Below are 267,736 nucleotides of genomic sequence, written 5' to 3'. Positions count from 1 at the left end.
TACTTTATTAATGCAAATGCTAGAGAAAAGGAAGGAGTGCAAAGGTAGAAAATATCAATGGGAATATTATTTTGGGAATTTAATAAAAAACTCCTGGTACTGTTCACTTTAACAAAAAAAATCATATTTTTACACTAAAAAGTCAATCATGGTACTATTCATTTTACCCTTTATTTTGTCCTTATCGTTAAAACTCAAAGTTTTTAAGTATTTTCATTAGTTTTCCTTATTATTTTCCGCATATACTAGTGAGAGTAAGGGTAGACAAAAATTCACCCGAACCATTCAAACCTATCAATTTAAAAAATTTCGAGTTGTTTGGTTTAGGTTTCGTACTAAAATACTACAATCTTGGACTAGATCGAACTAAATCACAATTAGATTAGTTCAATTCGATTTGACCTATTTAGGAAACGAATAAACTGAACCAAACCGGTAATAGTAAAATTTTTACGATTCAAATTGCTCGTTCACATTTGTAAATGTTTTCATCTCACACATTACTATCAACCATTTCGTGCCAAAAACTAAAATCTCCTCTACATTTCGTCCTATCAAACAATGGGCCTTATGGGTCTCTTATTTTTCCAAATGGGCCTTATTTTTAGCTAATGCAAGCCCACTTACTTCGGCCTCTCAAAGCATTGTGTTCGAATTAGAATTCAGAAGCAGACGACGATGTCCATCCATTTTCTTGTGGTACAAATCTTGTCCTGTTACAATAAAAACGACACACAATACATACGGTTTTCCTCTTACAACGAAACGACACTAGACATCTCATACGCCTGTCGTTGTCCTAATTCCATTGTTTTTTGCTACACGGTGTTTATTTTGGTGTGGCATATGGCTGCATTTCTCTTGACAGCGTCAACACAAACCAATTTACCATTCATAACATTTAAAGCCGAGTCAGTCATGCATTTCTCTTGAGGGTGCTAGTGCTTAATCCTTATCGCATTGACACACAATTTTGGTATCGGAGGATGACAAATTTTGACACAACATGACACGAAGCTGACACAAATTTATAAATAAAATTTGCTAATGCTTGATTAAAATTTACAAGAATCATTCCAATATCATCGTAATCAATAAATTATAAAATTAATAATTCTTCACAACTTGTTAATTGTTTATGATAACAAATAGGGTAATGTAACGAACTTGAGTCAAAGAATTGTTAGTCGAATCAAATCTAAATATAAGGTTAAAGATTAATGCAACAACTAGGTTAAAGATTATACACGATAATATAAGGATCTAAACGAAAGGAGGGAAGAGAGTGAGCGTTGCAACTCTTATCATATATAAAGTTATAGGATTTTTTACATCAGAAAATAATATTAACCCCTTGACTAATCTTAATAATTGCTATTAGGTGAGTTTCTAATTATTAATAGCCATGAGCTTAGGGAAAACATTTAGGGTGCGTTTGTTGCACCAGACTAATTCGGACTGGACTAACTTTAGGAACTAAGCTGGACTGACTTAGACTAGATTAAGCTGGACTAACTTAGTGAAGCGTTCGATGTAGTATCGGATTAAGAACTAAAATAATAATATTTAATTCTATCTTTTACATTTTATTTCTTTTTCTTTTTTTCTTTTACCTTTCTATAACACCCTTTCTCTCTACAATGTTCTCCATTTTTTTCTGCTTCCCGTCCAACTGCCTCTGCGTCTCTCTCTTTTTACTTTCTCCCTCATCACCAAATTCCATACTTTTTCACCACTTTCTCCCTCATCATCAAATTCCATTTTTTTCATTCATTCTCAACAAAAGCTTCTGATTTGTCATATGGGTCCTTTTTTTTTCTTCTGAATTCTTCACAAGCTTTTGAATTTCATTTGGGTTTTGGCAGATTGGTATTTTTTGTCTTCTGGGTTTTGGCTGGCATCGTGGAGTTTGCCAATGATGTCCGGCGGATGAAGGTGATGATCGAGAGCAATATTGGGAATTGAGGAAGTCGAGGACCTGAGTAGAGGAGAAGCACTGCCTTTCGACAACGAGCTCGGCGATAAACTCAAGATGTGCACGAGAAAAGCAGATATGAGGTCTCATGATTCTGGGTTTTGGGCAAGGAGAGAGGGAGAGAGTAGGAGAGAGTGAAACAGAGAGCGGAGAGAGAGGCAGTTCTTAGCTAGTCCCATGGTTTTCGGGGCTCCCGCTAAGAACCTTTAGTGATGTCTTTAGTCTAGGCGAGTCTCGGCTAGTCTCATTAACACTAGTCCCGCGTGATATCAAACACAACTGGACTAATAGTTAGTCCAGTCTAGTCCAGTAACACTTAATGAGGGCAAATAAACGCCCCTTAGGGCCAACATTGGTTAACAATTTTTCGTTTGGACTTTATTTTTGGAAAAGAATTACATAAAACGAGGTTGCTTGGTTAATGCTGCTCAAACATATCATGGCACAAATTTAATATTTGACATAACATCGCATAATTAATTTGAGATATCATCACTTCAACATTTTTGTTTCATGTAAGCTTATTCCCTTTTTTTTTTTGGCCCCTAACAAAAAACGATAAAATAACACAAACTCTTCTCTTTTCATCTCTGTTCCAATAAATATTGAGTTTTTTTTTTTTTTTCAAAATAAATAAAAAGTTTATAATCATCAATGAAATGGTAAGGGACTGGGACATATAGTTTGATCGATCCCATTAAATGCAACTGCAGTAGTTACTTACAGAAAACTTGAAATTTCCCACTAGATATTTTCAGAGGTTCTGTAGAGTAGATCTTTTTGCACTTTCTTGTCAACGTCACTTTGTAGGCCTTTTGGCCTCTCAATTATTGCAAAAAGCAAGTCAAAATTAATACATTTAAAGCTGCTCACACACATATCATGTCATTCTATTTATATTGTCCACGTGTTAAATTTAAATTCATCATACGATGACGTATTGAGAATGAATCAAACATTAATAGAAAATGAACTTTACATGAATTTATAAATAAGTTTAGTTACTTTATATATTGTCACTTATTTTTATGATAAAATCTCAACTTTCTTTCCTCTCTAATTCTGTGAACAAAAATTGTTTGATTAAACGAGGAACATATTTTTAAGTCAACTTTGGATGTAATTTTCACACTTTTCTCCACCAATTATGGGATATAAAGGAAAATTAACTCAAATGTTTTGCTGGTGTTGTGATCAGCCAGCTCAACTTTCACTGTTAATTTGTTAATTAAATGAGCGATGCTAATATTGGCAATAATAAACATTGTCCCAAACTTTTAGGTCGTATATCTGTGCCGTTGTCACAACAAAATCTAACTTTATTATTATTTTTTTAAATATACCTTGTTTTTTTGTTCCAGAATAAAATCAAGACACTCGGAATGGCCTTTGTTCGTCGAAATTCTATTTCAAGTTAAAATGGTACGATAAGATATTCTAATTACTATAATCACTGAAAACTTAGCTGCAAGATATAAAACACACTACTTAAATCAACTGCGCAACCTACAATATTCCTTGATTCTCATTTCCTTCGGTATTTTGGTATTTCTCAATGAACATTTTAATTTTTAAAATAATCATAAGAAAATTTTCTTCACTGCCAAAAGGAAAACGGACAGCATCTTACCTTTTCATCACCTCCCATCCCCTTTGATAATGAAGGTTTGGGAGGGGAGCAGCTGCAGCAGCATGCCTGTTGGTCAGCGGCTATTGATCATGCTACTTCATCATGTGTTCTTTTCTCCTAAAAAAATAGACAAGGTTTAGAAAATGAGCCAAGAGAAAGATAAGAGACAAATGAATGAGTGCTAATAATTTTATTTAAAAAACTTTGAATTGCTTTGCCAAAATAATATTTGTGAACCCTATATTATGGAACCAATTTCTTGGTGTTGTAGTTTCAATTTTGTTGTAGCATTATTAACAACTGTAACTAGGCCTTGAATCAATAAATTAAAGTCTAAAAGGATGATTTAATTATGTTAATGTAATCCGTTTACATATATATATATATATATTAGAATAACAATAACGTTAGTCGATTATATAGTTAGTTGTTAGGGAAAGCGGAATTAGTGAGAATCAAACTCACATCATGGTGAACATGCATGGTTGTTTTCCGCACCAATGTGTAATTTATATTTAAAAAACTAGAGTGTTATTTTTTTTTAAGAAAAACTAATGAAAAGGATTTGAAAACTTTGAGTTTTAATAATAAGGACAAAATAAAGGGTAAAGTGAATAGTACCAGGATTGACTTTTTAGTGTAAAATATGATTTTTCGTTAAAGTAAATAGTACCATGAATTTTTCGTTAAAACTTTTTTTTTTAAATTCTATTATCATAAATTAAAAGTAAATTAAATTTAAATACCATGAATTTATGACATTTTTCAAACTTTGCATTGTGTCAGTTTTCCTCTTGCTGCCAAACCATGAAGCACGGGAGCTTTGAGTTGGTGACGAATTGCTCTTCGAGCGGCAAATTCTCTGGATTTGCTAAGAATTCGGCTTGAAAACGGCTCCAATTCATCAAGAACCCTTTGGCATGTTTGATATTCTATTTGAACTCAATTTTTAAAACTCAAAAATATTTATAAAGTTCTACAACTTAAATACTTGTTTGGTATGACTGTTTTAAAAAACTGAACTCAAAACTAACTTGAAAATTAACCTACTTTTAAAAAACACAAAAAGTAAAATTTTAAAGTTTTTAAACTCAAAATCCAAACCCACTACTTTCCTCTCTCTCATCTCTTCTCACTCCCAATTCCAAACCCACTACTTTTCTCTCTCATCTCCTCTCACTTCCAATTTTTCTCTTTATCCTATCTTACGATTCTTACCCTTAGTATTTCCTCCCCTCCAAATTTCTCTCATGTCTCCTTTCTCTCTCTCATCCCCTCCTACTAATCTCTCACCTTTGCTCTTTCTGTCATCTTTGCTCTTTCTCGTTTCTCTCTTTCTCTCTCCTTTCTTTTTCTCTCTTCCCCTCCTCCAGAATATCTCTACTTTGTCTACTATTTCTCTCTCATCCCCTCCTCCTCCTCCTCCTCTAAATTTCACTCATATTTCTCTATCATTTCTCTGTTCTTTCTCTTATCTCTCTCGCTATCCCAATAGGATCATCTCCATATTCTCTTTGTAAAGTTCCCGAAAATGCGTGAATCGTGTCCCTTGCTCTCTCTCGTCTCTCCTCTCTTTCATCTTTGCTCTTTCTCGTTTCTCTCTTTCTCTCTCCTTTCTTTTTCTCTCCTCCCCTCCTCCATAATCTCTCTCCTATTTCTCTCACATCCCCCCTCCTCTTCTGATTCATCTCTTTGTTCTTTCTCTCTCATCTCTCTCGCTCTCCCAACAGGATCCTCTCCAGATCATTTTTGTGAAGATCTTGGAGATGCAAGAATCATGTCCGTTCGTGCATTCAATTTTCTTCAAGTACGGTTTATGTTCAATTTTGAATAAAAAAATTTAAAATGATTTATGATCTCACAATGTACGATAAACACGATTCACAGATCCCCGAGATCCTTACAAAGAGGATCCCGGATTCCTCACCCTCTCTCATCTTTCTCTTTGATCTCCCTCTCTCTGACCTTCTTTTTAAATATCTCTATCTGTCCAATTGAATTGTGTAGTGGGGAGTTGTTGCAAGATAATTTTCCTTTTCTTTTAATTATTAAAATTTGAAAACAATTTTAAATTTCATACCAATCAAGTTTTTGGATCTTAACAAAAATTGTTTTTAAAATATGTTCTTAAGAAATGATGAAATTTTGAATAGGATACCAAACATTCATTAGATTCCCTTCAATTTTACGGCCTCGGTGCGTTGCCAAAGCTCTCAAGCTTATGCAATCTTGAAAAAGAGAAGCCATTCTCTTGTACAAAGCATATGGCGACGAGGAAGAATAAAAAGTTGAAATCCTATCATTTTATTTAATACTGTTTCTATTTCCTCCCTTCTCAATATAAATACATACTAAATAAAATTATTAATAGAAAAATACTAAATAATAAGACTCCTAAGACCATCTCCAACTCTTGAAGTAAAACCTAAAATTTTTAGCCTATAAAATTTAAGTTTTAACCCAAAAATAACTTTTTTGCTCCAACCATTCTAGCCTAAATTTTTTAGCCCGAAATTATTAAAGAATAAATTTAGGCTAATTTTTTTTAAGTAAATTTTTTTTTTTGAAAAAAATTATGTACACTATCCGAATTTAATTTTATGAACATTTTAACCTAAAAATATTTTAGATTCCGATAAATATTGAAAAATCACTAAATTTGGGTGAATTTTGAGTTAAATATTTTTTTTTAAGATTATTTTAGCCGTTGAATTTAAATTTGAGTTGTTAGATCTTTTTTTATACCGTTGGATTTGATTATATTAGATATCAGCTGTCAGATTCAACAAATTTATAAATATAAAATTGGAAATTAACAAAGTTTAAATCTGAACCGTTGGATGGAACCAACGGTCCATTGCTTTGCACCGTTAGATGAAATGAAGAGCCATTGGGCTCATATATCTTCCTCGACATGCCCACATGGGTGGGTCCCCTTGCTGCTTGTTTTGGAAAAGTGGGATTGTAAATGGCGCGTCAATCCCATGTGGTTTTAAAAAAACTGGTTGTGTCCACGCGCAGACGTGGGCCAGCCCACTAACGCAAACTCAAATCTTGGCCGGAATTTGGCCAATTTTTTAGTTTTAGCCCATAACCCAATTTTAGGCGAAAGGTTGGAGTGTTTTTTTTTTTTTTTTTGGGGGGAGGGGGAAGGCAAATTTTGAGACTTACTCCAAGGGTTGGAGTTGGTCTAATAGTAATAGACCAGTTGGAACATTTGTTATTACTAAAATTATTTTAATATTTTTAATTGTCGAATCAATGTAGCTCCCAAATTAGAGCTCTTTGAGTTTTGACGAATCGTCGAATTTGCTGTTCTTGAATCCTTGTTCTTGCTCCTGAATTCATGCTTCATAGTTGTCGACTAATTAAATTGATACTTTTTAAAAGATTAGAGGATTACAACCAAGTTGAATCTTCCAAGTAAATACTAAATTTGTGTCGTAAATATGATAATTTTGCTATAACGTCTTAATTTAGGGAAATTGCAAAATTTTTTTATAATTTTTCTAACAAGACAATATCTTAAATTACTCTAAATTACTCTAACTCGTGATGCAGAAACTTTTATAGTAGAAGGTGCAGACCTGTGCATCTAAAGTAAGAGCATGTCAAGTGGTGCTATATATCTAGTCCCTACAACCATACAGCTCTCATATATGATGTCCAAGGTGTACCAATGGATCTAAAAACAATCACTATAGTTTTAGATCCTAGCCGAAGTATGTGTAAAAATCCTCACGATCAAGGACTTCTTAGAGACTGAGTTGTTGTGCAAAGAGTGGAGCCCATTGTGAGTATAAAAATCCTCAGACGTAGTTTCTATGTACTCGCCCGGCAACTGCTAACACAGCTACAGGCGTGGGTCCCGCAACATGCTGCTTCACTGAATTTTTTGTGAACTATTGCAATCAACGGTGCATACTGATTATGGATTTTGTTACTTTTATATTGTTAGAGATCAACGGTTTCAATTATATAAACCTTAAATTTCGGATTTATTGTGTAAAGACTCTCATTAGAGACAATATATTTCTTTAGGAACAAAAATTTGCAGCAAATTACACATTATTTTTGTCTCACATATTCTCTTCGTGTTGAAAAATTTAAAAACAGAAGGAAAACAAAAACTGACCGCTCAAAATGCCGATTTCCGGTTTTCCAGTACAGACAGGAGAGAGAGAGACAGACAGTGACACACCCACTCTCACTCACTGACAGTAAATATCGCGCGCTCTCTCTCTCTCTCTGTCTTCTGTGCCCACAGAGGTTGCAGCTGTCTCCAGCCCAATCCCCACTCCATTTCTCACTCTCAACTTTATATACCCCCTCTCCTCCCTTCCCCTCTCCAATTCTCCATCCCCCGCACCCCCACAATGCCGCTCACCAATTTCACCTTCCTCCTCCTCCGCCTCCTCCTCCTCACCACCACCACCGTCTTCGCCAATGCCGCCGCCACTCCCTCCGTCCAAACCCTGAACACTCACGAGCTCTTCAACCCCAAGCTCCCTCCCCGCACCCTCTCCTCCAATAAGAAATTCGAAGGCTCCTCCAACCTCGTCGACCTCCGCTACCACATGGGCCCCGTCCTCTCCTCCTCCCCCATCAACATCTACCTCATCTGGTACGGCAAGTGGGCCGCGCCCCAGAAGCTCCTCATCACCGACTTCATCCACTCCATTTCCGCCGCTCCCTCCGCCTCCCCCTCCCCCTCCGTCGCCGAGTGGTGGCAAACTGTCTCCCTGTACACCGACCAGACCGGCGCCAACGTCTCACGCGCCGTCGTCGTCGCCGGCCAGTACTCCGACATGAAGTACTCCCAGGGGAATCACCTCACCCGCCTCTCAGTCCAGCAGGTCATCGCCTCCGCCGTCCGATCCGCCCCCTTCCCCGTCGATCACAAGCACGGCGTCTACCTAATCCTCACTTCCGAGGACGTCACCGTTCAGGACTTTTGTCGAGCCGTTTGTGGTTTCCATTACTTCACCTTCCCGTCCATGGTGGGCTACACTCTGCCATACGCCTGGATCGGAAACTCCGGCAAGCAGTGCCCGGAGGTCTGCGCCTACCCGTTCGCAGTCCCGGGGTACATGGGCGGTGGTGGGCCCGGGGCGCTGTCGCCGCCCAACAGGGACGTTGGCGTGGACGGGATGATCAGCGTGATTGGGCACGAGCTTGCTGAGCTCTCGTCCAACCCGCTGGTGAATGCGTGGTACGCAGGGGAGGACCCAACGGCGCCAACGGAGATTGGGGACTTGTGCGAAGGGTTGTACGGGACCGGTGGCGGCGGCGGTTACATTGGGCAGGTGATGAGGGATCGGGAAGGGAAGACGTTCAATGTGAATGGAAGCAAAGGGAGGAAGTTTTTGTTGCAGTGGATTTGGAGCCCTGTTTTGAAGGCCTGTGCTGGGCCTAATGCCTTGGACTAGATTAAATTTGAAAGAAAAAAAAGGATAGAAATTTGTATTATTTTGTTATAGATAGTTGGAGGTTGAGAGAATCTGGGTGGCGGTGGTGCTCCTGGTGGTTGGCGGTGGCGCTGCTGGTGGTTGGTGGTGGTGCTGCTGGTGGCAGTGGTGGGGGTGCTGGAGGATAAAGTAAGCTCCGCTTGAGCTTATAGTAATTTTCTTGAATTTTTTGTTTTGTATTGTGGTGGGTTAGTTAGGTTATTTCGAATTTTTATACCATATGTTCATATATGTTTATATCTATTTTTCTCCCATTTGAATGAAATTTGCATTGGCAATTTTGTTCACTCTTAATTTTTGTGAGGGTTCATGTCACTAATTTTATTTTTATTTAATTAAACATATATTTAAACCGATTCGAAATTAAAATAAGAGATTCAAACTTGAATGTAAAAGTATGTAAAAAGTGAAATTCACTATTGTAACCTATTTAACAATAAATTCGTGCACGCACTCTTAATTTATTGCATAAAGAAACGAGACAGCGGAGAGTAAGTGATATGATGCAAACATGCATGTAATCTGTGTTGATATCAATTTACGTATTATAAAAACGTTGATACATGTTGGAAAATTAGGTTTTTTAAAAATGGATAAAAATGAATGACGATGTCATTATCAACACTAACAACTTGGACAAAGAATTAGGTCTTTTAAAATGTAGAGGTTAGTAGTAGATTTTTTAAAGCTTGTCAAAGTGAATGAAGTGTAGCATTTAATTAAGCATTTTACTTAGAGTTTGATACACAGAGATGCACAGTGAGACAAAGCAGGAGAGTCCAAAATGTCATATTTCACGGCCGTCGTCGTCATCATGCTGTCAAAGGCACTACTACTGTCATCATTTCAAATGGGTTTCTCACGTCTTTATTTCAATACACAAGTTAAGAAAAATATAAAATAAAATTGTGATGAAATAATTTAATTTATAAAGTATTTGTTGAACATAAGTCCAAAAGTGTGATTAATTTGGTGGACGTAATCTTTGGATTATGCTAAGTCCCTACAAGATTATGCAAGTCAAACAATGCAAAAAGCTCTCTTTCAATATTAATCACCGTCGCCACCTACCTTACAAGCACTTTGACCATGTGATTTGATCCTCCTTTTCAACAAGAAAATGCATGGCTGCATGCATATATAAAAACAGTCATTCATGTTAACTGTATCTGGACTCGTATTGAAAATATATCCCTGTTAAACTTAAATTGGACTATTTTTAACTACGTCTTTTGAAACTCTATTTTTATATGTACGCATAACTAACCATAATTAAATTTGTAGGTTAAGAGAAGTAAGTCGGGTAAGAGCCAAGGAATGTTGATTCTATAACCCCGACATTGCCAAAACTTCATTTTAATTTAAATATTTTGAATTCGGAAGGAGGAAGCCATGGATCTTATTATGAGTCATTTTATGATGGGGTTGGCAAATTTATTTCTATTCAAATTGTGTAATACTTGATAGAAACTTGGACAATAGGCCACACTCATGACTAGATTTAGCAAACAAGTCATGTTTGTTGTTTTCGTATTATATCTGTTATAATAGATTGTGTCATGTGAAATTTGTTATTTTAATGTGTTCTCAACAGGTAACCTGATAACGACCGAACTTGTTAACAGATTGCCCCGAAACTTATTATTTTTGTGATGTATCATGTCTTGTTCTTGTTGTTTACGTATTATACCCGTTATCGTATCAGGTAACCTGATAACAATATGATTCATTTACAAGTGATTTGATAACAATCCAATTCATTCACAAATTAACTTAAAACAGTGAAATTTGTTATTTTTCGCATCCTGTTGTTAATGGATGGTGCAAAAAAAATTCAGATCTATTCATGACCCAAAGTTCCAACTTTAATGGCGCGTTTATGATCTACAGCTAATATTGGGGACCACAAAAGTGGACATTAATATTGTTATTTGCGAAAGAGGGCCTTGGGGCTTGCAATTTTGCAAAGTCTTTGGAGTGGCTGCTTGCAAAAGAAAATAAAGAAGGATTTAGTTACAAAAATATGACAAGGGTCGGTCCAAAAGGTCCAAATGCCAAACTCTGGTGCAGATGCCGGTGATAAACAACATTTCTTTTCCTTTTTTTTTTTTTTTTTTTTCATTGACAATAGCTTTTCTTTCCTAGACACGCAATGCAAGTTGAAATATAGTCACACAGATCATGAACCAAATATACTTGGGACATGATTCTCAAAGAGTAGAAGTTTGAAATCTCTCAGCATAATGATTGTATTCCGTGTAAGAGGAGTGGTAGAATCAGTCGTTTGTGTATGAATAAATATTAAATACGAATAGTTTTGGGTTTGTCAATGAATGTATGCAAGATTGAATATTCTAACATATTTTTTTTTCTAATCACTGCTATATATCTTGATTTGCGAAAACTTCTTATACGATTAGGTTGTGACACTGTCATTCATAGATTTTGTTTATTTTTCTTGAAAGGAAGTTATTGCCACTGGTCTAAAAATTATTGCCTAAGTCCCATCTAGACGCCTAAATGCATAAGCGTTAAACTCATGTCCGTCACCCAATTAGCGTCTAATACATTTTAGAACCTTGGTCATTGTTACAGGTAACAAGTTAATTTCTTTTACCACCACATATACTAAGGTGCATTTTAATTAAAAGACATATAGAAATCATAGATGGTGCTCCATTTATGGACCTTGGTAATTTAAATGAGCTAAGATTATAATATGTGAGAGAGAGAGAGAGAGAGAGAGAGAGAGAGAGAGAGAGAGAGAGAGAGAGACAGCGCTAGTTTGAAAGCTTTCAACTACACAGAAGAAATTGTACAATATAAACATACTACAGTTTTATTCCTTTTTTTGGCTCATCTATCAAATCAAATAATATCTCACGTTTTTTAAATTAGAAACTAGGATGCGTTTGTTGCATTAGACTATTTCGGACTGAATTAACTTTGAGAATTAAGCTGGACTGACTTAGACTAGATTAAATTAAACTAATTTAGTGAAGCGTTTGGTGTAGTGTCGGACTAAGAACTAAAAATAATAACAAATTTTAATATTATATTATTTAATTAACTATAATTATTATTTATATTATTAATTCAGGTTTATTATTATGTTATTCTTACTTTTGTCTATATTTTTCCTCTCTAGAAACCTCAGTAGTGCTTTCCTTTTTCTTTTCTGTTCATTTCCCTCACCCTTCATAAGTTTCTCTGTCCTAATCTCTCTTTTTCTTTGTCCCTCTCCCTTTTCATCTCCACGTTTTTCTTCCCATTTTTCTCCGTGCATCTCCCTTGTTTCTTTTTCTAATTTTTCTAAGACGCAATTGTCAAATCAGAACCCATATCAGAGTTTGAGTCATATGGGTACTCATCGTTCTGTTTCTCTGACGTCAATGATGAAGTTCTGTGATTAGGGAGTCTGGAGTGCATGTGTAATTAGAACAGCTCTTGTACATGTGTGAATGGACGACTGCTGTGTGTTTCATACGCACAACAATTTTGTTTTTGTTTTTTTTTTTTTGGTATCGAATTTTGGGTTTGGATTTGGTTTTTAGAATGGAAAGAGTGCATAATTTTTCTCCTTTTTTGTTTTCGAATTTTGAGGGATTTAGGTTTGAAAATGGTATATGAGAGGGGGCGAAGCAGAGCAAAGTTGGTAAATGGGATCTGGGTTTCGAATTTTGTGAGGAACAAGTAGGAAGAGGACACCGAGGGGGGGGGGGCGGCGGCGGCGGCGGCGGCGAAGCAAGGAGTTGATCTTAGCAATCCGGCCAATTTCGAGGGATCTCACTAAGACCCTCTAGCGAAGCCGTTAGTCTTGGTTAATCGGGGCGAGTCTCATTAAAGCTTGTTCCCGTGTGGAACAAACACGGCACTGCATTCCCACTTAATCTAATCCAGTCCAATGAATGCTAGCGAGTACAAACAAACGCACCCAAGGTGTTTTCGTCTTCTCGTTGCACGTACATACATGAAAAATTCCTTTTCATTATACATATTAGCTCATAGTATATCAACGATCAAATCTTGCGAAAAACGTATGAGCGATTAACAATATCATATTTTTTTAGTTCCTAAAATACTCAAATTTGTTCATATTTTACAATCCCTTGATTCCAATTTTTGTCGTAGCAAATAGTTCGATGTTGTGCATGTGAACTACCTCAATTATCGATTATGTAATGATGTTTGATATATCACTGTCTTGTCGATGATATTTGTGAAATATCTAAACCTCGCACCCCACTTATATGACCCACACGCCATGCCCCAAAGCAAAAGATGGTGGATCGTATTTTCTGTTGTCTGCTGGCATAATCAAGGAAATTCACATTAAAACATCCTTAACACAGCTTCTCCATGGTATCCCATCTTTACTTTGCTCAATTTTAGATGACGTTTAAAACGCTAAACTGTTAAGTGATCACATGATAAATAATAATAAAAAATAGACGTTATTTTATGAGCGTTGCATGCAAGTTATTTTTCAAAGAATGTATACTTAAGTTTGATAAATTTTTTCAAATTTAATATGGTTCCCTATCAACATCAGCGATATTGTACTCAACTTAACCAATTCTGAAGGATGTTGAATGTTTTGTTTACGTGGTGCAATACTATAAGAAATGCATGAAAAATTATTGCCACCTCCAGTATTAGTACTGCCCTAAAATCTCGAATCACCACGGTATCTAGCAATGCATCACACATGTCCTCCTTTCATCTTTTCACCATTTTTTTTGTCTTTTTTTGATTATTAAAAAATTAACATAAAACATTAACATGATTTAACTGCACATCATTCAGATAAGAAAGAGAAAGACTAAAAGAAGAGATAATTCTATTCCAAAGCAGTTAGCTAGTTATAGCGTCCAGCTCCTACGACTGGTGCGGCTGCCCGAATCCGTGCCCTGGTGGCGTCCCTTGAAAGCAAGTACCAGCTTAAGAAATCGCATATGTTGTCAGACTTTCAAATATCATATTTGGATATGTTTTCTAACGAGATTACAAAATATATGTAAGAGATCATATGATTTCATTTTTTTTGAATATTATATTTGGTTATGTTATTCAAATATTATATTTGGTTACGTTATCAAATTCTAAGCCAATAAAGTATGTTCTATGTTTTTTTTTTTTCAACTTTAACGAAAACTTTCGGTACCGTTCACTTTAATAAATAACTATATTTTTACACTAAAAATCAATTATAGTACTATTTATTTTACCCTTTATTTTGTCTTTATCGTTAAAACTTAAAAATTTCAAACCATTTTTACTAGTTTTCCTTTATTTTTTCCCTCTTTCTTCCTCCCTCTTCACAATCACAATTATTAATATTATCTATATTATTGATATTGTTAATAATTCAAATTTACACGAGGCCCTCACATAATCGAAGAAACCCCATCAAATTAATGGAGTTGAATCAAATTTGGAAGATTATAATGTCAAACATCAAGGGTGAAAATTGGTTTTCAATCAAGACAAAAAAGTTTTTGCCGTGCATGATCCTCTCTTTGAACAATAGATTAGAAAATCGAGAAACAAAAATAAACAAATAATTTAGAGTGCGAAAATCAGTTTTCTTTCAAAATAACACTTGGCTTGTACAAACAGCTGCAAGAGGTGTCACCGTAATTTATCCAACTCATCACATGTTCAATTTAACCCCAAATCGAATCGTAGTCAGAACAATTAAGCACAAGAACTAATGTTACAAGGATCAAGGAGTAAAATCTTATAAGAGGTACAAGTCACAACCGGCAGAGCAGATGCTGTGGGATCTCGTGCTTATATTCTCCCTGTATGACCAAACAAGTGGTTATGCTAACAAGGCATGAACCTGTGCTAAACCAGCCATAAATTGTTGAGAAGCAACATTGTTTCTTTCGAACCCGAAACACGGTAAGCCATTAAGTATCAGACTGATCTTGTATGATCAGATGAGATCAGCAACGATTTCTGCAAATGACTGTAGAGTTACTAAACCATAAAACTCACCATTTGGGGCTCTTAGCGATCACGAGCGAAGATGTGTCGAAGTGAAAGCCCCTGGGCTTATTGAACGTAAATCTGTGCATGAGCCTATGCAAACAGGGTTAAAAGCGGTAGATAGCCTGGTTCCTGTAGGCCGAGTTCAACGGTTAAATCGTTCACGTACTGAACCCTGAATCGATCCGATTAGTTACTGTTCCTTCTTTCCATGCTTCATTCCAGACATCTCTCATGGTAACCAACTTCTCCATAGGTAACTGGATTTACCAATGGAGGGGCTTTCTGGAGGATAAATGTGAGGCAGCTGGCTTTCGTCCTCAACTTTAACCGTGTTTGTTAGTTTTTCATTTTCTTTTACTGGGAGATCATTGCCATCGGGTTCGTTGGTTCTAATATGTATCAGAGTCGGCTTCCGGGTTCTGATCATAGGACTGATATGTTACTGTATCAAGGCAAACAAGCTGGAACAACAAGATTTCTTACCTTCGGCCAAGGAGAGTCTAGCTTTGCATTTGACAAGACATGAATCCCATGCGAGACCTCAGTAACAAAACATTTGTCCTCATTTGGTCTGTTGGTTACATAAACCATGGTCCTAGAACAAAGATCGGCCAATATCAGGTTTAATCCGTTGTACTGATCCGCCTCCTCCACAACTTCCTTGGCGAACTCCATGGGACTCTTTTTGCTCCGCAATCACGGAAAACTGCGATTATTATCCGAGGAAGTTTCTCATCTTGTCTCTAATAAAAGGGATTAGTCTGAGAGAAAATTAAAGTTTAGAATTTAGACTGGAAATCACCATGCTTAGAAGAAATAGAAATAGCAATAGACCAAGAAATATTGAATGATTGTTGAATTCACCAGAGAAAATCAGACAGAGAATTAAGATAAAAATAAGAAGAAGAGAACATAATTACCAACGAAAAAGAAATCAACGAAATTTCCTTTTCGATACTATCTGAAGAACTGGCTCGCAATTGAATCGCATGTCAGAGTTAAAGCTCGCGGTAGTACATTGCAGTAAAATCATTCAGCCTCCTCAAACAATAACATGAAAGGGAACGTAAAACAGAAACTGGTAGAGAGAGTAACTTTCTTCACTGCCAATCTAGAAAGTTTGGTGATGGAAGTTGTAATTTCGGAATAATAGCAGCAGTGTACCAGCTCCATAACTTCATATAAGTTAATCAAGTATTCACCTACACCTTAAATCTTGAACCTTTTTCAGTTGGGTAGTATTCATTTCCACAAACACATAAAAATGTACAAAGTAAAAATGAATGTAGATATGTGCGGATCACTCAGAGATTCTTTATGCAGGATGTTTCGAGAAAACCTTAGTTAAATTACTTTTATTCAACTTTGATCGATTTATTAATATTGTTGATCATTTAGGGCATAGAATCACCCTTTATAGTTTGGTTTTTGGTTTGCCGAAAGTATGATACTAAAATCTGAAAACGAATCAATTTTTAACCAATCTGAGACGCGAATCCTAAAGTTTAAGCTCTATAAATGGCGTCTGTCTTTACATCCTGCCCGGAGAATAACTGGTGTATTACAAGCTAATTGGACCACCTACTTCAATGTTCCACCTAATTTCTTATGAATTATCTCCCAACCTACACACGGGAATTCAGCTTGCAATCCAATACACTAAAGCACCCAAAATCCCATCAATATATGCAAATAAAACTTCTTGCCAATAGTTGACAGAGTGGAAGATGCCAAACATATGAGAATTTAATACAACAATCACCTCCAAGAATCGAACCGAAAGGTCTCCTCAGCTCTTAGCTTGAGCAAGCTTTTGAACTTCTCTTGCATTTGGGATAAAAGCCACCTTGCCATCTCTGGTGCAAGCCGGCCACGTCCCACCTGCTAACCCATCTCTTCCTCCTACGATCTCTCCACCTTCCCACCATGCCAAAGGCTCTATTGGCGTCCAAAAACAAAAGCAGTTAAAATTCAATCAGAAGACATAAATTAAGTACAACCCAGAAAAGCCATCCAAAAACCAAAACAAAAATTATCCTAATTGTAGTTTTAGCACGCTAACCCAATTCAATTACATCAACTAATCAGAAAACACAAGATTACGATTAAGAACAACTCAGAAGTGCCATCCAAAAACAAAAACAAAAACAAAAACAATGTAAAAAATCCATCTTTCAGTTTTAGCTCTTTCACCGCATTGAATCAAATGAAATAAACCAAAATTAAGAACAACTCAGAAGAGCCATCCAAAAACCAAACCAATTAACCAAAGAAACCCACTTATAGCTTTAACTTATTCAACCCAATGAATCAGATCAATCATCAAATTCCAAACAGAAAACAGAAAATTAAGAACAACCCAGAATTGCCACACGAACACAGCTATACACATTTGGTTGCCCTTTTATTCGATTTTTTCCCCACAATTTTTACTTTGTCTTTGCAGAATTCTTGGTTCCTCATCACTTCAACGTACAGTGATTCTGCATTGAAGGTCGGTCCTATCGTGATCTCTCACTTTCACTCTCCTCGTTGTGAGTTGGGCCCACTGTATCGTGGGTCTCAGGAAATAGCTGCCCTCTTGACGGTAAGCTTTGCACTTTTTCAGGATTTGCGTGGAATTGGCGGTAACGGTAAGGTTTCTAAAAGAGGAAACTTTTTGAGCAACGACGATTTGTGTAGAGTAATGTTATTCATACCATATATTTATATTATATTTTCATACAACTTTAGGTGGTATTTGTCACATCATTTGAAAAACCCAAGGAAACGAAGGAGAAAGACTCCTCGTATATCACAATTATCATTTAATTAACTAGTTTTTCTTAATTATTATTTTATTAAATAATAAACTAAATTTGAAAATCTGATTAATTCAAATGATGTAGTTGTCCACATCAAATGTCACCTAAGATGGTATGAAAATATGTTACAAAGACATGGTATGAATAACATTACATTTTGTGTCACAACATTACAAAGAAGCGTACTTTTGTATGTACTCACAACTGTAACCGAAAATAAATGTGGAGGAAAAAACCTGAACACGTGGAGCACAAGACTGTGCTAACCTTAATTCGATATATACCGACTTTTCTATATATCAATGTCTAGTTGACTTTTCAAATTACTAAGATCGTTATTTAAAAATTAAGTAGTGACTATGAGATACAAGTCTTCATGACCTAACCTCGTTTAGTACATTATTTTCATATATACCTTAAATTCTACGAACTCATTCATTGTATATTATTACTACTATAAAATTATCTCTTCTTCAAATCTTATCACTTCCACTCCCTTCTTTCTCACTGGTCATTTTTTTTCTCTCCGAAAACAATTCAACACCATATATTGACTTAATCGTGACCGATTGAGAGAAAATAATCAAACTACCAACAAAATTAACTTTTTAGGATACAACTCCAACACTCATCGGCTCCTTTTTGACATGGACAAGGATTGTTGCCCTTCTATTTTTAGTGTCCTTCTGTAGTCACAGTTAAGTCACGTCAATATTTTATATTATTTTTTTTTATAGAGATAATAAGACAAAAATGAATAGTAATATAAAATGTTACGTGCCTTAACTATAACCACACAAAACAAGAAAGTATGAGATGATACCGAAAGTAGAAGGCAGACGATGCTTGTCCTTTTGACATTACAGCCAGTTCGACATCTCCCGCACCACGTGGCGATACGCCACGCTAAGGCGGTTTGAGAATCACGTGACTCGCAGTGGCCCTTTCGTCCCAAAAGTTATAATTTTCCCATGTGTATAAAGTTAAAAAAAACATTTAATTTAATTTTAAAAAAAATAAAAAAATAACACCCTGTTTGTTGTCTGGCTAGAGAGAGAGAGAGAGAGATAGGAAAGGAGAGAGAGGGCACAAAAAATGGGTAAGGTAGTGGAAAGGAAGAAGAAGAAGAAAGGACGGCCCTCTCTTTTGGATCTTCAAAAACGGACTCTCAGAGAGCAGCAGGAGCAATTACAACACCAGCACCAGAAGCGAAAGCCCAATTCTGCCCCTCATTCCAACCCTAATTACAGGACTGCCCCTACAGAATCCGCCCACGCTGCCGTCCGGCGATCCACCCGCCGCAACCCTAACCCCGACGGCAATTCCAACGACGAGGACGAGGAAGAGGACGAAGACGACGCCGTTTCGGCCGGGAATCGCCGCGAGAAAAAACTCAAGCTCGTCCTCAAATTGCCCTTCGGCAATCAGAAACAGTCGGCCAATTCCGCGTCTCGGAACTCCCCCGGCGTTGGCTCCGAGTCCAACGCCGACGACGATGGCAAAGACAGAACCGACCGGAAGCGCAAGATCAATGCGATCGGCTATGGATCTGGACTCGCTCACCCTCAAAAGGTATTTCAATTTTGGGGCTTTGGGCAAAATGCCAGGATTTTCAATTGGTTTTTTTTTTTTTTTTTTTTCGCGGGTTCGAAGCGCCAAAATAAAACCCTCCTTTTTTTTCAGGTCTTTTTCTGTGGGTCTGGAAAACTATACGTTGACATTATTATTTCAAAATTCCTTGAATTTCGCACCTTTGAACTATGTTTTTGTCAGTGTTTTTTTTTTTACTAAAAATCTTTAATAAACAGGGTTGACCCGGTCGGTCTTTATTAATTTTCTGCAGATCTGCATAAATTTCCCAAAAAGTATTTAACTTTGATCATAATTGTCAGTGTTTTCTTAGATTTTGTTGCTTAAATTCATGTTTATTTACTAACCCTTAATAATGATTAGACTGTCATATCGATCTGCCAAAAGTTTAAATTTGCCTTTTGTCTTTTTTTTTCCAATCTTATAATTTTTATTTCACAGTTTTTGCAACTGTATTATTTGCCCTTTTGGGGTCCTTTGAATTCCTGGCTACTTTGCCTTTTCACACCCACAATGGAAAAATATAAATTTGCTGTTTTTGGGTTACTGACTTTAATATTTTTTTACTTTTGCAGGGTGAGAAGTCAATTCCTGCTACAAACCCACCAAGCAGCCTACGAGGTTTGATTTTTACTAAATTTAGTGGAAACAAATTTGATCTTTTTTTTTGGATTTGGATTTGGAAGCTGTGTATTTGACAGCATTGAGGTTATAATCATGTGCAGGAGGGAGAACAACGTTGGACTCTGGACCCTCTACCCCTTTGCCTGATAAAAATTTGCTGCTGTTCGTTCTCGACAGGCTCCAAAAGTGTGTTTTTTGGGTTTTCTGGATTTGTGTTTTGCTTGCTTTGCTGCATTAGCTTCTAGAACATCACAGTTTGATGATGTTTGATTGTTTTTTTCTTTTTCAGGAAGGACGCGTACGGTGTGTTTTCTGAACCAGTGGACCCCAAAGAGGTTGGGTTATATAAATGGTGATGCATTAACTTCCAGGATTTGTGTAAAGATTTCTTTTTTTACACTGACTTTTTTTTTTTCTTCTATGTTATGCAGCTTCCGGACTACCATGAAGTAATAGAGCACCCTATGGATTTCGGGACGGTGAAGAAGAAACTTACGAGTGGAATCTACTCCAGTTTGGAACAGTTTGAGGTCAGTTTACTCTGATTTCATCGTCTTTTTGTCCTCCTTGTTCTGTTTGAGATCCCGCGATGGTTTTGGTGTTATCTTGTACTGGTGTTTGATGTGTTCCGGCATGCTGTTTGAATGGGTTGATTATGAGATGTCCTCATTTGGAATGAGGTTTACTTGCAATTATTTTAATAGCATGTTACCCACCTTATCAAAGTCTGTCGGCCGAAAATTCGTCCTGTGTGTCCTATGGTGAATGTTCATAAAAGGTTACCATGTTTGAGTATATAATCAAATGTTCAACACCCTGAAATTTGGGCCACCGACATGTTGCTTCGGTAGTTATTGACACTATTATTCCCTCCCTGTTTAGTTTAAGCAATAACAGTTTACCATGTTTGAGTGCGATGGTTTGCTTGATGTTAACCTTGGATGTTTCAAAAATATGTTTTCCTTCAAAACCATTTTGTTTAATAACTTTTTGGCTGTCTTTTGGTACAGACTGTTGAATTTTACCATTTAGTATCTTCATGGAGTACTACGTGACAAATTGTGTCTTTGACTGCTGAAATTAGCACTAGAATTTGGATTGTGCCATTGACGAAGGGATGATTATCTAAAATTTTCATTTTTGCTAGAATGTTGGCCTATCAGAGTTAAAATTTAATTTTATGAACTTGCAGGATGATATTTTCTTAATCTGCTCCAATGCGATGCAGTACAATGCCCCAGATACCATATATTTTCGACAGGTACAGTTTGGTCCAGCTCCTTTCTTACTTTGTTTGAGGTTATTTATTTGTTGACTGAACTTCGATGACTTCTTTCCAGGCACGCTCAATACATGAGCTTGCGAAAAAGAATTTTGAAAATTTGAGGCAAGATAGTGATGATAATGAACCAGGACCAAAGGTCGTAAGAAGAGGCAGACCACCAACAAAAAATTTGCCAAAGAAATTGGGCAGGCCTTCCTTGGACCGTGCTGGTTCAGAGGTCTCAGATGCCACTCATGCTACTGGGGCTGAAAACACCACATTGGATCTTAGAAAAGGATCTCTTCTTTCAGACAAGTCTGGTTTGGCGGGTTTGCGGAATAATGATGTTTATACTAATTGGTTGACGGATAACAAATTTGAGAGGAATGATGATGTTACAGGTTTGATTTGCTTTTATGTGCATCAATTCTGGTATTACTTGTCCATTTAATAGGCTTGGTGGATCTTTGATTAATATTGATATTAAATCTGCAATTTTTTCAGGTTCCACAAGGGGTAATTCGAAGCTTGGGAAAAAACAATTTGTGTTTGATGAGAACAGGCGTAATACATATAATCAATCTCATCCTTCAGTCGGTGGACGAGAGTCATCTGTATTGACTACATTTGATGGAGAAAGGAAACAGCTGATGGCTGTATGTATATAACTTTGTTCAATTATACTTATGTCCGTGCCTGAATTTTGCTCCAAATTTGTATAAGGACTGCGTATATTGGTGTCTTAGATATATTTAGAGGTTACTTGTTTGCTAGTGGATGGCCATGACCCGTCTTGGGTGTTATTTTAATTGGACAAACCATAATAAAGGAAAAAGGATATTAGACTTATGATTAAACGATGCAGTAGGTTTGGACATGCTGCTTTCTGCCTTTTGGTGGATGAATTTGTATGTGCTATCTTTTGTGTGGAGTTTAATTTGTGTGGTCTGCTGACTTGTCTTTTATGTGAATCAGGTAGGGCTTCACTCAGACTATGGTTATGCAAGGAGCCTGGCTCGATTTGCTGCAAATCTTGGAGCTGCAGCTTGGAACATTGCCGCAAAGAAGATCGAAAGGCCTTTGCCCCCTGGTGTTAAGTTCGGCCCAGGGTGGGTTGGAGAAAATGATGTTGCGTCACATAGGCCACTGTTATTAGCCTCAGCCTCACTAGGTCAGCCATCTTCATCAGAGCCCTTTCCCATTCGTCCAAATGCATCTTCTGCTGCAACATCTTGCTCTGTTGAGTCTAACGGAGATAAATTGTCAGAGAAGTTGTTGGGACATAACTCATCAGAGAAGCATGTGCATTCTATTCCTTCAGCACTGGATGACAATACAAGCAGTTCTCTTCCTCTGTCTGCTGCTACCTTATCACCCCCCATTGTTGCTAATAAATCTTCTGAACCCCTCCCTGGAAAAGTAGAAACTGCTGAAGGATCAAACACTCGTACTGGGTTTAATATGCTGGGCAGCAATCTTGGTGTAATGAGGCCGAGGCCTCCATTTCAGATCCATCAGAATTCCGTATTCCAACCTGGGATCAACGGATTCAATGGCACAAACGGATTAAACATTCCTGCTCAGATGAGAAAGCTAGTTGGAGCGGCAAGGCCCGGTGGTTTTAACTTCCAGTCGTCTCAAATGCTTGACGCGGTCTCTAGGACTAATGCTAACTTCCATTCAGCTACTTCAAACAGCTTAACTTCGGAAGAAACTAAACTCTCTGAAACTCCAGGTACGATAAACTCTTCCCCTTCATTACTAAGTCCAGTGAATGAGGCAATGGCAGCACGGACAACGGGGACTCATACCCGCCCATCTTGGCAAGGATTGTCGTAACAACAGAAACCCGATTCAGGGTTGTCACCCCAACAAAAATCCGATTCAGTTCCACCAGAGCTGAACCTCAGGTTTCAGTCCCCAGGGTCCCCTCCCAGTTCTAGCCGGGCTGATTCAGCGCAGCCGGGTATAGCATTGCAGCTCCGATAATAATCCATTTTCTCCCCTTCCCATTTCCCATTCTCCTTCGATTAAGTTAACCAATAGAATGGTGGGTGATTCAGTTGCTCCTTCTAGTGACGAGACCACAGCCGGTCTCTCGACATCGAGCGCATCCCCACTCGACCGTAATGTAAAGGAGTAGATTGTTCTTGTACAGATTAATTAATGTATCCTTCCTAATGCTAATTGTTAGGGCCACAAGTAAAAAAAGGCTTCATTAGTGAGGTTAGAAAGAAACCATGATTTAGGTTTAGGATGTTTGTCTGAAGATGTAGGATAATCTGTTTTTAACATTTATCTGAGAATCCTTGTTTAGTCCAAGGATTGTAATCACTGTATGGTTTCTGATGATGTAATGTTATTTCACACATTTGAAATATTTGTTATTAGTCTGAAGAAATAAAAGTTTGCTTGAGATTGCATCAGGTGCATTTCTCTCGCCGTTAAAAGAGTCTTCCTCCTTAATTCACTGATTATCGGGTTTATACCCTCTCCCTTTTCTGTCAGCGTAGATTACAGTAAAATATCGTTTATACTTAAAAACATTTTCTGCATGCATGAGATTATTCAATAATATGTGTTCATACGGCGTCCTGATTTGCAAGACGTGACTGGTTTATTACGTCTACATTAATGTCCTATCACAAAGGATAATCGACACGACTTCTGACTTATGCAAAACTAATGCAAGCGACTTTATGCAGTGGCCAAAATTTTCAACGTTTCATGTCAAATTGCACGTCTTTTGTGGTGTGGGTTATATTAAGGGATTTTTCAGTGTTTTCGAAACATTGGTTGATATATCACATGTAATTATATAAATGAAGGAGAGGTTTTTTTTTCTTTCACTTATCCGTTCACTTGTATCATGGCATGTGAGATGTACGATATCGGTTAATGTTCTGAGCACATTGAAAAATTTCTCATACTTATATATTAGTGTTACTCTCGCGATGAAAAAACTCCTAATAGTACGTAGTTGTGCTTCATATCGGTTTGAAATCGAACATTTCGTCCAAACACTCTTGAATTTCGGTCAATGTTCGCCCCATTTGTAATTGTGAAAATGCCAGCGGTTAAGAGTAAATTGAACCCTAATTTAAGCTTGAAAAGATTCTCTCAACCCTGCCGGCGGTGCTCACATTGGTTGACTAGGAACTTAACAACAAAGTAATATTAGGTGTTTTTTATTACATTAAGAGTAACATAGACATATAACCAACAAAATAAGGATGGTTGTTGCGAGCAAATACTTAAGAAAGAGAAATCAAATTTGAGACGTTTAATATAATAATAAGTATTTTTAACTCACGACGCTAGCGCATTAATGTTAAATTAAAAATAAAATAGACACTCACTAAACGCTTGCAAACACATTCTCTTGTTTGATCGTGGCTCGTAGCCTTGTGAAATTGTCTTGTTATTCAAAAGTCGTTCACAGGTTTGACTTTTGGAAACAATGGCAGTTTGACTTTTGTGAGAGGGAGAGGGGCATTGCTGTCTTTGTGCTCTCTTGTTCTAGGCAGGGACTTGGTCAACAATAGCATGGTGTTCAATACTACATTAATCACATTTGCCTCTCAATTTCTCAATCTAAGCTTGCAAGTAATGGTGTTATTCTTAGAAATGGATGACAAGTAGCTGTCAATTTGGAGGCTATGTCGAATCCCTTACATATGTGTGTGAACGATTGCGAGTTGTTAATGCATTGTGACCTCTCAAATGTATTACTATCATACATTTTTCAAACGCGTAGAAGGCTTAATTTATAATTTATGCTGGTATAATTTTGACTTTTTTACATGATACTAAAGCCTAACTCGAATAGAGTGGAATAGTATATTTCAATTTACCTATAATGGTAAAAGAAGGTGACAAATTCTGAAAAGTTTAGGAATTTTCACATAGGGTTATTATACAAAATGGTTCATGAGATTTGCATGATCAATAGAAATGGTCATTGAGATTGAAAATCAATAGAAATGGTCTCTGAGATTGAAAATCAATAGAAATGGTTCCTGAGATTGTCCACCATCCATGATTTTGGTCATTCCGTTAAAAACTCTTTAGTTAATTTTCAAAGCTTCATAACTCAATCGATTTTTAACCAAATTCGACCCATAATATATCAAAATAAAGATAAGAAAGTGTAGAACAAGATTATACCATTTGGAAGCCCAGTAGTTGCCCGAGATGGCCAGAAAATAGCCTGAAAAGTGACTGGTCTGCGGGAAAACTGGAAAACTCGCTTGAAACTGGGTAAAATTTAAACGTTCGTAACTTCTTCAATACTCAACGAAATCGAGTGATTCAAAAACTGAAAATCATACTTCTAGGTGAGACGAAGAGAATGGAATCTTTCTTACTGCTAACTCGCAGTGGTTTGGCCGGAAAACTGCTCGAAATTGACTAACTCGAAAATGGTTAGCCATTTTCGAGCCATTGTCCGACCAAACCACGGCGCGTTAGCCTTCAAAAAAGGTACCATTTTTTTCGTCTCGTCAATAAGTATTATTTTTGTTTTTGAATCACTCAATTTCGTTGAGTATTGAGAAGTTATGAATGATTAAAGTTTACCCAGTTTCCGGCGAGTTTTCCAGTTTTTCCGCGGACCAGTCACCTTTCAGGCTATTTTCCGGCTATCTCCGGCAACCATTAGGTTTCAAAATGGTATAATCTTATTCTATACTTTCCTATCTTTATTTTGATATATTACGAGTCGAATTTGGTTAAAAAACGATTGAGTTACAAAGCTTTAAAAATTTCCCAAATTGTTTTTAACGGAATGACCAAAATCATGGATGGTGGACAATCTCATGGACTATTTCTATTGATCATGCAAATCTCAAACATCATTTTGTATAATAACCCTTTTCACATATAAGTCATTAACGACTTTATAGTTTAGAGAAAAACACTTCAACGTTGCTTTAGAAAAACACCTCAACGTTGCTTTAGAAAAGCACTTCACGAGAACTTCACTTCACTTAGAAAAACGCTTCCAACTTCGCTCTAGAAAAGCAGCTTCTGGCTTCTCAATGAAGGAGGACACAAAAAGAATTTCATACACCAAAAATAAATTAGAGCATGACACACGGCAATTCTTAAAAGGCTTTTTTATTTTGTTTTTTTACCAACGATATTCTATACTAATTTGTACTAAGAAAATATGAAAGGGTTTGAAACCATGACATAATAGGTTAAAGAGGAATCTCCAAGGCAGTCAACTACTTGTGATGTGACATCTCACATCGTCCAGGGGTGATCCTTATATGTATATTACCATCCTTACCTAGCACAAGGCCTTTTGGGAGCTCACTGGCTTCGGGTTCCATGGGAACTCCGAAGTTAAGCGAGTAGCGCGCGAGAGCATTCCCAGGATGGGTGACCCATAGGGAAGTTCTCGTGTGAGTTCCCAGAAACAAAACCGTGAGGGCGTGGTCGGGGCCCAAAGCGAACAATATCGTGCTACGGTGGTAGAGCGAGCCCGGGAAGTGGTGCCGCCCGAGCCGGGATGTAACATAATGTATAGGTGACGCATTGCAACCAAGTTGACAATGTCTGTGTGAGGTGACAAATGGTATAAGAAAGTGTATAGTATTTGTTTAATTTTAACCCAGCAGTGGTATTGGTACTGAAAATTAAAGGTTGCGTTGTTTCATTGGAGCACAACAATTCCAGGTAACCAAAAGTGATAAGATTTGGGTCAAACACTAGCTATTGGAGTATTTGACTGGTCACGCAATATTTAAATTGATTCAAAGAAGCCAAATCTTGTTAGCCATTAAACTTTGACAAATTTTCTTAGAAAGAAATAACTAATCTGATTTTTGTCCAGAGAAATATTAAGAAGATTTTTTTAAAAGTGAGATTTTTTATGAATTCTTTGTCGTCTCATATTTTTAGCATAATATTTATAATGTTAGCATGAAAATTAACGTTAAATTATGAGATGACAAATAAGTTCTTAAAGAATTTCACCTTAAGAGAATCTTTTTTATTATTTCTTATTAGACACCTAGGCTTAGAAGTTTCAAACCACTAAAGAGAGTGAACCCCAAACGTAATGAATGAACCACCTACCAACTTCCCAGCTTATTAATAAATGAATACCAAATTTGGCAGGATGCATTTTTGCTCACCATATTCAAGCGCTGGTAACACTCATCATAATATTTATTATTATTGGATAAGTTTAAATTTTGAGATTTGTCTCTATTCACTACGTAGATCTCAAAATTTAAGATCATCCAACAGTAATAAAAAAAAAGGTGAGTAAAAATATTTCTAATTTTGCGTCCATTATTGATTCTTAAACTTTGGTATTAAAATATGTAAACAATTTTAAGTTTTATATAAAAACTTTTAAAGAATCACATGACACATCCCAACCGAGACTAGGGCATGCCCTGGCCTCGGTTGGGGTGTGTCACATTCTCTTTTTCGTTCGACAACTTGAGGTGTTCTGTTGATGACCCCTTTGAAGGGTATTTTGACAGTGAAAAATTGATACACTTTTTAAAGCACCATGTAAGCATATGCAGCTCTCTAAACATAACGATAAATGTGCCTCGTTTGGAAATGTTTTTATAAAAATAATACATGTATATGTTAGAAGGGTATTTTTACTACCACTCGAAATATTTCAAGATTATTTATCTTCTTCTTTCTTAAAGTCATTCTCACCCCTTATTGCAAATCAAACTTTAACCAATGAAATTACAAATACGTTGATTGAAAAAAGAAATTTGACAAGAACATGAAATTGACATCTTGAAAGTTTCACATAAGGTAAGACTTCATATTTTTTTTTTCATTACTTTAGTGAATTCAACAACATCGTTATGCAAATTGATTGATATCTTAATAAATAGTTGTGATTTATTTGCTTGGTATATTTCAATGACATTGACATGCCTGCATTATGATGTTATATCTCCAAAAAAGTACGATTAATGATGCGTAAACATATCCGATTGGCTTTCCCCTTTTGTTTTTCCTCCCCACTACTCTTTCCATCTTGGATTGGTAAAGGCATCACTCCCAATTTTTTTGTTACACTGGTCCTCAAGAAACTGGCATAAACCCTAAAATTTCATGGTTCATGAATTTTTTTTGTACTTCAGTTTTATATGTGCTGAGTTGTTTAAATGGGAGGTGTAGGTTAAGAGTGGGTGTTAGAGTATTATGAGAAGGTACGTAGAGTGTATTAAGATAAATTTTAATTAAAAAAGCATATGTGAGGTGTATTAAGTATGTGAAACGTATTCAACAATATGTGATCGAGGTGCTTCTCTAAAAAAAAACACTTTTACAACCCAAAGCATATATAATTTTTCTGTCAAACGTATCATAGTTCTTGAAAAAAACACTTACACTATGTTTGGATGAGAGAAATAAACTTGAAATTTTGGTAAAAGTCAGAATTTATAAATTGATGACATGTATCAATTCCTTTGTTTGGATTCATAAACATGAGAATTTAGAATTTTTTGTGTGGAAAAAACTAAAAATTTGGGAACTCCATTCTTAAGTTGAAATTCTATGCAAACATGTGTTATTTCTAAATTTCTGTGAGTGAGAGTTTAAAAATAACAAATTTAGTATACTAAACAAGAAAACTTACAAATTCTAAAAAATAAAATTCCGTTGTTCTAATTTCTATTATCTCAAAATTCTTTAATAGTCTATAATTTTCTCGTCCAATCAGAAGGAAAGAGATCCTCTTCGGATCTCTTCCATCAAAGACACCGGATCAAGTGATCCGAACCTTTGAAATTTCATCCAACGATCAAAAATTATTATAGTTTTTAAGTATGTGAAACGTATTCAACAATATGTGATTCGAGGTGCTTCTCTAAAAAAAACACTTTTACAACCCAAAGCATATATAATTTTTCTGTCAAACGTATCATAGTTCTTGAAAAAAACACTTACACTATGTTTGGATGAGAGAAATAAACTTGAAATTTTGGTAAAAGTCAGAATTTATAAATTGATGACATGTATCAATTCCTTTGTTTGGATTCATAAACATGAGAATTTAGAATTTTTTGTGTGGAAAAAACTAAAAATTTGGGAACTCCATTCTTAAGTTGAAATTCTATGCAAACATGTGTTATTTCTAAATTTCTGTGAGTGAGAGTTTAAAAATAACAAATTTAGTATACTAAACAAGAAAACTTACAAATTCTAAAAAATAAAATTCCGTTGTTCTAATTTCTATTATCTCAAAATTCTTTAATAGTCTATAATTTTCTCGTCCAATCAGAAGGAAAGAGATCCTCTTCGGATCTGTTCCATCAAAGACACCGGATCAAGTGATCCGAACCTTTGAAATTTTATCCAACGATCAAAAATTATTATAGTTTTTAAGGGATCAAATATGTGGACCGTTGAATGAAATTTCAAATGTCCGGATCACTTCTGGTGACTTTTGTGAAAGAGATATGAAGAGGATTTCTTTCCCAATCAGACCATTCCAAAACCAATTCTTAACAAACAGCAAGTCAACGTCAAGGAGCACAGTTATAACAAAATTTTAATTTAATTGGGGTGACGAATTTCTTTTGTAGGCACTGGGTGGAACACAAAGGTCTCTTTTGATTAGCACAACGTACTATCTACGAGATAATTTGATCGGAGGAAATTTTATTTTTGAATTTTAGCTCAATTGATACTTGATATATATAAATTAAAATTTTCTGAAGATTGATCTCTAAATTATTATAATGTAGCCGCTTAGTATGAGATAATTTGATTGGAGCAAATTTGATCTTTGAATTTTAGCTGAATTGATACTTGATATATAAATTAAAAATTTGTGAGGATTGATCTCTCAACTATTATAATGTAGCCGCTTAATACTACGTTCTGACGATATTCTTTTTCATTTCTACCTAAGAAGTCTTAGATTCGATTCTAATTAAATACTAATTTGAACAACATTATTACTTGTTCATCATTCCTTTTAGTGAAGATAACATCGTTTGTTTAAAAAAACAATTATAATGTAGAATAATAGTCTTTTGGACTAACTCCATCCTTTATTTAAAATAAAAAGTTTAAAAAGACAAAAATAAATGAAGTTCAAACGAAGTTAATTAAAAAAATCATTATTTCACATTATAACAATTCCAAGAATTTACAATCAAAACTCTATTGGGCCACAGTTGAGCACATTTACTCATATTTCTCTGCTATCTAACAATAATAGCGTTAAATTATTAATTTATTTCTCTCTCTGGTTGTTTCATTTGAATGGAAATTCTGTGTCTGACCAAACTGAGTCACATTGCTACAGTTGTTGACTTGGAACAAAAGAGACGGGAAATTCTGCATCACCCCACCAAGCTCTTCACCTTGTTTCTTCTTAAAGACTTGGTCTTTGTTCGTTTGCTTCCATTTTTACCGTTTTTATGCTTAATTGGCTCACAAAAACCACAGGCATAACAAAGTCAGAGCCCTTTTGTTCATCATTTTCTGGAATACTGGAGAGAGAGAGAGAGAGAGAGAGAGAGAGAGAGGAGAGGGGGGAGAGAGCCCTTTTGTTCATCATTTTAGCGGTTGAAGCTTGGAGGAGGTAGAATCCAAGAGGAAGAGGGAAAAGAAGAAGAAGATGGGGATTTGTTGGGGTTCTCCAGTTAGAAACCCAACACCGGTAACTACTGGTGATATCAGTACAGGTAAAGCCCACAATTAAATTTGGATTTTTTGTTGATTTCATTAACTTTTCGACTTTTGATTTGGGTTTTTGTTGTATTTGATTTGTTGTTACTAGTTTTTGAGAATTGCCCATCATTAATTGAGCTGCAAATTATGTTTCTGAACTGGTTCATTGACCAGTAAACGCTAAGGAGACTCTCAAAATGGATTCTTCGTGAATTCTTTCTCACCTCAAATCGAATTTAACGTTAATTTCGGCGTCAATATTATAAAACATTATGCCAAAAACATGAAATATCGGAGAGTCCCGATTTTGAGAGAGTCTCCTTGGTATTTCTCATTATTAAATCATGAATATTGTGGCTATTGGATTTCTAGGCAACGTTGATGTTCTTGTAACTTGCTGCATGTCAAATGGGAAATTTTTTTCCATGTGTTTTTCATTTTAAGTGTGATTTTCTGACTCTATGCGGCTTCTTCAGTGATCAGCAACATATCTCAGACAACCAGTAATAACACATCTTCAGGGGCGAGTACTGTATCCCGGAATAGCCAGTTCTCCGCGGCAAGCGGTGACGAGGCCAGTGCACATGGGCAGATCTTGCCCACCCCAAACTTGAGGATCTTCAGTTACTTGGAGTTGAAGGCTGCAACCAGAAACTTCAGATCAGATACAGTGCTTGGGGAAGGAGGTTTTGGGATGGTCTTCAAAGGCTGGCTTGATGACAAGGCGCCGGCCAAGTCAGGAAAATCAACAGTCATTGCTGTGAAAAAATTGAGTTCCGAGAGCTTGCAAGGGTTTGAGGAATGGCAGGTAAATTAACTGCACTTGAGGAAATGATTATAATTGGTGATGTTTAATTGTTTCGTATTAGCACTTTAACTTGTTCAAGCAAACGAGATCATAAGAGTTGCAGCTCTGATTAGATATGTTAATAAAAAATGGAAGGGGAGATACTAATCCTTTACCAAAATTAACTGTAAATAAATATTTTCGTTGTGTCAAACACTGGTATCCACTGCTCGTGTAGAAGGGCAGAGTTTCGATTGGTTAATGCAGCTGGTGCCCTGAGTCCACAACAATTTAAGGGAGATATAGAGTTCTGCAGATGATAAAACAATTCCATGATATACAATTTCTTCAAATTTGGTTTGGTGATATTGTGGATTCTAGTTTGAATTAAAAAAGGGCCAACTCGAGCAAGTTCTTTTCCCCAAATCCCTCAACTCAAGCCATAATCTCTTTCTAGCATTCCTGGCGTGCATGGCGCACACACCTAAATCCGTACATTTTCAAGGATATCTGGCCTGTTTTATCAGTCTTCTGGAACCATAAAGTTTATAAGCAGTGCCTCAAGTCAATTTAGTTAGGGCGACTATCTCATCCTAATCTTGTTCTTTGCTGGTGCAGTCAGAGGTTAATTTCTTAGGGCGACTATCTCATCCTAATCTTGTTAAGTTATTCGGATACTGTTGGGAGGATAAAGAGCTGCTGCTTGTGTACGAGTTCATGCCAAAGGGTAGCTTGGAAAACCATCTATTTGGAAGTAAGGATAAATAAGTTTCCACATTACTAGTTATACATGCAAGCATTTTCCTATGTGCAGGCAATGCTGTTTACAAATATAGCAAGTTCATTCTTCACCTTACACTTCATGTTCTCAACTTTTGCAGGGGGATCGGCTGTTCAGCCACTTCCATGGGATATACGGCTTAAAGTTGCAATAGGAGCTGCTCGAGGCCTGGAATTCTTACATACATCAGAGAAGCAAGTTATCTATAGAGATTTCAAAGCTTCAAATATACTCCTTGATGCGGTAAAATTCTATTCGACTATTGAACGGTTATCAAGAACTAAGCTAAGAAAGGCTCATACGTTTTATTTTCTCACCATATATTTAACCCTTACCCACGCCATATACTCATTATTATCCACCAAACTGTTGTGAATAGAATCATGTCTATTTAAAATATGCACAGTCACAGAACCAAAAAAAAAAAAAACTAAAACAACGTTACTCTTAGGCTTTAGGTCAATTGATTGACTCGGGAGGTTGGATTTGAGGGTAGGTTTTAAGTGTGAATTTTAGTAAGAAAACAAATACTCATTGAAATAAAAAATTTCAAAAGCTGTTGGTCGAAAAGAAGAAGAAAAATTTGACTTATTTTTAACTTTTGGTTGTACTGCAGTCGTATACTGCCAAGATATCCGACTTTGGCTTGGCAAAAATGGGTCCTTCAGCTAGTCAGTCGCACGTGACAACACGGGTTATGGGTACATATGGTTATGCTGCTCCTGAGTATGTTGCCACAGGTAATTCTACGTAACTTACGGAACTTGCATTAATTGGTGTTAAGGTTCAACATTTTGACGTTAGTTTGGCATAAGTTTTAGGCCAATTACAAAATTCAAGTTCTTGCCATGACATTCCTCATTTCATGTTAAATTTAACAGGGCATCTATATGTGAAGAGCGACGTGTATGGTTTTGGTGTTGTTTTGATTGAGATATTGACAGGCTTGAGGGCCCTTGATACAACTCGTCCAAATGGAAAACACAATTTAGTAGACTGGATAAAACCATTTCTTTCAGACAAAAGAAAATTGAAAAGCATTATGGACCCTCGCCTGGAGGGAAGATATCCTTCCAAAGCCGCATTTCGAATTTCTCACCTTGCACTAAATTGCATTGAATCTGAACACAGAAACAGGCCATCAATGAAAGATGTCGTGGAGCAATTGGAACGGATTGAATCTGTCAAAGAACTTACAAGGGAGCCTAGGCCTCGTTCTACTCATCCTATGGCTCATCGACAAGGACAGAAGCCTTTGCATCATCACTCTCCACTTCACCCCAGGCAAGATGGATTTCAAAGCTACCAACAGTCACCCCAGGCTCGAGTGAGGTAACTCTAGTACGACTGCTGTCAGGAAATATCGTGTCAAAAAGTTTCAATTGCTTCATTTACGTATCTCCTGGGAGGTTAGATTATGTTTATCTTGTGTTAAACTGGCTACGTTACGTGAACAGTGAAACTGTAATTATTGTGTAGCTTCGGTGATTGAGCTTCAAAACTTGTTACAAGAGTCATTAGTTGTAGTTTTCTGGAAGGGAAATTTGCTCTTCCATTTTGTTGTCAAAGTTTAAAGATTCAAGGGCAAATATTTTATTGTCAGTTTACCTTCTGTTTTTTGTAATTTAACAATTCTACACTCTTAATATCAAAAGCTGAAGAAATTCTTTGAGCGTTGTTAGCTCAGCAAGGAATTAAGTTATAGGAGTGATGTTTACACTAATGCATTTTATACTAGTTGTTACCTCGGCAGGGAATTAATTTATAATGGTGATGTTTGCACTAATGCATTTTATACTAGTTGTTACCTCGGCAGGGAATTAATTTATAATAGTGATGTTTACACTAATGCATTTTAAAATTTTGTTCTTCACCTGAGACGTCAAATTTAAACTATTATTTATTTTATAATTGTAATGAGTATTTTTAGAACAGCCACTTAGTCCTACCGTTTACTGGTATTCCTTTCCACTTGTAAGTGAGAAGTCCTAGATACGATTCTCCCCAAATGCGAATTTGAACTATATTATTGTTAGTCAATTGTGAGGCTAAAATCACTCCCTCCTCATTAGTGTGATAATATGGTTTGTTAAAAAAAAAAAAAAATTTAGAACCAAAAATAATAATAAAAATACAAAAAAGCGTTTATTTATACTAAAAATAGATTTGAAGCAACCATCTTTGATGTCAATTCAAGTCATGCCACGTAAGAATTGACATTTTGGTTGAAAAACACTCAAGTTGTCTATTTTTACTATTATTGCTGATGTGGATATTTGAACTCTAGAGATGCTCTTATGGATCTCGTGTGGTGGGAAGATGTCCTTCCAAAACCGCATTTCGAATTTCTCATCTTGCGCTAAATTGCATGGAATATGAGCACATAAACTGGCCATCAATGAAAGATGTCGTGGAGACATTATTGAGTATGTGTTTGGATCTAAATTTACACCATCGGCCCGTGGAATTAAGGCCATTGAGTGAGCATAACTCTAAATCGTCGAATGGAAAAGTGGAGATAAATTTTGTCATTATTAAAGGATAATATTATTGTTTTTATCATAATAATTATCTTTTAATATGAATTATCCTAGCATCTTTTTCAACCAGATAAATAGGATGCGAATTATATCCCAAAGCAAGTGGTACAGTTTAAATTGAATTGGAGGTCCCCCCTTCCCTTGCGCCACACAACATTTGCCTATAAATACAAGACTCGGTGCAAGGGAAGGGGGGACCTCCAATTCAACACACAACTGCCATGCGCAAACCTCTCAAACACTTTGAGGTTTTTTTTCTTTTCTTTTTCTGCCAACACACCTTCAGTTTGGATAAACAATATTGTGAAGGCAACCGGCGAACACCTTCAGTTTAGATAAACAACACTGTTGCCGTAGAATCAACCGACCGCGACGCACCTTCAGTTTGGATAAATAGCACTGCGTCGAGCCCGACTGGTTACCTATCCAAGTCTCGGTCGAGAAGGATTTTCGAATCCTTATTGGCAGATGTCATCTCATTAGCCTTCTCGGCAAAGTAAGGTGTTACCAGGTTACTACATTCGACACCGTGAGAGCCGAATTTGATATTGAACTTCACAGAACTAACAGCCTTGTCTTCAGGCTCAAGAACCAAAATGCCAAGATTTGTTCCTTCCTCGGCCGCAATCGCAAGATCAAGAAGTCAGCAGCACACTTAACGCAACATCAACAAATTTTACTTCTCGGCCGAGCTCGGCCGATGAGTTGGCATGCCCCACATTTAACCAAAGACGTAGTTAGCTTATTCATTACTCGATCTGCACGCCACGTAGGCTTTGTAATTTTTAAGGTCAACATTTTGGCACGCCCGGTGGGACCCAATGCTAAAACTACGAAGTTCATATGATATATCAAGATTTCAATCCGACTCCACGTAGCCGATTGTACGAGTTCTTAGAGGAATTGAAAAAACATGATGAGGAACGAAAAAGATCTTTGGAAGTGGAAAGAGTTCTTCGTGGCCATAGAGAGATGCAAAAGTCATTCGCTTACATGTTGAGAATAAAAGCTCCTGTTACCCTGCAAGAGCAATGGGTAAATGAAGACAGGGCTCGATTTAATGGCTGGCTAGATGGAGAATATTTTCCTTACATTTTCGACTACAAATCGATTCCATTTAAGGAATGGTTGGTTGAAAAGACCCGGGGGGGGGGGGGCAATTTTCCTTTTAGATGCCGAAACTACGCCAATTGACATGGTTATTGGTGATAAAGCCGATATGGAGAAATCCTGTTCGGCTAAGTTTTTCGAGTTAAAAGCCGAAATTGGCGAAATTATGCCTGGGGGGCATAATAATTGTTTAACACATTCGGCAGCCGATGATAAAAAAATCTTTTGTCAAGCCAAACATATTTAGAGATGATCTGTTATTCGGCTTTGAAAAATCTCAAAGTGAAAGTTTGATGTAAAAAGATCTCGGTTTGGAATAAAGCATCGTTGGCCTCCTCCTGGTTATGATTCAGCCGTTTTCATTTTCTTTTGCTTAAAAAAAAAAAAAAAGGAGAATCAGGTATTTTCTTAATCATTCGCCCGTGGAGGCTGAGACGTAAGAAAATAAGGGTGCAACGTGCAGTACGAACGGTTAAGCATATATGCAACATATATTTGTACTGCAAGTCAGCATGCAGTTGCATTCGTTGTTCATTACGGCCAGTTTTTTGTCTCGGCTGAGGACCTTGTCATCAGCAAATGGTTCCACTCGATGGCATTTGTCAGGAGAAGAATTAGGCCACTTTTCTTTTCTTTTGCTAATATATATATATGCCTGGGGTGCAGTGTGCAATTTGTTTGAAATGTTAAACCAACATCATTATAGCCTTGGTGTTAAAGTTAGCCTACATCAGGTTACTTATATATATATATATATATATATATATATATATATAGGCAGATCGAGCTCAGGAACGGTTTTTATTGACCTCAACTCTAATTACTCTCGGCCTCGACCCCGCTTTACGACATTGGTAGAACAGAGGTGACTTTAATATCGTGGAACAAAATTTGTTTCGACAATATGACGAAATGTTGTTTGCAGAAAAAAAGGGGTGTTATTTAGTCCAAGCCCAGTGATCATGGTTTCTGATGCTTGGCCACAAGAAAGAGCATAAATTATTTTCTTAAGTCCATAGCCACTTTTCCTCCACGACAGGTGGCCTACTCGGTAGGATGCTTCGGTACATTCGGTGGACAGTGTATGGTGCACGACCAAAATTACACCGTCAAGCGCCGAGTTGTCAGTTGGTAAAATAAAAAAAAATATTAATGATAACTCTTCGACTAGTATATTTGGCTGGTGTATTCGGTGGAAATATGATGAAGAAAAACCGTGTCTACATCTCTTCAACTTCGAAAGTACTTGAGTTATGGCATATTTGGCGACTAGTTGGAGGCAAAAAGGGCTAATTCCATTCGGCTGCACAAGCCGATGAAATAAGGTGCTTTACTGGCTTCGATAATTCGATTAGTGAAGAAATGTGCATAACTGCTAAGTTGTAATTAATTGGGGTATGCATCAGTTTATTTAGCTAAGTAGACTTCGGTGGAGAAGTCTTCGGCCAGGCCAGCTAGTTGTCTCTTGGCCGAGGCTCTTGTCGTCGAACTATTGCATGCAAAGATTTAGTGATGGAATTCATTTGCTATTCGTATAGGCCAAGAGAACCATGATGCTATTTGGTCGTGATTTGGTTATGGCCGACAGAGATTTTTCCCAGCTATGCAACGACGCGTTGCTGGGCACGGAACAATTAAAAATTGCAACCAAAGTTGTTAATGCCATAAAAGCTTGGTGGATATTTGATGCCATTCGGTGGAGAAAGCTTATCTTTGAATTTGCTATTTGGAAGGGGTTGAAAGTTTGACTGAGATTCTTTGGTTAAAATATTGCATATATGAGCCTTGGTGATGGATTTTGGACAATTCTACACAATCATGCAATCATGGAGCTAAACAACGGCTCTCGATGATAATTCATGGAGTTGTATATGCATAGCTAATTCTCCAATTTAAAGTTGTGGTCATGGGGTGTTACTTTTCGACAAATATTGATTTGGCCGAGGTGATAGGCCGCCCATTGTGGTAAGTCGTCCCATCATGGCAATTGTGGTAGGACAAGAATGAGATGTTTTTCCAAAATTGTCAGTGTGGGTTTATCGAAGAAGGGAAACTCTTAAGCATCTGGTTTCTCAACTTCCTAGTGTTCGGTCACGATGCTCTCGACGATTTTTTGATCCTAGGCTTAATTTCTTTAACCATTCAGTTTTTGGGCCGAAGCTCAAGGATACTGGGGGACAATGTTTGGATCTAAATTTACACCATCGGTCCATGCAATCAAGGCCGTTGAGAGCATAGCTCTCAATCGTCGGATGGAAAAGTGGGGATAATTTTTGTCATTATTAAAGGATAATATTATTGTTTTTATCATAATAATTATATTTTAATATGAATTATCCTAGCATCTTTTTCAGCCAGATAAATAGCGTGCGAATTATATCCCAAAGCAAGTGGTACATTTTAAATTGAGTTGGGATGTGTGTGGACGTGTGGATTGGATATGCTACAAGATGATATTAAAGATGATGGCTGTAGGTGATGACGAGACAAGCCTAGAAAAGCTAGGTTTCTTGGTGGTGGTATAATGATGATCTAGGAAACCTAGGTAGGCTAGGCTTTTCTTGTTTTTTGCATGGTGATGGAAATATGAGTTTCTGCTGAAGGTTTTTTAAAGAGATCAGAAGCCTAGGTGGGCTAGGTTTCTGATGTGGTGTGGTAAAACCTAGATAGGTTGTTGCTTATCTAACTGACGAGTTTGAAAAGTCAAGGAACAAAATCAATTTGAAGGATATGCTTCAGTTCCAAAAATTAGGATTGCAGTGGGACTCTACAAATTATCTGGTCGCGCCACACAACATTTGCCTATAAATACAAGCCTCAGTGCAACGAAAATGGGGACCTCCAATTCAACACACAATTGCCCTGCGCAAACCTTTCAAACACTTTGAGATTTTTTTATTTTCTTTTTCTGCCAACACACCTTTAGTTTGGATAAACAGAACTGTGAAGGCAACCGACGAACACCTTCAGTTTGGATAAACAGCACTATTACCTTAAAATCAGCCGACCGCGAAGCACCTTTAGTTTGGATATACAACATTACGTTGAGGTTGATTGGTTACCTATCCAAGTCTCGGTCGAGAAGGATTTTCGAATCCTTATTAGCAGAGGTCATCTCATTAGCCTTCTCGGCGAAGTGAGGTGTTACCAGGTTACTACATTCGGCACCCTGAGAGCCGAATTTGATATTGAACTTCACAGAACTAGCAGCCTTGTCTTCAGGCTCGAGAACCAAAAGGCCGAGATTTGTTCATTCCTCGGCCGCAATCGCAAGATCAAGAAGTCAGCAGCGCACTCAACGCAATATCAACAAATTTTACTCCTCGGTCGAGCTCGGCCGACGAGTTGGCACGCCCCGCATTCAACCGAAGGACGTAGTTAACTTATTAGTTACTCAGCCTGCACGCCACGTATGCTTTGTAATTTTTAGGGTCAACAGTATGCCAATGAACTTGAACTTAGAGCATCTTCAATAAAGACGTTAAATGGAAGTCTCTACAATCATATAGGTTGTGAACACGAAAAATTCCTGAAAACAAGAAACAAGAATACGTGTACAAAATAATATTTTTGTGTTTAATGATTTTAGGGTTACGATCTCTCAAATTTGGTCCTCTGATTCGATCTCCGTAAGATGTAGATTTGTTGATCCAAGGGTCGTCGAGGCTTGATCTTGGATGAACAGTTGTAAGTTTCTTCAAGGGCCTTCGTGGCTTTGATCTTGAATAGAAGTTTCTTCAAGGGCCTTCAGGGCTTGATCTTAAATGTTGATGGATGAGCGGATCTTCAAGGGCTTTTGGGCTTGATCTTGAAGAACGGTTGGTTTTCTTCAAGGGCCGTCGAGGCTTGATCTTGAATGAACAGTTGGTTTTCTTCAAGGGTCGTTGGGGCTTGATCTTGAAGGAGGATTTGACGAAGAATGAAGAGTGCTTTCTTGATCCTTCGGGATTTTCTTGAGAGCTTTAGAACTTTAAGGCTTCAAGGTTTTGGTGTGTGTATTTGTTGAGGTTGTTGATCCAAAGGGCCGTTGGGGCTTGATCTTAGGATGAACGGATGATGAATGATGAACACTTTCTTCAAGGGGCCGTGGGGGGTTGATCTTGAGTTGGTGGGAGTTCTTCAAGGGCCGTTGGGGCTTGATCTTGAAGAAGGATTTGACGAAGAACGAAGAGTGCTTTCTTGATCATTCAGGATTTTCTTGAGAGCTTTAGAACTTTAAGGCTTCAAGGTTTTGGTGTGTGTGTGGGGAGTATTCTCTTCCATTTTGGGAGTAGAACTTTAAGGCTTCAAGGTTTTTGTGTGTGTATTTGTTGAGGTTGTTGATCCAAAGGGCCGTTGGGGCTTGATCTTAGGATGAACGGATGATGAATGATGAACACTTTCTTCAAGGGGCCGTCGGGGCTTGATCTTGAAGGAGGATTTGACGAAGAATGAAAAGTGCTTTCTCCATTCTTCGGGATTCTTGGGAATTTGGGGGTTGGATGCTTGAGAGCTCTAGAGTTTCAAAGCTTCAAGGATTTTGGATGTGTAGGGAGTATTCTCTTCCATTTTAGGAGTAGAGAAATGTATTTGTGAATTGGTCCCCCCATTCCTCTTGATGGAGAAGCCTATTTATAGGCTTTGAGAGTGAATCACCACCATTCATTTTTTTGGTGAAGTGAGTAGATGATGTAGGTGAAGTGAATGGAGGTTGTAGGTGAAATGAGTGGAGGTTGTAGGTAAAGTAAATGGATGTTGTAGGTGAAGTAAGTGGATGATGTAGGTGAAATGAGTGTGTGATGTAGGTGAAATAAATAAATGTTGTAATTTTAATACCTTGGTTAACATTTATTTCACTGAAATTTCGATGTCTACAATAGTCTTTAAATAGTAAATATAGGGAGAAAAGACTTCTAATCGGCTAAAATTGAAGTCCTTAAAGTATCTCAATACATATAGACTCGCAGGATACTTCAAAGAAATTCTAATAAAGTACTAAATATTCACATTGTAGGCGAAAACTAAAACAATCTCAAAATAAGAACACAAGAAATTTAACATGGTTTGGCGTAAAGCCTACGTCCACGGGCAAAACACGGCGATGAATTTCACTAAACAAAATGAGATTACAAAAGAGTGTTTAACTCTCACAACCAAAATCCAACAAATTACAAATCTAACCCAAACGAGTAGAGGACCCAAAACAAACGGAGAAAATCCTCCCAAATTGCTCTTTAACTCACACACTCACAAATTGGCTCTCACCAAATTGCCACACAAAATAAACTCACCATAATGTCCTATTTATAGAGCATAAGATTAGGTTTACATATGAATCTTAATAGGAAGTAAACACAATCGAATGGGTAATTAACAAAATCTCTCCACCAAGTAAGAATCTAACCAAGAAGTCAAATCCAGACCCAAATAGGACACTAAAACGAATAGGTAATAAATACCTAATTTATGCACCATCCTAATTTTGAGACGCAAAAACCAACAAGTGAATATGGTTTCAGTAAGGGAAACAGAAACATAGTGGTAGACACAGTGCACTGCAAAAACTAATGGTCAGCTTTATTTGACTCATTAATTTTTCAAATGAGTAAAATAAACAGACTTGAATTGGTTGGCGTGCACCTTGCACGCGCTTTGGGTTAGGTTTTTATTTTTGTTGGTTTTTTTTTCTTTTGATTTTTCTTCTTCTTTCTTTTACCCTTATTATTAAATAAAGTTATTAGATAACTTCTGGTTAAAATTTAAAGTTTTAAAACCTTTTTCATTAGTTTTTCTTAATAATCCTTTGTTTAAATACATAATTCATAGTAACATTCTACTATAATACATTAGTGTGAGCATTACTATTGTATAGGTTGTTGTTATTGGCATTCCAGAAAGGCTTTTTAGCCAACATGGTCTTTGAAATTTGCATAACACATCAATTTGGTCCCTGAAATTGAAAATAAATAGAAATGGTCTCTGAAATTGTCCACCATCCATTTTTTTGGTCATTCCATTAAAAACTCCGTTAAGTGCTTCCGGAGCTCATACCGGAAACTTAGATTTTTTACCAGAAGTTTAGGCAATTTTCAAAACTTCGTAACTCAATTGTTTCTTAACCAAATTCGACCCATAATATATCAAAATGAAGATAGGAAAGTGTTGAACAAGATTATATCTATTTGGAAGCTCAATGGTTACCAGAGATGGCCGGAAAATAGCCTGAAAAGTGACTGGTCCGCGGGAAAATTGGAAAACTCGCCGGAAATTGGGTAAACTTTAAACGTTCATAACTTCTTCAATACTCAATGAAATCAAGTGATTCAAAAATGAAAATCATACTTCTCAACGAGACAAAGAGAATGGTACTTTTTTTGACAGCTAACTAACCATAGTTTGGCCGGAAAATAGCCTGAAAGGTGACTAGTCTATGGAAAAACTGGAAAACTAGGTAAATTTTAAACGATCATAACTTCTTCAATACTCAACGAAATCGAGTGATTTAAAAATAAAAATCATACTTCTCGATGAGACAAAGAGAATGGTACCTTTATTGATGGCTAACTCGCTGTGGTTTGACTGAAAAATGGTTCGAAATTGGTTGTCTTGGTCTCATCGAGTTAGCCACTTTCGAGCAATTTTCCAGCCAAACCATGGCCAATTAGCCATTGAAATGGTACCATTCTCTTTTTCTCAGTTGAGGAGTATGATTTTCATTTTTGAATCACTTGATTTTGTTGAGTATTGAAGAAGTTATAACGTTTAAATTTTACCTAGTTTCCAGCGAGTTTTCTAGTTTTTCCGCGGACCAGTCACCTTTCAGGCTCTTTTTCAGGCCACATCGACAACCATCGAGCTTCCAAATAGGTATAATCTTGTTCAAAACTTTCCTATCTTCATTTTGATATATTGTAGGTCGAATTTGGTTAAGAAACGATTAAGTTACGAAGCTTTGAAAATTGCCCAAACTTTCGACCAAAAATCTTAGTTTCCAGTATAAGCTCCGGAACCACTTAACAAATTTTTTAACAGAATGACCAAAATAATGGATGGTGGACAATCTCAGAGACCATTTCTCCTTTCTCCCTGCCAACTGGATTAACCCTCTTGGCCGGCTGCTCCTCTGTTTGAGGATCGTTCTGTCCTCGGCCTTTCTTTTGCTCCTGCTTCCTCTTCGCTTCCTGCCTTCTCAACATCTACATCTCCCGTTTCATATATGGATCCAGAAGCGCGCTCTCCAACTCCGGCGACTCAAATGGTGATGAAGATGTCGTGTTCAATTGGGATGGCGGTATTTGGTGTTCATCCTTTTTCGGATCTATGTCGAACCCTTTGGCCAACTTCGAGTTCTCTGGATTTCGGAAGCTGCTTACCAATCGACAACCTCAAATCCAGCTTAACCTCCTCCTATTTCGATTTCGATTCAAGTTTCAAGTCCTTTTTTTTTTTGTTTTCTCTGAAAATCTCTAGGATTTTTTGGGTTCATATTTTTTGAGGGAGAGAAAAAGGGGAAGGGGAAATAGATGGGATGGAAGCTAGAGAGGGGGCCACGTGCGGGAACAGAAGGAAACAAAACGGTGGGTTGATGGAGGGGTGGCTCGTCTAGGGGAATTTAGAATTTTGGGTTAGATGGAGGTGTAGAAGTAATGAGGGAAGGGGTGGCGATGGGGATGGGAGATGCGAGATGGGAGAACGGGACGGGCTCGAGTGGGAATGGAATTTTAGGTTTTTTATTTTTTATTTTACTTTTCTTTAATTAATTATTTTAATTTTTTATTAAGTGTTTAGCCATGTGGTAAAAATGTGACAGCACGGACCTCATATTTACCACGTTATTAACGGTTAACTTAACAGATCTTTTAACCGCGATATGAAATTGAATAAAAATAATACTATGAGGTTGTAATTGTACCGTGAAAACATGTCGTCGTATTGAATTGGAATTCAGAAAAGAAGCGACACTGTTTCTCCTTACATTGTCTATCCGTACATCGGCAATGGAAGTTCTTCCGAGAACGTCGGCGAGCTTCGTTTCTCTGCTTATCCTCTGCATCTCATTGGTAACCAATTTACTATCTCTGTGATTTTCTAGGGTTTTTTTTTCAATGGCGGATCGATTTCATAGCTTAGAAGTTAGATGTATGAAAATAATCCTCCAATTATTCATCTAAATGTATTTGGCCAAAGCGATAGCTCAGATTCTCTGCATTCTCTGATTGATTGATTAATGCTAATCTTAGTGATTAATGTTATAACGTTCAATCATTCACTTATTTGATCAATATCTGGTTATGCATCAGTAAATTTCAGATTCTGTATTAAATTCTGGTTTTGATGAATCAATTCGTTCAGCTTGCTTTGCACTGTGTCCTAGTTGGAGCAGATGTATCTGATGCTACAGTACGGTATGACCCGCTTTGTTCTTGGTTTTCGGAATTGATTCGTTTGGTTTATTCCAATTTGTTACTCTTATTGTTTTGATTATTGTTGCTGATTTTTTTTTTTCAGGCCAAGAGATATCACTAAATACCGATCGCTCTGTGATTGCGAGCAATGTGAAGACAGGCAAGGTTTGTATCCCGTCTTTCCACATATGCTAAAAATTTAGTAACTGTGCATTTGTGGTGATGCTAGTTTACTTGTACCAGCATGTAGGATTTCACCAAAAAAAGTACCAGCCTGTAGGAAGCAGACATGTTTAGTCGTTTGTGATTTGATATCGCTTTTATTTTTTTTCAGAGTTGTTTTTGTTTCACTTTCATGGCCTTGCATCCAATTGTACTTTTTTTTTTTTTTTGTTTATTTGTTAAGAGGGTTCTTAGTTCGGAAACATTAGAGGCCGTTTAGGAAAGGACAATGAAGTGAAACCTTAGTAGCAATTATAGTGTATGCATTTGATCTCAGAGTTAGTTATATAGATGATTAATATTTAGTTTATGGGAAAAGTTAGCCTTTGTCATTTTCCTGATGCTATAGAAAAATACATTACACTGAAGGGTATAAAGAATTGTATTTGATCTACAATCATTTAAGTTCCCTCACTAGTAGAGGTGGCATGTTAATGGGTTACCGTTAAGACCCATTTAATTTGATTTCACCATAATATGGTGGTGAGACTGGTAGTCGTGACAATGGTGTAGTACCTTATTCTGGTATAATCAAACTAAATGGGTTTACCCTTTAACAACCCAATGGTTTGAATTGCCAGAGAGATTGATCGCTGAAGTGATATGCATCTCCACTGACTGTCTGACACCCACAAATCCTGCATTCATATGTTTCATCTTTATCTTCAATTGAAGCGGTCATATTGCGAAATCTTAAATATATGCTGATTGAGCAGGGAGAGTGTGCATTGGTGATCGGAGCTAGTACTCTTCCAGATGAAAGGGTAATTGATGATGGTACTTTTTATTTATGTTTGTAGATGCCATTGGTGCTTATGTCTTTTATCCTATTCCGAACAGAATATTGACATAATTGCGACATACAGCGACAATCTTGGAGCTGTGCAAAGTCGTAGGGTTAAGATGGGGGACCTATCCGCTTCTTGGGTCTTGGAAAATCCTGTTGATGGGAGGCAGGAACATCCAAAGAGATTTGAGGTATTGGATATTCAGTTTCTTATCATAGCTGAAGGAAATGAAGGTCACATAGATTGAAATTTCACAACTTCTACATATCTATTTGTCATAGTCTCTTAGTTCAGCTGGATTGGAGTTGTCTTTTCTAGATAGAAACTTGGATCGGAAATTAACTTAGTTAATTCTTCTTTCCAGATGGCGGAGGATTCATCTCAATCTGGAATGACATTTGAAGAAAAGACTCAGCATCCTACTGATGATCATCAATCTGGTGAAGGTGAACTTCCATATTCTCGTCTATCGTCAATGAGCCCAGTGAAGCTCAAGCGTCGGGTGAATTGTCAAATGCTACTTGTTTTACTTCACCATGTTCATTTTGTTCAGTTGGGTTTGTAGTCTAAAGGTTTTCCTGGCCTGTTAGGTAATGCGGCAAGGAAGGAGGAATCTTCGGACTGCAGAGTTGATAGGAAAGGATATAGAAGCTAATAACCAGATGGCTGCAGCAGCAATTGAACGATCAAAAGACTTTGATCCCCTTGTCAAGGGAAAGTACAGCATATGGAGGAGTGATTATGAAAGCCCAAATTCTGATTCAACCTTGAAACTTATGCTGGACCAGATCATAATGGCCAAAGCTTACGCAAGCATTGCCAAGTCGAAGAATGAAACTAATCTTTTTAATTCTCTCATGAAACACTATAAACTTAGTCAGCATGCTATTGGAGAAGCAAGTTCAGACACTGAGCTTCATTTAAGGTTTTTCTATTCTTTATCTGCTTGCAAGCTTATCGATTTTATGCAGAGTTTTTATTTTGTTTAATTTTTCTTTTACCAGTGCACTTAACCGAGCCAAAGCAATGGGCCGTGTTCTCTCTGCAGCGAAAGACAAATTATATGACTGCCTCACTGTTGAAAGGAAGTTGAGAGTCATGCTTCAGTCAACTGAAGAGAATGTAAATGCTTTGAAGAAAAAGAGTGCATTCTTGATTCAGCTTGCTGCGAAAACAGTCCCTAAACCGTTACATTGCCTTCCTCTACAACTTGCATCTGACTATTTCTTGTTGGGTTATCATAATAGAGGGGATGCGAACAAAGAAAAGCTTGAGGATCCTTCTCTCTTCCACTATGCCATCTTTTCTGATAATGTTATAGCGACATCAGTGGTTGTTAATTCTACCGTGCTGCATGCGAAGGAACCCAATAAACATGTTTTCCATGTAGTCACCGATAAACTAAATTATGCTGCTATGAGAATGTGGTTTATTGTCAACCCTCCTGGAGGAGCAACAGTCCAGGTTGAAAACATTGATGATTTCAAGTGGCTGAATTCTTCTTCGTGTTCTGTTCTCCGTCAACTTGAATCTGCCAGACTTCAAGAATATTATTTCAAGGCAAATCATCCTTCTTCCCTCTCTAAGGGTTCTGACTCTCTCAAATATCGAAATCCAAAATATTTGTCCCTGCTGAATCATCTAAGATTCTACCTTCCTGATGTTTACCCGAAGCTGGACAAGATCCTGTTTCTGGATGATGATATTGTAGTTCAGAAGGATTTGACGGCTCTTTGGTCTGTTGATCTTCAAGGGAATGTAAATGGTGCAGTGGAGACCTGTAAAGAGAGCTTCCATCGGTATGATAAATATCTCAACTTCTCAAATCTATTAATCTCTGAAAACTTTGATTCCAATGCTTGTGGCTGGGCATTCGGCATGAATATCTTCGACTTGAAGGAGTGGAGGAAGCGAAACATCACTGGTATATATCATCGTTGGCAAGACATGGTAAAGTTTCATCACCTTTTCGGTTCTTCCCATTATTTCCCATTTTGTATTCTCAAGTTCTTAAGCTATTCCCAATTAAGAAACCGTAACTGATGGAAGAACTGTTCTGCAGAACGAGGATAGAACACTTTGGAAACTTGGAACATTGCCACCAGGACTTATAACTTTTTACAACCTGACCTATCCGCTGGATCGGGGTTGGCATGCGTTGGGACTCGGCTATGACCCGGCCCTCAACAAAACGGCGATAGAGAATGCAGCTGTGATCCATTACAATGGAAACTACAAGCCATGGTTGGATCTGGCTATTTCAAAGTACAAGGCGTACTGGTCAAAATATGTAATGTCTGATAACCCTTATCTTCGACTTTGTAAAATCAGTGAATAAAAACCTATACCCCCCCTCCCCTCACCCCACACACACACACTCGGCTCTCGTAATATCCGTCGGTCGGAAGAAGAAATGGAAATTCAAAATTCCTTATTTCTTTCAAAGACGACGTCATTTTAGTCTAGGAAGAGAACGAAAATGTTTCTGCAAACTGGAAAGCCTATTTTTTTTTTGGAGTTCCAATAACAGCTTTCGAAAGCTAATTCAAAATTGTGAGTATGAAAAATTTCCGAAACTTTCTCCTCTGTTGTTTGATAACATAAATGGTCATTTTGCACATTTTTTTTGTTGTTGATACAAATGAGATTGGGTGCAAGCACATGAAACGTTGTTGAGAAATTTTTTTAGTTTGATTGTCACAACCTCATATGCTGGTACTAATTCATCAATATTATAAAAGTCTATGAAATATCAATCATATTGTACCACCATGTGTCCACGACTATCACACCCGAAATTTTCACTGCATTGAAGAACCAACAAAAAGGACTGAATAAGAGTGGAGGACAACAGCACATACATACATTATGTGTGCATGTTGGAAATGCGCTTCCCCATGATACCAAACCTTTCCAATTGCAATGTGAGGCTCAAAGAGCTATCATCTAATGGAAAATGGCAAGAACTACTCTGCTACCACCATGAAATCCAAAAATCTGGACTTAAACTGACAGACCCTTCAGCCTTCCCTCCAATCCTCAAAGCATGCTCAACCCTCCGCTCCTCCGCCTTTGGAAGGGCTGTGCACGGAGGCTTGATCAAGACTGGATTCGAGTCCTACACTTCCGTGGCGAATTCCGCCATGGATTTTTACGTTAAAACAGGGGAATTGGGTTCTGCATTGTGTGTTTTTAATGGCATGAGGAGCAGAGATGGAGTTTCTTGGAATATTGTGGTTTGTGGGTGCCTTGATCAGGGTGATTTGGAACAAGGGTTGTGGTGGTTTAACAGTGCTAGGGTTTATGCTGATGGGTGTCAGTTTCAACCCAATAATTCTACTTTGGTGCTTGTAATCCAAGCGTGTCGCCACCTCCGGGATAAGTGTGAGGGGCTGATCGTACATGGTTATGTGATTCGAGGCGGGTTTTGCTTTGTATCTTCGGTTCAGAACTCTTTGTTGAGTCTGTATGCAAAGGAAGGTGACATGGACAGCGCGCAGAACGTGTTTGACGAAATGCGTGAGAGAGACGTTATCTCTTGGAGTGTGATGATTGGGGGCTTTGTGCGTTGTGAGGAAGCTCTAATTGGGATGCGGATGTTCCGAAGGATGGTAGCCGAGCTTGGCATTGAACCGGATGGTGTTACAATGGTCAGTGTTCTTAAGCATGCACTAATTTGAAGGACTTGACAATGGGACAGTCGATCCATGGGCTGGTAATCTGTAGAGGTTTAGATTGTGATATGTTCGTTGGAAACTCTTTGATTGATATGTATTCCAAGTGCAGTGATGCAGATTCTGCATTTAAAATTTTCAAGGCAATGCCGCGAAGGAATAAGGTCTCAGTGGAATTCTATTTTATCTGGATTTGTGTTTAACGAGAAGCATTTGGAGTCCCTGTCACTGTTTTTCTCTATGAGGAATGAAGGAATTGAGGTGGACGAAGTGACTCTTGTGAATGTTCTTCAAACATCCGAACATTTGGGCTTGATTCAATGCAAGTCGGTGCACTGCGTAACAATCAGGCAGGGATACGAATCAAATGAATTGCTCCTGAATTCTCTCATGGATGCTTATGCAAAGTGCAACGATGTTGAACTTGCATGGAAACTTTTTAGAGGGATGAAGAAAAGAGATGTGGTTTCGTGGAGCAACATGATTGGAGGGTTTGCTAGTTGTGGCAGACCTGATGAAGCAATTGCCGTATTCAACGAGATGATGAGGCTGCAGGGACAAGATCAGAAGCCCAATGAGATCACCATCATAAATCTTTTTGACGCTTGTTCAGCTTCAGCCGAATTGAAGAGGTCAAAATGGGCTCATGGAATTGCTATCAGAAGAGGTTTGGCAGCACAAGTAGCTGTCGGAACCGCAATTGTTGACATGTACTCAAAATGTGGGGCAATAGGAGAATCGAGAAAGGCTTTTGGACAAATTCTTGAAAAAAACGTCGTGTCATGGAGTGCCATGATAGCTGCGTATGGAATGAATGGTCTTGGCCATGAAGCAGTAGCTTTACTTGCAGAAATGAAGCTGTATGGTTTGAAACCAAATGCAGTGACCATTCTTTCTGTGCTATCTGCGTGTAGCCATGGAGGTTTAGTCGAAGAGGGCCTTTCCTTGTTCAATTTGATGGTTCAAGATCACGGCATTGAACAAAGACTGGAACATTACACTTGTGTAGTTGACATGCTGGCGCGAGCAGGAAAGCTTGTAATGGCAAAGGAATTTATTAAAAAAATCCCAGAAAGTTTGATGGCCGCCAGAACAAGTAATGCTTGGGGTGCATTATTGAGCGCTTGCAGAAGCTATAGGAACAGCAAAGTTGGTTTTGAAGCCGCCTCTCGTGTGCTTGAGCTGGAGCCTGAAAACTCAGCCGGGTACTTACTGGCGTCGAGCATTATGCAGCGAACGGGTTGTGGGTCGACGCTGCAAGTATGAGAAGGTTGGTGAAGGAAAGAAGGGTGAGGGTTGTGGCTGGTTACAGTGTAGTGAATGTTGGTAACAAGGCATGTAGATTTGTTGCTGGTAATGGTAATTCCCACTCCAAATCCGTTTCACTATCTCATGGAAATATGCACTCAATGCTTGAGCTGTTGCATGCCTGCATGTTCAAGACCGGAAACAGGAATATTGTTGATGATTTCGACTTAATTGAATAAAGTTCGTTAGTTCAGTTGCTTTGTGGTGATTGAGATTAAATATTGATGACGTAACAATCAATGTCAACAACCAAAGATACCAAAAGCCAATCATTGTCATTTAGTACTTCGGTCTAGTAATATTCTTTTTCACTTGTAAGTGAGAGGCTTAGATTCAATTTTTGTTAAAGGTGAATTTAAACCATATTATTGCTAGCCATTGTAAGACTAGGCTCACCCTCTCTCTCTTATTATTTATAATATCACTTGTTTTAAAAAAAAAAATTATTTTGGATGTGGCCCCTAACTATCAAGGTTCTTTGACTGAAATTTTTGTGGTTTTCAATTTTTGATTAAAGTCCCTGACATTAACGTAATAATATATTTTTATGTAGGTTATAGCATTTAAAATTAAAATGAAATTTGTAGTTATTTATATTTTATATTAATGAGATACATTCTTAAATCAACGAAATAGAATGTACCCATATAAGTTTAAAAAATGGATTACATAAAAGATTCAATGAATTTTATATAAAAATAGGTACATTTTATATTAAAAAGGGAACATTTTTCATATATCAAATTGGTATATTTAAGAAATGGGTACATTTAAGATTAGACAAAATTAAAAAATTATATGAATGGGTACATATAAGATTAAAACATTGAAATTAATTACAATGGGAAGCAAGGCTGTAAGGTGGAGTGAATCTGGAAAGATTGCCTCAATTCGTGCTGTTCTCTACAACTCAGGAACATTTTGATTTGTGTTTTATTTGTATAAGTATTTCACATTTACGATGAAATTTGTAACGAGATTTGCCTGCCATTCGAGTAAGGGGAACTCTTGTTTCGAGAACTTTTTTTTTATAAAAATTTAATGGGTACAAACTTATTCTAATTTCATTTTTTATATTTTGGAAATGTTTGAATTGAAAATTGATTAGGAGTTTAATAAGAGTGTTGCCTTGCATCACATCATGTGTTCAAACTTTGTCCTGCTCCCTAATCTAACATTTAATCTAAAAAATCTATCATTTGAAAAAAAACCAAAAAAGGGTGTGAGTATTAAAACTCTAAATTACGTACTAATTTTTATTTTAAAACATTATGTAACTGACATGTAATTTCTTAATATATTAATGCTAGAAACTTTGATCAAAATCTAAAAACTGATAAGGTCTTAATCAATGAACATTGGAAACTAGGGACCAGATACTTATTTTTCCAAAAAAAAAAAAAAAAAAAAACCGATCATTTTAGTAACTGAAATTCAAAAAATGATTTTTTTTTATTTTTTACCTGATTTTTCTTGTATAACTGTGGATAACCGTCTGAATGAAACGAATTTAGAAATGAAAATTCGGTTATATTTCGAATATAGGGAAAAACCAGAAATATTATTCGGTTATGGTTATAGGGTTCCTTATCATATTGAATCCAACCCGAATAATACATGTTATATATAATATAATTTGTATATAATAAATATAGTATTGTATAATATATACCGAACTCATTATTTTGAGAATTATAAAAGTTTCATTTTGTGGGAGAGATCAATGGTGCTTATTGAAGAGATCAAACATCAGCCAACGTCAATGTATCTATTATATTACAATGACAAAATTAGTATTTATTATATTATAATGTGTAACGAATATATTTTTCATATTCATACCGATTAGAAATCCGTTACCCGATAAAAATAGTTATTAAATAATCTTCGATGATTAATTTACAATTTTCGTGATTACGGAAAGAATATAACTTTTTCTTTCCCAACCCAAGGAGTTGCTACTACCCATTTCCATGTACCTAAATATCCTCCAATGTGTCGGTAACAAAGTTACCGTTCTGGTGCCGTTAAGAAACGACGTCAAATATTACAGTTTACTGCCAGCCCCGTTCAAAACGCAGCGTTGTGCGAACAAATAGTGTAAAATATTCGCGAAAGATATGATGACACATACACATTAATGTCTCGTGTCGCATCCTCATAATTTGCAGAAAAAAAAAGAATAAAAAAAAGAGGCGTTTAAACGGTTTCACACTCAGTCGCTCCGTTTGACTCTTTTGCCCAACAACTACCAAAACCCGACTGCGTCTTTGCTGCTACTCCATCGATCCATCTTTCACAAATCATGGAGTCGTTTCTGGGTTTTGCTGCTTTTTTCCTTCTCTTTCAGGTATGATTTTTTTTTTCAATTTTCTGCAATTTTTTTCTGTTTTGATTTTGGTCTTCTGGGCAAATTCTGATGGTTTGTAGTTGTAGAGATAATATTTAGAGAAGATTTATGGAATAATTATATGAGTGATGATTTTTGGAGAAAAAAAGTTCCACTCTTTCATGATGTTGTATGTTTCATCAGTTGTTCCAGTTGAGATATTTATTTATTTTTCTTCTCTGAACTGTTTGATGTAGGTTATCTTTTTCGCCTCTTTGATGAGTGCTGAGGAGACGGATTCACCGGCTCTTCATTTTCGGACATCGCATCATCGGGGTAAGGCTAATTTGCTCCGAGTGGACTTATGTTCTGTGAAGCTAGGGTTTTTACATGGATTTGTTTAGTGTCTTTTTATAACTGCATTGCTGATGATGGAGGAGTGGCCTATTTCCGCTCTTTACGATGCTGATGCCCTGTTTATAATTATTAGGAAAAGGAACTCTGAAGAATATTGTGCAATGTATGATATATGTGGTGAACGCAGCGACGGAAAAGTCCTGAATTGCCCTTATGGCTCCCCATCCGTGACGGTACTAGTTGCACTGTTATGAATATCTTTGCTTCTTTCGTTTTTTCCTTTCACCTTCAATGCTGCATTTTGATGGAATCTGTAATATGTTCTGCTTTCTAGCCTGATGAGCTATTTTCTGCCAAAATTCAAAGTTTGTGTCCAACAATAAGTGGGAATGTTTGTTGCACGGAGCTTCAGTTTGAAACATTACGCGCACAAGTTCAACAAGTAAGGCTTCTTTTAACACATATTTATACCGAATTCAGTTATTAAGGTCACTTCTATGATTCTATCACAGCTACTAGTTATGGCATGCAGCTAAATAGTAGCAGATGATTTTTCTTTTCGAGTTGATCTCTTTGTGTATCTGCCTTTCTAAGATACTTGTTGCAATGCCTTTTGCTATACCTCAACCTTAGTGTTTGTAATCTATTGCAGGCAATTCCGTTTCTTGTAGGCTGCCCAGCATGCTTGAGGAACTTCCTAAATCTTTTTTGTGAGCTTTCTTGCTCTCCAAATCAGAGTCAGTTTATCAACGTGACCTCTGTGTCCGAGGTCAGACTTGATGTTAATGTTGTTAAACTTGTTGAAAGTTCCTATTTAAAGCTTGTTTATGGTTTCTTTTTTGTTGCTATTTTGATTGGATTTTAGTTGGTACGACTTTTGTGCATGTATTTTTCATTTCAAAGTAAACCATAAGGATTGTTGGCATCAATACTGCTGCATGCTTCTTAAATGGCTTTATTGTTCTCCATTTCCACTCTCTTCTTCTGTTGGACAGTGTAGATTGAACTAAAGCTATCTGTCATTGATCTTCAGCTCTATGTTCAATTGTTCATCCTATACAACTCGATATGCAAACAAAGTGTTTCTCATGGTTGGCATAAGTTGTTGACCCTTGAATATTTAGTTCTATTACACAGTTTAGTAAAAAAAGGCCAACTTGATTTTAAAAGGGTTAACTTGATTGTTAAAATCAGTAAGTCTATCTAATAATCACAACGTTAGTGAAAGCTTCTCTCATACGTATTTTCAGTCTCATTGTTATACAATTGATGTTTTCCAGGTTAATGGAAATATGACTGTGGATGGCATTGACTTTTACATAGCTGACACTTTTGGAGAAGGGTTGTTCGACTCTTGCAAGGATGTTAAATTTGGGACTATGAACACACGGGCAATAGAATTTATTGGTGCCGGTGCTAAAAATTTTGAAGGTAACCTACTATAACAACTTTGGTGGGTTTAAAATTTGGAATACATACAGTCTATTGTTGGTCATTTTGTTTTGCAGTTAATGTCTTGTTTTTTATGTCGCATTAGTCAAGTTTGGCTGTATGTGACTTTTTGATGTTTCCTTTGTTTGAAACACAACACTTGTCCCTAATTCATAAAGTTTATTCATGTGGAAATATGGAAGTTAGTGGGGGGAGAGAAGCATAAGAATGTGGGAGAAAAAGTGGGTTTATCTGTAGTGACAAAAGTATCATTAGATTTTAGATGACTTCCTAAATTATCTGTTAAAGGCCTTCAGTAGAATATAATTGACTTTTCATATACAATGATTGACAAGGAGAATTTTCCTAAATTATCTGGCTTGTCCTTATTAGCCCTGAGGCAGATAGCTCCCGATGTGACTAGAATGTTTGTTCCCATTTTTCCTTGATTGTATTTCCAGTTCTAATGCATCAATTTCCATTTCAACAGAATGGTTCGATTTTATTGGTGCGAAAGCAGAGCCCGGTTTCCCTGGTTCACCTTATGCGATTGAGTTTAAGCTGGTTGTTCCTGAGTCATCTGGAATGGAGCTCATGAATGTGTCAGTTTATTCATGTGGTGACACTTCACTAGGCTGCTCTTGTGGTGACTGCCCTTCATCTCCAGTGTGTTCAAATCCTGAACCTCCTCAGCCAAAGAAAAAGCCATGCTCCATTAGAATTCTATCTATTGAGGTTGGATTTGATAAAATCGCTTTTTATTTAACTTTTTCTACTGTTTTCTTTTGAGATTTTTTCTTTTCTTTTCTTTTTTTGAGGGTTACAACTTCACGGCTGTGGCCGTTAGTTGAAGTCATAGAGCAGTAACTAATTTGTTGCTATATCTGTGTGTCAATTTAGCCTTACATTTAAATTACGTTACATCCGCCTATTGATGCTTCCAGGTAAAGTGCATTGAAGTTTCAGGTTGCCATATTGTATATTCTCTTAGTTTTTGCATTCTTTGGTTGGAGCTTTTTTGGTCGGATGAGACGAAGGAGGGGATCTGGATCTAGCGAGGAACCATTGTTGAATGTCATTCATGATGATGACATTGACTCTGTTAACTTGCACAAGATGAAAGTGTTGCCACAAAGGTAAATTTGGACATTTCTGGTGGCATATTTGATAACCTTGGGTACAAAAAAAAGTGTTCAGAGATCCATGATTTGTTACAGTTCAGGAGCTGTTTTGTATGTATGCCTCACTAACTGGGGCTTTATGGATATCGGAATGCATTAAAATGTTATTTTAGGTTGCTGAGAAACTGAGTAGTAATATCATTTTGTTGAATTTTTGCAATGTAAATTTTGGAAACTTATTCTCAATTCTTAACTTAATCTTCTGTTCAGTTTGCTGTAACGCTTTTAGAGTTTTTTAAAGTCATTGGCCTTTGTTAATTGTAATTTTTATATAATCATCAGAGGCATGCTATGGATCCTCAAGTTACCGAAGGGATCCACCTAGCTCCTGTTCAGGGATATATGTCAAACTTTTACAGGTCAGAACTCTACCATTGCTATAGCATATGGAGTCTATGCTGAATAATTTTTGTTTTCTATTTAGGAGTTATGGAAGCTGGGTCTCCAGAAATCCCAGTCTTGTGCTGTTTTCCTCGGTGGCAATTGTTGTTATTCTGTGTGTGGGTCTAGTTCGTTTCAAGGTGGAGACACGGCCAGAGAAGGTATCATGTTTCTCTCTTATTACTTATAGCATGTGAAAAGCCTTTGCTACTGTGATGCTGAAGCTCCAATATCCATGCTGAATCAAATTAATAACAGTGTTGTGTGGGACAGTTGCTTTAACTTTTCCATTATTTTGGTTCATGTTTCTGTTCATAGTTAATCCTTCATTCCTTGTTGTGGTATCCCTTCTTGAAGAATACCTGGTAGTAGATTTTACTAGGTTATAGCAGCACTAGCATCTTAGCCCTTTACTATTAGGATAACTAATAAGTCCCAGCTGTACTAGGTCTAATTAAAAATTCACATGACTGGACTATTAAAAATAGTAAGACTAGGTATCGTCCACCAAATAACTTAAACATAAAACCCTAAGCAAGACAAATAAATAGATAAGAACATAATTAAAGACCCATATTTTGTTGAAGATAATGAGAATAGATCTTTTCGTTTCAGTTGTCAATTTCTGTTATAAGCTTTGCTGTAATTGGTATTGGACCTGTTGGTCAAGTGTGCTTGTATAAAAAGAAAGTAACAATATTGGTCAAGGGTTGACATAGATACTTTCGCAGCTGTGGGTAGGTCCTGGGAGCAAGGCAGCGGAAGAGAAACAATACTTTGACAGCCATCTTGCCCCCTTCTACAGAATTGAGCAGGTCTTATTGTTTCACTTCTCCTTCATTAGCTGTGATATTTTCTTCCTTTTTCTACAGAAATTACAGTGGTAAATTGTCAAGTAGCACTCCATGATATTTTTAATATTATTACGACGTTAATGGATTACATGATGCAATTAAACAATTGCTTTTAAGTTGTTATATCTATTGTAGCCGAGTAATAAAGGTTTTCCATGGCTTGAAAGAAATTGGATGTCTAATCTTTTAACTTCAAGTCTTCAAGTGATCATCAATTATGTTCCTATGTTATGCAGTTTTCTGCTCTTTATCTCTCTGTAGCATATTTCACGGCGTTTCCATAAAAAGGTTATGGTTTTCTGGAAAAACTAACATGCTAATTGGTTTTGGTTTCTGTTTCAGCTCATAATAGCGACTCTGCCAGATCCAAAAGATGGCAAGTCACCAAGTATTGTCACAGATGATAATATTCAGCTACTTTTTGACATACAAAACAAGGTATTTTGACTATTATGTGCTACGATGTCTTTTTAGTTTGTATTTTTTCTCTTTTATTTTTTGGTACAAGTATTTAATTTAATTTATACATTCTCTGAGTTTCAACAGGTTGATGGAATTCGTGCTAATTATTCTGACTCGGTGGTAGCTCTAACTGATATTTGCTTGACGCCTATTGGCCAAGATTGTGCCACCCAAAGCATTTTGCAGGTGTTATAGCGTATAGTTTTGTTTCTACTCTTTCACATGTTCAGTTTGTATTTAAGACAACCAGCACTAAGGGAAGGTCTGCACTGGGAAAGACCAGAGGCTACACCTTGCTTATTGGGGCTGTTATTATGATTTTTAGAGATTAATGTTTAAATCCCCTAATGATGAAGTGAATTAGTGTAAAGTTCTCGACTTACTGCATTGCTGATAGTTTACTTCTTTTAACTTTCTTTTTTCTGACAGTATTTTAAGATGGACCCTGAAAACTTTGACAGCTATGGAGGGGTTGTACATGTAGAGTATTGCTTTCAGGTAAACTGCGGTAGCCACTTTGTTTTAATTTTTTAGACAGGGACAGTGAGGTTTTTATTTATTAACTTCTAGAAAAATGGCTTTGCAAGCACATCAAAAGCTTGTTCTTGTTGAATTAGTATTGAATACTCACTGATGCTCATCACCTTCATTTTCCCACCGGCAGCATTTTACTTCTGCGGACACATGTTTGAGCGCGTTTCAGGCTCCACTTGATCCAAGCACTGCCTTGGGAGGATTCTCAGGAAACAACCATTCAGAGGTAGGAAAGTGATCCTTTTCTCAGATATATGTGTATGTACTAATACTACGATGATCTTCAAATTTCAGGCTTCTGCATTCATTGTCACCTACCCAGTTAATAATGCAGCTGGTGATGTAGGAAATGAGAATGGGAAGGCATTGGCTTGGGAGAAGGCTTTTATTCAGCTAGCGAAGGTTTCAACACTACAGATCCATCCTTTGATTGTTTTTGTAGTGGCATGTGATGCTTGTCTCATGGAATTTCAGACTCTGTATAAAGCTCAAGATAAATTGCATCTATATAATAGCTGCATCTTTGTAAATGGTTATCCTAAATTGCACGTCCGGTGAAATTTTATCAAGAGGAGTAGGTCTTCTGAAGGCTATATATATATATAGATATTTATATTGCTTGTTTTGTGTTTCTGTTCTTATATTTGCTATTGAATTTCAAATGTGCCCCTATCCATTAGAAGGAAAAAGCCCTTGAGCTAGTCCATAGATGATTTTGCATATTGAGATCTGATGTTATGTTGACAGGAGGAACTGATGCCAATGGTTCTGTCTCGGAATCTTACTCTCTCATTCTCAGCCGAAAACTCAATTGAGGAAGAGTTAAAAAGAGAAAGTACTGCAGATGTGATAACCATATTAGTAAGTCTGAGACCTGGATATCTTCATGTTGCTCAGATCAATCTGCAGCAGATCAAGTGCATCATGCCATCTTACATTAATAAACAAAATAAATATAATATTTATACTTGTTGCCAAACATTTGACTTAAATAAGTGACTGTTTTATAAGTATTCTTCTTTTGCTACATTATATCAGGTAAGCTATCTGGTAATGTTTGTTTACATATCTCTAGCCTTGGGAGATGCACCTCATTTGTCTTCTTTTTACCTCTCGTCCAAGGTACGTTTAAACCTTTGTTTAAGGCTTTAAGTAGTCTGCAAATCCTTATGACCATTGATTTGCAGCATGCATATTTTTATGTTGTGTGCACTAATGTGTCCTTTACTGCTTGCTTTTATAGTTAAGCTACTTTGACTATTACTTTATACTTTAATTCTGGCTGCCACCATTTTAATCATCTGTAACTATGGCTCCCCCCCAATGCTTTTATCTGGATGTGCTAATTCTGCGTGGTTGATCTGACAAGTGCTGATATGGCATCAACAATTCTCACTGTTGCACAGTTTGTTTTCTGTAAAAGTAAAATAAAATTGTCTCTATTAGATTTTTTCTTGGCATCAAGTCATAGCAAGGGTGTAGAGAACTAGTACTCAAGACACTGAGATTAACTTGTGAAGGCTTTTGTGAGAGCAAGTTGGAGGATTTTGGGGTGTTTTACTGTTGGTTCACATATCGTGTCAGCAACCACTAGATAATAATTGAAGAAGTGTCACAAGAACATGTATTTACCATGTTACTTCTTATCTATGTGGCATACATAGATACCAATTTGGAATTGATGAAGTTTTCAGACATGCGATTAATTTTTGGTTCAATGATTTGTAGGTCCTGCTTGGCTTGTCAGGAGTCATACTTGTCATGCTTTCTGTCCTTGGGTCTGTTGGATTTTTCAGTGCTGTTGGAGTTAAATCTACATTAATCATAATGGAAGTCATTCCGTTCCTTGTTCTTGCTGTAAGTTTTTTTTTACCCAACTACTATGGGTGCAGTTTTTAGTTACTAAAATTTCCTGTTATGGTAGGTCTGCTGTAGTCAACACTCTAATGTCACCATGTGACATGCCTAAGAAGCTTTGTTTCCATTGTTATTAGCTAAGAGAATGGTAATTATTTACCAAATTGCCAGTGAGAGACCCTGATGCAAACTCACTCTAATTGGAGAGATAATTGGGAAGTAATGTACATGTGTGTAGTAATACAATGTTAGAAGTACAACTCATCAATAAATTAATCAAAACACATCGATTACCTTTTTTGCAACCCTAGAATATCTATAGAATGTCGTATATCCCTCCTTGTAGCTTCCACCACTTTAGATTAGCGAATTTGGAGTGAACTATTCACCAGAGGAACTGAAAGGAAGTGAAAAACATAGAAACATGTCTTTTGGTGTTGAACATTTGCACCTCTAATTTAGGTTTTCTAATTTCCTGATGGTTTGAGAGAACTTTTTTCGTGATTCTCTTTGTACGTGATCATTTTTATTTCATTTTGCTTTTTCAGAGCTTTCCTTTGTTGCCCTAATTTTAGATTTTATCCAGTCTTTGTTGTTCACAATACTTAATAGGTGCCAACCCTCCCCTTGCTCATATTCAAACACATCCTTCTCTTTCAAAAGGGGAAGAGATATTTTATTGATATATTTCTGATCTTTTGTTGAGTTTTTGTGAATTTTTGCAAATTTTTGCCTCCTCCCTTGGCATTACCTATCTTATGTGTTTTCTTTGTATGGAATGATATTTCAAATGGTATTCCCTTCTGGTTCCTGTAATCAGGTTGGTGTAGATAACATGTGTATACTGGTACATGCGGTGAAACGGCAACCACTGGACTTACCTTTAGAAATACGAATAAGTAATGCACTTGCTGAAGTTGGCCCATCCATAACGCTGGCTAGTTTATCTGAGATTCTGGCATTTGCAGTTGGAAGTTTCATTCCTATGCCAGCTTGTCGTGTCTTCTCCATGTTTGCTGGTAAAGTTATTCTCCTCTTATCCTAATTCAATTACATTGGAATCGTGGTTTCACTAGTGCATTGATTGTATATTTACTATTTCTTTTGTAGCTCTTGCTGTTCTACTGGACTTCTTCCTGCAAGTTACTGCATTTGTTGCGCTGATATATTTTGACTTTTTGAGAGCTGAGGACAACAGGGTTGATTGTTTTCCATGCATACAAGTCGCTCCATCTTCTGAGGGAACTAGTGAAGGTATACAAGTCTCTCCATAGCTCTTTCTTTCTAGGGGCACTTTTGTTTCAGTGTTTGATTTTTGTTTATATTTTGTTGTCTCTTTCAGTTGTGTAATTTTATTGTCTTATGGAAATGAAATTAATTATAATACAGGTGGGCTGACCTAGTGTCTTGAGTTGAGGTTTCTTTGCGTTTCTAGTAGTATAGCGTTGATTTGAAGTTTTTTCTATTTTAATCATGTAGGAATATATCATAGAAGAGCTGGATTGCTGACCCGCTATATGAAGGTAACTTTTGTTTCTTTTTTGTTCTTTGTTTCTGCCTTTTCTTATGGGGATGTTGGGCTACTAGACATCTTCATCTTTAGGAATCTATCAGAGCCCAGGGTTTTTATTGTGTATTACATGAAAAATAAAAATCACTATTTTGTTCTATTTCTTGGACAGAAGTAAACTAAGTGATCAGATATCTTCTCCTTCGTTTAATTCAAAAGTAAAAATAAGTTTGGTCATGGCTTTATTGTAGGAAGTACATGCACGCATTCTTGGATATTGGGTGATTAAAATGGTTGTTGTTGCTGTCTTTCTTGCTTTCACCTTGGCAAGCATTGTAAGTTGCTTATGATCTTTTTACACATGATTTTATGTTTCTTTTTATTTTATCTTTTGAGTATCTAACAGAAACCTTTTACATGATTTTGATCCTTACAGACATTATGTACTAGTATTGAACCTGGTTTGGAACAGAAGATTGCCCTTCCCCGGGATTCTTACCTTCAGGTGCCCCATAGTTTTGTGGAATCTTCTTTCCCTAAAGTTCTGACCTGTTCTTTTTTATCATTTGAATATTTTGTGTATCAGGGGTACTTCAATAACATTTCAGAGCATCTTAGGATTGGACCACCGTTATATTTTGTTGTCAAGGATTACAACTACAGGTATCTCTGTGATCTCTCTTCTACTTCAATGTTCAGGTTCTGTGCTCTTGGTTTTTATTTCCAAGCTTGAAGATTATTGCATGCAGTGCTTGAAGATAGCATGCAGTGGTTGAAATAAGATATAAAAAAAGAAATAGAATAATGCTGTTATGAAGGGAAAATTGTGGATGTTTAATAGTCTGCATCAGATGAAATATGAATTTTTTTTGTGGATGCCTTTGTTTAGAAGTAGAGTACATTTTACGCTCCATTAGGTAAGTACCTCATTGATGGCTTTAATCCATTTTTAATGTCCATTGTCTATTATAGACTGATCACATGTATAAGATGAGGGGACATTGCTATATTATTGGAGTTGTGGGTTGTCACATAAGATCTATTGTTACCTTTTGTAAAATTTTTAAAATTTTTTGGGTTAGTAATGATGGGGCTGATTTCGCTGCCTCTTATACGGTGATGATGGAGCCATTGCAAACAATCGTTTGCTAACTTGAGATAGATACTGAGATGAACTTATCATGATGCCCACTATTATTTGTCTTTTTATGGCTGCTGTATATCAATATGTCTCTCTAGTATAGTCCCCTGTTCCATGTCAAAGTGTTTGCTTCACCATAATCTAAAGTAATAACTAATAAGAAATTACTTTCAGAACAATGATTAACAGTTGAGTGTTGTCTGGTTGTCTCAGCTCGGAATCAAGACATACAAACCAGTTATGCTCCATCAGTAAATGTGATTCCAACTCCCTTTTAAATGAGGTACATGTACAACAATGGTTGAGTAGTATTTCTCAAAAAGTAAAAGTGGGTTTTGCTGGATGCATCCAACAAAAGCTACTTCTAATGCATGTTTCTCTCTACTATTGAATTGTCCTGTTTTAGAATCACAATGTAATTTTTGGTTGCTGCATTCTTCTGATTATTTATTCCTTGTGTTTATTGCTTTATTTTCTATTTGACCATCCTGTCATTTTATGTCTTTGTGTTGGTGCTCTGAACTGTGACAACTGTGAAGCGTTTTCTCCGTGTGTATGCACACTTTATTTTCCTTTCTTTAATTTCTTCTTCTGTAACGCTGCAGATATCCAGAGCATCTTCAACACCGGAATCAAGCTACATTGCTAAGCCAGCTGCCTCTTGGCTTGATGATTTTCTTGTATGGATTTCACCTGAGGCTTTTGGTTGCTGTCGGAAGTATTTAAATGGTTCTTATTGTCCCCCTGATGATCAGGTTGGTGCTCATTTTACATGCCTTACTTGAAAAGGAATCTGTTGTTTTCGTTTCTGGGACTTGAGTGCTCCTTCCTACTATCATTCATTTAGATATTTTTTTTCTTTACATTTAAAAGACATAGATATGTTGATAATGTCTCCAATCTGTATCTTTCGATCTTTCTTTCATTTATTTTAGGCAACAGTTTTACTTTTGTGACTCGGTTAGGTTTGCTAATTTGTTGTTCATTTGTAAGATAGCTGTGATGATTGCATTATTGCACAATTAGTGATATATTTGGTGCATTCATTGACCAGTAAACTGTAAGGATTCAACTTTGGTGGTGTTCTCGTCCCATTTATTTCTGTTTATTTAAGAATGATATACTGAAGCAGATGCATTTGTCTCCAGCCACCTTGTTGTTCACCTGATGAAGGTCCTTGTGGCCTTGGTGGAGTTTGCAAAGATTGTACAACAGTAAGGCTCTTCTTACCTATACAGTTGAGATTAACCTTAGAAACGACCAGGGTCAAGAATTAATGTTTTAAATTTTTTCCAGTGCTTTCGGCACTCAGATTTGGTCAATGATCGTCCATCTACAGCACAGTTTAGAGAGAAGCTTCCATGGTTCCTAAATGCACTGCCTTCTGCTGATTGTGCAAAAGGGGGCCATGGTGCTTACACTAATAGTGTGGATCTAAAAGGTGTGAAAGATCAGCTCTCTCTCTCAAGTTCTGTGATTATAACCTTCCATGAAGCCAAAATATTTTAATTGAATCTGTAGTCAGTCTAATTTCAGGAACATTTGTGCTCCCTTTTTCAGGTTATGGGAGTGGTGTTATAAGTGCATCTGAGTTCCGTACCTATCACACACCACTTAACGCACAAGTATGGTTGTATCTTGAGTAAACTGAGTCTAGAATTATACTTTTATGATTTCGGCATAGCTTGTATTGGACACCCTTCTGTTGTTTGATCTTTCATTGTTTTCAGGGTGATTATGTCAATTCAATACGAGCTGCGCGGGAGTTCAGCTCAAGAATGTCTGATTCTTTAAAGGTATAACCAAGCAGCATAGTTCCATGAATAAGCTTTGGAAATTTTTCTTCACATATTTGGAATAAGATGCTATGCTTTCCACTTTTTCAATTTGCTTTATGTATATATTCATTTCGGGATTAGTGGTGTTTTGTTCCTAATGCCTGAACGTTTAACTTGATATGGTGAAACTGCAGGAATATTAAATTCATGAAACACATATCGTCCTAGTGGAACTGAAATTAAAAGCCACTTCTGTATGCCAGAATGTGATAATGTTGGATGTCTAAAGAGTTCTCATTTCTCAAAACCCTAACATGTAGAAGTTATGCCCAGAGGTCCATCTATTATTTGATTACCACATCAAGAACACAACTTTCTATGCAGGAAATGACATCACATGTTTATCAATTGGGTATTTAATATTCTAAGTAATGTTGTTAGTTTCTTTTTGGGATAAAATAATGCTGAAAGTTTTTCATTAAAGTTTCATTAATTGAAACCTTCTTGATGAGAGTGGTAGTGTCAACTTCTTGTTGATTGTGTTTTGAGTCTTCTGGCTTAAGTATTACTTAGGAAGCATAACTGAACCTAATGATTTATATCCCACTGGCATTTCCTACTTAAACAATGTTGATTGCGTTCTCAAATGCCTTGAACTTGAAAATAGTGGAGAGGAGAAAAACTGACAATTCTTGTCCTTTCAACTTCTCTTTTTCTGCATCTTCAACATTTCTCTGCCCACATTACTTTCTCAAGTGGATGTGGATCTCTGTTAAGTTTACGGTGTTTATTTTCTGCAGATGGATATCTTTCCGTACTCGGTGTTCTATATCTTCTTTGAGCAATATCTGGATATATGGAGGGTAGCTTTGATCAACATTGCTATTGCACTCGGTTAGTGTTTCTAACTGTATTACTATACGGTTATGCACGATGTATTCTTTGTCTTTCTACAATATGTGTTTGCACGTCCCTTAGTTTTCTAAGTTGCTATTAACCCTGACTATCATTGCATGTGTGCTCTTCATAATATATTTCTGCTGATAGAGATTACATATTCTAGTCCCTGAAAGAAATCTTTAATAGTACTGCGGAATCTGTATCTGTCCACTACATATGAGTTTTTAGGATGACTGAAGAACTGCTATTTAGTTGTGCTTTACTCTGCAGAGATTTCATTATCATTCGATCTGGATCTGCAATTTAAAAGTTTATTTTCCCCTAAAGCAGTTACCAAAATATTATCTCGTATGATGACATAACATAACATAACAGGTGCAATCTTCATCGTTTGTCTGCTCATGACATCCAGGTTTGTCTTCTTTCTTGAGGCCAGAAAGCTGTGTTTCTCCATCACTTTAACTTGCAATTATCATTTTTCTTTTTCATCTGTTTGATTACAGTGTATGGAGCTCTGCTATCATTTTACTTGTACTGGCAATGATTGTTGTGGACCTCATGGTATGTTTACCTGTCATTAGTAATGCTTTTAATTTTGCAACTATATTTTCCCGATTATGCGCCCTTGTATTTATTTGCCCTTCATGTCAGCTTTACTTTTCATTCCTTTAACTTCTGCCCATATTAGAACTGACAAACTTCACTGAACTTTCAGGGTGTAATGGCCATTTTCAATATCCAACTAAACGCAGTCTCTGTTGTAAATCTTATAATGTCAATCGGAATTGCTGTTGAGTTCTGTGTCCATATAATGCATGCTTACTTGGTTAGTTTGTCTCTCTCTCTGTCTCTCTCTCACATGATCACATTACACACCATAAACAGCGTAATTAACTTTTACTAATTCTATTGGCTTCCATTGAGATCTCTCCTCAATGGACAACCGCCTTTGATTGGGTTACATATTGCTACTATATTACCAATCTTGCATACCTGTACAGGTGAGTCATGGCAACAGGAGCCAACGAGCAACGAAAGCTCTAAGTAGAGTGGGACCTTCTGTGTTCAGGTAAACTGTAATGTTCTCTTGTTAAGCATTTAGGGTTGGTGACATCTGTGGCACTCAGTGGATTTCCATGATTGAGCTGAAATCTTCTTGCAATGAGAATTGTCTTAGACTCACTGGGACAAATATGATAAGTTATTAAATGGCCTTGCTCACTTCAGGAACTTTGTTCGCCATCAGGCCCATCACTTTCTACAGATCTCAATTTCATACTGCTTTATATATATATCAGCGTTCTAAGTTTGTTACTATGGTGTCTAATTTATAATCTACACAGGGCAGTGCTTTTGTCCACAAATATGACAACGTATATACCTTGTAGAGTTTTGATTGTTTGCATTTTTTATGGCAGTGGGATTACACTTACAAAGCTGGTTGGAGTAATTGTCCTAGCCTTCTCAAGATCAGAAATTTTTGTGGTGTTTGATCTCTCCCTCTCAGCTTTTTAAATTCTTCTCGCAATGCTGGATGTCTAAGTAGCTTTATGAATTTTGCAGGTTTACTATTTTCGAATGTACCTGGCATTGGTTCTTATTGGTTTCTTGCATGGGCTCGTCTTTTTGCCGGTAAGTTTGTTGGAGTTCCTTCTCGGCACTGTTTCCACTCTGATCCCCTTATAAGATGGCTCTGCTGGCGATATTTTGCACCACTGAAACACTTTCTTTGTTGGTTGAACTCCTGCAAGTCCCTTCAACAGATTTGTTATTCATCACGGAAACACATTTTTCGCTGATAAAACTGATTGAACGAATAAGTACATGAGCTTGCTTTTTGTGGTTTTGCAGGTGGTATTGAGCCTGTTTGGTCCGCCGAATAGGCACGCAAGTATTGATATGCAAGAAGTTGAATCTTCACCGGTCTTGAGTTGAAATACTAGTGGAAGTATGGCTCTCCTTTTCCGGGCCGAGATTCTACTTTTGTTGTCAAACTATATGTGCTCGTACTTGCACAATGCTCCCGGCTTCTCCCATTTGCTGGTGGGAATGTAGTAAAAAGTGACCCTTCAAAGATAACAGTTATGTTGTAATGATACATGTGACAGATTACGTAGAAGGTATAAAAACCACAAAATCTTGTTAAGAAATCGTACACCTTCTGTGATCTTCTATAATTTTCATAATCAGAAATATACGGGTAGAGAAAAACTTGCCAATATGCAACTTGTATGGTGCATGTAAGTTTTTCTCGTGTGGGTGTGTGTGTCATTGGCGATGCCATTATCGACGTTGTATTGTTGGCCCTCAAACTAGCTAAGTTCCTGCACCATGTCGGCAGGGCCCAAGTGAGACAGAATTAAACAGGTTGGGTTTGACAATAAGAGGAAGTGAAGCAGGTCCAAAGCCTTGAGCACAACGGACATTATTTCAATTGGTAAATAAAAGTAGGTATAAAGTGGCATAAATGGCCGTTTGATCGACCTATGTATATCGCATTATGTTCATTTCAACTCACAAGTTGATTGATACACGATAATTCATAACGTTTTTAGTAACATTTTATAAGTTTAACAATGTTAATCATGTGATTGTACACATGAATTATCATGTCGTGCGACGTATTATCCTTATAGTAAAAAAAGGAAGAAAAAATATTTAAAAGTTGAGTAAATTGCAGTAATAATCTTTCAATTTTAATCAAATTGGAGCAATGATTATTCAACTAAAAATTCATTACCATTGGTCCCTCAACTTATCAAAATGTGTAGCTATAGTTTTTTCGTCAACTTCGATACAATTTTATCAAAATAAGTTATGTTGATAGGACCATTGCTATAATTGGGGTCCCTCAACTCATCAAAACGTGTAACTATGGTCATTTTCATTAACTTCGTCAGAATTTTGTCAAAACGAGTTATGTTGGAAGAACCGTTGCTACAATTGAGTTAAAGTTGAGGGATTATTGCTCCAATTGAGTTAAAGCTAAGAGACTATTTCTCCCGTTAGATTAAAGTTGAGGAACCAATGATAATGAATTTTTATTTGAGAAATCATAGCTGCACGTTTTGATGAGTTAAGAAACCGATGGTAATGAACTTTTAGTTAATAGACAATTACTTTAATTGAGTTAAAATTAAGATACCATTGTTACAATTTAGTCTTAAAAGTTTGTTCCTTGAGTTCGCAGCTCGTCATTCGTCTCCCGCCAAAACATGGACCCAACCACCTCACTCTCCAAAGCTTTGTTCAACAACACCAACAATCCCAAGCTCGCATGGCACCTCTTCAAGCGCATCATCTCCTCCCCCACCTCCTCCTCATCCTCCTCCGATCTCCCCCTCCGCTCCATCCCCGTCATTGCCCGTATCCTCATCGACTCCAAAATGCACCGCGAAATCGACAGCCTTCACCAGCTCCTCCTCCTCTCTCAACCCCTCGAAACCCTTCGCCCTTGCCTTGTTTCGCTCGTGCGGATCTTGGCCAAGTCGAATCTCCCCGATAAAGCCGTTGCCCATTTCAAATCCCTCCGCAGCCGCTTCCCTGATAAGCCCCCCTCTGTGTATTTGTATAATTTGCTTCTCGAGTCCTCTCTCAGGGAGAACAATGTAGATTTCGTCTTGTGGCTGTATAAGGATATGATCTTCTCCGGGATTAAGCCCGAAACTTATACTTTTAACCTTTTGATTTGGGCCTTGTGTGAATCGGATCGTTTGGATGATGCCCGCGAGATGTTTGATAAAATGCGTGACAAGGGTTGTCAACCGAATGAGTACAGTGTTGGGATTTTGGTTCGTGGGTATTGTCGAGCTGGGCTTGCTGGCAGAGGTTTGGAGGTTTTGGATGAGGTGAGGAGTTGTAATGTTTTGCCGAATAAGGTTGTGTATAATACTTTGATTTCTAGCTTCTGTAAACAAGGAAGGACTGATGAGGCCGAGAAGTTGGTAGAGAGGATGAGAGAGGATGGATTGTTTCCAGATGCCGTTACTTTCAATTCTAGGATTTCAGCTCTCTGCAGTGCAGGGAAAATCCTTGAAGCTTCTAGAATATTTAGAGATATGCGTGTAGATGATCAAGGGTTGGGGCTGCCTCAACCTAATGTTGTAACATATAATTTGATGTTGCAAGGATTTTGCAAGGAAGGGATGCTAGAGGAAGCAGAGGCATTGCTCAAATCTATGGAAAAGGCTGGTGATTTTATTAATTTAGAGAGTTATAACATATGGTTGTTGGGTCTGGTCAGGAAAGGAAAGCTCTTAGAGGCACGATTGGTTCTTCAAGAGATGGTAGATAAAGGAATAGAACCCAGTATTTACTCATACAACATTGTGATAAATGGGTTATGCAAAAGTGGGATGCTCCGTGATGCAAGAATGGTGATGAGTCTAATGGAAAGAAACAATATTTCCCCTGATACGGTGACCTACAGTACTTTACTTCATGGTTTCTGCAGTAAAGGTAAGGTATTTGAGGCCAACAATATCCTGCATGAGATGATGACGAATAACTGCTTCCCAAATACTCATACTTGCAACACTTTACTGCATAGCCTATGGAAGGAGGGAAGGACATCAGAAGCAGAGGAGCTTCTGAAAAAGATGAATGAGAGAGGTTATGGCTTAGATACTGTGACCTGCAATATTGTGATTGATGGTCTGTGCAACGATGGGAAATTGGACAAAGCAATTGAAATTGTAAGTGGGATGTGGAGTCATGGAAGTGCGGCTCTTGGAAACTTAGGGAACTCCTTTATTGGCCTGGTTGATGATAGTAATAATGGGAAGAAATGCAGCCCTGATTTGATCACGTATTCAACCATAATTGGTGGGTTATGCAAGGCTGGGAGGCTTGATGAAGCGAAGAAGAAGTTCATGGAGATGTTGGGGAAAAATTTGCCCCCTGATTCAGTGATTTATGATATGTTTATACGTAGTTTTTGTGAGCAAGGAAAGATATCATCTGCATTCCGGGTGTTGAAGGACATGGAGAAGAAAGGTTGCAACAAGAGCATTCAAACTTATAATTCACTAATCCTGGGATTAGGGAGTAAAAAGCAAATATTTGAAATATATGGACTGATGGATGAGATGAGAGAAAGAGGAGTCCCCCCTGATGTGCGCACTTATAATAATATGATGAAAAGTCTCTGTGAAGGAGAGAGAGTCAGAGATGCCACATCTCTTTTAGATGAAATGCTGCAGAAGGGTATATCCCCGAACATATCTACCTTCAGAATATTGATTGAAGCTTTCTGCAAGGGATGTGATTTTGGAGCTGCGCATGAGGTATTCGACATTGCTTTAAGTGTATGTGGCCACAAGGAAGCTTTGTATGGTTTGATGTTCAATCAGTTGCTCGCTGGAGGGGAAATATGGAATGCTAAAGAGCTATTTGAAGTTGCATTAGACAGGTATTTTTGTCTTGGAAATTTTAACTACAAAGATCTCATTGACAGACTTTGCAAGGATGAAAAGTTAGAGGATGCTAGCAGCATTCTTATCACGATGAAGAATAAAGGATATGGATTTGATCCAGCATCATTCCTGCCTGTAATTGATGGCTTAGGTAAAAGGGGAAATAAGCACGGGGCGGATGAACTTGCAGAGAGAATGATGGAAATGGAAACAGAGGGTAGGGTAACAGATAAGGTTTACCGAAATGAGAGGGAAACAAGTGGTCGAAAACCAAATAACACCTGCAGAAGTGATTGGCAGACCATAGTGCACAGGTATGGTTGATTAATAGTTATACATGATTCTTTTCTTCTTAACTTCCGTTTTGGATTAATCCCCTTCTGGAATTGCTTTGTGTGTATGCATGGGACATGTCAGTTTCTTTACTTATTTACTTTTGATTTGATATTTCCTTGGTAACTTACCTTTCTTCTTTTCAGAGATGATGGCAGTGGAATAGCATTGAAAACCCTCAAGCGGGTACAGAAAGGCTGGGGTCGAGAGAGTCTAATTAATTTGCAGCCCCACACAAATGAATTTATCGATTATTGAGAGGAAATGATTTCCCTAAAAAACTTGGAGTTGGTTGGCGACATAATGGAACCTTTCAAAAAAAGCCAAGAAAGAAATCGACCTTTAAGATCTCAGGTATAACTGGTTTTCTGCTATTGACTCTCCTTTTCTTCTTCTTCTTTTTTATTTTTTTTAATAAATTGCATACAAGGGACAGGTTTATATCAAAAAGATCCCAGAAGTAATTCCTGTTAAAATCGCAAGCAGGATTCGCAGAGTCAAAGTTTGCTGACTTTTAATGCTCGCTCAGCTCAATTGAATAACAGACTTTGACTGATTTTAGAAATCTTACAGCACACTTGTACCGAAATCCTTCCTAGGATATTGAATGGACTAACTATAAATCGATTAACATCCTGTCCATAAATTAGATTTCCCTTATTCATTGTGTACATTTAAGGCATATATGACTACGGTGTCGATGCTTCCTTAGTTTCCTTTGTATGAGCTGCTAAAATACACAAAAGAAAATGTTCATGGTATGTAAGATCTCATGCAGCTCACTTCATGTTAGACTGGTCGCTTGATTTCTTTTCAAGAGTTCTCTTTCACCACAAAACAGTTTCTGTAACATAGTTTTGCATTGTTTTTTACTAGAAATTAACTGACTAGGCGAATTCTTATCATCTTCTTGCAAAGATCCAACCTTTTGTGGTCTCTTGTTCTAACCTTTCAGCTACCTGCTATAGTTCCTTTATTTCTGTCACAAAAGCTCAGCCAATCTTTCTTTTTCAGGATTGTCTTCCTCATGTGCTTCGGGTCAACTTGATTCGGCTTCTGGTCCTATGTTTTGGTTGCATATCAATAGCATTGATCACATAGCAAAGTTGAAGGAAGCTAGAACCACAGTTTTTACCTCCAGACCAGCTGAGGATGCATGGGACAAGAAGTGTGATTCGTCATTCGTAGAGATACTGCTAAGTCGCAAACTTGCCTCTACTCGATTCTGAGACCTCCTTAAGCCCATTGAAAACGTCAGACTGGCATCTACTCCGTTATTACGTCTCCGTTGGCCCTTACATACTACTTGGTTTCGTATTTGATACTTTTTTACTACACCCATTCTTCCTGTTTTCCTTTAGTTCTTTGAACAGATCTGTATTTTTAGCAATGTATAGATATGAAATATTAGTGAAACACTTCAAAAATCAGAAGTATAATACAAAATCGCTCGCCTTTCAACTGTGTTGGGTCTATGGTTTTTCTAACCATGCTTTTTTTCCTCTCCCACACTCGTAAATTTCAATTTTTGCTAATAAATCCTTCTTTAACTTCCACCACATTGCATCGCACGTGCCATTTCCCTAGTGTCTGTTGACGAAAATCTAAATGAAAGGTGAATGACAAAGTGGATGCATCTCGGTTGTCAGATAAGACACGTGGTTAGGGAGTCTAACTAAATAATTTCCTCATCTATGACATGTTTACTTATTAAGAATTAGGAAAGTAGTAAAGAATTGGAATTATGAATAGGAAAAGTAAGAAATACTAACCATAACAACTCAGTCTCCAAGTTGATCCAATATTTTGGTTTGAGAAGTTGGAATATTGATTTTAAAGTGAGATTCACGTTTTTCTTTCATGTGTTTTTACAAACATGAAGTCAGAAATTGGAAAAATAATATATATATTTTTACTTCTGGTGCTCATGTGACAACCCGTCCCTAAATTTACGTTTTTATTTATTTTAATCAAGGGAATTGACGGAAATGCCCTATGGGTAAAATGTAATTTTTTGAGGACGTATTTGATCCTTGTATATTTTATCATGTTTCTTGACATATTTGGATGGAGTTCGACCTCACGAACGCGTAGGCGTAAACCATTTGTGAAATAGAGTTATAATGAAGGAGTTATTAATGAGTGAAGTGGAGGGCAAAATAGATAATTTACCATTTAATTGGAAGGCTCCAGAAAATCTGGAGTAATGGGATGAGCCATGTGTGTGGCTAAGATAGAGAAGGGAAGTGAGATGGATGGAGGAGATGAAGGAAGCAAGGAGAGAAAGGGGAAACATGGGATTCTTGACCCGTGCCCTTTTGACTCTACCCGATCGGCTCCTTACTCTTCAGACGGCTTTCCACCCATTTTTCCGGCGAATTACATCAAACCATCACTTGGATACCCTCCATGATCTTCCCGCTTCCTATTACACCCCAAAATCAAGGGATTTGGCCTTGAAATTAGGAGAACTCGCACGGTGGGTTGCGGCAGCTGTATGTTCGAATCACCTAAATTTGAAGCTAACTACATGCATCTCCACCACCATTAGGCTTCCCTTGAGGCCTGTAACAAAGCCTAAACAACTATAGGGACGACGGAGCGCCGGAAGTGACCGATCGAAGCCACCTATTCTTAGGGTTCCGGCGGGTTCGAGATGAATTGGAGCCTTTTCTAGCCAAATTAGACTTCGCAACAGGTATAAAACTTGCTCTACTCATTGAGATCTTCATTCTTGTAAATTTTGGAAATAGTTGGATTTTTCGGTGAGTCGGGGTGGCCGATCGCCACTTGCGGCAGCGTGTGGGCCGAGGCGTCCTTTGACCTTCCTATGTTAAATTTGATACTCCAATTCCATATGTGAAGTCTAATTGATGAAATTCTGTAATTTGAACTTAGTTCCATTAAGGTCCGTCACTTAAATAGTATAGCAATTGACGATCCGACCATTAGATTGTCACTAAACTTTAATACATTATAGATGTAATATTTGAGGACCATAGGAACTTACGGATCAGGAATCTTACGTACGGATATTCCCGAATTGGATTTGTAAGTTCGTAAAATAAAACGTCGGCCATCACTTAATTTTGGCAATTGGCGGAGATTCGACCGTCAGATCGTGGTAAGATTTTAATATGTTATTCTAAAAGCATAATGTGGATATTTGGAAGTTACGGGTTGGAAATCCGAGATGCGGATCTTTTGGATCGAGTTATGTAGGGTTATGGACCCTACCGTTAACCTTTGACCGACGGTTGACTTTTGGTCAATGGGTTACAAAACATTCTAGAATGTCCTTGGGGATATGTTTTATGTAAGTTACGTGTTCTATCAATAAGAATTTTGAGACGTGATTTGATAATTGTTCTAGGAGCCGATCATTCGTGACGCCTAGATATTCGTGCTAGGAGTTGTAGCGCGGACTCCAGGTGAGTGGATCTTTTCCTTTGTATGTGTGTGTGTGTGTGTGTGTGTGTGTGTATACATATATACATACACATATATATATATATATATATATATATGAATGATAGTTTCCACAAATGCTCTTGAATTGATTCATGCATTTTATGCCATGTCTAAAATGTGTGATACTTTAAATGTTGCATTAGTATGAATTATATTTATATTGAATATGCTGCGGAGGCTCAGGTAACCTTCAGGTGAGTATTATGTGATTGAATTTGGTTGCATCATATTGGTGTGCATAAATGCATTTAGAGCTCATCATTGCTGCACCTCGGTGTTAATGCTTCTGCCAGAGGCCAGGGCACAATCCTTCACGTGATGTTCACCTCCCGCACTGCACGCTCACCTTGGATCCAAGTTTGGTGCCAGGCTTATCGTACAGACCACAATAGGTGGTTCCGACTCGTAGGTGACCTACAATTATTTGCATAGCCTTCACGTGATCGTAGCACTTGAGCGTACATATTTACACCCAGCCCTGTCGTACAGACCACAATAGGTGGTTCCAACTCATGTGCTAGCATATATTGATGAGCTATAGGTCCAGTCGTACATGTCACATTAGGTGACTCCGACTGGCATGTTATTTTATATTGATTTCACTTGACTTACATCTTTTAGTGCGGAAACGTTATGGCATGGCATACTTCAGTTTTTACTGGCCTTGTGCATTGGATTTCGTATGTATATGTGTCATATTATTTTTTGGAAATTATACGGGTTTTACAGTGAGAGGTTATAACATTTTCAAAAGGTTTTTATTAAAACTTTATTTTCAGGCCCACTCACACTTGTTTTTGCACCCTCTAGGTTTTAGCTACTAAACGTTTGCATCGACAAGGATTCTTGGTGAATCTCAGTATGAGTGGCTACCTTTGAGGGTATGATCCTTACCCACTCCACTGTACTTTACTTATGCTCTGACATCACTTGTGAAAGCACTCTTTTATTTAAGCACTTTTAGGTTTAAATTTATTCTCATTTTCCACATCACTACACTTTATGAATTCATGGACTAATCTGTTAATTTGCCAGCACAACTTGATTCGAAGTCCTAGTGGACATCCCAGATCAAGGTGTGTCAGCCCATTTCTAATAGCTAAACATTGTAGCTAGGAAAATTAGGAAACAAAGCCAAAATCCCAACCAAAAACTAAAAAAAAAAATGGCAACAAAAACAGTATATAAGATCTTAATACCTTCATGCACACGCAATGTGGGGATAGTGGGATACCTTCATGCACACGCAATGTGGAAGAAAATAAAACAAATTAAAAATTTTAATTAAAAAAAAAAGATAGTGTGGAATAGTGGGGTTTGAACTGTACGGATAGGAACCACAATAACTGACTATAACTGCCAATTAGAGATGAGTCCAAAGTAACCGCCCTTTGTTGCCCTACAAAATCTGAACCCACTCCAACTGTTGAACTTTTTTCCTCTTCTCCTATTTTCTTGTCTCTTCTTCCACCAAATCCACCCATCACAACAAGAACAAAACATTCCTCAATGAACAACACTCCCGACCTTGATTTCCGATTTCCCATATCTCCACCAACCCACCAGGACGCCGTCGTTCCCGCCGGCCCCGCCACTGCGTACGCCGCTTCTTCTTCTTTCACTTGTTTCACTGCAAACGATAGAACCCACCAAAATCCCAGGAAGAAACGCTCCAAGCTGATCAGGCTCGACAACCCGACTGCTCTGAACAAGGTTTCGAGGCCAAAGTATGCAAAAAAGCCCGACCCGTCTGCCCCGAAGATCACGAAACCCTGCACTGAGTGCGGCAAGACGTTCTGGTCATGGAAGGCTTTGTTCGGGCACATGCGGTGCCACCCTGAACGCCAGTGGCGGGGCATTGAACCGCCACCGAATCTGCGGCGGCCTGCGTTGTCCAAGATACCGCTGAGCGAGTTGGGATTGGCAATGGGTGAAGAGGACCACGAGGCGGCCTCGAGTTTGCTAATGCTTTCCACTGGGATTACTTCTGGGACAAGTAATGAGATCATCATTAGTACTGCCGCTACTCAGAGTGTGAGTAATACTAGTAATCTCCAAGGTGCACTAGAGGTGTTTGATGGGTGTAATAGTAACAACAGTGGTAGGTTTGAGTGCTCGAGTTGTAAGAAAGTGTTTGGATCCCACCAGGCGTTAGGGGGCCACAGGGCAAGCCACAAGAATGTGAAGGGCTGTTTTGCAATTACGAGAAGCGATGGGGAGGTTGATCAGGATCATCATCACCATAATGGAGATGGTGGTGATGATGATGGTGATGGTGATGAGGATGTGATGGATGAGGATCACATGGACTTGGGATCATCATTAGGGCACAAGTGCAGTGTTTGCTGGAGGGTCTTTTCAAGTGGGCAGGCATTGGGAGGGCACATGAGGTGTCACTGGGACAATGGGGATGAGACGCAATTAGGGTTAGGGTTCGAGCTAGGGTTCGGGTTCAACCTGCAGCATCCGTGTGAAACTTCAAAAGGATTATTATTAGGTCAAAATTCTGGTGGGGGTGCGGGGTTGGACTTGAATTTGTCTGCTGCTGCTGCTTCTGCTTCTCTCACTACTGAAGACGATCATCAGCACTACTCTTCTTCTGGACTCACTTTGGATTTAAGGTTGGGTCTTTGAAGGAATCTGAATTACCGAATATATATATATATATATATATATATATATAATAGTGTGTGTATTCTGGAACTTAAATAGGTGATTGGTATATTTTGTAACAATTGATATTTGACATGGAAATATATGTGTATTTAGTTAAAATACTTGTTATTGGCTCCTCAATTGGGAGATTATATATAAATATATCGTGTATTAGACAAATTTCTCATTACAATTAAATTTCTTAGCTAAGAAATTACAAATTAGCTGAGTTGGGTTTGTTAGATGTTTGTCTTAATGCATGTAGCACATTAATTTGTTGTTCATCTGCCAACGTATGAACTCAAGTTGCACCTTCTTGCTAGTTTGGTTTGGTATTTGTTTAGTCTCTGGGATTGAGTTACAAGCCATTAGCCAAAATATGGCGTGAGCGGCGACCGGCCCGATCGATTTGTAGCTACAAGCTGTGTCATATTATACAGGAAAATCGAGTCTGAAAAACCAGAAATTCAGACGTTAGGGTTATTGAATCAATTCTTCTGTTCCCATTCCAATAGCTAAGTTGGTTTGGAAGCAATTGTTAAATTGCTTTCTTTTGGTTAGGTCTTCTTTGGACACTGGAATACGCAGGCAAATTAACAGATTAGTCCATGAATTTAAAGTAATGAATCCAGATTAGGGTATTTAGCCCAAATATGCAAGCACGTTCCGTAAAAATATTATTAGATCAACTAAGGGAAATAACCTATCTGATTTTCGTTCCTTATTTTCTTTATAAATTTAACATTTTTTTCACTTCAGCAATTACCAAGTTTTCATTTTTTATTTTCCCCATTTCTGATAAGTAAACTCGTTAAATGAAATATATTTTGAGTTGGTTACCTAATCATGTATCCTCTTCGATAACTCAGATGTTGCCAAATTGTCATGTACTTTCGACAATGGGAATTCTACCTAGAGTGGCATTAGCTAACAAACATACCTTTAGTATTGGAATCAAAGCATCAAATATGATTAGTGTCTTATATAGCATGTATCAATAACATGAACGGCATGACGAAATCTCAACCCAAGATTTCATTACGCAAATGTTTACTTTCTCTTTACAAGAAAGGCGGACTTCAAATTAATTAAATAAAAAGGAGACTTCTAAGGATGCATTGCAACACAAATTCGATTTTTTTTTTAAATTGTTTTTTAAACCATTTCTACTTAAAAACCAGTCGCTATGCTTTTCCCACATTAATTTGTTACGGATCATACAATTGGGCCAAACGTTCACATAAACCTTGGATTTAACGAAATTTTTTTGAATCGAATGATAACCGTAACAAACGTCAAACGTCAACTCAATCCGAAGAAAATTATGCAGAAGCTTTACAAAATTATTATGAAGCTATGCGATTAGAAATTGATCCTTATGATCGAAGTGAACCACCACATTTTGAGCCCAATGAACATAAGAGGACAAGCAAGTGTAAAATTAGAAGCTGCAGGAACAAATAAAGCATCGGGAATGCAGTTGACAAATTTACCTTTTAATTTTATTTTTCAACACTTTCAGCAGCTTTGGCTACTGCTGACGCAAAAATACTGCACATATTGATATGGCAACCCAAATTTTACAGACAACTTGCAGTGAATACCAGGAGGAGACCCAACTGCAGAAAAGGTAGGAACCGGTGGAAAATAAACTAGTATGCACACTTTTATCCAGCTGCAATTTACTGATTAGCACAATTTGCTCCTTCTTGGTTTCATTTCACTTCTTGGATTGGTCTTCCTGAGTTGAGGGCACATTAAAGTGCTTCACAGATTTCCCGAGAACATTGAAACGCCCAACACGTTGCAACTCTTTTGCTGCAATAATGGGAGATGCAAAAGGGAATGTAAGAGGCACAGGTTTTCTATTTTTCCAGATATGGACGGTGGAAATATAATAGGAACAATTAACAGAAAGCTTGAAAAGTTTATATGTAGCCACTATCCGGCTACAACAGTTATGGCGACCGGAAAACGCATGATTACCAGATAATTATAGAAGATTAAAAGAACTTGGGCTCTTTCAACTCTGACCCAACATCAAATGGATCACAGAGTTTTAAATGGGGAATAATTTTGTTCACCACTCTCAAGTGATGGTGATGCTCACCATTGGATAAGTTTAAATTTCAATATCTGTGTAGTGGATAGACAAATCTCCAGATTTAAACTCATCCGATGGTAATAAGGGGTAGTGAGCATTACCACCATTTGAGGGTGGTGAGCAAAAAGGCACTCTTTTAAATGAGAAAGTAATGAATGATTTTGAAAAAGATAGAAGCCACGTATTTGGACGACAATGCTTACATTGAAGCAGGTCAAGATTTCTTAACATATATTATGGGTAACTTCCCCAAGACCAAGATAATTATATTTGTAACAAGACAATAAAACAAGAATTTCCATTATTGAATTCCAATTAAGGGATATTTTCTTAGCAAATTTTTAACTATAACAGATCTCTGAAAAAAAAAAAAAAAAAAAAAATGGAATCATAATACCTTCCTCCAGTGAAAGCTGAATTGATCTCTTTTCCAACTCAACTGCAAGTCTGCTCAGTTCAACAGAGGACAGCGACCGTAGCACTAGCATAAAATCAAAATCCAAAGGGGAAGTCAGTACAGTTATAATCTAAGGAAATTCAATCAAAACATATTAAGGTGGATTTTCTCAATTCAAGAGCGTACTCTGGAGATAATCCTCATGCTCTGATTGGTCCAATTTCCTCAACAGCAACTGCAATTGATGGAATCGCTCTTCCCAGTGCAGATTTTTTAGACCCTTTGGCAATGTAGCAGAAGTATGGGGATGGCCATTGGCTCCTGCTGGTGGTAGTCCAGTACCAGACTTACAAAGCGGGACCGGAACTGAAGGTTTTCCAGGCAGAATGGTTGAAGCTGCCACTGGAAAAGATGCAAAAGCTGGCACACAAAAAACTTTTGTTTCCTTTGCTTGGGATATGGGTCGGGTGCTTGCCTCGTGGTGACTAAGTTTCCTTGACACCTGACACTCGGCATTAATGGTTGCTTTATCACATGTGTTATTTCTGACTGCGTCTGCTTCTGATTTTCTACGAACATAGACAAGCTGTGCATTTGCAGCACTGCTACCGTGGGATTGGTGTTGAGGAGGGCTCATCTTCCGCTCAGGTAAAGGTCTCTTGGTGCTCGAAACTCTAGGGACATAACTAGTGTGTCCTATATCCTTGGGCACATTTTGCAGATCTCTTAACACGGTCTTCTTTACAGGAGCTGGTAGTTGTTTATCATGAAGAGGAGATTCAGATTCAGTAGTTCCCATCCCATATTACTGACTACAGAACCTATGGTTGGCTGAACCATCTAAAGTAAGAGACCTTGTGATGAAAAGCCAGTCAAAATTAGAAACAAAAGAGTAATTCGATGATTAACGAAAGCAAACTTACAATGGTAAACTAAAGCAGACAAGCTTATTTTACATAAGATCTCCAGAGCACGACAAACAAAGCATGTTCTTGATCAGAAATTCTCTCCTACAGACCACAGTGGTGCGCACAAGAGACTACATCGTTCTTGATATAGGTTTCAAAGTAGTACACACAGTTAAAACCGTCAGAAGAGTTCATCTAACACAATATCAAAGTAATATCTTACAAGAGGTAGTTTGACCAAGTATTCATCCTCTGTAATTATCTACACAAGAGTAGAAACCTACCATATCTAATACAAGAAGGTGCTAATAAGTGCATTACTGCATTATAAATAAAGAAATAAGTGAAATTGGCAAACAAATTAAATGTTGTATGCTCAACATTTTCTCTCGTTCTTTCTTGGCGGGAAAAACTCAAGTTCGGTATTATGACCTAAATTGCATTACAAGTTTCATTTAAACTTACTTAGAAGAGCCAAACTCAAGTCTCACAAAAACACCAATTTTGCTTCCAAATACCTAACAATGCATACTTTTATCACACCAAAAGCAGCTTAAAGGCTAATGAATGATCAAAATAACTTACTCTATGGATACATTTCGATTCCTCTATTTAGCTCTATAAACTCTGAGACAAATAGCATCAAAGAAATCAACCTTATCCAAATCAGCAAAAACATTAAATGTCGTATACCGAACATTTTATCTTTCTTGGCGGGAAAAACGCAAGTTCGGTATTATGACCTAAAAATGCATTCCTTTAAACTTTAAAGAAGACCCAAACTCAAGTATCACAAAAACGCCAACTTAGCTTCCAAATACCAAACGCTGCATTCCTTTTTCACACAAAAAGCAGCTTAAAGGCTAATCAATGATCAAATAACTTGCTTTCACACGTTTAGATACCACTTCCTAATTCCGGAAACTTAAAGACAAATATGCGTCAAGGAAAATTACCATTATCCAAATCACTGCATTTCCGCATGAATTTATCAGTTTCGAGACATGGGTTCTACTAAAATCGAAAATTTAGCAACACCCATCTGATCAATTTCACTTTAAAATCAAACTCCGCACCAAAAGATCAACATGCAATTGAGAATTTGTTCATGTTCTACCATTACATAACGCCTAATCAGACCGTTGAAAATGAAAATGCATATATACGCAAAAACAAGAAGAAAAATACCAGAACAGCTAATGATTCGAAGAAGAAAACGAAGATCTTGATCGAGAAAAAGCAATGGAAGGTGAAGGGGAAGAGCATTTACCTTAACCGCTTGAAACTATGGGTTTCAAAAGCCAGAAACTATGGCTCTCTAACTAGTAACTACGCAAGGCATTTTGCATTTTGGTCCTTAGAGTCTTTTGATATTATATTTTTACCCCAGAAGGACTTGATTAAATTATCATTCTTTTCCTGTAGCCTGTTGGGCCTGAACTGTTGCTTTGGTTATATATTCTTGGACGTGGTTCCTTTTCTTTTTTTAATTTACCATTATTAGAGGAAGGGATCGAGAGTTTGAAATTTTTACAATAATATAGGGAATGAGGAGTTTCGAACTCAAGAGCAGGGGTAGAAACTCAATACTCTATCCACTAAAATACTAAACCACATGCACTTGTTCCCTGACTCTATTGTGATTTATTCAATTCAAAAACTAAAAATTAACAAGGGTGTTTAAAGTGAGAAAAAGTGGGTGCAAAGTGGGTTTAGAAAGAAAAAGAAGAAAACGAAAAAGAAACCCCGCCAACATCACCTACGACATCCACCCCTACCTCTCTAAACCCAAAGACATCCAATGTTCTTCACCTCCTCACCAACCACCCAACCACGCCATTTGCACCTCCCATACCGCCCACAATCAAAGACCCAAATCTCATCCCACCATAATAAAGATGCAGTACTCCAAGTACCATAATAATAAATCAATTAAGAGGTATCATCTAGTTAAGCCAATTTGTTCAATCCCAACCAATCATTAAAAATGAGTTCAATGAGTATGTGTGCATAATCCTAGTTATTCCTTCTTCCTTTTCAGAAAAATTCAACCATTTTGTGATAAACCAATTTAAGGTTGAAACTCAATGAGTTTAAACCATTCAATAGGAATGCCAAATGATTTCGGTGATCGGCGGTTAGAGAGAGAGAGAGGGTGTCTTCATGGAGGAGCGGGAATCAGAGAATCGAAGGTATTTTCACCAATGGGATGTCATTGGTTTTTTTATTTTTTTTAAAAGCCTTGTAGTATATGGGGAAAACAAAGGTTTCTAACAAAAAAAATTTTATATGTTGGTTTAGAAAGAAAAATATTGGGTCCGAATAAAATTTTCCTAAAAAATGAAGCTTGATTCCGTCATTGAATAAAATATCAACATATAGCGGAAATACAAGTTCATGATCACTGTCAATGTCTAAAAGAGAAGTACTAACTTAGTGGTTTAGTTGTGGTCCATCGTCTCTAACTGTTACGGACAAAAACCTTACGGGAGTGACCGTTGCACTGAATTATTTTGGACTGGACTAGTTTCAGAGACTAAGTAAGACTGGCTTAGAATAGACGAAGCCGGATTAACTTAGTGAAATGTTTGATACAATGTCAGACTAAGAAGTAGGATAGGTAACAAACTCTAGTATTATATTTTTATTATTAATCCGCTCTTTTCTCACTTCTTCGTCCCACTCTCTCCTTCTTTTTCTCCCTTCTTCCCCATATCAAACCTCACTGAACTGGACTCCTCCAAAATTTTCCTGTAAACTCCCTCTTGATTCCTCTCTATATCTCCCTCTTTCCTTCCTCTCTCTCCTAGCTATGCGCTATTCGAACAGAACCCTCAAGGCCAAACCTCTTTTCCCTAAGCGTTTTTCGGCCTCACTGACCTTTTTTTTTCAAGCAAAGTACAAAGACCAAATATACAAGAAGGCCCAATTACAAGATAAACACAAATAAAAAAAGGGACCCCAAACCAATGCCCAAAACAACAGTTTTGAGCCCAAAAACAGACAAACCAAAAAGAAAACTCTACATTCCTGCAACCACAGCCGCCACCGCCGCGCAGCCAAGAAACCGCCATAGACCAAAATTTCCAACCTGACGCCATTGATCCAGCCAACCAAATCCGCAAGAGTGAAGGAGCAGGCGACTCCAACAACATCCAAAGACCACCATGAAGAGCGGGACAACAACTAAAAACTGAAGAAAACTAGTGAGAAATTGTAGACATCGAAATTTCGGTGAAACAAATGTTCACCAATGCATTAAAGTTTTGACGTGTCAAGGCATACATGGCATACGCCACGTGTTGTACAAATTGTACACATGACGTGTGACTCAACAAAATAGGAAGAAATACCCTTGAAGGATTAAACAAGTTTTTCTTCTCATTTTTGGGCAATGACAAGGCAAGCACATTTCAATCCATTGAGGATCAAAACAAGTTTTTCTTCTCATGTTGGGCAATGACAAGGCAAGCACACTTCAATCCATTACGGATCAAAGCAAGTTTTTCTCATTTGGGCAATGACAAGGCAAGTACATTTCAATCCATTGAGGATCAAAACAAGTTTTTCTTCTCATGTTGGGCAATGACAAGGCAAGCACACTTCAATCCATTACGGATCAAAGCAAGTTTTTCTCATTTGGGCAATGACAAAGCATACACATTTCAAGTTTAAAATGGTGTTAAGTGGGAAATTAGGCCATAAGTTACACCACTTCAAGTTTAAAATGGTATTAAGTGGGAAATTAGGCCATAAGTTACACCACTTCAATTTCAATATAGCATTAAGTGGGAAAATTAGGCAATGGTGCTTGGAAAGGAAAAAAATATTTTTGTGGTGGTGATTCATTCTCAAAGCCTATAAATAGGTTTCTCTATCAAGGTATCAAGCATCAACCAATTCACAAATACATTTCTCTACTCCCAAAATGGAAGAGAATACTCCCCACACATCCAAAATCCTTGAAGCTTTGAAACTCTAAAGCTCTCAAGCATCCAACCCCCAAATTCCCAAGAATCCCGAAGAATGGAGAAAGCACTCTTCATTCTTCGTCAAATCCTCCTTCAAGATCAAGCCCCGACGGCCCTTGAAGAAAGTGTTCATCGTTCATCCTAAGATCAAGCCCCAACGGCCCTGCGGATCAACAGCACAAACAAATCCACACATCTATTCTTCAAGATCAAGCCCACAAAAGCCCTTGAAGATCCTTGAAGATCCATTCATCAACATTTCATCCTTAGATCAAGCCCCGACGGCCCTTTGGATCAACAACTCATCCACAACACACCAAAACCTTGAAGCCTTAAAGTTCTAAAGCTCTCAAGAAAATCCCGAAGGATGAAGAAAGCACTCTTCGTTCTTCGTCAAATCCTCCTTCAAGATCAAGCCCCAATGGCCCTTGAAGAACTCCCACCAACTCAAGATCAAGCCCCGACGGCCCTTGAAGAAAGTGTTCATCGTTCATCATCCGCTCATCCATCAACCTTCAAGATCAAGCCCCAAAGGCCCTTGAAGAAACTTCCATCAACCTTCAAGATCAAGTCCCGACGGCCCTTGAAGAAGTCCACATAACCATTATTCAAGATCAAGCCCAAAAGCCCTTGAAGAAAACCAACTGTTCATTCAAGATCAAGCCTCGACGGCCCTTGAAGAAAACCAACCGTTCTTCAAGATCAAGCCCAAAAGCCTTTGAAGATCCGCTCATCCATCAACATTCAAGATCAAGCCCCGAAGGCCCTTGAAGAAACTTCCATCAACCTTCAAGATCAAAGCCACGAAGGCCCTTGAAGAAACTTACAATTGTTCATCCAAGATCAAGCCTCGACGGCCCTTGGATCAACAAATCTACATCTTACGGAGATAGAATCAGAGGATCAAATTACAAAGAGATCGTAACCCCAAAATCAAACCAAAAAAAAATATTATTTTGTACACGTATTCTTGACTCTTGTTTTCAGGAATTTTTCGTGTTCACAAATTTGGCACGCTCGGTGGGACATCTTTACCTCTCATCTCTATCCTCAAAACATCGAAAAACGCAAATGGCATCAAGAAAGGATCAAGCTGTTCCTGCAATCAAAGCAAAGAACAAGAACATCATCGCCGCAAGTGGTGATATTTCGGGCACCATAACCCGAAGTAAGGCAAGAGCTCTTTTTGCCGCGGCTTCCGCCCCTGCATTAACTCTGTCAAAGGAACAAGAGCACTTGAGGCACGAGCCTGTGATCACCCTAGCCTCGCTAAGGGCATCAAGAGGGGAAAGCCTGAGGAAATACTCAGAGTCCCTACTCTCCGACGCTGATTCGAGCGGCAGTACAACCATGCAAGTCATGACCACTGGAGTAACTTCAATCGAGGAGCAGCTAGCTCAGATGAATGAAGCAATCGCAAAGCTCACACGGACTGCAGAGGAGAAAAACTTGCAAACCGCCGGACTCATCAACCGTCTGGAGGCACAGCATGGCGTCAAAATGAAACCAAGCTCTCTTCCAACTAAGAAGATCGAAGAAGGCTTTAACCCAAATGCCTACGAACTCATGTCAAAGGCTAGGCATGACTTTGCTTCCTCTTCAAATCTTGGAAAGAAGGTTTCAAACACCGTCAATGACAAAGAACGTAACCTCACCAAAACTCAAAAGAAGTTGAAGGAGCATGGTTACGGAGTTGACAACAACAAAGCCAGACTTGGCTTCACACCAAATGCACCCGTGAAGATTTCAAGCAAAGTGAAGAAAGCTAGCGCTCAACACATCAGCGTGAGCATTGAACAAAATCAAGAGGAGCCTAAACCTCTTATTCGAGTGTCAGTCCTCGATAGGTTGAATCATTCAAAACCTAGAATTTCAGCACTTAATCGCATTGGTAGTCAAGACCGAACCTCTGTCTTCAAGAGGCTTAGCGCGCCAACATCCCAAAGCTCTGTTTTTGAAAGGTTGTTAAAGCCTAAGAAACAAAGCAACACAGCTGTCTCTCCTCTGCGACGATCAGCTTCGGAAAGATTTGAAGATAATGAGAAGCCTTTTGGAAAGAGGAAGACAACACCAAAGGAAGAAAAGTTTGATGGGTTAGCAGAAAAATGCGACGTTCGAAGCTTGATTCCTTCAAGGATGAAGCGCCAAGCAATCCTAGAGGTCGACACAAAAGGACCACTGAAGGTAAAGAGGCGCATCATCGTCCACACTGGTAAATCTTCATGCCAACAAACCCAAGAGGACGGCACTGAAGATGAAATCCCTAAGAAAGATGTCACTTCTGGCTCTTTTGACTCAAAGTCTTCACCTCGACTGTTGGGCGCATGCTCCAAGTCAAGTGAAATTGAAGGATGGACTCATGTCACTCCGAAGAAACTGCACGAGAAACATATGTCTTCTCCACAAGTGCACCAATCGGAAAAGGGGCAAAGCAGCTACCGTCAACCTTCAAAGCTACATGAAAATGTTGAGGATGATGAAATTACAACACAAAGATCGTTCATGCGGGATCTTTTCTTCCTCGAAGACGTCTTCAATTACTCGATCAAGGCTCCTTGCTATGAAGATTGTGAGGAATGCAGTTCGAAGATCGTTTCGAAGAAATTGGACAAGCAGCAACCATCTTGTCCACAAGATTATCAGTCGAAAATAGGGCAAAATAACTCTTATCAACCTCCAGAACAATGTGAAAGTGTTGGAGATAATGAAATTTTGACACAAAGATCGTCCATCCCCATCACAATGTGCGACCTCTTCCCAGAAGACTTCTTCAATTACTCGGTCAAGGCTCCTTCCTATGAAGATTGCGAGGAACGCTTCTCCCAGATCGCTTGACAAATCCACGACAACAACCAAAGCTCCTTGTTCGCACGAGCCTAAAAGGTGACAACAAAAGCTCCTCGTTCGCACGAGCCTAAAAGGTGACAACCAAACACTCCTTGCCTGCACGAGCTGAAACTGCAAACGGTACCAAACGCTCCTTGCCTGCACGAGCTGAAACTGCAAACGGCACCAAACGCTCCTGGCCCGCAAGAGCATAAACTGTGTACGGCAAAATCATCAAAAAAAAAAACCATCACTCATTTGAACTACGTCATGACTTGATCCCTCCTCAACCAAGGGTACGTAGGTAACTTGAAACTTCAAAACTTCAAGTACAGTCACATCATCAAAAAAAAAAAAAAAAATGCCCAACTCTTCCTCACCTCTGAGGGCGCACTCCCAGCAAAGCCTCTCGAAATACTCAATTTTTTCTTCTTCCCTAAAGATGATACCAGATGCCTGGAGTACAGATGACCCAGGAGGAAACGGTAGATTGAAGCATGTGCTGATTCATTCACCGCTTCTTCAAAAGCAAAAGTATCTCATATCATCCAGGTCAAAAGCAAAAGTATCTCATATCATGCTCTTTCCCTGTCTTTTCCTTTGTCTTTGTTATTACTCGCATAGCAAAGTGAAAGGAGCAATCAGCCGGCACTTGGAGTCAGTCTACCGACTGCCTGGAAGCTATTCCCTGGTTGCTTACCTAACGTTGCTCTCGAGTAGTCATCTTCAACGGTTGATACACTTCCAGAGAAGGGACCACTTCTGCAAAGGGGAGTAAGTAAGGCAAGTGAAAATGATACATTGAAGCATGTGGAGACAAGCAACAACTGCATATGCTGAGCTATCCTCTAACCTTCTTCAATACGAATTGGAGAGATTGAACAAAGAAACAGATAAAAGGAGTAAGCTCAGACCTTCGGGGGAGACCAAAAGAATCCTGCTACCCAGTTCAAGAGTAGCACAAAGGAAAATCAACGATTGGAGGAAACCAGAAAATCTTCCAGTCGAACTCAAGATCAAGCCTCAATGGCCCTTGAAGAAATTTCCAGCCCAGTTCAAGACTCAGCCTGTGGAAAATCAACGATTGGAGGAAACCAGAAAATCTTCCAGTCGAACTCAAGATCAAGCCTCAATGGCCCTTGAAGAAATTTCCAGCCCAGTTCAAGACTAAGCCTGTGGAAAATCAACGATTGGAGGAAACCAGAAAATCTTCCAGTCGAACTCAAGATCAAGCCTCAATGGCCCTTGAAGAAATTTCCAGCCCAATTCAAGATCAAGCCCCAACGGCCCTTGGGTTGACATCTACACTAAGGGACTTCAAAACGCATCTTCAACACGTGACAAGCACATGTCTACGACGCGCCTTGAAATGGGGGCATTTGTAGACATCGAAATTTCGGTGAAACAAATGTTCACCAATGCATTAAAGTTTTGACGTGTCAAGGCATACATGGCATGCGCCACGTGTTGTACAAATTGTACACATGGCGTGTGACTCAACAAAATAGGAAGAAATACCCTTGAAGGATTAAACAAGTTTTTCTTCTCATTTTTGGGCAATGACAAGGCAAGCACATTTCAATCCATTGAGGATCAAAACAAGTTTTTCTTCTCATGTTGGGCAATGACAAGGCAAGCACACTTCAATCCATTACGGATCAAAGCAAGTTTTTCTCATTTGGGCAATGACAAGGCAAGTACATTTCAATCCATTGAGGATCAAAACAAGTTTTTCTTCTCATGTTGGGCAATGACAAGGCAAGCACACTTCAATCCATTACGGATCAAAGCAAGTTTTTCTCATTTGGGCAATGACAAGGCAAGTACATTTCAAGTTTAAAATGGTGTTAAGTGGGAAATTAGGCCATAAGTTACACCACTTCAAGTTTAAAATGGTATTAAGTGGGAAATTAGGCCATAAGTTACACCACTTCAATTTCAATATTGCATTAAGTGGGAAAATTAGGCAATGGTGCTTGGAAAGGAAAAAAATATTTTTGTGGTGGTGATTCATTCTTAAAGCCTATAAATAGGTTTCTCCATCAAGGTATCAAGCATCAACCAATTCACAAATACATTTCTCTACTCCCAAAATGGAAGAGAATACTCTCCACACATCCAAAATCCTTGAAGCTTTGAAACTCTAAAGCTCTCAAGCATCCAACCCCCAAATTCCCAAGAATCCCGAAGAATGGAGAAAGCACTCTTCATTCTTCGTCAAATCCTCCTTCAAGATCAAGCCCCGACGGCCCTTGAAGAACTTCCACCAACTCAAGATCAAGCCCCGACGGCCCTTGAAGAAAGTGTTCATCGTTCATCCTAAGATCAAGCCCCAACGGCCCTTCGGATCAACAGCACAAACAAATCCACACATCTATTCTTCAAGATCAAGCCCACAAAAGCCCTTGAAGATCCTTGAAGATCCATTCATCAACATTTCATCCTTAGATCAAGCCCCGACGGCCCTTTGGATCAACAACTCATCCACAACACACCAAAACCTTGAAGCCTTAAAGTTCTAAAGCTCTCAAGAAAATCCCGAAGGATGAAGAAAGCACTATTCATTCTTCGTCAAATCCTCCTTCAAGATCAAGCCCCAACGGCCCTTGAAGAACTCCCACCAACTCAAGATCAAGCCCCGACGGCCCTTGAAAAAAGTGTTTATCGTTCATCATCCGCTCATCCATCAACCTTCAAGATCAAGCCTCAAAGGCCCTTGAAGAAACTTCCATCAACCTTCAAGATCAAGTCCCGACGGCCCTTGAAGAAGTCCACATAACCATTATTCAAGATCAAGCCCAAAAGCCCTTGAAGAAAACCAACTGTTCATTCAAGATCAAGCCTCGACGGCCCTTGAAGAAAACCAACCGTTCTTCAAGATCAAGCCCAAAAGCCTTTGAAGATCCGCTCATCCATCAACATTCAAGATCAAGCCCCGAAGGCCCTTGAAGAAATTTCCAGCCCAGTTCAAGACTAAGCCTGTGGAAAATCAACGATTGGAGGAAACCAGAAAATCTTCCAGTCGAACTCAAGATCAAGCCTCTATGGCCCTTGAAGAAATTTCCAGCCCAGTTCAAGACTAAGCCTGTGGAAAATCAACGATTGGAGGAAACCAGAAAATCTTCCAGTCGAACTCAAGATCAAGCCTCAATGGCCCTTGAAGAAATTTCCAGCCCAATTCAAGATCAAGCCCCAACGGCCCTTGGGTTGACATCTACATTAAGGGACTTCAAAACGCATCTTCTACACGTGACAAGCACATGTCTACGACGCGCCTTGAAGTGGGGGCATTTGTAGACATCGAAATTTCGGTGAAACAAATGTTCACCAATGCATTAAAGTTTTGACGTGTCAAGGCATACATGGCATACGCCACGTGTTGTACAAATTGTACACATGGCGTGTGACTCAACAAAATAGGAAGAAATACCCTTGAAGGATTAAACAAGTTTTTCTTCTCATTTTTGGGCAATGACAAGGCAAGCACATTTCAATCCATTGAGGATCAAAACAAGTTTTTCTTCTCATGTTGGGCAATGACAAGGCAAGCACACTTCAATCCATTACGGATCAAAGCAAGTTTTTCTCATTTGGGCAATGACAAGGCAAGTACATTTCAATCCATTGAGGATCAAAACAAGTTTTTCTTCTCATGTTGGGCAATGACAAGGCAAGCACACTTCAATCCATTACGGATCAAAGCAAGTTTTTCTCATTTGGGCAATGACAAAGCATACACATTTCAAGTTTAAAATGGTGTTAAGTGGGAAATTAGGCCATAAGTTACACCACTTCAAGTTTAAAATGGTATTAAGTGGGAAATTAGGCCATAAGTTACACCACTTCAAGTTTAAAATGGTATTAAGTGGGAAATTAGGCCATAAGTTACACCACTTCAATTTCAATATTGCATTAAGTGGGAAAATTAGGCAATGGTGCTTGGAAAGGAAAAAAATATTTTTGTGGTGGTGATTCATTCTCAAAGCCTATAAATAGGTTTCTCCATCAAGGTATCAAGCATCAACCAATTCACAAATACATTTCTCTACTCCCAAAATGGAAGAGAATACTCCCCACACATCCAAAATCCTTGAAGCTTTGAAACTCTAAAGCTCTCAAGCATCCAACCCCCAAATTCCCAAGAATCCCGAAGAATGGAGAAAGCACTCTTCATTCTTCGTCAAATCCTCCTTCAAGATCAAGCCCCGACGGCCCTTGAAGAACTTCCACCAACTCAAGATCAAGCCCCGACGGCCCTTGAAGAAAGTGTTCATCGTTCATCCTAAGATCAAGCCCCAACGGCCCTTCGGATCAACAGCACAAACAAATCCACACATCTATTCTTCAAGATCAAGCCCACAAAAGCCCTTGAAGATCCTTGAAGATCCATTCATCAACATTTCATCCTTAGATCAAGCCCCGACGGCCCTTTGGATCAACAACTCATCCACAACACACCAAATCCTTGAAGCCTTAAAGTTCTAAAGCTTTCAAGAAAATCCCGAAGGATGAAGAAAGCACTCTTCGTTCTTCGTCAAATCCTCCTTCAAGATCAAGCCCCAACGGCCCTTGAAGAACTCCCACCAACTCAAGATCAAGCCCCGACGGCCCTTGAAGAAAGTGTTCATCGTTCATCATCCGCTCATCCATCAACCTTCAAGATCAAGCCCCAAAGGCCCTTGAAGAAACTTCCATCAACCTTCAAGATTAAGTCCCGACGACCCTTGAAGAAGTCCACATAACCATTATTCAAGATCAAGCCCAAAAGCCCTTGAAGAAAACCAATTGTTCATTCAAGATCAAGCCTCGACGGCCCTTGAAGAAAACCAACCATTCTTCAAGATCAAGCCCAAAAGCCCTTGAAGATCCGCTCATCCATCAACATTCAAGATCAAGCCCCGAAGGCCCTTGAAGAAACTTCCATCAACCTTCAAGATCAAAGCCACGAAGGCCCTTGAAGAAACTTACAACTGTTCATCCAAGATCAAGCCTCGACGGCCCTTGGATCAACAAATCTACATCTTACGGAGATAGAATCAGAGGATCAAATTACAAAGAGATCGTAACCCCAAAATCATTAAACACAAAAATATTATTTTGTACACGTTATTCTTGTTTCTTGTTTCAAGGAACTTTCGTGTTCACAGAAATAACCCACCAACAACAAAGCCGTCGAAGGCAACCAAGCCACTGAAGACAAATCCATGGGAGGTGGTGGTGCGAACACCCATGTCGGAGCTCTACGCACTTCCTTGGAGAACCACGTCAAAAAGCATTAATGGTTCAAAGTTGCATATCCGAAAAAAAAAAAAACATGGAATCAAGGATTGTTGGAACCAAGTGGGAAGGGTAACAAAAGGATGGAAGAAAAGCATGGAGATTAATGGTGGGAAAAGAAAAAAGAGGACGGGAAAAGGAGATCGAAAGTGATGGCTGAAAATTTGATTTTTAAAGCACAGAGGGTTGGAGGAAAGGGCAGATTGGTGCGGAAGAAGCAGGAAAAACAGAAATTAAAAAGAGAAAAGGAAGCAAGGAAGAAGGACCACCGACCCTGGCCATAGCTAGGGCCGACGGCAGAGGGGGAACGGAAAATTAGAACCAAGCTCACATACGGGCAAGAAGAGACTCTCATAGCAGGAAGAGAAGACCTCTCACACGAGGGGGAGAGATTTTTTAATTATATCTATGTTTAACCTTGTCGACTTAGACGAGGTTTAACACCACCAACAAACTTTTCACCATCCCTGGATCCAAATTCGATCACCCAAATAGGCTGAGAATTCCAGTCCATTTTCCAACCATCTCTGACCCCTTTTGTTCTCAATTCAGGTATAATTCCCACCACCCCCTGTCCACTCCCGGCTGCAATTTGGTATTTATGTGAAAATTGGTTAGTCTTAGCTAGTCTCATGCTTTTTTGGGGCCGTCGCTAAGAACTGCTAGTCCCATGTTTAGTCGACGCGAGTGAAAGTTAGTGTCAGCAAACCTAATCCTTGATGGGTAGGGATGAAAATGTTATATCCATCCCCATAACCACGAAAGTAACCATATGCATAACCATAAATTAACCATCGGGTATTATCCATAATCATACCTACCAGGTAATAGATTTCCTATAGGTTAATGGTTATATCCATCTTTATCAATACAAAAAACATATTCGTTCAATTGACGCATTATATTTTAATAAATATTAATTTCATCATAAAATATTTGATGTCTAAAATGATTCAATGAATGGATCATGTGGAGTATAAAATTAAAGCTAAACATTGATAATATTGGCTGATCTTTGATATCTCCCATAAGTACCATGAATTCTCATTGATTTTGATTCATATCAAAACTTTTGAATTTTCCCACAAAATGCAACTTTTGTATTCTCAAGATAATGGATTCGGTGATCAATGAATATATATATATATATATATATATATATATTAATACTATTATATTATAATACAATTATGTATAATAATATTATTCAGTTCAGATTGGGGACCCATATAATCATATCCAAAACCATAACCGAATAAAATTCACGGTTTTTTCCCATATCCCAAATATACCCAAATTTTCATACCTAAATCTAATACATTCGGATGGTTATCCACGGTTATTGAGTTTAACGGTTAGAATTGTCATCCTGCCTGCGGGTAACAAACACATGACTAGACTAACCCTTAGTCCAATCATGTCCAGTGAGAATTAGGGAAGACAAACAAACACCCCCTATGCGTTTTAGGTTTTTACTGAAGTTCCTCTCCTGCCATCTAATAAAAATGAGTGCATTTTTTTTTTAAAGGTACATTTTAATAAAACAAATTAGGTACATTTTAAAAGAAAAAAAAATAACCGGTACATTTTTAGACAAACTGTGAAAATTTTGCAAAATTAAAAAGGAAACGAATTTTTTAAACTGAAATTAATTAAGAGATAATCTTGCTAAACCAAACCTCTAAAAAAAAAAGTAAACCAATTGAATGTGAGCACTAAAAGCCCTAAAAAAGTAATTTAAATTTATGCTTAAAAAATATATTAATAACATGTTAATATATTTATGCTAAAATGTGACGTGTACAAAAGTCAAATAACCTTGATCAAAGCATGAAATACTATAAAGCTTTGATCAAAGCACATCGTTGGCTAGGGATGAAACTCTAATAAGTAAAATAGAAGTTCATTAATTCTTTGTTGACAATTTACGTTTCCTTTTTGCATTTATCTGTAACTTTCGGTCAAAATCTAAAGAATCCTAAGGTGCATCGTTATGGAAATGATCTTAGCTTTGATAGGACTGATCAATATTGAAACAATAGTACAATGGTAAGTGATCCTATACTACAATGGTAGAAAGATATTGTGTCTTTGCATGAAGGTTTGAGTTCGAACTCCGTCGATGGCTAGTAACCCTTTACCACAATGATAGAAAATTGATGTGCCCTTGCATGATGACTTGTATTCAAACTAAGAATCTTGCTATGAGATTGTTGCTCAATCGATTAAGAAGCTTCTTCATGCATCTAAAATCCTGAGTTTGACTCCTGTGCGCATAAGACCCCATGGCGGTTGATGGTGTATATGTGGCAAGTAAGTTGTTATATAAAAAAAGGCCTTGAATTGATTGATGGCCGTTTCAACAAATCAACCTGACAGCAACAATTATGATTTGTTCTATGACCAAACAAAATTAAGATTTGTTAAATTTGAAGAAGTAAGATTCTCTATCATCCTAATCTCTCTACCCTTTCATCTCTTTCTATTTGAACAACCACGGTTAAACTACGTCAACATTTTATATTAATTTTTTTCATAAAAATAATAAAACAAAAAATAATGTGTAAGAGGAGAGAAGGAGATGAGAATAGGAGGGTAGAGAATCCTCCTCCAAATTTGAAACCATTCAAATGTGCATGCATACATAACCCAAAAGGAGGAGGATTATCTCCCCTTTTAATCTCTCTCCTTTTATTTAAAGGATTAAAGCACATCAATATTTTATATTGGTTTTTTATAAATAAAAAGCAAAGTGTGAAAGGAGGGAAAGGAAAGGGAGAGCAATAATCGAGGAGAGAAACCTTCTCCGGATCAAAAAGGAACCTTTCGAGCAAACAAGGGAGAAACGAAGAGAGAGAAGCAAGTAAATAGTAGGGGTAATGCAAAAGCTTAGCCACAAGTAGTTTCACAGCTCTATCATCGTGTGTTCTTGCTTATTCACACCCCTCAAAATGGAATCTACAAGCGCCTGTATGTCTTGTCTTGCGATGACTTTACTCCAAGTTTACTAATTTCACACGTCCACAAGAAAATTTCCCAATCGAATAATATAAAAACTTGAAACCGAGTGAAGTTACACCCCAGGATTCCCTAAAAGTCGCTCTACCGCAGCATGGACATTCCCAGAAGTGGCTTGCAATGCCCTGATATTCTCTTGGGTATCGAAGAAACCCATTTCTCGAAGCTGCCTCAGCTGATTTTCATACAGTTCTTCCGGTGGTACTGCAACCGCAATGACAAGTGTTCGGAGTCAACATAACGGTTTATTTAATTCGACTTGTTATAATAAAAAGTTGATTTCATAAAGGGTAAGATTGTATTAAGATGTTATGAATGAATCGGGAGCAACCGCAATGACAAGTGTTCGGAGTCAACATAACGGTTTATTTAATTCGACTTGTTATAATAAAAAGTTGATTTCATAAAGGGTAAGATTGTATTAAGATGTTATGAATGAATCGGGAGCCTAACCATTAGGGTTTGCAGCAGCCAAGCTGCCGGCTCCAAGACCTCCAAACATGTTCATCAGCATCTCCAACCCGGCATTATTAGGGGCACCTGATGATACACAGAAATTAAACAAGTGTGAACACCCAAAAGAAGAAAATGACAGGAACCCATAACTTTATTTGAACTTCTTATTCTCAAAGTACCTGTAGCACCACCAGTCAGAGTTGGATCCCTGGCAAGAACGCAACAAATGATTAGTAATAAGGTTAACATCAAGACAAGTATTTTTCTGTTTCTTTTTAAGTGGCCAAAACTCCTACTTGAGATAGGTTGACACCTCCACGGATAGAGAATTAATTATGGTAAATGATGTATATTATTTAGACACAATTATATTAAGAAATCATTGACACCCCAGAATGATGCTGTATTTTGACAAAAGTATAAAGTAAAAAACCCATCAAATACTGATAGAAAATGTAACTATAAAATTTGTATGTGGAAACCAAGCAGGAGTGGTAAGGTGTATTAGACTCACTGAGTTGGTTGTTGTCGATTGGGAGAAAATAGTGACTGCTGTAACGCGAGCATTTGCTGCAAGAGGAAAAGTCAGAGTAGTAAAAAATTAAGTTAAAGATAGGTGGTTCACATCCCAAAAATTTCATTGTTCTTAGGGACAATAAGTCTAGATTATAAAAATAAAAAATAAAGATCCATGCAGGGACTAGGGAGAGTAAACAAGCCGGGAGAGATATTCAAAAACATATATTAGCAGACTTTGAAAGGGAAAGTACCTGCATTGTTTCAGGGTTCATTAACTGCCTTAGTAGCTCTGGATTTTGCATCATTTCCCTAAGTTGAGGATTTAAATCAACCATTTCACGTAGTTGTGGATTGAGGCTCAGAATCTAAAGTTAAAAAAAAATTGGAAACATTAAGAAACGTCACTTTTCGCAAAAATCCACAACTTGGGTAAGGAAAACTATGTCAACTGATGGTACCTGATTCATGTACTGGGGATTGGAAAGCATGCTTTGCATCATCTGTGATATGGCTGGATTCTGCAAAAGCTGATTCATTGCATTAGCATCTGTCATGCCACCAAGCATCTGTTCCATTCCGGGGAGACCAAGCCCTCCCAGGCCAGCAATACCGGCGGCCCTCCCATCCCCAACAGGATTTGTCCTCGTAGTATTTGGCTGATTTCCTCCTGACAATTCAGATCAAATATATGAACATGAAAGTTGTCATAATGTATTCAAAGCACCTCTTCTTTTACAACATAAAATCTATTAAAAAAAAGCTCAAAAATAGAACAAAAAAAGGCATAAGCTAACCTAATAATCAATTTGAAGGGCCAACAGCAGTCAATTTCAGGTCAAACAAGCGACTGCATTTACTAAAGACTCTTAAATTATGCAACAGTTTAAATAATACAATGCAGACTTGAACATAAACTTCCAGAAGGGTGCAAGTGAGAGCATCTATATAACCCATTAAAATTGAGAGGGCCATATCATGCTAAAATTTCCCAACAAATGTAACAAATGTAGGAATTGACTACTAAGCATATTATTAAGATTCAAGACCCAGCAACAAGTTTGCATAACAATTGATTACTGTATATCAGATATCAAGACTATGTCCAACGCAAAATCAGTCCTACTTTCAGGATAGAATTTAGTGCCAAGAATATATTATACTTCCATGTGAAGTCTCTTCCATTTAATACCCATAAATTGTCGAGATAAATTGAAACACTACCAGCAAACAAATATTTGGATAATAGAGAACAAAGAGGGAGAAGCTCACCACCAGCAATGCCCCAAGGGTTAGGAAGTGGATTTGCATTAGGAGCAGCAGAACCAGCAGCTGTTTCTGAACCAGTGGTTGAAGGATTGTTAGACCCATCCCTGGCCTGTGCCCCACCCTGGTTTCCCAAAAGAGCAGAAAACGGATTTGAACCCAAATCATTTCCAGCATTTCCGGTTGTAGCATTCAAAAATGGCTCCTGAACGTTTTCATACATCCGCCTCAGCATGTTGAATCCCTCAGGGGAAGATTCAATGTTACTCATTGCTCTGTCAGTGTTTCGCATCATCTCACGCATGAGTTCAGGGTTCCTTGCGGCTTCCAATGTCTGTCGGAGAATGCCAGGATCATTAAGGATATGTGCAAGCTCTGGGTTCCGGTCTATGATATCACGCATTTGCGGATTGTTCATGATCAAGCCACGCATCAAATCAGGGTTATTCATCAAACTCTGAATGGCAGGCATGTTCATTATGTCCCTCATCATGTTCGGGTTCTGAGTCAGTTGTTGCTGCACTTGTTCAAATTCCGGAAGCCCAGTTCCAAATAAACCCTGTCCTCCACCACCACCACCAAGTGGGTTTAAACCCTGCCCAAATAACAAAGATGCCCCAAGGTCAGGACTCTGAAGCCCCTCACTACCAACACCGCGTGTAACACCTGGAGCAGTGGTAGGACTAGCAGTAGCAGCTTTAGCAGCAGGGGGGGCGGGGGTTGACGCAGGTGCAGCAAAGGCACGGACCATGTGAACAGTATGATCTGCCTGCAGACCTTCAACACAAGAAATCAACTATGCATTAGAATACAGTAAATAACCCAAAACATGACATATGGGCACATTCACAGCCATGGACAGCATCCAAATCCAACAATCTCACCCCAAAACATTCAACGATACAATAATCCACAAAATTTCCCCAAATTACAATTTCCCAATACAAATATAACAAAATTATAATCAAATTTCGATAAAATAACACAAACTCACATGACAATCAACGCCAGATTCGATTAAAATCACAAAATCAATATTCAAAAGTCAAAACGAACACAGAATCAAATCGAAGAGGAAACAAAGCGTACCATAGCTACTGAGGGTCTGGTCGTCCTTCAAAATACGACCTTTGTAAATTAACCTCTGCTGATCAGCTGGAATATCGCAATTCTGAGCCAAAACTTCCTTGAATGCCCCAACAGTCGAGTCCAGGCTCGCCCTCACCGAAAACTTGGAGCCATTCGAGCATCGAATGTTAATCTGCTCTCCTCCTTCTCCTTCGCCACTGACTTTAGGCTCGCTCGAATCGCCCTCGCCACCCATAATTCGCTCCCACCCAATCGATCGATCGCAAGGAATGAATCGAAAACCCTAACCCTAGAAATTATGAAATTGAAATCGATGCCTTTGAAGCGAAAGCCAAAAAGGGCACAGCCCAGAAAAATTGTGTTATTGAGTAAAAATATAATATATATTTATATAGCGGAATATATTTTTTGGGAATTAAAAAATTAAAATTGTAATTTGCAAAATCTCAAAAAATAAAATTAAGAGAGAAAAGAAAGGAAATTGAAGAAGATTTGGAATCGAACAGGTTAAAAACGCAACGTGCATAGGTGGATTTGTGTGCCAAATGGGGAAACCTATTTGTAAGGGAAAATAAAAGAACAGGTTAGATTCTCAACGGTTAGGTTCGCATATTCTTGAAGAAATGAAGGTGAGATTCTTTTTGGGATAAATTTTTTCTTGTGATCAGAATATGGATGATACATTACGTGTTTTTATACAAGTGGTGAAAAATTATATTTTCTAAGTTATTAAATATCCCGTCATTTATATAGTGATATATGATGTATCATCCCATATTCTGATCACACTGAAAACTTTCTCTTATTCGAGTCATTTTTGCTCTCTATCGTATTAATTGTTGTTGTTGAGTTTAAGTTTTAGTCTTTTAGTAGAGTGACAACGTCAACGATTGGATAGTTGAGTGCATTTTTGCTCACTCTTTAAAGTGAGGGTGATGCTCATCCTTCATTGATTGTCATTAGATTAATTTAAATTTTAAGATATATATCTTAAATCAGTTAAACCAAAATCAATGGGGTTAAGCATCACCTCCACTTTAGAGGTTCTGCAAAGTTACCCTCTAGACAGTTAGCTATTAGTGGGTGAAAAAATCGGTTGAAATCAAACCCGCATCAATCTGTATATGCATTATTATTTTCGCTATTATAGTAAAGCCTCATTTGTTGTTTCAATTTCTTTTATTTATGAGTTATAATGCATTTTATAAATTTTCGTTATAACTCATATTATATAGGATGGACCCACTCAATTATCTTCTATTAAAATTGAGGGGAAACGTGGTTGTACTTGTATTTTTGAAATACCATTTGTTATTGTGTTTTATGTCCTTAATTGTTTTTAAAATCTTTTTTGCTTAATTTGACGTTAATTAACTTTAATGTATGATCATTCATACTACGATCTGGTGATATTCCTCTTTTGTGAGCGAAAAGTCTAATTTTCGAATCTCGTGAATGATGAATTCAATACCAACTTAAGTTGTTCATTGTGTGACTTACCTAAACTTCTCTTCACTTTAGTAAAAAATATTTCGTTGTACTAAGAAAACAAAAAACCTATTATGCATGAGTCTTTGTCGTGTCACGTGCACAGATTAGCACTCAACTTAGATGAAAGTGACAAAAAAATGATTAATAAACAAAAGTGAATGATCAAAATTCAGTTTGATAAAGAGGTTACAAATTCAATGTTGGAGCATTTATCATCACATTTACAACGATTGTTCAACTCTCAACCTCCCATCGTTTGATTTAAGAAAAAATAAGTGCTAAAAAGACTTACGAGTTCAAGTCTTAGGTCATGTTTGGTTAATATGATTAGTTGAGATTAGAAAATATGGGTGAGGACATTCAATTTGATAGGTTAACATTAATTCATTACAATAATGAAAAGAGAGATTAGAAAATAAGGAAAACTAATGAAAATGATTTGAAAATTTTGAGTTTTAATGATAAAGACAAAATAAAGGGTAAAGTGAATAGTACCAGGATGAATTTTTTAGTGTAAAAATATGGTTTTTCATTAAAGCGAATAGTACCATGGGTTTTTCGTTAAAACTTCCTGAAAAATATGGGTGAGGACATTCCATCTGGATGGTTTAATAGAAAAAAGATTCATAATGCCATCATAACCCTGGGTTTTTTTTTCCCATAAAATATTGAAATACTATCAATGTAAGAGAAGAAGCGATTGGAATACAATACTGGTGATAATGAAGATGGGTGAGCATAAAAGTTGATCAAATGTAATTAATTTTCTTATAAAAAGTATAAACACCAGTGGATGTGCTGAATGACATTAATTATCTTTCTGTTTACTTAACAGGATGATAGAAGCAAGGGATCGAACAACTTTTAGAAAAAGGGCAAGGACAAGAACATCGGATCACCTAATCCTCTAGTTGACTTGATTTCTAATTGAAGTTTCGGATTCTGGACTTTAAGAGGAAAATTCATAGTTTTATCGAGATTCTACGTGTTAGTAAACATAAATTTGAACCCATATTTAGTAAGCGCAAATTAAACAACAATAAAGCCTAATTCTATAAAGAGGGAATTTCATTCAGGATTCATTATTATAAGGATTCGACGTAAGAACGGAGTGCCGGCTGTCGACTGCTCGACATCTTGTCCCTTCTTCTTTATCCGAACTTAGGACCGACAATGTAAGATAAACTTACACAGAAAAAATTTTAAAAATTAATATCCAAAGTGGTCATGTGATCGCCTGCATCAACTTGTGTGTAGAATTTGAGAAGATGCTTCAATTGTAAATGAAAAGGACATTAGGATTATGAGTGGTGGATAGATTTCATTTCATTATGTTTACTACACGTTGCCTGTTGCAAAATATTATCTTTAATTACTTGTTTCTTTATCAACTTTTTTGGTATATTTTTTGTTGGTCAATGACACACTTCCCATGGAAAGATTGGAGTCTAGAAAACTCCAAATAAAAGCAACACGCTACTACATGTGGAACAACATTCTCATCCAAAATCCTACACTGGACTACATCCCAGCTGCCTAGTGCTTCTCGATGACTTGAAGGTTATAAGCTCAATCCACGAAGGCATTTGTGGAAACCACTTTGGAGGCTGATCTTTAGCACATAAGCTCTTAACGCAGGCTATTACTGGCCTACCATACACCAAGATGCTAAGGAGTTAGTACAAAAGTGTGACCACTACCAACGCTACAAGCAAGTATCAGCACTCAACTGCCAAGCATTGAGTAGAACAGAAAGAGACGGCCATAAGCTTCGATCTGGTAGAGGAGAAGTGCGAGCAGACCATCACTCACATCACAGCCTACCAGCATAAACTCCTCTCCAGCTACCATAAAAAGGCCAAGATCCGGTAGCTCCAGCCCAAAGATCTAGGAAAACCTTCATCATTGCCTGCAGAGAAGGCTCCAAAAAGATGAATCTCATCTAGGAAGGTCCGTACAAGATCAGCAGAGTAGGCGGCAAAGGAAATTACACCCTCGCCACCATGAACGACAAAAAGATCGAAAAGTAGTGAAATGCCTACAATCTGAGGAAGTACCATGTGTGACTTCTCGCTACATTAAAGCCCAAAGACTCAAGCAGCTCGATAGGCACCACCTTGCAAGCCGAGGATTATCCGATTGTTATGCAGTTTTCTACAGCAAAGTTATTCGTTCGTTTCACTTGTTTTTCAATGAAGAATTTAGAAGTAATTTGCAACTTGGCTCAACTACATGTTTACAACAACTGATCATCCTTGCACTTCAAAAGAAGACCGCGCCCTTCTTAGGGACTCATCGTAGGAATTGCACCCCCCCCCCGAGGGACCAATCATGCTTTCCAGTGCGATAGGGTAAACCAATTCCCCGACACCTATATGGGTATGCTCTCCAAAGTAGAAGGATAAACTCACCACTCCAAATATCCAGACGTGGATGAACCAGGTTGCCCTAGTATAATTAGAAGCACGATGGCTTGCGTGGGGATTCCTAGAAGTAGCCACAATGATCTTTTTCAAGTAGCCACAATGGCCTAATCCATGGGGAACCGGGCCCTAGAGACGGAGGGGCACGTTACGCAGTACGCTCGATGGACGGCTGCCCTAGAACCCTAAAGTTGCTATCGAGTGCACTAAGGTAGTCTACGGTTTCTAGAAGACTATCTACGACTTGCCCTTCAAGCAGTAAAGCCACGCTAGACTTATACAACTGCACATTCTTATGAAAGGTTGAACAAGCTAGTGTGCATATATGAAGCTTTATCCACTGCTGACATGCTACGTAGTCGATAAGCTTGCCAAGCGCGAAACGATTTACACTAAGTCTTAAAGTGTTATGATACTTACTACGAAACCTATGGAATTAGAGAAAGCCAACGTTAACGGCCTAGTGGTCACGCGGACTAATCTGCTTCTGTAAGTAAAGCGTTTGGCTGCCAACCTTATGGCTAACAACTTTGCAAAGTTCTACACCAACACCTACGACTGCATAGGCTACGCGACTTGTCTGCTTATAAAAAAGTAGCATGTCTGCCACTGGTCTATAAAGTCTAAAGGTTAGGGCATGAACAAATGAAGTGAAGATAAAGAAAAGCGAAGGAAGCAAGTTTATTAAATTTTCTAGCAAAATTGATAAACAACTAGCAAAGACCAAAGAAGTTCAAGCAAAGAAAAAAGCAACAAGGGAAACAAAGAAAATCCTAAAGACTACCTAGAAGACTACTCTTCAGCAGCCTAGATACTCCACGAATACTCGATCGCCACACCTTCAGCAGTCGCGACATTCTCAGCAACGGCACCATCCGGCGCTTCACCCCCGACTGCTCCAGCCCGAGCACTAACATCTCCGGCTACTTCACCAATGGAGGCCTCAAAAGTAAAGGCAAACAAGTCTTTCATTGATCTTCAATACACCTTGGAGTTCCAACACTTGGGGTTCAAGCCTATTAACGACCTTCTTGAAGTGGATCACTTAGTTATAAGCAACAATCAATTCTTCATCCTTTACATAAGCAGCGAAACAAAGCTAAGAAATGGCACGTTCAAGATCTTGAATCTGAGGTATGTGACACTCGATCTCATTCTTTGCATTTTCATACTTAACTTGGATCGCATCAAGCCTAGTCTTCAAGTCAACGATCTCTTGGCGAGCGGTCTCAAACTGCAGAGAAGTAGGGGCATGTATATTAGACCCCTTCAAAACGACGAGCTCAACCTTTTGATCTTCTCGGCAGAAGAATAAGCTTCGGTTGCCACAGCCCTTGGCACCTCTTTGGCAGCCTTGGTATCCATTTAGTCAATAAGCATAGACTCAGCTGCCAGAATAGTCGTCTTCTGCATCATGGCAAGCAAGCAGTCTTCCTATACTTGGTCATATGCTTCGCAAAGGAACTTGGGGCAAACAATCCCTCTAATGCCATCGATAAACTTGGCACAAGCGTCCATATCTTCAAGCATATTTGGTTTCAAAAGCGCACAGATCTCAGCAACCTCATCAGAAGCAGGTTTAGTGGAATTCTCACATCTACCCACGCGAGCAGTCTCCTCATTCCCAGTAGGCGATTCTGTCTCAGCAGGAGGAGGAGTAAGCCTTGGTGCCACTTTAGCACCATAGTCCACCTTATCGCTATTTATAACAGCAAACATCTCCAAATGTGAACCAGACTTAGCTTCTAACGGACGTCTTGGTATAGACTTCAGCACTGGGGGCATGATCTGACCTCTACACTGAGCAACCCTATCAGAAATCAAACTAGCTATCTTTATCATGGCAAACATCATTGGCTCAGATTTAGCAGCCTCATCTTTCATCCTCTTGGAAAAAGTCAAGTCAATCACAAGCATGGGGGCAGCCGGCAAACCTTCGTGAGCAGCGGAAGAAGTCTTTGGTTTTTTCTCAACCAGCATCTCTTGAGCAGACGGGGAAGATCTTTTTTTCCACCTTCACTTGTAGTGGGATCCACAAATAGCGATTGGACGAGCCAATGCATCTGCCTTGATCTTATTCATCTCCTCTCTCGGGAGCAGCCCACCTTTTTCCCAGTGAAGAAGACTAAGCAGTCAATGCCATTCACGGTATAGCAAGAGAGCTCAACCTATATTGGCTTTCCTTTTTTTTTTTCTTTAGAACTAGCAGGCAGAAGGCCTGTATGCCCAACATTCCAGCAGCCCATGAGGCCCACGACCTCCTCATTTCTCCTAATCACTAGCCTGGCCCTGTGTCAAGTCCAAGAGCCCAAAGGACATGAGCCATGCGGCTTGCCTAGCACTACGCCCCAACGCCACAATCCTTAGCCCCAACTGCATAAGTTGCCCTTGGCTCCTAGCCAAGCCGAGTCGCCTAAAGTAGTGGTCTCTGCCACAACACATCCTCGGCTCATGCCGAGTCAACTTTTGGCCTCTACTAACTAAGGTGCCACACCACCTTGATGGTTGCCCCACGACAACACTATCCAAGAAGACGACAAGGAAAATTAAATTTTTCATACATCGGTGCGGCACGGAGAAGACAAAGAAAGCAACGAAAAACGATACTTTGCACATGTAAGATGTAGAAGATTGCTAAAGGAGGGGGAACAAATATCATATAAGCTCTCTCTCTCTCTCTCTTGCAGGGTAGAATAAATCGCTCTCCAAAGTTGATTTAATAACCCACTTAAGGTGGACTTAAATAGGCTTTGAGAGAAATTTATTTCCCTTTCCTAGAAAGATCTAATTTCCTATTAAAGAGGGAATCTACATCAAAATAGGAAGCAGTCTTAAGTTTCCTAAAGCAGGAAGATCTCTACACCTGCTGCCCATTCCTGCGAGCAGCCCAACAGGTGTGGGGGCATTTATGGAGCCAAAAATAATCACAAGGCGACACGGGATTTTGTATAAAAGAGGACAAAAATACTCTTGAAGCATACCAGAATTCCTATGTGTGAGAAGCGGGCAATCATCCCTCAACCAAGTGAAAAATGTCCAAAATAGGTAACAATTCAAAATCTATTTCATCCATCCTCATCCAATATTCTCCACAGGGTAACTCCCAAAATCTTCCCTTTTATTATATTGATAGCTAATCAATTAGGTAATTATTCTATTAATTAGCTAATTGATTAGGTAATTGTTTTATAACTCCTAAATTAACACAAATCAAGAACCTAGCCCACAAACAAGGCTAGGTGGCTGATCCTCTCTCACCCTAGGAGGCCAGCCACTCTCCTATTTAAACCTCATTCTTTTTGCTAAAATTCTCTAAATTCTTCAAACACTTTTCCCTCTAAATTCTAACTTTGGCAGACCCCCCCCCCAAACAAAAAAATCATCGTGGGCGCATGAGACTCTTGGCCTTGACCAAATGTGTTATTTGTTTTGTAGATGCAATTTTGTCCAAGAACGAGGAGGAAGAATTTTGCATCCACAATTATTATTAAGGAGAGAGAGAGAGTTTGAAACTATTACAATAATTTTAAGGATGGAGAGTTCCAAACCGGTTGACATGCATAAGTAAAAACTCAACACCCTAACTACTAAGATATTAGATCACATGCATGGTAGTATCCTCATGATGAATCATCAGTTTCTTTAATTCATATGAAAGAATAAACATTCTCCAAATTCAAACGAGTTTTTTTAAAGGAAAACTAATGAAAATGACTTGAAAACTTTGAGTTTTAATCAAAATAACAAAAAGGTGTTGTAAGTGAATAGTACCATGAGTAACTTTTTAGAGTAAAAATGTCATTAATGTTAAAAGTGAACAGTACCAAGAGTGTTTCGTTAAAACTCTCTTTTTGATAAACATAATCATTTAAACAAGAATAAAGAGAATGAAAAGTTGAGTAGTAAAATGATGCATATAATGAAAAGTTAAGACATATCTCCGTATTGAAAATGAGGAAAGTACTGTCCAATCCAAAAATACTTGTTAAAATTATTACTGAAAATATAAATATGTTGTTCATCAATATTATAACAAGATTGTAAAGATTTTAATAGCAGACAGTAAATTTTCCAAGTTGAATTCTTGATTGATAGTAAAATCAGTTGTGCTTAGCCCACGGGTTGAGCCGAGTTTGTGGGGGTGCCTAAGAAAACATTCAAAATGTTCAATTTGACCCGTTAACAAGGATTCAAAATTATTAATTACAGATTGGATTGAATCTGCAAAGTGGAAGAATTAAGCGTCTCATTTGGATTGAGTCTTTTCCACGTCAACCTCGACTTCATACTTGGGGTCTTTGTAATTAGTCTTTTTAAGGGCCACAAATCGAATGCCGAAGAAAGCTCCGACTTGTGAGTGATTGCCAGCCACCACATTTCGCAGGTCAACAGTGTCTTCTTCTCGGCATGTGGTATACGGTTGCATGATACATGCACCTCCAAGCTTATTAGGTCAAGTCATTATTACTAAAAGGGTAATTATAGGAAAATTACATTTGTAGACTAAATTTTGTAAACTAAATAACATAGTAGTTAACGATTGAATTATTACTTAAGTGTTAATCAACATGGTTATTTTATATTGGTGACACATTATTTAATTTTTAAATTTAGTTTATAAATTTAGTCTACCTAGCATCACTCTTACTGAAATATAAACATTTGTTCGGTATCAAATACAAACACTTGTATGTTTGAAAAGTGACTCGAAGCTCCTTTTTACTGCATTCTACATCATTGTCTTATTTCTTGGACAATTAATGCTCTTGTTTATCTTGTATTTAGCGTCTATCTTAGCATAGGGGTGGGTTCGGTTCTTTTTTTTTTTTTGTTTGGTTTTTTTTTTAGTTTGGTTTTTTCCGGTTTGGTTTCAGTTTCGGTTTTTTTTTTTTCAAAAAATTAAAAAAATTGAAATTTTAAATTTTAACATCTCCAACACAATCATAACATAAGCATTCCAACTAGAATCAAAGACAATGAAAATAAACATTTAAAGTTGAACTGTATGATGTTGTTCAAAGATCAAGGCTGTTTGCTTGTAACTGCAGTTGACAACTTGATTAGTAAAAGTAATGCGTGGGTGGATTTATTTAGTGTGTGTTGGATTCCATCACAAATTACGCAAGCAATCTGCCCGAAATAAATGTTTATGGATTCTGTTACATGTTATATGATAGTAGATTTGGAAAAGGAAGCTGGGGTAGAAGTAGACAGTGTTGTGGAGATGGATTAGGTACTTCAGGAGGAGGTCTGGTTCCGGAACCCTATGTGGGAGAGAAATAATAGGTTAGGGTTTAGAGTTTTTAAAGGCTTTTTTTTTTTTAATATTTTGGGCTTAAAGTTTGACAACACATTGGACTTAGCACATTTGAGCTTACGGGTTTAGAAAATAATACCCAAAACAAATAATTAAATAAATAAATAAAACTAATTTAATTAATTCGGTTCAGTTCGGTTTCTAGACCACTAAAACCAAAACCGAACTGAGTTTCGGTTTTTTCAATTCGATTCAATTTTTTTTCTAGTTCGGTTTTTTCGGTTTCGGTTTCGGTTCGGTTTTCAGTTTTTTGAACCCACCCCTACCTTAGAGTATACTAATTTTAGTCATATTTGGCGAGAGGCTAACTTTGTTGCCAATACTTTGGCCAATTATGCTCATTTTATTCCTTCTGATGTAATTTGGGCTTGCAACCAACCCCCTCCCTCCGATTAGGCAAGCGTTGTTGTGTGATGTTTTATGCATTGGTGGACCTCGTGACTTTATACTAGTGTTTAGTGTTATATATTTATTTCCTTTAAATGGGAGGATTTATGTTTGAAACCTTTGGAGTGTGAGTTCACGACCGAAATTATGATTGACGTATTATTTGGCTTTGCACAATCTTCACCCTCCCAATATCATTGTATCCAGTAAAATATGCTATAATGTTTAACTTTCATGAAAACGGCTTCTACCACGTTCCATATGTAATTATAAAAAATGATTTATAGGCCAATTTACCTTCATAGTCATCATCATATAGAGCTTGTAGAGGAATATGGGAAAGAAAATTGAATTGTTTTGGCAAGAAAAACGTAAAGCCCAAAAAGGGAAACTGAATCTGAAATGGAGGTAGATACCATACTATTTGCCAAGATGATTGTAATAATAAGATAACCAAATTCAAGGAATACTAACATTGCTCTTCGATGTCTCTAATTCTTTTCCTTTGTTGTCCTGCAAATGAAGTCAATTCATATGAATTTGTCACTAATTAATGTTAAAGTTTAAAGGTTCAAAATGAAAATGTAGGTGTAGAATTAATACAATTATTTATCACTTGATTACATTACGTGATAATTGATTTGTTAAACAATGTGAATTGATACTAGCGCTCTGAAATAATCATCACACACTCATTGTTTCTTTAACAATACATTGGTTTGAAATTTCAATAACAGTTCTAGAAAAAACAAAGAAAAAGGAAAATTAATTTGTCGATACTTAATACATAATAGTTCTTTTGACAACCTGTTTCACTTTCACCTTATCCATTGCTACACTCAAAACAAAAACAAAAATAATGCAAAAGGGCTTGTAGCTCAAATGATTAGAGCGTTTACCCTAATTAAAGTATTTATTCTTGTACTTGAAATTTTTAGGTTGGATTTTTTTTCTTTGAGATTTAAATAAAAAAAAAATTAAGGGCAAAAAGTGTTTCACGAAGGAGCTTCTAGGAGATTAGGGATACTATCCACAGTGCTGCAGAGCGTACTCCAAATTTCCGAGAATGACCCTGGGAAAAAGCCAAATTATTGGTGTAGAGCGTTGTTAACGGGCTTATTACTAGAGACATAAAGGTCAAAAGGCCAAGCCCAACCAATCAAAGAAACAAAAAAGCCCGGAGATCGATTATCATTTGAAATAATAAATAGGACAGGCAGAACAAAAGCGAGATAGCCGTTAGAGACAAACCATCGGGACTCTTCGGTAGTATGAAGATCCGACGGTTAGCAATGTAGTAGCCGTTGTATTCAAAACGAGACGAACACATGGCCTTCTCTCCCAAATTTCGCTTTTTTAATTTCTTTTTCTTTATTCAAATGCGAATCTGCTTAATAAATAAAACCCCATTTTAAAGAACCCAAGAAGAAACACAGACGCGCAGAGTACAGAGAGAGAGAGGGGGGGAGAGAGAAGAGAGAAAGCGGCTTCCTATGTCATTCATTTCTCTCTCGGGGTTTTGAAGATTCAAAGCTTTGATATTTGTATTACTTTGATCAAGTCCCTTGATTTCTCTTCAAGGTTTGTGGGTTTCTTTTTATCTTTCCTTTTTTTGGAAATTTTGAATGTTCTGGGTTTTGATTGTTTCAGATTTTCAGTACGTTTTCTTCCTGTTCTAGATCATGGGTTTTTTTTTTCTTATTTTACTCAAATTTTAATTTGATGGTGATTTCGTATTGAAGGTGATCGAAATGGGATCAAAGGAGAACAACCCAGCTCTCGTTAGGCCCTCAAATTATCAAGGTAAGAGACGCAGCAAAACCCCAGGATTTAAATTTGACTAATTTTCAATTTTTGGGAATTTATGTTCTTCGTTTGTATTTATTTTCTTTGGATTCCCGAAAAGGTCCACGAATGTGGGGTTCCAAGTTTGTGAAGGAGGTTGGGCCGAATCCTCGACCAGCACTGAGGGATGTCCATAACATCACCACAAGAGAATGTCCTAGGTTTGTGACTTTTTCTTACAATCTAATGAATCTCTTTCCAAGTTTATGTTTTGATGTTTGATTCTTTTTTAGTAGTCTTTCATTTACTAATGAACTAATTAGAGACATTGGATAATCAACATTATTCAGAAAAGATGTTGCGGAATGTAAGAAAAATGTGCAAGATCTGCAACATAGACCAGTGACAAGGTTTGAATTCACTCTATTCAATTTTCCTTCCTGTTTATGTCATAATAGGCTATCCGAAGAATTTGATTTTTATTTCTTGATGTTCGTATAGGAGGTTTGCGCAATTGCTTCAGCAGCACCCAAAGGTAGTACCTTTTAGACTGATAACAAGGATCCTTTGTTTACATTTTGTTCTTTCGCTTTGGTTCAAATTGCAATGTTCGGTGTTGGTGATATGTAATTAATAAACCAAGGAAGTGACTGTGAATTCATTTGCTGCGAATCCGAAGGCTGTGCAGGATGTTGATCAGGAAGCTAAGAAACTGAGCTTGTATACTTCCAATTCTAGTGGTCTGGTGGATTGGAATATGTGGAGAATATTGAGGATGAGGCTTGTGATGCTCATGTGCCAATGTTTGTTAAGCACACTGAAGCTATGCTAGATGAAATTGATAGGATGGTATGTGTGCCTAGTACTACTAGCAGTTTTCTTATTCATATTTTATATATATCAGAAGGCTAACTGAGTACGTTCTGTTGATTACTGCAGGAAGAGGATGAGAATCTGGAGGATGAGGACCCCATTATGGATATCGACAGCAGCAGCTCGAAGGATCCGCTTAATGTTGTTGAGTACATAGATGACATCTATGCTCACTACAGGAAATCTGAGGTAAATTTTCATTAGCTATTAAAAGCTATACTATGCTATCACTGAATCCAATGCAAGCACATAATACATATGTTCTGTTCTCATATGGCTTAGGGTAGATTTGGATGAATGTTGAAATTTCTGAATTCATGCATCTGTTTGATTAGATGAGCTTCAAAATCAGAAGCACTGCACTTTTGTGTTCACGTATGGCTTAGGGTAGATTCGAACGAAAACTTTTAAATTATTGTATCTGTTTGATCAGATGAGCTTCGAAAATTAAAAGCACTGCACTGTTTGTTCTCTTATGGCGAAAGGTAGAATCGAACGAATGTTAAAATTTCTGAAATCATGTAGCTAAACCAAAATAGTTGGACATGCAAATGTTGATCTGTCAAAAAATAATTTGTTTGATTATATGAGCTCAAACACGTAATAATCAAATTGGTTAGTTGGCCAGATTGTTCAGTGAGACACCCCTTAACTAGATTAACTAGATGCATGGGGGAGGTTATTGACCAAGTTCGGTATACTGAAAAATGAGCATCTTAATCATGCAGAATTCAAGCTCTGTCTCCCCAAGTTACATGGCTCACCAACCTGACATCAACGAGAAAATGAGGGCGATTCTCATTGACTGGCTTATCGAGGTATCCATATTGTGTCAACGGTTGGATTTTTTCTAAGACCATAGTTTAAGTATCAAGAGTTTGGTACCTGTGATGTAAACTTAACGGTTTTGATTCTTTTTAACAGGTCCACTACAAGTTTGAGCTGATGGACGAGACACTATTCCTTACCGTAAATCTTATAGACAGGTTCCTTGAGCGCCAAACGGTGATCAGAAAGAAGCTTCAGTTGGTTGGTGTGACTGCCATGCTTCTAGCTTGCAAGTATGAGGAGGTTTCTGTCCCAATTGTGGAGGATTTTGTTCTGATATCAGATAAGGCATATTCAAGGAAAGATGTTCTTGATATGGAAAAATCAATGGTAAACAGCTTACAATTCAACTTCTCTGTTCCTACCGTGTATGTGTTCATGAGGCGGTTCCTCAAGGCAGCTCAATCAGACAAAAACGTCAGTCATACAAACCCACAGTAAAAGAAGTAATATCACTTATTTTTATAAAAATAACTGTATTAATGTACTTGGTTTTCATGGAATTGAATAAACAGCTTGAGTTTCTGTCCTTCTTCTTCATTGAGCTATGCCTGGTGGAGTACGAAATGCTCAGGTTCCCCCCCTCTATGCTAGCCGCTGCTGCAATTTATACTGCTCAGGGCACTCTGTCCCGGTTCAAGCAATGGAGCCAGACCAGCGAGTGGTATACAAATTACTCAGAAGATGAACTCCTGTGAGTATTTCTTGCACTGATTGTCACTATGCATTGCAATTTTATGGTATACACAAAATAATAAAGTTATTTGGACCACATTGGCTTACTTGTCAGACAATTGCGTATTGTTTACTTGTCAGAAATGATTCATGTGTAATTTATGTATCGACAGAGAATGCTCGAGGATGATGGTTACTTTTCATCAGAAGGCTGAAACCGCAAAACTCACTGGAGTGCACAGGAAGTACAGCACACGGAAGTTTGGCTATGCAGCTAAAGCTCAACCAGCTGAGTTCCTCTTGGATCACTGATCGTGCTGACAGACAACTTCGATCACATTTAAGCAACCAAGATTCTTTCTTGAGTTGTCTCTGAGCAACAAAAGTTGTCCTGGTGTGGGGGGGGTCTTTTAGTCTGTTCTCTGCAGATAATGTGAATGTTTTTTTTTCCCGTAGTTTTTGATTGACTCGTTTACGGGGTTCCTAGAAGAACATATTTACGTTGACAACTCCAACGACTATCTTTTAATCTGCTCTCTGCAGATAATGTGAATGTTTTTTTCCTTGCAACAATTAAAAACTGCTGCCACCATGCATTCTGAAAATCAAACCTAGTTACTGAGAGAACCCTGTGACGTTCGGGTCAGAGTGGCACCAAGAATTGCATTTGAATTGAATTTATTATTCAAATCCAAAATATTTATGTTACAATTAATCGAATGCATTCCAAATATCCTAGGCTGCAAGTCCTATCCAATCTTATGTTAGAATTCTGGCCTCACGCCATTAAGTTGCAGCAAATTTCTTTTGCTGCAATGGATTGGAAGTTCTTGAAGAATTGGCAATGGTTGTTGATTTGAGTCGACTAATCTTTTGTCCAAAGTTATAAAACATTGCATTTGCCGCGCTCTTATTTCTTTGTCTTGAAGTTTTGTCTCATGTGGTTTTTTTCAATTTTTTTTTTTTTATACTGAGGTCCACATTATTAGTATGTAACGTTTAGGTCGTCAATATTTTTGAAGAACTTTGTATTCTACATTTAGGACTAAAGATGTTAGTGCATCTTTTCATTGTTTAGCATCCCGTGATATTGTTTTCAAGCATCGTATTTTCTAAGATGCAAATTTAGTTCTTGATAATTGGGATTTTTTTTGCAATCGTATGATGTTATATGTCTCAGCTCATCCCTGTTACTCATCCCTTGTGTCCCATATTATCCCATTTTGTCAACTGAATTGCAGAAACGTTAGTTTAGCTGACGTGGAAAGGGCTCTTTGGTCTTTTTAGGCAGTGACTATGGGAAAAATTTACCGTTGAGATTTTGAAACAGTGAACTGCAAATAAAAACACGGACGGGCGCGAAACGCTGCGTTCCAAGAGGATTTATGAGAAGGGAATGGATAAAAGAGAGAACTCAAAGGACTGAGTGAGCTTCTCACAGAGTAGAGAGTAGAGAGAAAATAGAAAACAAGTCGACAATTGTGAGAGAGCGGTTCATGCGAGTTGGCTCGGCCAATACCGGAAGCATCGAGGTCCTTCTTCTTCTTCGTCTTCATCTTCATTCTCTTGGCCCTAAACTTCTCAAAATCCCCAATTTTGTTTTGTTATATTTAAATGGGTTTCTGTAAAAGTTTCAAATTCAGTGCTTAGTTGAAATGGGGTAGGTTGGATATGAAATTTTATTGCTATCTTCTTCTTTCCATTCCCCCAAACTTCCCAAAATCTCCATTTCTTTTTTTTTTTGGTTGTATGTAATTTTTTAATGGGATTTCTCAGAACTTCAAGTTGCAATGATTATTTGAAAAGGCACAAAAGGGGTATTTTGTATGTGAAAAAGTTTGTTGCTTTTTTATTATGTCTTCTTCGTTGATTGACATTTTTGCTTATTTGAAACGGGGTATGTTGGATGTCAAAATTGTAATGCTTTTTTCTTCATCTTGTTATTCTTCAACATTCTTTGCGGAAAGAATTTGCTTATTTGAAAAGGGATTTCTGTAAAATCCCCAAATTTTGTTTTGCTATCTGTAAATGGATTTCTGTGGAAGAATTTAAATTCAGTAAAATGACGTGGTGTAAAAAAAAGTAACCTTTACTTTTCACTGTATCGATTGACAGTTAGAAAAATAATTAAAAATGAAAAAAAATGTCTGAATATATATAATATAACAGTCACTTCAATTAAATACAACCAAAGCAAAACAAAAAAGAATACAAAAACAGAGAGAGTGTGGAGTCGAGATCTATGGACTTTACATTGTGTCTGTGCCTTTCGGGGTTGTTGCCTTCATTGCTCCTGCAGGGAATTCTCATTCCCTACAAGTGGATGCAGATGTACAGGTACAAGTAGCATATATGAAGACTGGGAAAAAATGGCGAACCAACCTCATTGCCTAAAAAGAAGCACTCCAAGAATGGAGCTGTTTCAACTGGAGAAGCAAATGCTCTGGTCGGTTTGGTGGTCTACGTTTTCATCGTCCTCATGTTTGGATTCTTCTCCAATTACACTTACCTCTCTTATTTTTCTTTGCTTTTCGTTTTTCTTTTTCTGTTTTTATTTTTCTTTTCTACACGCATGACCAATTAAATTAATTAGTATAATAAAAGATTTGGTTTTAGTGTTTGGTGACTTCTTTCTTACGTGCAAGAATCATCTAAAAAACCTAATTGATGGCAAATAGATTTAGTAAAACAATAACTTATGGAGCTGCATTTTGTACCCTAAAATATAATTTAGTTTACTCAAATATCTTAATGGCTGTTTCATAAAAATAAAAAATTAAAAAAATAAAAAATCAATGTTTGGAGGAAAAAAAGAAGAAGAAGGTATCTTAAAAATCTGTAGGCAATTGTAAAAGTAATATATACACAAAAAGCATGAGTTTTTACCATAAAATAACGGTCAAGAAGTTCATGAACATTTCAGTTCATAGAAATAGAAATGCTATGACTTAAAATCATTTTTTAAATTTCATTTTATTTTTTATTTTTTGTTTTTGATTAAGGAGTGTGATTAGCTTTTAACATTCTAAAAAAGAAAAATTCAATTATGAAAAATGGGACAATGATGGGGCAGTTTATTCTAAGGGTGGAAATTTTTACCAAATTACCGTACTAACCATTATACCAACCATACCATACCAAATTATTACAAAAATTTGTACCAATTGGTAATGGTACGGTATTTGTACCATACCATACTGTTTCGGTACAGTACTGGTATTCAAAACCAGTACCAGTGGTATAACGTACCTACTAATATTATTAATATTATATTATGTATTTATTCATATAATTATTTGAGGGCAAAATTAATAATAATTATTGTAGAAGTGTAAAAAATGTAAAAAATATATATAAAAAAAATGTAAAAAAAAATATACAATCACTCATAGTAACAAGCTTTACAACTTTCATGAAGGGGTTAACTTCAAAATCCAACACTATAATCCATAAACCTTAATTTATATTTAACCGTTGATTTTCATTAACGCTTTATTCTTCTTACTGAATCTCATTTTTAAAATTTTCTTTTTAAAAACATGATCATTTGGCGGATGTAAGAAGATGAACGGTTCAGATCTTTGATATCACATTTTGATATTTACGGTTAACTGAAATATGAGTCGATGTCATATAGTTTATAGAAACTTTATAAACATCAAGCAACACTAACCGTAAAGCTCTAAACATAATATCAACGATTCAAACCATTCATCTTCCTGCATCCTCTAATAGATCATGTTTTCAAAAAATAAAATTTGATGAGAAAAATGAAGCGTAAATGTAAACAACAATCAACGGTTAAATTTTGATCTATGATTTATATGATTATAATGGTGAATTTTAAAGTTAAGCTCTTCACGAAAGTTGTAAAGTTTGTCATTACGAGATTTTATATATTTTTTCTATATTTTTTACACGTCTACATTAATTAAAAAATATTAGATTTTGGGCAAACCAAGGGCTGGTTTGGTATTGTTGTGCTTTGAAAAAAAGTTGTTTCTACTGTGCTGTGAGAATAAGCAGCTGTGAAATAAAGCAGCAAAGTGTTTGGTAAACTTTTTTGTAAAAGTGCTTTTGAAAAAAGAAAGCAGTATTATAGTGTTTGGTAAACTTTTATGTAAAACAGATGTGAAAAAAAGCCAGTTTTTCAAAGCTGGGTTTTGCAGCTTCTTGTTTTTGGCTTTTTTTCATCCAAAACTGTGAAAAAAAACTGAAGCTGAATGTTTACCAAACACAAAAACAGCTCCCAGCTTTTTTTGATACCAGCTTTTTTCAAAATCACCTCAGTACCAAACCAGGCCTAAGTGGCGTAAAACAAAGTGGCAATTACCATTGGCATATCATACCAACCAAACTATTTGGTATACTGAAAGTTTGGTATGGTAATGATAATAGATTTTGCCATACCAAATATTTGATATGGTAATTGGTAAAGAGGTTTTGATACGGTAATGTACTAAAACTACCCCTAGTTTATTCTAACATGGGCATAATTTTTAATTTTTTAACATAGTATATAATTACTGTTTTGTCCTCATATTGTAAATAGTGTGTGTTAAAAGTAAGGATAAAAGAAGAAAAACAAGAATATGATTGTCATTTTGAGAAAGAGGTTGACGATTAGGCTAGCAATAATGTGATTCAATTTCTCTATTTTTAAACATGTACAAAAACATCTTAAGAGACATATAATACCGGTTATAAATAAAAAAAAAAAAATCTTTCACACGCGGATATTAATGTGATTAAATTAGTTGTCAAATGATTGTTTTTCTTTTTTAAGAAGTGATATTATTTACACTAAGGGGGAGATGGTAGGCTTAGCCTCATCAATAATGTGATTCAATCAGCTATTTATTAATATTATTTTCTCTATTTTTAAATACAGTTCATAACATCTTAAGAGGTGTGTAATTAGGGATATTTTCATCATTTTAATAGTGTTTTTTAATAATTAATTTTTTTGAACCTTTATATATATTAGTACCTTACAATAGGCTAGCAATAATGTGATTCAATCAACTGTTCATTCAATATTATTTTCTCTATTTTTAAATATGTTCAAAACATCTTAAGAGTCGTGTAATGTATGTTATAAAAAAGGTCTTTTGCAAGCGGATAATAATGTGAATAAATTAGTTGTCAAATAATTGTTTTTATTTTATTTTTATAACAAACGATACTATCTAGACTAAGGAGGAATGGGTGAGCTTAGCCTTACAATGTGCTAGCAATAATGTGATTCAATTAGTTGTTTATTAAATATTATTTTATTTATTCTTAATGTAAATTCTATAGAAACCGATTTTATTATGTAGATTCAGTTGCTTTAATTGGTTTATGAAGGGTTTCTTCTAGCATGATCTAAGATTATTCATTTACTTCAAATATTTGACTTTCATTTTGTCAATTTATGCATATAAATATATTTAAAACGTGTAAGTCGCGCATAGCACGCCGTGATTCAAAAAATGTTTTCTGCACGTCGAAATACCTTTTTTATAACTGGTATTGCACGACTCTTAAGATGTTTTGAATGTGTTTACAAATAAGGAAATTGAATCACATTATTGCTAGCTTATCGTGAGATACTAATTTAAAAAAAAACAAAAACAAAAAAAACAGCACAAAAAAAAATTAATTATTAAAAAAACACTATTAAAATGACAAAAACACCTCTACCTTATTTGACTTTTGTGTTGCCTTTATATATAGATATAATATAATATATATATATATTTATATAATAGTCACTTCAATTAAATATAACCAAAGAAAAACCAGAAAGAATACAAAAACAGAGAGTGTGGGGTCGGGAACTATGGACTTTACATTGTGTTTGTGCCTTTCGGGGTTGTTGCCTTCGTTGCTGTTGCAGGGAACTCTCGTTCCTCCAAGTGGATGTAGGTGTACAGGTCCAAGTAGCATATATGAGGCCTGGGAAAAATGGCAGACCAGCCGCACTGCCTAAAAAGAAGCGCTCTGGAGCTTGTGTCAACTAAAGAAGCAGATGCACGTTTTCATCGTCCTCATAGTTGAAAGCTTAGGCTTCCAACTATTATTCTCCAATTAGATTTCCATTTCTTGTTTTCTTTTCTTTTTTCATTTTCTGTTTTTGTTGCTTCTTCCTTTTTATTTATTTGTGTTCTTGTGGGTGGGGGTGGAGGTGGAGGTGGTGGTGGTGGGGTGAGGTGGGCGAGCTGGGCAGGATTTTGTTTCTCTGCATTTTTTTTTCTCTTTTTTTTCGTTCTTCCTTTCTTCTTTTTTTGTGTTCTGTGTGGTGGTGATGGTGGGGGCAGGGCGGGGCGAGGTGGGGTTCTGTTTCTTTGACATTCTCGTCTAGTGCCACTGTTTCTTGGATGATAGCAATGGATATAAAAATCATTCCATACAGAAATAGGCTGTGCCAAATAAGATCTTGAAGGGATTTGATAAAATTGACCAAACCAAGGAGGCCCTTGACAATGTTTGTACAAAAGTTGTATCTTGTGCTAACATACATGCTGTTGCCACTAGAGATGGCATTGTTCTGGTATGTTTTACTCCATCTTCTCAGTCTTCTTGACATGTTCTGTGTTGTTTTCGTTTTCATTGTTTGATTCCAAGTAGTTTATTTGATCTTTGTTGTTTTTCAATTGTTGGTAAATTCAACATACACATTCAGTTCCACAGTATTTAATTTGACAATTAAGCTACATATAGAATATTTTATTGCTCGCATGTCTTAGTGTTTGCCTGCACTTTTAGCTATTTTGATTTTCATTGTTTGGTCGATACTTAGGCCAAGTATGCATATAAGTACTAAATCAGTCCCTCGGAAAACTTTCCCGTTTCTTTATCTTTGGTACTTTCAAGTTTTGGAAAACTCAGCATAAGACTGTGCGTAAGGTTTTAGGACTTTCTTCATTTTGCCTATAGATCCACAGTATTTAAGTGGAAAACCTACATAGCACGTCCAAATTTATTTGATTGCTTGCTTGTTTCGGTATTCCACTGCTGCAGTTTTAGATGTCTTCTTTTTTTATGCTGACATCTTTGTCATATCCAAAATGGTAGGCTGATGGCCCCTTTTATCCTCTTTTCACTGGTAGAAGAGATAACACCAGGTCCTACCATGATGAAGCAATGGCTGAGATTCTGAAACCCGATGATGAAATCACTCTGACACTTGATCTGTTCTCACTGAGTGGATTTAAGGATGAGAAACTGTCAGTCTTCTAGGTATATACACACAAAGCTCTGCCTTTCTTACCAAGTCTATGTAATAATCACGACGTTAATGAAAGCTACTATGTATATCTTTTTAGTGTCGTTGTCATATATTTCATGTTGAGTTCATTCAATTTACAAACTATCATTGTTGTTGACTGCTATTGCATTAGATTTATACGCAGTTGTGTTACATACAAAAAAGTAGTATATATAACTCTGACTTTTCACACTTTCATCTATTCTTAATGAGTTTCCATTTCCATTTTCTGTTTATGTAGCTGCCGAACTTGGGGCTGTAGTTTTTGACATCAGAAATGAGTTCAATTTCATGGACTGGCTTATTGAGGTAACACATTCCGACTTTGGTTAGAAACCTGTGATGTGAATGAATTGTCAATAGGTTTGATTGATTGTGTTTCTGATTACTGCTAGTTTGAGCTTATATGTGGATGAGACATATTCCTTACCAGTCAATCTTACAGGCAGCTTCTTAGAGCAATATCGAAGCTTCAATTGGTTAGCGGGACATCAATGTTACTAACTAGCATGCAATTGTGAGGAGATTCTCTTCTCACGTCAGATAAGGGATAGACAAAGGGAAGATGTCATTTACATGCAGAAATCTAGTTCCCCTCTTCTTCTCCCCTTCATTCCGTTAGTTATAATGTTATAATGAGGATACTTATCAAGGCAGCTCAATCATGGAAAAAGGTCAGAACCCATTGTACATGAAGCACAATTAGATTTCACTTGGTATTTCTTATAGGAACAATTGTATTAATAATGTACTTGGTACTCAGGGAAGTAAATTGAATCAGCTTGAGCTTCTGTCCTTCCTCATTTAGCCATGCCCGTCGGGCAGCAAATTTTTAATAAACTGCTTAGTGTATGTAGTATGTTCCAATTCGAGCAGGGAAGCAAGACCAGCAAGCAAATTACTAGCAACAGTTTTATGGTTTTTTCACAAACTAGTAAACTAAACTATTTGGACGGCATACACCGTGTCACAGGCTGCACATGAAATTTATTTACCAATTGTGAATGCACAAGGGTGATGGCTACCTTGAATTAGAAGGCTCAAACTAGAAAAAAAACTTACTGGAGTATGCAACAAGTCATTGTACATTGAATTTCGCCTATGCAGCTGAATGCCACCCTCATCTCTCACAGAAGCGCTACCTGCGGGGTTTCCTTTTTCTTCTGTTGTTAATGTGCATTTGAACCTCAGATTGTGACTTAACATACAAACGATGTCTAGTTGTTCTTTTTTAGATTCTTAAAGATCAGTGTTCTTTCTCGACACATCTGGAAGATGTTAAGTTCATTCAATTTAAACATTGTCATGGTTGCTCTTCTATATGCCCTAGGGTTTGCTCAGAAGTTCTGTAGCTTAGGCTTACTGTTTAAGTAGTTGAAGACTTCATCATTTATATACTGGTTGATATTTCATTGGATAAATCAATCTACATGCCTGCCTTAGCTTAATATATGATTGGTGTCTTTTCAAAATTTTAAACTCTATAGTCAATTTAAAATCATGGTGCCGCACTCATATCTGTTAGAATCGACCATGTAATTTTGGTTAATAATATAGAAAATCGAGTTTTTGGATTGAAATTCGGGCTTGAAGCGGTAGATTGGGGTCTTGTGGTTCTCTTTGTAGCCCTCACGACGATTTTGGAATGGGCTTGAAGTCCACACATTGTGTGAACCTCAAACATACTTGATGACCAATCTGGAAGACTCCCCACACATACCATTTTGAAGTTATTTGCTTTATGTGCTTCCATATGTCATTGCAATGTTGTATTCGTTTTGTGTTTTGCACATGTATAAGGGTGTGTTCTCGTTTGGTTGTTATGAATACATATTGAGTGAACTTGGGGTTCATTTCAATCTTGACTCAGATGTTTTAAGCATATTCTAGAAAAGATGGAATGCCTTCCTAATGGGTTATACTTAACAACAATTTGAGTACTAAAGGCCCATTATGTGCCCAGCCCTACCCCCATGTTCCGAAGTCTTTATTCTCTTTGACATGACTATTTGGGACACCCAGGTTATAATATGTTGCGCTGTATACTTAAGTGTTCACACAAGCATCCCCTTATTCGAAATAACGATCTTGTGCTCTCTAACACACCATGTTAAGCTTGATCTTTAGGAAAATTGAATACTAGACCATCCCCTACAAAATTTACTAATGATCATCCATCTTTTTTGAAAAGAATACAAGGGAATTGTGGACCAATCTAACCAAGTTGATGCATCGACAAGATGTTCACATGTTTGCTTGTTGTCCACAAGAAACACTTTATTTACGAAACTCTTAACGCAAATTATTAAATTACGACTCACCACGCTGATTATCCTATAAAGTCAATTTGACTGGATAACACTAGGGAGTTTATCAAAAACTTTTGATGACTATTGCATGTCTCAAGGTATTGAAGTTGAACATCCAATTCCTTATGTTCACCCGAAATGGTCTAGCAAAAGTGTTCATTAATCGCCTTCAAATGATTGCAATGTCCTTGGTCATGTGAATAACAGGTTAATGCCCTTTCATGTTAATTAAGAAGTCATATTTCGAATTTTCCATTGTTGCAATCTATGTTGATGACATGAATCTCATAAGGTCTCTGAATGAGCTTGAAAAAACTGTCGTGCACCTAAAGTTTGGAATTTAAGATGAATGAGCTTTGGAAAACTTGACATTGCCTTGGTCTAGAGATAGAGCATTTTTCTCGAACGATATATCGGTCTACCAACTAAACTACACCCAATAGATGTTGCATCGCTTTAATGAGGACAAAAGAAAAGTCTTCGATGACTCATATGGTCATCCGAACTCAAGATGCAAAAATGAGATCAAATTCATCCTAAAAATGAGGATGAAGAGGTTTTGGAATGCAAAATTCCTAATCTAAGTGCAGTTGGTGCTTTATTGTACTTGGTTGAGGAATGCGATTGATCCCATAAGAACCTCATGTGGTTTTTCTTCCATCGTTGATGTTCCAACAATGATTTATGAAGACAATGTTACATGTATCCCCCAGTTAAAGAAAGAATACATCAAAGGCGAAAATATCAAGCACATTGCTTTGAAGTTTTTCGTCACTCATCAGTAACAAGAGCATCAGAAGATCAAAGTCCAGCTGATTCAATTCCAAGACAATCTTGTTGACCTACTTACGAAGTCGCTGCTGAAGTCTACCTTTTAGAAGCATGTTTATGGAATCAGATTGTGTAAACTTTCATATTTGCATCAATGGTAGTTCTCTTGAGGCGTTTTGTCGAATTCAAGGGGAGTATCACAAAGTATACTCTCATGACCGCAATGTCTTTTCCCTTTTAGTAAAGGCATATTGAAAAAGAAAAAGGAATAAGAAATTTCAGGAGGATTCAAATTTCTTCAAATTGCAAAAGGATTCAAATTTTAGCAACAACCAAACATCAACAACCATCAAATTCTTAAACCTTAAAATTCAACCCATTCCCTAATAATTTATTCCAGATTAAACCCTAAATTCAGAAATTCATCCCCAGTTCGAAATTGAAACCCTAATTCCCATTCACAAATTCTTAAACCCTAAAATCTCTTGCCCTAGTAATTTATCCCAAATTAAAACCCTAAATTCTAAAACTCATCCATATCGAAATCAAAATCTTTATTTCACAATTCATAACTAGAGACGAGAGGGATGAAGTAGTGGTGGTTTGTTGCTATTTAGAACTAAGGGGAGATAGACAGCCAACAGAGTAGGTCGTGATGGTTGGGTTCAAGATCGCGAAGATTAGAGAGAGGTCAAGGTTCAAGATTTTTGCTATTATATTGCAATTGAAGACGATGAGTGGTGTGGTGTGGTCAATGGTTAGTGGTCTTCGTGGAGTGGTTGGTCGGCTTTTTGATAAGCGGAGAAGAGGTCGACAAAGAGGCTGTTAGAGTTGAAAGAGTGGGAGTTAGGCCATCTCCAACTGAAGGAGGGCCAGAGGGCTTTCTTTGGCCCTATAGTCCTCCAAGAAATTAATATTTTAATCAACAATTGTTTGGGCCCAAAATAATATTATTGGGCCGAGCGTAGGATTGTGTTCGGCCTAAAGCTTTTTTAAATATACTATAGGCTGTATGGTGGTCTTAAGCCGCTCAGTTAAGGCGGTCGAGTCCTATTGCAAGAAGGAGTGATTTGGATAAGAGCAGATGGGTCGAAGTCCTAGTACGTTAAGGGGTCCTAATACAATGAGGATTCTTGGCCGGAAATGAATACTTCCTTAAAAGGGGGAGAGTTCAAAGTCCTCATAGGAGTAGGATCGGTCGAGATAAGGTTGGATCAGAATAAGAAGTCTTAGTCCGAATATGGTTTCAACTCGATTTTAAGGAGGATTTGTTGCTATAAATAGATAGCAGAGTGCATTATTGAAGCCCCTCCAATTCAACACACAACTATCCTGCGCAAACCTCTCAAACATCTTGAGATTTTTTATTTTCTTTTTCTGCCAACACACCTTCAGTTTAGATAAACAGCACTGTGAAGGCAACCGGTGAACATCTTCAGTTTGGATAAGTAGCACTGTTGTAGTAGAATCAGCCGACCGAGGAGCACCTTCAGTTTGGATAAACAGCACTACGTCGAGGCTGACTGGTTACCTATCCAAGTCTCGGTCGAGAAGGGTTTCCGAATCCTTATTGGCAGAGGTCATCTTATTAGCCTTCTCGGCGAAGTAAGGTATTACAAGTTACAACATTCGGCACATTGAACGCCGTAGTGATTTTATGATTGGATATTCACAAGTGAGTTTCAGAGTTCAGCATTCTGACAGCTGAACCACATTTACCACCAAGACATACATCTCCTTTGAGTACTTGTGTCCATATAGTCTGGTGTCGATTCGATGTGCTTATACTCTTATGAATATAATCACTGTGATCGAATCCGACGACGATGATTCGTGAACTTCGCAGAACTAGCAGCCTTGTCTTCAGGCTCGAGAACCCGAATGTCGAGACTTGTTCCTTCCGCAGCCACAATCGCAAGATAAAGAAGTCAGCAACGCGCTTAACGCAACATCAACAAATTGTACTCCTCGGCCTAGTTCGGTCGACGAGTTGGCATGCCTCGCATCAACCGAATAACGTAGTTAGCTCATTAGTTACTTGGCCTACACGCCACATAGGCTTGTAATTTTTAGGTCAACAACAGTGCATAGTCATATTTCTTACCATCTTTAATCGATGGGCCAGAGGGCCACATGCCAAACATAGCCCTGTGACAAAAAAAACATCTCCAACCGAGGGCCAAAAGGCTATAGGGCCAAACATAATTTATTATTAAATTTAAAAACTACAACTTATTTATTTCAAGTCAAAAGTGAGAGGTCTTATTTAGAGTATAAAAATAAAAATAAAATAAAATAAAAAAGGAAGTGAAGAAATGAACTTTGGAAATAGGCCTATTATAGTGAGTGGGAGAGTCCCACATCGGCCATGGGAGAGAATTGAGCAAGCAAACATGCCTATAAAAGGAACACCCCAACATTAAACTAACCATACCTTTTTGGACCTATAATTAAATATTTTATAAAAAAAATTTAGCCCAAAAAAAAAAAAATTTCAAGTCATGGTAACTGACGTCATTTAGCAATTGGTTTTAAATTTATGGCCCGGCCCGGGCTAGCTGGTTGGCTCCTTTGGGCCAGCCGGTTGGCCCTTTTTTGTCCCGTATGGCTCACGAGCTCTTTGGCCCTCTGGCTCTTTGGATCATTCGGTTGGAGATGGTCTGAGATACTGAAGTGAGGTCAAGAGAGATAGAGAGAGTTGAGCTTAAACAAATGGTTGAGATCCAATCTCAACCAAATTCAACAATTAATATTAAATATAAAATTATATTCCGCTTCGGTTCGTGGTCACCAAACAAATGCATAATGAAAACCGTATACCGAAACTTTATATTATATTCGGTTTTTTGTTTTTTGGTTTTCTGTATAATTCGATTTTAGGTTCGGTAATTTTTGGTTTGGGTTCGAGTTTATCTAGAATTTTTTCCAGCACGAATATTAATGATCCATATGAAGATGTGAAACATCGACATCCTGCATTAACTTATTTTTTCTCCTTATGACTAATGGATTACAACATCAACATTTTCATGAGACTTTTCTTTTGATATGCGCCCCTACTATAAGACTCGTGCTAGCAACTATTGTAATTGACAACAACAACCAACATCTCCTAATCATAAATACACGATGCGACTGCTTCTTAAGTTGTACACACTCAAGGGGGAGTGCTTTTACATTTTCAATTCGATTTGATCCATTCGTTCCTAGAGTTATTTACTCGATCGCAAACATTTCTAGAACACTTCTAACAGAGGGACACATATTCAATTTTGGAAGGACTTATTATCAACCTCTTTCACATATGAATCTGTCTTGTTCAGAAGCGAAGACCTTGCATCAGTATCTCGATTTCAATTCATTTCATATGCATAAGCCCTTCTCTCTGCCTCTACCGTCCCCTCTCTCTTACCCACTTTTAAAATTTAGTTTACAACAGAGCTCATTTCATCTTCTTAACTTGCAACTACAATCACAGATGGAAAATCAAACTTGAAGAAGTTGATTGGTATATTGCGGTTTGTTTCGGTAGAAGGATCTGCATTCTGCACTGAAAGAATTCATTTGCAAGAATCTATATTCGAATCCCCGTCCCTATTATTACTCATCAGATATTTGTTATTGAAGGAAGGACTATAAGTTTTTGATTTAATATTTCATAATACAATTCCTCCATAGCCACGCAATGCCATTACCAAGATTTCGAGTTAGAAGTAAAATATAAGTTCGGTTATCAATTCAAGGGGTTCCGTTGTGGAAATTTTAGCTAAATCTCTTCTCTGCTCCAAGGTTTGAATTATGCTTCCATCCGTCTATGATTTTCATGTTCTCGTTAGCCCTTCTATTAGGTTGTTTTCTTCGCCAATTAACACAACTCCCAAATGGTTGGAATGTACTGATGAAATGGAGTGGAATTGAAAAATCAACACCATCATCACATAGCAAACAAATATCAGAACCGGACCAAAAATCTAGAGCAGCAAAGTAGTGGCTAAGACAATGACCAAACGTTGGATGAGACGATAACTAAGAGATGGATTTGTGAGCATGTTGCGGCGTTGTTGGCTGTGTTGCCACGTTTTCTTTACATTTGTAAGAGGCCCTTCCTAACCTCAAATCTTGGCCCCACCACTGCACTGTAACCATGAAAGCATTACCATAATAAACTAACCTCCAGTGACTTAATCATCCCAAATTCCATCCTTTGCTAGTTATCTTGTCCTTCTCTCAGTCGCCAATTTTCCAGATACCATTCATGTAATTTTATTATTCCCATTGCCAGAACGTAACCTATGATTATAATTCCATAAAAGTACTCCTCCACTCCCATAAGCATCGACATAACATTATTATAAACATTACACACGTAAATAAAAAAACATTATTATAAACATTGCACACGTAAATAAAAAACAACATGACATATAAGCTAGAAATTCAACAACATATATACAAAAAAGAAATATTACCATAATAATTTTGTAATACAGCAAAATGAATGTCCAAAAAAAGGCGAAAATACAACTAAGAAATATTACCATAAATATTCCTCCAATCCCTTTACCATAAACTTGGAGCATACCATCTCAAGCGACACCGTGTTCCGATGTTGCTATAAGCCTATTTTCTCACTAAGTAGAAGATGCCGATCTCACGAGATTTTATTGGCCAGCTATATTGGAAAGGAGGAAAATTGATGAACAGTCAAACAACACAAAAAGGGAATAAGAACTTTTTGGTGAAAGACTTCCACGTCCAAAACAACGGGTAAACTTTAGGAAGGTTTAACAAAACACTTTCGATATTGTTCATTTTTAACAAAAAAACTACATTTATATCTTTCTCTGATACTATTCACTATACCTTTTAAAAAAAAAAATTTCGTTTTTTGAACTTTTCGTTAATTTTCCTTAAACTTTATACCGTCTGCCAGAAAACTCTCCATTTTCTTAGTCTAAAGATGTCAAGTATCTATCCTGGTATATTAATGTTTTTCAAGCCAAATCCTTTTCGTCCAATACATATGTTTCATATGCTTAGCCAGCCTTTGTCTTTTTGTCCAATACATATGTTTCATATACTTTTCTACTTTTCAATAAGAATATGCAAGCAAAGAAGAAAAGTACAGCTCAAATGGATAACAAGGACGGAAAGAAGCAAGAGAAAATACAAACTACACCAACATTGGGCCAAATAGCAGACCAACACTTTCTGCTACTCCTACCCTCCCGCATGTATCATATAACAAGTGAAAGTTCTTATCAATAACCTTTTCCAAATGCCAAATTTATATGAAGATAATTTACATCCATGAGGAAAATCGTGGGATGCAGTACAACAGAGGAATTGAATTCCAGCAAGTCCAGCGTAATTGCCGCATTTCATATTCTGCAATTGGCAGCTGGACAAGAAAATAATAACTTGATTATATTAGATGCATGTCAATAAATGATGAATCGTAGAGAAAATTAGCATATGGAGTTACAGAGTCCTATCCTTCTAACCATAATTCAAAAAGTGACCTACAGATGCGGCCTGAAGGAAAGATACCCGTTAAGAACCCAAGAACTGTAAAACAAGATGAACAAAAGGGGTACCGTCTGACAAATGGATGTAGACGGTGGGCATTCTATTTTGATTTTTTCCCCAGTCAACCAACCTAAACCCTTTCTAGTTAATTATCAAGACATTGATGGGGTTCAGATGTAGTAAACAATAAATTCCTGTAATATTTATTAAGGCACTCACTGCAGTAGACAAACTGGTTGAGATCCAGAGTCACCCTGCCTTGCTTAGCTGTATCAAATGAATTAAACAGATTACTGCAACAAAAAAAGGGCAAACGACACCATTAGTCTTTGAAATAGCATCTTATAAAATATTGAAGATTGGTATTTGTCTAACTTAATTAGACGCAAAACCTCGAGTTTTGATAGTCAAAGATCTCAAATCCAAACCTGGCATAGACGTGTGTGTGTGTGTGTGCATGTAAAGATAATTTGTCTATGCTAACTTGGGAAATATGATAAGACTCCTTAAATCTGAACTAAAATTTTAAATTCACGTGTGTGTGCGTGAATTGAAATGCAACCTACCGAGCAGACTGCAAAAATATACAAAGAGATATGAAGTCATCTAGTCTGAACATTCCTTTCTTCTTTTGATCAAAGCTCTGCACAATTAATAGGAAAATGAATGAGATATCAAACCATCTCAAGCCTTGAATAAACAAGAAGCACCACATCTACTTTCTTGTTTCTTTATAGAAAAAGTTGAATATCCATGGAGGTGAAAGAAAACAATGCTTTCGAACAAATTTCACAAGAAATGTTGAGATTCTCAATTTTCATCTTCAAATCAAATTAGATGATATACCTCACAGACTGTGTAGAAAGCAGGAGTGTCCAGCAAGAAGCCGATTTTCACCAATGCCTGTCACAATGGTTCAGCAATTGAGATTTCAGAAAAGAAATAGCATAGAGAGAGGTCAGGGAGGAACAGCCTTCCTATTACAGTACTATCAAACGATATATAGCCTTCAAGTTCCAGACACATTCATTACTAAAGATCTACCAGCAACGTATCTAAACACACAAACTTTTTGTTTTTAATCCAAGACAGAAAATTCGATACTACCTCATGCACATCATCAGTAACAAGATAGCCACGTCCCCTGTAAAAACAAAACCAACAGTTAGACAGTTGCTAAATGCTTACAAGTACACGCAAACCAATTACCCTCATCTCAAATATTTGCAACCAAAAGGAGAATACAGATAATATGCACAAATGAATACATTAGTTGTAACCTTGTAGGCATGGTGGTATGTATATTATGCACGATGGGCTCATGAAGGCCAGTGCATTGCATTGCATTGCCAAAAAGAATAGGCTGAAACATAAACTTTATAAAGTGCTCTAATTTCATAACAAGTCCACATTTTGCAAAAGATTGTCAAGTGACGACTTTGTTTGCATGGGGAGAAAAAAAATTAACAGCCTAATTTCAATGATACACATTAAAGTGCACGAATTATAAAGAAAACATTAAACTGCTAACCACGTCTTAAAGCAGCCCACTTAAATTAACAGATAAGATGAATCTTAGGGTATTTGTTGCTTCATACTAACACGGTTGAATCTATCAATATACCTTTAATTAGGATTATACAAAGACGCTGCAACTCACATATCACAACAGTACTTACTACAGTGGCCAAAACAAATGCTTAAATATATTAGAATTGGCATTGAATCACCTCTCACGGTCCGAGAAGGCTTGTTGGACCTGCAAAGCAGACAAGTTCCCAGGAACATTACATATAAGTTTTATAAATACAAGTTTTATAAATACTCATCATGGCATCCTCGAATTGAGGACACTATAAAACAGAGTAAATACATCATGCAACAAAAAATTACAAGTTGCATTTGTATGGTCAAAGTTTTCACCTTGAGGAGGAACTTGTTAAGCGCAAGAAACTCTGTGAGAGAAAAATCGTACCAAAATCAGCGAACCCATGTTGCAGATTCATCGAAATTTCAGTATTAAGCATAAAAATCATAACAAAAATTACGAAATTTTGAAACAATTTAAGCATATATACCTTCAAAGCTCATAGTCCCATTCCTATCAAAATCATACATCCTGCAAAAAGGCCACATCTTTATCAATTTCTGCAACTAAATCAACAACCCCACATACAAATCCACGATATTGATGCGTAATTTATAAGTATTTGGACCTGATCATTTGCTGGACAACTGAGAGAGGGAAGTCGAGGTTTCCAACAGCAAGAGCGCTCTGATCACCATAGAAACGTCGTCGTTAGTTAGAGGAAAACGAAAATTGGGTATTTTAGGGAAGATGAGGGCGAAGGGATTGGAGAAGACGAACCTTGAGCTGAGGCGCTGTGATGTTTCCGGTATTGGCCGCGTCAACTCGCGAGAACCACTCTCTCAGAGTCGACGAGTTCTCCATTTTTATTTTTTTTCTCCGTGAGAGTGACGATTACAAACTCGGTGTTTCACCCTTTATTCAATCTTTTTTTCTTTGAAATCGTCTGGAAACGCAGCGTCGCGCGGCGCCTCACCTATTATTAATCAGCAATAATGTGGTGACTCCTCTTCACCACTGTAGTGGAGGCTCACTTGTTTTATCGTTTACCGTTTCTTTTCTTTTACCAAACGATATTATCTACACTAAGATGATGGGAGTGCGCTAAACTTCACAATGGGTTAGCAATAATATGGTGTATCGATATATGTTGTTTGTCTAATGAATTATTTGAATAATTTATTTATACCTTTATTTGTATCATTTCTCTAACAGAGAGGTGGGGCCGTGAGGCCCACGAATACGCGAGTCTTATCTCTAATTTAGAAAGATAATACAAATAGATAGTAAAAATAACATTTTGTTCTTAAATTAGGACATTTTTGTGAAAAAATAGATAAAATCTTAAAAAACTATTAATGTGAGGTAGAAATTGATCAAAATAAAAGTTCAAACATAAATGTGTATAAATACTCTGGAATTGTTCGCGCTTCTTCAATTTAAAGTTTAGAGAAAAAGAAAAGAAATCTATTTGTTAAGGTTTTACAAATCATCATAAACTTTGGGTTTGAATCTCATTCCCAACATTTTTCTCTTACAAATGAAAATGATTACTGACACACCCCGACCCAAATCAGGACGTATTAGCCGTTACGATAGGGTGACGTAACCATGTGCACAGTGCGGAAGCTAAGAATAATAATAAAGTACGAACAAATAAAAACCAAGCTATACACTGAGTAATAACATACATGTGCAAGCGTAAGTGTGAAAACAATATTCAAAGCACAGAAGACCTAGTGCAGTCCAGGGGAATAAACACTAACTAAACACACCCAGAGGTTGTCCTACGCTGGTGATAATCTATCAGATATGCCGTGAATTCCTAGAGAGTCACCAAAAGAGCAAACCAAACTAGAACCTGAAAGGGCGCAAAGCAGAAAGTGTGAGTGGGCAAAAACAAAGCTTTTCAAAATCATTTCATTAACAAAAGTTCTAACCCCTCGCCGTAAAACCTGTATAGTTTTCCAGAAAATAGAATATACGCACATATAGAAAACATGCTCAGATATATGTCATGTCGAATGCCTCTACATAAAATGTAAGTACTCAGGTAATGTCAATCAATGTGTGACATCCCACATCGCCTAGGGGAGTGATCCTTATATACATATTCTCATCCCTACCTAGCACGAGGCCTTTTGGGAGCTCATTGGCTTCAGGTTCCATGGGAACTCCGAAGTTAAGCGAGTAGCGCACGAGAGCACTCCCAGGATGGATGACCTATCGGGAAGTTCTCGTGTGAGTTCCCAGAAACAAAACCGTGAGGGCGTAGTCGGGGCCCAAAGTGGACAATATCGTGCTATGGTGGTGGAGCGGGCCGAGGAAGTAATCCGCCCCGGGCTGGGCTATGACAACTTGTCACACCCCAAAGTCGAAAATAAGAATGATAATCGAATTAGGGCATAAATAGTATCTAAACTTTTTTTTTTTAAAATTTACAACAAACGTATGACGGAACCAGAGCCATCTAAGAGTTCACTTAACCATGTTTATTTAATACAGCATGAGTTTAAAGAGTTCAACTCTTACAACATACTCTTAAGATACTAAAACACTTTATTCTAAGTACAACTAGGAAACAAGCACACACATGCAATCATGAATCATCAAAGTCGCCATCTCAACGGATACCAGCCTTTAAACATGGAACCTAATGGAATAATACTTCCACAATCTACAATTATCCACCACGCTAGGAAGAAGGCCGGTATCCGTTGAGACGGCGACTTTAATGAATCATGATTGCATGTGTGTGCTTGTTTCCTAGTTGTACTTAGAATAAAGTGTTTTAGTATCTTAAGATTATGTTGTAAGAGTTGAACTCTTTAAACTCATGTTGTATTAAATAAACAAGGTTAAGTGAACTCTTAGATGGCTTTGGTTCCATCATACGTTTGTTGTAAATTTTAAATTTTTTTTAGATACTATTCATGCCCTAATTCGATTATCATCCTTATTTTCGACTTTGGGGTGTGATAAGTTGGTATCAGAGCTTAACCCTAGCTGTGGTGTGCCGACGAGGACGTTGAACCCCTAAAGGGGGGTGGATTGTGACTTCCCACATCGCCCAGGGGAGTGATCCTTATATGTATATTCTCATCCCTACTTAGCACGAAGCCTTTTGGGAGCTCACTGGCTTCGGGTTCCATGGGAACTCCGAAGTTAAGCGAGTAGCGCGCGAGAGCACTCCTAGGATGGGTGACCCATCGGGAAGTTCTCGTGTGAGTTTCTAGAAACAAAACCGTGAGGGCGTGGTCGGGGTCCAAAACGGACAATATCGTGCTACGATGGTGGAGCGGGCCCCGGGAAATGGTCCCCCCAGGGCTGGATGTGACACAATGCCATGTAATCTGTCAACCGGAGTCACCTAACGTGACCTGTACGGCTGAATCTAGAGCTCAAATCTCTAACTTACTAACTATACCTGCACACGAATCGAAACCACCTAAAGTGGTCTGTACGACAGGACTGGGTGTAAATAAATACACTCAAGTGCTACGATCATGTGAAGACTAGGCGAATAATTACGGGTCATCTATGAGTTGGAACCACCTATAGTGGTATGTACGACAGGACTGTGCACCTAACTTGGATCTAAAATGAGCGTGTGGTGTGGGAGGTGAACATCACGTGAAGGACTGTGCCCCACTCTGGGCGGGAGCATTAACACTGAGGGTGCTGGTTATGAGCTCTCTATGCATCTCAAATCACTACTAATCACAAACATAAACTATAACTTACCTGGCACTTACCTGTGCATCCGCAACACCAAACATACATATATGCAACTACTAATGCATAATTAAATAGGCATACGCAATGCATGGCATTTAAAACATATAAGCATTTCATTTTATTTTCTGGGAAAATCCACAAGTATATAGGTATATACGGAAAACCAAAAGCCCACTCACTGGTATATGGAAGGGTCGTAACCCCCTTGCTACGAGTGACTGTGCTCATCCTCGGGATATGTCTCACCTATATGTTAAACAACTATAAAAATGTTAATTTAAAGCACATAACCAAAACTAGGTAATAACTTCTCATGCAATGCTCAAATGGGGTGTGTGAATACACCAACGTGATCTACTTAACCTCACGAACATCCCCATATTTTTAAAATAATTTTTCGACGTCTAGTGCGCCCCCACGCGCCGGCCAAAGCACGGCCACACGTGCAAGCACGTGCCTGGCACACTGACGGCGTCAGTTAAAGCCATCAGGAATATTCTGTTAAAACTAACAGATTTCGTTAAAGTTAACCTAACGCCTTTAGGAATATTCTTTTCAAACTGACGGAATGTTTTGTCGTCTTCTCCGGGCAACCTCCGCCGCCATCGCCGTCGTTGGAAAACTGGAAAATTTTCTAATCTTTGTTTCTCACTCATTTTTCAACCAAATTTCATGCAATTGGTACCAAAATGAAGTTTACAACAAATAGAACAAAACCTTACCACTTTCAAGCCCTAAAACCCACGGAATCTCGCCGGAGAAACTCCGAAAAATCTGGCCAAACCTGCAACTCACAATCCCGACGTCCAAAATCTTCAAACGAACCACCCCGAGCTTCCTAAGGACCTCACCAAGCTTCCTACAAGCTTCAAATTCCCTTAAACGCAACAATTCACGTGTGCATGAACTGTGACCAAATCGGGGATCTCGAGTTTGACGTGAAATCGTAGGATTCCTTACCTGAAATGGGTATGGTTGAACTCGTATGAAGCTCACGAACACAAAGGTATGGTTTTCAACTTCGATCCGTAACGTTTTCGAGTGTTTTGATCCTTGTCCGTACGTAAGTGATGAAGAAAAGGGAGAGATAGATACGGGACAGGGCAGAAGATGAGAATGAGAGTGTGGGGATGTGTGTGTGGTCCAAAAGCAGCCAACCAAAACCCCAAACAACCACAGAACGAAACAAAACCACTAGGGGCAAAACCGTCATTTCACACCTGCGGTACGAATAATTCGGGACGGGCTGTCACAATTACAACTTAAAAGTGGGACAAAAAGAGGAAATGGGATTTTAATCCATATTTCAAAATGCATATATTATTTATTTTCTTATTGTGATTAGTTTTTGCCAATTCCAAATCCGGAATGTGACAATTTTTATAAGTTGTGAATAAATAGATTTGAATTCCGAAAGCATAACAATCAAATTGATCGAAAAAAAAGTAGGGGGTAATTAGATCTAGGAACAAAACCCTAAACTAAAGGAAACAAAATTTTACTCTTAAGTATAAGCAAAACATGAGAAAAACTTAGCTGATGTTAGAAATAGGCAAAAGTGAGAAAGATAACATTTGTTAGAGATAGAAGTGGAATGGATGCAATGCATCACACTATTTATTTTCCTAACTATATCACAAAAGGAATGCACGTAAAGAGAGGAGAAAGAGATATTTGTATTATTACTTTTACTTTTTTTCTTTGTATGTTGTTATGAGATTACAAACATACCTTTATTTATAGGAATTTTGAGTTATTCAGCATCTTACATACATAAATAAAATATTTCACCTTCCTATCTAATGCATTTAATGACTTTCACCAAAGTCCACTTTAATTAACTTTTTTACCCAAACACTTATGTGACATTTACATCACATTTCACGACAGTTGAATGCATATATGGTGAGCGAATTGATATATACCAATGATTATGTTATTAGCATGAATGATTCTCGTTAGTATGAATGCTGCTTGGATTGGGCACACATGGTTCACATTGAAGGGCACACTTTTCACATTGCATAGATAGTTCGAGGGGCAACTTAAATATGATTCACATTGCACCTACACAAACAATCCCTCTCATTCATTCATCATTCAATGGATTTTTTATGTTTAATTGTTTTACAGCATTAGGTATGGGTTGTTCAAGAATCGGATAATAATTTAATTTTGAATTCTTTATCTACAAGAGCGAAATATAAATATCGTTTTGACGAATAAATTATTATTGATACTCAAAAAACTTAATTACGCACTCCTCATACAAGTATTTCAATATATAAAATATGAAGTGCACAATTAGATATTCAACCCCGATTTTTACAAAGGTTTTTGTTTGTTTCAATTGATAATATATAATGAAATAAAAAATAATTTTCATACCAAATGAGACCATAGGTTCGTTATATTTGGCATAAGCCTACCTCATTGAACTTTACAATTTACTTCAACTCTTCGGCACATTGAGATGATACATCACGTGTCACTATATAAATGGTGGAATATGTGTTTAAAAAGTTAATAACTTAAAAAATAAAATTTCTCACCACTTACATAAAAACACGTTCTGTACTATTTATATTCCCGTCACAATAAAAAATTTCTCCAACTCTTCAAACCTAGAAGAAAAGAAACAAAATGATTGGTTTGTAACTCAAGTACATTTATTAACAATTTCTTTTTTATTAATTTTAAATTCAAATTTATAATACCCACAATTTTGAGTAAATACGATGTTGTAGAAAAAAAACCCTAAAAAGAGCTTTCATTTTTTCTCCCTCTGTTGGAACAAAGTGTCACGTGCCGCGTCCGTGTTGGGCTTGAGATGGGTTCTGTGAATGCGAATTTCGTGAGGTTTATAATGCTGATTTGATTCTCTGATCAGAAAGGATCGTCTTTCCGGCTCCCTGGACCGAGTCGACGAAGCTCGCTGTAAGTAATTTCTGACCCTTTTCTTTCATATTTACCCCACCATAGTAAAATCGGATTTCTCTGGTTAAATTGATTGCGGGAGTCAGTTCATCTGCTTTTAATTTCTGAGTTTTCTGTTTGGTTGCTGGGAAAGTGTGGGAAAAATGATGTAAATTTACTTCCTTTTATGTATTTCACTTCCCTTTTCTGGCTAATCGTATCTAAAGGAGCTCACTTTTGTTACAGCTTTTGTGGATTTCCATCCTCTATTTATTATCTGATAGATTTTCTTTTTCGCACTGTTGATTTCTGAAATTGTTTAATTGGATTGGTTATCGGAAAATCCGATTGTGTTTTGGAAAAATGATTCTTGAATTCACAATGTTGATGGGTTTTTATTGCACATCTCAAAGACTGATAAATTCACTTTTGGGGGACATGCCTAGCATTTTTCTCATGTGCTGATTTGAGCTGCAAGTTTTGACTGAGTTTGGTGTATGAGGGTTGGTCTGAATTGACGAGCGTTGAATCTGCGTATGCAATTTTTATACTAATTTAGGATGCTGAGCATTGTGGTGGTATGATGTGCATGATAAAATGTCCAAATTTATGATTTATGATTCTTTTGGTTCAGTATCATGATCAGTTACAAACAACTAAACAGCATAGTTAAATACATGCATGCTAATGGTTTGGTGTGATGGTAATGCATTTAGAGCTAGGGAATGGTGATCTCCGAACAAATTATGGCATTAGTTTTTTCCTTTCCCTGCACCTTTTACTCACTTTGTTTTCTGTCAATCTGTCTTTTTATACCACGCGAGAATAATCATATATTAGGTGGTGTGCTTGGTATCTATATAATTTGTACTCTCAATTTATGTTTACTATTCATTGTCTGGGTGAACAGGTCCATATTCTGTTGTCTGTGGTGATTCAGCACTTAATGCATATGTTTGTGAATTGATAATTCCATTATGCTGGCAATATTTGAGAATATAGGCTGGTCAAAAGGAAATACAGCTGATGAAGATAACACCATTTCTCGATCTCATTACCCAGTTGGCCTACACACCTCCTACCTGGGCAAGTCTAGCTTGTGGTGTCTTTGTACTCATCACTCTTTCCCTTTCAATTTATCTTGTATTTGAGCACCTTTCTGCATACAAAAATCCTGAGGTATTTATTCGCTAGTGACAAATTGTATTTACTATGCATGGTTCTATAGTAATGTTTCTCTGTTGCATTTTTCACATTTTGGGTTGTGTGAACCTTGCAGGAGCAAAAGTTTTTAATTGGTGTTGTACTCATGGTTCCGTGCTATGCAATAGAATCTGTAAGTTTTTATTTTGGTTTTTAAAATTTAATTTTGTTTGTATTTTTTAATTCAAGCCTCTCCTTGGGGTTATAGGTAGAACATATATTAATCTTAAATGTCTTTTAAATATATAGTTTTTTTAACGCACACTTATTTTAGACAATGGTTATTAGTGTAGATCATTAATAGTAAGTGTTAAATGGAGAGAGGGGAGGGAAAAGGTGGGGAAAGTAGTTCAGGAAAAGAGAGGGTGGGGGAAATTATGGTGTTTGCGTCGGCACATATGACATGTGTGCTTGTGGTTCCCAAGGAGAACCTTATGTGTAGTTTTTTGTTTATAAACTTTAATGTGCATGGTAAACCTTGAATTGAGATTTAACATACGAAGATGTTGAATTTGTCAATTTTATTTGTTTTTGTGTGGCTCACAAACATCCATGTTTCTTTAGTGCACATTGGGAAGATAATGAGTTGAATGTACATGTACCATTCATTAAGTTTCTGTTAATTTGTGAAGATTAAATTCTTGTATTAGATTTATAATTGATCATTGTTTATTACTATTGAAACTAGATGTACAGGTGTGCCTGTGTTACAAACAGAAAAGTACTCTTCCTTTGATCTTTGATATTTTTTTTTTCCAGATTCTAACTTGATGCTGTTTACAGTTAGTATCTTTCTTGAACCCTTCGATAAGCGTTTATTGCGAGATTCTACGGGATTGCTATGAATCCTTTGCCATGTATTGCTTTGGAAGGTACTTGGTTGCATGCTTGGGTATGTCCTTTTTAAGAACTTTAGCTTTAGCTAACATGCTCATTAAAATTCAAATTTGATGGGTTTGGAAATGTGATAATGCATTAAATGGTTCTTTGGATCTCAAACTTGAATTTCACAAAAAGCATTGTAAGTATATGTTCACGTGTAATACATGGTAATTGAGAATTCATCGACAATCAAGTACTGATTGTGGACAAGATTGCACTGTTGATGACAGGATTGGCCTGTTGGCTGCTATGCAATAGATGTTACTTGTCTGGTATTGCATACACATTCAGCTCTCTCTCTCTCTCTCTCTCTCTCTCTCTCTCTCTATACATGCACAAATTTCTGCATATGAGAATCTAACATCAGAACCAATGTTAAGGTTTTAAGTTTCCAGGGCCAATGCACAAATAAATAAATACCTATTCTGCACAATGGTAAGGTTTTGAAGTGTTTAGGACCAATCATATGACAATCATGTTGAATGATCAGATTTTCCATCTTTAACTTAGTGTATGTATGGTAATTTCAAATAATCCTTGTTTGGTGGGGTACATATATATCCAGGATTTTTTTTTCATTTACAGTTTGTAGTCCATTTGTTTTTAATAGATAAAGAAACTTCTTTACTTCCGTTGTTTATATTTATTCTGCTTTTGACATTTTTCTTTTATATATGTTTTCCTCCTTGTAAGGTGGGGAAGAGAGGACTATTGAGTTTATGGAAAGGGAAGGACGTTCAAGTTCTAAGACTCCCCTATTAGAACACAGTTCTGAAAGGGGAACCGTTAAGCATCCTTTTCCAGTGAACTATATCTTGAAACCATGGAAACTTGGTCAATGGTTTTACCAAGTTGTCAAATTCGGAATTGTTCAGTATGTATGTTTACCATCACTTTGAGAAAGTTTATTTTTTTACCTGGCCGTTGTTTCTTGTTCTCAAATACCATTCCCCTTTATAACATAAATTCACTTTTTATTCTTGGACAGATGTTAATTAAGTCTCTCAGTGCTATTGTAGCAGTTATCCTTGAAGCTTTTGATGTATATTGCGAAGGTGACTTTAAATGGGGATGTGGGTAAGAGAATCTCAAATGATTATAGGAAAAGCATTTGTAATTTGAAATTATGATGTAATATATTTGATAGGATAAGTTTTTTTTTTTTTTTTGCCTCCTTAAGAAGCTCTTTAAACTATCACTTCTTGAATTTCACATGGAACTCTTGCTTGTTACTCGTACTGATTATGTTCATACACATGTGAAGTTGCTCCTTGGGGACTTGTAAGTTTTGGTTATAGTTGTATACCTAGAAATGAATCTTCAGGAATCCTGCATTTCGAAATAACCTCTAAAATCTTGCTAAACTCACTGTGGATGGTGGCTAACATATTTTAGCTCATTTCTTTGGCCTGTTACTGTGTGGACGGGTTTGTCAATTGATAGGGACGCAAAATGGTCATGTCATCCTGCTTTAGTTCTTTAAATTATGTATTTCAAAAACAAGCAGGAGAGACCTGTCAAGACCTCAGTTTCCGTAGCCATAGCCTTTTTCTTAGAACCTTTGACTTATGCTATGGTATCATAGCTTGTTGGATTTCACCAATTACTTTCTCAAATAAGAATGCCTTCTGTTTTAAGTGCTTTTGATATTTTGACTTGCCAATTTTCCTTCTATTTAGTTGATGCCCTACGTATCTCATTGTCCTACAAAAGAATTGTAAAAATATTACTTAAGGACGTTTAACTCATAAAGGACTCTCATGGTCATAATTTTCTTGTGCTTGCAGGTATCCTTATATTGCAGTGGTTCTAAATTTTAGTCAGTCATGGGCTTTGTACTGTCTCGTTCAGTTTTACACTGTTACAAAAGATGAACTAGCTCGCATAAAACCATTAGCCAAGTTTTTGACATTTAAATCAATTGTGTTTTTGACATGGTGGCAAGGTGTGGCAATTGCTCTTCTCTATGCCTTGGGTTTGTTCAAAAGCCCTATAGCTCAAGGATTGCAGTTTAAGTCAAGTGTTCAAGACTTCATCATTTGTATAGAGGTAGAACATTTCATTGGGTAACACAGTTTCTTATTGTGACTTTTCAATTGACATTTTGAATCGTAGTGTTTTGAATGATAGTTTATTCCTACTTGAACTGTATGAGTTGATGGTCTTGAGAGATAATTACTCCTCGTCTGAAGGTGTTGGTGGAAATTTATTTGTACATCTAGGAAGGGTTTGTCAGTCGATAAAATCAAAATCATGACTAATAGTTTTTTTCTCCTCCAGTTTTCATTTTATTCTGCTACTAGTATTCTGTATACTTTGTCTTGCATTTCTCAATAATGTTAAATTGGTTACATGACAAAAGATTTTTTCAGTTTACCATCTTTATGCAACATATTTAGTTTGACAGTTCTGCGTTTTCACCCTCTACAGATGGGCATTGCCTCTGTTGTTCACCTATATGTGTTTCCTGCCAAACCTTACGAAATGATGGGAGATCGTTTTCCTGGAACTGTCTCAGTTCTTGGAGACTATGTATCGGCTGACTGTCCTTTGGATCCGGAGGAGGTTAGGGACAGTGAACGCCCCACAAAGTTACGCCTTCCCACTCCTGACATTGATGTCAAGAGCGGCATGACCATCAGAGAAAGTGTTCGAGATGTTTTCATTGGTGGCGGGGAATATGTAAGTATCTTTTTATTTGTACAGTACGATCATGAATTGATCTAAGAATATGGAACTAGTAATCCCTGATGAAAAAAAAAAGGGGAAAATAGCTCCTGTGGAAAGGGTTATTTAGAAATGTATTAAAACAACGACAGTGTTACACCTTGGTACAGCCAATAAGATTTGTAGATTGCTGTTGATATTGGATGTCTGTGCTGTAAGACACTGAAAACATGTGTAAATTGCGAAGGCTGCTAATTGATGTCTGTGGTTAGGTGGTAAATGTTTGTGGAAAAGAACGGATACAAATATTTCGGATTGAAAAATGTTCCTTTATTCTCTTATACATTTCGCCAACCATCTGTTGAACTGAAAGAAAGTCGTATCTACATGAAACCAGTTGATTGTGGGTCATGGTGTATGATTCTTCAGTTTTGAGTTCTGAATCTGCTCTTTGCCTCAAATACAGATTGTGCAAGATGTGAAGTTCACAGTTACACAGGCAGTAGAGCCAGTGGAAAAGGGGTTCACCAGGTTCAATGAGAAGCTACACAAGATCTCCGAAAACATTAAGAAACATGACAAGGAGAAACGAAAGACAAGGGATGACAGTTGTATATCCACATCACCTACACGGAAGGTGATTCGTGGGATAGATGACCCTCTCTTGAACGGAAGCATGAGTGACAGTGGGGTTGCAAGGGCAAATAGGCATCGCCGCAAATCTGGATATACCAGTGCAGAAAGCGGTGGAGAGAGTGGTAGTGATCAGAGTTATGGTGGGTTTCAGGTCAGAGGCCGTAGGTGGGTAACCAAAGATTGAGGAAGGATCATGGAAATTGTCTCATGGGATGCTGTGGCCTGTGGGTTTTCTCCATTGTTGTTTGCTTGTCGATATTTTCATCTGAAGCTGTTGCCTTTTTTGTTCTTTGTAATTCATAGAGGATGGCAACAACTGTCGCCTCGGGGCTTCTTTTTTGTTAGGGGCGCAAAAAAAATGTAAATGGCATCGAAGTTAGAGGAAATGTCTTGTTAGGGTATATGTAATTTACACATTTACGTCGAGGACGGTAATTGTAACAGCTGAAATTAAAATTCAACTTTTTGTTAGAGAAGGTGACTCAATCTCCTTCCACTCTTTTCCAAGCGTTGGCGATCCAACGATGTGCAGGAGCTGGTTCAGTCCAAGTTTATGATAGCTACAGAGATGGTGAATTATTTCTTAACGAGTTTCGTTTCTTATTCGGTAGTTTGAACGAGGGAAGGGCTGAGCAGCAAACGCAAAGAGAACTAAAAAATCGACTTTTGCTATCCAAAAAATGGTCAATCAAGGCAAAGCCACCGTGCTGAGTTGTGCATATACTTAATCCTTTTCAATTACAACCAACACTATCCATAATCTTAGTTTTTGACAAATTACAAACGAAAGATGAAAGTTTCTTCGCAGATAATACTTATATCACTGCCCGGAGCTCTGCTGTAAGCAGTAGAAAACTTCCGGTGCTGTGATAAGATGGGAGGAGTTCGAACTGCTTGAATTCTTGATGACAGGTCAGTGTAACTGGATCCCGCGTTTAGCTTGGCAGCATTGAGTATCGTCTGCAAGATTTGTAGGGTATCGCCGTGACTAACGACTAAGATCGTGCACCTGTAGATTGAACGAACATATGTAACAGACAAAGTCACACAGATATAATACGCAGGCAAGAAAAGGTATGACTTAATTTAACCTAATGGCAGTTAAAAGAGGAAAGCCGTGGCACAGCTGGATAGACCGACGGTCTTGTACAATAACAGAGAAAATCGCTAACTGAGAAACCGCACTTGAAAAATAATCTATCAAGAACTGCAAACAAACTGAGTAATTACAGTTACAAGTTTTTCATCCTTAATTCTAAAATTCTTAAACGCGGACGGCTGTTTCTATTTTCTTTTAAGTAGAAATTATTCAGAAATAGGCTTTTTAAGTTCCACAGCAACAACTACACGTTTTCTTTCATGTCTCTGCAATGCCAATGTGCCTGATCATATGCAATGTCAAACATAAGAATAAGATGTTTCTAGAAATTAAGATAGAAGTATTGCAAACATGACTACAATGTTAGAATACCAAACGCGTATTTATACACTTACCCTTGAAATTGTGACTCCATAGTTTCCATTGCTTCTGCAAGTCTGCACGCAACATCATCAACACTCTCTCCTCCCTCTGCCGGTCTCATGAGTGGATCTTTCTCATCAAGAGCCCATATGTCGTGATACTACTAGCAAAAGGGAAAACAGAATTACGACAGCCTCAGCATCAGCAACAGACGATTATAAGTTAGCACCACCTATAAACCCGACAATATAGACAAAGCCTTTAATCTGCCACATTAATCAGTGAAAAAAAAAACCACACCAACACCAGTGGACTTACTTTGTCATGTGACAAAAGCTCATACGAAGGACCAAAGAAGCGTTCACGAAGATTTTCCATTACCTGTCCAGAAAAAGCAACCAGGGGAAAAGATCACTGGTTTGAAATCTAAATTAGCATAATCGATCAACCAAGCTTATCTCAATCAGAAATCAACCAAGATACCGTTCTTTTGGTCGATTTTCAGGGACTATCTTACCTTGCATTGAGCCCCCTCAAATGGAATGTTCAAGACAGATGCAACAACTTGAGCAGTCTGACTTGTTCTTGAAAACGGAGAGTAGCAAATCCGAACATTATCAAGTGGTACGTTGTTTTCCTCAAGTACCTGCACATTACAAACTACTCAAGCTCCCATTTCTTCGTTTCCATAGACATTCCAGTTTTCGGTTAAATCTTCCAGCCTACCAGTTTTCAAACTCTAATTCACATTTCCTAATCATTCAATAATTTTGCGCACTAACAAGATTCAAACTTTTCGAATGTGAACTAAATTGCACTCAAAATAAACCAAAAAAGTTCAAATCTTAAAACAGAAAGTAATACCTTTTGGAATGATTGTCCAGCTGATTGTGCCTGACTTACACCTTCTGGCGCCAATTGATATTCTGGGCGGGTACCATTTTCCTGTGTCGAATTCAAAATACTCAAAATTTGCAGGGCCAAACAAGTAATTAAGGAAAATTGAGGGGGGAAAGAGAAAAAAATAACCATGGAAGAAACAATGATGCCTCTCTGGTTCGGAATGCTCTTCCCGTGCCTCAGCACCCAGTATCTGTTCCTCAGAAACTCCGCCATCTCTACACCGCCCCCCGCCACCGCACTCCTCTCCTTCCCTCTTCACACACCCTCCACGTACGGTATGTGATTTTATTGCTAGGCTTCAATGAGATCACATTGGTTAAGACTCCGTGGTCAACCAATGAAATAACTACATCTGTATTTATATGACGTGGCGAATTCCTATTAGCTAGAGTACAATTCTTAGCCTTGAAACGGCTGTAGACGAATAGCCATCTTTTTACATCACCGGCACCCTCAAATTTGCAGGGATGTTTGGGAAATTCATAAAATTTGAAGCGAACCAAAAGTTGCCTGAGTGAGTCTGTGAGTCTTTGCTTCGCCGGAGAACGTAGATTTCACGGTCATGGCGCTCAATCTGCGGCAGAGGCAAACAGGTGATTTATCTTTTGACCGTTTTAGTTTCTCTCTAGATCTCTGTGTATCAACCAAACCAAGGAAGCAAAAATTGAAAATATTGGATTAAATCGAGAACCCATCTAGCTAATATAGAAAACCCAGATGAATTTTCACCGGAATTACAATTGGAATGGATGAAATGTGTGTATTTTATCAGGGTTTTGTTTGTTGAGCTTGATCTGTGATTTTGGTTTGAGAACTGTGACTAAATTCATTTGCTTTGCTTGAATTGAGCTTGCTTAAATTTGAATAATTTTTCTGGGATTTGTGTAAATTATTGATTTTGACCTGTGATTTCTGTATTCAGAATGTATTACCCGTATGCTGAATCTGAACCAACCCGTTAATGCAACCGGTATGGCCAACGAGGAGGTCTACAAGATCTTGATCTATGATAAGTTTTGTCAAAACATTCTCTCCCCATTGATCCATGTCAAGGACCTCCGTAAGCACGGCGTGACCCTGTACTTCCTGATTGACAAGGACCGAAAACCTGTTCATGATGTGCCTGCGGTCTACTTTGTCCAGCCCAGCCATTCCAACATTCAGAGGATCATTGCTGACACCTCCAACTCGCTGTATGATAGCTTCCATTTGAACTTCTCATCCTTGATTCCTCGACCTCTGCTTGAGGACCTGGCATCTGGGACTTTGAATTCAGATTCGATTCATCGGATTTCGAAGGTGCATGATCAGTATTTGGAGTTTGTGACACTGGAAGATAATTTGTTCTCATTGGCACAGAAGAACAGTTATGTTCAGTTAAACGATCCCAAGGCAGGAGACCGTGAGATTGAGGAGATTATTGAAAAGATAGTTGGTGGCTTGTTCTGTGTTTTGGCTACGCTTGCTGTTGTGCCAATTATCAGGTGCCCTTGCGGTGGACCAGCTGAGATGGTAGCATCAGCGTTGGATCAGAGACTTCGTGACCACTTGTTGTCAAAGAACAATCTGTTTACGGAAGGTGGAAATTTTGTGAGCTCTTTCCAGCGCCCCATATTGTGTATATTTGATCGTAATTTTGAGTTATCTGTGGGAATACAGCATGATTTTAGGTACCGACCCTTGGTGCATGATATTCTTGGATTGAAGCTTAATAGGTTGAATGTTCAAGGTGAAAAGGGTGGGATGAAGTCATATGAGTTAGATAGCTCAGATCCCTTTTGGGTAGCAAATGGGTCTCTAGAATTTCCAGAAGTAGCGGTAGAGATTGAGACCCAATTGAATAAGTATAAGAGGGATGTTGATGAGGTCAACAGACGGACTGGCGGGAATGATGGAGCTGAGTTTGATGGAACAGACATGATTGGGAATACAAAACATTTGATGAGTGCAGTGAACTCATTGCCAGAGTTGACCGCACGGAAGCAGGTGATTGATAAGCACACCAACATTGCAACTGTGTTGTTGAGTGAGATCAAAGAGAGATTGCTTGATTCTTTTGCCAAAAAGGAGTATGACATGATGGTTAGAGGAGGCATTGATCGAAGTGAGCTTTTAGGTGTGCTTAGAGGGAAGGGGAGTAAGATGGATAAGCTGCGGTTTTCTATCATGTATCTTATTTCTTCTGAAGCCATTAATCAACAGGAAGTGGAAGCAGTGGAAGCAGCCCTCAGGGAATCTGAGGTTGATACCAGTGCATTTCAGTATGTGAAGAAGATCAAGGCACTGAATGTCTCACTGGCATCAGCAAATTCTGCTAGCAGAAGCAACATAGTCGATTGGGCAGAGAAACTCTATGGGCAATCAATAAGCGCTGTGACAGCAGGTGTGAAAAATCTTTTGTCCAATGATAGGCAGCTAGCACTGACAAGAACAGTGGAGGCCTTGGTGGAGGGGAGGCCGAATCCAGAAATTGATTCCTACCTTGTTTTTGATCCTCGTGCTCCAAAGTCAAGCTCAGGAATGGGTAGCAGCCATTTAAAAGGACCTTTCAAGGAAGCTATCGTCTTCATGATTGGTGGTGGTAATTATGTGGAGTATGGGAGCCTACAAGAGCTTGCGCAGCGTCAGCAGCCTGTCAAGCATGTTATATATGGAACAACAGAAATACTCACAGGACAGGAGTTTGTGGAGCAGCTTGCAGTATTGGGGCAAAAGATGGGATTGGGTGGTGCTCCTCCTCCTCCACATGCTTCAACTCATTGATGCGTAAATCCTGCAGTTTAGTTGTTATTTACACTTGAAAGAAGACGATATTGAGAAGCTAAGAAATCATGTGGACGAATCTGTATAATTTTGTTGCATGTTTTTGGTCGAGTAATACAAGGACTGCTATGCTCTGTGGTTCCGTATGAGATTAGTCAAAACTTTCTGCCAGGATCAAGAAGAAACCGGTTTTATGTTTTGTTACAGGCAGAAGTTTTCAGAATCACATAAGTTTTGTATTTCATTGAGGTGTAAGTTGTATGGTTGGAAACTTGGAAAAAAGTTCACTGATGTTACCTTTCATTGATGTTTCTGTAATAGCTCAACTTTGAAATATGATATGTTAATTTCTTCCAAAGATTGGTTTGATTTTTAACGAGAGATGTGAAGTAACATTGGACTGTGTTTGCCTGACTGTTGGACGGATTGGATTGGAACCAAGTGTTTCAAATCTAATCCAAAGTTTTCGCGAATCAGAATTGCATTTCAATTTCAACCAAAAATTTTCGGAATGTCAATATTCAGTTGAGTTCTTGAAACAAAATATTTCAAAATTCTTTTAAAAAATAACTATGAATTTTTCAGTTTTTGTTCATCTTTTTTTACTGAAAACTCGTTTAATACTACTTTTAGCTTAAAAAGAAAGAAAAAATTAAAAGAGAAAACTAATTTCTTGAATTTTCAATTTTGAGTTTTTCTTTTTTTTATTTTATAAAAACTGAAATCTGAAACTACTTACCAAACGGGTTATCAATTTAAAAAAAAGTAAAAAGTAAAAACTAAAAGTGAATGGTTGTCAAACGGCCTTGTAAAGAAAATTATACAACCATAGCAGACGATATACAATTAGGGAAAGAGTTAGGGGTGAGTTCAAAAAGCCGAAAATTGAAGGAAAAAAAAAAGAAAAAAAAAAAAAAAAAGGGGAACGGAAAAAGAAAAAACCAAACTGAACCAAACATTATTGGTTCGGTTTCGGTTTCGGAGGTTTGGAAACAGAACCAAACAGAACCGAATCCGTTTACACTTTATGAATGTATGCCCATGATATTTCTTTTGTGAAACTTTGTTGCTAAATTTGAAACTAAGCCTAGGGCTTTTTCAAGGAGCATACTTGGTTCAATTAGGAATGATTGATCATTGGTTATAGAGGAAAGTTTTGGAACTTGGAAGAACTTCTCCATTTGTTTGCTTTTTGAATGGATACGGTGATCATTTTTCTGTGCAATTGAGGTTATTGATAAAATAAGATTGGTTTATATGTTCTTCTATTCGTACACTACCTTCCCACTTTCCACTTTCCCCGTTTCTTATTATTAGTATACCAATGCAAATCTCTTTTCTAAATTCCATATTAAAAAAAAGATCAAGTTTTATAAAATAAATAAAAACCAAAACTGTAACGAAACTGAATTGAACAAAACAAAACCGAAAAAAATCAAAGTTTCGGTTTGGTTTCAGTTTTGGCAAAAAACTGAACCGAATGAAACTGAACCCACCCTAAAAAGAACTAGTGGAGTCTTGTTTTAAAGAATTATTTCAACATGGACTTGGTCAGTCTAGGTAGTTCAAGCTTAAAGCTTAATGTGTTTGATATACCAAAATTCTCGGAATAATTTGATTTTGTTCCAAAAAATTTTGCAACCCACAAATTTACATGCCATATGCATAATCACTTTAATTTTTTTTATTTAAATTAAACAGAAACAGTACCTAACAAAAACTGATCGCATGATATATGAAGAAGCGGACACGATTTCCGAATTTTCAAGATCTTCACAAAAAGAATCCAAAGAGAATCTGTTGAGTATTGGGGCCAGTGCTCGAAAGTGAAAAAATATTAAACGTACTATACTTCCATGTGTTTAATGTACGCTCACCGATCATTGTAAGTGCCATATACCCTCTCAAATAAGTGAATAGAAATTGGTATGCGGTAAGACGCAAGCTTCAATTGTAACTCCTTAATTATCTTAGTTAAAAAAAAAAAAAAAAAACTCCTTAATTATCTTAGTTTGTTGCATCTATTGTGTCGGTCTATTTGATAAATATTTTACGCTTGACGCGACTTAAATCATATTTGCGATTGTGAAGGTTGATTAAGATTATCAAAGAATAGTGAACATGTGAAAAGTTAAAAAGATTGACATTACGTGAACTAAAAGGACATGATTGATTGTAGGCATGGAATGAGGATCCTCGTCAGATCCTTTTTGTGGGGATCTAATGATGAATCAATTGTATTTGTTTATCATATATCGTACAATCAGTTTTTGTTAATTATTATTTATATTCAATTTTAAATTTTAAATTCAAAATGATTTCTAACCACATGATGTACTATGAACAGACTTAATTGATTGATCATTCGGATCCCATAAAAAGGATCCGGAGAGGATCCTATTCCGTAGGCATGAATAAGAATATAGGAGGGTGAAGAGAAGGATGTGGAAAAAATGCATGTAAAATGTAAAATGATACGTGAAAGTAAGAGATTTTAGATTTAAATCTCATAGAAGTAAGTTTGATATTATTTATGATTTAGTTTTTAATCATTGCATCAATAAAAAAGAGTCGGTTAGTATTCAATTGTTAATATTCCTCCACTCTGAACCACTTAGTATTATGTCTAGTGATATTCTCATTCACTTGTACCTAAGAGGTCTTAGGTTCGAATTTTGCCAAAAACGAAGTTGAACCCCATTATTATAACAAACTTATTATAAAGCTTAGCCTACTCCTTCCATATTTAATGTAGATAATATCGTTTATTTGGTTCAATAATTCGGCTAAAGTCTTTCAAATTTTCACAAAGAAGGTCACTACACTAGTGAGGACTAAATGACTTTCAATAAAAGATTCAATTTAAAAATTGAGAAAAGTACTATTAAACAAATTTGGGTTAAAATCTGGAGAATACAGATTTTTGACACACTTAGCGGAACTCATTTTGTAATGCTAAAATGTGTGTCAAAATGCGTGTGCTTACAAATAAACCCAACAAATTTAGGCATATACCCTAAAATGGAGCACTGAAATTATTAGGACAATTTGACAACAGAATTAGGTCTGTTAGAACCAATCAAAAGTTAAGTATATATTATACAACAATTTGCACAGTTTTATTTCGAACGGAAAAACTCAACAACAATTAAACATAAACACTTAGTGTAATTATATATAAAATCACAAATCACTGACTTTTTCTTTGACGATAGAGGCTTGCAGAAGCAATCTCCTAAGACAGAAATTCGTCTCTACACCAGTGCAGCAGTTCAATGGACATCTATCTTGCAGGATACAACTATCTAATCCAAGTTCTTGCACTTGAACTTGGATTCTTGGCGAATTGGTTGTGTGTGGTTCTGTGAAATATGGAGGGAAGGGAAACGAAATTCATTACTTTGTTTCTGATTTTATTGCCATATATATAATGGCATAATTTGAACAAACACAACCGGTCATGCTTATCAGTTTTTTAAAAAGAAAAACCGAATGCAACTGTTTAAAAAAAAAAAAAACTGAATGCAACTGTCTAAGGCCTAAGGTCCATGGTTTTGACCCAATTCAATTCAAACTATAAGTGAGTGAACTCACTACTCACTTATAACGAGTTGTTGTAAAAGGTGTATAGACGACGTGGGACCGGCAGTCCCACATAACACAGGTTTCCACCAAGGTATACCCAGAAACGCGAATTGGAACGTGGAATTATTGTAAAAAAGTCCTCCAACTTTCTCATATTTTCTAATTCCCCTCGCTAGTCAATCACCCGCTCAACTTCAACTCCTCTGCAACAAATAGTCGACCCTTCGCAAATCCGACAACCTCCTCCCTCCAAAAAAACCCAAAACCCTAACACTCAGCCATGGCCCGTCGGACCCTCCCGATCCTAAAAAACCTCACCCACCGCCCCACGCCCTCACACTTCCTTCCCAAACCCGACCCGAACACCCGATCCGTCACCTACATGCCCCGACCCGGAGACGGTGCCCCGCGGCCCGTAACCCTGATCCCTGGCGACGGAATCGGCCCGCTTGTCACCAACGCCGTCGAGCAAGTCATGGAAGCGATGCACGCTCCCGTGTACTTCGAGCGATACGACGTCCACGGCGACCTGAAGCGGGTCCCGCGGAGGTGATCGAGTCGATCCGGAAAAACAAGGTGTGCTTGAAGGGCGGCCTGAAGACTCCGATGGGCGGCGGAGTGAGCTCGCTAAACGTCCAGCTGAGAAAAGAGCTCGACCTGTACGCGTCGCTAGTCAACTGCTTCAACCTCCCCGGCCTACCCACCCGCCATGAGAACGTGGACATTGTCGTAATTAGAGAGAACACCGAGGGTGAATATGCCGGGCTTGAGCACGAGGTCGTCCCCGGCGTCGTCGAAAGCCTCAAGGTAATCAAAAACTCAAATCCAATCTTTTTTGCTCTGCAATTTTGTGAGAAATCGGGAATTGATTGTGATTGTGTTAGGTGATCACAAAGTTCTGCTCGGAGCGAATCGCCAAGTACGCTTTCGAGTACGCGTATTTGAACAACAGGAAGAAGGTGACTGCTGTGCACAAAGCCAACATTATGAAGCTAGCTGATGGGTTGTTCTTGGAGTCATGCAGAGAGGTTGCTAAAAAGTACCCAAGTATTAACTACAATGAGATCATTGTGGACAATTGCTGTATGCAACTCGTTTCGAAGCCGGAGCAATTTGATGTGATGGTAATGTGCCTTCAGCTCAAAATCTGTTTTGTGAATCTGGTTTTTATATGTGGATGTGTTCATGGCATGGTTAAAGTTTTTCTCTTTGTTAATCTTTGACTAAGTTTGGATAATTTGGTTAAATTATGGACTTGGTCTGACGTGGGTTACTAGGATTTTGTTTGGCAGATGTGTTTGCCTGGTGATTAGGAGTTTGTTTAGCAACAAATTTTGTCCTCTCTCTCTCTCTCATATTTAAGAGCTTGGAGTAACTAATAAGAAGTTAGTTAAAAACTGCATTGGAATAACTTGCTGCCTAGAGGGGGGCGGCTGCCAAGTAATTTAATTTTCATCAATTTTAAGCAAAGTTCAGGTTTCGTGGATTGATGAACTGCGTGTTTTTAACTAGGAATTCCAGGAAAATACTTCGTTGACTCCATTTGACTGGATGGAATTTTGATGAATTTGCAACTATTCTATTATTATGAAATACATTTTATTTTTTATTTTTTTTAACATTAGTGGTGTGTCTTTTAAATTTTTTTTGGCTGTTGAAATGGTGCCAATGTGAAAAGTTTCAAGCTTTTGGGGTTTCTATGATCTGAATTGTGAATATGATTTGAATTGCGAACCATTTCTAATGTTTGTTAGGCAAGAAACGGTGGTTTTGTTCTAATCTTCTTATATGCTTCAGGTTTGGTTTGATCCATAATACAGACGGTGGATATAAGTTTATGAAATATATTAGGTACTCGTGACATGTGGAGAATCTTGCATAGGCTCATATGCCAACTGATGATGCAAAATTTAGACGTTCTCTATTACTATTAGTTTTGGACTGAAGAAAAGGGAAAGAGTAGCTCTTGTAGGTATTTTGCTATTGTGATGACCTATGAAAACTTAGAAGAGTAATTGGAAAAGGTTTGAGAGTATAAAACCCGTGAGTCACATCAAAACATTGAGTGAGCTGTTAGAGTTTGATGTCTCTGTGATGTTCATGTGGTTGTTGAGAAGTAAGCATAGAAAGATAGTAATGCTCTATTTAAAGCAGGGAAAAAAGAACAATCCGGATGCACTCAAGTGAAATATTAAGCATGGATTCATAAGTCGAATACAACACAAATAGTCCGATAGTGTGTTCATCTACCTTGTTTTCCAATGTGAAATTCCTGGTTCTGCTGTTTTAACTTGGGATCAACATCTTGTTCCTCGTGTTTCTAATGGGTTTGCTTCTTGTCTCATATGTTGATCATGAACTCAGATTTTTCTGTTCTTTGGGAGTTCGTGGGGGAGGGTAAATTGAATCTAGGATTTGGTGTTTACCCATCATCCGGTTTTGAAATGGGAAAATATTCTTTCCACAAAATGGTAAAACTGTGTCCATGTGGCACTTCCCAGACCCCACACTGGCAAAAGGCTTTGTGTGTTAGGTCATCTTGCATTTGAGAATAACTTATTGGTCTGGGCCCAACTCTGAGCTTTGGATGTTTCATGCTTGCTCTTCATTTTAGCCAAAAGACCTGTCTACGTCGTTGAGCTAAAACTAAGTTGTCTATTGAAAATTTAAAATAGATGTTTGCATAGTTTCGAACTTCACAGTTGGTTATATGTGCTACTCTTTTCCTGTGCCATTTACAGAGGTTGTTTCATGTCTTGCAGGTCACTCCCAATCTTTATGGAAATCTAGTGGCAAATACAGCAGCTGGTATTGCTGGAGGCACTGGTGTCATGCCAGGAGGTAGAAGTCCTTATTAATAAATTTAATTGATTAAATTATTCTGCGAGTCGTTGCAAATCCTTTACCCTTTTTAAAGTTGTTTTTGTTAACTCCATCATGATATATCTACTCCACCCGTCCATAGAAGAAAGATCATTTGCTTCAAGCGCTGATCACCACTTATAATTTATCTTGTTCTTGTAGTCGGTCTCTTCTAAACTCTGCCTCCTTGTCTCTTTGGGGTTACTACAGGAAATGTGGGTGCTGATCACGCTGTTTTTGAGCAAGGTGCTTCAGCAGGAAATGTCGGAAACGAAAAGTTATGGGAGCAAAAGAAGGCCAATCCAGTGGCTTTGCTTCTGTCATCAGCAATGATGTTGAGGCATCTCCAGTTTCCTTCATTTGCTGATCGACTTGAAACAGCGGTGAAACGTGTAATCTCAGAAGGCAAGTACCGGACAAAAGATCTCGGTGGAGTCAGCAGCACTCAAGAGGTTGTTGATGCCGTTGTTGCTAACCTGGACTGATTGACGGGGAACATGTCCATTGCCTCACATAGTCACGTTTATAATTGTTTTTTTTTTTCTTCTACATTGTTGGTAGGTTATCCTACATCTGTCGAAATGCAATATTTCTTTTTTCCCTATTCGGGAATAATCGGAATTGATCCCAACAGCATTCAGTAATAAAGAAGTTTTGATTTGATGAAACCTTGCTTTGCTTTTTCTTCCCAGAATTCATATGTAAGCTCATATATTGTCAAATAAAATTTGTCCAGCTTGTTATGTGGTCTGAGATTGGGTTATGTGTAGTACATCTATCATTGACCTGGGACGGTGTCATTAACATCAGACAGAATTCTACGGTAAGGCCAACGCCAAACGATGGAAACGAAACCGAAGAAGCTAACAGACAGATGAGAAGCTCTCTCACTTCTTTTCGATGACTAGGAGGCGTTTGAATTCACTTTGTTTTCAAACCAGGACATCCCTTCTTTGGTTAGACGCAACGCAACCATGCTTGTATTCCCTTTGCAGTCTCTGTTATCCAACAAAACAAACGCATCCCTTGTTCGAGCACTAGACGAAAGTTTTCTCTACCCACCCTAACCCCCTGCAATCAACGAGCTTACCAGCTACTTCCAGATGTTCCTTGGCAATGTAAGGTACTAGGGATAGTAGGCACAATACAAGTTCCTACATCTTCTGAACTCTTACTTTCAATCCTGCTAGACTGCAACCTTGGCTTCAACAATTCATATATCTTCATTGGAGAGACTGTCATTGGAGGAATCCAAAATGCAATGGGGTTCTCCCTCCAGGTACTATGGGATTGCCTCTCATTGGAGAGGTTGTCCATTTACTTACTCCCAGCTACTCCCTTGATCTTCATCCATTCGTTAGGAAGAGACTCGAAAGGTAAATAAAGTTGGCCTGCACAACTGACAAGATGCTTACTACTTCTGTTTTCTTTAACTATTTCTTTTCCTTGCAGATATGGACCCATATTTTGGACTAGTTTGGTAGGCAAGCCAGTCCTAGTAACAGACGATCCTGAGTTCAAAAATTATGTAATTCAGCAAGAAGGGAGGATGGTTGAACTACGGTACTTGGACACATTTGCTAAGCTCTTTGTGCAGGAAGGAGAGTCTTGGACAAATCAAATTGGTGTCATTCACAAGTACGCAAGGAGCATTTTCATGAATCATCTTGGCGCTGAATGCATTAATGAAAAGTTGCTCCCTCAGATAGAAGAAAGTATCAACAAACATTTATGTGCCTGGTCAAGTCGGGAATCTGTTGAAGTGAAACATGCTGGCTCCGTTGTAATTTCAAGCCATCTTAGTATCTTCTTTATTAATGCTAGCTTGTTTCTGCTGCTCTACTTGTTAATTGACAGGGTACTTTTGGTATCGCCGTTGTAGATGTTTTTTTTCCAGAACATGTGATCAGTTATGATGCCGAAAGAGCACCCGAAAACCTGGGTGAGAGATATCACAGAGTTATTCAAGGTCTTATGTCCTTTCCCTTGAATGTTCCTAACACAGCTTACCATAATTGCTTAAGGGTACTATTTAAAAAAGTTATTTTCATTCTAGAACAGGCAAATTTGTTACATTTTAATTCAATAAGATATCACATAAAAGTAAACGTTTTTGTATTTATTCAGAGCCACGAGAAGGTGACAACCATGTTGAGGAATTGCTAAGGGAGAGACGCAGCCCACCCGAGAAGCGTCGAGGAGATTTCCCTAACCAAATCATTCTTGACATGGACCAAGAGAAGTTCTCGTCAGAGGACTTGCCTACAGTTGATATTCGGGGGCTTATTTGCTATCTTTGAGTCCGTTCCAGCAGTGGTGACATTATTTTTCAGTTTACTTGCAGCGGTTTTACAAGAGTTGATGGTAACTAGACTAACTTTGTGCATCAATAGAATGTTCCCAACTCCTCTATGTCAGACTATAATAAATTATCATCAGGCTGAGCGTGAGGCACTGCCAAAAAATAGAGAGAACCCAAATTCCGGACTTACATGGGACGAATACAAGTCGATGACTTTTGCCCTTCAAGTTAGTTATTTGAGCTCAACATGTTTTGTTCTACCTTGAACAGTAGTACATATAGTAAAGTGTCATAACTTGATGGACTTGGGGAAAATACAGGTTATCAACGAAACTCTTAGGCTGAGTATGCTATGCCAGGCTTGTTTCGTAAAGCGTTGAAAGATATTCCAGTAAAGGGTAAGTCCTCAATCCGGAGGTCATTCCAGATATGACTCGTCACTTTCTCATCCTTAATCCGATCAAGTCTCGGAGTAAAAGATTTTTCGTTGGTCCTAAACCTGGTATTGGAGTACGGCGGTACTCTGACTTCGGAGTGGAAATCTTTATAGACGCTGAGTTTGGGTGATAACATTTATTGTTCAATGTTATCAAGAGGAGCTTAGAGCTCCGTCCCGTACCCACAAACCTATTCGTTTTTGACTCCATGGCTTAACTCCATAATTAGTTTATTTTGGAAAGATTGATGGATTAAATTACATTCCGCGATGTGGAAGCAAGGGTGAAAAGTTTTGAGTTTCTTGCTCTAGCAAATTTAAAGAAGAGAGTAAAATTAATTATCGAGAATATGCAAAACAAAAGATTTTATTGCATTCAAGTATTTAGATTGTGGAAGGGACATGACCCAATTCCTAGTAAAAAATCTCCAAGTACATTGCAAAAATCCTAACAAGAGGTGTGAGCCCAAAAGAGAAGGTGACAAGAAGAATGTGCATTTGTTCGTGGGGATCTGAAGATCAAGCCTCAAGTTTCCACAGCATCCTTACTTCACAAAGGAGTTAGCAAAGAAACGCCATGAAAATCCAGGCTTGTCGTGGCCGCTTTGGAGCACTCTCGATAAGTGAAAGTTCCCCATCTAGGGGCCATGAACACTTTATGAAGCGTGAATCTTCAAGAGTGGATACATTTGAGCGACGGTGCCAAGAAGCCTTAAGGATGACCGCTTGGGCTTTATCTTTATCAGGAAGAACTTGATAAAAAGGGGTAGGAGAGCTGTGATTTCCACGATTATACCCTAATCATCCAACTATTGTTGGAGAAGGAAGTTGGAAATTTTTATACAAGGATGGAGGCTGGAAAAACTCACAAGAAAATGTCACAATATGTAGAGAAGTTTTGGGTTTATCTCACCGTTGGATTCAAAATAGCTTACCTCCAGATCTGTATTTGAAGGTCGGAGACTCGGAGCCACTCGGTAACACAAAATGGCGTCTCTCGTTTTTAGTTCGTACGTAACATGATGTCTCTCATTATTGCTGTCTTTTTTATACAACTTTTGAGGCCACGCGCTTGAATCCCAAACTGTATGTATTCTGACTTGTTCCAAAAGACATGGTTTATGGACAATTATCCATCTTTAAGGGGAACATCTTTTCCCACACATTGTAAGGGGCAATTGTGGGATCATAATTTTTCAAGGTCGGAGTAAGACCGGTTGAAATACACTTATCTTAGAAGTCCGGTCATGGACTCAATAACTCTGTTGGGATCGAGTTGCCCAAACAGGCCAATGATGCCACCACATCCTGTTGCATTTCGAAAAGGTGGGCAAAGTCTGTCGACTTCACTGAGATTGATCATTCTTGTTTCTCAAGATAGAGAAACCTGATCTAGTTAGGAGTCAAACAGGTTTCCTATATTCTTGGAAATTCCTACAATCAAGAGATTGACGTGCATCACAATTAATCACACTCCTAAAAGGACAATATCCATCTTTGGATATCTTTTACTGATTCTCCTAATTTAATACGTTCATATCCTAAAGATCTCTCTCCTAACTAGTATAAATACCCTAATCTAGGGCAAATCTGACACACCCCGACCGAGATCAAGACATGCTGGCCGTCACGTGGAAGTGACGTAACCATGTGCACAGTGCGGAAGCTAATAAATAATAATAAAAGTACGAATAAATAAAAACCCAGCTATACACAAGGTAATAACATACATGTGCAATCGTAAGTGTGAGAAACAAAGTTCAGAGTACGGAAAACCTTGTGCAGTCCGGGAGAAACAACACTAAATAAACACACCCGAAGGTGGTCCTACATTGGTGATAATCTGTCAGATAAGCCGGGAAAATCCTCTGGGGAGCCACCAAAAGCGCTAGCCAAACTAGAACCTGGAGGGGCGCAAAACAGAAAGCGTGAGTGGGCAAAAACAAAGCTTTTCAAAAACCATTTCATAAACAAAGTTCTAACCCCTCGTGGTAAAACCTGTATACTTCCTAGAAAAATAGAATATATACATATATACAAATCATGCTCGGAAATATGCCATGCCGAATGCCTCGAAATAAAATGCAAGTACTCAGGTAATGCCAAACAAGGCTATGTAATCTGTCAGCCGGAGTCACCTAACGTGACCTGTACGGCTGAATCTAGAGCTCAAATCTCCAACTCACTAACTATACCTGCACAAGAGTCGGAACCACCTAAAGTGGTCTGTACGACAGGACTGGGTGTATAATAAGTACGCTCAAGTGCTACGATCATGTGAAGACTGGGCGAATAATCGCGGGTTACCTACGAGTCGGAACCACCTAAAGTGGTCTGTACGATAGGACTGTGCACCTAACTTGGATCCAAGATGAGCGTGTGGTGCGGGAGGTGAACATCACGTGAAGGACTGTGCCCAACTCTTGGCGGGAGCACTAACACCGGGGGTGCAGGGTATGAGCTCTCTATGCATCTCAAATCACCATTGAACATAAATATAAACCATAACTTACCTGGCACTTACCTGTGCATACGCAGCACCAACACACACACACACACACACACATATATATATATATATATGCAACTAATAATGCATAATCAACGGCAAACATAATGCATGACATATAAACGTATAAACATTTCATTTCATTTTATGGGAAAAACATTAGTATATAGGTATATACGGAAAACCAAAAGCCCACTCACTGGTATGTAGAAGGGTCGTAACCCCCTTGCCTCAAGTGACCGTGCTCGTCCTCGGGATATGTCTCACCTATATGCGAAACAACTATAAAAACGTAAATTTTAAAGCACATAACCAACATTACGAAATAACTTCTCATACAATGCTCAAATGGGGTGTATGAATACGCCAACGTAATCTACTCAACCTCACGAACATCCCCATATTTTTAAAATAATTTTCCGACGCCGCACGCGCCGGCCAAGGCACGGCCACACGCGCCGCCCACGTGCAGGCACGTGCCTGGCACACTAACGGCGTCAGTTAACGCCGTCAGGAATATTCCGTTAACGTCGTTAGGAATATTCCGTCCAAACTGACGGAATATTCTGTCATCTTCTCCGACCAAACTTCGACGCCGGAAAACCAGGAAAAATTCAAAACTTCGTATCTTCTTCGTTTTTCAACCAAATTTCACAAAATTGGTACCAAAATGAAGCTTATAACAAGAGGAACAAATCCATACCACTTTCAAGCTCTAAAACCCACGGAATCTCACCGGGAAAACACCACCAACTCCGGCTAAACTTGCAACTCACGATCCTAACGTCCAAAACCTTCAAACAAACCACCCCGAGCCTCCTAAGGACCTCACCAAGCTTCCTACAAGCTTGAAATTCCAAAAAACACAAGAATTAACGTGTGCATGAATAGTGATCAAAATCGGGGATCTCGAGTTCGACGTGAAAACGAAGGTATCCTTACCTGAAATGAGTATGGTTGAACTCCTGAGGACCTCACGAGCACAACTATGTAACTTGTTTCCTCGATCTGTGAAGATATCAAGGGTTTTGGGTGGTGTCCGTACGAAAAGGATAGGAAATGGAGAGAGAGAGGGGGACTCGGGATAGGGATAGGGATAAGGGTGAGTGTGGGGGTGTGTGTGTGGTCCAAACTCCACCAATCAAAACTCAAAAACAACCACACAATGAAAAAACCATACTAGGGGCAAAACTGTCATTTCACCCCTACGGTACAAAAAGTCCGGAACGGGCTGTCACAAAATCTCTAGTAATGAACACTAATCGCATATATTGTATTCCTTAGTTATTCTCTTACATAGGGCTTAAGTCTTAAAATTTGTTTCTAACTTGATTGTCGAAGAGCCATTGATTGGTGCCAAAGAAGCCAGTGGGATGTAATCATGTAAGTGGGAATGTATGGTGAAGTACAAGGCCGATGGTACTTTTGAAAGGTTTAAAGCCAGACTAGTAGCAAAGTATACACTTAGAAATTTGGAGTTTATTATACGTAGAACTTTGCGGCGGTAGCTAAGACAAACGCAGTTCGGGTATTTTTTATGTGAAGCATGCATTTTTTAATGGAGATCTTACAAAGGATGTTTATATGTATCTCCCACCTGAGTGTAATATTTTAGAGTCGAAAAGTGTGCCGACTTAAGAAGTCCATGTATGGATTGAAGCAATCTCCATGGTTTGGCAGATTTACAAAGTCCATGAAGGAGTTCGGTTACAAGCAAAGCAATTCAGATCACAGTTTGTTCGTTAAAAAAAAAAAAAAAAGCGAGGTAAGCTGACAGTGCATATTGTGTATGTTGATGATACGGTTGTAACAGGAAATGATCCAACTGAACATAAGGCGTTACAAAGTTAATTGTCCAAAGAACTCGAGATGAAGGACCTTGGTCCTCTGAAACACTTTCTTGTAATCAAAGTGTCTCAAAAAACCGAAAAAAAAAAAGGAATTGAATTGAACCAAAATGGGTTGGTTAGATTTCGGTTTCCATGGTTCGGAAATCGGACCAAACTGAACCAAAGTTACTCAAAAAACGACGTTGTTTTTTTTTTACCTTACACTCAGTATGTTGTTGTTTCATTTTTCACATGACCTTATTGTTTGGGTGGATAATTAATATTGGGCTCAATTTAATTAAGGCCCAGACGTGCGTATATCTTTTTGTGTTGGGCTAGGAAAGGCAGCAGCCCATCTGAGATCAATCCTAACGAATCAAGAAGTCTAAGTGACTTGCGGCGCAATCAACCAATTAATTTAACAACCAAGAAGACAGTCTGTTAAACAAAGATAACAGTGGCACGCTCAGATCTATATTAGTTTTGATTGTGAGGCTGAAGGCTTAAGAAAGGCCCCATAAAGGTACCATCCAAACTTAGATTGCAGTAAACTAAGCAGCGAACTTTGCCCAAAAGGCAAGATAGGGGGAGTTATGCAAGGGATAATGATGCAGGACAAGAGCAAAAGGGCTCGAGGAGACGAGTATAGATACTTGGGAATCACTCAACCAGGGGCAACAGAGCTCGCTCACGTGGCTAATCATGGATTCGCTCACATGACCAAGCCAAATGCTTGATTTTAGAAGGAGAAATCACTCTCTTCAAATGCACAAAGCAAATAATATTTTAATTCATTCAAATATGCTATTCAAGGTTTTCTAGTACAATATTTATAAGGGTTTACAAATTAATTGACCTTAGGTTTCTATAACACCCTTACAACTTCCAAAATAACTTAACAAATTCCCAAATAATTAAAATACAAAACCTTTGTTATTCCAAAGCATATTAATGCTTTCAAATTGTTTTCTCCTAGGCCTGCCTCCCGCATCATTCTCCTCTTCTTAAAAAAAAACTCGTCCTCGAGTTTACATTGGTCTTTCCTTGATCTTTAGGATGTCCAACTAACATGTTCCAGATTAACCAATTTAGCACCAAAATTTTCAATATTCCTGTGCAAATCCAAATAGTAAAGTATTCCAAATATTTTGCTTTCCAAAACTTTCTCAAGTTTAGTTAGGGATGACAACAGTTCGGTTTGGGGATGGAAATGTTATATCCATCCCCATAACCACAAAAATTAACCACACCCATAACCGCAAATTAACCATCGGGGATTATCCATAACCATATCCACCGGGTAACGGATTTTCAATCGGTTATCAGTTATATCCATCTTTGTCAAAAAAAAAAAAAATTATATTCATCCAATTGACGCACTATAAATTTTAGTAGATACTAATTCTGCCATTAAATAGCCACATCCAATTACAAAAAACATAACCATATATATTTGAAGTTGTTCATGATAAGCCAATATGATAAATTGGTCCAATAAAAAAGAAAAAGAGGACAAAAACAAATACGAAAGGAAGACAAAACAAATTGTTTAATCATTTCAAAACTTGTGACAACAAAAGAACGATGTTTGATGCATAATAAAGATAGTATAGAATTGATGAGGTTGTTGGTATGCCCCATGTATGATGTTTGGTGCATAATAAAGATAGTATAGGGTTTGATGCATGCATAATGAATTAGTACTATAGGGATATGAATAATTGAATACGTTGTGGGCATGATTCCATGATTTTGAAAGGCATAAATGAATAAAATCATAATATATATCAAATATATATATAATATTCGGATCGGATTCGGATATGGATATGGATTGGGTACCCCTATAACCATATCCAAAACCATAACCGAATAAAGTTCACGGTTTTTCCCCATATCCAAACCATACCCGAATTTTCATATCCAAATCCAATCCATTTGGACGGTTATCCACGGTTATCGAGTTTAACAGTTAGAATCGTCATCCCTAAGTTTAGTGCACGCTTTAACCGTTTCATGATAACAACAATTTCTTTTGAAAAATGCACATCAATTTTCCGGATTTCCTTTTTATATTGATGACTTGTAAAAGGCCTTTGCTCCAAGTATATTTTCCTACTGTGACAACCAATGAAGACTTCCCGAATGCAGTCACATTTATAATGGGTATCAAGGTCAATTATTACCTCTTTATGATGATGCACATATTGTTCTTTCATCGAGGAACTCATTCCTTTGTCGCCATAGGAGGTTTCATAAAAGATTGGGGCATAATTGCCATTTACTCCAAATTGCAAGCAACGCTGGTGATTAACCACCTTAAACATAGCCTTGTAGTCTTCATCTTGCTCACCGTAAATTAGTAGAGAACACCAATAAAAAAAAGTTCTTTTTGAGGTCATCCTCATCATCAACATACTCATCACAAATCGGTGGAAAAATCGGTAGAGAATTCCAATCAACGAAACTAATCTCTTCAATGATGTGGTCTTGAATTGGATTGATAATTATAGCTATGATCTTCAATCGTTGCGGATAATTTGGCTTTGATGCCACTTGATGCAGGACAGGACCAAAAGGTCTTGGGGAGACGAGGATAGATACCTGGGAATCACTTAACCAGGGGCAACAGAGCTCACTCACGTCGCTAATTGTGGATTAATGATGCGGGAGGCAGGCCTAGGAGAAAACAATTTGAAAGCATTAATATGCTTTGGAATAACAAAGGTTTTGTATTTTAACCATATGAGAATTTGTTAAGTTATTTTAGAAGTTGTAAAGATGTTATAGAAGCCAGAGGTCAATTAATTTGTAAACCCTTATAAATATTGTACTAGAAAGCCTTGAATGACAGATTTGAATGAATTAAAATATTATTTGCTTTGTACATTTGAAGAGAGTGATTTCTCGTTCTAAAATCAAGCATTTGGCTTGGTCGTGTGAGCGAATCCATGATTAGCGATGTGAGCGAGCTTCATTGCCCCTGGTTGAGTGATTCCTAGGTATTTATCCCCGTCTCCTTGAGACCTTTGGAGTGATTTCTCCTTCTAAAATCAAGCATTTGGCTTGGTCGTGTGAAGATTAGCAACGTGAGCGAGCTTCATTGCCCCTGGTTGAGTGATTCCCATGTATCTATTCCCGTCTTCTTGAGACCTTTTGGTCCTGTCCTGCATCAGATAACCTAGCCCGAACATAATTTTAGCATGCCCGGTGGGACAAATCTTATAATATTGTATGCCAAGACGAAGGAAAAATAGAACATTTAGGTGGAAAGTAAAGTTCGGACAACCTCTTTGCCAAACAGAAACAGACATGACAGATCAGCTAGGAGATTTTTCCTCCCCACATAGTCCTAGGATCATAGAGAGCCCAACTTCTTCTGAGAAGTCAGGAGAAAAAGTAACTAATGAAGATTTGCAAGCTACCATGATTCAAGTGTTGAGAAGTATGGAAAAAAAAATCTCCCTAGAGACTAGGGGAAGTTAGCAGGCTATGCTCTTTGATATGGACATTACAAAGAAAATTGGAGTTAGAATACTACCCACCAAAGGAGGAATCTGCTAATGAAGGAGGTCCAGTACTAAATCTGGAAAGGGAACCAACTATTCCTCAATTTCCCTTACTTGAGAAGAAAGAAGATAAAGGGAAGAAGAAGGAGCATGCTGGAACTAGTCATCAAGAAGACTCTAGAGAGGAGCTACAAGAGTTGAGCTTGCCAGATCTCCTGCCTCCACTACCAGAGGTCAGGAAGCCAAACCAACTAATAAAACTTGGAGCGTCTAACTCAAGTGAAGGCACAAGCACCAAAGGTCTACTTGTTGATTTTTTCAGCCTGATACATCAAGAGAAGCTTTCTCGAGGTATCGACCATGGCCTGAAGTGGGGGAATTCTTCTTCCTCATAGAACAATATGGCTATTCAGCAACTCAAAAATGAACTAACAAAGTTAAGAAGGATGGTGGTGCAAAATGCCTAACCTCAAGCCCGCCTGATGTTTAGAATAACATACCTAAAGCCTTAACCTGCATACGTGGATGAGTAGAATCCTTTTCCTCTCAATTTCAATTTGATACTGAATTAACGAAGATGCCACAAGGACGCTTCTTCGAGCACTAGACGAAAGTTTTCTCTACCCACCCTAACCCGTTGAAATCAACGAGCTCACCAACTACTTCCAGATGTTCCTGGCAATGTAAGCTACCAGGGATAGTAGGCACAACACAAGTTCCTACATCTTCTGAACTCTTAATTTCAAGCTTGCTAGACTGCAACCTTGGCTTCAATAATTCATGTATCTTTCACAAGATACGGTTTCCTGTGGTCACCAAATCCACTTAGAGGCAGGAATAATGCAAAACCCCAGCTTCTCTCTCTTTCTTTGATCACATGAGTTTCATGTCATATTGACTTCTTGATATCAAGTATATTAACCGTGGCCATGCACTGAGAATATCTACTCCACCTATATATGGAAATGTTGAAGCATCTGCAACCTCCAAAACATCGGCAAGTATTTGTTCTTCGAATACTTGAACTCCTTGGGACATACAACGATTCGCCGTTTGATATTTAAATTAAGATAAGTTGTAAATTGTCCAGGTGAATGCTCCTTATTGGCGTCGTATATTAATTTCATACAACACATAACTTTGTCATATCAAACAGAGAAAAGCTAGAGCTAACAAAGAATTTTTTTTATTCGTATTCATTTCGTGCACACTACAACTGCATTTTTAACGATCACCTGTTAATGAACTATCTAATTAACGTTAGTGGAAACTGCTAAACCCGAACTTGAGTGGTTCGTTAATTACGGGTGAATGATTAACAAATGGGCGAACTAGAGTTCATCTGTACTCTAGCGAACAAAACATAGTAATACATACTACATATGTAGTACACAATAGAACCAAATACATCTTTAAAAGGAACAAGTTCAATGCAAGAAATACACCAATATATACTTATTGAACATATCAAATGTGAGCAAATTTGAAAATACAAGTCGAAGGCCAGAAAATTTAACATGGCAGTAACCTCTTTCAATTCAACCTTAAATTCAATTTATATCTTTCATAAATTCAAAGTATGAAAATTACTAAAATTTTCTTACTCTTGATGGTTGAACTGTGGTTTGACCAGAGCCCCCAACCATTATCATAACAAGTTGAATTGTTATTGAGGCGAGCCGATAAGGCCAAACCCAAAACTGCAAATTTTTGTGCAACTACTCCTTCAATAACCTAACCCTAACATGAGGCTCTACTCGACACATAATAGAGTTGCAAATTATAAATCAGTGCCGAGTCGATTGGTATTTTCCAATTGGAATTTCCATGAAGGGGATTCTTGCCAACTCTTGAAAGAAATGGATTGATGTGGAAGATTCAAAATTTTGATGTACGCAAATGCAGTGGCTAAGTCATAAATTGTCAAGAGGAGAGGCGAAATGTTCTGAAAAATATAAACAAAATCCTTTTAGATAGTAGACAATATTAATATTGTTCATAATTTATCAATACACACAAGTTACAATTGTTGCAGGCAAGGTTTCATGTCATGAAACGTCGCAATACTACCGCCATTGTTCTTGCATTCATATATTGAGTGATTGCATCGTTCATCTTGTTAAGATTAAGATTGTACGTAAACAGATATGGATACGGGGTATGTGCTTATAAGGAATAATCCTGAATGCAAGTTATGAAATGGGAGAGAATACCTAACTTATTGTGTTTTAATGCACCTAAGTTTTAATGACAATTCCAACAGCATGTGCATCACCTAGGTGTGTATACTTACCCACTTCTTTTCCGGTCAGACATATATACATATAAAGAGCAAGGAGGGGAACCAGCAATGTCGCCATTCTTTCTCTGATCTGAACTTAACCAGTTTATATTTTACAGGTACATATATAAATAAATACAAAGAGTAGTCATAACAATGTGGGATGTGGTGGGATTAAGTTTAGTAGCTTTGCTAGTCATATACTTAACTTACTGGATTACCCAATGGAGGAATCCAAAATGCAATGGAGTTCCCCTCCGGGTTCTATGGGATTGCTTCTCATTGGAGAGACTCTCCATTTGCTTACTTCCAACTACTCCCTTGATCTTCATCCACTCGTTAGGAAGAGACTCGAAGGGTAAATAAAGTTGGCCTGCACAACTGACAACATGCTCACTACTTCTGTTTTCTTTAACTATTTCTTTTCCTTGCAGATGTGGCCCCATATTTCGGACTAGTTTGGTAGGCAAGCCAGTTCTAGTAATCAGCCGATCCTGAGTTCAATAATTATGTAATTGTTGGAAATAATGAGATATTTACTATGGCTATTCATTGTCTAGCTAGTGCTTAGTGAAAGTACTGGTGCCTCCTTGATAAGCACAATGGTGCCTGCTGGGCTCCCTTTGTAATATAGATGTCGAAAATCAGGATCATTTATTTATTAATTATACATTTGCAAGACAGGTACGGAGTGCTACTCCTTGGTTATCCAGTTGATCCTAATAAGTTAATAACCCCTTAATTCTGTTGGACTGGTTAGATAGTCTTGACAACACTGGTTATGAAAATTTGTCCAAATTGAGTTTGGCTCTCCTTATTTGCTCGCAAATTTGTAGGGAAAGAAACCAAGTAGTTTTTAGAAATGAAAAAGCAATGCCCAATAGAGTGTTTATGTTAACTTTAAGTATGCGTAAAGATTATCTTAAAGCAAACAGTACTAGCAAGAAATTACAACAAAATATTAGATGGAAGCCACCCCAAATGGGGCTCCTCAAGATCAACTTTGATGGCTCTGTAGTGAACTCGAAGGCTGCCGCTGGCTTTATCATCAGGGGTGAAGAAGGTACTCCAATTGTTTCTAGGGCTCGGTTCTTGGGGGAAGGCTGAATTTGAGACACGCACTTTCGATGACTAGAAGTAGAGAATTTAAGAAGGTTTGTGCGGAGGGAGACTCAAAATTTGTGAGATGCGGTCAAGGGCCCTAGTAATTTTCCATGGTAATTAAAAACCATCATTGAAGACATCAAATGGTTGGTGACTTCTTTTGATGCCATATTTCTTGGACTCAAGTTTTTAGAAGGGGAAAATTTCATGGCATATGTCATTACTAGTACTGGTTACTAGTTCAATAATTTTCATGTACGGGATAAATCATTGCCATCTACGACAAAAGAAGGCCTACTTATTTGATTGTATGGGAACTAGAGGTGGCTGTGGTCACTCTATTTAAATTTTTAATGCATTGTTTTTTTTCCATAAAAATAATTCAAAGTATTAACATTAGGGAAATAGACAAAAATGACTTATTTTTTAAATCTTGGGACGGAAATAGGACAAACTGGCCATGCACAAGTCATGCACAAACCGAAATGACTAAACTACCCACATATAAATAATAAAAACCCTCAACTCATTGCATTACTTTTCTCATTTGTATCCACGATGCCAATATGTTGCCGTTAAAGGTTCTTATTAATACGAAAAGCAGCTCATTGCTTGATCTCCTGTTTTGTGCATATCATTTGCATGTACTATATATATGATGTGCATGTGGTGTGCATATAGAGTATATGGTACGTATTTACATATTTGATACTCTTCGCATTAATGTAGTTTAGGATATGGTAGGCGCTGAAGATAACAAGGATACAATCCTTATGTGATTTATTATCATATAATAGTTAGTAATATTTAGAAAGAGAGCTGTGAACTCTGGGTTTTTAGGTTGAGCTCAGATCGATGAGCACGTCATGTGCATGTTGTGTACATACAGTGTATAAGTGTGTATTTTTACTACTTTTTTCTTTGATTCAGAGGTAGGCTTGCAAATACAAAGAAAGCAAAAGATTTCACGAAACAATTTCCTTTGATTCATTATGGCTTCTTTCATGCCCATTCAAACTGTAATTTTCAAATCCTTGAAATATTTGAACCCAAACAATTTTGATACCGAATTCAAATTAATGAATCTTTGATTCTTCATATAAAGTTTAGGGTCATTTTTTTGATTGCATAATTTTTCTGATTTCGAAGAAAGAGCTGTGAGCTCTGGGTTTTTGGGTTTAGCCTAGATCTGTGAGCATACCATCTACAGTCGTGTACATACGGTGTATGAACGAGCTTAATACGAAGAGAGCGAACGAGTACCCGAAATAATTTCGCCCATATCCTTCTCTCTTCCTTCTTTCCACTCTGTTTTCTCTGTTTTCCCTCAAATTTATCTCTTCTTCAAAAGCCAACTGACCTTTAATACGTTTTTCTTCATTTAATTGCAGCCAAAGCCAAACCCTATTATAGTGCTTGTAAATTTGCATTGAGAGAGGGAGCTGAGGGAGGGAGAAGATAGAATAAATAAAACCCACATATAAATCAGAAAAATGATGACAAAATAAAAAACCAAAATTGAAGGATTTGGGTCTCCTCTAAGAAACACCAAACCAATCACTCAACTCCAAAAATCCATCAATCAAAAAGCAAATTTAAGCAAACCTAGTTCACAAAACCTACAAATGAAAATGTACGTAAAAATCGAAATTAAGAAACCAACCCGCACGTCGCTGATTCCATCACCCTTCTCAAATCCAACGGCCTTTGTCAAACTCCCCCGTAATGCTTCTTCTTCTCTTCGTATGAATTCACTTTTTGAACCGAAGTCGGCTTCGTGGTGGCCTGGTCTGAGCTAGCGAACTGGATACAAGGTCGAGGTGGCGGGTTTCGGATCCGTTTGCTTCAGGATTTGAGGCTTTTGCTCCAATTCAAAGTACTCACCGCTGACTGGAGGATTCGAATTGAACTCAAACAAATTTTGCGAGCTCAAATTTGTGGATTTGGGAGTTGTGAGGTAAATTACTTGGGTGGAGAGAGCTTGGATGAAGAAGATGGGTGAGTTAGAAAGAGAGAGATCTTGGATGAAGAAGATGGGTGAGTTAAGGTTCTTTGAGCTAAGAATTGGGCAAGAGAGATTTTCGGAAAAAGGTGCAAATGACTTTTGGGTGAGAGGAAATAACCGATTTATATACGAGAGTAATTTGGTCATTTCAAAGTGTAGGAAATATCATACTTCTGTCCGATTGTTGTGCATAGCGTGTGCATGCTCTGTGCATATTCTAAAAATCCTATTTTGATCACAAAATTAAAAAAAAAAAAGGGTCATTTTTTACTATTTACCTTAAAATTAAACCAACAGCAAAAGAAAAAAAAAAGAAAAAAAAAAGAAAAAAAAAAAGAAAAAAAATATATATATATATATATATATATTAGAACACGAATTCGTGCTGAAGTACAACCACAATAATTCAATAAAGAATGACATCTCTACCACTTTTTATGATAAATTTTAATCCCTCGTTGTCGAGTAATTTTTCGGTGTACCCGGTACACCAAAAAAATTTGGTGTACCCTCACTCATAATGGTGAGGGTGCACCAAAAAAATTTGGTGCACCCTCACTTTTTGTACACCAAAAAAATTCTAATGAGTGAGGGTACACCAAAAAAATTTGGTGTACCCGGTACACCTAAAAATTTTCCCTCGTTGTCCTCGCGGTTTCTGACATGTGAGGATGAGAGGAGACTCGGAATATAAAAAGGAGAATTAGGTTAATTCACAATAATTCAATAAACAATGGCATCTCTTCCAATTTTTATGATAATTTTTAATCCCTCGTTGTCCTCGCAGGAGATAAAAAAATATAACAAAATAAGCAAGTAAACGTCATGAAAGATATTTCCCAAGTAATGCCATGTCATAAATTGGACTATACTATTGTCAAATCTCTAATATGCGGATTTGTCTCGCCCAGATAATCATATCAAATAGTACTCCAGGTTCTCCAAATGACAAGCTGAGAAGCAATGTGGCATCCTGATTTTAAAAACTGTTGACCTTAAAAATTATAAAGCCTACGTGGCACGCAGGCTGAGTAACTAATAAGCTAACTACGTCATTCGGTTGATGTGAGACGTGCCAACTTATCAGCCGAGCTCGGCCGAGGAGTAAAATTTGTTGATCTTGCATTGAGCGCGTACCTCACTTCGCCGAGAAAGCTAATGAGATGACCTCTGCCAATAAGGATTCAAAAATCTTTCTCGACCGAGACTTGGATAGATAACCAGTCGGCCTTGACGCAGTGTTGTTTATCCAAACTGAAGGTGCTTCGCGGCCGACTGATTCTACAGCAATAGTGCCGTCATAGTGTTGTTTATCCACACTGAAGATGTGTTGGCGGAAAAAAAAAAAAAATCTCAAGATGTTTGAGAGGTTTTGCGCAGGGCAATTGTGTGTTGAATTGGAGGTGCTGCAATATTGCACGGCGTCTTGTATTTATATGGACGAGTACGTGCTGGTTGATAAGCTGATAAAGACTCCCAAGCTATTAAAACTCTTCCACTGACTTGATCCTTGGATAAGCCTTACTACTCCCAGGACTCCGAACTTAGTAAAAAATGCAACCAAATTCGATCCTTGTGTTTAGTCTTATCACATCGAATCCCAAAATAATCTGCAAGCTTGGATTTGAACAAATAACGTTCATCTAAACAACCATCAATTATATATATATATATATATATATATATGTATATAGTTTGCGCCTTTCACTGTTTCACATGGCATGCAGACCATACGGCAACAACCAATTATATATATATATATATATATATATATATATATATATATCTCTGATAGCCTTTCACACGGCATGTAGGCCAAGTCCATCATCAATCCAATTCATTACAACATCCATAAACAACCTAGCCTACTTAGGTCTCCTATCTCACCATTATCCAAGCCTTGCATATCCCATGCTATGCCACGTGATCAGAATCCAAGCCAAGTTGCTCCAATCCACACGCTACACTGCTAACAAATCCAAATTAAATCAGATTGTTCTGCCTGCTTCATTATCTGACGCCGTGCATATTCCAATAGTCCACCATCATTCAAATTAATTGGGATTTAGACAAATATTAGGTTTAAATAATTTAATATATTACTAAGAGATAAATATCATGATTAAAATCACAATATTATTTCTCAACAATAATTGAAAATTATTTCAACCATTTTGTCTTTCAACGGTCTAAAATTCTACTCAGTCAATGGCCTCGATTGCTCGGACAGATAGTGTAAAATCGGGTCCAAACAAAAACATAGTTAAAAAAGCATGGAGTGATAATCCTCCAGGTTATCCAAATGGTAAGTTTAGAACTTGTTTGGGAGCTTTTAGGTTCCTTGTTAACAGATGGAATAAATAAGTGTGTGGAAATATCCATGCAAAAGTTAAAAACTTACTATTTGATCTTGATGAGGTTTAGAAGAAAATCATGAATGATCCTGATAATAGAGAGCTTTTAAGTAATGGACTAAAGCTGAGAATAGAATTAGGACAAACCAATTAAGAATGATGAAATTCTCTGGGAAGCGAGAGGAACTGGTTATAGTTAGGTGACAAGATTACTAGATTCTTTCAAACAGTAACTAATATTAAAGGAGAAGAAATGAAATACATAGGATTAAAGATGATATAGGTATCTGGTGGAACAAAGGCGACGGATTGCAGCAGATTTTTGTATAGGATTTCAAACTGCGTTTTACTGCCCAGTTCAATACCAATTCTATTATCTCCTCTAATATTATAGGTGTAATTGAACCTTGCATTTCTGTGGTCAAAATGAATTCTTAATTAGATCAGTAAGTGATGATGAAACCTGGAAGCTGTTTGTAACCTTGGCGTTTTAAAAACACAAGGACTTGATGGCATACATGCCTATTTCTATCAACAGTGTTGGGATATTTTAGGACCTTTTGGAATTAACCTTGTAAAGGATTTCTTTACAAACTGTTCCAGTTCAAGGTTAATAAATAACTAGCAGATGACCACACACACTCTGTGTGAACAATTTCATTTCATTTTGTTTTTTATTATGAAGTGGGATTAGTTTTAAAATTAAAAAAAAAAAAATCGGTTATCAAAATTGGGATAATAATAAGTGGTTTCTTCTAATGTGGAAATGTTTTTTTTTTTTTTTTTTTTTTAATTTAATTTTTAATTTTTAAAGGGGTGTGATATCCACACATCCCATTTTACTTCTCACACATCATTCTAATTTTCAGCCGTTGGATCAGATGAATTGAAGAAGATCAACGGACAGAAATTAACAAGGGGTGTGTGAGAAGTAATTTGGGGTATATGGATAGCACACCCCTTTTTAAATAGGGCATGTTATATTAATTTGGTTGTGAGGTCGCAATAAAGAACAACAAAGTTTATGTTCATGTAATCACTAAATTGACCATAATTTTTACGTGAGTTTAGTTTTGGTGAGGGGGTTAAAATGGTAATTTTTTAGAGTTTTGATTGACAATCAGTGTTTTATTAACAGGTAATTTAGTTACTAATATTGCCTTTATTCCCAAAGCGAATTATCCTGAACTAGTTTCTAAATATAGACCAATGAGTCAGGTAAGTTATAAAGTCATTACTAAAGTCCTTATAAATAGACTAAAACCTAGTTAGAGTACTGTGTTTCTAAAAGTCAGGGTGCTTTTGCTCCTGGAGATCCATTCATGACAATATTTTTATTACTCATGAATTATTTACAACTTTTAAGAATAAAAAAGGTACAACTGGGGCTTGGCTGTTAAAGGAGATCCCCCTCCCCCTATATTTTTATTATGTATGGAGCTTTTAATTGGACAGCTTAACAATGTTGCTTTATATCCCAGGACTAATGTGGGCTTACTTACTTCCCCTTGCAGTTTTAAAATTTCAAATTTTGTCTTTGCTGATGATTGCCTGATATTTGCAAAGCCACAAGTTTTGCTGCAAATAACATCTTGAAAATTCTAAATGATTTTGTAACAGCTTCAGGACAAAGGTAAATTTCCTTAAGTCTTCTCTCTACTCAAGTAATACAAGTAATCAAGTAAGAAATGACGTGGTCAATATTATGCAAATACAACATAAAACAACTATTGAAAAGTACTTGTGGATACATAACATTATCTTTTGGAAAGACCCTACAAATACAAAAGAGCTTACGCTCAAAATTAAAAATAAGCTGGCTGGTTGGAAAACAAAGACTATGTCCAGGGCAAGCAGATTGACTTTGATTAAATCCAACCTCACAGGCGTGCCTAATCACATTATGACTTGTTTTAAATGCCCTGAGGTCCTTGTTAAGACTAATAATAAAGAAGGAGATTATTCCTATGGGGAAAAAAATAACAAGTTGAGCCTAGTAGCTTGGGATAAAGTTTGTCAACCAAAAAGTGTTGGACGATTGGGTATTACGAAGAGGAAACATTTAAATAATGCGTGTCACTAGGATTGAAAGTCCTTATTGATGATCAAAATTGGAGGGTGCAAAATGTGAGGCGACAAAAATTAAACAAAATCATTCTATTGCCCGAAAGCGAGTTCTTAATGCAAGAAAGGCTATTGAGAATGGTATGAGATGAATGGTGGGAAATGGTTGGAACATTTCTTTCTGGACCCATAACTAGGTTTTTTCTCTTCCGCTATTCCATCTTATACAGGAAGATCAACTGAATAGTTTAGATTGGAATCTGAAAGTCAGTCATTATATTTCCAATAACAGCTGGAACAAAACTCTACTTTTGCAATTTGTGAATGTTGATATCATTAACAAAATTTGTATCCCTCTGCCAATGACTAATAAGAAATATTCTATTTGCTGGGGACTTAATGCTAATGGATTACAGTTAAGTCTGTGACTTGGATCCAAAATAGTATGACAAATAGTAACTCATGGAATTTGTTGTTAAAGAAATGTGGAAATTGAATATTCCTCACAAGGCAAAATTTTTAGCAGGCTTTTGATTCTTAATAGCTTACAAACGACAGAAAGATTACATAAACATATCAATACCATTTTGTACTAATTGCTCCCTTTTTAATATAGATGTTGAAAATCACGATCATTTATTTATTAATTATACACTTGCAAGACAGGTATGGAGGGAGTACTACTCCTAGGTTAACTCCATTTGATGCTAATAAACACTTAAGTCTGTTGGACTGGTTAAATACTCTTGACAACATTGATAATGAAAATTTGTCCAAATTGAGTTTCGCTCTCCTTATTTGCGGGCAAATTTGGAGGGAAAGAAACCTAGGTTTTAGAAATGGAAAAGCAATGCCTAATAGAGTGTTTATAGTAGCTTAAGTATGGGTACAAATTATCTTAAAACAAACAGTACTAGCAAGAAATCTGGTAAATTACAACGAAATATTAGATGGAAGCCACAGCAACTGGGGCTCCTCAAGATCAACTTTGATGGCTTTGTAGTGAACTCCAATGTTGCAGCTGGCTTTATCATCAAGGATGAAGAAGGTACTCCAATTGCTGCTAGGGGTCGGTGTTTGGGGGAAAATACAATTTCTATGGTTGAAGGGATTGGCTTTGAGAGACGCACTTTGGACCGATAAAAGTACATGGTTTAAGGCCATTTTCAACCGAAGGCTGGCTAGAGGGCTTGTTTTAGCCCTCTGGCCCTCCAAGAAATTAATATTTTAATGAACAGTGTAGGGCCATATTCCTTATCATCTACAACCGAGGGCCAAAGGGTCATAGGGCTCGTTTTAGCCCTGTCACAAAAAACCATCTTCAACCGAGGGCCAAGGGGCTATAGTATGAAATGTGAAGAATTGAAATAAAATAAGGTAAGATAGTATGAAATGGTGAAAAATATACGAGAAATAGTGTAGGAAAAAAATTAGAAAAAAAAAAAAAAGGGATGGACTAATGGAAAAGGAAAAAAAAAAAAAATTGGGTTGGTTGAAAATGGCCAGCTGGTTGCCCTCTTGGTCCTTTTTTGTCCAGTGGGGCCACGAGCTCTTTGACTTGGCCTTGGGAGGAGACGGTTTTCGAACTATTTTCGACCATCTAGCCCTCTGGACCCTTCGGTTGGAGATGGCCTAAGAAGGTTTGTGTGGAGGGAGACACATAATTAGTGATTTATATGGTTAAGGGCTCTTGTAATATTCCATGGCGATTGAAAATCATCATTGAAGACATCAAATGGTTGTCGACTTCCTTTGATGCCATTTTTGGACTCATGCTTTTAAAGAGACAAATTTCATGGCAAATGCTATTATTAGTACTGGCCGGTTTATCTAGTTCAATAATTTTCATGTGTGGGATAGATTATTGCTGTCTAAGACAAAAAGGTCTACTTATTTGATAGTGTGGGAACTAGATGTGGCTGTGGTAACGTGGTCACTCTATTTAATGCCTTGTCTTTTTTCCATAATTTTTTTTTTCAAAGTACTAAAATTAACCCAACAGCAAAAGGGAAGAAAAGGGAATAGAACATGGGTCGTTTGAAAGTACAACCACACTAGTTCAATAAACAATGGCCTCTCTTCTAATTTTTATGATAATTTTTAAGGGGTGTTTTAATATAGGCGCCTGATTTTTTTAGTTTTTTAGACTAAACATCTGTTCATTTTACAAGTTTGATTAAACATTTTCCCACAATTTTGGTGCAACAAGTTTTTTATTTGCCCATTTTATTGTACTTAAATTACAAAACATGCCATAGATTTTATCAAATCAAAACACTAATGCCCAGAATCCAAAATTCCTCATGTTAACAATAAAAAAAAGAAGAAGTTATTATGGTTCATTTAATCTGACAATGAGAGAGAGGGGTGTGGCAACAGAGTAAAAAAGAAAGAGAGATATGTGTATGAGGGATGTGTAAGGTTGTGTGTTATTTTCCCTACGCAATGCCTTTATTTATAGTAACAAGGGAAGGCAAAATCCTTCTCCTATAAGGAATACAATCCTAATAGGGAATAATAACTAGTATCAAATCTCATCTAAGATTTACACAATCGCACTTTAATATAATATTTATAACACTCCCCCTTAAGCGTGTAAATAATCAAGTAGATTCGTCATCAGGTAGAGTTGAGGAAGTCTACTCATCGGCACTGATTTTGGGAACATGCTAGTCTCAAACAAAAGGAACTTACATATGGAACTAAGTCTCACGAAAACCCAATGGCTATGGTAAAACCCAAGAAGGGACAAAAATCCATAGTCTAAGGAAAAGTGCATGAGAAAATACAAAGTCAAATGAAATGTCTACGAGATGCACATCAGGGATATCATTAACCCAGGATGTGTGTCTCGTCAAAACCTTGTTAGCTAGCAAAAACCAAAAGGAAAAAATGCTCATAATCATAGGGAAAAAGAATATATTAAGATCAAGCGGGTATACTTCAGGATACTTCCCCTGAGTTTGACATAATTAAAGAGAACTAATAATGTTACAACTCAGAAAGCTTACGTATATCTATTCCTTGAACAAGCTTCTGAAACGTCATCTTCGATAGTGATTTGGTGAAGAGGTTTGCCAGGTTGTCTTGGGAACGGATTTGCTTGACTTCAATCTTCTAATGTTCTTGTTGTTGATATGAGAAGAAGAATTTTTATGTAATGTGTTTGGTGTTGTCTCATTTGATGTAACCCTTCTTGAGTTGTTTAATACAAGCTGCGTTATTTTTATAGATCATCGTAGAGACATCAACGATGGGATAGAGATCGCAAGTGCTTCGAATATAGCCCACAACTGCTTTCAGCCAGAATCATTCCCAAGTAGCTTCATGTAAGGCGAGTATTTCAACATGGTTAAACGAATTGGCAATTAAGGTCTATTTAGTTGACCTCCAAGATATTGTTGTGCCTTCAACAGTAAAGACGTAACCTGTTTGAGAGCACACCTTATGCTGGTCAAATAAGTAACCCGCATCGACATAACCAACAAGGCAGGAATCAACTTGAGAACCCAAGGGGATTGCAACACAACTCGAGGATCTGTAAGGATATAGCAAGCCCAAATCTGTCGTGCCATTAAGGTAGTGGAAGATGTCTTTAACACTAGTCTAGTATTTGCATGTCGATGCATTAATGCATCTTGCCAAAAGATTAATAGCGAAGGAGATGCCAGATCTAGTACATTAAGCTAAGTACAATAAAGTGTCTATCGCATTTAAATAAGGAACTTCGGGTTTCAAAATCTCTAATTCATCCTCCTTCAGATGAAAGGGATCTCGTTTTAATCTAGTGATCGAACGACCATAGGAGTACCCGAAGGCTTCGCTTTATCCTCATTAAAATGGCGCAATACGTTCTAGGTGTAGTTCAATTGATGTACTAAGATTCCATCTAAACAATGTTTTATCTCAAGACTAAGACTATATCGAGTTTTTCCAAGATCTTTCATCTCAAATTCTGACTTTAGGTGCGCAACAGTTTTTTCAAGCTCTTCAAGAGTTCCGATGAGATTTATGTGGCCGACATAAACTGCAAAGCAAAACTTGAATGTGACTTCTTAATGAACGCGTACGGGCATAGTTTGTTGTTAACATATCCCTGACTAATCAAATACTCACTCAGACGGTTATACCACATTCTTCCGGATTACTTTAAACTGTAGAGTGAACGCTTTAACCGACTGAAGAACATGTTCTGTGGTCGAGAACTATTTGATCCAGTCAATGTAAGTCCTTCAAAAACTTTCATATAGATTTTCGTATCAAGATCCTCATAGGGATACGCGGTTACCGCATCCAAAAACTGCATATTTAATCTCGGGACGTTGTGAAAAGCCTTGCACAACAAGATGGACTTTGTAATGCACAATTTTTCCTTCTCATTACATTTCTGAACGAAAACCCACTTGTAACCAATGGGCTTCATATGTGGAGGAGTAGGAACTGCAAGTCCAAACACCTTACGTTTTGCAAGCAAAATGAGTTCGACTTGGATTGCTTATTTCCAATTTGACCAATCATTCTACGTCGACATTCATCAACGAAACGGGGGTCTTTAATGGCATCGCTCAACATGATCTTAGTAGCTATTTCATATGCTAATGCATCCTCGATTATCATCTCATTTCTACACCAAACATCAACCAAGCTAGCATAATGGATCGAAATTTTGCGACTCTATAGAGGTTGATTCGTCTCTTCCAGGACGCTTCCATAATCTAGAATTTCCTCATGCATTGGATAAAATGAGTAGGGATGGTCGGATTCACGGTAGGCTTAACAGCTTGTGCTGTGGGTTTCCTCTTATGGGGTTGTGAATCCTTTGAACCAAAAGGATTGGCTAGCCGCCAGTATGCGTAGATCGGCTAAAGTGGCATCCTGGGCCTCCAGGAGGGAAGTCCATCGTACATTTGATACATCCATCTTTGCAGGCACATTTGTAGCTGGTGTAAGTGATCTTGTCACTCTTACTGGATCTGTGAAAACATCTGGCATGCTCTGTGCAACACTCTGAAGATCTAATATGCGTTGTAATTCAATTTCAGACTGAGCGGTGCGGGGATCTAAATGAGCCAAAGTAGGCGTCGTCCAGGATAATTTGTGTCGTTTTTCAGGAACATGGATGTTCTTATCTCCCCTAACAACGGGAAGAGTGTCTCATAGAAGTGACAATTTGCGAAACAAGCGGTAAAAATATCATCTGGCAAAGGTTCTAAGTAACGAATAATATAAGGAGAATCATAACTGACATAGATTCCCATCATTCTCTAAGGACCCATTTTTGTACGGATGAGTGGCGCAATCGGTACATAGACCGCACAACCAAAAACGTGCATATGTGATATGTTCGGTTTATATCCGGTAACCAACTACAGAGCGTTATATGGTTGGGTCACGATGGACCTCAAGCTGACCAAGATGGTTGCGTGTAATATTGCATGACTCCAAGCATTGATCGAGAACTTGGTACGTATTACCAACGATCGAGCAATCATTTGTAAACGCTTAATGAATGCCTCTACCAGTCCATTCTAGATGTGAACATAGGGTACTGGATGTTCAACTTCAAACCCAACTGACATGCAATAGTCATCAAAAGTTTTAGATGTGAATTTCACAGCATTATCCAATCGAATAGATTTGACTGGATAATTAGGGTGGTGAGCCCTGAGCTTGATAACATGAGCTAACAGTTTGGAGAAGGCAGCGTTCCTTATGGACAATAAGCACAGGTGTGACCAACATGTGAATGCGTCAACCAATATAATAAAATATCTAAATGATTCGTAGGGAGGTTGAATCGGTCCACATACGACCCCCATAATCATTTGTAGAAAAATAGGAGGATTCAAACAAATCTTGTCATAAGAAGGCTCAATGATAAGCTTTCCCATGGAGTAGGTTTGACATGCGATATCCCGAATCGAACCTAAACTTCGGGTTAATGGATGCCCGTGAGAGGATTTGAGGATACGGCAGATCGCTGTTTGTCCAAGGTATCCTAAACGATTATGCCAAATTGTAAATGCGTGCACAGTCACTGAGGTAGGGCTAACCACATAGTGGCTCTCTATAAGGCATATAGTTGTAGTATGCAAACCACTCTGGATACGCTCAATCTTATCTAGAATATGCTTCTGGCCATATTCGTAGGAAGTGATGCACATAAATTCAATGCCATTTTCTACATAGGTTTCAGCGTGATAATTATTGTCTCCAATGTCTTTAAAACTCAACAACGTTCTTTCGGAACATGGATACTAAAGTGCATCATCAATGGTCAAAATTGTACAATTGGACAACATTATACGGGCCTTACCGTATCCTTCGACCAAGTTAGATAGGCCTGAGTAGTGATAGCAACAAATTGTTTTGGGGACGGAAATGCTATATCCATCCTCATAACCACAAAAATTAATCATATTCATAACCGCAAATTAACCATCGGGTATTATCCATAACCATAACCATACCCACTGGATAACAGATTCCCCATCGGTTTAACGGTTATATCCATCTTCGTTAATACAAAAACTATATTCGTCCAATTGATGCATGATAATTCAGTAAATATTAATTTCATCATTAAATATTTGATGTATAAAATGATTTAATTAATGGATCTTGTAGAGCATACAAATTAAAGCTAAACATTGATAATGTTGGTTGATCTTTGATATTTCTCATAAATAGATTAAATTCTCATAGATTTTGATTCATAACAAAACTTTTGAACTCACACAATGCAATTTTTGTATTCTTAAGTTAATGGATTCGGTGAATAATGAATATACATATATATATATATATATATACATATATTAAATAATATTTTAATATTATATATGATTGTATTATATATTATTCAGTTCAGATTCGGGTACGGATGTGGATTGGAGACCCCTATAACCGTATCCAAAAGCATAATCGAATAATATTCACGATTTTTTCCCCTACCCAAGATATACCCGAATTTTCATACCCAAATCCAATCCATTCGGGCGGTTATCCACAATTATCGGGTTTAATGATTAGAATTGCCATCCCTAGCCTAAGAGGGTTGTCAGAGGTGCATTATTAGGTATGAAGTTAGTGAAATAGATGCATTCACGCAAAATGATGTACATGGTTGCATTATTTGTTAGACAACTAACGTTCCCACTAGTCATAGCTAGAAAGTAAAATTAATTTGAATCGGTCACATGCATAAAAGTTCGAAAACTTAAATCCATTCAATTAATTTTTCAAGAATAATGTATGAAAATATATAAATAATGGGTAGCTTTGGGACCCTTTATGTGAAAGTTTAGGGAAACGGATCTAAAAGTATTGAGCTTCAAGTCCAAAATAAATTATTATTTTATCGACTTGGCTGCAGGCCAGCGGAAAAAAATTGGGTTAACAGAACCCAGACCTAAATATGGACTAAGAAAGAAAAAGTGAAAAACAACTTCTATTTTTATGGGGCAGTTTTTCATGGGCAAAAGTAAATAGGCTCGAATGAAAATAAATGATTTTTCTCACACTCAAATTGGACTGCAAGTCCAATGGAGAAAAATAAGTAGGTTGTAAGCCCAAAAACAATGCAGGTAACCATACTAGGCTTCTGTGTGTTTTTTTTTTTTTTTTAAATTTTTTTTGTCTCTTCAGTCAGTTGGGCTTCTGGCCAGCAATGAGTCCAAGCCCCAGAGTGGGCTGGGAGGCTGAGAAAAGAAGCCCTTAACGGGATGTACATGAGAAAAAGAAAACCAGGCCCAAAAACTCAGGCCCAGAGGAAAAACAACCTAAATATAGGCTGGGATTAAGTGAAGCCGAGCGCAGGATGAGGCCTAGTAATCCTCGAGTCGGGTTGAGGACACCCTAGCAAAGGCTGGGTGTGTAGCTGTTGACAAAACTAGGCATGGCGCTGCAGGCGCCGACGATTTTCGAGTAGAATCGAATGAGGTTTCAATGGGGAAGGGTTCCAAACATCTGATGATTGAGAAATCTCGAACTCCGTGGAGATTTCGAAGGAAAACTCTAAGGGCTCTTGTTGGGAGTCACGATGTGGGCTTGAGGGACGACTGCAAATCATCAAAGAAAATCGATTTCACCGTGTTCTAGTGAAAGATAGTTGTGAGGTAGGTTGCAGGCCACCTAGACGACGGCCTAATCTCAATCAGTGCGTCGGTTTTGCAAATTAAGGTTTGGAACAGTCAACGGCTTAGCGGCGCGTATAAGCTCGGCGTGGCTGCAACGCGAGTTGGGTCCTCAAGCGGTGGGTTTTTAGGTCAGGCCGAACAAAAATAGATTTGTGATGCTTCCAAACCCAACTCAAGTTCTAGGGTTTTTTCTTTCTTTCTTTTTCTTGCTTATTCACACATATTAGCAATATTATGGATATAATACATAGACAATTTATGTAGAATCTAAAATTCATAAAACGTAATGTTGGGTCATGCATTATGGTGAAGGTTCATGCAATCAAGGCTTAAAAATATCGAGATAAACACCGTTATTTTAGAAGAACCTAGATTGCATGATGAATATTATGAATGGGTTTGTAAATATTCTTTTTTCAATTTTGGCTTTCCATCTCCAAAGCTTGTATCACGTTCAACACAAGAAAAAATAAATTGAATCTATAAAAGTTTATGAAATCAATAAAATCAAAATTTAATCAATTAAGAATAATAGAAACGTAATACTCCCCTGATTGAAGATGAATAATTTCACGTCAGATTCCTTAGCGCAGCAGAAAAGCATGTTGATAACGTGTTATGGATTATTTGAAGGAAAAATTTTGTCCTAGCTAAGAACATGTAAGAACATTTGAATACATATGTAAACTAATAACACTTTAAAGTAGGCATGCATTCAAAACAATTCATAAAACCCATGACTTTCAAAGCCTAGTATATGGTGAACCATAAGACTCTTTAACAATATTAAAGAGAATATGAATTTAGAGATTCTTTACCCTTGAAGCTCATCCTTGATTGCACAAGGGATTCACCCAAGTGGAGGGCCTTCAAGTCACCTCCTTGCTCCTTGGATCTTCCTTGTGATTTCCTCCCTTTTAGTGCTCCTTTTCTTCTTTGAGGATTTGAGGATTTGTTCTCCAAAACACCAAAAGTTTGGTGTCTCAAAGTCTCCACACCAAAGATGTTGTGTGAAGATGAAATGGATGACTTAGGGAAGAAAGATTGCTAGATGTTCCTCACCTAAGGTGGCCGACCTCTATGTAGAGAAAATGAGAGAATAATTTCACCCAAATTCAATTAGAAAACCCTAAGGATGAAATGGCTATAAAGTTGTCTTTATACCACCTCACAATGGAGTGGCAAACTTGCAATTAAGCCAAGTTCACTACCCTCCACCCTTATGGCCGGCCATATGTTGTTATTGGGCTTAATTGCCCATTTTGTTTTAGTTGTCATACAACTTAAACATAATGGGCCTTATGGACCAAAACGTTTTTGTGCCCCGAAGCCCAAAACTAACTTAAACGCTCAATACGAACGTTTCGTATAATTAATTAACTATTTAATTAATCTTGACCATTCTTCAATTAAACCATTTAATTGCTTATCCATTTCATATAATTTCTTCACTTATATCTTTACTCGGTGTACGATTCATTAGGTTCCAATTAGCGAGGTAGTGGGCGATGTTACTCTTAACGATCGATTGTGAATTGAAACCACATTTCAATTCTCCCTTAAAATTAGTGGGCGATGTTAATATTTAGGGCTTCCACAAACCATGGGTGACGCCTAGCAGCATGTCATGGTTACCCAAGCTAAGTAGAAGTGGTTGGAGAACCTATCCAGTTACAACTACAATGCAATACGGTCCTTCTCTAATACAATACTCTTAATCACATTGTTTAAGTGATAGTTTGTTTCATGTCTACTATCCAATGTGATACTTCTCTATATGATTCAATTGAATAAGATTTGGAACATCTTCCTTAGTCATATTCATATGCTTTGGCCAAAGACTCTCGAATCATATCTTAGAGTATTCTCCTTCCATCATGGAAGGTTAGAGATCCCTTGTTGTACATTCATATGCCTACATGACTAGATAGCTTGACCCCAACAATGCCGTGGACACTCCAATGGAATGCCGTTGACATAATCAAAGATCAAGGACCTAACCATTAGACATCAATGATGCCTCAGGTCAAAGGACTACTTTGCATATTGCAACTATTGAGTTCTCACATGACATGTATGTTCGAACTCTCGTTTGATCGTTGTTCAGTGTACTCGATTACTCTTTTGAGCACCTATGTGTTTGCCTTAGTGTCCAACACCAAATGACTTGAGACTAGTTCATACTCACGCTTGAGTCGACATAACACATACTAACCTTAGCGGATTGTCAATGCCCAATTGGCAATCCTATGGCTAGGAACGTTTTAGGAATGAACATAAGAGAAAGGTCTCGTTAATTTAACTAACTTAAATCACTTGTCTCTTAGATCAAATACATTCCTTGGATTCCCTTATTGCTTAAACACAAGATACAATAAATAATGATTAACAATAAGCTTTGCCCTTCATTAAACATATAAAAGTTTAATACATTAAGTATTCCAAAAAGCTATTACATCAAATGAGTGGCTTTGTGGGCATACTTCCAACATTATTTAATCTAACAAGGAGAGAGAGAGGGGTGCGGCAACATAGTAAAGAGAGAGGGAAGATTCATTCTATTCCAAGGAATACACTGAAAGAATAACTAGTATCAAATTTAATCTAGGATTTACACAATCACACTTTAATATAATATCTACAACAAAAGTTTCCTAAATCTTGCTTAACTAATATCTCAGATTTTAGCATAATATAAATCCTTCATGCATTTAAGAAGCATTTGAATTTTATAATATATTAATCATAATTATTTCCTCCCCAAAAATTTTTCCAGCTCCATGATAACTTATGTCCCTCGCACAAGATTTTCATTTTTCTTATGAAAAAAAAGGTGTCGATACAAATTTTCACCTTCTCTTACTTTGACAAAAATGCACTTGCAAAACAATAAACACATTTGATCAAAGATTTAAGCCTCACGCACCCACGAGGTGGGGGGTTAGGCCAAAGGATCTCCGATACCTAAGTTAGTTTCTCTTAAAAGAGTAAGTGTTTAGGGCATTTTAGGATAGCAGAAGCTTACCGAAATTAGATAGTATTGGAGATAAATATAGAGAGAGGGTCTATCCTATTGGCCAAAGTGTATGCAGAGAATATTCTCAAGATATTAAATAGAAAATAATATCTTGAGATAATGGTGTAAATATCCCTAATTGATTTAAATAGGGATTACTTACTTGAATAGAGTCAATCTTTAATTGGGAATGTATTAAAGATAGGGTTTGAATAATTAATCCTTATCTTTAATGCTTTGACTTTTTCTTGACACGGGCAGGTGAGCTGTTGATAGGAGCATATTCATGCGACTTAAATGGCTTGTTCTCGTGCATTTACGTTATGTTTCTTTAGTTATTTTAGTCCTTTATGCTTCTTTTGTGTGTTTTCAGGTTCTAAGGGCAAAGTATGCAAAAGGGTGCATTTTGGAGTAGTTTGGGGCGTTAAATGGATTGCATATACTTGAAGCCAAGTAGATGGACGAAATTGAAGACCAAAGGAGGCCCTTTGTACCAGAAATTCACACCAACACTCCCCTTTGCCGTGCATCCAACCAAGCCACATGCACTTCCACTCTTTAATCACATGCTTTCCCAACAAATAATTCAGCCATTCCACATGCTATTTCAGCCATATGCACCCATAATCATTCAACCAACTTTGCACATGCATTCATCATCATAACCTAGTTGTCATTCCACTTTAATCCACATGCACTCCCATTCTTTAATCCAATTCAGCCACTTAATCATTCACATACACAATCTGCCATCATTCACACATTCATTCCACATGCACTCCCATCCATTTCATCATTGCAGCCATTCCACATGCATTTCAACTCACATGCACTCATCATCATAACCTAGCTGTCATTCCACTTCTTTGCACATGCATTCACTTAACCTAGCTGTCATGTTCCCTCTCCCATCCATTCATCTCCCTATAAAAACCATACACACTTCACACAACATTCATACACTCTTCCATATTCAGAAACACACCAACAACACTTCCTTGTGCCGTGCCCTCCCTACCAATCCAAACACCACCAGAAATCATCCCATTGCCGTGGCCACCATCCTTCCATTTCCACCACTCCCCAAACCATTCACACCACCAAACTATCCTTAGACCTTGTGCCACAATAAAGAGGAAGAGAAGAGGGCCTAAACGTTCATACAATTCAAGTTTGAGTTGTTGGAATGTTTAGGTGTTTCTTTGATTTCAATGTTTAATTTCAATTCTCTTTGTTTTGTACGTATGAGGAACTAAACCCCCTCTTGGCTAGGGGGGATTCAAAATATATGTTTATGCTTGCATTTTGATTTGATTACTTCTAATTGCGTTTCATAAGTTGTGGATTCAATTTGTTTAACTATTTGATTGATAACCTATTTATGTATGTTTATTGAGGGTGCACGCTTAATCTTCATGCATGAATATGACGCTAGAATATAAGTGAATTTCACCTAATAGTTATGAACTTATATTCACAAGTAGTGGAGGTTGCTTATAAACAATCGCGTTAAATAAATTCTTGGCATAAGTTTCATGCAATCATAGTAACGAATGCCTCGTCAACACTTATAGTTTTCAAAGAACGTAATGATTCTTGCTTGTATCTCTATTATGCAATTCATGTAGGGAACTTGTGGGGAATGCTTTGGGTTGTCGTATGCAATCATCCAATTCATTAACTTAAGGAAAACTTGACGGTTAATTTAAGCAGACCTAATTAACCCGGGGTGTTGAGAATTCATGGTTTATTGAAATGCAATTGGAAATCTTTTTATTATGCAAGTGTAACATGTGTGGAGATGAACCCCTTGGCTAGCATCCATTCATTCCATTTCATCAATTTCATATTTACATTCTGTTTTAATTGCAATTTGTTCATTTAGTTTAATTTCGTCAAAACTCAATCCCCCTTCACTTTATTGTCCAATTTAGTTAGAAAGTGTCTTAGTTTGTGTTTATAAGTGTTTTGATTCAAGTTATTACACAAATTCGTCCAAATTCACCAAAGTGCTCAAAACTACCCAGAAAGTGTTTTTAAGGCAGTTTTGAGTGTTTTGGGTGATGTTTGAGTCTTTTGGTTTGTTTTAGTGTTTTAAGCGTTTAGTTTCGCATTCTTTGAGTCTAGTTTAGTGTTTTAAACTTTATTTTACGTTTTTGAGTCAGTTTCCAAGTGATTTGCAATCCCTCCTAATCCCCGGTTAAGAACGATCTCTACTTATACTTATACTACAATTGTCAAATAGAGGGTTTAATTTGTGTGCGTATAATTCTCGCATCAAATTTTGGCGCCGTTGCCGGGGATTAGCAACTTTGCTAATCTCTTGGATTGTTTTATTTTCGTTTGTGTGTATATATTTTTAGTTTTATTTTGTTGATTTTAGAAGCAAGACATGGCACTTGATAATGCTTCTCTATTGTCACAGCTCATGGAAAGGTCCCAAATGCAAAGCGTTGATATATTTGATCTTCAATCAAGGAATGACGTGTTTTCCAATACTTACAATTCAGATTGGAGTGATCATTCAAACTCTATGTGGTGGGAACCTCAACATATTCAACAAGAAGGATATTGGAAGCCATATGAGGAGTTCTATTCAACGTCTATGCAGCCACCACAACCTCATATACAATATGCCCAACCAAACTCAAGTTTGTCAATAGATTATAATCAAGCTCTTAATGAATTAAATTCTTTGGTGCAGGACGAACAAAATCAAGACAAGAAGTTGGGTAAATTGGAGGAGCAAATTGGGCAGATTATGGAGTTCATGAAACAAATTCAAGAGCAAAGTGAACTCTCCAACTCAACTATTGAAAACTCGAAGGAAGATTTTGAAATCCATAATGCTATCACTTTGGGAAGTGCTATGGAGGTTGGAGCTGACCTAAAAATGTCCAAACATAGCCTAGAAGTGGATGAGGAGCTGCTAATTGAGGAGGAGGAAGAAGACATGCACACGGCAAGGGTAGAACAACCCTTGCCGCAGCCCCCTAAGCCCTCTAAACCACCCACCACAAGTAAGGACGTCCCAATTCCATGTTATTCTGATGTTATTCCACCCAATGTCCCTTTTCCTAGCAGGTTTTTGATTCCCAACCAAGAAGAGAGTAAAAAGGACATCGTGGAAGCCTTCCCAAAGGTGCAAAATGCTATTCCAATTCTTGGTGCAGCACATCAAGTTTTAGATGGTGTTGAATTCTTCAAAGGACTGTGTACACCAAGAAGAATGATTCAAGAGAAGGTAGTGGCTGGAGAAGATGTAGAAGGCATCAAAGATATAACCATCACATGCAATCTGGCCAAGTCCAATATCCCTGAAACTTTCAAGGGAGTGGTGTTTATTCTTGAGTTTATGTCGGAGCACACAGGTAAGCCACCTCCCCGAATTTCAATTTTCTTTTATACTAATATGTTGTTAATGATCCAGGCACCCACTCTAGAATTTAAACCATTACCGGATCATCTCAAGTATCACCCCCCATTCAAAGATAAATTCCATGTCGTGGGTCCTAAGTGAGAAAAGACGTTCTTCGTCCGGCTGCAAGACGTAAAAGAAAGCGCTACTTGGGAGGCAACCCAATACACTGAATAAAACAAAGCATGTTCATTGATTTCCAATAGATTACAAAAAAAAAAAAAAAAAAAAAGATGGCAAAGAAAGAGAAAGATGGAGCCTTTACAAAGGATGTTTACGTGAAGCCCCACTACGAGGCATCAGAGCAGGACGCATCGGAGCAAGAGGCATCGGAGCGGAAGGCATCGGAGCAAGAGGCATCGGAGCGAGAGGCATAGGAGCGGGAGGCACCAAAGATAGATCATTCGAGGCCCCAATACTTGGTGGAACGCTGGATGACCCAGGAAAAAGGTGCCTCTGGAAGAAAGACGCAAGCCTTTGACGGTCACTTTGCATTCGACCTTGAGATTCTTGCAACTCATCAAGCTTCCTCTTCATGCCCGACGAATAGTTATTTGCAAGCACATGCAAACTTCTATTCTCGTACTTAAGCTGTTTGATCTCCTGCTTAAGATTTTCCACCTCTGCCATCAACGATTCCACTTGGCGGGACCGAGCAAGCAGCCGTTGGCCCATGTTGGACACAGAGCCCGCACACTGAACACTAAGAGCGAGGGACTCTTGAACGGCCAACTCATCGGACCGTCCTGAAAGCAGCCTACTATCCTTAGGAGTGAGGAGGTTCCTAGCTACTATCGTAGCTGTTGTTGCATCCGTCATCATGGAGTCTTCACCTGTAAGAGGACCGTTAGAAGATAAAAAAGAAGGGCGTCATACATTACCTTGACGGGGCGCAACCGGATCGCTGCTGAGACTCAAATCTAAGCAAAGGTTCGATGAGTTAGCCATTTTTCAAAGGTGTTCAAAGAGAAGGGATGGATGGAGTTAAATTTCAAAGGGCCGGAGACGATTTTCACGAATGGGCAGTCTTCAAAGTGTGCATGTTGGGGGTGATCGATAGCTCTATAAAAAGCCAAGGCAACGCGTCCACCGATTCAAAAAGCCGGAATTTCCTGCGTAAAGTTCGGCGACGCTCTCTCGGCTTTTCAGAAAACGCGTTCAACTTTGTCAAAAGATCTCTGACAAAGTTGAAAACACGTGGAGGCCATCATCGCAACTACACATCTTTAGCCGACAAGCGCAAAGTTCGGCGACGCTTTCTCTGCTTTTCAAAAAACGCGTGCAGCTTTGTCAAAAGAGGCGCTCGTTCAGAAATCGAAGAGGCGTCGTTCAGAAATCGAAGAGGCGTATTCAAAGATCGAAGAGGCGTCGTTCAGAAATCAAAGAGGCGTATTCAAAGATCGAAGAGTCGTCACTATTTCAAAAAGCCGGATTTGCGGGATCAAAACGTTTGTCGACAAGGGTAAAAGAACAGTACCACCACTTGCTATTGGGAAATCCCTATATATGTCGACCTTCATCTTTTATGGCAAGGCAGACCTGAAGAAAATGCCCAACTCTTCCTCACCTCTGAGGGCGCACTCCCAGCAAAGCCTTTCGAAATACTCAATTTTTTCTTCTTCCCCAAAGATGATACCAGATGCCTGAAGTACAGATGACCCAGGAGGAAACGGTAGATGGAAGCATGTGCTGATTCATTCACCGCTTCTTCAAAAGCAAAGGCATCTCATATCATCAAGGTCAAAAGTAAAGGTATCTCATATCATGCTCTTTCCCTGTCTTTTCCTTTGTCTTTGTTATTAATCGCATAGCAAAGTGAAATGAGCAATCAGCCGGCACTTGGAGTCAGTCTTCCGACTGCCTGGAATCCCTTCCCTGATTGCTTACCTAGCGTTGCTCTCGAGTAGTCATCTTCAACGGTTGATACACTTCCAGAGAAGGGACCACTTCTGCAAAGGGAAGCAAGTAAGGCAAGTGAAAATGATACATTGAAGCATGTGGAGACAAGCTACAACTGCATATGCTGAGCTATCCTCTAACCCTCTTCAATACGAATTGGAGAGATTGAACAAAGAAACAGAAAAAAGGAGTAAGCTCAGACCTTCGGGGGAGACCAAAAGAATCCTGCTGCCCAGTTCAAGAGTAGCACAAAGGAAAATCAACGAGTGGAGGAGACCAAAAGAATCCTCCAGCCCAGTTCAAGAATAAGCCTGTGGAATCACCAAGATCATGCCCATGCATTCAACAAAGGAAGGTCGAGAAAGCACTCCAATTCCAGATTTGTGTTCCTAGACTCTTCTCTTTGTTGTTGATTTTGTTTATGCCATGTTAGGTTGTTAGACGTTGTTTTGTTTGTTTGTTTGTTATTTGTGTGAGTCTATGCTTAAAACATTGAGGACAATGTTTGATTTAAGTGTGGGGGGGGTAACTAAGTATATTTGATGCAAATTCGTGGGATTTTATCACCCCTAACTTCAAAATGTTGTTCCTTGCTGTTTTAAGGTGTTTTTAAATTGTTTTAGAGTATTTTAGTATGTTTTGTTTTTATAAACTCCGAAAATCACATAAAAATTTGAAAAACATGTTTTGAAAAGCCTAAAAAGAGTGTTTTGAGTCGTTTTTGTGTGTTTGTGTCTTACGGTACCTTCCAACACAATGATAAGGATTTGGTTTGTAATTGCATGACTGTTAAAAAGAGTTATAAACATAGAGAAAAGTTTGATTTACTCTTGGTATATGCTTGGTTATGGTTATAATGTACGACTTCACATGCAATCATAAAAGAAAAATTCGTTTTTGTAACATGCTTGAAGGAAGGAACTCAAACAAACGCTACAACCCTGTGAGACTCGAGCCATTACCTTCTTTGGAGAGTTATATTCTGTGATTTCTTATTTTCTAAAGTCGTTGCATGATCTCATTATTCCTTGCTTGGTTGCTACTTAGAATGCAATTGTATCATGATAGAACTAAATGCTAGAACTTATATCCGTTTCATTCAAAGCATGACATTGAATTGCATAACATATATCAAGATGAAGTTGTGTAGTTGCCACCATAGCCAAATAGCCTTACTTCCCATATTTCGTATTTGTTGTAAGTTTTAACCCCGTTGAGCCTTGTTTAGCCTTTATTCTTTGTTTACCCACATTATCCTCACCTAGCCTAGTGTAGGACAGTCCACACCCTTGTTCTTAAAAGATAGTGAGCATGACTTAAATGAATTCCTTTTGAGTACATTATGAAAGAAAATGAGTGTGGGGGAGAGAATGTTTTGTTCTTAAGTGTTTATGTATGTTTTGAGAGTCAAAAGAAAAGAAAAAAATTGTGAAAAACATATGAAAAAAGAAAAACAGACAAGAAAAGAAAGAAAGAAAGAAAAAAAAGAGAGCTTGTTCTCCCTTTTTGTTCAAAAGTTGAGTTTTCATTCAAAAGGGAATTCTAAGTGCCTAATTCAATACTTTGCTCACTATTGCTTTAAGAATGTTTGTTTATCCTTCACCTTTCATTGTTAGCCAATACCCTAGCCCCGTTACACCCCTTTGACTTCTATCTTGATCGTTATGTGTTCAATAATGTGGAATTTGGAATTGATATGAGCTTATGGAATCACTGGTTCTCGTTCTAAGTAGTAGCATTCCATTCATGAGATCATATTCATGTCATTGTCGTAAATCCAGAAAATGCTTTCTTTGATATAACATATGTGAGTGTTAGTCTTCATATTTACATCAATCTTCTCACATATACCTAGTGTAGGGTGTGAAGTCAGAAAATCTGTGTGAAAATAGAGTGCATTCTAGTGACGAATTGAGCAAATTCTCTAAGGCATGTTACTACATTCAAAACATGGTTTTAAATGCTTAATTGTGAACTAGTATGTGGTGACTATGAGTAAGAATGTACTTAAGTGTAAAGATGGCTAAAATCTGTGGGAATAATGATTTTTAACTTGTCATGTGCATTGGAAATCCCTGAGACGATTGTTGGAAGGTGTAGGTTGTGTTTTGTTCGTTTTGTTTTTTTTTTTTTGGTTTCTTTTGTTTTGTTTTGCTCGAGGACTAGCAAAAGCTAAGTGTGGGGGAATTTGATAGGAGCATATTCATGCAACTTAAATGGCTTGTTCTCGTGCATTTACGTTATGTTTCTTTAGTTATTTTAGTCCTTTATGCTTCTTTTGTGTGTTTTCAGGTTCTAAGGGCAAAGTATGCAAAAGGGTGCATTTTGGTGCATTTTGGAGTAGTTTGGGGCGTTAAATGGATTGCATATACTTAAAGCCAAGTAGATGGACGAAATTGAAGACCAAAGGAGGCCCTTTGTACCAGAAATTCACACCAACACTCCCCTTTGCCGTGCATCCAACCAAGCCACATGCACTTCCACTCTTTAATCACATGTTTTCCCAACAAATAATTCAGCCATTCCACATGCTATTTCAGCCATATGCACCCATAATCATTCAACCAACTTTGCACATGCATTCATCATCATAACCTAGCTGTCATTCCACTTTAATCCACATGCACTCCCATTCTTTAATCCAATTCAGCCACTTAATCATTCACATACACAATCTGCCATCATTCACACATTCATTCCACATGCACTCCCATCCATTTCATCATTGCAGCCATTCCACATGCATTTCAACTCACATGCACTCATCATCATAACCTAGCTGTCATTCCACTTCTTTGCACATGCATTCACTTAACCTAGCTGTCATGTTCCCTCTCCCATCCATTCATCTCCCTATAAAAACCATACACACTTCACACAACATTCATACACTCTTCCATATTCAGAAACACACCAACAACACTTCCTTGTGCCGTGCCCTCCCTACCAATCCAAACACCACTAGAAATCATCCCATTGCCGTGGCCACCATCCTTCCATTTCCACCACTCCCCAAACCATTCACACCACCAAACTATCCTTAGACCTTGTGCCACAATAAAGAGGAAGAGAAGAGGGCCTAAACGTTCATACAATTCAAGTTTGAGTTGTTGGAATGTTTAGGTGTTTCTTTGATTTCAATGTTTAATTTCAATTCTCTTTGTTTTGTACGTATGAGGAACTAAACCCCCTCTTGGCTAGGGGGGGATTCGAAATATATGTTTATGCTTGCATTTTGATTTGATTACTTCTAATTGCGTTTCATAAGTTGTGGATTCAATTTGTTTAACTATTTGATTGATAACCTATTTATGTATGTTTATTGAGGGTGCACGCTTAATCTTCATGCATGAATATGACGCTAGAATATAAGTGAATTTCACCTAATAGTTATGAACTTATATTCACAAGTAGTGGAGGTTGCTTATAAACAATCGCGTTAAATAAATTCTTGGCATAAGTTTCATGCAATCATAGTAACGAATGCCTCGTCAACACTTATAGTTTTCAAAGAACGTAATGATTCTTGCTTGTATCTCTATAATGCAATTCATGTAGGGAACTTGTGGGGAATGCTTTGGGTTGTCGTATGCAATCATCCAATTCATTAACTTAAGGAAAACTTGACGGTTAATTTAAGCAGACCTAATTAACCCGGGGTGTTGAGAATTCATGGTTTATTGAAATGCAATTGGAAATCTTTTTATTATGCAAGTGTAACATGTGTGGAGATGAACCCCTTGGCTAGCATCCATTCATTCCATTTCATCAATTTCATATTTACATTCTGTTTTAATTGCAATTTGTTCATTTAGTTTAATTTCGTCAAAACTCAATCCCCCTTCACTTTATTGTCCAATTTAGTTAGAAAGTGTCTTAGTTTGTGTTTATAAGTGTTTTGATTCAAGTTATTACACAAATTCGTCCAAATTCACCAAAGTGCTCAAAACTACCCAGAAAGTGTTTTTAAGGCAGTTTTGAGTGTTTTGGGTGATGTTTGAGTCTTTTGGTTTGTTTTAGTGTTTTAAGCGTTTAGTTTCGCATTCTTTGAGTCTAGTTTAGTGTTTTAAACTTTATTTTACGTTTTTGAGTCAGTTTCCAAGTGATTTGCAATCCCTCCTAATCCCCGGTTAAGAACGATCCCTACTTATACTTATACTACAATTGTCAAAAAGAGGGTTTAATTTGTGTGCGTATAATTCTCGCATCAGCTGTAGGCAGTCGTATTCAACTGTATGAACCTTCAAGGGTGCTGAGCTGCACTTGAGAGTATTTGAGGAGCCTATCCATTTAATGAGGACAATCTTGTCTTTCTAGAATAAAAGTCCACGTATCAGAATTTTTGAGATTATTTTAAGCTCTACAAAAGGTCTTCCACTCCTCTTCTTAACCCTCTTTGTTTGTAGCTGCACTTGAACTATTGTTTAATCATGAGTGCAGAATATAGGTACACTTTCTCTTGCTTTGGTACGTTATTTAATGTATATTTTGGTGTGTGCATATATATGGGGTACAGTATCTAAAGCGAGTTTGTAACATAGCATGTTTTTTGCACGCTACTTAATGTTAATTTAGTCTGTAACACTCATTTACTACGTTAAGTAATATTTATTTTGAACTTACCAGTCATTTGATACATAAAATAAATACCAGTCATTTGCTACATAAATAATATTAATTTTAAATATACCAGTCATTTGTTACTAAATAATGTTAATTTTGAATGTACCCATCATTTGGTACATAAAATAATGTTAATTTTGAATGTACCAGCTATTTGGTACGTAAAGTAAATTAATATTGAACGTACCGGTCATTTGGTACATAAAATAATATTTAATTTTGAACATACCAGTCATTTTATTTTAATTTTGAATGTACCAGTTATTTGGTATGTAAAGTAATTACAGTAACAAATGAGTTTGTTATTGTAAATTAAAAACGCACCAAATATTGTTCGTGCAATGTGAGTTTGGCACGTACCAAATATTGTTTGCGTTTTTTAGCACAAGAACCAAGTTCGCACTCCATTCTCAAATAATCATTCAGGAAAAACCATATATGTATCAGGAAAAGAGACCAGCCAGAATGGAGGATCTTCAATCAATGAAAGAAAGTCGCAGTTCCTTTTTCACAACGTGATAAGTTGCTTGGTTGCCATCTAATTGCTGCCAAACACAATTAAAACTTCTAAGCCAATCTCTTCCAAAATACAGCTTCTTGCAGAAGAGCATTCTTCATGCACATTATTCACATTAACTGCACTCTTTAAATCTAGTTCCAATAACACCGCCGTGAAGCCAATATAAGTCAATATCAAGAGCAAACACAAGACCCTCTCTTGCTGCCAAACGAGAACAAGATAAATTTATAAAAACAACCACTAATTAAAATGAAAAATTAAATTCGAATTTGAAACGTGGGAGATCATAAATTTCTAACGTGGAGATTAATTTCCAAACATTACCAATAAGCAAAAAATATCCCCCTAAAAAAGAGGCCACATAAAAAAAAACATTTAAAAAGGACATTTGGAAATCAATAATTAGAATTTTAGCTTCAAAAATTATAATAATAATACTATCTAATTTAAATTAAAAAAATATGTTGACATGGCTTTTTGGTAAAGTGTCTTAATCAAATATTAAAAAAAAAAAAACAAATGTTCGATCTAATTAAAAAATTTACGAGATTCTAATTGTTCCATTTTTTAATCCCTCGTTGTCCTCGCGGCTTGTGACTTGCGAGGATGAGATTGAGAGGAGACTCGGATTCATTTTTGGTCAATCGAATCAAGCCATGCCAGATAGAAAATATAACAAAATAAGCAACTGAACTTGGTGACAGATATTTCCCACGCGGAGCCATGTTATACATTGGAATGTACTATTATCAAATCTCTAATATGCAGTTTTGTCTGTGGCGATAATCATAACAGTTGACCTTATTTTTTCTTTTTCATTTTTCTTTCAAATAAAATAAATTTTTAGTGACGGTATAATTAACTAGAACAGTCGCTAAAGATAGCTTGTTTAGTAACAAAAAATTGTTTGAAGGCCTTCACCAAAAAGTTTTAGTAACCATTTTACATTTTATACCTAGGTGCGTATACATGCCATTCCAACCGAAAGGACAAAACATAGCCCTGTCCAAAATTATAGGTTTGCAAAAAATTATTTTTAATGAATAGTGTTAGGCCGTACTCATATGTCATCTCCAACCGAATGGGCTAAATATAGCCCCTCAATAACTTATGAGTTTTAAGTTTATACTCCAATAAATTTACATAAATTACTGTTGAATGTTTTCAAATCTAGTCATTGAATTTGAATCAATTATTGCAATTGAGGGGCTAGCCTCCAAAAAAGTGTGACGATCCGTCCCAATTTTAATTATAATTTTCTCCACGAGTAAGTAAAATGACGAATATGCCCTCGTTGGCTTAGTGACGTGGATGTACATGTAGTTTTAAATTATTTTTCTCATTATCGTAATTAAATCATACTCGACGTCACGAGAGTGTTGGCGCAAGTTAGACCCGGATTGCAGTCGTAACGAAAAAGTTATGAATGATTAAGCACGTAAACGGGTAAAATAAGGAACCAATTATATTAGTTCCTAGTTAATAGAAACCAATCAGATTTTTTTTGGGCTTTTATTTCTTTTGGACCACTTAAAAATCATCTTTCCCTTCTTCTACCTAATCAGAAACCCACGCGCACACACACACACCTATACACTCTCTCTCCTCTTCTCGATCCTTCCTCTTTCTTCTTCTTCGTACACCCGAGCCACCATCACTGTTCAAACACACCCAAATCCCCATGGATCGAACTGGAAATCACCACATTTGTGCTTGTCTTAACTTCACGAACCTAACCATACCTTTTGATCGTCAAACAGACGAGGGTAGCTCGGAATGTCAGAAGCTCCGACGAGGAGCAAGTTTTTCTGACATGATTCCAGTGAGGTTGTGAAGTTTTAGGATTTGGAAAAGTCCCCATGCAACTTCCCTAGAACTTTGGAGCAAGTTTGGAGTTGTGTTGACGTTGGAATACATGGTTTCAAGGAACCTCAGTTTTGGCCGGATTTTCCAAGGTTTCCGACCGTTTTCTGTTTGGTTTTGGACTTCTAATAGGTACGAACATGTTCTACTCTTCAAGAGCTTTAAATCCATATAAATTTCATGGATTTTGGTTAAGAAATGAAGTAGATATAAGCATTTGAAAATTTTCCAGAAACCGGTGATATTTTCCAGTTTTCGGCAAGTTCAGACGGCGACTCTGGTGGTGGCAGACAACGACGACCAGCGAGGTCCACCGGAGAAGAAGGAGAATATTCCGTCAAAGTTGACAAAATAATCTAACGGCGTTAGGTACCGTTAGTTATATTTAACAGAATATTCCGTCAAATTGATAGAATATTCCTGACTGCGTTGGTCACACGGACAGCACGTGCTTGCGCATGGCCGGCGCATGTGGCCCTGCTTTGGCCGGCGCGTGAAGGTGCGTTCGTTTCATCGAGTAGATCACGTTGGTATATTCAAACACCCCATTTGAGCAAGATATGAGAAGTTATTCCTAGAGTTTGTGTATGTGTTAGTTAATTATCGTAAAATTAGTTATTTCGCATATAGGTGAGACGTATCCCGAGGACGAGCGTGGACAAGCGAGCCTAGGGGGCTACAATCCTGCTACTTATCAGTGAGTGGGCATTTGATTTCTATATATTTATATAAATTATTGTTCCCAGAAACATTTTAAAAATGATTTGTGCTTTGAATGCCATGTCTTGAATGAATTACATTATATATATATATATATATATATATATATATTGCATTGTTATAATTTATAAATTATATTGAATGATGCTGCGGAGGCTCAGGTAAGCTTCAAGTGAGTTAGTGTGTGAGTGTATTAGTTGCATTGCATATTCATGTGCATAAATGCATTTAGAGCTCATCATTATTGTACCCCGATGTTAGCGCTCCCGCCCGAGGCCAGGGCACAATCCTTCATGTGATGTTCACCTCCCGCACCGCACGCTTACCTTGGATCCAAATTTGGTGCCAGCCTGTCGTACAGACCACAATAGGTGATTCCGACTCGTAGATGACCCGCGATTTATTGCATAGCCTTCACATGATCGTAGCACTTGAGCGTACTTATTTAGACTCAGTTTTGTCGTACAGGTCACATTAGGTGGCTCCGACTCGTGTGCAGGCATACGTTGATTAGCTATAGGTCTAGTCGTATAGGTCACGTTAGGTGACTCCGACTGGCATATTATTTTATATTGACTTCACACCTGGCTTACATCTTTTAGTGCTGAATATTATGACATGGCATACTTTTGTGTTCACTACCCTTGAGCATGGTTTTTATATACGTACGTAGTATTATTTCTGGGAACTACACGGGTTTTACGGAAATGGGTTATTATGTTTAGAATGATAAATATGTTTTCAAAATTTTTCTTTTTGCCCAATTACCCTTCTGTTTTGCGCCCCTCTAGGTTCTAGCTAGTTGTATTTCTTGGTGGTTCACGAGGGCTACCCGGCAGTTCTAACATTGTTCTGAATAAATGTAGGGATCTTCTCCCTATTCTGTATAATTAGTACTTTATCCGTTTGATTGCACCGTTGATACCTATGCTCTGAATACTTGTATTTGGTTTTGATCAATTTCACACACTTATTTCCAGTTTAAATAAATTTTAGTTTCGTTTTTTTTTTATTTACTCACGTTTTCTCATAATTAACACTTTTGTTGCGCACTTGGCTACGTCACCCTCATGTGACGGCTAGCACGCCTCGACTTTGGTCGGGGTGTGTCAAAAAGGCTGAGAGGGGGGCTATATTTGGTCAACCTGATGCTCATTTCACCAAATAATGGTTTGGTAGGTTCCATAGAATTAGAGCACAACCATCAATTGAAGATAGGTTTGGTAATTTCTTACACGACATGTTTATACGATACGTAAACGACACGAAAATAACAGATTTCGGATCAGCACGATAACTAATCGGATCATTATTGGGTCACATGATAAGAACCCGTTAATAAAGGAACCTTAACAAGTTTACGCGAGAGTGACATGCAGATAACTTGTTTTAACCCGATAAGGAAAAAGTTATTTGATGATTTTAATTTTTTAAACTACTAAAAAAACTTACTATAAAATACAATATATATATATATATATAATGGATATGTATATATTGTTTATTAATTATTATTCTATTATTATTCCATATAAATTTTAAAAATTTAAGTTTTATTTATTTATTTATTTTTATAGTATACTATAGGCAAAGAGTGAGATTAAAAAATTATAAAACACATTAAAATAAAATATCAAGTAATTTAAAAATACCAAAAACATTAAAAAATTAATAATAATTAATTTACTAGTGCAAAAAATGTGAAAAAATATGCAACCGCTTGTATTTACATCCTCTACGTTTTGAGGATGGGTACATTATTGCTTAAATTTTTAAAACCATACAAATTCTCATGAATAGTATTTTTAAGCGAGTTCAAAATAAATAAAATTCATAATCATTAATGTATAAGTTTGAAAAATGTGAAAACATACATAAACACTTGTAATTGCATCCTCTATGCTTAGACAATAGTTACATAGTCGTTTAAATTTTTAAAACCCTCCAAATCTCATGAATATGTTTTTTATTTGAGTGCAAAATTAATGAAATTAATAATAATTATTGTAGAAGTGTGAAAAATGAAAAAAAAAAAATATATATATATATATATATATATATATATATATAATGACTCCTAATGACAACTTTACAACTTTTGTAAAGGGGTCAACTCCGAAATTTAGTATGTATATACTAATTTAGGATTATGTTTTACATTTTTTTGGGCCAAATTATGTTTTTCATTTTTCGTTATTTATTGATTTAAAATATGTTTTTCTTAATGGGTAACGAGTCGGGTCATATTACCTAATAATATTAACAGGTCGATTTTGGGTTGAGTCATATTACCCGTTTACTTTAACGAGTGTTACACAACACAACCCATAAAGCTATCAGGTATAACACGAAAACGACACAAACAAGTGAAACACGACACAAATGCCAGGTCTAGTTGAAGATGAATTTTTGGACGAATCAGGTTATTCTTTGACTTTTGAACTTTCAGCCCTAGACAGGCTTACCCACTTCTTTTCCAGTCAGACATACATGTATATAAAGGGAAGGGAGTCACCAGTATTATTTCTGCGATCTGAAATTAACCACAGAGTAGTCATAACAATGTGGGATGTGGTGGGATTAAGTTTTGTAGCTTTGCTAGTCATATACTTAACTTACTTGATTACCCAATGGAAGAATCCAAAATGCAATGGGGTTCTCCCTCCAGGTTCTATGGGACTGCCTCTTATTGGAGAGACTCTCAATTTACTTATTCCCAGCTACTCCCTTGATCTTCATCCATTCATTAGGAAGAGACTCGAAAGGTAAATAAAGTTTGCCTACACAATTGACAACAAGCTCACTTCTGTTTTCCTTAACTATTTCTTTTCCTTGCAGATATGGACCCATATTTCGGACTAGTTTGGCAGGCAAGCCAGTTCTAGTATCAGCCGATCCAGAGTTCAATAATTATGTACTTAAGCAAGAAGGGAGGATGGTTGAATTTTGGTACTTGGACACATTTTCTAAGATCTTTATGCAGGAAGGAGGGAACAGGACGAATCAGATTGGTGTCATTCACAAATACGCAAGGAGCATTTTCCTGAATCACTTTGGCGCTGAATGCATTAAGGAAAAGTTGCTCACCCAGATAGAAGGAAGTATCAACAAACATTTATGTGCCTGGTCAAATCAGGAATCTGTTGAAGTGAAAAAGGCTGGCTCCATTGTAAATTTCAAGCCATCTTAGTATCTTCTTTATTAATGCTTGTTTCTGCTGGTCTACTTGTAATTGACACAGTACTTTTGATGTCGCCATTGTAGATGGCTTTAAATTTTTGTGCAGAACATATGATCGGTTATGATGCCGAAACAGCAACAGAAAACCTGGGTGAGATTTATCATAGAGTCTTCCAAGGTCTTATTTCCTTTCCCTTGAATGTTCCTGGAACAGCTTACCATAATTGCTTAAAGGTACTAATCAAAATGGTTATTTTCGTTCTAGAAAAGGCAAAATTTGTTACATTTTAATTCAATGAGATATCACATAAAAGTCAAAGTTTTGGTATTTATTCAGATCCACAAGAAGGCGACAACCATGTTGAGGGCTATGCTAAGGGAGAGACGCAGCTCACCTGAGAAGCGTCGAGGAGATTTCCTTGACCAAATCATCGACGACTTGGATCAAGAGAAGTTCTTGTCAGAGGACTTCTGTGTACACTTGATATTCGGGGGCTTGTTTGCTATCTTTGAGTCTATTTCAACAGTATTGACATTATTTTTCAGTTTACTTGCAGACCATCCTGCGGTTCTACAAGAGTTGACGGTATGTATACTAACTTTGTGCATCAATAGAATCTTCCGAACTCCTCTATGTCGGACTATAATAAATTATCATCAGGCTGAGCATGAGGCACTTCTCAAAAATCGAGAAGACCAAAATTCTGCACTTACATGGGATGAATATAAATCGATGACTTTTACCCTTCAAGTTAGTTCTTTGAGCTCAACATGGTTTGTTCTACCTTGAACAGTTGTATATATAGGAAAGTGTTATAACTTGCTGGACTTTGGAAACTACAGGTTATCAACGAAACTCTTAGGCTGGCTAATACTGCTCCAGGCTTGCTTCGTAGAGCATTGAAAGATATCCCAGTAAAGGGTAAGTCCTCAGTTTCAAATTGGTTTGGCCCTTAGTTAATTCAAACTTAAAAATAGTTGTTTAGTTGATCAATAAAATGTTTGTACGTAAATGCTTTGAAGGATATACGATACCAGCTGGCTGGACGATTTTGCTTGTCACCCCTGCTCTGCATTTAACTTCCAACACGTTCAAAGATCACTTGGAGTTCAATCCATGGCGTTGGAAGGTATGCATACCTGTCTTTGAAACTTGAGTATATCGTTGCCATTTTTTTCAAATAACTTCAATTTTTGGTAGAATCTGATTGCAATCACAAAACTATCTCACAGCTAACTTTGTTTATGCATGTTTATGTTTTGTATGGGATTAGGACCTTGACTCCCTTGTAATATCTAAGAACTTCATGCCGTTTGGTAGTGGATTAAGGCAATGTGCAGGGGCCGAGTTCAGCAGAGCGTACTTGTCCACCTTTCTCCATGTTTTGGTCACCAAATATAGGTATATATCACCACTCCCCTCTTATTTTAATCTCAGCATCTCACCGGAAGTAGCAATTCTAGTTTGTGCCTACATGGTTTTTGGCAGAGCTAAAACATCTTTTCAATTTCTGCTGTACATAGGTGGACAACAATCAAAGGCGCACGCATTTCTCGAAGGCCTATATTGGCATTCGGGGATGGCGCTCACATTAAGTTCTCGGAGAAGAAAAACTGAGATATTTTCCTAATTCAGTTTGTGGAAAATGATCAAACACTTGTCTTGATGTACCTATTTATGATTAAAACAGGATGTGCAATATAATATGTTATAGATGAAGCATGAATAAAGCCGAAATGATGTAAAATCTGAATTATTGTAGTTGGAATAACTTAGGGCTTGCCCCAAGTGGCTGATGTGCACTTGCTAAAGCGCCAGCTCTCCAGTTATCGATTATACTTGGATGTCAAAATTTATAAAGGTTTTATTAAATAATAATTAATAAAGTTTTTTATTTTTTTTCCTTATTATCATAAATGACTGTTTGTATTATTTTTCTTTTTTTTGGGGCCTCGGACGTCCACATTTCTAGCTTATGAAAGAAATTCAAGTTGCGCTTGTTGTACCGAATTGAACTAGTTTTAGAGACTAAGCTGAACTAGCTTATGATAGACTAAGATGTACTAATTAACTTAGTAAAGTGTTTGGTATAGGATCAGACTAAAAAACAGGATAATAAAAATAATAAAAATTAATTCCCTTTTTATTTTTTTGTTTTCTTTTCCATTTTCTAGAATAATCTGTCTTCCTAATTTTGGTCAAACTATCTCCTTCTTCCTCTTCCTGTCTCTTCCCTTTTCCTTATCCCGTCCAACTCCCTTTCCCCCTCTCCCTACGCTTCCTCTCACACCTTCATAATCTACTGCAAATCTTCAAAATCAAACCACAAAGTAAGAAATAGAGTGAAAATTTAGGAGTTGGGGGTGGGGTGCATTTGTGATTGGCTCGAAGACACTTATTACTATGGTTTAGTAGTATTCTTCTTCACTTGTAAGTGAGAGGTCTCAGGTTCGATTCTCGTTAAATGTGAAGTTGAACTACATTATTCTGGTAGACCTGTTGTGAGGCTTAGCCACTTCCCATCCCCTTAGTTCAGATACTAGATCGTTTGATAAAAAAAAAATTAATTAATTAGCCTATAACAAATTATATTTTGAAGACAATTAGAAGCTTGAATCAAATGATAAATCTAATAACTTTGTGCCGCAATTTCTTCATGTATTGGTCACCAGACCCTACACCAAGGTAGGAGTACACATTACTCGAAATATTGATTTTAGGGCTTGGAGATGGAATTCACAGTAAGTTAGTGTTGAACCTCAAAACTACCAAGCTTCCTTTGGTTGAGTGCAAGCATGCTAACTCGACGACCGAGCTCGAGCTGTGAGTAGAATGAATGTGGTGATGGGGGGAATGTGTTGCTGACTTCTGTTATCCGAGCGATCACAGCCGAAGAAGAAACTCGTCTCTGCCTCAGGGTTTTAGAGCTTGAAGACAAAGTTGTTAGTTACTGCGAAGTTCAGGATCGTCTGCACCGGGTTCAGCTTCTTCAATTATATTCGAGAAAAATATGTGTGCCGAATCAAGATTAAACTGTAAGGACACAAATACTCGAAAGAAATGAGTGTCTTGACTATGAATGTGGTTCGACCGTCGAAATGCCTAACTCTAAAGTGTACTTGAGAATATCCAACCATAAAATAGGTTCAGCTTTCAATGTGCCAAACACTGTAACCTGGTAACAGCTCAACTCATCGAGAGGTTAATGAGATGACCTTTTCCAACAAGGACTCGAAGACTTGTTGACAGAGACTTGAATAGATAGTTGCAAACTCAAAGCGGTGTTATTCCAAATTGAAGGTGCTAATGCTTCGCTCAATTTGAACGAAGAGTCGTCCACAGAGCCCAAGAATTATGATAATTGCTGAAGGAAGCTGAGTGAGAATTGTACCCTAGTTGTGAAGATTTTCTCGTCCTAACAGCCGTTGTAAAGTTGATGCACATGAAAGTAGGTGTAATATGACCAATTGAAACTACAATATGATGATTGGGATTTTTAAACGTATGTTTCCAAAACCAAATGCATTGTTTGCAAACCATTTTGGATCGAAAAAGATCTCGGATTAGGATATGACAATATCCATGCATACACAAATAACTGGGTATTGTTTTATCGTGAATTCGAGAAGTTATATAATGTCCAAGTATAATGAGCCGAGATATCGAAAGAACAAGATTCCAAATAAGGTGTTGCGTTATTTTCCCCTTACACCAAGATAACATAGATTGTACATGTCGACCCATAATGCATGTATTAGCATAAGGAGGAACGGGTTGGTGACGATGCATTGTGGCATCCAGCTAATGGCGAAGCATGGAAATGATTTGATAAAATCTATTCCGATTTTGTGGTAGAGCTAAGAAATGTCAGACTAGGACTTGCTTCTGACAACTTCAATATGTTTGGGAATTTTTCCAATGAGCACAACACTTGGTTGGTAGTCTTATAACTTGCCCCTACAGGTGCATGAAGAAAGAATTTATGATCACCATGCGATTCCATTGATGTTTATTTGCAAGCATTGATTGATGAGTTGATAGATTTATGGGCAAATGGTGTGCGAACATATATACAACAGGTCTATAAGGAAAATGTTCACTCTAAGAGTCATGGTTATGTGGACAATTAATGATTTCTCAGCTTATGGTATATTGTCAAGCTGGAGCACCAAAAGGTATATGGCATGCCTAACATAAGGCGATGACTCATCGCTTTTTTGTACGCTGGAAGGATATGCTACTTGGGTTATCGAAGATGGCTTCCCTAGGATCACGAGTGGTAAGACAAGCCTGAAACATTTGATGGGACAACAAAGTATCGAACTAGACCAAGAGAATTATCTAAAGATGAGATTTTGGCCAAGTTGAATATGCTCCAATTTGAGGAAGGCTCGAGACTAGTGCAACAATTGAATTTGACAAAAAAGTATATTCTTTGACTTGGAATACTAATCGAAATTAAAGATTAGACACATTGTTGATCCCGTGCGTATTGAGAGGAATGTATGTGACAAAGTGGTGGGAACGACATTAACGATAACTAAGGATAACTAAGGAGTTCTTTTGTAGCCATACAACTTTCCTTAACGATAACTAAGTCAAAAGATAATATTTTTAAAATACAGCTCTACTAGGTAATAAGTTCTTTACAGTAATAAAATAAATTCTATTTTGGAGCAATGAGTGAAGTCTGACGACTTCGTCGAGATTAAATATGCTTGTTCCGCAAGATACAGGAACCTGTTCTAGTAAGGAATCAACCAGGTTTCCTATATTCTTGGAGTTTCTACAATCTAGAGATTGGCATTTGCCACAAGTAATCTAACTCCTAAGGGGATGCAATATCTACTCCTATTATCCTCTGGGATTCTCCTAGGTTAATACAAATTCCATATCCTAAAAAAATTCTATCTCTAGTGATATAAATACGTCATTCTAGGGTTCATCTCTAGTAACGCAGTTATCGTACACTTACTCTCTTGATTATTGCTTAAGCCTCATATATTTGTTTACTAACTTGACCGTCGAAGAGCCTTTGGCTGGTACCACCCCAGTCATTGGCTCTTACAATTGTTTGTTGTTTTACAAATAAACGAGTTTGTGCATCTCTATCTTTCGCCGCGGTCCGCAACTTTGGTTCCAACAAATGCTACCTAGAGACACTTAATTTGCCAGCTGGCAAGAAGCCTATGGGATGTAAGTGGGTCTATAAGGTGAAGTACAAAGCCGATGGTAAAGTGGATAGATTTAAAGCCAGACTAGTAGGAAACGATACACTAAGAAATATGGAGTTGATTATATGGCTTCCTTTGTGCCGGTAGCTAAGTTAAACATAGTTCAGCTATTTTTTATGTGAAGAATGTGTTTTTGCGTGGAGAACTTAGAGAAGATGTTTATATGGATCTCCTGCCTAGGTGTAATATTTTGTAGAGTACAGTCGAAAAGTGTGCCAACTTAAGAAATCCTTGTATGGATTGGAGCAATCTCTGCGAACATGGTTTGGCAGGATTAAAAAGTCCTTGAGGGAGTTCGGTTACAAGCAAAGAAATTGTGTATGTCGATGATATGGTTGTGATGGTAAATGATCCAGATGAACAAAAGTTGTTACATAGTTAATTGCCCAAAGAATTCAAGATGAAGGACCTTGGTCCTCTAAAATACATTCTTGGAATCGAAGTGTCCCAAAAAACCGAACCCAAAAAAAGGGAACTGAAAGCACGAAAAAAAAAATACACGAACCGAACCTAACCGAAATGAGTTTGTTCAATTTCGGTCCATGGTTCGAAAACCAAACCAAGCCGAAGTTACTAAAAAATCGATGTCATTTTTTACCATACGCTTAGTATGATGCCGTTTCGTTCGTGTATGATCTTACTGCAAGTACGATCGAGGTTTTCTTCACCGTTTTTCCTTTCCTTCTTCGCTTTGCTTCTAATTCTCTTTTCTCTCTGTTTGCCAGTGAGCATACTGCACCCTGTGAAAAGACTGCAATTAATACACGAATGCACTGCTCTTTGTGTCCAGTAAAACTTCTTAATCATCAACTTTGCCTTTCCGTTAATGACGAAACGAAACCTACATTAAGCATTGTTTTAGGCCATTCTCTATTTCCAATTAGCAAATTCCTTTCCTTTTCCACAAACAATTCAAGCTAATTGACTTTCCCTCAACACTTGGACGCTTGGGACTATTTCTTTTATGCCATAAATAATTCAAGGTCATTGAATTTTTTTTTAATTGTGGAAAATTTTATTTCAGAAAAAAAAAATCAAACCGAATTTGAAAAAAATGAACCGAACAGTAATTTTGGTTTGATTTTCTATTTTAGCAGAAAACCTAACCCGCACCCAGATGTCATTTTCCTATGTAGATCGATTGTATAAAACTTGATTTTAAACACGTTCTTATATACATTTGACATTTGAGGTCGTTTATAAAATTCATGAACATATTCAACACATCCCCCAAGTCTTGTTACTATATATAAAAATGGTAATATGAAGTGGTTGGTCACCCAACTTTGTTATTTATATTTGAGGAATATTAATAGGAGGAGGAAGACATGAATATATATATATATATATATATATATATATTATCAATTCATTAATATATATACATTAATAGAAGTAATCTACATCAAAATTTATGTATTTATAAAATTCATGAAACTTCATATACAATACATCCCCGCAAGTTTAATTAATTTGTTAATCTCTACGTAATTATATTCGTACGTTTGATTTGCCTTTAGGTGCCAAAAGATGGTTAGGAACTTAGGGGTATAGCCTAAAGCATGTGGGCAAGACATATGCAATGGGGTTCCCATTTTTTGAAAAAAAAAATGAAGATTAGGTGTGGGGTCCACACCACATCGAATTTCAACGATCTGAATCGTCTATTTAGTAAGTCACGATTCATAGATCATCCTTGCAAAAATTCAACTCAATCCGAAACCATATGCCTATTTAATTATCAAGATCAAATTTCATTGTTTCTTGTATAACAAAGTATTCGTTCATTTCTTTGAACCCAATTAAATGTCTTAAATATTTCTGATTTGGTTAATATTTTGCAAGGATGATCTATGAGGTATAACTGAAAAACTAGACAGTTCGGATTGTTAAAGTTCGATATGGTGTGGACCCCACAACTAATTCCCATTTTTATTATAAAAAAAAAATGAAGATCCTTTTCCTTAAAAGCTTCCTCTATATATATCGGATTCTATTCGTAGAAACTGAAGCATGCAACGACTGATCAGACACTTGTATCTAATTCTAAATGGGAAAGGCGGCTGAACAAGATGCAGACCGCTAAAGAAAAGAATTTTACGAGTTCTCAGATTTTCCATGGAAGAATTGCACAGCTAGATGTAATTGGATTGTCCGAGAGTATTTCGAACTTGTACACCTCCGAGATGAGATGCAGATGGCTAGCTGAGCTTCTCGGAGGCACATTTAAGCTGCCATGCATAAAAGAGATGGAGAAACATGTGGAAAAATGGGACGCATACGCGATATTACCAAAGATCATGCATGGGCGCCCTCCATCGATGTCCTTTTGTTTAGCTAGCAACTTCAGCACCATCTCTATCTACCAAATCAACAACTACCAATAAAGAAAGCTTAAGCAACAAAAATTGAATTTGATGTTACTCGAAAAAGCACAGCTTCCTACGCAGCCTCCGGTGGCTGGAGCGCCCAACGCCATGCTGTTGTCGAAGTGGTGGGGATTTGGGAGGATCGACAAAGGAAGGAGTGTGAATTTTATAGTCAAGGACAAGAGAGATGTATCCAAGAACTAGAAGCTACATTGTTTCCAGGAGAAGAATCATGTCCTCATGAAGACGACAAGAATATATACTAAGTAACGTTCAGGTTCTTTTTTCGTACCCCAAAATTATCAATGAATATAATAAAACCGTGTAATCATCTGATACAAATACTGATCCAAATGCGCAATTTGTAGCTGAAACCTCTCTTCGGCTTGTGGGAAATACTAGGTCTGTGATGTGATTCAATCAAATTGATTTTGCCAATCTCAAGTGGCCAGCTGAAAAAAAAAGTGGATTATGCAGTTTTAGGCACATTCTAATAGCTGGAAACATGTCCATAGTTTCATATCAAATCCCACCTCTAAATTTTAAATAAGATTTTCAAGGGAAGAAAACATGAGGCTTCATCGGCATATTCCAGCTAGTCCTTCAAGAGCCAGAGAGAAATATTTTGCAGTTCGCGAAAAAATTAAAAAATGGAAAAATACAGAATGAGAAGAATTTTGAATGTCCACTAACCTGAGCTGTTTGAATATCCCTGTGCACAAACCACCACGGACCTGATTTTGACAGATATCTGAAAGGAGAACAGAAGAAAAACAAAGACACGAAGAATCACCAACAAAGATAGTGATGATGCTGATAAACGTAAAACTCAAATCTGAACAATCATTTTGCCTTTTCTACTAAAATAAGCAAATGCCGTATTCATATTTTAGCAATAGAAGCCTTAGATTTATTATCATCGGAAGTTATAAACCAGCGACTTAAAGTTGGATTGGTTATCGAAAAGAGTACATATTCACAAATAATGATGATAATCAAAATTTGACATGGTAAATTATTACCTGGCATAGCCTGCGACTGCTCGCAAGCCCATGAAGAGAGTCAAACCCAGCCAAACTCCATGAAGGCCAAAGATGGAAGGAGCATATAGCAAAAATGTGGAAGATATTGCCCCCACAACCATCTATTAATAAATAGAAACTTTGTGAACAACAAAAACAGAAATATGTACTCTTACATAGTCAAGGTAATAATGAAGTCATGACTGAATAACTTTGGTTCTTCTAAGGGAGAAGCTTACCATGGAGCGAGCTGCATATGCAAAATCTGAAACACCATAATGGAGGCCATCGAAAACATAAGCTAGAGCATTTAAAGGCTGACTAGCACTGACAAACTGTGGAAAATTAAACATCATTACCTATGTTAAAGACATCTGCATTTGCATAAATCTAGACTAATATACCAACAAGCATAAATTTGAATACGTACCAATATACCAGATCTAACAATTGCTAATACTTCAGGATCGTTGGTGAACAACGTAGCTAAAGAACCAAAAGATACTCCCAAAATTACAGACAAGGAAATACCTGTGAACAATCCTATCTGAAAAAACATTCACGTAAATTTATCGTATTTGAAATCAAGAAACTACATATGCAACATAACAAAACTACAACACAAATAAGTCAAAAAAAATATACCTTTAACACGGAGTCAGCAACTTCTTTCACAATTTTGTATTCACCTTTTGATAAGTAACTTGCGATCAGGGCCTGCAAAATGAGACATTTTAGCTATGCCATATACAAAGACACACAATTCTTACAAACCCCAATTCGAGATGACAAATATCAGTGAATTTTGGTGAAACTAATACTTAGTCTTCACATACTGATTGAGTTACCAATATGGAAACCAATAGTACAGACTACGATGATCAAAACAGCAGAGTCAGTACCTGACCAGATGCAGCCATTGCATCAGTTAGAAGGGATACAGCCAACCATACTTGAATACATATCTGATGAGCAGCCATAGCTACTGGACCTTGACGAGCTGCCATTGATGTTCCCAATGTCAAGGTTGTAAGACAAGCAACAGTTCTTCCAAGAAGAAAGCCACCTACATCATATTAGGTAACAAATTTTGAATGGGTAGATGAGAGAATTATATCTGGGGTAATGAAAAAAGTTTAACAACCAACACAAAGACAAAAGAAAAGTTAATATACACTGCCCTGATACATGTGCACTGAATCGGAAGTAAAGTGAACTACTATGATAGTCAAGAAAATCAATGAATAAGAAGGCTGGAAAAAAGCTGTATATTTTCAGATAGATGAGAGCGTAAAACGTTAAATAAAAGGAAATAAAACTTACCGGATTTAATGTATCCACCAAATTGCAGTGATCCAACCTTCGGAGGCAATAGTACAGCTCTCTTATTTAGAAACCAGATCATTAAAAAGGTGACAGTGTATCTGAAAATCAGAAATTCCATAATATTCATTTTCTAATTACAGAGAAAACAAAAGTTAATATTTACAGAAAATGTATTCAAAATCACATACTGAGATATAACAGTGGAAATAGCTGCACCAGTTGCACCCAAACGAAAATAATATATAAGGAGCGGTAACAAAAACACGGCTAACAAATTACCAATACCTGCACAAATAACAATACATTAATTAACTGGAAGGACTACTCAAGCTTGATTAAAAACAAATGGAAATCAACAAGTTGGAGACAAGACCGTAGATACACTGTGCAAGAATAACAGACCAATCTTGTTTGTGGGTTATATGTATAGTACGGGTGGGGCGTGTGTGTGTGTCTACACCTTATAGAAAACTAGACTTTCCATCAGATTATTTCATATTCAATCAAAAGATGCTAAAGGCCATTTGGACACATATCACAAATATATAGCATTGTAGTGGATAAAAAAATGTTACACCACTTCCCCAGTGCTCTCCCCTCAGCAAGATGCTGATGACAAAAGATTAACCAGGCATTTCAGCAGTCACACATGATAAATTCATACTGCTATCTATAAAGGGATGTTTTCACTTGAACATTTAAAGTATATATAGCCAAAAACTTGCCTAGACATAGTACTGGAGTTTTTGTATCCTTAAATCCACGGAAAACTCCTTGAAGAGCCAAAGACGCTACAACTGCGGGAGCACCAAGTGCTCTTAGTTGAAGAAATAGTTGTGCTTGAATGCGCATAGGTGAGTCCTGTGACATTCGGGGAAAAAAGAATCTTCCTTAAATAAACAGTCAAAGATGAGAGGGGAAATCAGAAAATGTATGAGCTCCCCCCACAACCAAATAAAACACCAAATTAAGTAAAGTGCAGCACAAGACCTAGAAACTTGTACAGTAATTGTTCACATACATATAATTACATTTATGTATACAAAAAATAGAAAGTTTGTATAATTATGTAAAAAGATATAAGAAAAAGCAGACAAACAAATCAGTATGGAGATGTAATTAGATCAGGTAACCTACTGATGATATGCCCATCGTATTTAGAAACAACCCAGATCCCATAGACAGGGCCACGGCCTCAAAAATTCCAATCCCAACTGCTAACAATAAAGCTGTAGACACTGAAGATAGCTGCTTTCTCTCAACGACTCCATTAACAGGTTTGGGTTTACCGTCTAGATAACCATTTTCTGTACGAGAATTAGCCGAAATCAGATAGCGAAAAAAATAATGTTAAGTAATCTCTGCTCTAATTTAGACATAAAGACCGACCAAATATGTGTAAAACAAAGATGACCTGGGAAGTAAAACAAAAATTTAACTTCACCTGAAATAGAACCTTTACTTTCACTCTTAGCAAGGTCTTCAGCAACAAATGATGTAGCAACACTGAGGAGGGGGATGTTAAATATCTTTGAGATATAATTAAAGATGTTCATTGAAATACCAGCTGAAGCCAATTCCACAGAACCTACGGAAAAACAAAAGAAAATTAAGTAACAGCTCCAAATTTAAATCAATTGTACAGTGCTTAGTCATTGAGGACGTTTAAAGGAGTGAAACAAACCCAAATTGCCAATGTACGCAGTCTCCATTAGTTGTGCTAATGGATCAATGGCCTGACCCAGAATTGCAGGTAAAGAAAGCATCAATAGCTCGCGTTTGATATCTGGAGAATATGTTTCACTGCTAGGAATGTTATTCAACTCGTTAACCCAAAACAAACATAAAACAATGTTTAAGATAACTCCCCAACATCTAAAAACTAAGAATAATAATAACATTTTTAGAGAATCGCTGAAATGGACAATTCCCAAAAGCTATTGATAGTATTACTTTTCATATAAGCTTCATACATCAAGATCAAGTGAATACAAGCAAAATTAGCTTGCTTGCACTTATAAATCAATAACCACATACGAAGGGAGGGACTAGAGGATGAAGGGATTGGGAGGCTTCCAACAAAAGTAGAAAAATTTATCTAAAGCTATCATCCTCAGTTACCACCCACTCTATCAAATTTGAAAACAAACGTATGAATCTCTTTGCAAGTAAAAGGCGCAGTTCAACTTAGACAGATCAGTACCAAGTATTTTACAGAAAAAGCAACATGCAACTCCATTAACGCGCCTATTTCATGTTCAATTTAAAAAAAAAAATGATATAAAAATAATAAAACAGAGCATCAATCATGAAAAAAACAAGTACAAGAACAATAAAAGCAACATTTCAAGAAGCTAAAGCAACAAAAAATTTACACATAACAAGATCCTGTAGGCTATAAGGTCTTACAGGTCACCAGTCCCCCCACTTATGGGAGCTTCCTCTTCTTGTAAAGCCAACTTCCCTTCAACCTCAAAGGATCCCACACCCAAATCCGAACTCAACTGATTCGCCACCCCCGGAAAACAGGGTCTTCTGCGGCGTGTCACTAGCGGCAAGCACAGTGGTCTGCGTGTGGCAGACAGATTACATCCCCCCATAGCATTGGCATTGCTCAAATCCTTCCTAACACTTCTTGCTACAATATTACTATCTTCCCTTGTGTGCAATGGATTAAAAAACCTGGACTTTCGAGTTATCGGGTTACCGTCTCTGGATCCAGCGGTTAATCCGTTAGAAAGGGCGCCACTTCTGAATTGGGTAGCCGCCATTTTCACCAGTTCGTGTAATTCCTTCAAAATCAAACGGAAAATCCAAAATTTTCGTCAGAATTTCCGAGCACTAGGGTCTTAACAACAATAAATAAACTTCAATTATGCAAAAAGGAACGAAATTTACACAACCAACAATCATTTCCCACTTTCCCGAAACAAAAATTCAAATTTGTGAAAGCCAAACTCCGCTTCGAGAAAAGAAATTACATCACATTTGAATACAGAAAATAAAACTGCATAACAATTGTATAAAAACGTGCACCCCACGCAACTAAACGGAATAAGGCGGCGGCAATTGGGAAGTGAAAAGGGAGTTGGGAGAACAATCTGTTTGGTTCCCGGGAAATTCTACAAAACAGGGGAAAAGAAAAACAGAAAGTAGAGAAGAAACAAGAAGGAGGAGTCACCTTTGTGCAGGGGGGAGAGAAAGAGAGAGAGAGAGAGAGAGAGAGAGAGAGGGATTGAGATTATTGGGGGTCTAGAAGTGAGGAAGAAGAAGAGGAGGAAAGAGAGAGGGGGTTGGAATGTCGGTTCAGAATTAAGTGAGAGAGAGAGGTGGGGCGGGCGGGTCCAAGAGTGGTCAGTGGCTGGGTGTACATTTACACGGCTGATTCCGTACGCCACTGCAAATGATAGAGGGGAAGGGAGGGTGGTCACGAGGCCTTGGCTTTCACTTTTGCAATCATCGCTCTCAGGATGCTAAACCACGTGCCGCGCTATGAAATGACACCTTTTTTGTGCCACGTTATGCAATCATGGGTGTTACTAACTATCACGCATTTCTTGTTAATTTTTATTCTACTCTTCGTTTGTTTCATTTGAAATTAATGAAGAATTATGTGAAAGAAAAAATGATTTACGGAGTGTATTATTCTTTCTCTAATGATAAACGGGTGCAGAAAATCATGTTCTTTTGTCCCGCCATGTAACTACCACTTCATATGTATAACATAACTGATGAAAAGTTTAAAAGTGGAGTTTGTCTGTTACTAATACTTTTAGTGTTTTCTTCTTAACGCAAATGATTATTGTTTAGTGTAAAAATACAGTTAGAAGAAACAAAACAAAAAAAATAGAATTATATGGCTAAATCGAGAAAACGGTACTAAACGTTTACTTATAAGGAACGGAAACGAGAAGAAAATGAATGATTTAAAATTCATGACTTCTTCTGAGTAGACATTTACCCATTGAGAAAAACATGTCACGATTCCACCGTTGAATATAGCAATTAGTAATCATGTTAAGTAAAAAAGGTTGGTTTATGTTTTGATTTATTAGAATTAGTGAACAATAATGGCGAGATTCAACTCCATTAATATTTAGTTGTTATATGATCAGTAAACAGATTAATGAGAATGTTTATTTCGCCTATACCAATTCCTTACTTTTTCGTATTCTTGAGTTATTAGATTCATTATTTTTTTCATTTTTATAAGTAAACATGTTTTTTTATTAAAAAAAAAAATATATATATATATATATATATATTATATTCTTTAAATTTATGAACAACTCATCGCCTATCAATTGTTCATGGCCACATCAATAAACCACTTCACGTGTAAATAATTGAAAAATACTAATTAGTTGCCCACTCAATCAAAGACATGCTTAATAAATGAGTGGGTTCAGTACAGTTATCGTATTAAAATTTTTGTTTCAATTATCATACCAAACTTTTGATATGACAGAATCTAGTACTATTACCATTCCAAATTTTCGATATACCAAATTTATATATGCCATAAAATTCAGTTGGCATGACATGGAATGATATTGTACCAATTGAGATTTTTTTTTTTTTTTTGTATGCAAGTAGCCCACATATTAAGATGAAACTTAATACCATATATCTTTGTTGTAGAGGAATTTGAGAGAGAATGAGAGAATTCTATTGGAGAATTTCTAAGTGTGTGTTACAATGTGAGGCATAATCACCTTTAAATAATGGTGTGGCTATCCTGACAAATTACACAAATCATCCATAATTCAATAAGGATAATCAATTGCCTAATCAATCAAAGAATGAATGACCTATTCATTTGAGGAATCAATAACCTAACGGTTACAACAATTACACCAATTAATGGACAGACATAAATATAAATTCGGCAACAATCTTTAATTTTCCAAATAATCTAATATACCTATATCCTACAACCAAGATTCATCATTCATCATTATTTAGACATATTTAGTAAGTCAAAACATGCATTAAGGATAACATACAAAAGTTAGGATTACAAACCGAATCAAATTGAACTTAAATACTTCAAGTTGCAAACTAAATCAAATATATAAAGATCAAAGTTAGTAATTAGTATTATTAATTTGGGGCGGATCCATGTCATCATTTTTTTTCACAATTTTTTTTTGTAACTTTGGATCGTTAAAAAACATTACAGAGTAAACCCTACAAAAACGTGTGTCAAAAATTATGTAAAAAGTTGTGTCACAGATCCATCTTCAACTATTTATATATAAGTATTTAATACTTATATATATTTGCTATGGTACGGTAATACTGCTGCCATAGATTTTGAATACCAATACTACACTAAATATCATAGGTTCGGTACAATTACCATATCATTACTGTTTGACACACAAAAAATGTCACAAAATCGATATAGTACATTGTAGTAAGGGGCTCTAATTTTGAACTGATGGATTATGCGGATTATGCTTCAGTTTTTCTTGTAACTTTTCTTTTCTCAGAGTGATGACCTGATGCAAGAGACTCTAACTTTCGCCATGCTGATGTCCATGACGGAGGCAACAAGAGATGGTTGGTCGTCGAATTGGGGTTGTGTACGGCGTTCTTCTGTTTTCGGCGGTGGGGTGACTTCAGGAGAACGAAGGATAAAGTGGGAATTTTCAAGAAATTGTGGGGTGTCAATTAAACAATTAAAAAAGAAAAGGGGATTCCTATTCCAAGCGGGATACGAAAGTAAAACTTGAAAAACTTTTCCCAAATTTAAATGGATAGCAAAATCAATAGTGTTTAATACAAGTCAGAGAGTCGCAAAATTCCCTCCGATAATTTTTCATCTTCTTCTTCTCCAATTTGATCGCCGTCGCGAACCCCAGAATTCTCACGATGACGGTTGACGTTTCCTCCGCGGGATCCTTCAGACGAAGGCGGCTCATCGGCGCCGTCGATCGTATCGCCAGCAGTCGATTGCACGGCCAATATCGAGGAGAGCGCAGACGAATTCTACGACTTCACCCCAGAGGACTACTACCGCATTCAACGCACGCGGCAGAAACAAGACAAGTTCCTCAAAACGCAGAAGATTAGAGAGGCAGAGGACGCAAAACGCAGGTCGAAGATCACAAAGGCCGTGATTAGGGTTCGGTTTCCGGATAATCGCACTGTGGACGCAACTTTTCACCCGTCGGATAAAATTCAGAGCTTGGTCGATTACCTGAGGAAAGTTGGTGCTCGACCGGAGTTACCGTTTTACCTATTTACCGCTCCGCCGAAGCAGGTGTTGAGAGACATGTCGCAGGATTTTTACTCTGCTGGATTTGTTCCCGGTGCAATTGTGCATCTTTCGTACGGTGCACCGAACTAATGTGAAACCAACTGTACAATGCCCCACTTGTGGTCACCATTGTCCTTGTCGGGAATTTTATTTTCTAGCTAATAATATTTAATGGAAATAAATTTTCTTGATTTATGAACTAATTTAATCTCGGTAGTTTTTTTTTCTTTTTTTTTTTTGGTAGTTTGATTTTTGAAGTGTCTTTTAACGGAATATGACTTATACGAAACATGTTCACCGTTATAGTGATATTTCTCTCTAATAAAACAATGATATAAGTAAGTTTTTCAACACATGATATTATATTATTGAAAAAGATGTCACGTGACGGGGAACTCATTTTATATAAGTTACTCGTTTCTCAATGAGATTAATATTTAGCTATTTAGCTGCACTAATTAAGCAGTATTTGAAATGTAAACATATTGTTGAATTATTCTCCAAAATTCAACAAACCTAATAAGATAAGATAGAACAATCCCAACGAGAATTGAATGAGTTGGTAAGGATCGTTCTTTTCGCTAGACCAAGACATAGGTACAAACGTGTGGTATGCCATGGCCCTATGATGGGTTAACCTCCGCTCTCCCTAACCTTTTAATAAAAAAATAAAATAAAAAAGATAGAAAAACAACCAACTTCCAAACTAGCAATTTCTGAGTATAATTGTATGATCCCAAGTGACCAAAACAGAAGAGAAATAAGTTAAGTTGAACGTCTTTGATTCCTAACTACAGTAAAACGTAGAAATGCACTTTACAAAAGGCATGATCACGGCTTGGCCAAAAAATTTGATAGTTACTCGCATTAGGAGATGTACAGAAGAATTACATTATAATTTGGTTCCCTCATCCTCTTAGAACAAGCAAAAAGTGGGCGACATTGTAGAGACTTAACAACATATCATTACTCGAGCCTTGCAAACTCATCTTTGAAGCGTTGTTTTTATTATCGAGAGCTGTTTGCCAACAAAGTAAACGATGTTAGTTTGAGTGGATGATAACCAGTGTTTAAATATTTTTCGATAATGTCGATATTTTTATAGAAATATCCAAAAAATCAAAGAAATATATAGAAATAGGGGTGAAGTCTAAATTTTAGGTTAAAATCAACATATATTGTCGATATTTATGACACATCTGTTAAATATCAGAGAAACTTTTGTACTTCATCCAAACCAATATTTGACAATCCCTAAAGTTCCATTTTAAATTCTCACCATTTCCTTCGAAAGCAATCGATATTGATATTTGATATATCCGTTGATATTTTCACAAATTTACATATCGATATTTTCACCGATACTAATATTTTAAACATCGATAATAACCACTGTTTAGTTGGATGTCCAACTAAATCATCATAGGCAATTTCAAACCGCTAAACACGTAATTGCTGACAAAATTACACAACGCAGATGTCGATGCTGTGTATGACTAGTGTCTTTTCTCCTAGTCATCTGGTATTTGTCAATTCATATCAAGATCGACTCTGGTCCCAACTCTCAATTCATATCAACATCGAATCTGGTCCCAACTCCGAGAGAAAGAAATTAAAGGTTTCTTTACTACTAATAGCTTGTTTAGTTGTGTAGAATTATAGAGACAACCAAAACTCACTTCCAATCTCACATATATTGTTCTTAATTTAGTAAGGTGTAGGGTTTTAGCACAATAAATTTCGGTATTAGTTGGAGTGGGGTTAAGATATTTAAACTTTTCTTTCTTAGTGATCAATATTGGATATTTCAATATACCCCCTCACGTGGGACCCAATTAGTGGGTCACACGTGGTAGATCCACACATCGACAACCACGTAGAGTCAAGGGGACTCACCATAGATGCGAGGCCAGGGGACCCACTATCATCGCGTAAAGCCAAGGAGACCCACCCATCATGTGACATTACCGGCCTGCTCTCTGGTTTTGATACCATGAAGAAAAGAAGCATGTTAAGAATAAGTCCCACATTGCATGAGCTTATAAGAGGTTGAGTTATTCCCCATATTGCCAATTGGTTTTATGATGAAATCTCAACTTTCTTCATGGTATCAAAACAGGTTGTCCCACACACTCGCTCTATGTGTACAAGTGTAAAGCGAGCTTACCCGTACAAGTGGACTGCGTGACCAAGGTTGTAAGAATCTTGGTCTGGTTAGTATAACCAGCATAGGCACAGTTGTTTGATTGCAACCGGAAGATGTGCTGTTGCCAAGGAATAGCTGACTGGTCAGACTCGAAGCCTCGCATTGCATCGCAGGGCATGCCGTTGAGTTAATGGTGGATGGCTCGCATTGTAAGCAGTGCAGATATGAAAATTTACATAGACTGAGAGTCCACCAATGGGAAAGGAAATAGACTGAGAGTCCACCAATGGGAAAGGAAAACTAATACAACAAACTAGCGAGAAATGCACCTTACGTCCAATTGTTTGCAGAACTGCTTTGGCACTTCACGCAATTGGTGGCAGTAAAGACATGGGTGTTATTAGAAGCCAGTAGGGGGGCGTCGAGTGATTCATTTGATAAGGAAGACCAAATTCTCCATCAAATACGAAACCGCGTTTTATTCACGGCGGACCAATGAACAAGAAAGAAAACTTTCATTTTGACTTGTTTTCCGTTGTTTGCTTTGTAGGTTTTCCACCAGAAATAATTTGCACACACCTTTTTTTTCTCTTCCAAACGCTTTTGATTAGAGGTGTGCATGAAGAGAAAAGGTGATCGGAAAATGGAAATCATTTCACTTTCAATAACAAGAACACAAGGTACATGAAGGTTTATGACTCGTGAGAGCTCTAAAATCTTTCTAATGCCCTTTTTAGAATGCTTTCTTTGTCACGTGTGAATTGGACGTCATCAAATGCAAGTCATGGGTCTCCAATTCCATGACAAATGAGGATATTTGTTTTGTTTTATAAGAATATTCCGTCTTCTTTGGATCATCTACTTTATTTCGTTTCCTCATTTCATTTTTGGAACCTTTGAGGCTTTCATCCCTTAAAAACGAAAAGGTTTCAGTCAAGAAACATTGATGGCTACAGCCGAATTTTAATTTCTCCTTTTTTGATAACAGGAAAACGTGGACAATAACGATAACTTATCCATGCTTCCTGGCATGTTGGACCATCTCGGTCTTGGTTCATGAGTTAGTTTTCATTTCGACCTCAACTTGAAACCGGGAACAAGCCCTCAACGGAGGGCCAGAAATAGTTTTCAGTAATGCAACGAGTTCTACAACCCGCACCATAAACCCTTTGCCTTGGATTCAACAGCCGAAGTGGAGATCCAATTTTGCAACACAGCACTTGGGAATAAATAGATGAAAATGTACATTCATGTTAAGATCAAAGATCAAGGCATCTTTTCATCATTCACATACAGGTACATTCATGTTAAGATGTGTATTCAATTACTGACAAACGAAAAGTAAGGAGCGACGTTTTCAACTAATGACAAATTTCTACAAACTTCGAGCAAACACCAGGGAAATCAAGCTTGATACATCATTTGTATTGAAGAAAACAACTTGGCATTGAGATAGTAATTCATTTACTTGTTTTATAAAGAAGGCAGCTTCCTCTCGGGCATCATAACCAGTTCCGCTTATGAAGAGGAAATTGGGTGCATTGCGTGTTTAAAATAAATCGACTAAGAAAAACTTATTTCACTTTTCCTCTAGGCGTCGGAGCATAGACTCAGCAAAGCATTGTTGCCTGCAAACAGATAACGACCAATAAGCCACAAGATTGTGAACTGCATGCGTATAATCTTCTTTTTCTTGTCACATTTGTACGATCTTGCCTTATGTATACAAAAACAGTAAAACAATTTAGAAGAATCAATGACGACGAAGAAATAAAAAAAGAGGAAATTTAAGTTTGATTTACTTTCGCTCTCTGTGCTTTGGGCTGGGCCGAGAGTATTTCAGATACCCATCCCACGGAACCATCTTCAGTCCTGCTCGAACAGAAATTATTTCCCTGACCCTGCATAAAAAGCATCCAAAAATAGTGGAGATAAACAAGACCATAACAAGGGCGGGGAAGCATATTGTTCCAGATTACAAGTCCAAGAAAGACCATTTACCTCTCGGCAAATTCAATGGGGGTCTCCCCAGGCCTAATGTTTTGGGGCTCCAAATACCACACATCACAAACAACAGCCCATGACGTCATAAGTTGTAGCAGATGCATTGTGAAGGACTGCCTGCAACACAAACATATCATATAAATCCTTCTGGTATCACAACATCCCCAAGGCCCCAACACCCTGGTTAATGTTCCCTAAATTACGGATCTAAGCTTAACCAACGGCCAAGTCCCATCGAATGGAATCTAGAGTATGATGACTATGCTTAAGCATCATAGAACTTTTTGGGGTGTGCTATTCACACGCTCTTTTTTACTTCTCACACACCCTTTGTTAATTTCTGTCCGTTGATCTTCTTTAATTCATCTGATCCGACGGCCAAAAATTAGAAGGGTGTGTGAGAAGTAAAAAAGGGTGTGTGGATCACACCCCAACATTTTAAGCATTCAAATAGCATGCAAGGTGAAGTAGACAAACTTTCAAGCAAACCCACAAGTCAAATAAGGAACTCAATATTTATAATGTCCAACGATAGAATCCGCTCCTTACTTTTTGCTATTCCAAAAAGCATCAACGAAAATTTTGTTGTACTTGATTGCAACAGGGCAAACTGAGCAGCCAAGCTCAAATGCACCCTAAGCAGTATAGAAATTGAAAGTTAGTAAATAAAAAATACCAAGCAATAAATATAAACTAGTAGTGAATATTAAACTTAAAATGAGCAAAATTTAAACTAGAATACAGTTACCTTCTTAAACATAACAGTGTAGTGATTGTTTACACATGTTCCTTCAGGAAATATAAGGAGAGGGTTATTGTCTGCCCCAAGCACATGTTCCCTTAATCTGAAAAAAGGAACTGTACTAGTTCATATAACAATGACATGGACGATGGTGTAAAAAAATGCTACTATGCACCTTCTGTTTATACTTACTTCTTTGCTACAATTTCCCGATCCTTTGCCTCTGAACGATTGAACCAAATGCACCCTACACTCTCCAAAATAGTGCTTTGCAACAATCCTTCACAAGAAGCATAAACGAAGAGAATTCTCATTTGATTCCATTTCTTATTACAGAAAAGAAAATTCAGATTTTTGTCATTCTTGACTATATTCAAGATTCACTCTTTGTGATAAGCAACAATAGAAAAGTGCTGACAACCAAAAGAACCAAGCACCCTTTTTTCAGAACATATAAAAGAGTCATCAACAATCAATGCACAACAAGAAATCTTATCGATAACATAGATTCTCATTCAAAGAAATTGTAACACTATTATATTGATATGCTAACCCCAAAAAATGATAAAATTGCACGCAAAGTCAAAAAACTTCTATTCCATGGTCTTAACAACTGACATATATATAATGGATCATTATTGTACAAGCACTGCATCAATTGGACAAATCTAAAATGATAAACGCATGCTAATGGTTAAATTTCATGGATACACATAAAACTGTGCTTGAAATGTTTTTTACTTTTGGAAACCACACTTCCAATAAATGTTTCAATAATTCAATTCTGAATATCCATGGAAACTTACACAACTCTGATAATTAATAATGTAAAGCACCATTTACACTTACCAACCCATCCAGGATGCTTTTGCATAATTACAGCAAATGCGGTCATTTGTTCTAAGATGATGAAATCAATCATGGAAGTATGATTGGCCACAAAGACCTGCTCAAACCATGAAAGAAAATCTCAACACAGACATTTAAGAAACAAATGAAATTGATTTTGTAAAAAGATGAGAGCTTTTATTGGTACTCAAAAAGGTCATCTTGCACTCCTTATTTATAAAAACATAAGCGAGAAAATATAAGTGGAGGGGTACATGATGACATTTTGGAGAGCCAATAACAGCTCCCAAAAAGATGCAAAAATAATGGATGAAATTTTAAAAAGGAAAGATTAGGTTAAAAAATGTACCTGCTTTGGCCGCATGCTGGGCCGTGGCCCATGGTACTTCACAACCCCAGTCCAAGATGCAACGAAGAAGCTACAAATTAACTCTACCAAGAGCCTCTGAAAGGAAAACAAACATAACAGCTTAATAACTACATGAAGGCCATTACAGAAAGCAAAACTGTGAAATGAAGGAGCATTGAAACACAAGTGTAATTTATTAACTATTATACTATACTAGATCTATCCACCCCTGAGAATTTATGCATATCTAACACTTACCGGACAAATCGTATGGGACAATACCTAATGGAGAGAACAAAACAATACCTAATAAAGAGAACAAATGACCATCTTCTATTTTTCCTTGTTACTCCAAATTCTTTGTGGTCAGTTATCTGATAGATAAAGCATCCATTAATTGTGACAGTGGACAATCTCGTATTTGGTATTTTGTGGTTTATTTTCTAAGGAGAGTTAGTTGGGGCAGATTTAAGATGATTGAGTTACCAGTCAAAGCTTTGTTGGCAGCTGGACTCTTATGGCATCATTCATAAGTAATAAATAATAATAGACAGAAGAAATACAGGCCATTGGTTCCATTTTTGTAATTGGATGGATTACTCATAAATTGTCCAGTCAATACAGATCATTTTTCATGTGGCATGCCATACATCATTGTTCTAACAAGTGTGAAAGAAGAATGCAGTTATTTGCAAAAATATATTTCAACTATTTTTAGGCATGCTTAAACAGATTCTATAAACATAAGCAGAACTATACGATTAGAGCAGTCTTCGGTAAATTATGCATTAAAACGTCATTTGACCTGATGCCTATAAAGCAGGTAAAGGGATCCAATCTTGTTATCAGAAGATAGAAAACATACAACGCTGATTAATAAAAACTGAAATAAAATATTTTGAATAGAAATCAGCCAAAGGAAATGAAGTAATAGATAAGAAAGTGCACCTCTAAATTTTTTCTCAATTTATCATGGCCTTTCAGCAGGAAGTGCACTGGAATGAAGGATGAGAGGAAAATTATCCATCCGATCGTCAAAACAAGAACCCTGCAGAATTAATTGAGCTGTTTAAGAGACTAAACAACAAATAATATAAGAATCCGTAACCATGATCCATGGAAAGCACAATCATCCAGTCAAAGTATGTCTTGCATTTCCAGTACCCTCAAACTAGAACATGTAAAGCTATTGCGTTATGGCATGAATGCATGAAACATTTCAATTTTTTGACCAAAGATAGAAAATTCTAACCTCGCAGGAAACAGAATGAAGTATCGAACCACCACTCCGAAACACCACAAAGGGAACAGATACACATTCCAGTTCCACGGCTCCGGAGGATTGGACTTAAAGCACCTTGTAAACGAGTCCTGTTCATTCAATCATGATCATCACGAAAATTTATACAATGAGTGCGCAAAATCCGATAAAAATCTCTCAACTTTCAAACTCAACTGAAATCGGTGAAAATAAAGCAATCAAGAGCCAATTAATTACTCAACCATCTAGCTTACAGTTAAAAAAATCCATAATTTACACAATAATTGAGTAAAATTCCATACAATTTTAAACTTTAGCTAGCTTCCAGTTAGAAAGTTGAATACTTTACTTTCTCCCAAAATCTAATCAGACGATTTAATCTCCAATCAAATGAGAGGAGCAAAAGAATTTTGAGAGCGAGGACTTACATCGATAATGGCACCAGCAGCCTCGGTTAGGGTGGGAGATATGTCGAGTAAATCACGCCTGAGAAACAAATAAGATGAGAAAATTCTCTCAAATTTCCCACAGTTTCTCGGGAACCAAACAGAGAATAAGAACAATAAGAGGAGAAAGAGGGGGAGGGGATTAATACATACAGGCGAAGCTTGCCGTGGGGTTCCTGCTGGATGGAGGTGCCGGAAGGGAGGTAATCTTCGAGGTTGGGGCGATCGAGGTCCAATTCGGAGCTTGAGGAGTTGAGCTTCCCGGAGTTGCTCATGCTTCTCTGCTGCTTCTTAGCTCCTATTCACTCTCTTCTTCCTCTTCTTCTACTGAGATTGGATTCGATTCGGTGGTTTTTGTTTTTCGCTTCTGTGTTTTTGTTGATTTTATTTTTATTTTTATTCTTTATTGTGGTTGTTTGTTGATGTTGTTATTGAAAACCCTATTTTTGACCTTTTGTTAATTTCTGGTGGCATTTTTTTTATTTCTGAAAAAAAAACAGAATTTTGCTAAAATAATTTCACTTCTCTTATCACAACTTTTTTTTTTTTTTTGACAAACGAAATTATCAACCAATGGGAAGTGAGCTAAGTCTAGAAATAATGTGATTCAAATTCGTTTTTGGTGAGAATCAAATATAAAACCTCTTACTTAGCAGTGAAGAGGAATACCACTAATTTTAAGGATTTTGAAATTCTTAACGCAAATTCTTCTTAAGGATTTTGGAAAATTATTACAAAAAATTGTTGACAGTTGACTACTTAGTACTACGATCTAGTAGTATACTTGTAAGTAAGAGATCTTAGTTTCGATTCTCACCAAAGATAAATTTAAACTACATTATTACTAGCTCATTGTGAGTCTTAATTCACTCCCTCACCATTTTAGTGTAAATAATATATTTTGTTCAAAACAAAAAATGTAGACAGTTTGAAATTTTGATTCCTTTGTTTTTGCAACTTCAAAAGAATTTTCATTCGAGCTTCAGTAGAGAAGGTTCAGGCGTAGCTCGAGAATTCTTGAATGGGTTTCGACAATGGTCGAGTCGAGAGGACTCAGCTACTAGTCGAGGAGATGGATTAATTTGTCAATTTGAAAAGCAAAAAGATCAAAACTAAAATACGAACAAAACACATTACCAAAATTTCTTTCTCCTAATCTATATTACAGAATTGGACCATGAAAATTATAGTTTATGTTGGGTTAAATATATCAAAACTAAGAAAATCAAACCGAAGTAAAAATCAAATTGCAAAAATCAAACTAAATCAAACTGAATAGTAATTTCACTTTGGATTTCGATTTTGACAAAAAAAAGTAAACCAAATGAAACTGAATCCAATCCTAGTTAATTGATACATATGCTAAAACCTTTTGGAAGACAATTAGACATATACAAATTACTATTCTAGAATTTCCGCCTAGCGCCATTTAAGTCAGCCGTCTCGATTAATCTATAGCTGTTTGAAAATTAAAAATGAATGCTTAGACATGTCTAGGCTGTCTAGGCTCACCCGCCTGGCTCCTAGGTTGCACATGGATCGAGATAATTAGGGTTGTTCATTGGATTGCGTTTTGGATAATCGTGGGTGCTAATTGCAGGGCTAATATAGTTGGGTATGGTTTGGTAATTAGATGTGTTGCTGATGAAACTAGGGATGGTAAGGGAAGGTTTGATAAGAGAATTAGGGTTATAGTTGGGATAATAAGGGTGGTTGATTCGAGGTTTTTGTTGACTATAATAGAATACTATTTGTCAACCAAAAAAAACCAACGAAAATACTATTATACCATTTCATGCATAATTGAAAGAACACATAAGAAAAGAAAATTCATGGGCATTAAATAAATTTTGCACAATTTGTTTTGTTGTTTTCTTATCCTTCATGAACATATCATCAGAGCATGTCTCTAATTAAAGAAAAAATAAAAATAACCCATGCTCTCTCTCTCTCTCTCTCTCTCATATTTTTTAGGGGCATTTAGATTTTTTTTGTTTTTGAACAAACGATATTATCTATACTAAGGAAAAGAGGATAGGCTTAGCCTCACAATGAACTAGCAATCAAGTGGTTCAAACTGGTCTTTGTCGAGAATCGAATGGAACCTAAGACCTCTCACTTACAAGTGAAGAGGAATATCACTAGATCATAGTACTAGGTGGTTAGGGGAGTTTTGATTTGGGTCAAAAGAATTAGGGGTGTGTCTCACACACCCTCTTAATTTTCTGTTGTCAGATCGAATAAATTGAAAAATATCAATCGATAAAAATTAAAAAAATTATGTGTAAGAAGTAAAAATGGGTGTGTGGATATCATACCCCAAGAATCAACATCTCTACTAATTAATAAAATACTTATTGTCAACCAAAACCCTATGAAATTATCAGTTTAACTCTCTAATTAAAACAAAACATGAATAAGAAATATGAGGCAGAAATATAATTTCACACAATTAAATTTTGCTGTTTATTTTCAAACTCTCACCTACATATAATCCTAACATATCTCTAATTATAAAAATAAAAAAATAATAAAAAAAAACTTCTCACTTCCACGTTCTCTATCACTCTCTTCCTCTCTCCTTCTATTTCAAAAACAAAAATAAAAAAGCTTCTCACACACTTTGTGTGTGCTCATATGCTAGTAGCTATTAGGTTAAGTCGTGTATTATCTTTTCTCCACTTTTATTTCTTTTGTACTCGTTTTATATTTTTTTTAAAAGGCTTAAACGTCAAAATGATCTTTGTGCTATAGTCATTTGGCCAATTTAATTCCCGTGTTTTTAATTTGGCTAATTTAATTATCATGTTTATCACTGTTAGCCAATTAAGGACATTTCATCCAATCTCTACTAAAAATTTCATAAAAATATTATAATCTATTTTTTTAATTAAAATAAGAGGAAATATAATTTCAAAATGAAAAGGCAAAAAAAAAAAAAAAAAAAAAAAAACTTAAACAACCCCACCCTACCACGCTCGTCTTGTCATTGACTTAAACCCCAACCTTAGCCACACACATGCAGTTCGACGAACTTGTTTCTAGATCCGCCTTGAGCCCACTTGCCATCCTGCAACTTCCATCATCTTAGCTTCAAGACAATTAACCCTAACCACCTCATCTTCGTCTATGTAATCGAGAAACAGACCGCAATTAAGAAAACCATATATTACCTTTTTTCTTTGTTTAAATTTAAATTTACCAAAAAAAATGCAAATCAATAAGAAATAACACATATAAGATATAAAACTTTCAATTCAAAAAATTATTAAGGCTTGTGACATAGAAAAGAGGGGCAAGAAAATTGGGAGATAAGATAAATACAATTAACCAGTTTTACAGGTTGATTATAAAAATAAAAAATAAAACCTGTAAACGAGGTTTAGAGTAGGAAGAAGAAATTATCATTAAAGAGATAATATAGATAATAAAATAATCGTAAACGTAAGGGATTAGTGTGACAGCCCGTCCTGGATTATTCGTATCGTAGGTGTGAAATGATGATTTTGCCCTTGGTAGGTATTTGTCATTTTGGGTGGTTGTTTTGTTGTTTTTGGTGGTTAACTCTACATGACACACACACATACCCATACCATACACTCTAGTGACCCTTCTCTCTCTTATTTTTCTCGGATTTTCTTCCATTTCCTTTGCAAGTGTACGGACAACACCAAACCAACCCATTTCTGTCCAGATCGAGCTCGTGTTTAGTACCATCACCTTCATCTTATCATCACGAACTCATCTATACTAGTTTTTAGACGTGAAACCCTCGAAAACGTAAGAATCAGGGAATCCCGATTTTGTGCATTGTTCATGCACACGTGATCGTGGGGGTTTTAAAAGGTTCTAAGATCATAGGAATCTTTAGAACACTTTCACAAAGCTCGGGGAAGAAAGTTGAAGTGTTTTGGACGTAGGGGAAGCCCAGTTTCAGTGAGTTGTAGGTTTGGTCGAAATATCGTGGGTTTTTCCGGCGAGATTCCGTTGGTTTTTGGGCTTCAAAGTGGTAAGGTTTTGTTCTACTTATTGTAAGCTTCATTTTGGTACCAATTTCATGGATTTTAGTTGAGAAATGAAGAAGATATGAAGTTTTGAAAATTTCTCAGTTTCCGCGCGAGAATTCGAGTTGCAGACGGCGGCGGACAGCAGCGGCTGGCGAGACTCACCGGAGAAGACAAGAAATATTCCATCAACTTTGACAGAATATACTAACGGCGTTACTAACGGCGTCAGGTATATATAACGGTATATTCCATTTTTGGACGGAATATTCCCTAACGCCGTTAAGGTTACCGCATGTGTGCCAGGCACGTGGCCGCACGTGGCCCGCGCGTTTGGGGTGCCTTGGCCGGCGCATGGGTGGTCAGAAAATTATTTTAAAAATATGGGGATGTTCGCGAGGTTGAGTAGATCACGTTGGTATATTCACACACCCTATTTGAGCATTGTATAAGAAGTTATTACCTAGTTTTGGTTATGTGCTTTAAATTGACGTTTTTATAGTTGTTTCCCATATAGGTAAGACCTATCCTGAGGACGAGCGCAGTCACTTGAGACAAGGGGGTTACGACCTTTCCACATATCAGTGAGTAGGCTTTTGGTTTTCCGTATATACCTATATATTTGTGGTTTTTCCCAGAAAATGATATGGAATGTTTATATGTTTTAAATGTCATGCATAGCGTTTGCCTATTTATTTACGCATTAGTAGTTGCATATATGTATGTTTGGTGCAGCGGACGCGCAAATAAGTGCCAGGTAAATTTATGGTTTATGATTGTGAATTAGTGGTTATGTGAGATGCATAGAGAGTTCATAACCTGCACCCCCGGTGTTAGTGTACCCGCACAGAGTAGGGCACAGTCCTTCACGTGATGTTCACCTCCCGCACCAAATGCTCATCTTGGATCCAAGTTAGGTGCACAGTCCTAGTGTACAGACCACTATAGATGGTTCCGACTCGTAGGTGACCTGCGATTATTCGCCCAGTCTTCACGTGATCTTAGCACTTGAGCGTATTTATTTACACCCAGTCCTGTCGTACAGACCACTTTAGGTGGTTTCGACTCGTGTGCAGGTATAGTTAGTGAGTTGGGGGTTTGAGCTCTAGATTCAGTCGTATAGGTCACGTTAGGTGACTCCGGCTGACATGTTACATTGCATTGATTGACATTACCTGGGTTACTTACAGTTTATGTGGAGGCATTCGACATGGCATACTTTTGAACATGTTTTTGATATATGTGTATATTCTATTTCTGGGAAACTGCATAGGTTTTACGGCGAGGGGTTAGAACTTTTGATAATGAAATGATTTTGAAAAGCTTTGTTTTTGCCCACTCACACTTTCTATTTTGCGTCCCTCCAGGTTCTAGTTTGGATTACTCTTTTGGTGGCTTAGGAGGAATCCACGGCATATATGACAGATTATCACTAGTGTAAGACCACCTCTGGGGTGTGTTTAGTTAGTATTTATTCCTTTGGATTGCACTAGGCTTTATGTGCTCTGATTATTGCTTATCACACTTGCACTTGTACGTTAACTACATTGCTTTGTAGTTTAGTTTTTATTTAGTCGTACTTTTATTTTTATCTTTTGCTTCCGCACTGTACACATGACTACGTCACCCCCACGTGATGGCCAGCACACCTTGATTTCGGTCGGGATGTGTCAATTAGACTTATTTTAATAAATTGAAATATTCATAATATTGACTCAAAAAGTTAGAATCATATCAAGTTTTCCTTTGTTTTATTTATTTATTTATTTTTATATTTACACACACATAGTGTGTAAGCTCCACCTAGTATTTTATTATAAAAAGAGATGTAGGGTCGATTTGTCTACTCATGGTATTGTAGGCAACATTGTCTACTTTGGGAGAATAGGCAAAATTTGAAAACTCAATCGTCTATATCATTAGAGCTAGTTCTTACGTACCTAGCTCATCAAAATAGATTTGCCTAGTCAATTTTCCGACACCATTAGAGATGCTATAAGAGATTGGTGTGGTCACCTAAAAGATATAGGATTGGAATTGCAATGGTTAAGTTGGTCGCAACAAGAACCAAACCAACCACCAAAATATTAGGCCAAGCCGACTTCTGGCTTTGTGGGTGAGCCAATCAGCCAGCCAACGTCCATTTATGCTTCAAACTTCATGCCTATGGCAAAGGAAAGAGCAGATGGATTTGAGTGAAATTATATATGTTTATTTCAGGATCCCAAACTAAATTTATCACATATCTTAGTCACTTAGGTTAATCCAACAAGCTCGTTTTGGGGATGTTTACGTTGAAAACAATTTTGTTCGTAGGTTTTTCTACTAGAAGTGCGTAAAAGATAAATATGTAGACATTTTTTTTTATCAAAATTCTCCAAAATAACTTCGACTCATAATGTTTGTACTAGAAGTGCGTTAAAGATAAATATGTAGACATTTTCTTATCAAAATCCTCCAGAATGACTTCGACTCATAAGCGCCTTTATGCAAATACGTAGTCAAACATTTTTTTTTGTCATAAACTCTGAAGGTATATTGGCACTTTTAAAAGCATCCCAAAACCCCGGACTTGTGCTTTGCAATGACAACAGGTGTATGAATATTGGATGTCATGCAATTGTGGTGAAAGCCCAAGTTATTAGCCCAAAAACGTAGTGTGAGGCCAGCTTTTGGGTTGGCAAGGAAGAAGAGTGTTTTACTTCATGGGCCTAAATACTTAATCCACTCTCCTCAATATTATTCTATTCTTTATTTGTTTATTTTTATTTTTTTAGTAGAGTGATTTTAGCGTTAATAAATTAAATAATAATTAATTGTTTGGGGAGGACAATCAGTGGAGATCAACCTCACATCATAGTGTATAGTTTGACATAATTAAATTTCATCACTGTAGTAACAAAGCCATCCCCTTTTATTTTTTTTTATCTTAATATTGAGAAAATTCACAATATCACGTTATATTCAATGTACCATAAAATGAAAGTATGACATTTTCAAAGAAAATTCCTATATTTTCTTTAATACAAACCATATTTACACTAAAAGGTGGGGAACACTAAGAAGTCATAAGAATGAGCCAACCATTATAATTTAGTATCATTCACCATTTATGGGAGTTGAGACCTCCCACTTATAAATGTAGAAGAATATCACTAAATTGTAATACTAAGTTATACATATCATATGTTTGTCACCTTCATCTACCCTAGTAATATCCAGATGCACTTAAAATCACGAAATATTATAGCCATACCGTTAATGTTAGGCTTCACTAGCATCCTTACATCTGTCTTGAGCATGGGGTATACGGTATAACAACTATCTACCAATCACGTGAAGCATTGCATTGGATGGTTGAATAATTCAGATGGGTAGGGCGCAACTTGGTTGACAATATAAGACAATGGAGGTTTAGGTTTCGGCCGAGAATGTCCTTTTAGCATACAAAAACAATGGAGTACGACAAAAACAACACAGCATGCATACACGACGATGCCTTTATATTCTAAACTTGCAAACGCAAGCAAAGATTAGCCAAAAGTATATACAAATCCAACCAAACAACGTTAAGAATCAAAGGGAATGTCAATTTAATTTCTTAAGGCATGTGCATTGCGGGAGTTAAAGAGTCTTATCAAGCAAAACAATGCACACACGTAAAAGAAAGAACAGAAAAAGAAATTGTGTGAAAAATATAGAGTGATTTTGTGTGTCCCTCCACTTGACTTTGAGTTTGGGACTCTGTCTATATGTGGTATACATTGGGAGCTTGGAGATGGAGTGCAAATTTTTCAAGGAACTTGTCGTGCACTCTTATTATAATACCTGAAATGATACATCGAATGACTTATACTCTGCTAAATTGGTTTTGGATTGAATGCTTATATTTTATCATAATATTGAGTGTTAAGGGTCACTTGCTCTTACTTCACGCAATAAAAATTGGACGTGTTTTCAGCCCAAAACGACATCATACACGAGAAGGAAGCGTGTCAAGTGTATCACACGTCGTATATGGAATCCTAGTGTAAAGAGCTATTAAAATCCTACATCACTTTATCTAGTGAATTAGTTTTCCTTTTGTTTTGTATTCACTATAACTATATAGTGACGTGTTACCAAATCACTCATGCTAAAACATATGTGAATATATTAGGGCTTAGAGTTTAACAAACAATTTCTTCCAAATAATGTTATATACAATTCTCCACATGTTATAACATGTTTTACTTATGATTTTGTTCGTCCACTCATATTACAACACGCAAATTAATTAGAAACCGACAAATTCTCCTCATAATAACAGACAATGATGATTTTTTTTTTTTTTTTGAGCAAAGACAATGATGATTTTGCACAAAGAAAACCTCTTTCCCTTGAAATTTTGTGTTTGGAGTTTGATCGTGTTTCTTACAAAAGAACTAAATGGCCCATTCTTTAGTTCTTTTTCCAATGATAAAGCTATTTATCAAGCATTATTCCCATGACAAACAGTCTGATTTTGCTCACCTTAACTGCAAAGGAAGGTGTCAAATGTCAATCACCATTTACAATAAATTTGTACAAAGAGAGAACAAAAAAAGAAATTAAGTTATGTAAACCTGTAGCACTCACCACCTCAGCTACTGAATTTTGCTTGACGAACTCCTTCCCATTAGGAGACAGTTCTCTTTCATAGGACAAAGATCTATATGAAACATGTTCATCTCTACGTAATATTTTAATCCAGTAATACATTATCATGTATAATATTTTTTTTCCGTATGATAAAGTACTTTGGACCAAAACACCATAATAATGACGAACCCATTTCATATAAGCTGAGCCCTTTACATATCAGTTGAAGCAGATTCAAAGGAGCTTTGTTGGACTTCCCCTTGCTTTTTCATGCTCTTCCCAAAACTGTCAAAAATGTATTCTTTGTTAAGTAATTGTTTTTTACCACTTAGTATTACGATTCAGTGGTATTCTTTAGCACTTGTAAGTGAGAGATCTTATGTTCTATTTTCGCCAAAGGCGAATTTGAAACACATTATTGTTAGCCCATTGTGAGGCTAATCTCTCTCCCCTCTCCCTCTCTATCTATATAAGATCTTTTGTTAAAAAAAAAAAAATTATTTGTTAAGTAATTTAAATGCTGAAACACTGTTCCCTAATTAGTAATTAACTTGCTTTCCCTTTTTTTTCAACTTGCTTTCCATTTCAATGACCTAAAATTACCAATCTTTATCTCTACCGCTTGACATTTTCTCATTTTCTTAATCATGGAAGTACACAACCTACCCAATATTTTAGCCAAGCGTTAGGTGCATCATACATTCCCAATTTATTATAATTAAATTCTCTTAACTAACCCCATTAAGTACTAATCAGTCAATTACCCCCATTCATATGTATTTAAGAAAAAAAATTGTGTTTCTTATCACATATTTTTCAATGTGACAACCACATCGTTATTCCATGTTATCAAAATTCTTGTTTTAACAAATAACTATATCTACGAAATATCAACTTTTTATCTATCTGTACTATAATTTGTGAATAAATAACATCTCTTGATGGTATTATAATAGCATCTTCCTAGAAAGTGCATAATTCAAAACTTGGTTTTCCTCTAATTTTATGAATGCATTTTTGCTCACCATCCTAAAGTGGTGGTGATGCTTACCATCCTATTAATTACTTTTTTTTTTATTTTTTTTTAACAAACGATATTATCTACACTAAGGGAGAAGAGGTGGACTAAGCCTCACAATGGGTTAGCAATAATGTGGTTCAAATTCGCCTTTGTTGAGAATCGAACATGAGACCTCTCATTTACAAGTGAAAAGGAATACCACTAGACTATAGTACTAAGGGCTGGTTTGGTATTGTTGCGCTTTGAAAAAAAAACTGCTTCTGTTGTGCTATGAGAATAAGCAGCTGTGAAATAAGGCAGTATAGTGTTTGATAAACTTTTTTGTAAAAGTGCTTTTGAAAAAAAAAAAAAGTATTATAGTATTTGATAAACTTTTATGTAAAACATATGTGAAAAAAAGTTGGTTTTTCAAAGCTGGGTTTTGTAGCTTTATGTTTTTGGCTTTTTTAACCCAAAACTATGAAAAAAAAACTGAAGCTGAATGTTTACCAAACATAAAAAAGCTCCCAGATTTTTTTGATAGCCACTTTTTTCAGAATCATCTCAGTACCAAACTAGGGCTAAGTGGCTCCTATTAATTACTATTAGATTAGTTTAAATTTTAAAATTTGTGTAATAGATAAATTAAATCAAATTCATCCAATAGTAATCAATAGGGTGATGGGCATCACCATCACTTTAGGGTGACGAGCAAAAATATTTCCCTAATTTGCAAAAATATATCTCTATGACATCTCACATCGCCTAGGGGAGTGATCCTTAAATGCATGTTCTCATCTCTACCTAGCACGAGGCATTTTGGGAGCTCACTAGCTTTGGGTTCCGTAAGAACTCCGAAGTTAAGCGAGAAGGGGGCTTGAGCAATTCTATTATGGGAGACCCACTGGGAAGTTGCTCGTGAATTCCCAAAAACAAAACCGTGAGGGAATGGTAAGCCTAAAACGGATAATATCGTGCTACGGTGGTGGAGCGGACCTGGGGAGTGGTCCCCCCGGACCGGGATGTGATAATTTCCCTAATTTTATACCCACTTTTCTTTTAAAGTTTGGTCAAATATTGTTAGAGTAATGTTCATGAGACTATGTTAAAGTATAACTTTCTGCCACCTTACAATTTAATATCAATTTCAATGTTAATATTATAAAATATTGTGCAAAAAAATATGAGATGCCAGAAAGTTTAAGATGCCAAAACCATTAGGTGCCAAAAAATTAAACTCTCCATGAACTTTCTGCCAATCCATATTTTTAACACAATATTATATAATGTTAAATAGAAGTTAAGATGACATAAAATTAAAAAAGAATGATAATTTGAAAGAACTCGCATTTCTCTTGTTAAGATAATTGTCCGTTTCGTGTTTTGATTTCTTGGCAAACGGAAATCACCAGATTTTTGTAACGTCAAAACGCAAAACGACGAAGGCACGCACTTAAATCACATCGCACAGCGTTATTAACAAGCCCAAAACGACAATTAGCGCGAGGGCGAAAGCGGGCACCGCGCACGTCAGTCCCTGTGTGAGTGTCACTGACGGAAAGGCCGGCTTTCACTTTTCGGTGATTGATCAGCTCCGCCCGCGCTTTTTTGTTGGGATTTGATGTCGCCGTCTGTCCTTGGATTATAAAAAAAAATAAAAAATAAAAAAAAAAAGGGGAAGGGCGCTGAGCACGTGAGAAATGACGGGGAAACAAAGATCTTGCCGGACATAAATAAAGAATCTGGGAATTCGGGTGTGTATAGCGCTCATACCAAAAGTTTTAGGAATCTTTTAACTCATCCCAACCCACTAATCTCACCTAATCATTAGATAATTCCTCCATAAACTCCAAAAAAAAAAAAAAAAAAAAATCTTCCAAGATAAGAATTTCATTAAAGTCGGACTGAAACGTTTACATCTTCCGCCATAACATTAAATAGAAAATCTAGATCTAAAGGTCACCATAAGTAGGAGGCATCATGCTTGAATGCATATGCCACCATCGTATGAGCAACACGATTGCCCTCTCTCGAGGTGCACTCAATTATTTCAATAGCTCATCTTAATTCATTTATTTTTCCTTTTTAATTCATAAAACTGAAATTGCTAATGATAGTCTAACAAAATTATTGTCCGCAAGTGTTACTCTTTGCACTCAAATTCACACATGTCTCCCTATAATATAGATAAATTTAGTTTAATTATTTTATGTTGAATCATGAATCATGATTTTCTTAGAATGCAAATAACATTTTCGTTTAATAGTTCAGAAATTGACTCATAAGATTATTTAAAACGAAGGTTGTTATCCTCACTTTGAAAATGAACCATTTTGCCCTCCTCATTTCTTTATATTTTACAAAAACGGTGCGAGGACAACCATTTTACACTCCTCATCCTTTATATTTCACACTAACGGTTCAAGGGTTATTTGAAATTGGGGTGTGCTATCCACACACCCCATGATAACTTCTGTCCGTTGATTTTCTTCAATTCATCCGATCCGACAACCGAAAATTTAAAAGGTGTGTGAAAAGTAAAATGGGGTATGTGGATATCACATCCCTTGAAAATTTGAAGTGCTAATAACAGCTCAATTTAAAATATGTTCAAGGACTTTGTTTTAGAATTAGATATCTCATCTTAATCATTTATTTTCCTAAAAAGGCTTGAGAAAGTCTAAAACAATGGGATAAGGAGCCCTCCCTATTACCCACTCTTCGCCCACATATTTAGGGAGCAAAATACCACTTATCCAAAATTAAAAGATTAAAAATGGAGGCAATGGGAGCTGATTTTTCTCCTCCTCCCCCCTAAATTAGCTGCAAAATTCCCCTTTGCCAACAAAATTTTAAATCTTTCTAACTTGTGAATTAGATCTTTAAATTTAAAGACTAATTACACTTTTTTATTCAAGGAGTTCATTGAGAATTTATTTTAGTGAAAACATTCAAAATTTTCGCTAGCAAAAATCCCATTGGCTCCTTCAATTTCCTCTCCATGGGTCCCAAAGCAATAGGCCCACTCAAAAGAACAACGATCATCGTAAACTACAGTTGGACGATCAGAAACGCATCATCGTCGGCACTTTGACAATAGTACTGTCTGAGCGTGTCACACGGGAACCAACCCATTAAGAATTACGCGCGCGATGGGTTTTAGGGGAGGGCCCTTTTGGTGAAGCTTGTTTGTTTTCTTGCGGGGGAGGGAAGCGAAGAGGCACAAAAACGCCGTCGTTAGTCTCTGCCGTCGCCGCAGAAGCTTTCCAGCTTCAAATACAACGACTCTATTTCCTCCCCTTTCTGCTCTGCAACAACGCCGCCAACGATGAAGAAGAAGAAGAGAGACGCAATCAACGGCCACAGCTGCATCAACATCACCGCCACCGCCATCGGCGGCGTCGTTTTCAAAACCTCTGTTCTCCGGCGACACTTCCGCCGTATCCGCCACCACGTGTTCCCGCTAATCTCCGCCGTTTCCGGTTGCCTGCTCCTCTTCCTCGCCGCCTTCTCTGTTCTCGCTCCGTCGCCGGTTCTGCATCCTCACGATCACCTCTCGCTCTTACGTCACCTCACCTCGGTACTCAAGCACATACCGAATCACCTCTCAGCTCCGATTTTCTCGGTTTGCTATGATTTTCTTTTTATATGAAAACTGTCTTGTGGTTTTTGCGTTCAGGATGACAATGGCGACGTTGAGGTCTGGCCGAATTCGGAGGAGACGACGAAGTTTCGCGTGCCGGTGCGATATTTATATTTTTGGAGCTGATTTTGCAGAATTTAATTTAATTACTGGCTTTTGCTCTGATTTTTGTTTTGAATTTTTGTTCTGTTTTTAGGAGAGTGGGGGAAGTTCAGGTCGATATTTATGGAGTACAAGGAAATCGGAGCTTTTCTATGGCTGCAGCAATGCCGCCGATAACTTTGCAAGTAAAGTATATTGGATATTCAGATTGAAATTCAATATTAATTGGTGGTTTTGCTTAGGGCTGGTTTGGTATCGCTGAGTTTTGAAAAAAAACTGTTTTTGCTGTGCTGTAAGAATAAACAGTTGTGAAATAAAGCAGCAAAGTGTTTGGTAAACTTTTTTGTAAAAGCGCTTTTGAAAAAAAAAAGCAGTATTATAGTGTTTGGTAAACTTTTATGTAAAACAGATGTGAAAAAAGCCAGTTTTTCAAAGATGGGTTTTGCAGCTTCTTGTTTTTGGTTTTTTTTCATCCAAAACTGTGAAAAAAAGTTGAAGCTAAATGTTTACCAAACATAAAAACAGCTCCCAGGTTTTTTTGATACCAACTTTTTTCAGAATCACCTTAGTACCAAACCAGGCCTAATCTGATTGATTGAAGTCTTGTTTTGTTCATTTCATGGTGTTGTAAACGAATCGATTCTATGCCGTGTGATGAAGTTATGGTAAAGTTTGAATTTTTTATTGTTGGAGCTCTTGTTTAATTTATCTTACCAAAGCAATGCTTTAAATGTTGCAGCTGCTGATGCGAAAACTCATTCGAATCGCTACTTGTTGATTGCTACTAGTGGAGGCTTGAACCAACAAAGAACAGGGGTGAGTTTCTTATTCGCAATTGGGGTTTTTTTGTTTCTTTTAGGCATCTGGTTATAAGTAGCTATTGTTTAGGTCTAATTGATTGGACTTGTATGCTGTAACTATGCGTGTTTTCGCTGTTGGTTCAGTGCTTGATGCTTCCTTTACTGGTTGTATTGCAGATAACAGATGCTGTCGTTGCAGCTTATATCTTGAACGCTACTCTTGTTGTTCCCAAGTTGGACCAGAAATCGTATTGGAAGGATTCCAGGTCAGTTTCCTCATTTTACAGTTAAAGAACACTGTCAATATAAGGGATATAGTCAGCATATTTATAATGCGAATTGGGGTATTTGTTGCAGCAACTTCGATGAAATCTTTGATGTAGACTGGTTTATATCATCTCTTTCGAAAGATGTTAAAATCATTAAAGAGCTTCCAATGAAGGGAGGGAAACCAATGAGTGTGCATACCACTCGAGTCCCAAGGAAGTGTAATGAAAAATGTTACCAGAACCGCTTGGTACCTGTTCTTAATAAAAAGCATGTAAGTGTCTTGCTGAAGAATGTAGCACATTCTCTTTAAAGAATTATAATATGCTTTGAGACCGTGTAGTGTATGAAATTTATATTGGTTGTGCTTTTCAGGTTGCATAGAATTGACAATTGTAGGTTATGCTTTCTAATGTGCAGGCTGTTCAGCTCACAAAATTTGATTACAGACTTTCAAATAGGTTGAATTCAGATTTACAAAAGCTGAGATGTAGAGCCAATTATCAAGCCTTGAAATTTATCAACACAATTAGCGAAATGGGTAAAAAGTTGGTTGAGAGAATGAGAATGAAAAGCAAGCATTTCATTGCCCTGCATCTGAGGTAGACTGCAAATGATTTTTAATTGCTTGTGTAATATTTCCCCAGTATACATGCTAGTATACTATGAGTAAGCTATGCGTTGTACAGAATAATTGCTTGTGCAGATGTTAATTGTTTTTATTTTCCTAATTTACTGAAATTGATACTTTGAGTATTAACGTGTGTTTGTTCCTGAAAAAAAGTTGAACTTTCTGTTTTCTCAGAATAATATACTTGGGTGGGTTGTAATGTACGAAAACCTTGGTTTAGGTTATTTTGGTGGTTGTTAGTGTTGTCCGTAAAAATGTTAGTATGTAGAAAAAAGTTTGTTACATTGGTTAGTTACGTTATAGGTTTGAGCCTGATATGCTGGCGTTTTCTGGATGCGATTATGGTGGGGGAGAAAAGGAAAGGAAAGAACTTGGCAAACTTCGGAAAAGGTGGAAAACTTTACATGTAAGGCTTCACTAATGAGTAATGACTTGGATAATGCCGTTCAGTAATTACCTGTGTATATAATTTGTCTCTGCCTCACAGTTACATTATTTTATGGGGCTACATTGCATGCAGGCAAGCAACCCTGATAAGGTACGAAGACATGGCAGATGCCCGCTAACTCCAGAGGAAGTTGGTCTCATGCTTAGAGCATTAGGTTTCGGAAATGATATTCACTTGTATGTGGCATCCGGTGAAGTATATGGAGGTGAAGAGACAATGGCACCACTGAAAATACTTTTCCCAAACTTCCACACAAAAGAGACTTTATTAAGTAAGGAGGAGTTGGCACCATTTTCATCCTTCTCTTCTCGAATGGCTGCACTGGACTTCATTGTTTGTGATGAAAGTGATGTTTTCATCACCAACAACAATGGCAATATGGCTAAAATGTTAGCTGGTCGAAGGTATTAAAACTCGAGTTACCAATACATTTATTTTTTCACTTGTTCTGTTTTGATTCATGTTTTAGCTGTAACAAGTTTGTCTACTCACGCAGGAGATATTTTGGTCACAAACCAACAATCCGTCCAAATGCTAAGAAACTGTCTCCGTTGTTCATAAATCGTAATAACATGACATGGGAAGAATTTGCATCGAGGCTTCGAACGAGTCAAATTGGATTCATGGGAGAGCCAAATGAGATAAAGCCAGGCAGGGGTGAGTTCCACGAAAACCCAGTAGCCTGCATTTGTAGTGCATCCAACACAAAGGCTAAGGAAGTTCCAATTCTGCAAAATGAAAGTCCTGATATCCTTAAAATAGATAAGGAGGATTATACAAACAAGGACAGTGGTTATGCGACAGATGAGCAAGTAACTGAGGACGAGCAAGATTGGTCTGAGGCTGATTATGATGAAATTACAAATAGGTCTCTAGGGAAAGTGCTACCTAGTGTAAGAGTTTCGGATCCAAGTCTTCTACATAAGTCCGACCAACCAGAAATCGAAGAATTCTTTTCAGACTGAAGTTTGACGACAGGATTTCAATTTTTGGCAAGTTAGCAGTTTTGTCTTAACAAGCTCTTCACCAAATTCTTTGGGTCTTTCTGTCGCCCGTTTTGATAGGTTACTTACATGGGTGAGAGTGATTTATACAATTGAAGTGGCCGTAACAGAAAACCACATTGTACATTCAGGCTTCAGCAGTTCATCATCTTTGGCTTGAAATCACAGTGAGTGATGGCAGACTATACAGGACCATTCAGATTTTGAACCCTGTACAGTGGTTCATGCTCAGGACAACATTGTGTTTTCTTCTTTGATGATTCTTTCCGTAAGGCAGGAACGTATATATGATGGTGATACGAGGGTTTAGGGTTTAGGGTGTGGTTATTATAGGCGCGGAATTCAGGTTTTACTTTCTCTTAAAGGAATGACAACGTATTCGCCTTTTTAAATTGGCTCTACAACTCGCAATTACGCACACAATCCTAATCAGCGAGTCTGATTATCCGTCATGTTTTTCCAAGTTTAACAATAATCAATTTAACCTTTCCAATTTGGAAGTTGTTTTCGTGCTATAAAGAGAACTATTTGAGGAAGGCCAATGAAGTAGTTATTGTTTCCACACTATTTTGCCTGAACATAGTAAAAAGCAGTGGAGCATTTTGCTCCATCTCCAAGTTCAAAGCCATTATACCACGCAAACTCGCAAAAACGCGATTCAAAATCCAGACCCTCGTACCATTATAGTAATCGCTGAATGCGCGCAACAAAAGATGGAGCGAAACCAAGAAATCTGTATGCAACCAACTTTGTTAAACATCTCTCGTTCACCCTAACTAGTCCAAAAAGTGTACGTGGCACTAGTTCATATTACAAAGGAACAGTGAAAAAGAATGATCCAAGTTATGGTAGCTCTACATTTACACCGCAACACCAGAGACGTTCAAAGCAACAAGACCAAAATCATCCTCCGCCACAAGACTTGCAACGCCGGCTACCACATTTGGTTGTTGTTCTTCATCTTGCCCTGTATTAACAGCTATTTATCGGCTTCAGACTCGTCACTTCCACGGGCTTCAGGCTCATCACTTCCATTTGCCTCAGTTTCATTTCCTCCCTTATCTCCTTCTACTTGTGGATCCTCCGACATGGCATCAATTCTAATTTCACCGACGGACTGCCATGAAGTCTGCTGAACATATCCAGCCGGTAGAAGTGAATTGAGAGGCCTCTGTGACAAGTTTGTAAAAATCAGGAGAACGGCTTTTTTTTTTCTCATCAAGTTCAAAAACTTCATACAACACGAATACGTGATTTGAATCCAATCTGCGGGAATAATATTTTCCAACCAAACATGGAACTTGGAAAGGAAAATTGAATTCAAGGCCTCCGCCATTGTTCGTTTCGAAATTGTACCTGCATCCAAACTACACCAGCCCATTGAACCAGACAATCGGCGAATGCAACAACAGATAGAGTGAAACCCAAGAAACCTTTACGAAACCATTTTGGAGGAAGCTTGATATCTATGGAAGATCCCTCGTTGTGATTGTTGAAACAATTTGGAATTTCAGATCCCGGACAAACAATGGTATGCAAAGACTGATTATAATTTTCCTGTAACGTTATGGAGATCATATTATTTAATAGGTGAAGAAATACAAGTATTTATTCAATTAAGCAACGCAAGTGAGAGAGACAATTGGTGGTGGCAAACACAATCGGCCCCCTTTATCTTTACGTACAAAGTTCTGTTTTTCACCTGTATCACTCGGTTCTTGGACCAACTCCAACTCCAATGGTTAGGTTTTAATTCAAAATAGTTTTTTTTTTTTTTTTTTTTTTTTTTCCTCTAATGATTTTGACTTAAAAATTTAGATTGATATTATTAAAGAATGAATTTAGCTAAATAATTTTTTGAAAAATTTAATTAAAAAAATTATGTAAATTATCCTAATTTATTTTTATGAATATTTTAATCTAAAAATATTTACATTCAAGTTATATAATAAAAAATTATTAAACCACCCATGAAACATATTTTCATGTAACTAATAGAACAACATGGAAAACCCTTTCTACACATGAAACACAAGGGAGAGTTGTACAACAAAGTCATGAAACACATTATAGACATATAAACACATAAAATAAAACACATGAAACACACCCACCACCACCACTACCACCACCCTCCTCTATATCTCAAACCAACACACCATATTCTTCTCTTTCATACTGTTTTTCTTGTCGCAAAGTGATCCATCTTTTATACTGTTTTTGCACCGCTGGGAGCCTGGTAAAGATTGAAGCCACCTGCATTTGATTAAACACAGGCGAGAAAGCTGGGAAGCTTGTTTAATTATTGTAGGTATGCTATTAATTTTGGTTGCTCTCAGATCTAAATCCCGTAATGAGGTTAAGCAAACAAGGTCATCAGAGATTTCGGATATACCGCCGAAGCAGCGGTTTAGTACTTCCAAAGCGAGCAATTCGACAGAGATCGGAGGAAATTCTTTAAGCTCCGGATAGGCAAAAAAGGTGAGAGTTTTAAGATTATTTAAATCGTAGATGCTGTCTAGGATAAACTCAAGATTCTTGCACAAATTAAGATTTAGTCTTTGAAGCCCAATTAGATTTCCAATCGAGCAGGGAAGCCTTTTAACGGCTGTCCCTTGTAAACCAAGAAACTCTACATATTCCATTGGCTCCAAATGTGAGCAAGCGGTGAGATCAAATCCTTGAGAAATTTCAACCTACCGATGTTGAGTGGGAGACTTGTAAGCATTTGACAACAACTCAGTTCTAGTTTTTTTGAGAACAGAGAGAAACTCTATGGACGAGTGTAAGTCTTCAATCGCTGTACTTTCCATTTCAAGCTAAGAAACTCCTGATGTTCCATAGGTTCCAAGATTTCTGGGAAGTGTGTGAATTTGGAGCAACCAGTGAGATCAAGTTTCTCGAGAGATTCCAACTTACAAATGCTGGTTGGGAGACTTGACAGACTTTTGCAATCATTCAGTTCAAGTGTAGTGAGACTAAAGAGACACTCAAGAAGGATATGGGCAATACTTCTATTGCCGTGCAAGATAAATCTAATACATTTATGCCCCTGGAAAGCTCCAAAAACTTACCAAGAGAGGAGCATTTATGTAGACTACAAGTACCAGAGACTTTCAACTTACAGCTGCTGCTCGGAAGGTTTTGAAGGTACCTACAACAGGCAATATCAAAGTGAGAAATTGTTTGCTGAGACCAAACCGATGAAGGCAATTCCTTTATTGCAGTATTTCGTAAACAACTCCATATTGCCTGGCATCTCCGAAATATAATCTAGACTCGTGCACATTTGAAGATCAAGATAAATGAGCACGTCAAGATATTGAAAATACGAAGGAATTTCAAGCAAACTTTCACAGCCATCAAGATCTATATGCTCAATTTTCAGACTCCGAGAGAGATTTGGAACTTCAGTTAGATGTTTGGAGAAGCTAAGACTGATCACCTTTAAGTTCACAAGATTCTGTAACACACATATATAGAAGTGTCTGTATTCATTTATTTAACAAGTTAGTTAAGATGTAGTCTCTAGATTTTGCAGCCTTTTTGGCAATTTATAGCGTTCTTTCTGTTGGAAATATGCCCAAAAGCCTACGATAAGATGATACTTTACGAACATTTCACATGTTAAACTAAACTAGTTTAATATAAGGACAAAGATTATTGTTTAAAGCCATCTCATTAAATGTTATACACTTCAATGATAAGTCTAAGGAATTTGTAATTAGAAGAACGTGATCTAAAGAAGTTAGATTCATGAGATCATTCTCTTGTACACATATCCTAAACATTCTCGATCGTAATTAAGATTGCCAATTGGGCATTAACGATCAGTAGAGATCAATACATGCTATGTCTTCTCTCCTAGGAGAGTGGCCGGTCTCACGTCATTGGTGTGATTGACATCAAGACAATTATGTAGGTGCTCAATAAAAAATGAGTCCACTGAATGCAATCAACGAGGAGTTCTCATACTCATGTCACATGAGAACTCGTGGTTGAGATAATGCAAAGTAGTCATTTGACCTGAGACATCATAATTGTCTTGTGGTTAGGTCCTTAATTAGTCTTTGATCATGTTAAAGGCATTTCATTTGAGAGTGTCCACGATATAGTTGGGGTTAAGCCACTTAATCATGGGGGTCTCTAACTTTCAAACCATTGAGGGATAATACTCTATGATAATTAAGAATCTATAGCCAGAGTATGCATGAGATTCAGGAAGTCATTCCAAATCACATTCAAGATAATCACATTGAATAGAAGACATGAATAAACTATCAAACAAAACAATGTGATCAAAAGTATTGTGTTAGAGAAAGGCCATATTACATTTGTAATCCCAAACTGAATAGATTCTCCAACCTCTTCTGATTAGCTTGTGTAGCCATGACTTACTGTTAGGTGTCACTTATGACTTATGGAAGCCCTGAAAATGTGCAATCACTAAAGGGATTGAAAGTTTGTTTTAATTTACAATTGATTAGAAAGACTTTTAATCGCCCACTGCCTTGATAAAAGGAACCTAATGGATCCCACACTATGTAAAGTAATGATTGAAGGAAATAACAAAGATGAGTTAGGACAATTCAATAGTTTAATTATATATGAAAATGACTAATTAATATATTAATTAATCATACAAAAGGTTTGTAACAGGCCTTAAGTTAGTTTGGGTTTTCGGGGCCCAAAATGGTTTTGGTCCACAAGGCTCATTAAGTTTAAGTTGTGTTACAAATAAAATAAAATGAGCAATTAACCCACTAAAATAAGGAAGGCCGGGCTTGCTAAGAGAGGGAGTGATTTTATACTTATTACAAGTTTGCCACTCAAATGAAGGGAGGTATAAAAACAACTTTATAGCCTTTGCTTCATTAGGGTTTCTTTGAAGAAAGATGAAAGACTACAAGTTCTCACTTTCGCTTTAGGAAGCCGGCCATGTAGGGGGTATACTAGTATCTTCTTCATTCTACATCACTCATCTTCCCTCAATCTTTCCTTGGTGTCGGAACTTAGAGGCCCTCTAATCTGGGGGAACTTTTGGAGAATCCATTCATCCATCCAAATCCAAGATGACATGGAGCCAAGAAGTAAATTTCCTCCTTCCACATTCATGGAACCAAGAAGCATGGAGACAAAGGAATGAAGGCCCTCTCATGGGTGATTAACCTTTGCTAAGCAAAGAGGTGCTTCAAATGTATAATAGTTTCTCAACTCTTTGTGTTTAGAGTTGAGTCTTGGTTCACCACCCCTACTAGGGTTTGAATTTTATGGTTTAAGTTTTGTTTTAATGTGCAGACAAGTATGCTTTTGCCATTTAATTGTTAGATGCATACAATATGTTGCTTAATAAACATAGTTTCTCAAATATTTACCTTCACTTTTGTTCAATTAATAAAGTATTATTTGTAATTTATAATCTGCTTCTTCGTCGCGTACTTTGATTTTTCACTACAAGAACCAAATCACAATCAACTCATTCAACATTCAGATCTGTACAATGACCTCAGTATATAAACTGAGTTTGCAAGCTGAACCGCCTAATTGAAACCAATCTCTTAAAAACAAGAGATTAGGATCACAATACAATAAACTAAAATAAATAATTTATCTATAGAAGAAGACAAGATTGATGGCACAAAAGATTTTCAACACTCCATATAACTACCAATAAAAATGAACTATATGCATGTGAGTAGAGAACTATATATGCTGGGTGGATTAAATGAATGATTTATTTAATTAATAAATAAATCCTGCAGGTATTATAAACTTAACTGAATGTAATTGATCTATGGTAATCAATCCAACAAAGGTGACTGGCGAATTCCATATCATCCATGCAATCGTGCAACCTGAATATGCAGTGTATCTAACAATCTGCACCTCCATTTTTTCTCTTTCTAGTTATTTGAGGAAGTAGTTCATCTTTTTGGTCCTCAAAAGAGCTAAAAATCTCACTTCCCCAAGCTTCAGGTTCATCACGACGCCTCTTGCTTATAGTATCTTCTCCAACTATTATTTTCTCAGCAACTCGGGTATACAACAGGCAGATCCCACACTTTTTCACCATCAGATTGGAATAGTTAACGGGTCTACCCGAATGATCCTGTTGGTAGAAGTGAACAGAGGCCTCAGTGACATTGTAAAGAGTAGCGGAGCATTTTGCTCCCTCTACAAGCTCAAGGGCATTATACCACACAAACACGTGATCGGAATGAAAATTGTAGTTGCCTCTATCCCAATCTGAGCCAGACACCCTACAGTTGAATTCGTGGCTTTCACCATTATTGGTTTTGAAAATGGATTTACACCCAAACCTCAACTTTTCAATATTGTAGTTGTCGAATGTAACAACTAGAGATAGAGCAAAACCCAAGAAATCAGTACCAAACCAATTTGGAGGAAGCTTGATATTCATTGAACATCCTTCATTTTGATAGCTGAACCAATTTGGAATCTCATTCCCAGGACATACAATGATAACAGAACATCCTTCCTCCCCATAATTCTGTACCACACAATCTTCTTCTTCCGAATATTCCTGTACCATGGACGAGAAACCTAGTTAATTGATTGACCAACAAAAATGTGTGTCTGTGAGAGAGAGAGAGAGAGAGAGAGAGAGAGATACGTACAGAATCTTCTTCTTCTATAAAGTTAGATGTCGCAGTTGCCATTCGCATAATTCTAATCAGCGCATCATCCATTAGGTTGCTCCATGAATTCTGACTTAAATTTGGGCAATTAGAAAATTTAAATTCCTCGCAAATCCCTGGAAAATATTCATATTCATCCCAACCTTGGGAGAGTGCAGTCTTTGAACTTGAGATTGTCTTCAGTGATATGCAGCCATGTGCATGAAGACAACTAAGTATTGGGAGCTCAGGTAATGAATGAATGCGACTGCAATTGATTAGGTACAGGTGACGCAGTTGAAGGGCTTGTTTGATGCTTGCAGGGATGCTGTCAATCATGGTTCCGCATAGATATAGAGACCGTAATGAGGCTAAGCAAAAGATGGAACCAGTGATGTCTAATATACTGCAGTAACTGAGGTTTAGTTCTACTAAAGAGCACAAACTGACTGGGAAGGGAGGCAATTTTTGCAGTTTCAAACAGCCATCAAAGCTGAGATATTTCAGACAGTTCAAATTGTAGATGCCATTTGGAACAAACTCAAGGTTCTTGCAGTGACCGAGATATAATGTTTCTAGCCCCACTAAACTTCCAATCGACAATGGTAGTTTTTTAACAGCTGTTCTTTCTAAACTAAGATACTTCAGATGTTCAATAGGCTCCAAGATTTCTGGGAAGTACTCAAATTCAAAACAACCATTGAGACTAAGGCGGTAAATTGATTTCAATTTACAAATGCTCGTTGGGAGACTTGCAAGCCTTTTGCAATTTTCCAGTTCAATTTTAATGAGACTAATAAGACACCCAATTGACGAGGGCAGCCCCTTAATCGCTGTCCCTTCTAAACCAAGAAAAGTCAGACATCCCATGGGCTCCAAGATTTCTGGGAAGTGTTCAAATTTAGAGCATCCACTCAGATCAAGTCGCTCAAGGGATTTCAACTTACAAATGCTCGTTGGGAGACTTACCAGCCTCTGGCAATCTTTTAGCTCAAGTTTTGTGAGACCAAAAAAGCATTCGATTGATGAGGGAAAAACTTCTATTGTTGTTCCAGTCATATCTAACACAGTTATATTATTGGGAATCTTCGAAAAATTTCCAAGAGATGAGCTGATCATTGGACAAAAACCACCGCAGGAGAATTTCAGCTGACAGTTGGTGCTTGCACATTTCTTAAGCTTTTTTGAAAGGGAAAGGATCAAGCAAGGAGAGCTTTCGTTGGACCCGAATGATAAAGGCAATTCCTCCATTGCACTGCTAACTAAACTTAAGAATTCAATATTGCCTGGCGAAATATTGAGACTCCAGCAGGATCCAAGGTTAAGATAAGTAAGCTTGCCAAGATATCGAAAAACTGAAGGAATTAAAACCAAACTTGTACAGCCATAGAGATTCATAGACTCCAGATTTTGACTCTTCGAGAGATCAGGAAGTTCAGTCAGATGAGTGGAATAACTAAGATCAATAACTTTTAAGTTCCCAAGATTCTGTAACAAATTAAAGAAAAAAGACATGAATCAATAACCAAGCTGGAATTATACTTTCTGCACTGCATTTCATTCAAGTATTAAAATAACCATATATACCTGCTCTTTAGTCCAAAGTTGCTCAACCTTGCTGTACGGCATTCGAAGCTCAACAAGATTTTCTGGAGAAAACTTAGATGGCAAAGATTTCAAAGGATATCCATCCCAGCGAAGCAAACTAAGAGTACTGGGAAGAAACTCAAGACCTTGAGAAAGGTATAATTTGCAGTACTTATCATCATAGATATATTTTGTATCACAAATCTGCAATACTCTTAAATTGTACATCTTTTCGAAGGCTGAAGGACTCATGTCTAGTTCTCTAGCTTCAAGCGTGTTAAAGGATATGCCTTGAACTTTTGCAGTTCCCTGGCAATCAGAAAGATAAATAAATGTGAATAACTCAAAATTTAGCAAAACTACATTTATTAAATAAGAATGTGAATGCATTTGGATCTTACTGTATTATTTTTCAGTACATGGTACGCATCCTCAGCAATGCACAACCTATTGCGTTTTCCAGGCTCTTCAATACATTGTTCACGAACAATTGACCGACCCATTTCTTGTACCAAATCATGCATCTCTAGGCAGTTTCGACTTGAAATTTTTATGAGAGACATATCAACCAGAACTTCAATTCCAGCAGCAAAGAGACCACGAGAATCTGACATTCTTTTTACAAAATTTATATTTGATCCTCTATAAAAGCAAGCTATATCAAGAAATATCTCTTTCTCATTTTCTTCTAATCCATCATAACTTAGTCTCAACACATTGTGAATTTTTTGGCTGGGAAACTTTTTCAATTTGTTCAATTCTGCTTCCCAGTCTTCTTTGCTCTTGCAGTGAAGGAATGATGAACCCAAAATTTTAAGAGCTAATGGCATTCCCTCTGCATAATCTACCACCATCCCTAACAACTCAGCATAATCTGTCCCAGGAGAATTATTTTTGAAAGCCTTCAGATGAAAGAGCTGAAGAGCTTCTTCACGTGTCAATCCCTTGACCTCATAAATTTTATCAACTTTTTCCTTAAGTATGCGCCTGTCTCTAGTTGTAATAATGATTCTACTTCCAGGGCCAAACTGAACCTGATCTCCAACTAGAAGTTCTAATTGGCCTGAATCATTCACATCATCAAGAACAATGAGGACCTTTGTATTCAGAAGCCTTCGTTTAACAAGTTCTGATCCTATAGATGGTGTGTCGATATTTAGTTTGTCATCATTTAATATCTTTCGAAGAAGTTTATTTCGCAAGTGATTTGGTTCATGCTTTTCTGATTCCTTCCTCATGTTTGCAAGAAAACATGAAGCTTCAAATTTACGAGAGAGTCGGTTAAATACAGCATCAGCAAGAGTGGTCTTACCAATACCACCCATCCCCCAAATACCTACAGTTAAAACATCTAGTGAATGATTGCATAATAACCACTTGATATCATTAATGCGGCTTTCAATTCCAACCAGACCCTTTAAATCATCTGACAATGTTTCGCTCAATTTGGTCAAAATATCTTCCACAACTTTATCAACTAAATAAGCCTCCGTCCTATCACATATGATTCAATTTGGACAGACAATAAATAGTAAGTATGGCTTAACTAATCTTATTTGCAATATTAGTCGTCAAATCATCACAAGTAGAGAGTAAATACAAACATATACATAGTTACTTACCAAGTTTTGTTTAAATTATCGAACCCAGATAGATTGGCTGCTTTCGTCAAAGCCTCCCTCCACTTGTGAACCTTGTCAATATTGTCCTGGAAACGTTCTTCAAGTTGAGAAAATGCAGCCCCATATGTCCCCTGCTGATTTCGTACATGTGATGGGTCGATGCTGTAAAAAATGGGAATAACACACTGTCCATATTCCTTCTTGCATCGCAATATATGCACAAGCTCACCCAAACACCATGTGGAAAAAGCATAGTTTTCCGAGAATATGATCACCGAAAGATTTGATTTCGTGATTGCTTCCATAAGCGCAGGTGCAATTTCATCTCCTCTCTCAAGATTGTCATCGATGTAGGTTTTGATTTTCTTCCTACATAAAGCAGCATGAAGATGGCTGGTAAAGGTATTGCGGGTGTCTTCGCCTCGGAAACTAAGAAACACGTCATACTTTTCATGAAGATGGTTGTTAGCAGCAGCAGAAGAAGAAGCAGCCATACTCATAGCCTGCAAAAATGTACCTTGGAGGTTGTAGCGTTGTTCTTGCCAGAGAGTTTGGCAACATGCATATCGAATGGGTAAGTCTCTGATAAGAACAAAGCACATTGTACATAAACGACAGAAGGGCCTCAGCTGTTGACGGCAGAATCTCTTTTGTAAGTCTATCAAACTTTTTTTTTTTTTTTTTTTGAGTAGTGCTGTACTTACCATTTACTTGTACCATTGATTGTGTCATTTCTCTAATAAAGGTAGGGTCTGCCAACGCACGTGACTCCCATCTCTATCAAAAAGATGATACAAATATATGATAAGAATAATATTTTTGTTTTTTGTTTTATCATGAATAATAGTGTACCTACTGCCACTTAGTATTACGGTCTAGTGGTATTCTTCTTCACTTGTAAATGAGAGATCTTAGGTTTGATTATTGCCAAAGGAGAATTTGAACCAATTATTGCTAGCCCATTGTGAGGCTTAGCTCACTCTCTCAATCTCTTAGTGTAGATACTATTGTTTGTTAAAAAAAAAAATAGTGTACCTACAATCAAGTCAAAATAAAAGGACAAGCTAAAAGGCAAACTTTCTGAATTAAATAGCCACCAGATTGGTGGATATGCGGGCATGACAAGCACATGACGCAACAAAGGAATGAACTAGCAGCAGCACTCCAAAGACAAAAGAACTTTTAAGTTTGGAATCACTTGGAAATGGATCCTCTCTGGACCTCTTCCACCAAAGCGTCCAAACCCACTAATCCGGGCCGATGAAATTTGATCAAACGGTTAGAGTTATTATAACTTTTTAAAGGGTCCCCTATTTGTTGCCGTTGGATCAAATTTCAACGGCCCGGACTAATGGGTTTGGAGGCTTCGGTGGAAGGGATCTGGAGAGGATCCCTTTCCGAATCACTTCATAACCCACTACAAAAGAGGTTTTCACACAACTTCCAACAAAACTAGTTATTAGTGTTGCGGTCATATTTAGAGTAGGAATGTGATTGGGTAAATCCTAGGGAATCTGGGAATGTATCTTATATTCCTATTAGGAGTAGATCACCTATTAAATGTTGTAATCCTATGGACAAAGGTTTTTACCTATCCTACTACTATAAATAAAGGCACAATGAGGTGAATCAAACACAGACCACAATTAAATCACTCTCTCCTCTCTCTAATTGCCGCCAGCCCCCTTCTTCTCTAAACCCTAAGATCGTTCAATCAAATAGGCTTACAACACGTTATCAGCAGGTTCTTGCCAGAAACTGAGGAACTAACAGATCATAGGAGGAGGCTATCATCCACAAAATTCAAAGGCTTATATTTGTTTTCTGCTAATCAGGTCCGCTTAAAATAAAAGAAGATATTTGAAACGTCCACGAAGCATGAAAACATTCTCCATGATGCATGAACCCTTCTATGTTTATATTTTCCTTACAATATATATATATATATATATATATATATATATATATATATATAGGGTTAATGACAAAAAACTACCTCAAGTTTGGGTCAAATGACACTTTCATACCTCATCTTTTAAAATTGACAATGTCATACCTCATCTTACGAATTTGTGTCAATGTTATACCTTCCGTTAGCTTGGCCGTTTATTTCTCAGTTAAATGCTGATGTGGCTTGACCTGGGACCCATTTTTATTAAAAAATTAATAAAAAAATTATTAAAAACAAAAAAAATCATTTAATATTATTTAAATATTAAAATAATAATAAAAAATTATTTAAAAAAACCTTTTTTTTTTTTTTTTCTTCTTCTTCTCTCTTCTTCTTCTTCCCTCTTCTTCTTCTTCTTCTTCTTCTTCTTCTTCTGCAAGGCACGAACTGGGTTTCCCATTGGTTTTTTTTTTTTTTTTTTTTTTTGGTGTTTCCTTCTTCTTCCTCCTCCTTTCTAGGTTGCAGGGGTTGAGTTTGTGGTGGGAGGAGGGGGGATGAACTGGGTTTGGTTTGGTTTGGGTTTTTTTTTTTTTTTTCTCTTCTTCTTCTTCTTCTTCTTTCTCCTTCTTCTTTTCTGGGTTGCAGGAAGATGATGGGGAAGAGAGAGGGGGGAGATGCACGAAAGGAAAGGGGAGAGGGAAGATAGATGATGACTAATGTTTTTTATTTTTTTTATGTACTTTTTTATTATTATTTTAATATTTAAATAATATTAAATGATTTTTTTTGTTTTTAATAATTTTTTTATTAATTTTTTAATAAAAATGGGTCCCGGATCAAGCCACGTCAGCATTTAACTGAGAAATAAACGGCCAAATTAACGGAAGGTATAACATTGACACAAATTCGTAAGATGAGGTATGACATTGTCAATTTTAAAAGATAAGGTATGAAAGTGTCATTTGACCCATACTTGAGGTAGTTTTTTGTAATTAACCCATATATATATATATATATTGTATATGTTTATATTTTTGTCAATATATATATTTGTTTCATGCATCGCACAATTAAATTGCTATATGGAATTTGTGAGTCAATGTATATAAAATAAATTAGAAGCAATTAGGGTTTCTCAAACCTTAGTAAATTCAAAAAAAGAGATAGGAATTATGGGATTATGTTGCAACACTACCGTGGCACAACCGTGTGGGGACCCCCCTCTTGAGACAATGTATTGGACCTGTGCCGAAGCCTTTGGGCTTCACTACTTCTGTGGATAATCAGGTCGTGTGCCTGGTCTGTTTTCTGACCACAGGCTTGTAGCCTCGACCCACGCCAGTGCATGCTGGGTTGGTCCTCGAGTCTTGGCCCACGCCAGCAGCTGTGCTGCTGGGCTTCCGTGCCTCAACCGACAGGCCACCTTTCGCTGGGCCTTGACCTGCACCCCTTGAAGCCCAAACCAGCAGCTTGGGCTGCTGTTATTTGTCTTCTACCCGGACTCGTGGCCTACAGTCCACTCTTGAGGCCTTTAAGGCCCTGCCTACTCACGACACCCAGCCCAAATATTTTTGGGGCTATATTTTTTGACCCAATAATATTATTTAGTTTCTACAATCAACCACGTATGACTCGATTTATTGAATTAATTAAAAGTGACATGCAGTCTATTAATTTGATAATGAATCCAAAATTATTAACCTGAATATCACTTTTGGACATTAACGATTCAATAATTTATTTTTATACTTTGAACTATAACATACTTTCATAGTAACGAAGCTCTCACACATAAGTTCTTGAAGAACCTCAAATCCAATGTATTCAAATTATTATATTGCATTATGTGTTTCTTGCAGGAACCTCTCATTATGAACTAATTGTTCATAAAACTAAATTGAACTTGTAGTTTCAAATTTAATGTCTTTGAAACCTAAAGTTTTCATTCAAAACATACCACATGAAACCTGTAGTTTCCATGCATCAATTAAACCAATACATGTCTATAGAACCTGTATGTTCTACGATATATGTCTATGGCTATGACTAATCACGTTTTTTCCCTCTGTTTTAGGGACATGTCGAACTTGAAAAAGCTCGATTTCTCCACTCTAGAAGTCTCTGGAAGAAACTATCTGAAGTAGGTTTAAGACGTGAAGCTCCATCTAACTGCAAAGGGTATTAGAGCCATCATCAAGGCACTTATCGTCGACAAACCTGTTGACGAAGCTCAGAAGGCTACTGTAATGATCTTCATTCGAAGACACATCCATGATGCACTGCAGACTGAGTACCTTGCTGGGGAGGACCCATGCACCCTCTGGATTGCTCTGGCCGACCGTTTCGATCACCAGAAAGACATATACGTGCTTGAAGTAAGACACGACTAGCAGCATCTTCACTTCCAAGACTTTAAGTCCGTGAATGAATACAACTCTGAAGTTTGTAGAATTTGTTCACTGTTGAAATTCTACAAAGTGGAACTAACTGAATCAGATCTTTTGGAGAAGACCTATTCGACCTTCCATGCCACGAATATTGTCTTGCAACAATAATATAGGGCACAAAAATTCACCAAGTTTTCGGATTTGATCTTTGTTTTACTTCTCGCTAAAAAACAGAACCAACTTTTGATGAAGAATTATCAAGCTCGACCCATTGGCTTGAACGCCGTGCCTAAAGCGCATGCGACCAATTCTAAAAGCCATAAATGACGAAAGAATCGTCATGGCCGTGGTAATGGGTGGCAAGCCCCACCATGGGCCCAAGGTCAATAAATTGCCACACCTAAGGAAGAAATGTGACCCAGCAGCATCCACCACTTGCCCCTAGGGCCCCAAACTTCAAGAATAAAGGCAAAGCTCCCGTTCAGCCCGTTTCTACTGAACTGGACATGTGCGATCGCTATGGATCAATGGATCATTGGTCACGCATACACCGAGTTTCCCCTGAGGCTATTGCCAAGTATCATTCACGTTGTGAGTTTAACTTTGCACATGTGGATCATCTGGAAGATGCAACTACATCAATGAAGATATTGGATTTTCAGGAAGCGTCAACTTCTATGGATGAATAAATTAGACATGTTTTTAGGGTGTTTACCCCTACTGGCCAAACCCACTAGGAGTGGCCAGCCCTTACCCCCTCTATATTTCTAGGTTTATGGTTTAATTTTGAACAATTTTTCTAAGTATTTGGAATAATTTGTTTGGTTTTGATTTGTTTTGAATTATGGATTGTTATTTGAATGGATATTATTTTCTCAAATTGCTTAATTGAAAGAATGGACTTATATTTATGCATGTGACGAATTCAATCAATTTATTTCTAGGTATGTCTAGTGAGGAAGTTAGTTGTCTGGCAGATAGTGCAACCATGCACACCATATTGCGTGAACGACACTATTTTACTAACTTAATACCCAAGAAAGCTCATTTGACAACTCTCTCAGGCCCATCCAACTTGATTGAAAGATGCAGAAAGACACGTATCATGTTGTCTAATGGTACAATCTTGACCATTAAGGAGACGCTCTATTCTCCATATTCCGAAAGAACATTGCTGAGTTTTAGAGATATTCGAGCTAATCAATATCATATTGAAACCACTGAAGATAATAGTTCTGAATTTCTTTGTATCACTTCATACGAATATGGCCAAAAGCGTATTCACGAGAAGTTGGAACGCCTGCCAAGTGGGTTATACATCACAACCATTCGCGATATAGAAACCCACAGTGTGGGCGGCCCTATGCCTGAGTTCCAGGACACTTTGTTGCTTTGGCATAACCGTTTGGGACATCCTAGACGTGACATGATGCGTCGTATCCTCAAATTTTCAAACGGGCGTAAGTTACATCCTTATGTTGGACTCCCGCTATGCAAAACGTGTTCTTTAAGGAAGTTGAATACTCAACCCTCATATACAAAGATTATTCATGACCCCCCTAAATTTCTTCAAAGGATTCAAGGGGACATTTGTGAACCTATCCAACCAACTTGCGTACCATTTAGATACTTTATGGTGTTGGTTGATGCATTGACACGATGGTCACATGTTTGCTTGTTGTCCACATGCAACGCTATGTTTGGTAAACTCCTAACTTAAATCATTAAGCTACGGGTTCACCATTATGATTATATGATTAAGTCGATTCGACTAGATAACGCTGGAGAGTTTACGTCACAGACCTTTGACAAGTATTGCATGGCAGTAGGGATTGATGTGGAACATCCTGTACCCCATGTTCGCACCCAAAATGGCCTAGCATAAGCTTTCATAAAGCACCTTCAATTGATAGCTTGGAATTTAGTTATGAGAACCAAACTGTGGGTATATGCCTGGGGCTATGCAATATTGCATACAACTATGTTGGTCCACTTGAGGCCCACCGCTACTCAACCACATTCACTGTTACAGTTGGTCACTGGATACGAGCCTGACATTTCGCATTTACGAGTGTTTAGGTGTGCCATTAATATGCCAATAGCGCTGCCACTACCTACCAAAATGGGCCCTCAGAGAAAAATAGGAATCTATGTCGGTTATGATTCGCCATCAATTGTTCGCTACTTAGAACCCTTGACATAAGATCTCTTTATTGCACGTTTTATGGATTGTCACTTTGATGAGACAGTCTTCTCGTCATTAAGGGGAGATAAGCATGCTAACATTCCCGTAGAACGCCGCGAATTATCATGGTATGCTCCCACTATCTCTCATTTAGATTTCCACACTGCCCAATCTGAAACTGAGGTGTAATGAATTATAGATCTTCAAAGCATTGCTCAAAGCATGCCGGATGCTTTTAATGATCTAGCAAAGGTGACAAGATCACATATACCCGCTGCAAACACACCTGCAAGGATAGATGTAACCCACGTACGTCAACAACCCACGTGGGAAGGTCGGACCGTCCCCAAAGGTGGGGAGGCCACACCTTCCACGTGGCAAGGTACATTGGCGGCTAGTCAATCATCTGCTCCGACCCTGAAGCGTGGTAGACCCATTGGTTCAAAGGATTCACAACCCCGAAAGAGGAAAATGACACCAACTAGTGACCCTAGTTTGAATCTGACCATCACTCACTCATCAATTCCAACACATAAGGTTATTCTAAATTACGATGATGTTTCAGATGAAACATGTTGGCCTCTTAAGAATCGTGAGATTTCGGTCCACTACACAGTATTATATGAGGTTTGGAATATGAATTAGATGATCATCGACGATGCATTTGCGTACTCAGTAGCTACTGACATCATGCTTAGCGATGACATTGAACCACGTTCCATCGATGGACGTTGTAATGTTTCGCTACCTTATCAGTTTGGTAATTTTCGAAAAACTGAATATGCAGTTTATGGACGTGGTAACCACGTATCTCTATGAGGATCTAGATACAGAAATATACATGAAAGTTCCAGAAGGACTTCCATTGACTGGTTCAAATAGTTCTAGACCATGGATCACTTTCTCAATTAGGTTAATAAGGTCACTTTACGGATTGAAACAATCCGGGCGGATGTGTATAACCGTCTACATGAATATTTGACAAGTCAGGGTTATGTGAACTACGAATTATGCCCATGCGTGTTCTTAAAGAAGTCACATTCTGGATTTACAATCGTTGCAGTTTATGTCGATGACATGAACCTCATCGGGACTCCCGCAGAGCTTGAGGAAATTGCTGCACACTTGAAATCGAAATTTGAGATGAAGGATCTTGGAAAAACTTGATACTGTCTTGGCCTAGAGATCGAGCATTGTTCGAATGGAACCTAGTACATTAATCGAACTACACCCAATAGGTGTTACAACGTTTTAATGAGAATAAAGCGAAGTCTTCGAGTAAACCCATGGTCATTCGGACTCTAGATGCTAAACGAGATCCCTTCTATCCAAAGGAGAATGAGGAAGAGATTTTGGAACCCGAAGTTCCTTACCTAAGTGCAATTGGGGCTTTATTGTACTTGGCTCAATGTACTAGACCCGACATCTCCTTCAATGTTAATCTTTTGGCAAGATACAATAACGTGCCTACATGCAGGCACTGGAATGGTGTTAAAGAGATTTTTTGCTACCTTAAGGGTACTACGGATTTGGGCTTGTTCTATACCGACAAATCTCCGAGTGTTGCTGCCCCCTAGGGTTTCGAATTGATTATTGCCTTCTTGGTTACGCATATGTTGGATAACTGTCTGACCCACATAGGGCACGTTCTCAAATGGGCTATGTCTTTACTGTTGGAGACATCGCTATATCTTGGAGGTCTACCAAGCAAATGCTAGTTGTGAGTTCATTAAACCATGCTGAGATTCTCGCCCTGCATGAAGCATCGCGTGAATGCTTTTGGCTAAGATTAGTTATGGAACACATTCGAAGCACTAGTGGTCTTACATCAGTCGTTGACTTTCCTACGACGACCTTTGAAGACAATGAAACATGCATCGAGCAATTGAAGAAGGGATACACAAAGAGAGACAACACCAAGCACATAACGACGAAGTTTTTTTACTCACACTAGTAGCAGCAGTCTTAAAACATTGAAGTCAAACAAATCCGTTCCTAGGACAACCTGGCCGATCTCTTCACCAAGTCATTACCCAAGTCTACATTTCAGAAACTCGTCCAAGAAATTGGTATGCGTAAATTATCTAAGTTGAATCGCTTGTAGTTCTCTTATTTAGAAGTTATGTCTAACTCAGGGGGAGTATCTAGAAGCATGCTCACATTATCTTAATGTACTCTTTTTCCTACGATTATGGGCATTTTTCCCACTGGGTTTTTGCTACCTAATGAGGTTTTAATGAGGCACTCATCCTGAGATGATCATACTCCGTTGAGTTCACCACTTTCGTCTTATTTGACGTTTGTTTTAGACATATACATACTTCTCACTTTTCTCCTTAATCTATAGGTTTTCCCTATGCCTTGGGTTTTACTATAGCGAGGTTTTGCGAGTTTTACTACAAATGCATACTTCACTTAAATCTGAGACTCATGATCACCCATTGTGCCAATGACTTCATCAACTATTCTACCTTATCTGCTGAACATCTGATGAGATGGTTTGTTGAGTATTTACAAACTCAAGGGGGAGTGTTGCAATCATATTTAGAATAGGAATGTGATTGTGTAAATCCTAGGGAATCTGAGAATGTATGTCATATTCCTATTAGGAGTAGATTACCTATTAAATGTTGTAATCCTAAAGGGAAAAGTTTTACCTATTCTACTACTGTAAATAAAGGCACAATGGGGTGAATCAAATAGACCTCACAATTAAATCACTCTTTCCTCTCTCTAATTGTCGCCGGCCCCCTTCCTCTCTAAACCCTAAGGTCGTTTAACCAAATAGGCCTACAACAATTAGGAATATTTTAAAATTATGAATTAGAATTTTTTTTCTATTTAATCCTAACTTAAAGAGTTGAATTTTGTAATCTTTCTTAATATTCAATCAATAAACTTTGAGGTTTTCTCATATTGCTAATTCTAGCTTAGGTTATTTCACTCGATTTCCATGTTACTATATTATGATTCGTCAGTTGGTATGAAAACATGTTTTCCCTGCTCCAAGGTGTCCTCAAATTTCAAAGGGTGTACCGTGATGGCATCCAGAAGGGCATGTGTCATCTATGTAGATAATATCACTCGTCGCAAATGTGTCATCTATGTGGGTTTCAATTTTCTTCTGGTGCAAAGCATCACGAAGATTATAGTTAAGAAACACATATCGTACTTTTCCTCAGCGGGAATAGCAAAAGCAAAGAACTAGCTGTATCCATTACCTAAGAAAACCTACAAGTCGCAATATGCAAATGCTCTTAGCATAGATTGCAGCTATGATGTATCTATGTATAATTCATAACCTGCAAATCCACATAGCACACACAAAAGAACATGTAAACTAACAACACTAGCTAGTGACAAAATATGCAAGTGTACTTTCATTTCTTTATTCAACGCTGTTTGAGCTTACTGAGTCCTAGACATCAAATGAGGCTCAGAAAGTAGGATTGTATGGCAAGGTCATAAATGTGGTACTTATGTAAAATTGTACCTACAAAACAATTAAACATCTTTGATCAAAGACCAAAGCCACGCGTGAGGCATTTTTTGTTTTTTTTTTTTGTTTGGGGGTGGATGAATTTGGCTAATAGATCTCCAATTTCTAAGTCTGTTTCTCTAAAAAGAGAGATTTTAGGGCTTGGTTGCGCAACAAAAGCTTATTGGAAATTGGTATAGAATAAGGTGTTCATAGAGCATAGGACTGAGCACATGTGTAGAGTTTTCCATGCCATCTGTAGACATTCAGCTGGCCAAGGAGAATTATCCTGAAGGTATTGTTTAAGAGATTATCTTGTAGTATCCTTGATTAGATTTTATTGTGATTCCTTGCTTGATTTAGTTGGTCTTCAATAAGGAAAGCTTAGAGATATGGATTAGTTATTAATCCTATCTTTAATTCCTATGTCTTTTCTCCTTGCCATGAGTAGAAGAGCTTGGTGAAGTTGTAGTCAGTAGCTCAGGCCTTCTCAAAGGTTGAACTGCACGTGGAACGAATGTGAGCCTTTCTAATTTAATAAGGGCTTTCCTATTTTTTTGTGGGTAAAAGTCCACTTGTCAGTTCTAGGATTTTTTGGATTATTTCTGGCTCCATAAATGAGCCCACACTTCCTCTGCTGCTCGCAAGAGTTGTAAAAGATAGAATTTTACGTTTCGGTGAATATTGTTATGATATTATTCTTCTCACATAGAGGAATATATAAACTTATACAATCTCCTACAAACTAGGAAACAAGTATCTCAAATCTACAAGGATATCAATTACATAATTCTATACCCAAAATAACTCTACATTCCTTATTCCCCAAGGTTGACTCATGCAACATTCCCCCTCAAGTTGGTGCATATATATCACCTAGGCCCAACTTGTTAAGTGAGTCCTGAAGCACTCTTGTCGCCACTGCATGAGTTAACACGTCAGCTAACTGGTCTTCAAACTTTCCGTAAGGAATATCAAGTAACTTAAAATCCAACTTCCCTTTGAAAAAATGTCTATCCACCTCAACATGTTTTGTACGATCACGTTGAACTGGATTATTAGCTATTTCTCTCACAACTTGATTATCACAATATAATAGCATAGCTTTACATGGTTTGAACCTAATTTTTGTAGGAAGAATCCTCAGCCATAATAACTTGCAAATTCCATGTGCCATACCACAGTATTCAGCCTCTGTTGTGGACCTAGCAACCACATTATGTTTCTTGCTCCTCTAAGTCACAAGATTTCCTCCAACAAATGTAAAGTACCCTGATGTAGAGTGTCTATCAGTAATGTTCCCAGCTTAATCAGCATCAGTGTACCCTTTGAAAATCAATCATTTTCCAGGTGCACCTTTCAAATTACTCAATATGCGCATTACTGTAGCCATGTGATCCTTACTGGGAAAGTGCATAAATTGACTTACTACACTAACAGCATATGCAATATCTGGTCTTGTGAGAGACAAGTAAATTAACCTTCCTACTAACCTCTAGTATATTTCCCTGTTTGCTGGAACTTGGTCCGGGTAGATCGCCAAATGATGATTTTGAACTATAGGTGTTTCTGTTGGTTTACATGCCAACATCCCTATCTCAGACAACAGATCCAAAACATACTTCTGTTGAGATAAGTAATTATCATCATGGGAACAAGCAACTTCAATTCCCAAGAAGTACTTCAAACCTCCTAATCTTTCATCTCAAACTCCAAACAGAGATACACATGTAGTGTCTCCATCTCTTCTTTATTATCACTTGCGACCACCATATCATCCACATATATTATCAATAAGGTGACCTTACCTTCCCTGCGTTTGATAAACAAAGTGTGATCTGCCCTTGTCAGTAACCATATCTTTTCATTGCATCAGTGAATCTTCCAAACCATGCTCTAGGTGATTGTTTGAGTCCATAAAGAGCCTTTTGCAGTCTACATACTTTGCCTGCTCTATTCTGTACTTCATACCCAGGTGGAAGCTCCATGTATACTTCTTCTTCCAAGTCTCTATGTAGAAAAGCATTTTTTACATCAAATTGTTTCAACGGCTAATCAAAGTTAGCGGCTAAAGACAAAAAAACTCTTATAATATTCATTTTTGCAACTGGGGCAAATTTTTCCTGATAATCTACTCCGAAAGTCTATGTGTACACCTTAGTAACCAACCTTGCCTTGTATCTATCAATGATTCCATCTGCTTTGTGTTTGATAGTGAACACCCATTTGCATCCCATTGGTCTTTTTCCTTATGGTAGTGACTCCACGCTCCAAGTTCCATTTTTTTGCCTTCATTTCGACCTCAATTGCTTCTGCCCATCGAGGATCCTACAAAGCTTCTTCCACTTTTGTTGGAATTTTGACTCCATCCATTGTATTCACCAAGGCTTGGCACTCAAGAGATAATCGATGCGTAGAGACATACTTTGCAATAGCATATCTAACTTTTTCATCCAGAGAATACATGTCAGGAGGTTTCCCACGATTTTGTATAGGAGACAATACATAAGTACTTTCAATATTAGTCAAATTATGAGCTTCATCAGATTAAGATAAACTTACCTCATGGATATACTCGGGCACATGGACGGATACCACCAGATGAGGGTTATTTCTTGAAGTGCTTGGGCTGTCAGGATTTTGAGTTAAAGGTTGCAGCTCGCTGCTACACTGCCTACTGGGCTGTGAGGTGTTTTGCACGCTAGGCTGAGAGACTCCCTCAGGCCCACTTGCTAGCTCTCTACTTTCCAAGTTCAGCAAGCCCAAATTAGGCTTAACCATGCTGCTGAGCTCATAGTCACTCAAACCCAAATGGGGCTCACCATGCTATTGGGCTTATGGTCACTTAAACCCACTGATGTTGGATCGCTAAAACTCACGGTTGGCTAGTAGATGCTACCACAGCAGGTGTCACGCTCACGTGGCCATCCACTTGCCCAGTTGGAAGATCAATTCAACTATAATCTTTATGTGTGCTTATCTCCCCCTGAAGATTATAGTAGGTTTGTTTAGTGAGGAAAAAAATCTCGTGCTTATAAAATGTAACATCCGTGGTGATGTACATATGCTTGGTTTGTGGGTGATAACATCGGTACCCTTTTTGTTGACCATTAAATCCTAGAAAAATACATCGAACTGCACATGGATCCAACTTACTAGCTGATTTTCGTGAAGGTGCACATAGGCCACACAACCAAAGATACGTGGTGACAAATAAAAGGAAGATGGTAACGTCACATGATCAGCAAAAACTTCCATATGAGTGCGAAAATTATGCACTCGGGGGAAGAGGGGGCATTTGGTTCATTAGATAAACGAAGTATCAGAAGGCATCCGCCCGTCTCATGAACAGTGTTGTGCTCCTGGAAAATTTGAGAAAGTTCGATATTGAGATATTCCCCGCCATTATCTAACCTGAGAACCTTAAGGGGAAGAGAGTATTGATTTTTAACCATGCAGTAAAACTATTGAAAAATTTGTCATCACTTTTATGTTTCAAAGTATAAAGCCATGTCATTTTGGTGCAATCATCCACAAAGATAACAAACCAACGAACCCTGTGACTAGTAGCTACCAGAGAAAGCCCCTCACACATCAGAATAAACTAACTAAAAAGGAACTGTTCTTTTATTGAAACTCAAATGATAAGAAGTATGATGACTTTTTGCAAGAATGCAATCATTACACTGGAAATCAGAGTCTGAAACGCCATGAAATAAAGACGTAAACAATTTTGTCAAATAACCAAAAGACACATGCCCTAATCGACGATGCCATAACCAGATTGTCTTATTCTTGTTTGGGTGACTACTGCGCACTTGATTTACTCTACTTACCAACACATCATCCACATAATATAACCTTCTTCTCTTAGTACCATACCCAATTATCGCCCAAGTCTGGATATCCTGAAGTAGGCAAAAAGTGGGAAACATTAACACAACACAATCTAATTGCTTAGTAACTTGACCAACATAAAGTAGATGATTGAATAATGACGGAACAAGTAGTGCGTTATGAATAGATAGAGATAAAGTAAGGGAAATAGAACCCTCTCCCGTTACAAGCACAACATCACCGTTGGCTGTAATGACATCTTCTTTAGACGGCAAAGTCATGTGATAAAATAATGATGCATCGTAAGTCATATGGTCTATAGCTCCAGAGTTAATTATTCAACTAGTATCTTTTTTGGTGGATGTGATTAAAACAATATCGATTTTACCTGAATCTCTCAAGTTATCATCCATTGAAATTTGATTGATTAAGGATAAAAGTGGACCGGTCTCATCATCCTTGGACGCTGCCTTTGAGGTCTGCTTTGTATATTGGGATGCTGTTATTTGGTTGGGCAGATTGGGCCCAGGCTGCCTCGCTGCAACAGTAGTAACCTATCTGCCCCCATCAGCTTTCTCGTGTAGGCCCACTTTGTCCCCCTGCTGCAGTTGACGATGTTCCTGGTCTAGCAGCTACCACTTGAGCTTATCCCATCCGTTTGTTCCTTCGTGCCTTTAACTCCTTCTTCCTCTCCCAGTACCATTATAGGTAGCTGTGAATTTCAAAGCAGGTATTCTCAATGTGTCTCGTTCCATTACAATGATTGCAATGGAGTTTGTCTTTGTCGATATCTTCCTGGGTACGGAATAACTGAGAGTTTCCATTATACGGTGGATGAGAACTAGGCGCCTTAGTTGCCATAGCCATTGAGGGCCTTGCCATTGTAGTCTTTGTTCCCATCATAGTGGCCTGCCTCTGGGATTCACATCGTACCAAATTGAAATATTCTTCGATTCTGGGGATAGTTTTCATCCTTAGAATCTCACTCCGAACTTGGTCGAAACCACTATTTGACCTATCATGGAAATCATACACCCCATCGCAAGTTCCTCTTTACGAGTTTTCTAGTCCACTCCATACACCATATGAATAGGACATCTCTTGTCAAGGTCCTACCACACACCCTTTAGTTCGATGAAATACAGATTAATTGGACGACCGTCTTGTCTTGTCTATATAGCCTTGCACCAAAGTTCATATTATTGTGACTCGTCAGAACCATCATAGAACGTCTGGGTGACACTCTCCCAGATATCTTTGGCCATGGGCAAGTCTATAAAAAGGCCAACTAAGTGTGGTTCCATGGTTTTTAGCAACCACCCTCTCACAATGGCATCTTCAGTTGACCACTTCGCACATCCTGGATCATCTTCATCAACCGTTGGGTTTTTTCCCGTTAGATAGCCTTGCTTACCGAGATCTGAAGCGTGAACCTTCATCGTCTTCGACCAAACCTTGAAGTTCGAGTCGCTTAACCGAAACCCAAATGGAATGGTGTTGATGTTGGTAGACTCTGCCATTGCACGAACAATTTTGCAGGTTGTTTTGGTTTTGTTGTAGCTTTGTTGATTCCAAAGGTTACGGGGTTTTGATTTTTGGGTTCAAGGTTTGATGAACACCAAAGTTTTGATGACTAGGGTTTTTTCAAGAAGAGACAAGTCGAAGCTTGCTCTGGTACCAAGATAGAATTTTAGGTTTCGATGAATATTGTTATGATATTATTCTTCTCACATAGAGGAATATATAAACTTATACAATCTCCTACAAACTTGGGAACAAGTATCTCAAATCTACAAGGATATTAATTACATAATTCTATAACCAAAATAACTCTACATTCCTTATTCCCCAAGGTTGACTCATGCAACAGTAAAATCCCAACTTGAGTGGGCTTGCCAAAAATGGGTTCCTTGTAGGGATGGGCAATGG

The 267,736-nt window shown here is 37.4% G+C and overlaps 21 protein-coding genes, 1 long non-coding RNA gene and 2 pseudogenes across 33 annotated transcripts; 16 read left to right on the top strand and 8 right to left on the bottom strand.

Annotated features, from left to right (window-relative positions):
* Positions 1 to 7,938: 7,938 nt before the first annotated feature.
* Positions 7,939 to 9,360, top strand: LOC103937708 (protein EXORDIUM-like 5). Its single transcript, XM_009347652.3, has one exon. It carries the CDS (start codon positions 7,982 to 7,984, stop codon positions 9,032 to 9,034), a length of 1,053 nt encoding a protein of 350 aa, XP_009345927.2. The 5' UTR covers positions 7,939 to 7,981; the 3' UTR covers positions 9,035 to 9,360.
* Positions 9,361 to 18,881: 9,521 nt separating this feature from the next.
* Positions 18,882 to 23,815, top strand: LOC103937707. Its single transcript, XM_048573975.1, is given in 9 exon segments — positions 18,882 to 19,446; positions 20,040 to 20,085; positions 20,190 to 20,274; positions 20,378 to 20,423; positions 20,520 to 20,618; positions 21,281 to 21,349; positions 21,429 to 21,753; positions 21,857 to 22,008; positions 22,328 to 23,815. Coding segments are annotated over 9 exon segments (2,313 nt in total). The 5' UTR covers positions 18,882 to 18,969; the 3' UTR covers positions 23,342 to 23,815.
* A 6,820-nt stretch (positions 23,816 to 30,635) lies between these two features.
* Positions 30,636 to 34,286, top strand: LOC103937706 (probable serine/threonine-protein kinase PIX13). The gene is made up of 6 exons (XM_009347651.3): positions 30,636 to 31,038; positions 31,501 to 31,832; positions 32,430 to 32,565; positions 32,693 to 32,835; positions 33,209 to 33,332; positions 33,474 to 34,286. The coding sequence occupies exons 1-6, from the start codon at positions 30,972 to 30,974 to the stop codon at positions 33,926 to 33,928; spliced, it is 1,257 nt and encodes a 418-aa protein (XP_009345926.2). The 5' UTR covers positions 30,636 to 30,971; the 3' UTR covers positions 33,929 to 34,286.
* Positions 34,287 to 43,842: 9,556 nt separating this feature from the next.
* On the top strand, positions 43,843 to 48,081 carry LOC103937704 (probable galacturonosyltransferase 3). The gene is made up of 9 exons (XM_048574023.1): positions 43,843 to 44,281; positions 44,574 to 44,626; positions 44,730 to 44,802; positions 45,571 to 45,612; positions 45,689 to 45,826; positions 46,001 to 46,138; positions 46,227 to 46,561; positions 46,641 to 47,586; positions 47,699 to 48,081. The coding sequence occupies exons 1-9, from the start codon at positions 44,219 to 44,221 to the stop codon at positions 47,972 to 47,974; spliced, it is 2,064 nt and encodes a 687-aa protein (XP_048429980.1). The 5' UTR covers positions 43,843 to 44,218; the 3' UTR covers positions 47,975 to 48,081.
* A 275-nt stretch (positions 48,082 to 48,356) lies between these two features.
* LOC103937703 (pentatricopeptide repeat-containing protein At2g17210) lies at positions 48,357 to 50,811 on the top strand. Its single transcript, XM_009347648.3, is given in 4 exon segments — positions 48,357 to 49,299; positions 49,302 to 49,480; positions 49,482 to 50,532; positions 50,535 to 50,811. Coding segments are annotated over 4 exon segments (2,280 nt in total). The 5' UTR covers positions 48,357 to 48,512; the 3' UTR covers positions 50,798 to 50,811.
* Positions 50,812 to 52,807: 1,996 nt separating this feature from the next.
* Positions 52,808 to 67,483, top strand: LOC103937702 (NPC intracellular cholesterol transporter 1). The gene is given in 42 exon segments (XM_009347647.3): positions 52,808 to 52,968; positions 53,205 to 53,253; positions 53,256 to 53,283; positions 53,438 to 53,537; positions 53,639 to 53,746; positions 53,957 to 54,073; positions 54,585 to 54,735; positions 55,226 to 55,470; positions 55,680 to 55,700; positions 55,702 to 55,846; positions 55,849 to 55,871; positions 56,199 to 56,275; positions 56,341 to 56,458; positions 57,029 to 57,112; positions 57,494 to 57,589; positions 57,698 to 57,799; positions 58,043 to 58,111; positions 58,278 to 58,373; positions 58,442 to 58,549; positions 58,895 to 59,008; positions 59,186 to 59,269; positions 59,876 to 60,004; positions 60,825 to 61,023; positions 61,115 to 61,258; positions 61,484 to 61,527; positions 61,766 to 61,849; positions 61,951 to 62,019; positions 62,101 to 62,177; positions 62,869 to 62,938; positions 63,261 to 63,410; positions 63,804 to 63,869; positions 63,952 to 64,096; positions 64,216 to 64,280; positions 64,386 to 64,451; positions 65,234 to 65,327; positions 65,709 to 65,745; positions 65,837 to 65,894; positions 66,049 to 66,159; positions 66,335 to 66,402; positions 66,752 to 66,818; positions 66,897 to 66,965; positions 67,185 to 67,483. Coding segments are annotated over 42 exon segments (3,876 nt in total). The 5' UTR covers positions 52,808 to 52,923; the 3' UTR covers positions 67,269 to 67,483.
* Positions 67,484 to 68,533: 1,050 nt separating this feature from the next.
* On the top strand, positions 68,534 to 72,541 carry LOC103937701 (pentatricopeptide repeat-containing protein At2g17140). The gene is made up of 3 exons (XM_009347646.3): positions 68,534 to 71,061; positions 71,227 to 71,434; positions 72,095 to 72,541. The coding sequence occupies exons 1-2, from the start codon at positions 68,549 to 68,551 to the stop codon at positions 71,336 to 71,338; spliced, it is 2,625 nt and encodes an 874-aa protein (XP_009345921.2). The 5' UTR covers positions 68,534 to 68,548; the 3' UTR covers positions 71,339 to 71,434; positions 72,095 to 72,541.
* Positions 72,542 to 75,600: 3,059 nt separating this feature from the next.
* On the top strand, positions 75,601 to 77,185 carry LOC103937712 (zinc finger protein ZAT3-like). The gene has a single exon (XM_048573621.1). It carries the CDS (start codon positions 76,061 to 76,063, stop codon positions 77,183 to 77,185), a length of 1,125 nt encoding a protein of 374 aa, XP_048429578.1. The 5' UTR covers positions 75,601 to 76,060.
* Positions 77,186 to 78,714: 1,529 nt separating this feature from the next.
* Positions 78,715 to 81,969, bottom strand: LOC103937700. Of its 4 annotated transcripts, none has more exons than XM_009347644.3 (4): positions 81,886 to 81,969; positions 79,894 to 80,561; positions 79,708 to 79,791; positions 78,715 to 79,024 (listed from the first exon to the last, which is right to left on the bottom strand). In XM_009347644.3, the coding sequence occupies exons 2-4, from the start codon at positions 80,504 to 80,506 to the stop codon at positions 78,927 to 78,929; spliced, it is 795 nt and encodes a 264-aa protein (XP_009345919.2). In that variant the 5' UTR covers positions 80,507 to 80,561; positions 81,886 to 81,969; the 3' UTR covers positions 78,715 to 78,926. The 4 variants fall into 4 exon arrangements, with proteins under 4 accessions (XP_009345919.2, XP_048430238.1, XP_048430239.1 ...); XM_048574281.1 differs by having other exon boundaries at positions 81,804 to 81,900; XM_048574282.1 differs by lacking the exon at positions 81,886 to 81,969 and adding an exon at positions 80,631 to 81,563 and having other exon boundaries at positions 79,894 to 80,457.
* Positions 81,970 to 95,537: 13,568 nt separating this feature from the next.
* On the bottom strand, positions 95,538 to 99,523 carry LOC103937699 (ubiquitin domain-containing protein DSK2a). Its single transcript, XM_009347643.3, has 8 exons — positions 99,035 to 99,523; positions 97,952 to 98,722; positions 97,141 to 97,349; positions 96,934 to 97,047; positions 96,678 to 96,733; positions 96,343 to 96,371; positions 96,161 to 96,247; positions 95,538 to 95,911 (listed from the first exon to the last, which is right to left on the bottom strand). Exons 1-8 carry the CDS (start codon positions 99,267 to 99,269, stop codon positions 95,763 to 95,765), a joined length of 1,650 nt encoding a protein of 549 aa, XP_009345918.2. The 5' UTR covers positions 99,270 to 99,523; the 3' UTR covers positions 95,538 to 95,762.
* A 10,494-nt stretch (positions 99,524 to 110,017) lies between these two features.
* Positions 110,018 to 113,400, top strand: LOC103937698 (annotated as a pseudogene).
* Positions 113,401 to 128,259: 14,859 nt separating this feature from the next.
* LOC103937697 (sorcin) lies at positions 128,260 to 131,203 on the bottom strand. The gene is made up of 10 exons (XM_009347641.3): positions 131,043 to 131,203; positions 130,891 to 130,949; positions 130,753 to 130,793; positions 130,598 to 130,629; positions 130,405 to 130,433; positions 129,782 to 129,818; positions 129,521 to 129,577; positions 129,241 to 129,317; positions 128,894 to 128,967; positions 128,260 to 128,546 (listed from the first exon to the last, which is right to left on the bottom strand). Exons 1-10 carry the CDS (start codon positions 131,124 to 131,126, stop codon positions 128,527 to 128,529), a joined length of 510 nt encoding a protein of 169 aa, XP_009345916.1. The 5' UTR covers positions 131,127 to 131,203; the 3' UTR covers positions 128,260 to 128,526.
* A 5,578-nt stretch (positions 131,204 to 136,781) lies between these two features.
* LOC103937696 (protein LAZ1) lies at positions 136,782 to 142,775 on the top strand. 6 transcript variants are annotated; one of them, XM_048574153.1, is made up of 9 exons: positions 136,782 to 136,937; positions 137,827 to 138,002; positions 138,196 to 138,252; positions 138,903 to 139,011; positions 139,695 to 139,879; positions 139,990 to 140,078; positions 140,789 to 141,050; positions 141,432 to 141,683; positions 142,135 to 142,775. In XM_048574153.1, exons 2-9 carry the CDS (start codon positions 137,943 to 137,945, stop codon positions 142,486 to 142,488), a joined length of 1,368 nt encoding a protein of 455 aa, XP_048430110.1. In that variant the 5' UTR covers positions 136,782 to 136,937; positions 137,827 to 137,942; the 3' UTR covers positions 142,489 to 142,775. The 6 variants fall into 6 exon arrangements, with proteins under 6 accessions (XP_048430110.1, XP_048430109.1, XP_048430111.1 ...); XM_048574152.1 differs by having other exon boundaries at positions 137,827 to 138,095; XM_048574154.1 differs by lacking the exon at positions 138,903 to 139,011.
* Positions 142,776 to 142,985: 210 nt separating this feature from the next.
* On the bottom strand, positions 142,986 to 144,954 carry LOC103937695. The gene is given in 7 exon segments (XM_009347636.3): positions 142,986 to 143,152; positions 143,154 to 143,313; positions 143,799 to 143,926; positions 144,085 to 144,147; positions 144,284 to 144,412; positions 144,631 to 144,711; positions 144,796 to 144,954. Coding segments are annotated over 7 exon segments (681 nt in total). The 5' UTR covers positions 144,883 to 144,954; the 3' UTR covers positions 142,986 to 143,119.
* Positions 144,955 to 145,100: 146 nt separating this feature from the next.
* Positions 145,101 to 147,808, top strand: LOC103937694 (SEC1 family transport protein SLY1). The gene is made up of 2 exons (XM_009347635.3): positions 145,101 to 145,262; positions 145,592 to 147,808. The coding sequence occupies exons 1-2, from the start codon at positions 145,232 to 145,234 to the stop codon at positions 147,430 to 147,432; spliced, it is 1,872 nt and encodes a 623-aa protein (XP_009345910.2). The 5' UTR covers positions 145,101 to 145,231; the 3' UTR covers positions 147,433 to 147,808.
* A 3,289-nt stretch (positions 147,809 to 151,097) lies between these two features.
* LOC103962419 (isocitrate dehydrogenase [NAD] regulatory subunit 1, mitochondrial) lies at positions 151,098 to 154,547 on the top strand. The gene is given in 5 exon segments (XM_009375115.3): positions 151,098 to 151,559; positions 151,562 to 151,824; positions 151,902 to 152,141; positions 153,780 to 153,858; positions 154,090 to 154,547. Coding segments are annotated over 5 exon segments (1,119 nt in total). The 5' UTR covers positions 151,098 to 151,297; the 3' UTR covers positions 154,365 to 154,547.
* A 306-nt stretch (positions 154,548 to 154,853) lies between these two features.
* Positions 154,854 to 156,822, top strand: LOC125472447 (annotated as a pseudogene).
* A 44,159-nt stretch (positions 156,823 to 200,981) lies between these two features.
* Positions 200,982 to 203,543, top strand: LOC103936676 (cucurbitadienol 11-hydroxylase-like). Its single transcript, XM_009346522.3, has 9 exons — positions 200,982 to 201,234; positions 201,308 to 201,638; positions 201,734 to 201,883; positions 201,987 to 202,235; positions 202,311 to 202,400; positions 202,493 to 202,571; positions 202,673 to 202,779; positions 202,924 to 203,051; positions 203,174 to 203,543. Exons 1-9 carry the CDS (start codon positions 201,032 to 201,034, stop codon positions 203,265 to 203,267), a joined length of 1,431 nt encoding a protein of 476 aa, XP_009344797.2. The 5' UTR covers positions 200,982 to 201,031; the 3' UTR covers positions 203,268 to 203,543.
* A 5,857-nt stretch (positions 203,544 to 209,400) lies between these two features.
* Positions 209,401 to 215,062, bottom strand: LOC103936675 (protein DETOXIFICATION 45, chloroplastic). Of its 4 annotated transcripts, XR_665696.3 has the most exons (16): positions 214,500 to 215,062; positions 214,011 to 214,393; positions 213,286 to 213,404; positions 213,046 to 213,189; positions 212,739 to 212,908; positions 212,327 to 212,462; positions 211,790 to 211,886; positions 211,599 to 211,699; positions 211,178 to 211,341; positions 210,921 to 210,992; positions 210,706 to 210,822; positions 210,515 to 210,610; positions 210,276 to 210,397; positions 209,947 to 210,004; positions 209,787 to 209,854; positions 209,401 to 209,705 (listed from the first exon to the last, which is right to left on the bottom strand). XR_665696.3 is itself a non-coding variant. In XM_009346520.3 (15 exons), exons 1-15 carry the CDS (start codon positions 214,512 to 214,514, stop codon positions 209,694 to 209,696), a joined length of 1,806 nt encoding a protein of 601 aa, XP_009344795.2. In that variant the 5' UTR covers positions 214,515 to 215,061; the 3' UTR covers positions 209,401 to 209,693. The 4 variants fall into 4 exon arrangements, 3 of the variants coding, with proteins under 3 accessions (XP_009344795.2, XP_048430077.1, XP_009344796.2); XM_009346520.3 differs by lacking the exon at positions 209,787 to 209,854 and having other exon boundaries at positions 214,500 to 215,061; XM_048574120.1 differs by lacking the exon at positions 209,787 to 209,854 and having other exon boundaries at positions 214,648 to 215,061.
* Positions 215,063 to 217,144: 2,082 nt separating this feature from the next.
* On the top strand, positions 217,145 to 217,956 carry LOC103936059 (plant UBX domain-containing protein 1-like). The gene is made up of 2 exons (XM_009345889.2): positions 217,145 to 217,166; positions 217,514 to 217,956. The coding sequence occupies exons 1-2, from the start codon at positions 217,145 to 217,147 to the stop codon at positions 217,954 to 217,956; spliced, it is 465 nt and encodes a 154-aa protein (XP_009344164.2).
* A 3,276-nt stretch (positions 217,957 to 221,232) lies between these two features.
* LOC103936673 (glycerol-3-phosphate acyltransferase 9) lies at positions 221,233 to 225,987 on the bottom strand. Its single transcript, XM_048574276.1, has 12 exons — positions 225,817 to 225,987; positions 225,646 to 225,703; positions 225,209 to 225,327; positions 224,905 to 225,004; positions 223,957 to 224,052; positions 223,608 to 223,704; positions 222,951 to 223,038; positions 222,765 to 222,861; positions 222,566 to 222,651; positions 222,014 to 222,133; positions 221,815 to 221,913; positions 221,233 to 221,640 (listed from the first exon to the last, which is right to left on the bottom strand). The coding sequence occupies exons 1-12, from the start codon at positions 225,936 to 225,938 to the stop codon at positions 221,592 to 221,594; spliced, it is 1,131 nt and encodes a 376-aa protein (XP_048430233.1). The 5' UTR covers positions 225,939 to 225,987; the 3' UTR covers positions 221,233 to 221,591.
* A 12,119-nt stretch (positions 225,988 to 238,106) lies between these two features.
* Positions 238,107 to 242,308, top strand: LOC103936672 (protein ROOT HAIR SPECIFIC 17). Its single transcript, XM_009346517.3, has 10 exons — positions 238,107 to 238,867; positions 238,967 to 239,029; positions 239,127 to 239,217; positions 239,772 to 239,848; positions 240,010 to 240,098; positions 240,190 to 240,373; positions 240,520 to 240,701; positions 241,034 to 241,136; positions 241,251 to 241,582; positions 241,675 to 242,308. The coding sequence occupies exons 1-10, from the start codon at positions 238,616 to 238,618 to the stop codon at positions 242,141 to 242,143; spliced, it is 1,842 nt and encodes a 613-aa protein (XP_009344792.2). The 5' UTR covers positions 238,107 to 238,615; the 3' UTR covers positions 242,144 to 242,308.
* A 5,591-nt stretch (positions 242,309 to 247,899) lies between these two features.
* LOC103936679 (disease resistance protein RPV1-like) lies at positions 247,900 to 253,012 on the bottom strand. The gene is made up of 6 exons (XM_048573713.1): positions 252,030 to 253,012; positions 250,809 to 251,901; positions 250,408 to 250,716; positions 248,821 to 250,308; positions 248,376 to 248,726; positions 247,900 to 248,341 (listed from the first exon to the last, which is right to left on the bottom strand). The coding sequence occupies exons 1-6, from the start codon at positions 252,734 to 252,736 to the stop codon at positions 248,255 to 248,257; spliced, it is 4,035 nt and encodes a 1,344-aa protein (XP_048429670.1). The 5' UTR covers positions 252,737 to 253,012; the 3' UTR covers positions 247,900 to 248,254.
* Positions 253,013 to 265,579: 12,567 nt separating this feature from the next.
* Positions 265,580 to 266,996, bottom strand: LOC125472614. The gene is made up of 2 exons (XR_007254534.1): positions 266,196 to 266,996; positions 265,580 to 265,878 (listed from the first exon to the last, which is right to left on the bottom strand). It is a non-coding gene; the product is annotated as an uncharacterized LOC125472614 (long non-coding RNA).
* Between the last annotated feature and the right edge of the window lie 740 nt (positions 266,997 to 267,736).

This window comes from the organism of the source record quoted next, unplaced genomic scaffold (assembly GCF_019419815.1).
Source record: "Pyrus x bretschneideri cultivar Hongxiangsu unplaced genomic scaffold, Pyrus_bretschneideri_v1 Contig7, whole genome shotgun sequence".
In the NCBI taxonomy this organism is placed as follows: Eukaryota; Viridiplantae; Streptophyta; class Magnoliopsida; order Rosales; family Rosaceae; genus Pyrus; species Pyrus x bretschneideri.
Note: the sequence above shows the minus strand (reverse complement) of the source record. Positions and strands in the feature narration are given on the sequence as shown.

Bases quoted from the DNA above. Each gene is read 5' to 3' on its own strand.
- LOC103937701 (XM_009347646.3), top strand. From the start codon at position 68,549: ATGGACCCAACCACCTCACTCTCCAAAGCTTTGTTCAACAACACCAAC. The intron at 71,062-71,226 runs GTATGGTTGATT...TCTTCTTTTCAG, and splicing joins TGGCAGACCATAGTGCACAG to AGATGATGGCAGTGGAATAG.
- LOC103936679 (XM_048573713.1), bottom strand. From the start codon at position 252,736: ATGGTAAGTACAGCACTACTCAAAAAAAAAAAAAAAAAAAGTTTGATA. The intron at 250,309-250,407 runs GTATATATGGTT...AATTTGTTACAG, and splicing joins AACTTTGGACTAAAGAGCAG to AATCTTGGGAACTTAAAAGT. The intron at 248,727-248,820 runs GTACGTATCTCT...TCCATGGTACAG, and splicing joins TTATAGAAGAAGAAGATTCT to GAATATTCGGAAGAAGAAGA.
- LOC103937704 (XM_048574023.1), top strand. From the start codon at position 44,219: ATGGAAGTTCTTCCGAGAACGTCGGCGAGCTTCGTTTCTCTGCTTATC. The intron at 45,613-45,688 runs GTAATTGATGAT...TATTCCGAACAG, and splicing joins GTACTCTTCCAGATGAAAGG to AATATTGACATAATTGCGAC. The intron at 45,827-46,000 runs GTATTGGATATT...TCTTCTTTCCAG, and splicing joins AACATCCAAAGAGATTTGAG to ATGGCGGAGGATTCATCTCA.
- LOC103937712 (XM_048573621.1), top strand. From the start codon at position 76,061: ATGAACAACACTCCCGACCTTGATTTCCGATTTCCCATATCTCCACCA.
- LOC103936676 (XM_009346522.3), top strand. From the start codon at position 201,032: ATGTGGGATGTGGTGGGATTAAGTTTTGTAGCTTTGCTAGTCATATAC. The intron at 201,639-201,733 runs GTAAATTTCAAG...TCGCCATTGTAG, and splicing joins TGAAAAAGGCTGGCTCCATT to ATGGCTTTAAATTTTTGTGC. The intron at 202,572-202,672 runs GTAAGTCCTCAG...AATGCTTTGAAG, and splicing joins GAAAGATATCCCAGTAAAGG to GATATACGATACCAGCTGGC.
- LOC103937694 (XM_009347635.3), top strand. From the start codon at position 145,232: ATGGCGCTCAATCTGCGGCAGAGGCAAACAG. The intron at 145,263-145,591 runs GTGATTTATCTT...TTCTGTATTCAG, and splicing joins TCTGCGGCAGAGGCAAACAG to AATGTATTACCCGTATGCTG.
- LOC103936672 (XM_009346517.3), top strand. From the start codon at position 238,616: ATGAAGAAGAAGAAGAGAGACGCAATCAACGGCCACAGCTGCATCAAC. The intron at 239,218-239,771 runs GTAAAGTATATT...TAAATGTTGCAG, and splicing joins TGCCGCCGATAACTTTGCAA to CTGCTGATGCGAAAACTCAT. The intron at 239,849-240,009 runs GTGAGTTTCTTA...GTTGTATTGCAG, and splicing joins TGAACCAACAAAGAACAGGG to ATAACAGATGCTGTCGTTGC.
- LOC103936673 (XM_048574276.1), bottom strand. From the start codon at position 225,938: ATGAGCAACTCCGGGAAGCTCAACTCCTCAAGCTCCGAATTGGACCTC. The intron at 225,328-225,645 runs GTAAGTCCTCGC...TTGAATGAACAG, and splicing joins CTGCTGGTGCCATTATCGAT to GACTCGTTTACAAGGTGCTT. The intron at 221,914-222,013 runs GTAAATGGTCTT...CTTTTTATGCAG, and splicing joins CCCATTGAATTTGCCGAGAG to GGTCAGGGAAATAATTTCTG.
- LOC103937700 (XM_009347644.3), bottom strand. From the start codon at position 80,506: ATGGGAACTACTGAATCTGAATCTCCTCTTCATGATAAACAACTACCA. The intron at 79,792-79,893 runs GTACGCTCTTGA...ATTTTATGCTAG, and splicing joins GCATGAGGATTATCTCCAGA to TGCTACGGTCGCTGTCCTCT. The intron at 79,025-79,707 runs GTATTATGATTC...CCATTATTGCAG, and splicing joins TCAGCTTTCACTGGAGGAAG to CAAAAGAGTTGCAACGTGTT.
- LOC103937706 (XM_009347651.3), top strand. From the start codon at position 30,972: ATGGGGATTTGTTGGGGTTCTCCAGTTAGAAACCCAACACCGGTAACT. The intron at 31,039-31,500 runs GTAAAGCCCACA...CGGCTTCTTCAG, and splicing joins TACTGGTGATATCAGTACAG to TGATCAGCAACATATCTCAG. The intron at 31,833-32,429 runs GTAAATTAACTG...TTGCTGGTGCAG, and splicing joins AAGGGTTTGAGGAATGGCAG to TCAGAGGTTAATTTCTTAGG.
- LOC103937696 (XM_048574152.1), top strand. From the start codon at position 137,943: ATGAAGATAACACCATTTCTCGATCTCATTACCCAGTTGGCCTACACA. The intron at 138,096-138,195 runs GTATTTATTCGC...TGAACCTTGCAG, and splicing joins CTGCATACAAAAATCCTGAG to GAGCAAAAGTTTTTAATTGG. The intron at 141,051-141,431 runs GTAGAACATTTC...CACCCTCTACAG, and splicing joins ACTTCATCATTTGTATAGAG to ATGGGCATTGCCTCTGTTGT.
- LOC103936675 (XM_009346520.3), bottom strand. The intron at 210,823-210,920 runs GTATATTTTTTT...ATGTTTTTTCAG, and splicing joins TTGCTGACTCCGTGTTAAAG to ATAGGATTGTTCACAGGTAT. The intron at 210,005-210,275 runs GTAATAATTTAC...TTCTCCTTTCAG, and splicing joins GCAGTCGCAGGCTATGCCAG to ATATCTGTCAAAATCAGGTC.
- LOC103937699 (XM_009347643.3), bottom strand. From the start codon at position 99,269: ATGGGTGGCGAGGGCGATTCGAGCGAGCCTAAAGTCAGTGGCGAAGGA. The intron at 98,723-99,034 runs GTACGCTTTGTT...CTTGTGTTGAAG, and splicing joins CCAGACCCTCAGTAGCTATG to GTCTGCAGGCAGATCATACT. The intron at 96,734-96,933 runs GTACTTTCCCTT...TTCCTCTTGCAG, and splicing joins TGAACCCTGAAACAATGCAG to CAAATGCTCGCGTTACAGCA.
- LOC103937697 (XM_009347641.3), bottom strand. From the start codon at position 131,126: ATGGAGAACTCGTCGACTCTGAGAGAGTGGTTCTCGCGAGTTGACGCG. The intron at 130,950-131,042 runs GTTCGTCTTCTC...TATGGTGATCAG, and splicing joins TCACAGCGCCTCAGCTCAAG to AGCGCTCTTGCTGTTGGAAA. The intron at 130,630-130,752 runs GTATATATGCTT...TTTCTCTCACAG, and splicing joins TGGGACTATGAGCTTTGAAG to AGTTTCTTGCGCTTAACAAG.
- LOC103937708 (XM_009347652.3), top strand. From the start codon at position 7,982: ATGCCGCTCACCAATTTCACCTTCCTCCTCCTCCGCCTCCTCCTCCTC.
- LOC103936059 (XM_009345889.2), top strand. From the start codon at position 217,145: ATGACGGAGGCAACAAGAGATG. The intron at 217,167-217,513 runs GTTGGTCGTCGA...GGGATCCTTCAG, and splicing joins GACGGAGGCAACAAGAGATG to ACGAAGGCGGCTCATCGGCG.